This window comes from Pan paniscus, chromosome 8 (genome assembly GCF_029289425.2).
Source record: "Pan paniscus chromosome 8, NHGRI_mPanPan1-v2.0_pri, whole genome shotgun sequence".
In the NCBI taxonomy this organism is placed as follows: Eukaryota; Metazoa; Chordata; class Mammalia; order Primates; family Hominidae; genus Pan; species Pan paniscus.
Genome location: NC_073257.2, coordinates 27,565,728 through 27,842,631, shown reverse-complemented (window position 1 = coordinate 27,842,631; position 276,904 = coordinate 27,565,728). Strand labels below are relative to the sequence as shown.

Genomic DNA, 276,904 nt, shown 5'->3' with positions numbered 1-276,904 from the left:
ATGCGTAATGTCACACCCGGTGACATTAAAAATAACGTCCCCCTTGGATATTACGAATAATATGACAGGGAGTACACCCCGTGTGACATGAGGAGTAACACCCCCAAAGGATATAACGAATAATATCAGAGGGTGTACGTGCACTGTGACCTTAGTAGTAACATCTCTTTAGGATATTACAAATAGTATCACAGGGTGTACAGGCATTGTGACATTAGTAGTAACATCCCGCTGGGATATGACGAGTCACATCACAGGGTGTACACCTCCGTGACAATAGTATCAACATTCCCCTAGAATACTATGAATAATATCAAAGGAGGTACAGCCCCTGTGATTTACGAGTAACATGTCTATAGAATGTTACAACTCATATCACTGTGTGACTCTGTGTACACCCCGTGTGACTTTAGGAGCAACATCCCACAAAGCTATGATGAAAAATATCACAGGGTGAACACCCCCTGTGACCTGAGGAATAACATAGTTTTAGGATATTGTGAATGATTTGACAAGGTGTACACACCCTGTGACGTTAGGAGCAACATCCGTCTAGGATGATAGGAAGAATATCACACGGAACACACCTCCTGTGACATTAGGATATGATAAATAATATAACAAAGTGTACATGCATCGTGACATGAGGGCTAATATCCCTCTGGTACACTATGAATAGTATCACAGGGTGTACCTCCCTGTGACGTTAGGAGTAACATCCCCCTAGAATAGTAAGAATACTAACACAGGGTGTACACCACCTGTGACATGAGGAGTATCATCTCGCTAGAATATTACAAATAATGTCACAGGGTGTTATCGTCTGTGCCAATAGGAGTATAGACCCCTGGGAAATTATGAATACTATCACAGGCTGTACAGCCCTGAGACATTAGGAGTAACATCTTTCTAGAATATCACAAATAATATCACAATGTGTACACCAAATGTGTCATTAAAAGCCAAATTGCCCTAGGATATTATGAAATAGAACACAGGGAGTACACCCCGTGTGACATTAGAAGTAACATCCCCCGAGGATATAATGAATAAGATCAGAGAATGTACCCGCATTGGGACATCAGTAGTAACATCTCTTCAAGACAATATGAATAATATCAAAGGGTGTACACGCATTGAGAAATGAGTAGTGAACTCCCGCTAGGATATTAGGAATTTGATAACAGGATCTACACGCCCTGTGACATTAGCAGTAACGTTTTCCTAGATTACGAAGAATATGAAAGGGTGTACAGGACCTGTGAATTACGAGCAACATTTCCATAGCATATTGCACGTAGCATCACTGTACGAACACGCCGCGTGACGTTAGGGGTAACACCCACAAAATTATAAAGAATAATTTCACAAGGTGTGCACCCTCTGTGGCATTAAAAGTAACATTTCCCTAGAATATGACGAAAATATCACAGAGTGTACACCCTCTGTGATATGAGGAGTGACATCTTATGAGGATAATAAGAGTAATTGGACAAGGCATACAAACCCTGTGACATAAGGGGTGACATCCCTCTAGGACATTATCGATAATATCAAAAGTAACCTACCACGTGTGACAATAAATGCAACCTCCCCTTAGGAGAATAAGAATAACACCACAAGGTGTACACACAATGTGACATTATGATTAAGATAAAGCTAGAATATTGGGAATAACATCATAGTGTACAGAGTCCTGTGACATCAGGTCTAACATTCCCCTACAAAATTACGAATAATATTGAAGGGTGTATACCCCTGCGACTTTATCAGCCGCATCTTGCTAGAATATGGAAGATAATGTCCCAGGGAGTGAACAGAGGGTGGCAGCAAAGAAAGGATCCCAGGAAAAATCAGGGAATAACATTACCCCGCTCTCCCCCTGGATATTACGATCCACATCGCAGGAGGGTGGGGGGCCACCGAGATGCGGGGAGTAATATCGCACCCCACTCTCCGCCCAGACATTAGGAGCCACAGCGCAGGGGCGCGGGCGACCAGCGATGCGGGGAGTAATATCACCCGACCATTCCCCGTGGATATTACGATCCACGACGCATAGGGGCGGGAGCCCACGCGATTCGGGGAGTAAATTCATCCCTCACTCCAACCCTGGATATGAAGACCAACATCGCCGGGGGGCGGGCGCCCCCCCACATAAGGGGAGTAATATCAACCCCCACACCCCAACGGATATGACGAACCACATCGCAGGGGGGCCGACGCCCCCCACCTTGCGGGGAGTAATATCACCCCAATCTCCCACCCTGGATATGACGATCCACATTGCAGGGGGCCGGGCGCACTCCGCGATACGAGGAGTCATATCACCACCTTCGCGACTCCGGGATATGACGACCCCCATCGCGGGGGGCGGGGATTAAAGAGCCAGCCCCTCTTGCCCCCCCTGGCTCTTAGGAGCCCCATCGCAGGGGGGCGAGGCGCCCCCCGCGATGCGGGGACTAGAGAGCCAGCCCCTCTTGCCCCCCCTGGCTCTTAGGAGCCCCATCGCAGGGGGGCGAGGCGCCCCCCGCGATGCGGGGACTAGAGAGCCAGCCCCTCTTGCCCCCCCTGGCTCTTAGGAGCCCCATCGCAGGGGGGCGAGGCGCCCCCCGCGATGCGGGGACTAGAGAGCCAGCCCCTCTTGCCCCCCCTGGCTCTTAGGAGCCCCATCGCAGGGGGGCGAGGCGCCCCCCGCGATGCGGGGACTAGAGAGCCAGCCCCTCCTGCCCCCCCTGGCTCTTAGGAGCCCCATCGCAGGGGGGCGAGGCGCCCCCCGCGATGCGGGGACTAGAGAGCCAGCCCCTCCTGCCCCCCCTGGCTCTTAGGAGCCCCATCGCAGGGGGGCGAGGCGCCCCCCGCGATGCGGGGACTAGAGAGCCAGCCCCTCCTGCCCCCCCTGGCTCTTAGGAGCCCCATCGCAGGGGGGCGAGGCGCCCCCCGCGATGCGGGGACTAGAGAGCCAGCCCCTCCTGCCCCCCCTGGCTCTTAGGAGCCCCATCGCAGGGGGGCGAGGCGCCCCCCGCGATGCGGGGACTAGAGAGCCAGCCCCTCCTGCCCCCCCTGGCTCTTAGGAGCCCCATCGCAGGGGGGCGAGGCGCCCCCCGCGATGCGGGGACTAGAGAGCCAGCCCCTCCTGCCCCCCCTGGCTCTTAGGAGCCCCATCGCAGGGGGGCGAGGCGCCCCCCGCGATGCGGGGACTAGAGAGCCAGCCCCTCCTGCCCCCCCTGGCTCTTAGGAGCCCCATCGCAGGGGGGCGAGGCGCCCCCCGCGATGCGGGGACTAGAGAGCCAGCCCCTCCTGCCCCCCCTGGCTCTTAGGAGCCCCATCGCAGGGGGGCGAGGCGCCCCCCGCGATGCGGGGACTAGAGAGCCAGCCCCTCCTGCCCCCCCTGGCTCTTAGGAGCCCCATCGCAGGGGGGCGAGGCGCCCCCCGCGATGCGGGGACTAGAGAGCCAGCCCCTCCTGCCCCCCCTGGCTCTTAGGAGCCCCATCGCAGGGGGGCGAGGCGCCCCCCGCGATGCGGGGACTAGAGAGCCAGCCCCTCCTGCCCCCCCTGGCTCTTAGGAGCCCCATCGCAGGGGGGCGAGGCGCCCCCCGCGATGCGGGGACTAGAGAGCCAGCCCCTCCTGCCCCCCCTGGCTCTTAGGAGCCCCATCGCAGGGGGGCGAGGCGCCCCCCGCGATGCGGGGACTAGAGAGCCAGCCCCTCCTGCCCCCCCTGGCTCTTAGGAGCCCCATCGCAGGGGGGCGAGGCGCCCCCCGCGATGCGGGGACTAGAGAGCCAGCCCCTCCTGCCCCCCCTGGCTCTTAGGAGCCCCATCGCAGGGGGGCGAGGCGCCCCCCGCGATGCGGGGACTAGAGAGCCAGCCCCTCCTGCCCCCCCTGGCTCTTAGGAGCCCCATCGCAGGGGGGCGAGGCGCCCCCCGCGATGCGGGGACTAGAGAGCCAGCCCCTCCTGCCCCCCCTGGCTCTTAGGAGCCCCATCGCAGGGGGGCGAGGCGCCCCCCGCGATGCGGGGACTAGAGAGCCAGCCCCTCCTGCCCCCCCTGGCTCTTAGGAGCCCCATCGCAGGGGGGCGAGGCGCCCCCCGCGATGCGGGGACTAGAGAGCCAGCCCCTCCTGCCCCCCCTGGCTCTTAGGAGCCCCATCGCAGGGGGGCGAGGCGCCCCCCGCGATGCGGGGACTAGAGAGCCAGCCCCTCCTGCCCCCCCTGGCTCTTAGGAGCCCCATCGCAGGGGGGCGAGGCGCCCCCCGCGATGCGGGGACTAGAGAGCCAGCCCCTCCTGCCCCCCCTGGCTCTTAGGAGCCCCATCGCAGGGGGGCGAGGCGCCCCCCGCGATGCGGGGACTAGAGAGCCAGCCCCTCCTGCCCCCCCTGGCTCTTAGGAGCCCCATCGCAGGGGGGCGAGGCGCCCCCCGCGATGCGGGGACTAGAGAGCCAGCCCCTCCTGCCCCCCCTGGCTCTTAGGAGCCCCATCGCAGGGGGGCGAGGCGCCCCCCGCGATGCGGGGACTAGAGAGCCAGCCCCTCCTGCCCCCCCTGGCTCTTAGGAGCCCCATCGCAGGGGGGCGAGGCGCCCCCCGCGATGCGGGGACTAGAGAGCCAGCCCCTCCTGCCCCCCCTGGCTCTTAGGAGCCCCATCGCAGGGGGGCGAGGCGCCCCCCGCGATGCGGGGACTAGAGAGCCAGCCCCTCCTGCCCCCCCTGGCTCTTAGGAGCCCCATCGCAGGGGGGCGAGGCGCCCCCCGCGATGCGGGGACTAGAGAGCCAGCCCCTCTTGCCCCCCCTGGCTCTTAGGAGCCGCGGTGGTCTGACAGCCTGTTTAGCATATTGTGAGTAATATCATCTCCCCCTCTCGAGATTATGAACTCTTTCACAGACGTATTCTACACCCTCCGCGTATAGTGGGTGTACAGCCGTCTGTATTGGGAGTAATATCATCTTCTTCCTCCCTGAGTATTAAGAAGTGCATCACAGGGGAGTTTCCACTCCCTGGGATATCGCGTGTCATATCCTTCTCTCCCACGTTGCAATTGCAATCAATATTAGTGGGGGCGTGTCCACCTTCTGTGATATTGAATGTCCTATCGTCCTCTTCCCTCCAGGGTCATGGGAACAATATCCCTGGGGGATGTCCACTTTCTGCCATACATGGAGTCATATCTCCCCCTCCGCCTTGGAATATTATGAAGGACCATCTCACACGGGGGTGTACACTGCCTGCGATATTGGGAGTAATATCAACTTCTCGGCCCTTGAGTATTAGGATGAATATCACAGGGTTGGTGTCCACCTCCTGCTCTGTTATCGGGAGTCCTATCTATCTATTATGTGGAGTAATATCATCCTCTCCCTTTCAGGTTATTAATAACAGTTTCACAGGCTTGGTGAACACAGCCTGAGATGCTGGAATTATTATCATCCTCTCCCCCTCGGGACACTAGGAAGAATATCACAGAATAGGTGTACACTCCCTGCGATATTGGGAGTAGTATCATATGCTTCTTCCTTGAATATTAGGAGCAATATCACCGGGTGGCTGTGCATTGATTTCTCTGTTGGCAGTCTTGTCATACTCTACCCGCTGGGTATTAGGATCGGTGTCACAGGGTGAGTGTACACGTACTGCCATGTGAAAACTAATATCATGCTCTCCATCCCTGGATATTAGGAACAATATGACAGTTAGGTGAACACCCCCTGCGGTATTAGCAGTAATAATATTGTAAATTATTAAACATCACTGTTATTAATAATTATCGATGGTAATATTTATTATTAGTATAATGTTATTAATCATTAATGTTTATTTTCAAGTTATGATCATGCATGATTAAAAGTATTAATATGAATGTCCCTTTTAATATTAGTTATTAATCTTAATATTAATTATTGTTTTCTTACCAACATCACTTATGATTGATTGAAGTAACATTAATTACTGATGTCATGATTTTATTATTAATAGTGATATTGCTATTAATTATTAATAATAACCCTTGATATATTTATCCGTACTGTTTTACTGTCTCTACTGTCATTATGGATATCGATGATTACTATTAATTATTATATTCATAAATATTAATAATTGATATAACTGTTCCCGATATCTGTGGGGGAGAGGACATTTCCCCCAATATCGCAGAAAGTGTACACCCCTCTATGATGTTACTCCTAATAGCCAGGGGGTAGAGGATGACATTATTGAAAATAGCGCAGTGGGTGTACATCCCTTCTGTCGTCTTGTTCCTAATATCCTGGGTGAGAGCGGATGATATGACTCCCCATATCGCAGGAGTTGTACACACCTCCTGCGATACAGGGAATAAGAGCCAGCCCCCTCTCTCCCCCTGGCTCTTAGGAGCCCCATCGGAGGGGGGTGAGACCCCCCACCACGGTACGGGGACTAAGAGCCAGCCCCTATACCCCCCTGGCTCTTAGGACCCCCATCGCAAGGGGGTGAGTCCCCCCGCGATGCGGGGAGTCATATCACCCCCTTCTCCGCCCCTGGATATGACGATCCACCGTGGTCACACAGCGCGTTCACGTTATCGTCAGTAATGTCTTCTCCGCCTCTGGAAATTACCCACTATGTCACAGATGGGTGAACATCCTCTGCACTCTTTGGAGTAATAGCATCCTCTTTCCCCTTGATATTAAGAACAATATCACAGGAGGGTTTTTACCCCTGGGGGCATTCCGTGCAGTATCATCCTCTCCCACGTTGAAATTAGGAACAATATCACTGGGGTCGTGTCCACCCCGTGCGATATCGAAAGTAACATCATCCTCTTCTCTCCTGGATCATGGGAACAATATCCCTTGGGTGGTGTTCACTTTCTGCAGTATTGGGAGTAAGAGCATCCTCTCCGCCTTGGAATATTAAGGACCGTATCACAGTGGGGCTGTACACACCCTGTGCTATTAAGAAGAATATTCTCCTCCCCTGCCCTGTACATTGGAAAAAATATCACAGAGTGGGTGTACACCTCCTGCGATGGGGGCGTGGTCTCACCTTCTCTTCTTCTGGATAATAGCAGCAATAGTACACGGGTTTGTACACTTTCTGTGATATTGGGAGTAATATCAACCTCTCCACCTTTGAATATTAAGAACAATAGCACAGACTGGATGTACACCCCCTGCGATATTGGGAGTCATATCAGCTTCTCCTCTCCATGGATATTAGGAAGAATATCGCAGGATGGGTGTACACTTCCTGCTGCCTGGGGAGTCATATCGTCCTCTCCGTTCCTGGCTGCTAGGAAGAATATCAGAGGGTGGGTGTACACAGCCTGCGATATTGTGTGTAATATCACTCTCTCCCCCTCTGGATATTAGGAACCGTGTCACAGAAGGGGTGTACACTTCCTGTGATTCTGGGAGTGATAGCATTCTCTTCTTCCGTGAATATTAGGAGCAAAATCACCGGGTGCATGCACACCCAGTGCTATATTGGGAGTAATGTCATACTCCACCCCCTGGAGATGATATTCGGATCAATATCACCGGCTGGGTGTACACCTACCGCAATATTGAACGTAATATCATGCTCTCTCCCTCCCTGGACATTAGGAGCAATATCACAGGTGGGTGTACACCCACTGAGGTATTAGGCGTAATATTAGTATGAATTATTCCTCATTTATTATTAACATGAATATGAATGACTGATATTAATATTAATATTAAGAAATAATTGCTAATAAAAAGTGTTCAGATTATTAATATTAATATTAATTATTAGGAGCTAATATGACTGTTTTCTAATGAAGAAGATCAATATCAGTTATTAATAGCGGGCGTCATTAATCATTAATATTAATCATTTACTGTTTTCGTGAGTATAGCTATTTAATATTAATTATCATTATTATTGGTATTGATTTTAAAAATTATATTATCAGTTATTAATATTGATAATTATTAGTGTCAATTAATAATGGAGATGATTAATTGCGGTAAGTCACAACGTGCCGCTCCACCCCTCCCTCGGCAGCTCGTTGACGCCCCAAAACGGGGATCCAAGTGCCCCTGAGAGAGCAGCGGTATGCTGGGGTAGAGGAGGATGGTCACGTGGTGGAGAGGCGTGTTTTCGCGTAGCAGCCCTTCACCTGCGCCGACCTTCTCAACTGGAAAAACAATACACTGCCCTCTACCGAAAAGCCACAAACCCTAATTGATTGGCTCCAAACTGTTATCCAGACCCACAACCACACCTGGGCTGATTGGCACCAGTTGCTCATGTTCCTCCTTAACAGAGATGAAAGGCGGAGAGTCCTCCAAGCAGCAACTAAGTGGCTAGAGGAACATGCACCAGCTGATTATCAAAACCCCCAAGAGTATGGAGGGACCCAGTTGCCAGGAACCGACCCCCAGTTGGACCCACATGAAAGAGACGATATGCAAAGGCTAAGCTGAGACAGGGAAGCTCTCTTGGAAGGATTAATGAGGGGAGCTCAGAAGGCCACAAATGTTAACAAGGTCTCTGAGGTCATTCAGGGAAAAGAAGAAAGTCCAGCACAATTCTACTGGAGACTGTGTGAGACTATGTATACTACCTTTGATCCCGATAGCCCTGAAATCAGCGCATGATTTACATGGCTTTAGTCCGTCAAAGCGCAGAAGACATGAGAAGAAAACTGCAGAAACTGGCTGGGCTTACGGGGATGAATACATCAGAATTACTAGAAATAGCTAGCCAGGTGTTTGTAAACAGGAATGCAGTAAGCCATAAGGAAAACGCAAAGAGAATGGAGGTCAGGCCCGGCGAAACACCAACGTGTTTGTTAGCTGCAGCAATCAGAGGGGCCCCCCAAAGAGGCAAGGGAAGGGGAGCCCTGGGAAAAAACTCAGCTTGGCTGTCAGAGTTTGCAATGTAACCAGTGTGCTTATTGGAAAGAAATAGGACAGTGGAAGAACAAATGCCCTCAGCTCAAAAGAAAACAAAGTGACTCAGAGCAGGAGGCCCCAGACAAGGAGGAAGGGGGCCTGCTCAACCTGGCAGAAGGGTTATTGGACTGAGGGAGACTGGGCTCAAGCGTCCCCAAAGAGCCCCTGATCAGAATGACAGTCGGGGGTAGAGACATTGACTTTCTTGTAGATTGCGGTGCTGAACATCCGCTAGTAACCGCCCCGGTCGCCCCCTTATCCAAAAAGACTCTTGACGTCATCGGAGCCACAGGTGTTTCAGCAAAGCAAGCTTTCTGCTTGCCTCGGACTTGTTCTGTGGGAGGACATCAAGTCATTCATCAGTTTTGGTACATGCCTGACTGTCCTTTGCTCTTTTTGGGAAGGGACTTGCTCAACAAGCTGAGAGCCACTCTCTCTTTGACACAACACGGCTCTTTGCTGCTAAAGTTACCCACCACGGGAGTCATTATGACCCTTATGGTCCCCCGAGAGGAGGAATGGAGACTTTTCTGAATAGAGCCGGGCCAAGAGAGAAGACCAGCTCTGGCTAAGCGGTGGCCAAGAGTACAGGCGGAAGACAACCCTCCGGGATTGGCCAGTTAAGACTGGGGCCCAGCCGCCTAGGCAAAAACAGGACCCGGTCACCAGAGAAGCTATTCAAGGTATCCAGGTCCGTCTCAAGCACCTAAGAACTTTTGGAATGATTGTTCCTTGTCAGTCTCCATGGAACACTCCCCTCCTGCCTGTTTCCAAGCCACGGTCCAAGGACTACTGGCCAGTACAGGATTTCGCTTGCTTATTCAAGCTACACTGACTTTCCATCCAACAGTACCTAACCCATCCACATTGTCGGGGTTGCTGGCAGCTGAGGACAGCTGCTTCACCTGCTTGGACCTGAAAGACGCTTTCTTTCCTATCAGATTAGCCCCTGAGAGGCCGAAGCGGTCTGCCTTTCAGTGGGAAGATCCGGAGTCAGGTGTCACTACTCAGCACACTTGGACAGGGCTTCCCCAAGGGTTCAAGAACTCCCCCACCATCTTCTGGAAGTCATTGGCTCGAGACCTCCAGAAGTTTCCCAGCAGAGACCTAGGCTGCGTGTTGCTCCAGTAGGTTGATGACCTTCTACTGGGACACCCCACGGCAGTCGGGTGTGCCAAGGGAACAGATGCCCTACACTGGCACCTGGAGGACTGTGGGTATATGGTGTCCAAGAAGAAGGCACACATCTGCCGACAGCAGGTACGTTACTTGGGATTTACTATCCGACTGGGGTCAGAACGCAGCCCGGGATCAGAAAGAAAGCAGGTCATTTCCCATCTAGCGGAGCCTTAGAGCAGAAGGCAGGTGAGAGAATTCTTAGGAGCTGTGGGGTTTTGTAGACTGTGGATCCCAAACTTCGCAGTATTAGCCAAGCCTTTGTATGAGGTCACAAAGGGGGCGGGGACCGGGAATCTTGGAATGCGGATCCCAACAAAGGCAAGTCTTTGAAGAGTTAAAGGAAAATCTTCTGGCAGCCCCAGCCCTGGGGCTACCCGATCTGACAAAGCCTTTTCCATTGCATGCATCAGAGAGAGAAAAGATGGCAGCTGGACTTTGAACCCAAACTGTGGGGCCCCGGCCGAGGCCGGTGGCCTACCTCTCTAAACAACTAGACGGGGTTTCTAAAGGATGGCAACCCTGTTCGAGGGCCTTGGCAGCAACTGCCTTGCCAGTACAAGAAGCAAATAAGCTGACTCTGGGGCAAAACCTGAACATAAAGGCCTCCCGTATTGTGGTGAGTTTAATCAATACTAAAGGACAACATTGGCTAACGAATGCCAGACTCACCAAGTACCAAACTTTGCTCTGTGAAAATCCCCATATACCCACTGAAGTTTGTAACACCCTACACCCCGCCACCTTGCTCCCTGTATCAGAGAGCCCTATGGAACCTGATTGTGTAGAAGTGTTGGACTCAATTGACTCTTGCAGACCTGACCTCCGGGACCAGCCTTGGGCATCAGTAGACTGGGAACTATACGTGGATGGGAGCAGCTTCTTCCACCCCCAAGGAGAGAGAGGTGCAGGGTATGCAGTGATAACCCTGGACACTGTTGTTGAAGCCAGATCAATGCCCCAGGCCACTTCAGCCCAGAAAGCTGAACTCATTGCTTTCATTCGGGCCTTAGAACTCAGTGAGGGTGAGACTGTCAACATTTACACTGATTCTCGGTATGTCTTTTTAACCCTTCAAGTGCATGGAGCGTGATAGAAAGAAAAGGGCCCATTGAACTCCGGGGGAAAAGACAGAAAATATCAACAAGAAATCTTGCAATGATTAGAAGCAGTATGGAAACCCCACAAGGCGGCAGTTATGGATTGCAGAGGATACCAGCGAGCTTCCACCTTGCTGGGTTTGGGGAATTCCGGCGCTGACTCAGAGGCTCGAAAAGCAGCATCTGCCCCTTTCCAGGCCTCAGTCACAGCTCCTCTGCTCCCTCAAGCACCTGATCTTGGACCTGCTTATGCTAAAGAAGAAAAGGACTTTCTCCAGGTAGAGGGAAGGACGAGTGATGGAGGAAGGATGGATTCGGTTACCAGATGGGAGAGTAGCTGTGCCACAGCTGCGAGGAGCTGCAGTTGTACTGGCACCCATCTATGTCAGGAGTCACTGCAAAAAGTTGTTAAGCCGGTATTTCTACATCTCGTGTTTCTCAGCCCTTGCCAAAACGGTGAGGCAGCAGTGTGTCACCTGCTGACAGCCTAATGAGAGGTAAGGTCCAGCCGTTCCGCCGGGCATACCAGCTTATGGAGCAGCCCCCTTGGAAGATCTCCAGGTGGACTTCACAGAGATGCCAAAGTGTGGAGGTAACAAGAATTTACTAGTTCTTCGGCCTACCTACTCTGGGTGGGTGGAGGCTTATCCAACACGAACTGAGAAAGCTCGTGAAGAAACCCTTGTGCTTCCTCGAGATCTGATTCCTAGATTGGGACTGTCCTTCCGGATCGGCTCAGATAACGGGCCTGTGTTTGTGGCTGACTTGCTACAGAAGACGGAAAAGGTATTGGGGATCACACGGAAACTGCATGCCACCTCCCGGCCTCAGAGTTCCGGAAAGTTGGAGCGGATGAATCGGACTATCAAAAATAGTACTATTGTCTTCCCCGCTGGATATGTAAAACAACACCACGAGGGGCGTCAAACCACCTGCTAAATTTGAGGGAATGTTGTCCTCTCCCACCCTCCCCTGGCCCTGGATATTAGAGACAATAACACAGGGGTAATGGACACCCACTGCTTTGTTGGGAGTAATGTCATCCTCTGCCTTCTTGGATATTAGGAACAATATCACACTGTGCGTGTACGCCTGTCCCGAAATTCAATGGAATGTCATCCTGTGCCTCCCTGGATATGACGAACAGTATCACGGGGGACGTACAACTTCTGAGATATTGGGCGTGATCTCATCCTCTCCGCTCTGGAACTTAGGGACAATATCACAGTGATAGTGTACACCCTCTGTGACGTTGGGACTAATATCATTCTCCAGACCCCTGGATATTAAGAACCGTATCACAACGGGTGTGTACACACACTTCGATATTGGTATGAGTACCATCCTCTCCCTCTTTGGATATTCGGTTCAATATTTCAGGTGGGGAATACACCACCTGCAATATTGGAAGTCATGTTATTTTCTCCCCCACTGGATATTGCAAAGAATATCACAGAGGGGTGTGAATAACCCCTGCGATATTTGGAGTCATATCATCCTCTCTCCTCAAGAATATTAAGAACAATATCTTAGGGGTGGGGGTTGTACACCCCCTTTCATATTCGATATCATCCTCTTCCCCCCTGGATATTAGGAACAATATGAGGAAGGGATGTACAGACCCTGCGACAGTTGCTGTCATATAATTGTCTCTCCCATAGATATTAGGAAAAATGTCACCGTGGATGTGAACACCCCTGCGAAATTGGGAGTAGTATCATCATCTCCCCACTTGCATATTGGGAACAATATCACAGGTGGGGTGTACTGCCTCTGCGATATTGGGAGTCCAATTATCCTCTCTTCCCCTGGATACTAGGAAGGGTATCAGAGGGGGAGGGTGTACATTCCCTGCAATATTCAATGTCACCTTATCCCCTCCCTCCCAGGGTATTCAGAACAATAGGACAGGAGTGGTGTACACACCCTGCGATATTGCGAGTCATATCATCCTCTTTCACTCTGGATGTTAGGAACAATCTCACAGGGTTGTGTACGCCCCCTGCGATATTGGGAGTAGTATCATCCTCTCTCCCTGTGGATATTAGGAAGAGTATCACAGGGCTGTGTAAACCCCCTGCGGTACTGGGAGTAATATCGTCCTCTCTCCCTCTGAATATAGGAAGATTTTCACAGGGGTGTGTACACCCTCTGCGATATTGGGAGTAACATCATCCTCTCCACCCGGGAAATGACTAACAAGGTCACGGGGGGGTGGACTCCCCCTGCCATATTGGGAGTAATGTCTTCCTCCCCAAACCTGGATGTTAGCAATGAGATCACAGAGGGGGTGTACACACCCTGCGACATTGGAAGTAATATGATCCTCCCCCACCTGGATATGGGGAAGGATATCACAGCGCGGGTATATATTTCCTACGCTGTTGGGAGTAATATCATTCTTTTCCTTTCTGGATGTTAGGAAGAATATCACAGGGGTGCTGTACAATTATTTCGGTATTGGGAGTTCTATCATCCTCTATTTTCCTGGATATTGGGCCCAATAACACAAAAAGGTGTACAACCCCTGCGATATTGGGAGTAATAGCATACTCTCCTTCCCTGGATGTTAGAAAACAATATCATCAGGGCTGAACACCCCCTGCGATAATGGGAGTCATATTGACTCTTTTACAGGCCATTTGGAACAATATCACAGGGGGTGTTTACAAACATGGGTGGTGAACAACCCCTGGGATATTGGGAGTAACATCATTCTCTCCACTAAGGATATTAAGAAAAATATCCCGGCGGGAGGTGGTACACCCCCGGTGATATTGGGAATAATGTCATCTTCTCGTTCCCTGGATATTCGGAACAATATCACAAGGGGGTGTATACCTTCTGTGATATTGGAAGCAATATCATCCTCTCCCTCGCTGGATATTAGAAAAACATATCACTCATGGTGTACAGCCACTGTGATATTAGGAAGAATATTACAGGGTGTACACCCACTCTGACTTTAGGAGAAATAGCTCCCTCAAATGTCACAAATAATGCCACAGGGTATACAGTGATATCTCCCTAGGATATTACAAATACTATCACAGGGTGTACACCCACTGTGATAACAGTAGTAATACCTCCCAAGGATACTGCCAACAATATCACCAGGCTGTACACACACTATGACATCAGGAGTGATATCTCCCTAGGACGTTACGAGTAACATCACAGAATGTACACCTATGGTGTGCACCCACGGTGATATTAGGTGTAATATCAACCCAGGACATAACCAATAAGACCACAGGGAGTACATACATGATGTACACCCACAGTGATGTTATGAGAACTATCTCCCTAGGATAATACGAATAACATCACAGAGTGGACACACATGGTATACACCCACTGTGGCACTAGGACTAATAACTTTCTAAGATATTACGAATAGCATCACAGAACAGAAACACATGGTGTACACCCACTGTAACACTAGGTGTAATTTCTCCCCAGGATATTACGAGTAACATCTCAGTGCGTACACACATGGTGAACACCCACAGTGACATTGAGTGTAATATCCCCCTAGGATATTACCAGTAACATCACAGGGTGTCCACCCATGGTGTACACGCACTGTGATGTTAGGGATAATATCTCCCTGGGATATGATGAATAATACCACAGGGTGTAGAGAAACTGTGATATTAGAGGTAATATCTCTCTAGGAGATTATGAATAATATCACAGGGTGTACACCCACTGTATTATTAGGAGTAATATCTCTGTAGCATTTTACAATTAATATCACAGGGTGTAGAGCCACCGTGATATTAGGAGCAATATCTTTCTAGGATATTACAAATAATATCACAGGGTGTACGCCCACTCTTCTGTCAGTAGCAATATCTCCCTAGGATATCAAAAATCCTATCACAGGGTGTCCACTCTCTGCCTTCCAGGTTCTAAGGGATTCTCCTGCTTCAGCCTCCCGATTAGCTAGGGTTACCTGCCACCACGGGGTGATTTTTGTTTATTTTCACTGGAGACAGGGTTTCACCACGTTGGCCAGGCTGGTCTGGAACTCCTGACCTCAGGTGATCCATCAGCCTTGGCCGCCCAAAGTGCTGGGATTATAGGTGTGAGCCATGGTGCTCGGGCAAGAGTTATATATTCCATTCATTTGGAAACACAGCTCCCATATTTGAGTGTGCATGTATTTTTATGAAGAAATGATGTCAGAAAACCTAAGGATGATAATAAATATGAAAAGTAACAGGCATGTGAAAAGATCTTCCGAGTGAGAACTATAAGGTTCGAAATTCATTTTTAGATAATGCAGTCCTAGCTGTCGTGTCGTCCTTTTACATATTCTACATCAAAGGAATTCGTAGCACGGTGTCAGAATAAAACAGAGTGTATTTCACGGCTTCTTCATTTCTTTCAATTAGACTGAGATCTTTTTCAAGCAGAAGGACATTTTCATTGCATTGTATTTTTTTCTGAAAAGAGTAGGCCGTATTTTACTGAGATCACCGATTTGTTATGTATGACGTTTTGGTCTTCTAATATTCTTCAGTGGATTTTCTCTAAAGTAGTATGTACAGAAAGACTTGTATAGCAGAAAAGTAAATCATGTAATAATTCTGAGATGTTTGGATTTGTCACAACTGAGAAACATTGCTGGCGGTGTATGGTCCGCAAGTGTGAAGATGTTCCTTGTGAATTGCTTGCATCCAGCATTAAGGGCTGGTTTTTATCTTTCATTTTTCCAATCCTCTTTCCTTCTCAAGGTGTCGAAGACACACAGAGCCACAGAATCTCACAGGTGTCTGAGAATTCCTCCTCCTGGGACTCTCAGAAGATCCAGAACTGCAGCCGGTCCTCGCTTTGCTGTCCCTGTCCCTGTCCATGTATCTGGTCACGGTGCTGAGGAACCTGCTCAGCATCCTGGCTGTCAGCTCTGACTCCCCCCTCCACACCCCCGTGTACTTTTTCCTCTCCAACCTGTGCTGGGCTGACATCGGTTTCACCTGGGCCACGATTCCCAAGATGATTGTGGACATGCAGTCGCATAGCAGAGTCATCTCTCATGTGGGCTGCCTGACACGGATGTCTTTCTTCGTCCTTTTTGCATGTATAGAATGCATGCTCCTGACCGTGATGGCCTATGACTGCTTTGTAGCCATCTGTCGCCCTCTGCACTACCCAGTCGTCCTGAATGCTCACCTCTGTGTCTTCTAGGTTTTGGTGTCCTTTTCCTTAGCCTGTTGGATTCCCAGCTGCACATTTGGATTGTGTGACAATTCACCATCATCAAGAATGTGGAAATCTCTAATTTTGTCTGTGACCCCTCTCAACTTCTCAAACTTGCCTATTCTGACAGCGTCACCAATAGCATATTCATATATTTTGATAGTACTCTGTTTGGTTTTCTTCCCATTTCAGGGATCCTTTTGTCTTACTATAAAATCGTCCCCTCCATTCTAAGGATTTCATCGTCAGATGGGAAGCATGAAGTCTTCGCCACCTGTGGCTCTCACCTAGCAGTGGCTTGCTGATTTGATGGAACAGGCATTGGCATGTACCTGACTTCAGCTGTGTCACCACCCCCCAGGAATGGTGTGGTGGCGTCAGTGATGTACGCTGTGGTCAACCCCATGCTGAACATTTTCATCTGCAGCCTGAGAAACTGGGACATACAAAGCGCCCTGTGGAGGCTGCGCAGCAGAACAGTGGAATCTCATGATCTGTTCCATCCTTTTTCTTGTGTGGGTGAGAAAGGGCAACCACATTAAATCCCTACATCTGCAAATCCTGCCCCTTAGTCACATTCTTTTTGTGGCTTGATGGCTTTTATTCCTTCTGTATTTCCCTTGTGAATATTGCTTTCTTCGTTATGCCTTTAACTGGAATGGGTGAGGATTCTGGGATCCTTTGTTTAGCAGAAACCTCATGACAGAATCCTCTATACCTAGGCGGCCTCTTTTAGTTTCTGAGCAATAACCCTGTCATCCAGGTGGAATCACAACCATCTTTTTATATACACGGAGTCCTCACTTCATTTGGAATTCCCTGAAAACTGACTTTATGGAAGCAATGTGCAGGAGGTCCTCCAACACCACGGGTTGTTCAAAGTTGTGTAGTTATACTGTTGATGAAGAATAAGTGGTTTCACTGTACATCATTTTGCTTCAAGGTGAAGTTTCCAAGAGACTTTCAAAGATGTTAAGTGAGGACATACGGTACGTCAAATTCATATCCTCTTCCAGAGTTCATGTGGAATTTCTTTATAAACTGCTTCTAGAGAATCTATTTAGGCAGGTTACGTGTAGAGATCCATGTCGCCATTCCTCAATCTTGGCTTTGAGTCAAATCACCTGGGGAGCTTAGAAATGATGAGGCCTGGTTCTCAATACCTGAGATTCTGATTTCCTTGCACCTGTGTGTGTATGTGGATTTTTTTTTTTTTTTCTTTTAAAGCACCAGAGATGTTTCCAATGACGAAGCTTTTAGAGGCATCAAGCTCCAATGCGTAAGAACAGAAATTAATTGTAATATGATTTCTTCAAATATTATCTTCAAATGCGTTGTCCATCAACACCATACAAATGTTTATTAGGCTGTTTTTTCTTACCATTTCGCATTTTCTATTTCTTTCTTTTCCTTTTTTTTTTTTTTTTTTTTGAGTCAGGGTTTCACTCTTGTTGCCCAGGCTGGATTTCAATGGCACGGTCTCGGCTCACTGCAACCTCTGCCTCCCGTATTCAAGCAATTCTCCTGTCTCAGCCTTCCAAGTAGCTGGGATTAGAGGCATGCGCTACCATGCCTGGGTAACGTTTTTTTTTTTTTTTTTTTTTTTTTTGTATTGTATTGTTAATAGAGACAGTGTTTCTCCATTTTGGTCACGCTGTTCTTGAACTCCCGACCTCAGGTGATGCGCCCGCTTCCGCCTCCCAAAGTGCTGGGATTACAGGCGTGAGTGACCGCGCCCAGCCACCACTTAGCATTTACATTTTACATTTGTTGAAGTTATAGATTTATACACACACTGATTGCTGCTTTGTTATACACTTGCATATACATAAGATGGGAAATAGAAAAGAATAAATTGGGCACAGTATCCCTGAGGTTTCACATTCCGAGACATTTTAAACATATTTCCTCTTTAGAAATTTGTTTCAATTAAGAAACTGTGGTATACACACCCAATGAAGTATTATTCAGCCTAAAAAGGAAGAAAATCCTCTCCGATGCAGACAAAATGGATGAGATTGCAGGTCTGTGTATTAAATGAAAGAAGCCAGGTACAGAATGAGAAATATTTCATTTCCTCTCTTCTAAGTAGAAAGATAAAAGGAAACCTTGGCCAGGTGAGGTGGCTCAGGCCTTTAATCCCAGCACTTTGGGAGGCCGAGTCGCACGGATCACTTGAGTCCAGGAGTTCGAGACCCGCCTGGCCAACATGGTGAAACCCCGTCTCTAAGGAAACACAAACAATTAGCCAGGCGTGGTGGCGCATGCCTGTAGTCTCCGCTACTTGGAGGGCTGAGGCCCAAGAAGCGCTTGAACTCGGGAGGCGGGGGTTACAGTGATCTCGGATTGTGCCGGTGTACTCCAACCTGGGCAACAGAAAGAGACTCCATCATACACCTACACACAAAAGGAATCTCAGGAAGGTGGAAAGTATAAAGGTGGTTAGCAGACGCTAGGAAGAAAAGGGGTGGGATGGAGAATGAAGAGAAGTGGATAATTGGGTCCCGAAATACAGAAAGATGGAATAAGTGAGTTCTAGTGTTTGACAGCACAGTATGAAAATTTTAGTTCACAGGAATTTCTTGCATATTTCCAGATGCTTTGGTAAGAAGCTTCCTAACTTTCTCCTTGTGCTGGTTTTTCAGCTATTCTCTTTCTGCTCTTGAAATCATGCTTTTTTTTTTGTTTTTGGTTTTTTGTTTTGAGACAGAGTTTTGCGCTTGTTTCGCAGGCTGGAGTGTAATGGTGCAATCTTGGCTCACCACAACCTCTGCCTCCTGGGTTCAAGCGAGTGTCCTGCATCCACCTCCCAAGCAGCTGGGATTACAGGCATGCCCCAGCATGCCCAGCTAATGTTGTATTTGTAGTAGAGACGGAAGTTTCTTCCCGTGGGTCAGTTTGGTCTTGAACTAATGACCTCAGGTGATCCGAACGTCTCAGCCTCCCAAAGGGCTGGGATGACAGGCGTGAGCAACCGCGCCCCACCCATGCTGCATCCTTATCTGTTGTCTGTTGTTGTTTGTTTTTTTTTGAGACCAGAAATAACTTCTCCCCTATGTGTTCAAATGATTTTTCACAGGAGTGCTAAAAAAGTCCACTGGTGGAAAAGCAGCCTTTTCAAGAAATGGTGTTGGAGAAACTTGATTTCCACATGCAGAAGAAGGAAGGTGGACCCTATGTCACACCAGGTGTGAAAATGAACACAAACTGGATCAAAGACCTCACCCCAAATGCTGAAAGTATAATATGCCTCAAAGAAAACATTGGCCACACTTTCACGACATCAGATTGGGCAATGCTTTCTGGGATATGACACCAAAAGCATAGGCAACAAAAGAAAATTATATTCCTTGGATGACATCTAAATGATAGACACTTTTGTGCATCAGCAAACACTGTGAACTGAGAGAAAAAATAACCCATGGATTAGGAAAAAGATTTGCAAATCATATCTCTGAAAAGAGGCTGATATCCATCATATATAAAGAAGAGCTAGAACTAAACAACAAGAAACCCAAATCACACCATTAACAGTGGTCAGAAGACTCGAGTAGACGTGTCCTGAAAGAAGATATAGCAATGGCCAATAAGCGTCTAAAATAATGTTCAAAATCACTAATCATAGGGAAGCGCAAATCAAACCAAGAATGTGATACCACACATTAGGATGGATATGATAAACGAACAAACCTTGGTGAAACTAGAGGGAAGTAGGAATGCTCGAATGTGATTGGAGGGAATGTAAAACCGTGAAGGAATGGGGAAAATAGAATGGCCTGTCCTGGAAAAAGTAGAAACAGAATCATCAGATGTTCCCGCAGTTGCACTTGTGGGTACCAACCAAAAAGAATGAGAAGCCAGGAGTGGAAGAGAGATTTGTACACCCATATTCATAGCAGCGTTACTCAAAACAGCCAAAATGTGGAAGCAACCCAAGGGTTCGTGGGCAGATGAATGAAAAAGCACAGTGCAGTTCCTTCATACAACGGAAGACTATTCAGCCATAAAAATGCAGGCACTTCTGGCCGGTGCGGTGGTTCACGCCTGTAATCCCAGCATCTTGGAAGACCAAGGTGGGCGGATCACCTGAGGTCAGGAATTCGAGACCAGCCTGGCCATCTTGGTGAAACCCTGTCTCTACTGAATATGCACAAAATTAGACGAGCGTGGTGGCGCGTGCCTATACTCCCAGCTACTCGGGTGGCTGAGGCACAAGAATCGCTGGAACCCAGGAGGCGGAGGTTGCAGTGAGTCCAGATTGTGCCACTGCACTCCAGCCTGTGTGACAGAGTGAGACTCCATGTAAACACAAAACAAAACAAAACCAAAAAAAACAAAAAACACCCAAACAACCAGACAGGCACTTCTGAAACAGGCTGCAACATGGATGAAGCTTGAAGACGTTATCGCCAATGAAATAAATAAATCCGAAAAGGATAAACACGACCAGGCTCAGTGGCTCACACCTGTGAACCCAGCACTTTGGGAGGCCGAGGCAGGCGTATCACTTCAGGTCAGGAGTTCGAGACTAAGCTGGCCATATTGTGAAACCTCGTCTCTATTAAAAATACAAAAATTAGCTGGTCATGGTGGCGCACGCCTGTAATTCCAGCTACACGGGAGACTGAGACACAAGAATCGCTTGGACCCACGATGTGGAGGTTGCAGTCAGCCGAGACCATGCCACTGCACTCCAGCCTGGGTGACACAGAAAGACTGTCTCCAAAACAAAGAAACGAAAATTAAACACGGTATGATTCCACTTCTATCAAGTGTCTAGAGTAGTTAAACTCATAGAGTTGCAAAATAAAATGGTGGCCCCCAGGGGTGGGCGAGAGAGAGGAATGGAGAGTTTGCTTAATGGGTGCAATTTCCATTTTGAAAGCTAAAACTGTTCTGGAGATGATGGCGGTGATGGTTGCTAAACAATGTGAATGTAGCTAATGTGATTAAACTCTAAACTGAAAACTAGTGGAAATTGTAAATGTTCATATTGGCCATTCTATATGCAATAATCTATATTTATAATTTTTAGGATTTATACGTGGTATATTTTCCCATAGTAAAAGATGAAAATTAAAACACTTGAATCTTGAAAAAGAAAAGAAAGAAGGGAAGAATCCACACAAGCTATCTCCTGATTAGAGGAAGAGCCCCAAATCTTCTATGGACACTGACTTTTCCCTTCTTCTTCTTGCATGATTATGAGGAAATCTTTAGAGGTTGGGGAACTTGGGCGACTTCGGCGAATGAGGAGCTCTATGCCTTGAGCCCCCCAGGCCATAGAATAGTAAATACTCAGTCTGTGCCTCCAGCCCTGCAGTGTGAGGCTGCAGTCCTGTGGGCTCCACACCCATCACCTGTATCCGGAGGCTCATGTCTTGGCCTGTCTTCTTGTCAGCCTTGAGGACAGATGCACATGAGCCTCCCATGTGCACCACGCAGGGAGGACAGTGGACCTGTTCTCCGTGGTCATGGCCCAGCACAGGGGAAGGGCAGTTCAGTGAGTGCTGAGGGACGGTCGGGAGCCTTGTTTGTTTCCTCATCCTCAGAACAAACGGGAGAGTGCCGTGGCCAGATGAGAGGAGACCAATGTGCAAACTGTCAGTTCAGCAGACTGTGGAGTTTCTGTTATTGGTTGTGGTGGGGGGTCTCTTTCAGAAATCTTCTTCAAAATTGTGCTTCCCTCCCCCACTGGTTGTCCTTTTCATAGACATCTCGCCCATGCGAGCAGGGAATGAGTCCCTCTAAAGTATTCCCTGAGAACAACAAAAAGATGATGAAGGTGATGATGAGGATAAAGAGGATGACGACAGACACCATGGCATCATGAACCCTTACTGAAGGCTTCCTAAAGGCCAGGCTCTGAGCTCTGTGGTCTATCCTACTTGTTTCATTTCATCTGCGTAGTCTCCCAGTTATTAGTGCACGTTTCATGATTATTTTACAGACTAGAAAAGGAGCAACACATTTTCATATAACTTGTACCAGATCATGAAGTCAAAAAGGATGAAGTCCAATTTGAACCAGGCAGTCTAAGGCCAGACACATGGCATTTGGCCATTCCTCTCCCTGCATGCAACCCGCCCCCTCCAATCCTTGTCAGTCAGGCCAATGCCCCTGCTCACTGTGCCCTTCCCTTTGGGGGTTCCTTGTAGACCACAGCTAGGCCAGTGGGTGCCACAATCACTGTGTCAAGTATGGAAAGGGCAGCTGAGATCACATCAAAGATTCCAGAAAGAATTGGCACAGGATCACTCGGGATGCATGTCTCCCTTGCCCCTGTTCCTGGTTTTCCTTACAGCTCTCGACTTCCTCCAAGGAGTCATCATTTCGGGGTTTGGCTTCCATTCCTATTGAGGAAGCTGGAAACCATTTCAGAAATGCTCCTCAGATGTGCCTGTGGTTAAGACCTCTGAGCTCTGTTGAAAACTTTTGGAAGCTGGGCGCGGTGGCTCACGCCTGTAATCCCAGCACTTTGGGAGGCTGAGGCAGGGGAATCACAAGATCAGGTGTTCGAGACCGGCCTGGCCAACATGGTGAAACACCGTCTCTCCTAAGAAGAGAACAAAATGAGCCGGGCATAGTGGTGGGTGCCTGTAATCTCAGCTACTCGAGAGGCTGAGTTAAGAGAATAGCTTGAACCTGGGATGTGGAGGTTGCAGTGAGCCGAGATCACTCCACTGCACTCCAGACTGGGCAAGAGAACGAGACTCCGTCTAAAGAAAATCAAGAACAAAAACAAAAAAACCCACAACTTTTTGAGACTTTGGAGACCATCAAGTATTGTACGTAGGACTCAGAGTCTGGCCATTAATTTTCAATGCCACCCTTTCTACTTATCTGTATGGCAAGGGGTGAGACATCCATCCTCTGAGACTCAGCACTCTCATCTGAGTTGATTTCTGGTTGATCCAATGGAAGTGAGCAACGATGAAACCGATCGTGGGTGCCCGCTGCGTGATCTCTATGTGATGGATGCGTAAAGTCAAGGCAAAGTGAATTTTAGATACATTCGTTAATATTTTCAGCTTAAACTCTATACGGTTCAACAAAAATATGCCCTGACCTGAAGTTCTGGTTTCCCTGCATTCCAGACATGACATTTTCTTTTGTCCTTATCTCAGTAAGTACTGAGTATTGTGAGAAGAACAAGTGAGTCTCTTTTGTTTCTGATTCCCCAGAGCCTATATCTTGCTTGGCACATAGGAGATAGCCAAAGTCAACATCTATGTGAATTATTGAATTAACACTTACTTGGTTCACAAAAAGTGGCTGTCATCAATGTGACATCAGTGCCACAGAGTGTGTGTTTTTTGTTTATTATTTTTTGAGAAGGAGTTTTGCTCTTGTTGCCCAGGCTGGAGTGCAGTGGTGTGATCTCAGCTCACGGTAGCCTCTGTCTCCCAGGTTCAAGACATTCTCCTGCCTCAGCCTCCCAAGTAGCTGGCACTACAGGCGCACACCGCCCTACTGGGCAAAGTTTGTGTATTTTTTGTAGAGGCGGGGTTTCACCATGTTGGCCAGGATGGTCTTGATCTCCTGACCTCATGATCCACCCTCCTCGGCCTTCCAAAGTGCTGGGATTACAGGCGTGAGCCACCGCGTCTGGCCAAACGTTCTGATGAAAACTAAGTCCACCTCAGCTAAGGACAGGAGTTACAGCTTCCATGAATTTTAAAAGAAGACCCACGGATTTGAGGAAGCAATTCCTCTCTCGAAGGTGAAAAGTCAGAAAACAGAACGATGAAATCACTAGGACCTGACTGGCCTGTGAAACTATTTTCTGCTTATGAACTATCAACTTTAACTTAGTTTCCAGATGGTATGGTCTCAGCTGTTATACAGTGTTTATTAATGTTCCAAATCAAGGAAATTTGAATCCATCTATTCCAAGAAAATAAAATATTTGAGTTCTTATTTCCTTTAATTAGGATAACGTTTTTCTTAAAGTGAAGTGAATGGTTTTATTACATCGTTTTCTTCGGAAAAGATAGGCTGTATTTTCTAGCAATGACGAATTTGTTATATAGGATGATCTGCTTCTTGGAACATTCTTGAATCTAGTGTCTCTGAGGCGAGTGTGTAGAGCAAGAAGTGAAGAACACAGAAATCAATGATGAAAGCATTAGAAGACAACTGAGTTTGTCAGCACTGCAAACTATTGCTGAGTGTGGATTGCTCTGAAATCTGAAAACATGACTTATGGATTGCTTCTATCCAAAATGCAGACACAATGCTTGGTGTTGATTTACTTGTTCCGATTTCTCAACTCTCTTTTCTAGGCAAAAGTTGTCCAGTCTCTACAGACCCACAGAATCTAACAGATGTCTCTATATTCCTCCTCCTAGAAGCTCAGAGGATCCAGAACTGTAGCTGTTCCTCACTGGGCCGTTAGTGTCCATGTGTCTGGTCACGGTGCTGGGGAACCTGCTTATCATCCTGGCCGTCAGCCCTGACTCCCACCTCCACACCCCCATGTACTTCTTCCTCTCCAACCTGTCCCTGCCTGACATCGGTTTCACCTCCACCACGGTCCCCAAGATGATTGTGGACCTCCAATCTCACAGCAGAGTCATCTCCTACGCAGGCTGCCTGACTCAGATGTCTCTCTTTGCCATTTTTGGAGGCATGGAAGACAGACATGCTCCTGAGTGTGATGGCCTATGACCGGTTTGTAGCCATCTGTCACCCTCTCTATCATTCAGCCATCATGAACCCGTGTTTCTGTGGCTTTCTAGCTTTGTTGTCTTTTTTTTTTTTCCTCCGTCTTTTAGACACCCAGCTGCACAACTTGATTGTCTTACAAATGACCTGATTCAAGGATGTCGAAATTCCTAAATTCTTCTGTGACCCTTCTGAACTCCCCCATCTTGCATGTTGTGACACCTTCACCAATAACATAATCCTGTATTTCCCTGCTGCCATATTTGGTTTTCTTCCCATCTCGGGTACCGTTTTCTCTTGTGATAAAATTGTTTTCTCCATTCTGAGGGTTTCATCATCAGGTGGGAAGTATAGGGCCTTCTCCACCTGTGGGTCTCACCTGTCAGTTGTTTGCTGATTTTATGGAACAGGCATTGGAGGGTACCTCAGTTCAGATGTGTCATCTTCCCTGACAAAGGCTGCAGTGGCCTCAGTGATGTACACGGTGGTCACCCCCATGCTGAACCCCTTCATCTACAGCCTGAGAAACAGGGATATGAAAAGTGTCTTGCGGCAGCCGCACGACAGCACAGTCTCATCTCAATATCTTCTTATCTGTTCCATTCCTTTTGTAGTGTCGGTTAAAAAATGCTGCAAGATGAAATAAGAATGACATCGCAGGGTGAAGACCCACTGTGATATTAGGAGTAATACCTCCCTAGGATATAGAATATACTGTCACAGAATATACACGCCTGGGGTACTCCCACTGTGATATTAGAAGCAATATCTCCCTAAAATATGATGAAAAATATCACAGGGTGTGCACACTGTGTGATATGAGGAGTAATATTTACCCTGGATATTAAGACTAATATCAAGGGTGTACACACCCGGGGTACACGCACTGTGATATCAGGAGTTGTATCTCTCTAGGATATTATGAATACTATCACAGGGTATACACTATGTGTGTACATCCGCTGTGATATTTGAAGTAATATCTCTCTATGAGATTATAAAAAACATCAAAGCTTGTACACCCCTGTGACATATTAGGATTAACATCCTTCTAGGGTATTGCAGATCACATCAAAACGTGTACACCTCCTGTGACGTTTTGTACACTCTTTGTGACATTAAGGAAACATTCCCTTAGGATATTATGAATAATAAAACAGGAGGGGTACACACATGGTGTATACCGCCTGTGTCATCAGGAGTAACATTTCCCTAGGATATTATGAATAATATCACAGCAGGTGTACACACATGGTGTACACCCCATGTGACATTCGGAAGAGCATGCCCCTAGGATATTAGGAATAGTATCACAGGGGTTGAATATGCATTTTTAATGCGTAATGTCAGCCCTGGTGACATTAAAAATAACACCCCCCTTGGATATTACGAATAATATGACAGGGAGTACACCCCGTGTGACATTAGGAGTAACACCCCCAAAGGATATAATGAATAATATCAGAGGGTGCACATGCACTGTGACCTTAGTAGTAACATCTCTTTAGGATATTACAAATAGTATCACAGGGTGTACAGGCATTGTGACATTAGTAGTAACATCCCGCTGGGATATGACGAGTCACATCACAGGGTGTACACCTCCGTGACAATAGTATCAACATTCCCCTAGAATACTATGAATAATATCACAGGAGGTACAGCCCCTGTGATTTACGAGTAACATGTGTATAGAATGTTATAACTCATATCACTGTGTGACTCTGTGTACACCCCGTGTGACTTTAGGAGTAACATCCCACAAAGCTATGATGAAAAATATCACAGGGTGAACACCCCCTGAGACCTGAGGAATAACGTAGTTTTAGGATGTTGTGAATGATGTGACAAGGTGTACACACCCTGTGACGTTAGGAGCAACATCCGTCTAGGATGTTAGGAAGAATATCACATGGAACACACCTCCTGTGACATTAGGATATGACAAATAATATCACAAAGTGTTCACACATCGTGACATGAGTGCTAATATCCCTCTGGTACACTATGCATAATATCACACGGTGTACCTCCCTGTGACATTAGGAGTAACATCACCCTACAATAATAAGAATAATAAAACGGGGTGTACACCACCTGTGACATGAGGAGTATCATCTCGCTAGAATATTACAAATAATGTCACAGGGTGTTATCGTCTGTGCCAATATGAGTATAGACCCCTGGGAAATTATGAATACTATCACAGGCTGTACAGCCCTGTGACATTAGGAGTAACATCTTTCTAGAATATCACAAATAATATCACAATGTGTACACCCCCTGTGTCATTAAAAGACAAATTGCCCGAGGATATTACGAAATAGAACACAGGGAGTACACCCCGTGTGACATTAGAAGTAACATCCCCCGAGGATATAACGAATAAGATCAGAGAATGTACCCGCATTGGGACATCAGTAGTAACATCTCTTCAAGACAATACGAATAATATCAAAGGGTGTACGCGCACTGTGAAATGAGTAGTGAACTCCCGATAGGATATTAGGAACTTGATAACAGGGTCTACACGTCCTGTGACATTAGCAGTAATGTTTTCCTAGAAGATTACGAAGAATATGAAAGGGTGTACAGGACCTGTGAATTACGAGCAACATTTCCACAGCATATTGCACGTAGCATCACTGTGTGAACATGCCGTGTGACGTTAGGGGTAACACCCCACAAAATTATAACGAATAATTTCACAAGGTGTGCACCTTCTGTGACAATAAAAGTAACATTTGCCAAGAATATGACGACAATATCACAGAGTGTACACCATCTGTGATATGAGGAGTGACATCTTATGAGGATAATACGAGTAACTGGACAAGGAGTACAAACCCTGTGACATAAGGAGTGACATCCCTCTAGGACATTTTGGATAATATCAAAAGGAACATACCCCGTGTGACAATAAATACAACCTCCCCTTAGGAGAATAAGAATAACACCACAAGGTGTACACACAATGTGACATGATTAAGGTAAAGCTAGAATATTGGGAATAATATCACAGTGTACAGAGTCCTGTGACATCAGATTTAACTTTCCCCTACAAAATTACGAATAATATTGAAGGCTGTATATCCCCTGCGACTTTATCAGCCGCATCTTGCTAGAATACGGAAGACAATCTCCCAGGGAGTGAAGCGAGGGTGGCAGTATAGAAAGGATCTCACGAAAAATTATGGAGTAATATCATCCTGCTCTCCACCGTAGATATTACGATCCACATCGCAGGTGGACAGGAGGCCCCCGAGATGAGGGGAGTAATATCGCACCCCACTCTCCTCCTAGATATTACGATCCAAATCGAAGGGGGGTGGGCGAACACGCGATGCGGGGAGTAATATCACGCGCCTATCCCCGTGGATATTACGATCCACGACACATGGGGGCGGGAGCCCACGCGATTTGGGGAGTAAAATCATCCCCCACTGCAACCCTGGATATGAAGACCCACATCGCCGGGGGGCGGGCGTCCCCCCAAATGAGGGGAGTAACATCAACCCCCACCCCCCCCGATATGACGATCCACATCGCAAGGGGGCCGGCGCCCGCCACCTTGCGGGGAGTAACATCACTCCACTCTCCCACCCTGGATATGACGATCCACACTGCAGAGGGGCGGGCGCACCCCGTGATACGGGGAGTCATATCACCCACCTGTCGCCTACTGGATATGAGGACCCCCATCGCAGGGGGGCGAGGCGCCCCCCGCGATGCGGGGACTAAAGAGCCAGCCCCTCTTACCCCCCTGGCTCTCAGGATCCGCGGTGGACTCACAGCCTGGTTATCGTATTTTGAGTAATATCTTCTCCCCCTCTGCAGATTATGAACTGTTTCACAGACCTGTGTGCACCGTGGGTGTACAGAAGTTGTACGCCCGTTATTATTTGGAGTCATGTCATCCTCTTCCTCCCTGAATATTACGAGCAGTTTCACAGGGGTGTTTCTACTCCCTGGGATATGGCGTGTCATGTCCTCCTCTCCCAGGTTGCAATTAGAAACCATATCATTGGGGGCAAGTCCGCCTTCTGTGATATTGAAAGTAATATTATCCTCTTCCCTCTAGGATCATGTGAACAATAACCTTGGGGGTGTCCACTTTCTGCCATATATATTTTCTTATCACCCCCTCTGCCTTGCAATATTTTTAAGGACCATCTCACACGGGGTTGTACACTTCCTGTGATGTTGGGAGTAATAGCATTCTCTTCCTCCGTGAATATTAGGAGCAAAATCACCGGGTGGATGCACACCCAGTGCTATATTGGGAGTAACGTCCTACTCCACCCTCTGAAGATTATATTCAGATCAATATCACCGGCTGTGTGTACACCTACTGCGATATTGAACGTAATGTCATGCTCTCTCCCTCCCTGGACATTAGGAGCAACGTCGCAGGGGGGTGTACACCCACCAAGGTATTAGGGTGTAATATTAGTATGAATTATTCCTCATTTATTATTAACATGAATATGAATGAGCGATATTAAAATTAATATTAAGAAATAATTGCTAATAAAATGTTTTCAGACTATTAATATTAATACCAATTATTAGGAGCTAATATTACTGTTTTCTAATGAATAAGATCAATATCAGTTATTAATAGCAAGCGTCATTAATCATTAATATTAATCATGTATTGTTATCGTTAGTATAACTATCTAATATTAGTTAGCATTATTATCGGTATTGATTTTTAAAATTATATTATGGTTTATTAATATTGATAATTATTAGTGTCAATTAATAATTGAGATTATTAATTGCGGTAGGTCGCATTGCTTCATTGCACGCCTCCCTCGGCAGCTCGTTTATGACCCTAAACGGGGACACAAATGCCCCTGAGAGAGCAGCGGTAGACTGGGATAGATGAGGATGGTCACGTGGTGGAGAGGCATGTTTTTGGGTACCAGCCCTTCACCTGCGCCGACCTTCTCAACTGGAAAAACAATACACCGCCCTCTACCGAAAAGCCACAAGCCCTAATTGATTTGCTCCAAGCTGTTATCCAGACCCACAACCACACCTGGGCTGATTGGCACCAGTTGCTCATGTTCCTCTTTAACAGAGATGAAAGGCGGAGAGTCCTCCAAGCAGCAACTAAGAGGCTAGAGGAACATGCACCAGCTGATTATCAAAACCCCCAAGAGTATGGAGGGACCCAGTTGCCAGGAACCGACCCCCAGTTGGACCCACATGGAAGAGACGATATGCAAAGGCTAAACCGACACAGGGAAGCTCTGTTGGAAGGATTAATGAGGGGAGCTCAGAAGGCCACAAACGTTAACAAGCTCTCTGAGGTCATACAGGGAAAAGAAGAAAGTCCAGCACAATTCTCCGAGAGACTGGGAGGCCTATCGTATGAATACGCCCTTTGATCCCGATAGTCCTGAAAATCAGCGCATGATTCACATGGCTTTAGTCCGTCAAAGCGCAGAAGACATGAGAAGAAAACTGCAGAAACAGGCTGGGCTTGCAAGGATGAATCCAACCCAATTACTAGAAATAGCTAGCCATGTGTTTGTAAACAGGGATGCAGTAAGCCGTAAGGAAAACGGCAAAGAGAATGGAGGTCAGGCCCGGCGACACGCCGACCTGTTTGTCAGCTGCAGCAATCAGAGGGCCCCCCCAAAAGAGGCAAGGGAAGGGGGGCCCTGGGAAAGAAACTCAGCTTGGCTGTCAGAGTTTGCCGTGTAACCACTGTGCTGATTGTAAAGAAATAGGACAGTGGAAGAACAAATGCCCTCAGCTCAAAAGAAAACATGGTGACTCAGAGCAGGAGGCCCCGGACAAGGAGGAAGGGGCCCTGCTCAACCTGGCAGAAGGGTTCTTGGACTGAGGGAGACCGGGCTCAAGCGTCCCCAAAGAACCTTTGGTGAGAATGACAGTTGGCGGTGGAGACATTGACTTTCTTGTAGATAGCGGTGCTGAACATGCGCTAGTAACCGCCCCGGTCACCCCCTTATCCAAAAAGACTATAGACGTCATCAGAGCCACGGGGGTTTCAGCAAAGCAAGCTTTCTGCTTGCCTCGGACTTGTACTGTAGGAGGACATAAAGTCATTCATCAGTTTTGGTACATGCCTGACTGTCCCTTGACGTTTTCGGGAAGGGACTTGCTCAGCAAGCTGAGAACCACTATCTCTTTGACAGAACGCGGCTCTTCGCTGCTATGGTTACCCAGAACGGGAGTCATTATGACCCTTATGGTCCCCCGAGAGGAGGAATGGAGACTTTTCTGAACGGAGCCGGGCCAAGAGAGAAGACCAGATCTGGCTAAGAGGTGGCCAAGAGTACGGCAGAAGACAACCCTCCGGGATTGGCCAGTTAAGACTGGGGCCCAGCCGGTGAGGCAAAAACAGGAGCCGGTCCCCAGAGAAGCCCTTCAAGTTATCCAGGTCCGTCTCAAGCACCTAAGATCTTTTGGAATGATTGTTCTGTTATGCCCAGACCGTTTGTTCCCCCAAAGAAGACCACCAGAGTCCAGAGTCAAAGCCAAGTGGCAAGGATCTTTACTACAAGTTCGAACCTGGTCCCTCCATTTCACCGCATACAAGAGGGCCCCGAACAATGCGAGTGTTTGCTTTTTTATAGCCTGAAAGTTACAGGGGAACAAAGGAATTCTTTTGGTTCCCGCTCTTCCAGTAAAACTTTGAACGGCTGTCCCCTCATCTGTCCCCTTATCGGAGACTTTCCTGGTGGTGTTTGTACTGGGCTTGTTTGTTTTGAGCCCGGGGGAAGTTTAAGAGATATATGGTGATATGTGGTGGGATGGGAGGATGGGATGTGTTCGTACTGGGCTTGTTTGTTTTGAGCCTGGGGCTGAGGAATGTGCATGGCTCTTTTCATGCCCCCCCTTTCTTTTCAGGTATTTTTTTAGAGCCAAACTTGGGTCTTATAAGTCTGATTCTGTTTCAGCGTTTACAGGTTGGTATTCGGCTCCGAGGACCATGAGTTGTACAGTGTTAAACCTTTCTTTAACGAACCTCAAAATTCTGTTAACAACACAAGGTCCTACGGTAAGCAGAAATAGTAGACTCAGCAGGGGTCCAAGGAAGGGGGCTAACAGAGAAAACATAGATGAGTTCCACCATTGGTCTGCAGCTGAAGCAAACTGCCATGTTCTTACTTCTGTGCTTAACTTGCGTAACTGTTGGACTCGGTCTTCCACGAGTCCTGATTCATTTATGTAGAAACAACAGTCTTCCTTTAGAAACATACACGTTCCCCCTTTTTCAGCAGTGAGTAGGTCTAAGGCCCTCCGGTTCTGCAAGGTTACCTGTGCTAGGGACGTGAGCTGCCGCTGGAGGGAGGCAAGGGACTCAGCTGACTCCTCCATAGCAACGGCAAATTGTTGGTAAGCTTGTTACTTTCTATGAGGGTGTGACCTAGGGCTCCCCCAGCCAGTCCGGCCGCCATGAAGGATGCGGTGAGGGAGATTCCTGCAATGAGGAGGAGAAATATGGCTCGTGCAGGTCTCGGTCTAGGGTCTGGGTGAATAACAGCACTAGTCCAGTTACCGGTATACCCTAGGAACTCGCCGGCAGTAAGTAGAGTTAACCGGGGAACTAATGTGACAGGAAGACACAGTAGGTTGGTAACAGAGGGGCTTGATAAGTTTTTAGATAATGTTCCATTACACCAGAAGAATATGCCTGACGGAGCCCTTAAGGTGATGTTAGGGGGCGTTGCAGTGATGTTGCAGAGGCTGGAATTAGTTCCTGAGAAACAGTAGGGAAACTTCTCTTGACTGGGGTTTAGGTATAGTGGCACATTAGGGATAGGGGCATATGAGAGGTTTTGGTGGTTGTTAGCTTGGGCAGAGGTGGATGATCCCCATGGCAGGGGGACAGCGGTTAGCGGTGGACGCCCTAGAGTGGCACATACAAAGCAGCCAGACAGGCTGTGAAGTCCTGTAAGGTTGGCAAGTTCTAATCCTTCTTGCAATAATTTTAACCAGGAAAAAGGACGTAAATCTTGTGTCAGGCGGTTTTCTTGTCGCTGGATATTTCCATGGACCAGGGGCCGTATCTGCACTAGACCCCGCCACAGATAGAGGTGACTGCTAGGCCATGTGGAGGCGGAGGAGTAATATACAGCCCCGTGTTGAGGCGTGGTCCAGCGGGAGTTCCAGGGGTCTCTAACTATCCATGTATATGAAAGGTCTCTATCTCGTCTGCGATGGAAGGGCCATCTGGGATCTATCTGTTCTTCTCCACCCCACCATTGGTATTTATGGATGTTACAATAGTTATAAGGGCAGCCGGCACTTTGGTGCCACCAATAGTGCTTACAATTGTATTCAGTCTGATCATACTCGAAGCATATTATTGGTGCCACTGATTTGGCTACTGGGAAATCGGTAAAATTTAGTAACATTGGGCTATTGCACCCTGAGGAGGGGCAATCTGCACTGGCCACTAATTTCCCGGGCTTATGAGGTTGCCCAGGGTGGGTTTGGTTTTCATAAAGCCAGAATCTCCAGACAAAGGGATTAGGAGCTGGCTTTATGTTTTCCCCAGCGGCCACTAGGGCGACTAATGTTAGAGTTAGACTACCTAACTGCATGTTTGCAGTGAGTTATGCTGCCGGCACAGGGTGAGTTTTAAGGGGTTGTTCTTAGCTCTGTCCACAGTCCACGTGTCCGGTGCTTCAGCCGCCGCCGCCGTGATTGGCCCCAGAAGGTCGGAGGTTGGGTTCACTGGCTTGACGTGGGTGTAGTGGATCCACCACGCAATGCCTTCTACCTTCAGGGCGGTGGGTGTGGTCAGGAGTACTTGGAGTGGTCCTTTCCACCTGGGCTCTAGGTTCTCTTGTCGGTATCGCTTAACCAGGACCCAGTCTCCCGGCTGGTACGGATGGGGTGTCGGTGGGGGACTGGTCTCATATAGCTCTCTCAGCTTGGGCCAGATTTCTTGGTGAATTTTCTGTAAGGCTTGTAAGGAAAATAAGAATTCAGAGACATTTTCTGTTTCAGACTTAAGCAGGCCATCTTTTAAGCTAGGAACCAGGGGTGGAGGTCTGCCATACATGATTTCGTAAGGGGTGAGGCCCAGTTTGTAAGGGGTATTACGGGCCCGGAACAGAGCATAGGGGAGAAGGACTACCCAATTAGCGCCAGTCTCTATAGTCAATTTAGTTAAGGTCTCTTTTAAGGTCCGATTCATCCTTTCTACCTGTCCTGAACTCTGGGGCCTGTAAGCGCAATGTAGTTTCCAATTTGCCCCAAGGATGGAAGCCAAGTCCTGACTTACCTTAGCGACGAAAGCAGGCCCATTATCTGACCCTATCTGGATGGGGAAGCCATACCTGGGGAGGATATCTTCCAGAATTTTCTTTGCTACGACCTGAGCAGTTTCTCTTTTGGTTGGGAATGCTTCAGTCCACCCTGAAAAAGTATCTACAAAGACAAGTAAGTACCGGTACCCGTACTTTCCTGGCTTTATTTCAGTAAAATCTACTTCCCAGTAGATACCGGGCCTGGTTCCCCTGAGCCTTGTTCCTGCTGCAGCTTGAGATTGGGGGTATGCGTTGTTAAGCTGGCAGACTTTGCAACTTGTCACGATACTGCTGGCCGTCTCAGCTATATGTCTGATTTTGAGCTTGGAGCGTCTGATCAGGTCTATCATCCGCCGGGCCCCCAGGTGGGTGGTTCGGTGGATGTGTTCTAACACCTGTTGTCCTAATTTTTCTGGTAGGATGGTTTGGTCATTAGTATCAGTCCACCACCCATTCTGGATTTGTTTCAGGGGAAGTTTGTCAATCCACTGGAGATCTTGTTCTGAATATTCAGGGAAATATGGCAAGTCCCGGGGGCCCGGGTCAGGGAGCTGGAGTGCAAGGAGTTGGCTGGGAGACTTCGTCACATTTCTTGCAGTTTGGTCTGCCAGAAAGTTGCCTTGAGCAGTTGGAGTAGTTAGTTTCTGATGCCCTGGGCAATGTACAATGGCTAATTTTTCTGGCCTCCATAGGGCTGTTAGCAGGGCTAGGATCTCTTGCTTGTTTTTTATCTCTTTTCCTTCAGCCGTCAGTAACCCTCGCTCCCTGTAAATGGCCCCATGTATATGCGCCATTGCAAAAGCATATCGGCTGTCTGTATATACTGTCAGCTTTTTCCCCGCCCCTAAGGTAAGAGCTTGAGTGAGCGCTATCAGTTCGGCCTTCTGGGCCGAGGTCCCCGGGGGCAGGGGTTCCGCCCAGATTACCTCAGTCTCTGAAGTTACTGCCGCCCCAGCGTACCTCTGGCCTTGATGCATGAAGCTGCTCCCATCAGTGAACCAGACGAGGTCGGCGTCAGGAAGTGGGCGGTCCTGCAGGTCTTCTCGAACTCCGTGCACCTGAGCTAGTATCTCGGTGCAGTCATGGAGTGGGGCGTCCCGGTCCTGGTTGGGCAGCAGCGAGGCAGGGTTTAAGGTCGTTGGGGGCAGGAAAATTATCCTGAGAGGATTTAGTAGTAGTCCTTGGTAGTGGGTGAGCCGGGCGTTACTCATCCATCGATTAGGTGGCTGTTTGAGTACACCTTCGATGGCATGTGGAGTAACGACCCGCAATTCTTGCCCCATGACAAGTTTATCAGCATCTTGCACCATCAGAGCCGTGGCCGCAATCATTTGGAGACAAGGGGGCCACCCGGCAGCTACTGGGTCTAACTTCTTTGACAGGTAGGCAACTGGCCTCCGCCAGGGGCCTAAGTTCTGAGTTATTACCGCCTTGGCGTCACCCTTATTTTCATCCACGTATAAGTGGAAGGGCTTGGTAACATCAGGTAGTCCTAGTGCAGGCGCGGAGAGTAGGGCGGTTTTAATCTGTTGGAAGGCCAACTCGGCTTCGTCTGTCCAATTAAATGGTTGTTGCCCCCGTGTTGCCTGATACAAGGGTTTAGCCAGTTCTGCGAACCCAGGTATCCATAGTCGGCAAAATCCTGCCGACCCCAGGAACTCTCTCACTTGTCGGGTGGATTGTGGCCTGGGGATCTGCAGAACAGTTTTTTTCCGGGCGTCTGTTAGCCAGCGCTGCCCTCCCTTAAGCAGGTACCCTAGATATATTACCTCTGGCTTACAGATTTGAGCTTTCTTTGTCGAGGCTCGGTAGCCTAGATTCCCTAGAGCTTGTAAGAGACCCTTGGTCCCTTGGATGCAAGCTTCTTGGGTCTCAGCAGCAATCAGGAGGTCATCAACATACTGGTAAAATTATTTCAGGGTGTTTACATCGGTACTCACCCAGGTCTTCATGGAGGGCCTCATCGAACAGGGTAGGAGAGTTTTTGAATCCCTGCGGCAGCCTGGTCCATGTCATTTGGCCACTTATGCCCCTATCAGGGTCATTCCACTCGAAGGCGAAGAGCTTTTGGCTCTGAGGGGCTAAAGGCAAACTAAAGAAAGCATCTTTCAAATCTAAAACAGTGTACCATTGATGTTTAGGGTTTAAGGTACTTAGGAGGGTATACGGGTTAGGTACAGTTGGATGTATGTCCACAACCCTCTTGTTGATTTCTCTTAAGTCTTGTACAGGTCTGTATTCTCCACTATTAGGTTTTCGTACCGGCAACAATGGAGTATTCCAGGGTGAGTGACATGGGCGTAGGACCCCTTGGTCAAGGAGCCGGCGGATATGCGGGGCAATCCCTCTCTTGGCCTCTAGGGGCATCGGGTATTGGCGTATCCGCACGGGGTCTGTCCCAGGCTTAAGTTCAATAAATAAGGCAGGACGGTGTTTTGCTAGACCTAAGCCCCCCGTTTCCGCCCACGCTTCTGGGTACTGCTGGAGCCAAGTTGCTATGTCCTGGTCAGTGGCCGCTTTCTCCTGGTGGAGCCGGTACTCATCTTCTAGGTTTATACTCAGGATGGACACGGTTGGATTGTGGGGGTTGGTCACGACGAGCCCCTCAGGGAGGAAATGGATCTGTGCTCCCATTTTAGTTAGCAGGTCTCTCCCCAATAGGGGACAGGGACTCTCAGGGATGACCAGGAAAGAATGGGTTACATTCTTGGCTCCGAGATTTACTGTTCTTTGTGTTGTCCATGGGTATTTCTTAACTCCTGTGGCCCCTTGTACCCACGAGGATTTGGAGGATAATTTCCCATTAGTTTTAACTAAGACCGAGTGCTGTGCTCCCGTATCGACCAAGAACTGGACTGGGGACCCCTCCACTTGCAAAGTTACCCTAGGTTCGGGGAGGGGGTCTGAACCCCGTCTTCCCTAGTCTTCGTCTTGAGTGACTAGTACGGGTGTAGACCTAGGGGGTCCGGGTCCCTGTCCTCGTGGTTTCTTTTTGGGGCAGTCTCTTACCCAGTGGCCAGCCCCCTTACAATAGGCACATTGGTCTTTGCTCAGATTATCATGCCGGGGGCGCCACCTAGGTTGGGTGTACTCTGGCTGTAGATGCTCTTTCTGTACCACTGCTGCCAGGACCTTGGTCATTTTTTCAGTGGCCTTAAATTGCTTTTCCTCTGGAGTATCTCTGTTATTGTAAACCCGCTGGGCTATCTGAAGGAGGTCCTGAATCCGCTTTCCCTCCAAGTCTTCTAATTTCTGGAGTTTTCTCTTAATATCTGGGGCTGCCTGATTTACGAAAGACATTACAATAGCTGCCTGACTTCCTGGAGCCTCTGGATCTATGGGGGTGTACTGTCTAAAAGCTTCCATTAATCTTTCTAAGTAGGTAGCTGGGCTCTCTGTCTTCCCCTGCAGAATAGAATATACTTTAGCCAAATTAGTGGGCTTGCGAGCAGCTGCCCGGAGACCTGCCATTAGAGTCTGGCGATAAAGGTGTAGCCGTCCCCTACCTTCTGCCGTGTTGTAGTCCCACGCCGGCCTGGTCAGAGGAAAGGTTGCGTTTATGAGGTCGGGGTTGGCAGTCGGTTGACCGTCGTCCCCTGGGACCAGCTTTCTAGCTTCTATCTGTATTCTGTCTCGCTCTTCCGTGGTGAACAAAATTCGGAGGAGCTGCTGACAATCATCCCAAGTGGGCTGGTGGGTGAACATGACACTATCTAGTAAAGCCAGTAAATCTTTGGGGTTGTCTGAAAACCGAGCACTCTGAGTTTTCCAGTTATACAGATCACTGGTGGAGAATGGCCAGTACTGGAGCCTGGGGAATTCCTGTGTCATCCGGGGGTCCTATTTCCCGAAGGGGTAAAGCCACCGTGGAGTCAGGCGGCTGAGGGGGGCTGGTCCGCGAAGTGCGCCCTCGCGTCCTCCCCGCCGGCCCTTCAAAGTTACTTTCCCTTTCAGCGGGCCCGTGAGTGCCGGCCGCCTCCCGTCCGCCTGCTCCCTCCCGCAGCTCAGCCAGGGGGGCTGGGGCCTGGGGCCCGGAGGGGTACGGAGGGGGTTCTGTGAACAGTGGGTCCCCGCTGTCAGGTAAAACAGGATGGGGGGGGCAGTTGGTTGCTTGGATTTTAGTGGTTGAGCAACTAGTGCCTTACAGGGTTCAGAGGCCAGTTGGAAAGGGGACAGCCAAGGAGGCGGGTTCTCAACAAGGTCCTGCCATATGAGGATATATGGGATATGATCTAAGTGGCCCGCACGCCCAGGTAGGAAAATCTTGGACTTTACCCTAGTGATGACAGCAAGTCGGAAGGTCCCTTCGGGCGGCCACCCCACATCAAAGGCAGGCCATTCGGAGCGACACAGAGTAATTAGCTTTCCTTTCCTGATTTCTATACCAAGATCATGGCCCCTTGCTCTAACTTCTTTGAAATTACTCGTAAGGAGAGATAGAGGAGTGCTCTGGGTATTACCCATCCTGTAATAATTTGTAGTCTCTTCCTGTAAAGGAATGTGGGTTTGAATCCCTGTAAAGGAAATCTGATCTGACTTACTTATTAAAGATATCTAATCGCAGGCGCACTTTGGCAGCCCTGGTCAGAGGCAGCTGCTGCCCGCCAAACCGGGGCAGTTCAGATCGCAAGCGCGCACCGGAAGCCCAGGTCAGAGTCAGCTGCCTGGATCGCGGTCGCGCTGGGGCAGCCCAGATTAGAGACAGCTGCTGCCCGCCCAACCGGGCAGCTCAGATACGGCTGCTGCCCGCCAAACCGGGGCAGCTCAGATCGCAATATAGATCAGATGAGAGCCAGGGGACGTCTCCCACCAGTCTCCGCTGGCCGTCCTATAGCGCGTCCGCCAGGACTGTGCCAGCTCCAGTTTCAGACCTCGCGAGTCACAGATTCGGATTCAGAACAGACACGGACAGACAAATGGAGACGAGCCAGCTCACCTATCAGTAGATCGATCCTAGTAGATCCATTGACTAGGGGTCTGGTGGGCTTGGGGAATCCCGGACGGGCCCCCAGATGTTATGCCCAGACCATTTGTTCCCCAAAGAAGACCACCAGAGTTCAGAGTCAAAGCCAAGTGGCAAGGATCTTTACTACAAGTTCGAACCTGGTCCCTCCATTTCACCGCATACAAGAGGGCCCCGAACAATGCGAGTGTTTGCTTTTTTATAGCCTGAAAGTTACAGGGGAACAAAGGAATTCTTTTGGTTCCCGCTCTTTCAGTAAAACTTTGAACGGCTGTCCCCTCATCTGTCCCCTTATCGGAGACTTTCCTGGTGGTGTTTGTACTGAGCTTGTTTGTTTTGAGCCCGGGGGAAGTTTAAGAGATATATGGTGATATGTGGTGGGATGGGAGGATGGAATGTGTTTGTACTGGGCTTGTTTGTTTTGAGCCCGGGGCTGAGGAATGTGCACGGCTCTTTTCAGTTCCTTGTCAGTCTCCATGGAACACTCCCCTCCTGCCTGTTCCCAAGCCACGGACCAAGGACTACCGGCCGCTACAGGATTTGCGCTTGCTTCATCAAGCTACACTGACTGTACATCCAACAGTACCTAAGCCATCTACATTGTTGGGGTTTCCGCCAACTGAGGACAGCTGGTTCACCTGCTTGGAGTTGAAGACGGCTTTCTTTCCTATCAGATTAGCCCCTGAGAGGCAGAAGCTGTTTGCCTTTCAGTGGGCAGATCCGGAGTCAGGTGTCACTACTCAGTACACTTGGACTGGGCTTCCCCAAGGGTTCAAGAACTCCCCCACCATCTTCGGGGAGGCGTGGGCTCGAGACCTCCGGAAGTTTCCCAGCAGAGACCTAGGCTGCTTGTTTCTCCAGTAGGTTGATGACCTTCTGCTGGGACACGCCACGGCAGTCGGGTGTGCCAAGGGGAGAGATGCCCTACACCGGCAACTGGAGGACTGTGGGTAGAAGGTGTCCAAGAAGAACGCTCAGATCTGCCGACAGCAGGTAGGTTACTTGGGATTGACTATCCGACAGGGGTCAGAACGCAGCCCGGGATCAGAAAGAAAGCAGGTCATTTGCCATCTAGCGGAGCCTAAGAGCAGAAGGCAGGTGAGAGAATTCTTAGGAGCTGTGGGCTTTTGTAGACTGTGGATACCAAACTTTGCAGAATTAGCCAGCCTTTGTATGAGGTCACCAAGGGGGCAGGGACCAGGAACTTTTGGAATGCGTATCCCAACAACAGCAAGGCTTTCATGAGTTAAAGGAAAAACTTCTGGCTGCCCCAGTCCTGGGGCTACCTGATCTGACAAAGCCTTTTCCATTGTATGCATCAGAGAGAGAAAAGATGGCAGCTGGACTTTGAACCCAAACTGTGGGGCCCTGGCTGAGGCCGGTGGCCTGCCTCTCTCAACAACTAGACGGCATTTCTAAAGGATGGCCCCCCTGTTGGAGGGCCTTGGCAGCAAATGCCCTGCCAGTAGAAGAAGCAAATAAGCTGACTCTTGGGCAAAACCTGAACATAAAGGCCTCCCGTGCTGTGGTGACTTTATTGAACACTAAAGGACATCATTGGCTAACAAATGCCACACTCACCAATGCCAAACTTTGCTCTGTGAAAATCCCCATATAACCATTAAAGTTTGTAACACCCTACACCCCGCCACCTTGCTGCCGGTATCAGAGAGCCCTGTCGAGCCTGATTGTGTAGAAGTGTTGGACTCAATTGGCTGTAGCGGACCTGACCTGCGGGACCAGCCTTGGGCATCAGTAGACTGGGAACCATACGTGGATGGAAGCAGCTTCTTCAACCCCCAAGGAGAGAGAGGTGTAGGGAATGCAGTGATAACCCTGGGCACTGTTGTTGAAGCCAGATCGTTGCCCCAGGCCACTTCAGCCCAGAAAGCTGAACTCATTGCTTTCATTCGTGCCTTAGAACTCAGTGAGGTGAGACTGTCAACATTTACACTGATTCTCGGTATGTCTTTTTAACCCTTCAAGTGCATGGAGCGCGATAGAAAGAAAAGGGCCTATTGAACTCTGGGGGAAAAGACAGAAAAGATCAACAAGAAATCTTGCAATGATTAGAAGCAGTATGGAAACCCCACAAGGTGGCAGTCAGGCATTGCAGAGGACACCAGCGAGCTTCCACCTTGCTGGGTTTGGGGAATTCCGGCGCTGACTCAGAGGCTCAAAAGGCAGCAACTGCCCCCTTCTGGGCATCAGTGCTCCCTGAAGCACCTAATCTTGGACCTGCTTCTTCTAAAGAAGAAAAGGACTTTCTCCAGATAGAGGGAAGGACAAGTGATGGAGGAAGGATGGATTCGGTTGCCAGATGGGAGAGTAGCTGTGTCACAGCTGCTAGGAGCTGCAGTTGTACTGGCTGTGCAAGAAACCACCCATCGAGGTCAGGAGTCACTGGAAAAGTTGTTAGGCCGGTATTTCTACATCTCGCCTTTGTCAGCCTTTTCCAAAACGGTGAGGCAGCGGTGTGTTACCTGCCGACAGCATGATGCGAGGCAAGGTGCAGCGGTTCCGCCCGGCATACGAGCTTATGGAGCAGCCCCCGTTGAAGGTCTCCAGGTGGACTTCACAGAGATGCCAAAGTGTGGAGGTAACAAGTATGTACTAGTTCTTGGGTGTACCTACTCTGGGTGGGTGGAGGCCTATCCCACACGAACTGAGAAAGCTCGTGAAGTAACCCCTGTGCTTCCTCGAGATCTGATTCCTAGATTTCGACCGCCCTTACGGATCGGCTCAGACAACGGGCCTGCGTTTTTGGCTGCCTTGGTACAGAAGACGGCAAAGGTATTGGGGATCACACGCAAACTGCATGCCGCCTCCCGGCCTCAGAGTTCCGGAAAGGTGGAGCGGATGAATCGGACTATCCAAAACAGTACTATTGTCTTCCCCGCTGGATATTTAAAACAACACCACAAGGGGCGTCAAACCACCTGCTAAATTTGAGGGAATGTTATCCTTTCCTCCCCTCCCCCGGCCCCGGATATTAGAGACAATAACACAGGGATGATGTACACCCACTGCTTTATTGGGAGCAATATCATCCTCTCCCTTCTTGGATATTAGGAACAATATCACACTGTGCGTGTACACCTGTCGTGAAATTCAATGGAATGTCATCCTGCGCCTCCCTGGATATGACGAACAATATCACGGGGAATGTACAACTTCTGAGATACTGGGAGTGATACCACCCTCTCCCCTCTGGAAGTTAGGGTCAATATCACAGGGGTAGTGTACAGCCTCTGGGATGTTGGGACTAATATCATCCTCCCGCCCACTGGATATTAAAAACCATATCACAAGGGGCATGTACACACACTTCGATATTGGTATGAATACCATCCTCTCCCTCTTTGGATATTCGGTGCCATATTTCAGGTGGGGTATACACCACCTACAATATTGGCAGTAATATGATTTTCTCCCCCCCTGGATATCAGAAACAATAACACAGGGGGTTGTGAACAATCCCTGCGATATTTGGAGTAATATCATCGTCTCCCCTCATGATTATTAAGAACAATATCGTAGGGGTGGGAGATGTACACCCCCTTTCATATTTGATATCATCCTCTTCCCCCCTGGTTATTAGGAACAATATCAGGAAGGGATGTACAGACTCCGCGATCTTTGCTGTCATAGAATTGTCTCTCCCCTAGATATTAGGAAAAAATGTCACTGGGGATGTGAACAGCCCTGTGATATTGAGAGTAGTATCATCCGGTCCCCCCTTGCATATTGGGAACAACATCACAGGTGGGGTGTACTGCCTCTGTGATATTGGGAGTGAAATTTTCCTCTCTTCCCCTGGATACTAGGAAGGGTATCAGAGGGGGAGTGTGTACATTCCCTGCGATATTCAACGTAACCTTATCCTCTCCCTCCCAGGGTATTCAGAACAATATTACAGGAGGGGTGTACACCCTCTGCGATATTGAGAGTCATATCATCATCTTACGCTATGGATGTTAGGAACAATATCACAGGGTTGTGTACGCCCCCTGCAATATTGGGAGTCATATCATCCTCTCTCCCTGTGGATATTCGGAAGAGTATCACAGGGCTCTGAAAACCCCCTGCGGTACTGGGAGTAATGTCATCCTCTCTCCCTCTGAATATAGGAAGATTTTCACAAGGGTTTGTACACCCCCTGCGATATTGGGAGTAAGATCATCCTCTCCACCCAGGAAATGACTAACAAGGTCACGGGGGCGTGTGCTTCCCCTGCGATATTGGCAGTAATGTCGTCCTCCCCAAACCTGGATGTTAGCAACGAGATCACAGAGGGGGTGTACACACCCTGCGACATTGGAAGTAATAGGATCCTCTCCCCACCTGGATACTGGGAAAGATACCACAGCGCGGGTATACATTTCCTACGCTGCTGGGAGTAATATCATTCTTTTCGTTTCTGGATATTACGAAGAATATCACAGGGGTACTGTACAATTACTTCGATATTGGGAGTAATATCGTCCTCTATTTTGCTGGATATTGGGCACAAAAACACAAAAGCTTGTACAACCCCTGCGATATTGGGAGTAATAACATACTCTCCTTCCCTGGATGTTAGAAAACAATATCATCAGGGCTGAACACACCCCGCGATAATGGGATTCATGGTTAATCTTTCACAGGCCATTTGGAAAAAATCACACGGTGCGTTTACAAACAGGGGTGGTGTACACCCCCTGTTATATTGGGAGTAACATCATTCTCTCCACCTCCGGATATTAAGAACAATATCCCGGCGGGAGGTGGTACACCCCCAGTGATATTGCGAATAATGTCATCCTCTCCTTCCCTGGATATTAGGAACAATATCACAGGGGGGTGTACACCTTCTGTGATATTGGAAGCAATATCATCCTCTCCCCCGCTGGATATTAGAAAAAAAAATCACTCACAGGGTACACCCACTGTGATATGAAGAGTAATATCTTCCTAGGGTATTACGAAAAATTTCACAGTCTGTACACACATGGTGTACACTCACTGTGATATTAGGAGTAATATCTACCTAGTAGATAACAAATAACATTTCAGGGTGTACACCCACTTTGATATTAGCTGTAATATTTTTCAAAGTTGTTACAAATAAGATCACAGGGTGTACAAACATGGTGTACACTCACTGTGATATCAGCAGTCGTATCTCTGTGATATATTATGTATAATATCACAGGTTGTACACCCACTGTATTATTAGGAGTAATATCTCTGTAGGATATTACAATTAAGATCACAGGGTATAGAGCCACCGTGCTATTAGGAGATATATCTTTCTAGGATATTACAAATAATATCACAAGGTGTACACCCACTCTACTGTCAGGAGCAATATCTCCCTAGGATATCAAAAATCCTATCACAGGGTGTCCAATCTCTGCCTTCCAGGTTCTAAGGGATTCTCCTGCTTCAGCCTCCCGAGTAGCTAGGGTTACCCGCCACCACGCCCGGCTAATTTTTTTTATTTTCACTGGAGTTGGGGTTTCACCACGTTGGCCAGGCTGGTCTGGAACTCGTGACCTCAGGTGATCCATCAGCCTCGGCCACTCAAAGTGCTGGGATTACAGTTGTGAGCCATGGTGCTGGGCCAAGAGTTCCAGATTCAATTCATTTGGAAACACAGCTCCCATTTTTGAGTGTGCATGTACTTTTATGAAGAAGTGATGTCAGAGAACCGAAGGATGATAGTAAATATGAAAATAACAGGCATGTGAAAAGGTCTTCCGATTGAGAATTATAAGGTTCGATTTCGTTTTCAGATAATGGGGTCCTAGCTCTCGTGTCGTCCTTTTACATATTCTACATCAATGGAAGTTGTAGCACGGTGTCAGGATAAAGTAGAGTGTATTTCACGGCTTCTTAATTTCTTTCAATTAGACTGAGATCTTTTTCTGAAAGAGAGAAGGACATTTTCATTTCATTGTATTTTTTCTGAAAAAAGTAGGCCTTATTTTACGGAGATCACGGATTTGTTACATATGACGTTTTGGTCTTCTAATATTCTTCAGTGGATTTTCTCTAAAGTAGTATGTACAGAAAGCCTCGTATAGCTAAAAAGTAAATCACGTAAAAATTCTGCGATTTTTGGAATTGTCACAACTGAGAAACATTGCTGGCGGTGTATGGTCCTCAAGTGTAAAGATGTTCCTTGTGAATTGCTTGCATCCAACATTAAGGGCTGGTTTTTATCTTTTATTTTGCAATCCTCTTTCCTTCTCAAGGTGTCCAAGACACACAGAGCCACGGAATCTCACAGGTGTCTGAGAATTCCTCCTCCTGGGACTCTCAGAAGATCCAGAACTGCAGCCGGTCCTCGCTTTGCTGTCCCTGTCCCTGTCCATGTATCTGCTCACGGTGCTGAGGAACCTGCTCAACATCCTGGCTGTCAGCTCTGACTCCCCCCTCCACACCCCCATGTACTTCTTCCTCTCCAACCTGTGCTGGGCTGACATCGGTTTCACCTCAGCCAAGGTTCCCAAGATGATTGTGGACATGCAGTCGCATAGCAGAGTCATCTCTCACGCAGGCTGCCTGACACAGATGTCTTTCTTGGTCCTTTTTGCATGCATAGAATGCATACTCCTGACTGTGATGGCCTATGACGGCTTTGTAGCCATCTGTCGCCCTCTGCACTACCCAGTCATCGCGAATCCTCACCTCTGTGTCTTCTTCGTTTTGGTGTCCTTTTTCCTTAGCCTGTTGGATTCCCAGCTGCACAGTTGGATTGTGTGACAATTCACCATCATCAAGACTGTGGAAATCTCTCATTTTGTCTGTGACCCCTCTCAACTTCTCAACCTTGCCTGTTCTGACACCGTCACCAATACCATATTCATATATTTCGATAGTACTATGTTTGGTTCTCTTCCCATTTCAGGGATCTTTTTGTCTTACTATAAAATTGGCCCCTCCATTCTTTCTAAAGATGTCATCGTCAGATGGGAAGTATAAAGCCTTCTCCACCTGTGGCTCTCGCCTAGCAGTTGTTTCCTGATTTTATGGTACAGGCATTGGCATGTACCAGCTTCAGCTGTGTCACCACCCCCCAGGAATGGTGTGGTGGCGTCAGTGATGTACGCTGTGGTCACCCCCATGCTGAACATTTTCATCTGCAGCCTGAGAAACAGGGACATACAAAGTGCCCTGCGGAGGCTGCGCAGCAGAAAAGTGGAATCTCATGATCTGTTCCATCCTTTTTCTTGTGTGGGTGAGAAAGGGCAACCACATTAAATCTCTACATCTGCAAATCCTGCCCCTTAGTCACATTCTTTTTGTGGCTTGATGGCTTTTATTCCTTTCTGCATTTCCTTTGTGAATATTGCTTTCTTCCTTATGCCTTTAAGTGGAATGGTTGACGATTCTGGGATCCTTGGTTTAGCAGAAACCTCATGACAGGATCCTCTATTCCTAGGCGGCCTCTTTTAGTTTCTGAGCAATAACCCTGTCATCCACGTGGAATCACAACCATCTTTTTATATACACGAAGTCCTTACTTCGTTTTGGAATTCCCTGAAAACTGACTTTATGGAAACAATGTACAGGAGGTCCTCCAACAGCATTGGTTGTTCAAAGTTGTGTAGTTATAATGTTGGTGAGGAATAAGTGGTTTCACTATACCTAATTTTGCTTAAAGATGAAGTTTCCAAGAGACTTTCAAAGATGTTAAGTGAGGACATACTGTACATCAAATTCATATCCTCTTCCAGAGTTCATGTGGAATTTCTTTATAAACTGCTTCTAGAGAATCTATTTAGGCAGGTTCTGTGGAGAGATCCATGTCGCTGTTCCTCAATCTTGGCTTTGAGTCAAATCACCTGGGGATCTTATAGATGATGAGGCCTGGGTCTCAATACCTGAGATTCTGATTTCCTTGCACCTGTGTGAGTGTGTGGATTTTTTTTCTTTTAAATCACCACAGGTGGTTCCAATGATGAAGTTTTTAGAGGCATCAAGCTCCAATGAGTTAGAACAGAAATTAATTGTAATATGATTTCTTCAAATATTATCTTAAAATTCATTTTTCATCAACACCATACAAATGTTTATTATGCTGTTTTTTCTTACCATTTCGCATTTTCTATTTCTTTCTTTTATTTTTTTTATTTTTTTGAGTCAGAGTTTCACTCTTGTTGCTCAGGCTGGAGTTCAATGGCACGATCTCGGCTCACTGCAACTCTGCCTCCCGTATTCAAGCAAAATCTCCTGTCTCAGCCTTTCAAGTAGCTGGGTTTACAGGCATGCGCTACCATGCCTGGCTAATTTTTTTTTTTTTTTGTATTGTTAATAGAGAGAGTGTTTCTCAATTTTGGTCAGGCTGGTCTTGAACTCCCGACCTCAGGTGATCCGCCCGCTTCCGCCTCCTAAAGTGCTGGGATTACAGTCATGAGCGACCGCGCCCAGCCACCACTTAGCATTTACATTTTACATTTGTTGAAGTTATAGATTTATGCACACATCCACGGCTGCTTTGTTATACACTTGTATATACATAAGATGGGAAATAGAAAAGAATAAAATAGGTACAGTATCCCTGAAGTTTCACATTCCGAGTCTTTTAAAATATGTGCTCTTTAGAAATTTGTTTCATTGAAGAAACAGTGGTATACACACCCAATGAAGTATTATTCAGCCTAGAAAGGAAGAAACTCCTCTCCTCTGCAGACAAAATGGATGAGATTGCAGGTCTGTATATTAAATGAAAGAAGCCAGGCACAAAATTACAAATATTTCATGTCCTCACTTCTATGTAGGAAGAAAAAAGGAAACCTTGGCCAGGTGTTGTGGCTCAGGCCTTTAATCCCAGCACTCTGGGAGGCCGAGTCGCACGGATCACTTGAGTCCAGGAGTTCGAGACCCGCTTGGCCAACATGGTGAAACCCCGTCTCTACGGAAAAAACAAACAATTAGTCGGGCTTGGTGATGCATGCCTGTAGTCTCAGCTACTCGGAGGGCTGAGGCACAAGAAGGGCTTGAACTCGGGAGTCGGAGCTTGCCGTGAGCCCGGATTGTGCCTGTGTACTCCAACCTGGGCAACAGAAAGAGACTCCATCATACACCTACCCACAAAAGGAATCTGAGTAAGGTGGAAAGTGTAAAGGAGGTTAGCAGATGCTACGAAGAAAAGGGGTGGGATCGGGAATAAAGACAAGTGGATAATTGGGTCCCGAAATACAGAAAGATGGAATAATTGAGTTCTAGTGTTTGACAGTACGGTATGAAAATTTTACTTCACAAGAGTTTCTTGCATAATTCCAAATGGTTTGGTAAGAAACTTTCTAAATTTCTCATTATGCTGGTTTTTAAGCTCTTCTCTTTCTGCTCTTGAAATCATGCTGGTTTTTTGTTTTTTGTTTTTTGTTTTGAGATGGAGTTTCGCTCTTGTTGCCCAGGCTGAAGTGTGATGGTGCAATCTTGGCTCACCAGAACCTCTGCCTCCTGGGTTCAAGCGATTCTCCTGCCTCCACCTCCCGAGTAGCTGGGATTACAGGCACGCGCCAGCACACCCAGCTAATGTTGTATTTCTAGTAGAGACGAGGGTTTCTCCCTGTGGGTCAGGCTGGTCTTCAACTCTTGACCTCAGGTGTTCTGCCCGTCTCGGCCTCCCAAAGTGCTGGGATTACAAGCGTGAGCGACCGCGCCCGGCCCATGCTGTATCCTTATCTGTTGTCTGTTGCGGTTTGTTTGTTTTGGAGCCCAGAAATAACTTCCCACCTATATGTTCAAATGATTTTTCACATGAGTGCTAAGAAAGCTCATTGGTGGATAAGCAGCCTTTTCAAGAAATGGTGTTGGAAAAACTTGATTTCCACATGCAGAAGAATGTGGAAGAATTTTGCACCCTATGTCACACCAGGTGCAAAAATTAACGCAAACTGGATCAAAGACCTCACCCCAAGCGCTAAAAGTATCATACGCCTAAAAGAAAACATTGGAAACGCTTTCATGACATCAGATTGTGCAATGTTCTCTGGAATATGACACCAAAAGCATAGGCAACAAAAGAAAATTAGATTCCTTGGATTACATCTAAATGACAGACACTTTTGTGCAGCAAAAAACACTGCGAACTGAGTGAAAATATAACCCGTGGATTAGGAAAAATATTTGCAAATCATATATCTGAAAAGAGGTTGATATCCATCATATATGAAGAACAGCTAGAACTAAACAACAAGAAACCCAAAGCATCCCATCAACAATGGTCAGAAGACTCGAGTAGACGTGTTCCTAAAGAAGATATAGCAATGGCCAATAAGCATCTAAAATGATGTTCAAAATCACTCATCATAGGGAAGCGCAAATCAAAGCAAGAATGTGTTACCAAACATTAGGATGGATATGATAAACAAACAGGCATTGGCGAGACTAGAGGGAAGTAGGAATGCTCGAATATGATCAGAGGGAATGTAAAACCGTGAAGGAACGAGGAAAATAGTATGGCGTGTACTGGAAAAATTAGAAACAGAATGATCAGATGTTCCCGCAGTTGCATTTGTGGGTACCTACCAAAAAGAATTAGAAGCCAGGAGTGGAAGACATTTTTGTGTACACCCATATTCATAGCAGGATTATTCACCACAGCCAAAATGTGGAAGCAACCCAAGGGTTCGTGGACAGATGAATGAAAAAGCACACTGCAGTTCCTTCATACAATGGAAGACTCTTCAGCCTTCAAAAGGCAGGCACTTCTGGCCGATGCGGTAGCTCACACCGGTAATCACAGCGTCTTGGAAGACCGAGGCGGGCGGATCACCTGAGGTCAGGAATTCAAGACCAGCCTGGCCATCTTGGTGAAACCCTGTCTCTACTGAAAATGCAAAAAATGAGATGAGTGTGGTGGCGTGTGCCTATAGACCCAGCTACTCGGGAGGCTGAGGCACAAGAATCGCTGGAATCCAGGAAGCGGAGGTTGCAGTGAGCCTAGATTGTGCCACTGCACTCCAGCCTGTGCGACAGAGTGAGACTCCATGGAAACAAAAAACAAAACAATGTCAAACGAACAAACACAAAACAAAACAAAACAAAACAAAACAGAGAGGCACTTCTGACGCAGGCCGCAATATGGAAGAACCTTGAAGACATTATCGTCAGTGAAATAAATAAATCCCAAAAGGATAAACAGGCCCAGGTTCAGTGGCTCGCACCTGTAACCCCAGCACTTTGGGAGGCTGAGCCAGGTGGATCACTTCAGGTCAGGAGTTCGAGACCAGCCTGGCCAATATGGTGAAAACTCGTCTCTATTAAAAATACAAAAATTAGCTGGGCGTGGTGGCGCACGCCTGTAATCCCAGCTACTCGGGAGACTGAGACACAATAATCGCTTGAACCCACGATGTGGAGGTTGCAGTGAGGCGACATCACGCCACTGCACTCCAGCCGGGGTGACAGAGAAAGACTGTCTCCAAAACGAAAAAATTAAACACGGTATGATTCCACTTTTCTATGAACTGTCTAGAGTATTTAAACTCATAGAGTTGCAAACTATAATGGTGGCACCCAGGGGTGGGCGAGAGAGAGGAATGGAGAGCTTGGTGAATGGATGGAATTTCCATTTTGAAAGATAAATCTGTTCCGGAGACAATGGCGGTGATGGTTGCTAAACAATGTGAATGTACTTAATGTCATTAAACTATAAACTGAAAAACAGTGGAAACTGTAAATGTTTGTACTGGCCATTCTATATGAACTAATATATATTTATAATTTTTAATGTTTACACGTGGCGTATTTTCCGATAATAAAAGATGAAAATTAAAGCAGTTGGATGTTCAAAAAGAAAAGAAAGAAGGGAAGAATACACACCAGCTCTCTCCTGATTAGAGGAAGAGCCCCAATGCTTCTATGGACACTCACTTTTCTCTTCTTCTTCTTGCAATATTATGAGGTAATCCTTAGAGATTGGGGAACTTGGGCGACTTTGGCTAATGAGGAGCTCTGTTCCTTGAGCCCCACAGGCCACAGAATAGTAAATACTCCGTCTGTGCCTCCAGCCCTGCAGTGTGAGGTTGCAGTCCTGTGGGCTCCACTCCCGTCACCTGTATCAGGGGGCTCATGTCTCACACTGTCTTCTTGCCAGCCTTGAGGACGGAGTCTGAGCCTCCATGGTGCACCAAGCAGGGAGGACAGTGGACCTGTTCTCCGTGGTCATGGATAAGCAGAGGGGAAGTTTAGTTCAGTGAGTGTAGGGAAAAGAAAGAGAGATCAGACTCTTACTGTGTCTATGTAGAAAGGAAAGACATAAGAGACTCCATTTTGAAAAAGACCTGTACGTTCAACAATTGCTCTGCTGAGATATTGTTAATCTGTAGCTTTTCCTCAGTCATTTTGAACCAACCACTTTGACCCAACTTGAAGCTCACAAAAGCATGTGTTGTATGAAATCAATGTTTAAGGGATCTAGGGCTGTGCAGGACGTGCCTTGTTAACATGATGTTTCCAAGCAGTATACCTGGTAAAAGTCATCGCCATTCTCCAGTCTCAATAAACCAGGGGCACAATGCACTGTGGAAAGCTGCAGGGAGCCCTGGCCTTGAAAGCTGGGTATTGTCCAAAGTTTCTCCCCATGAGATAGTCTGAAAAGTGGTCTCGTGGGATGAGAAAGACCTGATCGTCCCCCAGCCCGACCGCCTTAAAGGGTCTGTGTTGAGGTGGATTAGTCAAAGAGGAAAGCCTCTTGCAGTTGAGAGAGAGGAAGGCCGCTGTCTCCTGCCTGCCCCTGGGAACTGAATGTCTTGGTATAAAACCCGATTGTACATTTGTTCAATTCTGAGTTGGGGGAAAAACCGCCCTATGGTGGGAGGCTAGACATGTTTGCAGCAAAGTTGCCTTGTTATTCTTTACTCCACTGAGATGTTTGGGTGGAGAGAAACATAAATCTGGCTTACACACACGTCCAGTCATAGTACCTTCCCTTGAACTTCCTTATGACATAGATTCTATTGCTCACATGTTCGTTGCTGACCTTCTCCTTATTATCACCCTGCCCTCCTACTACATTCCTTTTTGCTAAAATAATAAAAAATAATAATCAATAAAAACTGAGGGAACTCAGAGGCCTGTGCCGATGCAGGTCCTTGGTATGCTGAGCGCCGGTCCCCTCAGCCCACTGTTGTTTCTCCATACTTTGTCCCTCTGTCTTATTTCTTTTCTCAGTCTCTCATCCCACCAGACTAGAAATTCCCACAGGTGTGGAGAGGCAGGCCACCCCTTCAAGTGAGTGCTGAGGGACGGTCGGGGGCCTTGCTTGTTTCCTCATCCTCAGGACAAACAGGAGAGTGCGGTGGGCAGATGTGAAGACAGCAATATGCAACTCTCTGCTCAGCAGACTGTGGAGTTTCTGTTCTTGGTTGTGGTGGGGGTCTCAGAAATCTTATTCAAAATTTTGCTTTCTTCCCCCACTGGTTGTCCTTTTCATAGACATCTCACCCATGATAGCAGGGAATCAGTCCCTCTAAACTATTCCCTAAGAACAACAAAAAGATTATGAAGGTGATGATGAGGATAAAGATGATGATGACAGACACCATGGCATCATGAACCCTTACTGAGGGCTTCCTAAAGGCCAGGCTCTGAGCTCTGTTCTCTATGCAGCTTGTTTCATTTCATCTGCATAGTCTCCACGTTATTAGTGCACATTTCATGATGATTTTACAGACTAGAAAAGGCGCAACGGATTTTCATGTAGCTTGTACCAGATCACGAAGTCAAAAAGGGTGAAGTCCAATTTGAACCAGGCAGTCTAAGTCCAGACACATGGCATTTGGCCAGTCCTCTCCCTGCAACCAACCTGCCCTCTCACATCCTCGTCACTCAGGCGGATGCCCCTGTTCACTGTGCCCTTTCCTTTGGGAGTTCCTTGTAGACCACAGCTAGACAAGTGGGTGCCACAATCACTGTGTCAAGTATAGAAAGGACAGCTGAGATTACATCGAGGATTCCAGAAAGAATTGGCACAGGATCATTCGGGACGCGTCTCTCCCTTGCCCCTGTTCCTGGCTTTCCTTACAGCTCTCGACTTCCTCCAAGGAGTCATCAATTCGGAGTTTGGCTTCCATTCCTATTGAGGAAGCTGGAAAGTGTTTCAAAAATGCCCCTCCAATGTGCCTGTGGTTAAGACCTCTGAGCTCTGCTTAAAACTTCTTGAAGCTGGGCACGGTGGCTCATGCCTGTAATCCCAGCCCTTTGGGAGGCTGATGCATGTGAATCACAAGATCAGGAGTTCGAGACCAGCTTGGCCAACATGGTGAAACCCTGTCTCTAGTAAAAATCCAAAAAAAAAAAAAAAAAATTAGCCAGGCATGGTGGCATATGCCTGTAATCCCAGCTACTGGGGAGGCTGAGACAGGAGACTCCTTTGAAGCCGGGAGACAGAGGTTGCAGTGAACCGAGATCACGCCACTGCACTCCAGCCTGGGCAACAGAGCAAGACTCTGTCTCAAAAAAATAAATAAATAAAAATTATGAAAAAAAGTGCTTGGATGGGCTTGCCAAACTTTAGCCATTAGCTCATGTACCACTTTGGAAGGACATATCTTCAGTCACTTCACCCTTTAATCCCTTTGCTCAAGACTAATGTTCTGAGAGGAAGTCTAATAGGCTGAGTTGTGTCCATGTGGGCAGTACAAGAAAGGATGCAGCGGGAGGCGGCTCCAGGGAAGTCTTTGGCTTCCATCATGGGGTAGCACGCGCCTGGATAATCCACCCTAACAATTCTGGACAAAGGAAAACGAGGTTCTCTGAGGAAGGAGACATACAGCCCAAGGAGCTAACCAAGAGAAAAATAGTCATCCTGTCTTGTCATTTTCTTTGACACATGTGTGTACATTATCTTCCATTTATCACTTTGTTTTCTTTCTCTCCTTTAATTGCACCCTGCTGCCAAAAGTTAAAATAAAATGAAAGTATTGAGATAGCTCAATAACTGACTTTTGGTCAATTGCCTTTTCATATAGTGAACAGCTGCCCAAACGATTGTCTCTGTCACTGTGCAAATTTGCAAGCGTTTGCATGATCACTCCCAATCCCCCAACAGAGGGCTGTGTTACAGCACAATTTAGTTCAGTGTTTTGCTCTCTGCAACAGGGAGGTTCTCATCCATTACAGGTTGCAGTAAAAACAGGGGTACCATAAGCAACCACCTCTTTCCTCAACGATGTGATGAAAGCAAAAGCCAAGTGTCTTCATGTATCCAACTTAAATATATAAAAAGTGACGCCCGTGGGCTGCAGTTGGAGCTATGGCGGCGGCAGCTGTCACTGGGCCTAGCCCGGGGTGTGGACCTGGGGACTCCCCACAAGGTCCCGAGGGGGAGGCTCACGGAGCGTCTGCGGAAGGCGCACAGGATGCTAAAGCTTTACAACGGCCTCTCGGAAGGGGAGGCGGTGGGACTCCCCGCGGGGCCTGACCCGCTGGACCCCACTGATCTGAACGGGGCGCACTTCGACCAGGAAGTTTACCTAGACAAGCTGCCTAGAGAGTGCCCTCTGGCCCAGATGATGGACAGTGAGACGGACATGCTGCAGCAGATCCAGGCTCTAGACAGCGACATGCAAATGCTGGTCTATGAGAACTACGATAAGTTCATCCCGGCCACAGAAATTGACAAACAGCATAAAACTGTATGAGGAATTGCAGGAGACCCAGAATTTCCCAAAAAGCCTCGTAAAAGAAGAACAAAGTTGGAAGACTCTCACACACAAATATATATATATATATATATATATATATATATATATATATATATATATAAAGTTGTGTTTTCATTCAGTTCTAAATGTTTAGTAATTTCTATTTTGATTTTTCATTTAACTCATGAAAGGATATTTTTAATTTTCCAAATGTATACTTGTGTTTAGCTATCTTCTTGCTGTTGACTTCTAATTTTGTTGCATTATGGTCAGGAAAATGTGGTCTGGACAATGTCAATCATATAGTGGATTTTGTTGAGACTGCTTTATGGCCTAATATGTGGCCAGTTGTTTTTTTTTTGTTTTGTTTTGTTTTAAATTTGCCACATGTGGTTAAACGGAATGTGGATTTTTTGTTTTTGTTTTTTTTTTTTGGAGAGTTTTTATTTTTAAATAGATAGGGTTCTCAGTGTAATGGAAATCTAGCTTCAATTAACAATATGCTAGATCTCTCCAACCTTAGGATGTTAGTCAGTGTAACAATAGACTGCTGCTGAGACGAATAAACCCTGAACTCTCAGTGGGTTGGCACCCATAGCATAGTCTGGTGCAGGGCAGGGGTTCTCCTTGGGGAGATTCAGAGATTCTGGAGGTTTCCATCTTTTAATTCTGCCATCTCAGAGTTTTTCACTTGTAGCCATATGGATAGGAAGAGAGGGAACATAGCTCACACTTGTCTTTGATAACCTTGGCCCAGAAGTGATTTCTTACATTCCTATTGGTGGAAATGCAGTCACATGGTTCCAAACTAACTGCAAGTGAGGCTGGGAAATGTAGTCTTTCTGCATGTAGAGGAAGAGGAATGGTGTGAACACAGCATTGTCTTTGACACATTAAGCATGGGCTGAAGAGTTCTTACTCTCATAGGAGGTTTGTCTGTCCTGCGTATCTTTCTCAGTTTTTGCTTAGATAGTTTCAGGCAATGTTGTTTGATGCATTCAGCTTGATGATTATTATGTCCTCTTGGCAAAGTAGTCAAGATTCCCATCAGTTTGAATGAAAGTGTTTTACAGGTAGGTCAGGAAATGTTAATGCTTTAAAAGGCCTTTCTATTCCTCCACTCTACAGATAAGAACAACAGAGTCCTAGAGAGAGGAGGTCATGGGTCTCACTCATGAGTGGCAGAATCGAAACCAACATGGCAGTAACTTTGCCTTTCCCCCATCATGTTGTTCTCCAGCTTTCTTCACTCTGCTGATTTCTTCACTTGCTCCATACAGACCTCCCAGTGCCAAGTGTATAAGTGTGTCCAGAATTGGTGGGTTCTTGGTCTCACTGACTTCAAGAATGAAGCCGCGGACCATCCTGGTGAGTGTTACAGTTCTTAAAGGTGGCGTGTCTGGAGTTTGTTCCTTCTGATGTTCAGATATGTTTGAAGTTTCTTCCTTCTGGTGGGGTTCGTGGTCTCGCTGGCTCAGGAGTGAAGCTGCAGACCCTCACGGTGAGTGTTACAGCTCTTAAGGCTGCACGTCTGTAGTTGTTCATTTCTCCCGGTGGGTTCATGGTCTTGCTGGCTTCAGGAGTGAAGCTGCAGACCTTCTCGGTGAGTGTTACAGCTCATAAAGGCAGTGTGGACGCAGAGTGAGCAGCAACAAGATTTATTGCAAAGAGCAAAAGAACAAAGCTTCCACAGTGTGGAAGGGGACCCCAGCGGGTTGCCACTGCTGGCTCAGGCAGCCTGCTTTTATTCTCTTACCTGGCCCCACGCACATCCTGCTGATTGGTCCATTTTACAGAGAGCCTGAGTGGTCTGTTTTGACAGGGCGCTGATTGGTGTGTTTACAATCCCTGAGCTAGACAAAAAGGCTCCCCACGTCCCCACTAGATTAGCTAGATACAGAGTGTCCACACAAAGGTTCTCCAAGTCCCCACCATAATGGCTAGATACAGAGTGTCAATTGTTGCATTCACAAACCCTGAGCTAGACACAGGGTGCTGATTGGTGTGTTTACAAACTTTGAGCTAGGTACAGAGTGCCGATTGGTGTATTTACATTCCCTTAGCTAGACATAAAGGTTCTACAAGTCCCCATCAGACTCAGGAGCACAGCTGGCTTCACCCAGTGGATCCCGCACAGGAGCCACAGGTGGAGCTGCCTGCCAGTCCCTCTCTGTGCGCCCACACTCTTCAGCCCTTGGGCGGTCGATGGGACTGAGTGCCGTGGAGCAGGGGGCGGTGCTCCTCGGGGAGGCTCGGGCCACACAGGATCCCAAGGAGGGGGGAGGCTAAAGAATGGCGGGCTGCAGGTCCCGAGCCCTGCCCCCGGGGGAGCCATCTAAGGCACGGGGAGAAGTTGAGCAGAGCAGCTGCTGGCCCAGGTGCTAAGCCCTTCACTGCCCGGGCCGGCAAGGCGGGCCGGCAGCTCCTAGTGCAGGTCTGCCAAGCCCACGCCCGCCCGGAACTCCAGCCGGCAGGCAAGCAGCGCGCGTAGCCCCGGTTCCGGCTCACGTCTCTCTCTCCACACCTCCCTGCAAGCTGAGGCAGCCAGCTCCGACCTTGGCCAGCCCAGAAAGGGGCTCCCACCGTGCAGCCGCGGGCTGAAGGGCTCCTCAAGTGCCGCCAAAGTGGGAGCCCAGGCAGAGGAGGCACCGAGCGCGAGCGAGGGCTGTGAGGGCTGCCAACATGCTGTCACCTCTCATAAGGAGTGAGTAGTCTGAGCTTCTCCAGAAAGTCCATTCCTGGTAGGCATTGGGAATAAGAAATCTCAGAGTATAAATAAACATCAAGTGGTAACACTTTTGTGAATGGCTCCCAAATTAGATCCTATTTTTTTTTTCTCATGAAGCACAGTTGCCCAAAACACGCTTAGCCTGAGATGAAGCACATATTAGAGAAAGGTTCTCTCTATAGCATTATGTATTACTCGAATGAGCATTAAAAAGAGGAGACGGGACATGCTCTCTCTAGCTATTATTACCTGCACTACAGAGTTGACATACACAAGCTCATTATTGCATTATGTTTTATGCAACAAAATAACTTTAATGTTGAAGCTTAAATTGAATTCGCTAAAACATCTTTGTCTCCAGCATAGTGTGCCTCAAGTGTCTCCTTGGTGCCTGAATTTTCTCCAGAATTATAGTGCTGAAGCTATGGAAATGGTGAAATTATATGCAATCTGCAAAACAATGTGGCTATAACGTCGTAATTGGCCTTCCACATAATTAAAGGAACATTTCCTCATCAGAGCTGTTCAATCAGAGACCCAAAGGCTATCGTTGTACAAATCACCCACTTAGGAAAACCTTTATTCCCAGTAGCCTATAAAAATCTGCTTATGTAAACAGATTTGCTTTTTCAGTAACATTAATGGCTTCTCATAGTTAAAAAGTCATCAATGTGATTGACCTATAATCTGTTTCCTCTGTGACCAGGTGTCGTTTTTATTTTGACAGTTAGGAGCCTTTTGACTCTTTCATAGCTGGCATGAAGTCACAGGGAGGGAAATCTCAAAAACCAACAACCTGTGTATTCCCAGACTATTAATCAATAGAAAATCACTTCAACTGGATTAGGGTCTTGTACCTGGCAGAAAGGCTCTTATGGACATTGGAATTGGATTTTTTCACTTGATATGACACCTCCTTGAGTCAGATCAGATTTGTGTTTGATAGACTCTTGCCGAAAAATTGCTCCAGGGTCTGTGCGGTAGCTGAACCCTTTTTGTTGTTGTTATTGTTTTAAAAGCAGCATGAAATGTTTTCATGAAGACCTTCCCAGCAGTGATTTTATTCGGAATTTGGTCTTTAGCTCTGGTCCTGAATAACTCACACTGAGGAAACCTCTAACAAGTGTTTTATTGGAAGATGTCTGATGGACGGTTGGTTTTAATAACAAATTTCTTCCCTTTTTCTGTCCCCTGTGTTCTATTCTCCTTTCTCTACACATTATTCTGGGAGGATTCACCTATTCCCAAAGTCCTTTCCTCTTTATTTCCATTCCAGAGCTCTCTGTATAATTCCAGGCTGATGAATTCAACTGCCCAGTTGTTATCTCCACTTGGCTGTCTGTCTTGCATTGACCTCATCTTACCTTGCCTCTCCTGATTTCCTCTTCTGCCTGGGCTCACCACGTCAGATTCACACCACCATCCACCCAGCTTCCAAAACACCTGCGCCTCCTCCTTCATTCCTCCCTCTTTCTCAGTCAAGTTAGTCTACCGTCTCCTCTCCATTCTCACTGCCACAGCCTTGGTCCAGCCAAACATCTTGTCTCACTTGGCGTATTGCAGCCTCCTACCTGGTCTACTCACCTCCCACTCTCCTCCAGCCAGACTGCTCTTTTTATAGCACAAAGTGGATGATTACTCCCCTGCCTAAAAACATCTACTGTCTCCCTTTGTCTACAGGATAAACACGACAAAGAGCCTTTAAGATTTGGCTCCAACTTACCTCTATATTAGTCACTTTTTATAATTATATGAACATCTCTCAGCTCCTCACCCTCTCACGTCTCGATTTTTGCACATGCTCTTCCCTCTGCTGGGAATGATCTTCCACACCTCTCCTATCGACCTGGCTAGTTCCTACCATTTTCTAGTCTTCAACTGAGGAGTCCTGGAGTGGAGAATGATTTCTCACCACCTGATAGAGATTGCATGCCCACCCACCTCCGGGCTTTTATTTTATTTTTTTTTATTTTTTGACGGAGTCTCGCTCTGACCATGCAGGCTGGAGTGCAGTGGCGCGATCTTTGCTCACTGCAATCTCCACCTCCCGGGTACAAGCAATTCTCCCACCTCAGCCTTCTGAGAATCTGGAATTACAGGTGCCCGCCACCACATCTGGCTAATTTTTTTGTATTTTTAGTAAAGACAGGATTTCACCATGTTTTGGCCAGACAGTTTTCGAACTCCTGGCCTCAAGTGATCCACCCACCTTGGCCTCCCAAAGTTCTCGGATAACAGGCATGAACAACTGCACCTGGCCAATCGGGTGCCCCTTCTATTTGCTCCCATTGCGGCAGGCATACTGTCACCATAACTCCTACCATTCAGAGTTGAAAATGATTTTTTTTTTTTTTTGCTTTTTATTTCTCTCATTAAATGCAAAGCTCATTGAAAAGAGGACAGTGGTTGTTCACTGTTGTACTCCTAACCTTTGACTCAGTGTCCTGAAGTTGGCTCTAGAGCTGTGCACACATGTTCAGACATTGGAGCACATCTTGTCTAGCACCTCTTTTGAGGTGGCTTAGAGAAAAGTCAGTAAGTACTTCCCCAAGGATGAAACAGAAGCTTCACCTAAGCCAGTTCTTCGACTTCAGCCTGCATTAGAATCCCCTGAGAGCTTGTTAAAAATACAGTCTCCTAGAGCCCACTCTTCAAGAGTCGGTGAGTTGCTTCATCATCAAAATATATACAGAATTCAGGCAGTCTTCAGCGCCAACCTGGTCTGAGCCACTATGGACTCCCACCTGCAGAATTTCCCTGCTGGTCTGCTTGCTTCTGCTCTTACCTTCTTATTACCCATTCAAGTAGCCAGGGTGATTCTTTTTAAAAATTTTTTAAAATTTTTTTGAGATGAAGACTCACTGCTGCCCAGGCTGGAGTGCAGTGGTGCTATCTCAGCTCGCTGCAGATCTACCTCCTGGGCTTAAGCCATCCTCCCACCTCAGCCTCCTGGGTAACTGGGACCACAGACATACACCACCACACCCGGCTAATTTTTGTATTTTTTGTAAAGACACGGTCTTGCTATGTTGCCCAGGCTAGTCTTGAACTTCTGTGTGCACCCACCTCAGCCTCCTGCATTTTTAGGAGGCCCCTCTTGTAGGGATTTTGTGCAGAGGCCTGGGCACCTCATGTCTCCTCCCATCTCTCTCTGTCTTTCTGTCTGTGTCTCTGTCTCTCTTTCTCTTTGCCTTATTGCTGCCCTGGGGACTAGACTCTGCCTTAGGCTTCCCTCTGACTCTTGTTTGCTTTTACACTGAGGCTGCTTTAAGTTGCACCTTGATCTGAAGCCTTGGGCTTCTGTTCCTATTTCTTGCTTTTGTTGGAAGGGCGGTGCAGCTTCCTGACAAATTGCAAAGGTGCCCACAGTTTTCCAAGTCCCGAAGAACGAAACCAGATGACAAACAAAGAAGCAGCCCACAGTTGGGGAGACAGATTTCATGTCCACACAGAGACTCCAAGATGCTGAACTGAAATCCACCCCGAAACCTGTTTTCTCTCTCATTTAAGTTCAATGTCACCTGGGGGCTTGCAGGGCAGTGCTGGTGACCATTAACAGGGCAAAGATGCTTTGAAATGGCAACAGAGAATGGTGTGGTGGTTGACAGATGGCACGTCAGACCATAGATTAACATGAAAAGAGAAATTCACCCTTTGGCGGGAATGTGTGAGGCTGGCAGCCACACAGAGGGCTTTTCCTGCGAGGTCTTGCATAGATGCAAACAGCCAGGAGGTTTTGCTTTCTGAGCCTGAGTGGAAGCATGTTCCTCCCTGCACATTGCCGCTCTGCAGCAAATGTTTACTCCTGTTGCATTGATTAAAAGTGCTTACCAGGCCGGGCGCGGTGGCTCACGTCTATAATCCCAGCACTTTGGCAGGCCGAGGCAGGCAGATCACAAAGTCAGGAGATTGAGACCATCCTGGCTAACACGGTGAAACCCCGTCTCTACTAAAAATACAAAAAATTAGCCGGGCATGGTGGCGGTCGCCTGTAGACGCAGCTACTTGGGAGGCTGATGCAGGAGAATGGCATGAACCCAGCAGGCGGGGCTTGCAGTGAGCCGAGATTGTGCCACTGCACTCCAGCCTGGATAACAGAGCAAGACTCCGTCTCAAAAAAACAAAGTGCTTACCGCAGGGGTTTGAGGGCAGTGGTGAGTGTGAGTTATGACTCTGCCGGCTGCCAGTGGAGCCAGCCGCTCTGCACAGCCGTGCAAGGGTGTTTTGAAAAGTGGCTTAGCCGGCCAGGAGTGACTGGGTGTAAATGTTGCTGCCACAGAATCTTGTAGCCTGATTGGGGCCGTGTTTGCAGAACCTCTAAACCACTACACTTGTTCAGGCTTAAAAATAAGCTTACTTTTTTTTGTTTGTTTTGTCTTGTTTTATGAGATAGTGTCTTGTTCTGTCACCGGGTTGGAATGCAGTGGCATGATCTCGGCCCACTGCAACCTCTGCCTCCTGCGTTCAAGTGATTCTCCTGCCTCAGGCTCCCGAGTAGCTAGGACTACAGGCGTTTGCCATCATGGCCAGCTAATTTTTGAATTTTTAGTAGAGAATGGGCTTCACCATGTTGGCCAGGATGGTGCGATCTCTTGACCTCGTGATCTGCCCGCCTTGGCTTCCCAGAGTGCTAGGATTACAGGCGTGAGCCACCGTGCCTGGTCAAACATAAACTTACTTTCTTACCTCTTCTGCTGAACTCTATTTGCTTCTTTTCTCAACTTCTGCTGAACTCTATTTTGCTTCTTTTTCCTGGATAAGGCTCTTATTTATCCAGAAGAGCTTTTAGCAACAAAGTTACCCAATGGCCTTCCCTAGTCTCTCCTTGCAACTGGCTCTCAGCTGGGCGGTGGGGGGGGGGGGGGGGCGGGTGGGTAGGAGGAAATCCTTCACAGAACCAATTTAAATGACTGTTTAGAGGACTCTCGGAAGCTGCAGGAGGTGTTTGAATTTTTAAATTGGTTACTAGTGTCAGAATGTTTCATGAGTAAGAGCACAGCCTCTATGTTGGATGCCCTGAATTTAAATCTCAACATGGCCACTTTGTATATAACCAGAGGATGGATTTGGGGACCCAATGGATCTACCATGACATGAACTTGCATCAACATTCACATGACCTCCAAAATGCCTATTCTGACTGGTGGGCCCTAGTCTCATCCTAGTGCCAGCTCAGAGCCTGTGTCCAGTGATCCTGCACAGGTCCCATTAGTTCCTTTCCTCCTGTTCAGTCATCCTGGTAAAAGGCTGTGTATTACCGTGGGGGCAGGCTGGGAGAAAGATTGACAGTATAAATTTTTGGCAGTGGAGCAGAGTCCTTTCTGGAGGGGACCTGGCTTCCCATTCAGACAAGGGCCTCCGTGTCTGTGAACTGGCTTATGTCTGGGAATTGACGAGGGACTGTGACTCTGTTTTTATGATTCAGATTAGACTTCTGCTCACCTGACCTAGAACTCTTCTGCAAACACAGATCAAGTAAAAATGTGGCAGGCTTCTTATCTATTTCACTTCTAGGAAAGCCACGATCAGCAGGCACCATAGGTCTCTGCCAGTCAGGCTATTCTGGTTGCAGCTTTGACTCTGCTGTCTTTTATGGTAACTGCATCCACCTTGCCTTTGGGGATTGAGTGCTCTGATCACTTAACCCCAGCCCCTGTAGTGTGCCTATGTCATTTACCCTCTTTATACCTCAGTCTCTTCCTCTTTAAAATGAGCATCCTCATTGCACCCACCCCCAGGGCTGCTGTGAGGTATAGATGTATTAGCATATGGAAAGTAATAGAGGAGGGTCTCAAAGTCCATGTGTCGTTATCAGAATTATTTCGTGACAGGGGAGAGCTGGAGGAGAGAAGAAGGTGCTGAGCAGACCCATGTGCTCTCCCACCAGTGTTTCCTGAGCACCTACTATGTGCTGCCCACTGTCAGAGCTGTTAGGGTTGAAATAGGGAGCACAGCAGGGTAGGGGCTGCCATCAAGAGTTTAGTGGGGAGACCATTGTGCATCATGGTTCCAGCACTTGGGGTGGGGAAGCTCAGGGAGTACAGGGGCTTAGCATCCTGGGCAGAATCATGGAAAGGACACAGCCTCCCCAGCCTCTCCTGCCTCCGCTGCCTCCCTTACCTCCTCTGCTTCCCTGGCCTCTCCTGACTTCCTGGCTTCCCCTTCCGCCCCGGCCTCCCCAGTCTCCCCTGTCTCTCCTGCTTTTGAGGTGGGCCAGGAGCTGCTGGTGCTCACTTAGCCTGTCCTGGACTCTGGGTGTAGCACCTCGTTGTCTGGAAAATACCCCCGGTTTCAGCTCATCACACAGCCAAGGAAGGAGCTCCACACTCACACTAAGGGTGCATCCTGGGCTCATTCATCAGGGCATGCCTCCAAAATATTTTTCCACGTCGCCTCCCTTTGCCCACCTGCATTTTCTCTGTGCCTCAGCCCCGGCTGGGGGCCTGCAAGGATCCCCTATCTCCTCTGCCCCTGCACGGCTGGGTCCCAGGCAATCTGTCCGCCCACCACACCTCTCTCACCTTGCCCACCACACCTCTCTCACCTTGCCCACCACGCTCCAGCCCCACAGGCCTCTTTCTGCTTCTTTCCCAGCCTCTGGGCTTTTGCACACGCTGTTCCCTCTGCCTGAACACCCTCCACTGGGCTGAGAACAACTCTTTGAGACCTCTCTCAGCTTTTGCTTCCTTTGGAACAGCCGCTGCTGCTGTCACTCTCCCAGCTCCAAGACCTGCTGAGCCTCCTGTCTTTTTCAGTTCCCATGCCCCCAGCACTTCTCCTTGGCCACCTTTGGCCCAATTGACAATGTCCATTCTCAATACCTTCTCACTCAGCGCTGAGACTCACTGGGTGAAGGCAATGCCTGTCATGTTCACCGCAATATCCCCTCCCCCATCACCACGCCTGGTCCACAGTGATGCTCAAAACAGGTGTGTTGGTAGGCAATGCAAAGGTGAATTCATGTCATCCTGCAGGTGGAATTCTCCACGAGTTTTCGGCAGCCTCGGTTTTCCCACCACCTCTAAATCATGCAAGACACAGGGTAAGAGCAAAGACAAGGTGGCTGTGGCCGATGTCCACCCTCTCGTGGCGTCCGTTCTCTTCTCTGTTCCTTGGGCAGGAAGACCATCGGGTTGCAACCTGGCTGGGGCGGGGAGGAGGTGCAGGGCCTGGCCAGAGCGGGCCGGGCCACGGGCAAGGGACAGAGACCTCCTGGGCCAGGACAGGTGAGAGCGGCGCAGGCCCGGGCCTGGGGTGGCGGCGGTGCGCGCGAGCGGCCAGCAGAGGGCGCCAGACGACCATGGGCGGCCCGCGGAGGAGCCCGCGCCGGCCCCGATGCCCAGCTCCGCGCCGCGCGGACCCACGGAGCCCGCGCTCAGACGCCCCAGCTCCACCGAGAGGCCGCTTGCTCCGGGTCCTTCTTCTTCCCCAAGTGCGGGCAGAGCCCCCGGAGCCATGGCCAGCCCTTCCGGCAGCTCCGAAGCCACTGGCAAGCCCCGAGGCAGGGATGGCCCGCCCAGGAGGGAGGAGGACGACGTCCCTCCCGAAGAGAAGAGGCTGCGGCTGTTGCTGGAGGGGGAAGCGCACAGCCCGAGGACTGCGAGGACGGGGAGGACGCGCCGCGGCCGGGCAGGGAGGAGACCGGCACCCAGACAGGTGGCGACGGCAGAGGAGTAAGTGACGCCGGCGCGGGGGTCCAGGGGTTCCGGGGGCGCGGGGTAGGGGCGGCGGGAAGCTCCGGCCGGCCCTGGGTTGAAGTTGGGAGGGCGGCCTTCATTCTGAACCCATTTAGGCAGCACGGGCAGCCCTCCTCGCCGTGGGCTGCATCAGAGCCCCCCTGCCCAGTCTTGGGGTTGCTCCCGGATGCTGTGTGGGAGGCTTGCTCATGGTCACATCCTCATCTCCCCGTGCACGTTACCGCATTCAGAGCTTGGGTCACCTGGACACTGAACTCAGGTGAATTTTCTCTGAGATCCCGGGAGAAGGAGGACAGTTCTCTGGAAGGTTTTCCAGGGCCGATCACGGAAAGGATGAGAAGGGAGAGGTCCTGGTCGGGGACACAATTACGGTGGCAGTGTAACCCGAGGAAACTTTAGTGCATGAAGTCCCTCTCACTCCCTGTACCTTCTTCTTTTACGTGGACTCTGCCAAACACCAGGATACTAGAATGCAGTGGAGTGACCAAGTGTAGTGGGACCTTGGGAACGCGAGTCTGGAGCCAGGTGGCTGGGGTTTGCATCCTGGTTCTGCCCCTCCTTAGCTGGCTGACATGGCACAAGCCACTCACCCTCTCTGAGCCTTACTGTCTTCAGTGGCAAATGGATCTGTCAACAGGCCCCATTGCCTGGGGTTGTTACTGCTGAGACTAAGGGATGCTCATCCATAGAAGCACTTAGCGTTGTGCCTGGTACATAGTGTATGGTGGATAAATGGGACTTAGGACTGAAACTCGTGCCTTGGTGTGTTTCTGCAGTGATGTTTTGTTCTGGGGTGCATCACAAGAGACAAGGTTCTTGGCTGGGCATGGTGGCTCAAGCCAATAATCCCAGCACTTTGAGAGGCCGAAGGGGGAGGATCGCTTGAGCCCAGGAGTTTAAGACCAGCCAGGGCAACATGGTGAAGCCTCATATCTACCAAAAAAAAAAAAAAAAAAAGAAAAGCCAGGTATGGTGGTGTGTGCCTGTATTCCCAAGTACTTGGGAAGCTGAGGTGGGAGGATTGCTAGAGCCTGGAAGGTCGGGCTGCAGTGAGCTGTGATCATGCCACTGCCCTCCAGCCTGGGTGACAAAGCCAGACTCTGTTTCAAGGAAAAGAGAGAGAAAGACAGACCCACAAGAGTCTTAAGCCAGAATCTTCATGTTAAAATGCTTTCTGGAGGCTAAAAGGATGATATGTTGATAATGAAATATTTAAAAGGCAGAAACCCCACTGAATTGTTTTGTCCACAGAGGGAAATGGGAATCGCATGACCTGAAGGATGATGGAGGAACTGAACAGAAACCATCCTTGTTTCCTGAATCTGAACATGGCACCCCCTTTTCACGGTGCCTGTTTCTGCTCAGTCCGGCGGCCCCTCGAAAAGAGGGAATCTTGATTTTCAAACTTAAAATTTGGCCCAAAGCCCACCGCTGCCCACAATGCCCGCCAGACACATTCCTCTTCCCTTTTAGTTTCCATGGGAATACTCTCTTTGAAGAACCCATGAAGCAGTGTCAGGCTGGTGTGAGGATCAGCAGTGATTTCTTTGAGGAGGAGAGCCCGTTTCTTCACTCACAGGCCATGTCTGAGTGGATCAAGAAGAACAGAGTGCCCTTTTATGAGATTTTGTCTGCGTAGACCATTAGCTTGGTAAAAATGTCAAAACCATCCTCGTTCTTTAAGAGGAGATTATTTTGGACTTTTTTCTGCAAGAAGCAGCATGGGCATTCAGATGCTTTTAAGGATAAAATGTTCTTTCTCATCACCAGGCCTGGTGCTCTGGATGGCTGAGGTTTTAATGTGACTTGGTGTTCCTTGGAGTGGCTCCCAGGCTGTGCTCTTGTGGTTGGGTGGCAAGGGGTTGCTTTATTCGGTGGTGGCTAGAGGATGTTTTAGCAGGTAAATCGGGACCCCAGGAGCCGCTGAGTGCCAAGTCCTGTTGCAGGTCATGTGTTTATGGTGGGGATGTTGGGGGGGGTGGGATGGAGGGTGTGGGGCATTGATTTCCTGCTAATATCAGAAGTTTCACAGGCTTCTTGTGTATCCACAAACCCCCACCCCATTGAGAAGGCCTAGAAAACCTGGCCCTCCCCAAGCCTTTATTGACCGCTTGTGAATGATCCCAGGGTGTGTCTGACCCACAGCTCCTCCTGGAGGAAGAGAAAAGTCTCTCCTAGGTATTTGGTTATCAACCTCAACCACTTGCTGAGCCTTCCCCAAGACCAGACATCTTGGCAGAGATTTCTGGATTGTCAGGCAGAACCGAGCATTCGAGGGTAATAACTCACTGGAGTCCCTGAAGTCCCTGATGGATGCACCAGGTAAAAGCATCCAGGGTTGAAACCAGATCAGGAAGCTTATTGTCAGCCTGGGGCTCCTGTAGAGGTGCATCCACGATGCAGGGATTTTCCTTCTTGCTGAGGAGAAACCTGGGTTTCTCAGCTTTGGCACAGTCAGAACACTTGGGGTGAGACCATTCGTGGTGGTGGTGGGGGTGCCTGTGTATTGTAGGATGGTTAGTAGCATCTCTGGTCTCCATCCTCTAGGTGCCATTCTACCCTCCCAGCTATGGCTACCCCAGATGTCTCCAGACGGTTTCAAATGCCATGGAGCAAGGGAGTGGTACGTGAGCAAAACGACCCCAGTTGAGAGCCATTGGTCTACACTTGTGGAAATGTTTGAGGGTGAGAGTGTCGAGCTTGGGTCCCTGCTGTACCCTTTATGAGCAATGCGGTCTTGGAAAATTAATACTACTCCAGGGGCCTCAGTTTTCTCATCTATAAAATGGAGATAAATGAGATACACTTTCATAGGAAGGTTATATGGGATTTACTGAGATAATAAGACAGTCCATGGAAAATATTGGGCATAGCATTTATTTATTTTTATTTTTTTTTAAGACAGAGTCTTACTCTGTTGCCCAGGCTGGAGTGCAGTGGCATGATCTCCGCTCACTGCAACCTCCGCCTCCTGGGCTCAAATGAGTCTCCTGCCTCAGACTTCCGAGTAACTGGGACTGCAGGCGTGCGCCATCATGCCCATCTAATTTTTGAATTTTTAGTAGAGACAGGGCTTCACCATGTTGATCAGGATAGTCCTATCTCTTGAACTTGTGATCTGCCCGCCTCGGCCTTCCCAAGTGCTGGGATTACAGGCATGAGCCACCGTGCCTGGCGAAACATAAACTTACTTTCTTACCTCTTCTGCTGAGCTCTATTTGCTTCTTTTCCCAAATGTCTTTATCCAGAAGAGCTTTTAGCAACAAAGTTACCCAATGCCCTTCCCTACTCTCTCCTTGCAACTGGCTCTCAGCAGGGGGTGGGAGGAAATCCTTGACAGAACCAATTTACATGACTGTTTGGAGGACTCTCGCTAGCCCCAAGAGGTGTTTGCATTGTTAAATTGGTTACTAGTGTCAGAATGTTTCATGAGTAAGAGCCCAGCCTCTATGTTGGTTGCCCTGAATTTGAATCTCAGCATTGCTGCTTTGTATATAACCAGAGGATGGATTTGGGGACCCAATGGATCTACCATGACATGAACTTGCACCAACATTCACCTGACCTCCAAAATGCCTATTCTGACTGGTAGGCCCTAGTCTCATCCCAGTGCCAGTTCAGAGCCTGTGTCCAGTGATCCTGCACAGGTCTCATTAGTTCCTTTTCTCCTTTTCCGTTATCCTGGTAAAAGGCTGTGTATTCCCTTGGGGGCAGGCTGGGAGAAAGATTGACAGTATAAATTTTTGGCAGTGGAGCAGAGTCCTTTCTGGAGGGGGCCTAGCTTCCCATTCAGACAAGGGCCTCCGTGTCTGTGAACTGGCTTATGTCTGGGAATTGACGAGGGACTGTGACTCTGTTTTTATGATTCAGATTAGACTTCTGCTCACCTGACCTAGAACTCTTCTGCAAACACAGATCAAGTAAAAATGTGGCAGGCTTCTTATCTATTTCACTTCTAGGAAAGCCACGATCAGCTGGCACCATAGGTCTCTGCCAGTCAGGCTATTCTGGTTGCAGCTTTGACTCTGCTGTCTTTTATGGTAACTGCATCCACCTTGCCTTTGGGGATTGAGTGCTCTGATCACTTGGCCCCAGCCCCTGTAGTGTGCCTATGTCACTTACCCTCTTTATACCTCAGTCTCTTCCTCTTAAAAATGGGCATCCTAATAGCACCCACCCCCAGGGCTGCTGTGAGATATAGATGGATTAGCATATGGAAAGTAATAGAAGAGTGTCTCAAAGTCCATGTGTCGTTATCAGATTTATTTCATGACAGGGGAGAGCCGGAGGAGAGAGGAAGGTGCTGAGCAGACCCATGTGCTCTCCCACCAGTGTTTCCTGAGCACCTACTATGTGCTGCCCACTGTCAGAGCTATTAGGGTTGAAATAGGGAGCACAGCAGGGTAGGGGCTGCCATCAGGAGCTTAGTGGGGAGACCATTGTGCATCATGGTTCCAGCACTTGGGGTGGGGAAGCTCAGGGAGTACAGGGGCCTAGGATCCTGGGCAGAATCATGGAAAGGACACAGCCTCCCCAGCCTCTCCTGCCTCCACTGCCTCCCTGGCCTCCTCTGCTTCCCTGGCCTCTCCTGACTTCCTGGCTTCCCCTTCCGCCCCGACCTCCCCAGTCTTCCCTGTCTCTCCTGCTTTTGAGGTGGGCCAGGAGATGCTGGTGCTCACTTAGCCTGTCCTGGACTCTGGGTGTAGCACTTCGATGTCCAGAAAATACCCCCGGGTTCAGCTCATCACACAGCCAAGGAAGGAGCTCCACACTCACACTAAGGGTGCATCCTGGGCTCATTCATCAGGGCATGCCTCCAAAATATTTCTCCACATCTCCTCCCTTTGCCCACCTGCATTTTCTCTGTGCCTCAGCCCCGTCTGGGGGCCTCCAAGGATCCCCTATCTCCTATCTCCTCTGCCACTGCACGGCTGGGTCCCAGGCAATCTGTCTGCCCACCACACCTTTCTGCTCTTGTCCACCACGCTCCAGCCCCACAGGCCTCTTTCTGCTTCTTTCCCAGCCTCTGGGCTTTTGCACACGCTGTTCCCTCTGCCTGAACACCCTCCACTGGGCTGAGAACAACTCTTTGAGACCTCTCTCAGCTGTTGCTTCCTTTGGAACAGCCGCTGCTGCTGTCACTCTCCCAGCTCCAAGACCTGCTGAGCCTCCTGTCTTTTTCATTTCCCATGCCCCCAGCACTTCTTCTTGGCCTCCTTTGGCCCAATTGACAATGTCCATTCTCAATACCTTCTCACCCAGCGCTGAGCCCCACTGGGTGAAGGCAATGCCTGTCATGTTCACCACAATATCCTCTCCCCCATCACCACGCCTGGTCCACAGTGATGCTCAAAACAGGTGTGTTGGTAGGCAATGCGAAGGTGCATTCATGTCATCCTGCAGGCGGAATTCTCCACGAGTTTTCGGCAGCCTCGGTTTTCCCACCAGCTCCAAATCATGCAAGACACAGGGTAAGAGCAAAGACAAGGTGGCTGTGGCTGATGTCCACCCTCTCGTGGCGTCCCTTCTCTTCTCTGCTCCTTGGGCAGGGAGACCATCAGAGTGCAACCTGGCTGGGGCGGGAAGGAGGTGAAGGGCCTGGCCACAGGCAGGGACAGCGACTGCCTGGGGTCGGGGCAGGTGAGCACAGCGCAGGCCAGGGCCAAGTGTGTCCGCGGTGCACGCTAGAGGCCAGCAGTGGGCGCCAGAGAGCCAGGAGCGGCCCGCGGAGGAGCCCGCGCCGGCCCCGATGCCCAGCTCCGCGCCGCGCGGACCCACCGAGCCTGCGCTCAGAAGCCCCAGCTCCGCCGACAGGCCGCTCGCGCCGGGTCCTTCCTCTTCCCCAGATGCAGGCAGAGCCCCCGGAGCCATGACCAGCCCTTCCGGCAGCTCCGAAGCCACTGGCAAGCCCCGAGGCAGGGATGGCCGGCCCAGGAGGGAGGAGAACGACGTCCCTTCCGAAGAGAAGAGGCTGCGGCTGTGGCTGGAGGAGGGAAGAGCACAGCCCGAGGACTGCGAGGACGGGGAGGACGCGCCCCGGCCGGGCAGGGAGGAGACCGGCACCCAAACAGGTGGCGACGGCAGAGGAGTAAGTGACGCTGGCGCGGGGGTCCGGGCGTGCCGTGGACACGGGGTAAGGGCGGCGGGAGGCTCCGTGGCCGGCCCTGGGTTGAAGTTGGTAATTGAGTGGCAACTCCGGCGGGCGCGGAGTGACAGCTCGTGACGGCCTCCGAGACGCCAGCTGCCCCTTCTCGGCTGTGTGGCTTCGACTTCCTGATTCTCCCACGACGTTCCTGGCCAGGAGACCCGCTGGACTCTGTGGTTGGCCAAAAGGCGTGGGGGAGCCCCGCGTCCTGGGGGCCCCTAGCAGGGGAAGGGGCCGGGGTTGCGCTGGGCATCCTGTCTGGGGCATCTGTCTGGGACTCTGTTGGTGCCTTTCACCTGGCGAGAGGCCTGTGGTGGGGGTCGGCGGGAAGTCCCTGGCGCCAGGCTTGGCCAAGCCCTGCTCTGCTGGGCTGCGGGCTGGCGGCGCTCACCCAGCTCCTCACCTGTCCCGCATCTTCCTGTTTTTCTTCCCTTTCTTGTTGGGCAGGGAGAGTTGAGAGGAGACAGATGGCTTCCATCCCAGAAATCTCTCTCCTCTTTCCATCCCTAGAGAGAGGGACAGAGAGGCAAAGTTCCTTGCATCCCCCAGGGCACTGTCCCTGTGAGCTCCCAGTGTCCTGCACACGTGGGCCCCTGAGTCACCGGGCCTGTGTGTGTGGGATGGGGCTCCGTGGCCAGCCTGGCCTCCTGGGTTTCACTTTCTGCTTTCCTACCCCAACTCTTCCTGTGTGGCTTTGCTGGCCTTCCACTGGGGAGGCATGTGGGTTTGGAGGGCAGATGAGGGCCCACTGGAGAGCTGTACCCCTCAGTGAGGGCCGCCACCTTGATGGTTTTTGATGGATAATGCGGTTGACCTCTTTGTTCCTTCCACATGTTTTTATGTTTGACGATTTGCTCAGCTGAGCTTGTCTTAATAATTGGATTAGTGGTTAATGAGCCCCACATGGGTGAGACGGCGGCCTTCATTCTGAACCCATTTAGTCAGCACTGGCAGCCCTCCTCTCCATGGGCTGAATCAGAGCCCCCCTGCCCAGTCTTGGGGTTGCTCCCGGATGCTGTCTGGGAGGCTTGCTCATGGTCACATCCTCATTTCCCCGTGCACGTTACCGCATTCAGAGCTTGGGTCACCTGGACACTGAACTCAGGTGAATTTTCTCTGAGATCCCGGGAGAAGGAGGACAGTTCTCTGGAAGGTTTTCCAGGGCCGATCACGGAAAGGATGAGAAGGGAGAGGTCCTGGTCGGGGACACAATTACGTTGGCAGTGTAACGCCGGGAAACTTTATTGCATGAAGTCCATCTCACTCCCTCTACCTCCCTCTTTTACGTGGACTCTGCCAAAGACCAGGATACTAGAATGCAGTGGAGTGACGAAGTGTAGTGGGACCTTGGGAACGCGAGTCTGGAGCTAGGCGGCTGGGGTTTGCATCCTGGTTCTGCCCCTCCTTAGCTGGCTGACATGGCACAAGCCACTCACCCTCTCTGAGCCTTACTGTCTTCAGTGGCAAATGGATCTGTCAACAGGCCCCATTGCCTGGGGTTGTTACTGCTGAGATTAAGGGAAGCTCGTCCATAGAAGCACTTAGCTTTGTGCCTGGTACATAGTGTATGGTGGATAAATGGGACTTAGGACTGAAACTCGTGCCTTGGTGTGTTTCTGCAGTGATGTTTTGTTCTGGGGTGCATCACAAGAGACAAGGTTCTTGGCTGGGCATGGTGGCTCAAGCCAATAATCCCAGCACTTTGAGAGGCCGAAGGGGGAGGATCGCTTGAGCCCAGGAGTTTAAGACCACCTGGGCAACATGGTGAAGCCTCATATCTAGCAAAAAAAAAAAAAAGCCAGGTATAGTGGTGTGTGCCTGTATTCCCAAGTACTTGGGAGGCTGAGGCGGGAGGATTGCTAGAGCCTGGAAGGTCGGGCTGCAGTGAGCTGTGATCATGCCACTGCACTGCAGCGTAGGTCACAAAGTGAGACCATTTCAAGGAAAAGAGAGACAGACAGACAGACCCACAAGAGTCTTAAGCCAGAATCTTCATGTTAAAATACTTTCTGGAGGCTAAAAGGATGATATGTTGATAATGAAATATTTAAAAGGCAGAAACCCCACTGAACTGTTTGGTCCACAGAGGGAAATGGGAATCGCATGACCTGAAGGATGATGGAGGAACTGAACAGAAACCATCTTTGTTTCCTGAATCTGAACATGGCACCCTCTTTTCATGGTGTCTGTATCTGCTCAGTCCGGCAGCCCCTCGAAAAGAGGGAATCTTGATTTTCAAACCTAAAATTTGGCCCAAAGCCCACTGCTGCCCACAATGCCCGCCAGACACATTCCTCTTCCCTTTTAGTTTCTATGGGAATACTCTCTTTGAAGAACCCATGAAGCAGTGTCAGGCTGGTGTGAGGATCAGCAGTGATTTCTTTGAGGAGGAGAGCCCGTTTCTTCACTCACAGGCCATGTCTGAGTGGATCAAGAAGAACAGAGTGCCCTTTTATGAGATTTTGTCTGCGTAGACCATTAGCTTGGTAAAAATGTCAAAACCATCCTCGTTCTTTAAGAGGAGATTATTTTGGACTTTTCTCTGCAAGAAGCAGCATGGGCATTCAGATGCTTTTAAGGATAAAATGTTCTTTCTCATCACCAGGCCTGGTGCTCTGGATGGCTGAGGTTTTAATGTGACTGGATGTCCCTTGGAGTGGCTTCCAGGCTGTGCTCTTGTGGTTGGGTGGCAAGGGGTTGCTTTATTCGGTGGTGGCTAGAGGATGTTTTAGCAGGTAAATCGGGACCCCAGGAGCCCCTGAGTGCCAAGTCCTGCTGCAGGGCATGTGTTTATGGTGGGGATGTGGGGGGGTGGAGGGTGGGGGGCATTGATTTCCTGCCAATATCAGAAGTTTCACAGGCTTCTTGTGTATCCACAAACACCCATCCCATTGAGAAGGCCTAGAAAACCTGGCCCTCCCCAAGCCTTTATTGACCGCTTGTGAATGATCCCAGGGTGTGTCTGACCCACAGCTCCTCCTGGAGGAAGAGAAAAGTCTCTCCTAGGTATTTGGTTATCAACCTCAACCATTTGCTGAGCCTTACCCAAGACCGGGCACCTCGGCAGAGATTTCTGGGTTGTCAGGCAGAACCCAGCATTCAAGGGTGATAACTCACTGGAGTCCCTGCAATCCCTGATGGATGCACCAGGTAAAAGCATCCAGGGTTGAAACCAGATCAGGAAGCTTATTGTCAGCCTGGGGCTCCTGTAGAGGTGCATCCACGTTGCGGGGATTTTCCTTCTTGCTGAGGAGAAACCTGGGTTTCTCAGCTTTGGCACAGTCACAACACTTGGGGTCAGACCACTCATGGTGGTGGTGGTGGGGCTGTCCCGTGTATTGTAGGATGGTTAGCAGCATCTGTGGTCTCCATCCTCTAGGTATCATTCTGCCCTCCCAGCTATGGCTACCCCAGATGTCTCCAGACGGTTTCAAATGCCATGGAGCAAGGGAGTGGTACGTGAGCAAAACCACCCCAGTTGGGAGCCATTGGTTTACACTTGTGGAAATGTTTGAGGGTGAGAGTGTCGAGCTTGGGTCCCTGCTGTACCCTTTATGACCAATGCGGTCTTGGAAAATTAATAGTACTGCAGGGGCCTTAGTTTTCTCTTCTATAAAATGGAGATAAATGAGATACACTTTCATAGGAAGGTTATATGGGATTTACTGAGATAATAAGACAGTACATGAAAAATGCTGGGCATAGCATTTATTTATTTTTATGTTTTTTAAAGATGGATTCTTACTCTGTTGCCCAGGCTGGAGTGCAGTGGCATGATCTCCGCTCACTGCAACCTCCACCTCCTGGGCTCAAATGATTCTCCTGTCTCAGCCTCCCGAGTAGGTGGGATTACAGGTGCCCACCACAGCTGGCTAATTTTTGTATTTTTAGTAGAGATGGGGTTTCACCATGTTGGCCAGGCTGGTCTCAAACTCCTGACCTACGGTGATCCGCCTGCCTCAGCCTCCCAAGGTGCTGAGATCACAGGTGTGAGCCACCACGCTGGGCTGGGCATAGCATTGTAACACAGACAAAGCACAAAATACTTGGGCAATATCTTTTTACATTTGGCTTGTCTAGACTCCATCCTCCATCCCCTCATGCACTGGTGTGGTGCAGACCAGAATATCACCCACCTAGACTGCAGAGTGGATTTGGGTGGCATCTTGGCTTTCTGCACAAGACTTGCCTGTTCCCCACCACATCCCCCTGGTTCTCAGGGTCCAGGATTTCAGGAGGCAGGGATGTGGGCAGGCAGGGTAGGTGGCCCACCCAGTTCACTCCCACGCTGGGGACCTGCAGAGCTGGCTGTCCGAGACAGGATGTTTGGACCAACATCTGGGTTTCTGGATTTCCATTTGAGCACAGCTGGACTACATAGGCTGAAGCTCTCTCTGCGGAGATATAGATATTTCCCTGGTGACGATCTTTCAAGCTGACATGAAGACATGGCCACCCACTGGAACATCGTGTGTCTGCCGTGGCGCTCTGGTAATTTGTGAGGCAGCCTCCTGACGAATGCAGTGCGTAAGTGGGAAATGGTGGGAAGTTCTCGCATCCCCTCCTGGCCGAAAGTGCTGCCTGCACAGGTTGGTAGATGGTCCTTTGAGCAGGAAGAAGACACAGAGCACATTCCTGTTAGCTACGACAGAGAGGGGCAGGGTACACACTGGACATTTCAAGCCCCTCCAGAGAAGCAAGTCTTACTGTGCTGGGAGTACTTGTGGAGTGGGGGCTGTGTTGCCCTGGGCTTTAATTATTTCAGGAACATTTAACTGCAGCGTTGGCAGGCTGGATCTTGATATGTGTTTCTCAGTTGGAAAGACTTTGGACCATAGGGAAATGTCTTCTCAATTCTTTTGATTTCATTAAGGTGGTCATTTTTCTTCTTGTGGCCTCTGGAATGTGACACAGAACTCAAGGGACAGGAAGGAGATGAGTTGGAGGCTGGGACAGGGGTCCCTGCCAGGGATGCCGGTGACTCACATGATGGTGTTGATGTGTGGAGTTCGGTGCCTGGTTTGAGGAATGTTCGTGAGATATGTTCCAAAGGACTGACGGACCTATCAGGTACTGGAGGTGAGTGGTCAAGTCTGATCTCAGGGCTGACAGTGTCAGGCAAGGACAGGAAGTTGACGTTGGACTCATTGGCTGAGGTTGCTTGGGACCCAGGGGGCAACGTGTGCCAGGACAGATGGGTCTGGGGCTAGGAAGGCAGGTTTGGGCTGGAGACTCGGGCTTGGGACGCATCCCAGGTAGGCAATGGTTGAAGCTGTGGAAATGACCGTGATTGCCTGGGATGAGAGTGGAGACGGACAAGATGGGGGTTTTGCCCTAAGCCTGGGGAACCCACCTCCCAGGTTCAAAGGATTCTCCTCCCTCAGCCTCCCAAGTAGCTGGGAATGCAGGTGTGCACCACCATGCCCGACTAACTTTTGTATTTTTAGTGGAGATAAGGTTTGGCCAGGCTGCTTTCAAACTCCTGACCTCAAGTGATTGGCCCACCTTGGCCTCCCAAAGTGCTGGGATTACAGGCATGAGCCACCATGCCTGACCATTTTTAAATATTAATTTTTATGAAATATTTTCAAACACATTTTACTGTACATTGGAAAAGTCAATCATGATTTGAAAACTTTATCAAAATCCAATCAAATGTCAATTAACCATTTAATTGTGGATGAGTAAGGAGACTATTTTGACCAAAACATGTTAGAACAATTACCACTTATAGAAATAATCTATGTTTTAATGTTCTAGTTGAATTAAACAATCTTTTACATTCTGTCCAGGAGCAGGGGCTCACACCTGTAATCCCAGCACTCTGGCCGGTCGAGGCTGGCGGATCACCTAAGGTCAGGAGTTCGAGACCAGCCTGGCCAACATGGCGGAACTGTCTCTACTAAAAATACAGAAATTAGCCAGGTGTGATGCCACACACCTGTATTCCCAGCTGCTTGGGAGGCTGAGGCAGGAGATTCATTTGAACCTGGGAGACAGAGGTTGCAGTCAGCCGAGATCGCACCACTGCACTTCAGCCAGCCTGGGTGACAGAGTGAGACTCTGTTTCTAAAATAAATAAATAAATAAAATAGAATTCTGAATTTTATTTTTAATAATTATTTTGTAAAAAGAATGTCTTGTTTTTGGAGTTGTTGAATTTATTGAATTGACAAAAATTATGTACAAGAGGATACAACATGATGTGATTGAAATATGTATACATTACAAAATGGCTAAATCAAGCTAAATATCATATCACCTCCCAGACTAATTTTTTTATGGTGAGAACACTTAAAAAATCTACTCTCTTAGTGATTTCCATGTGTATGATATGTTGTTATAAACTATAGGTACCATGTTGTCCCATAGATATCCTGAACTTATTCTTCCTCTATAAAAATGACATTCTGTGTCCTTTGGCATCTGCCCACTTCCCCACCCTGGGAACGATCATTCTACTCTGCTTCTGTTAATTCAACTTTTTTCTTTTCTTTTTCTTTCTTTTTTTTTGAGACAATCTCACTCTATTGCCCAGGCTGTAGTGCAGGGTTGTGATCTTGGCTCACTGCAGCCTTGACCTCCCAAGCTCAATCAATCCTCCCACCTTGGCCTCCTGAGTATCTGGGAGTACAGGCATGCAGCACCACGCTCCACTAATTTTTGTATTTTTTTGTAGAGATGGGGTCTTGCTATGTTATGCAGGCTGGTCTCGAGCTCCTGGGCTCAAGCAATCTGCCGGCCTCAGCCTCCCAAAGTGCTGGGATTACAGGCATGAGCCACCATGCCTGGCCGAGTTCAACTTTTTTAGATTTCACATGTAAGTGAGATCATGTGGTATTTGTCGTTTTGTGCCTGGCTTATTTCACTTAACATAATATCCTCCAGGCTCATCCCTGTTTTCTCAAATGGCAGGATTTCCTTCTTTTTGAAGTCTGAATAGTATTCCATTGTGTACGTACACTACATTGTTGCTGGAAGTGTAAGGGAGGCCAGTTGGGGGAGGAGGGAGAAAAGATTCACTCTAAGTCTGGATGCTCCAGCACCCACCCAGGATGTGTGCAAGGAAGTGCAGGATGCTCCTGGTCTTGCAAACTGTGGTTTGTGGGACTCCAAAGCCCCTATCCTTCCACAGTGCTTTCTGTCCTGTTATCACATTTCCTTGGAGGAGAGCCCAGCCTTGGTGGAGAGCCCTGCTCTGGCTTTGTCCCTCGGCATGAGATGCCAAAGGATGGTGCTGCTGGGGGACCCTCACGTCTGCACAGTGGGGGCTGCTTGCCTTCTCCATTCCTCCTTCAATTATCTGAGCAGCTCCTGAGTGCCAGCTGCTGGTCTACAAGATGGATCGTTCCTTGGAGATCACGCCATAGCAGAGGAGGCAGGCTGTAGCCCACACGCCACAACCAGCCCCCTGCCTGTTCACACATATAAAGTTTTATTGGAACACAGCCACACCCATTTCAGTGCATATTGTCTGTGCCTGCTTCGCTGCCACAATGGAGAGTTGAATAGTTGGGACAGAGACCTATGGCCTGCAAAGCTGAACTATTTACCATCTGGCTCTCAAGAAAAGGGGAAAAAAAAATGCTTATCTTTGTACCCCGACAGTCTTAGATTAAGAGGACTTTGTACCACCCTGACGTCCCAGGCGGCCGTGAGTCCAGCCACCCCTGAAATGTACACAAATCTGGGCTAGGGTTGCAGCAGGTGAGCCCCAATTTTGCAGGTCTTTGGTATGAGGGACACAACCCAGGATTTTGAGTGGGGTTTCCTCTCCACTGTGGCTGGGCCCTGGGCTAGTGTGCTTTCTGATTTTTGTACGGGGAAGAGAAAGGAGGGAGGAAATGGCAACTCGTTGCCCTGTTCTAACATTTTCCTAAGATGTGTCTCCAGGTAAGGGATTGGGATCTCACCTTGCACAGCTTACAAAACCCAGTGAGGCCAGCTGTCTTGGTGCTGCCACTCTGAGGGATGGAGCCCCCAAATTACTAGGAAGGGAGATAAAAGAATGGTTTCTGCAAGCACAAGAAGTGGCGTTATTGAAATTAACATTTCCCCCAAGTTTTATAATGTCTAGGCATGCATATTTAAGTGCCTGTCTCAAAAGCTCTTGCTAATAACCAGATGGTGCATTTAATTTCCTTTTTTTGTTCTCTGAGCAACATGCAGCTTCCTGCACAGCCCTCCTTGCAGGCAGCTGCACTGAGGTGACAGTCCTCCTGACTGCCAGCACAGATCCCCAGGGCCTCTGAGAGCCCTGTATTCTGGGGGCAGCCTTTCCCCCTTCTATTTGGTCCCAGCTGGAAGGGGGCAGGTTACCCACAGCCCAGCACAGGGCTCCTGCCTAGCTTCTCTAGGGAGTCTGGCTCCCTCTGACCCTCTAGACCTCACCAGCTGAGGATCAGAGCCCCGGGGCAGGAGCCAGGGCCAGGGGACATTGGGGGGTGGTTTGAGAGTGCAGCTCTGGAGGGGGGCAGGGCGGGCCCAGAGAAAGCTGCTCAGGGGAGACTGCAAAGAGATGGCAGAGTTAGGACAAGAGGGCCAGGCATGGTGGCTCACACCTGTAATCCCAGCACTTTGAGAGGCCGAGGTGGGCGGATCGCCTGAGGCCAGGAGTTTGAGACTAGCCTGGCCAACATGGCGAAAACCTGTCTCTAGTAAAAATACAATAATTAACCGGACATGGTGACACCTATAATACCAGCTACTCGGGAAGCTGAGACACGAGAATTGCTTGAACCCAGAAGGTGGAGGTTGCAGTGAGCTGAGATTGTGCCACTGTACTCCAGCCTGGGCAACAGAGCAAGATTCCATCTCAAAAAAAAAAAAAAAAGTCAGGACAAGAGGAGGAGGGAAGAGAAGGGAGCTGTGGGGCAGCAGCCAGGACCTTAAAGGCACAGAAGAGGAAGCTTGGATTTCCAATTCCAAAGGACAAGAAGTCACACACCTTTATTTAACCTGCGCCAGGTGAGGCTGGGCTTTGTGTATTTCCCTTGTTTTCCTTTTCCTTGTGTTCAGGCTGTTGTAGAAACAGGTACACAGGGGCTCTGTGTGTTGCCCTGTCCTGGTGGCCTTCAGGAAGCATAGGGTGCCCTGGTTTCCTTGGCTTCGTGTCCCCCTTTCCTCCTGCCACCCCTGACTGTGCCCCCCACCTTATCCCTCAGACCATCCTCCTGGAAGGGACTGGCCAGGGCTTGTGTCCTTGCTAGTCTCTAGGAAGGAAGACTCTGTGGCTTGAAAACTTGTCAGCTTAAGTTGCAAGGTGTAGGTGCCTGGGAGGGCACGTGCACGGCCCTGTTGACTGATCCATTCATGTTTTTCTTTTTTGACTCTGTTCTATGTTGTCCTGATGGAGGGGTAACCCCCTGCCTTCTGCCTTTCCTGTCTTGGACTCTTGCAATTGGACCAGTTGAGAGGGTCCATGTGGTCTGAGAATTCAAGCAATGCAGGCCAGGCATGGTGGCTCACACCTGTAATGCCAGCACTTTTGGAGGCCAAGGTGGGTGGGCCAGGAGTTCGAGACCAGCTTGGCCAAAATAGTGAAACCCTGTCTTTACAAAAAATACAGAAGTTAGACGGGCTTGGTGGTGTGCACCTGTAATCCTAGTTACTTGGGAGGCTGAGGCAAGAGAATCACTGGAACCCAGAAGCAGCAGGTTGCAGTGAGGAGCAGGTTGCAGTGAGGAGGAGGTTGCAGTGAGGAGCAGGTTGCAGTGAGGAGGAGGTTGCAGTGAGCCGAGATTGTGTCCCTGGACTCCAGACTGGGCAATAGAGCGAGACTATGTTTCCAAAAAAAAAAAAAAAAAAAAATTATATAGCAAACAAAAAACAAAACATCCTCTCGACTTGCTTTTCTTGATCTTGCTTCTCAGAGGTAACACTGGGAAGGGTTGGGGTATACCTCTCCACACCTTTTTCTTTGATTTCTTTTTATTTTTTATTCTACGTTCTGAGATACATGTGCAGAATGTGCAGGTTTGTTACATAGACATACATGTGCCATGGTGGTTTGCTGCACCTATCAACCCGTCATCTAGGTTTTAAGCCCCGCATGCATTAGGTATTTGTCCTGACGCTCTCCCACCCCTTGTCCCTCACCCCTGACGGGCCCCGGTGTGTGATGTTCCCCTCCCTGTGTCCATGCGTTCTCATTGTTCAACTCCCACTTATGAGTGAGAACCCGCAGAGTTTGGTTTTCTGTTCCTGTCAACACCTTTTTCCTCTGTGCAGTCAAGCACATGTATTTGCACAGAAGTGTTTATCGTAACCTTTTTTAAAAAGTAAAAATGGAATAATGATATATTTTTTCTTTGGAAAGCCTGCTTTTCAGGCAGCATGTCTTTGACATTGTCTCATGTTGGAACCTGGGTACCACCTTCTTCTCCCAGCAGTTATTCTGACGTGTGGCTGCACCCTGCTTCGTTTAACCAGCCCTGCACCGATACGTCTTTGGATGGTTTCCGCCTTTTCCCAATCACAGATGGTGTTCTGATGAATTTCCTTACACACAGCACTTGGTGCTCTGTGCCTGCATTTCTGTGAGATGTTCCTGGAGGTGGGCCGTCTAGGTCAGAGGGGGATCTGTGCTTAATTTGCATCCTGTGCAAAATTCCATCCAGTCATCCGGCTCCCCAAGGGCTCACATGGTACTGTCCTCTGAAGACATCATCTTCTGCAGATGATGGCATGACCACCTCTCTTTCTGTTACTCACACCAGTCTGCACCCTGGTGTCCTGGGGGGTCCAGCCCCTACCTGCTTGTCTGCCCCCACCCCACAGTCCCCCCAGCCCCTGCTAACAGGGACTCTGGCTTCTGAGCTCTGGCAGACTGCCTCACGCTGGAGAAGTTTGCTTTCTCACACATTCCTGGCAATGTTACTGCAAATCTCGAGGCCTGCATTTGCCTTCTTCAGGCCTCAGTTTCCTCAAAAGTAAAATGGGGATAATGTGATGCTACTGTCTGCATCGTAGAGCTGCCATGAGGGTTCAGTGAAATGAGTGTTGAGAGCACCTTCACAGCGCCGGCCTTGTGCGCAGTCAGCACCTGTGGGGCAGGGCTGTTGCTGATACGTGGTTGACTGTCATTGCTAGACTGTGGCTTTACCAGGGACATTGTCTTTAGTGCTGAGCCCAGAGCCACCCCTAGTACCTGCTGTGTTTATAGAGTGATTGAGTGTCAGGGTCAGAGACTGGGGCAATGGCAGCAGAAACAGAGGAAAGAAGTGGGGCTTCTAATAGGTCCTGGACCAGTGGCCCTTGAGATGAAGCCTTCTTGCCAAGGTCTGGGGCTGTGCTGTGTGTTCTAGGCCCGAGACTGGAAGCTAGGCCTGGCTGCAGCCCCGGCTGAGCTGGGGAAGTGCAGGTCAGCATCCTGCTTCATTAGGACACCTCCAAGCCCAGCTTAGACCTGGATGCCAGGTGACCCTCTGTTTACTCTGAGCCCAGACAGAGGACAGGGAAGTGTGCAAGGGTGGGGACCCTTATCACAGCCCTTGACTCTGTAATGCATATGGGTTTGTGCACGTGTGTGAGCACGGCCGTGGCTTCTCTGTGAGTTTCAAGCTCGAGGTTGTGTTTACGCAGGGTTAGGCTTGCCAGGTAAAATACAGGAAGTCCAATTAAACCTGAATTTCTCATTAACCATTTTTTTTTTTTTTTGGTGCAAATATATCCCATGCAATATTTGGGACCTGCTTACCCTAAAAAATGATTTGTTGTTTATCTGAAATTCAAGTTAAACTGGCATCCTGTCTTTTCACTTGCTACGTATGAGAGTTCTGTGTGGGGGTTATCAGTGTGCATTTGTGAGTTCCCGTGTGAAGGACTCTCTCCAAGTGTCTGTAGGTACCACGATGGAGATGGACAGAGAAGATCCTCTCCGGCCGCTTTAGTGTCACCTAGAGGCTGCGGGGTTGGACACTTCAGCCCCAGGGGCCTAGGCAGCACTGCCTAGCACCTGTGTGCTCCTGTCTTCTTCATGGGGGCTGACTTCCCTGCCATCTCTCTCCAAATACGGTGGCAAGAGCTATCCCATCCGCCCCCATCTGGAGCTCGGCTGCCCAACCAGAGAAGATGGCAAACAGTGTGCAGATGGCTGCAAAGCTTTCCCCAGCTCCTTCTGCAAGGGGCCTGCAGATGAAATGGAAGCCCTCATCCTCACCGCCTCCCCCTTCCAGAAAACCCAGGCAACAGCCACCTCTGAATGCTGCTTTAGAAGCTTCTCCCTCCTGGTGATTAAACCACCCCAAACAAATAAAGCACTGCATTTCCACCACAGGCTTGTTCACATGCATGCAGCCTATTGTCTTGGATCCGCCCGTGTGCCTGATTCATCAGGGTGAGGGGTTCTTCTCTGAGGTGCTTGCAAAGAGCTGCTTGCAAAGAGCTGCTTAATTTTCATCTGAAAGACTCTCTGTAGAAACCAGGCCCAGCTTTGGAAGAAAGCCGTTTATCCCCCTTTAGCAAATTCTGTGTCATTCTTTTTTTTTTTCTTTCTTTTTTGAGACGGAGTTTCACTTTTGCTGCCCAGACTGGAGTGCAATGGTGCAATCTCGGTTCACTGCAGTCTCTGCCTCCCGGGTTCAAGCGATTCTCCTGCCTCAGCCTCCTGAGTAACTGGGACTACAGTCACCCACAACCATACCCGGCTAATTTTTTTGTATTTTTAGTAGAGAGGGAGTTTCACCATATTGGCCAGGCTGGTCTCGAACTCCTGACCTCAGGTGATCCACCTCAGCCTCCCAAAGTGCTGGGATTACAGGTGTGAGCCACCATGCCTGGCTGGAATTCTGTGTCATTCTGGATACTTATCATGACTTCAAGCATCCAGGACTCTGACCTGGGTATCCCGATCCTGAGGCTGTATGTGTGTCCAGCTGGCTTGGAGGTTGTCTACAGGCAGGTTGAACTTGGCCTCTGAGTCCATGGCAGCCTCACATGGGAAATACCACCAAGGAGCTTCATCCTGTGCTTTTAGGAGATAGTTTCTATTTAGTCATTGCTGAATCTGTTACAGACAGGGTCTCAGTTTCTTGCAAGTCCTGTATGAGGTGGGTGCTGTGATTATCCACATGTTCACTTGTTCTCTCTGGCCTCTTTCAGGCTCTTGCACTTCCTTTGCTCTTTTCCTGCCATGGGGCCTTTGCACATCCTGCTCTTTCTGCCTGGAAAGATTTTCCCTCTCCCTACCTGTTCACCTGGTCACGGTCTCATCTGACAGTGGAGTCACTACATCCTCAGGGACGCCTTGCCACACTGACTCAGTCACAGCAACCCCTTGTTATCTGCTTTCATGATGCCAGGTGTCATGAGCTCAGCTACGGCTTCCTATTTCTGTGCGTGTCATCCTTCCCCTTCAAGACTGTGGTCACCGTGAGGGCCAGGGCCATTCCTGTTCCTGATTCTCATTTGTGTCTCTGGTGTTTGGTACATGCTTACCTAGAATTTGATTAATGAATGACGGCATACCCATTTTACAGATGATAAATTTGAGGTTCAGGAACATTATGTAACTTGCTCAGTATTAGATGGTGATGGTTTGAAGCGATCTGGCTGGTCGCTGGGTGCACACTCTTAACCACTTCACTATGGTTCTTTTCTCATGGTAGTTCTCCAACAGCAGGAGTGAGAGACAACTTTAGGACAGGCCTAACCAGAATCCCAGGGGTTATCCTAGAAGGTGGTGTCAGGAACATGCTTGCCTATGGGCCTTCTTACTGTATTGCATAAAATACTCAGTTTTTCTGACTCGCCTTTAGTAAAGACCTTAGCAATATTTGAAGCACAGTTGTCAGTATGAAAGGGTGAGTGTTTATACTTTTTTAAAAAGGAGTCTATATCATATTTATCTTGTGGTCTGCCATGCCCCCCGATCTTCTTCAGCTTCAGTTATGCACAATTCACACTTCTCTTTACTGCCTCTTTCTTACCTGTTTAGTTTTTTTCTGTGCTCGAGATTGCTTAGAATTTGTCCCCATTACTACAGCCTGCTTCCCACCTGTATCCCCCAGCCAGCTTGTTCTGGATTTTGTCAACAACAGTTCCAGCGTTTAGTGAGGACTGGACTGAAGGAAAGCCTTGGAAAAGGCTGTGTGATGAAAGGTGAAGATACCTAATGGGCAGGCAGTCATCAGGGTTAATTCAAAGGCTGGAAGAAGGGCTGACCTGGAGGACTGGAAATGTCTTTGAGCTGAAGGTCATGTGCAGGTGGAACGAAGAGGGTGAGACTTTTGGGGTGAACTGCAAGTATTTGATAAGATCCCTGTCCCCATGGTTGGGGAAGTCTTGATAAGCATCCTCAATGTGATGGAGGGATTAAGGAACCCGTGGCTCTACCTGTCCAGCATGGCAGCAACATGACACAGCCAAGTTACTGATTATTGTTTGCCCAGCTCTCATCACTCAACATCTTCTGTTAGTTACAGCTGTAATTTGCACTAGTTGTCAATGCCAGTTTTGACTTTCCTAGTCAATAAACTGTTCTGAGAGTGGCGACTAAGGCTGAGCACCACCCATAATCATGAGTATTACAGAGGCAAGCCCCCTTGCCCACCCACCTGCAGGTGATGACACACCCTAGGAAATCACTCAATTCTTTGGAGGACCCTGAATAAAGGCTCAAGTCCATGTGTTCATCTGTCCGTCCATCCATCCACCATTCCTTCCATCCATCCATCCATCCATTCATCCATCCATCCATCCATCCATCCATCCATCCATCCATCCAGACATGCATACATCCATCCACCCACCTACCCATTTTTCCACCCGCCCACCCACCCATCTATCCATCCAACCCACTCTCTTATGCACCCAGCTATCATCCACCTACTCACCCACCAACCCATCTATCCATCTACTCACCCATGCATCTATCCACCCATTCACTCATCTACCCATCTATCCACCCACCCGTCCACCCATTTATCTATCCCTCCACCCCCTCAACCACTCATCCATTTCTCCACCCACTCAGCCATCTCTTCACCGACTCAACCACCCATTCATTCATCCACCTGCCCACCCACCCATCTTTCCATCCACCCATCTATCCACCCACCCACCTAGGTATCCATCCACTGCTTGTCCTTCTGTTCATTTATTCCACAAAGACTCAGCAACCACCTACTAGCTTCTGGGGAGGTATCTGCTCTAGTAATTGAGAACATGGTTCCTGGAATCTGATTCCCTGAGCTCAAATTGAGCTGCCTCCTAGCTAGCTGCTTGGGTAAGTTATAGAAACTGTGCTTTGATATTCTTATCTGAAAATTGGCTATTAATAGCTTCTACTCTTGCAGATATAGTGAGGATTAAATAAGATGTCACATTAAAAGTGCATCATCGACACTCAATAGAGATTAGGTTTTACCATTCATTATTATTCTTGGCAGATGCTGCACATAACGTGGAGAGCATACGAAAGACACATGTTTTAACCAATAGTGACATACAGGTGCTAAGTTCTGCAGTAGGGGAAGGGCTGAGAGCCATGGAGAGGGCCTGGCCCAATCCTGGAGCCAGAAAAAACTTCCCCGTTGAATTGCTGTTTTAGCTGAGATTTGTGGGATGGGTAGTAGTTGGAGATCCCAGACAGGAGGTGACCGAGTTAGCCAGGGAAAAATTGGGTCCTGGCACCCATGGTGGAGTTGAGTGATCCAGTCCTTCTGTCTCCTCTGGCTGGAAGTCCACCAGATCTGGGAATGTCCAGTTGGGGGAGGGGGCTGACAATGATCATGACCTTCACCTGTCCTCACATGTCCTCTGTGTATCTGCAAAGCCTCTGCCTCAGTCTCCTCTTCTGGAAAGTGGGATTGGAAACCACATCTGCTTCTCTACCAGGACTGCTAGGAAGACAAGATTAGATGGCAGATGAGAGCTCTTTGAAAATGAAAACATTCTGCTATTTGAATGCAAAGTGTTCTTCTTTGCCTGTGATGTTTCCTAATCTGTGAAATCATATTGGACCTTGAAGCTGTCTATTAAAAAAAATAGCAAAGTGGCTGGGCAGGGTGGCTCATGCCTGTAGTCCTAGCACTTTGAGAGGCTGAGGGGGGTGGATCACTTGAGGCCAGGAGTTCGATACCAGCCTGGCCAATATGTGAAACCCCATCTCTACTAAAAATACAAAAATTAGCCAGGTGTGGTGGCGTCTGCCTGTAGTCCTAGCTACTCGAGAGGCTGAGGCACAAGAATCATTTGAGCTAAGGAGGCAGAGGTTGCAGTGAGCCGAGATGGCACCACTGCACTCCAGCCTGGGAGACAGAGCGAGGCTCTGTCTGAAAACAGAAAAAAAAAAAAAAAAAAAAAGCAAAGTTAACACTTCCTCCATCTCTCCCCTAGGGGAGGCAATTTGTCAAAGATTGTTGTTGGGTTTTACATGCAGGGAAATCTAAGGAAGGTGTAGAAACCAGACCAGGACTCCAGACTCTCGTCTCCCTGTTTACAGGGTCTTAAATGGGGAAGGCACTTTGGGTTCTTTCCACAAGATTGCTTTGTGAGAAAAAAAAAGAAACAAACAAAAAACTCAAAAAAAACAGCCCTTACCTAAATATTCACAAGGGACCTTAGGCAATATCTGCAAACAAAAGTGAGTGATGAGTGGAATCTGTTATCTTTGCAACTAAGACAACTCCAGAGTTGAAGCAAGTGGAATTATCTCTAGAGACAGAGATTTGGGCGGGCTTTGCCAGTTACAAGCTGTGAGAACCTGGGCAGGTTTACCTCTCTGAGCTTCTGTGACTTTGTAAAATAGGCTGCTTTGCGCTAAACGTGCAGGAGGAATCCCAGCATCCTCCTGTGCACAAGGCTGGTTTCTTCCCATCCTTTTCCTTGTTCTGCCTCTCTCCTCCTCTCCAAGAGACAAATACATTTGGACCCAGTAGGGGCCTATGTTTGCAAAAGCTCGCAGGTGATTCTCATGCAGCCAGCCTGGCTCTGGCACTGAGTTCTTGGATACTTCTGGAGGTGCATTTACTAGTGAGGAAGGTCACTGTGTGCTAAAGGCACGACTCATCTTCCATTCCTTTCTTCCATGAAGCAAGGCGCATGGGTCGACTGAGCTGGGAGAGTCCACGGTGTCAGCCTCCCCCACGCTTCAGTCCCTCCTTATTCCTTGTGTGCTGTACTTTGTCTTGATTTCCTGTACTCTGCACCAAGCCAGAAGATGGTAAGATCTCAAAAAAATCATTTTTTTTTTTTTTTGGGAAATGGGACCAAGAGGGTTTTGGTTTGCTTGTTTGTTTGAGACAGGGTCTGTCGCCCAGGCTGGAGTGCAGTGGCGTGACCTTGGCTCACTGCAGCCTTGACCTTCTGGGCTCAGGTGATCCTCCCACCTCAGCCTCCTGAGTAGCTGGGACTGCAGGTGCACACCGCCGTGCCTGACTAATTTGTCTATTTTTTGTAGAGATGAGGATTCACCATGTTGCCTAGGCTGGTCTCAAACTCCTGGGCTCAAGCAGTCCTCCATCCACCTCGGCCTCCCAAAGTGCTGGGATTACAGGCATGAGCTGCTGTGCCTGGCCAAGGTTTTTTTTAATTATTATTATGAAAAATTTTCAATATACATAAAAGTAGAGAGACTAGTTTAATGAGCTATCATATACCCATCACATAGGTTTAAAAACTATTAATGTTTGCAATATTTACTCCATTTGTTTTTCTGAAGTATTTAAAAAATGGTTTACTGTAGTTATGTGATTACATCCTATATTCATCCTTACGTAATTTATTTTCCCTCTAAAAATATGAGGGCATTTTTTTTATGATCATTGTCATACCTAATCAAATTACCAGTAATTCCTTAATATCCTCTAAGATCAAGTTTACATTCAGATGTCTTGTCCTCAGAATGTCAATTGTGATTATTTTTTTCTTTGAGCAAAGATAATAAGATCTCAAGATTTAATGACAGAGATTCCATGTTAGCCCTGATGTCTAAGCTCTGTGGTCCATTGTGGCTTTACTTGAAAGTCTCAGGCTAGGCGTGGTGGCTCACAGCTGTAATCCCAGCACTTTGGGAGGCCAAGGTAGGTGGATCATGAGGTCAAGAGATCAAGACCATCCTGACCAACATGGTGAAACCCTGTCTCTATTAAAAATACAAAAATTAGCCAGGCGTGGTGGCGGGCGCCTATAGTCGCAGCTACTCAGGAGGCTGAGGCAGCAGAATCGCTTGAACCCGGGAGGCGCAAGTTGCAGTGAGCTGAGATTGCACTACTGCATTGCAGCCTGGGTGGCAAGAACGAAACTCTGGAAAAAAAAAAATTCTCTCACTGTGGTCTCATAATAAAAGGACACTCCATTTCCCATCTGGCCCCTGCTCCTTAATGTTAGCCCCCTGCTGTGGGGAGGAGGGGGTGACCTTCAGCGCAGATTCAAGCATTCCCAGGGCTGGCTCTGATCCCGATAAAGCCCATCGTCATGAATGAATGCCTCCCTTGCAGGTTATTCTAAGTATTGTAAATAGTGCACGTGGAGCGTCCTCATGATGCCTGGGATGGTAGTGAATATTTATAGGTTTCTTTTAGTGCCTTTTTTTTTTAGTGTTTTCCATAGTTCCATGTTTCTACAATGCATAGGAACATAAGAATCATGTGTGTGTGGGTGCTTATTAAATAAACCAATTCCTGGAACTCACTCCCAGTGACTGCCAGTCTGATGATTACGGGCTCAGCTAGGACCTATGTTTGCAAAAGCTCCCAGGTGATCTCATGCAGCCAGCCTGGCTCTGGTTCTGGCTCTGGCTCTGGGAGCTGGGTTGGGAACTAGTCTTTGGTGCTATTCTGCTGAAACTTCAAGTTGGGCTCCTTGACTCCGTCTTGTATTGTCACCATTTGTATTCAGGTCTGTTTTTCCCCTGGATTGTAAACTCCTTGATGTCTGGGTCATCTCAGCTCATGAGCTGAGCTTTCAGTGGGTGCTCAGTGGAACAGGTGCTGAATGGAGTCAGGCTCTAGGGAGGCCAGCGTGTGTTGGTAAGTGAGAGACAAAAATCATTTTAAAAAGAATCTTTTCGCCCTTCAGTTGTGTTTGCCATGAGTTAATGTGACTTACTCTAGAGGAAGCCAGTGCAGCCTAAGTGGAGGTCTTGTCCTGAAATGGAGCCAGGTTATGGATCAGCAGAGCTGCCAAAAGCGTTTTGGGGGAAATGTTTCTGTGTCACTCTCAGTTGATTGAACTCAAGTTTTCACTCCCGTTTAGCACCACGTGGGGGCCATTCTGACTTCTGCGGAGTGGGTATGATCAGATCTTCTGTAAAAGTGTAAGTGAGGAGGCTGGGCACGGTGGCTCGCATCTGTAATCTTAGCACTTGGAAGGCTGAGGTGGTCAGATCACTTGAGGCCGGGAGTTTGAGACCAGCCTGGCCAACGTGGTGAAACCCTGTCTGTACTAAAAATACAAAAATTAGCCAGGCATGATAGTGCATGCCTGTAATCCCAGCTACTCAGGAGGCTGAGGCAGGAGAATCACTTGAACCTGGGAGGTGGAGGTTGCAGTGAGCTGAGGTTGCATCACTGCACTGCACTCCAGCCTGGGTGACAGAGCGTGACTCTGTCTCAAAAAAAAAAAAAAAAAAAGTGTATGTGAGGAAACTGGGATAGAACTTGGGGATGTTGGGGGATGGAGGTACTTCATCTACTGAACAGAAACCATGGGACACCAATGCTGGAGGAAGAAGCATCATCCTCAGTTTCTACTAACTCAGCCACGCATGAGATGGGGACTTGGTGTCCAAGAGAAGAGCCTCTTTTTAGGTCTTCAGCCTTGATCAAACCATTTCTGAATTCCTCATACACACATAATCTGGTGCTATGAGTGGTACTGATTGGATAATCTTTCTGTCGTTTCCTGTGCTAGGAAGGAAAATACATGTACAGCCAACTTCCTTGAGGGTTCGTTCTTTTGCATCAGGGTGTCTCAAACTCCTGCCCTTAAAACATCTGCAAGAGAATCATCCAGGCGGCTTGCTCACTCTGCATGCAGGCCCTTTAGAATCAGAGGCAGAATCCCTGGGGCTGGAGCCACAAAATGAAATGACATTTCAACAAGTTTGTCATCACGTAAGAGAGAATAGGTGAGTATTTGGATACCTATAATACAAAGTAGATTCAAAAAGAATGACTTGATTATTTTAAATGTTGTGTTTTAAAAAACTTAATACAGAAAAGTTTGGGCACGGTGGCTCATGCCTGTAAACTTAGCACTTTGGGAGGCCAAGGCGGGTGGATCATTTGAGGTCAGGAGTTCAAGACCAGCCTGGTCAACAAGGTGAAACCCCATCTCTACTAAAAATATAAAAATTAGCCAGGCGGTAGTGGTGCGTGCCTGTAATCCCAGCTACAGGGGAAGCTGAGGAAGGAGAATTGCTTAAGCCTGGGAGGTGGAGGTTTGGTGAGCTGAGATCGTACCACTGCACTCCAATGTGGGTGACAATTGTTTAACCACCACCAAAATGGGTTGTGAGTCCAAATATTAATATGAAGGACATTGGTGACATTGTCTCAAAAAAATTAATGAATACAGAAAAGTACAAAAAGGGAGAGAAATCACCCCAAATCACACGACCCCAAGAAATAAACCTTCTAATATTGAGTGAACAGCATTCCTTGCTATGCAAAAAGATGGCTAGAGACATGAACAGACACTTCTGATCACACAAAATGAGATTTTAAAAACAAGAAGTAGCAAATTGAATGCCGTGTAAATTTATCAGAAGAAAAAGAAATGGAAGTGAAACTGAAGGAACTGGTCAACTCAGATAAATGTAGTTTTTCCTCACTAAAAATCAGTTTCTAGAACATCTAAGAAATCAAAGATGATGAAAAATAGTAAGATGTTTGATATATATGTAAAAGTCTTTACAGTTGATTGATCATCTCATGCAAAATTTGTACAGTCACTGCAAATAAAGTCATTGCAAAATCTTTACTCCTTTTGCTTTTTGCCAGCACTGACATTGGCCTTTGCAGTCTCTTGACTTCATTCTACTCTTGCATTCTTTTTGCTGTTTTCTCGAGGTCGTTTTCTTCTCATGCCAGCTGTGTCTTGCAAGTCTATGTTTGAGTTCATTTTTCTTTGCATAATTCAAAGAACCAGATAGCATGCCAAAGCCCATTGTTTAACCACCACCAACATGGGTTCTGTGTCCAACTATTAATATGAAGATGACACCTATTATGATCTTGTACATTTTGTTGCATTTCCGTGGTGAAGGACATTGGTGACCATTTGTTTCCTCTGGAGCGGTCGATTGGTCATGAACTTCCTGGTCCAGATAGTTACCGTGTCATTCATCATGGTGATTGATCCTCAGGTAGCTAGGGAGGAAAATAAACAAGAAATTATAGGTTTAAAACCACGTTTCAATTTTAGACCTGATTAATTGACTTAATAAGGGGCATCAGCACTTCTGCTTCCTACAGTCCCTCCCTTTACTTCTGGAAACTAGTTATTTCTAGGTTGTTTCATGTTGTTAAGGTTGACCACCTTTCTTTCTGTTCTGCAATCATAGCCCTGTTTTTAAATGGATTCACCTCTCATCACTAGCCTTTTGTCATGGTCATTCAAATCACAAGTTGCTTATTTTTTAATTTCTTGGCTGACTCAATTTTATTATGAAGGCTTTTTTTTTAAAGAGCTCAGAAATAACTGTATTCTCTGTGTTCTTGAATATGTGATAGTATCTTTTGCCTATTTTGATTGGGCAATAATTTGGCTCGCTATAAAATTCTTGGATTACACTCTATTTCCCTTAAAAATTATAGGCACCCATCCACTGACTTATTTCATCGTGTTTTCTTTCTTTCTTTTTTTTTTTGAGATGGAGTCTTACTCTGTCACCCAGGCTGGAGTGCAGTGGTGCCATCTCAGCTCACTGCAAGCTCCGCCTCCCGGGTTCACGCCATTCTCCTGCCTCAGCCTCCCGAGTAGCTGGGACTACAGGCACCTGCCACCACGCCTGGCTAATTTTTTGTATTTTTAGTAGAGACGGGGTTTCACCATGTTAGCCAGGATGGTCTTGATGTCCTGACCTTGTGATCCACCAGCCTTTGCGTCCCAAAGTGCTGGGATTACAGGTGTGAGCCACCGTATGAGCCCAGCCTCATTGTGCTTTCTACTAACCCCCTTTCCCTGGCCTCTTCCAGCTTGTCTTCCTCTCTCCCAGTAGTTTCTTCATGAAGAGGCCATGTGCTATATTCCATGAGATATTTCACAGTCAAAGATGACTTCTTTTATACTCTTTTGATAATTTGGGAATCACTGCCTTAATTTATAAGGGAGTTTGTAATAAATACAGTGAAAGAGAAACACACAAAGTATTTTGAGACATCAGCGAAGGGAGAAACCAATTCTATTAATATTTGGGGTCAGCAGGGAAGGCTTAGTTAAGAGGTGACATTTGAACTAAGACTTGAAATAAGGGAAGGATTTGGCCATGCAGTAATGGCGAGAGAGTAGAAGCAAGGCGTGAGGGTTAATGTTATGTATCAATTGGACTGGGTTGTGGGGTGCCCAGATATTAGGCTACACATTATTCTGGGTGGGTCTCTGAGGTATTCTGGATGAGGATAACATTTAATTGGTAGACTGAATAAAGCAGATTGTCCTCCCCAATGTGGGTGAGCCTCATCCAATCCACTGAACCTGAACAAAACAAAAAGGTAGAGTCACAGAGAATTTACTCTCTTTACCTGATTATATTTGAGTTGGGACAGCAATCTTCTCGTGACTTTAGATATGGACTCGAGTTGGAACTATATCATTGGGTGTCCTGGGTCTCCAGCTTGCTGGCTGCAAGACTCCAGGACTCCTTAGCCTCCATAACCATGTGAGCCATCCCTTACAACAAATCAATCTGTCTCTCTCTATGTGTATAACTCTACGTCTATCTCTTTGCTCTTTGGAGAACCTAGAGTAATACACAAGGTTATATTAGAGAAGACGATGACCCAGGGAAAAGCATGGAGGCAGAAAAGTGTGAAGAGGGTTTGGGAAGACTGGGGTCCTGATGGGGAGTTTGGATTTCACTGTGTGTAGCATGGAGAATCCTTGAAAATATTCAAGAGGTGAAATTGTATTTGTGGAAGAATACCAGGAGTATGTGAAAAGAAAAACACTCACTCCATTTTAACTCCACTGAAGGGGGCATCAAAGGGATGCACTGGGGACATGGGTTGGAGGGTAGTTGAGGCCATATCTGGAGGATCTTTACTTCTAGGCTGAGTCTGAAGTTCTCTTTCTGGGGAGTGGGAGATCATTACAAATCTTTGAGCTCCACTCAAGAGATGGTTTTGCTAACAATGGCAGGGTGACGGTCGTGGTCGTGGTGGTGGTGGTGGTGGTGGTGGTGGTGGTGGTAAGCTGGTAGCATGAATTCTAATTGGGCTTCTGTTATTCTAGCCGAGGAAGTTGGGGAATGGACTTTCAGTAGAATAATACAGATCTGGGAATCAACTGCATGGAGGAGGTAGTTATAGGTGATAAGATGGTTCAGGGACAAAGTTTGGTAGAAGGAGAAAAGATACTAGGCTGGTACAAAAATAATTGCTGTTTTTGCCATTACTTTTAACGGCAAAATCCGCAATTACTTTTGCACCAACCTAATAGGATGCAAACTGGAGCCATCTGCATCAGAGGGTTTGATGAAGATCAACAAAGTTTGGGAACAAAGGAAAGGAGCGGGGAGGGTAATGACTTGAGGGCATAGCAGGGATGATCAAGGTTTTTCTTGTTAACATGTGGAGACTTAAGCATGATTATATGTTAAACACCTGTCACATACATGGTACAAAATATGAGTGAAATGATGAGTGAAGGTGATGAGTCATGGGAGTTCCAAGGGAACGGGTGATAAAGGGAGGTCTCAGATGAGGCACAAGTGGAGAAGGTAGCTTGGGAAAGGAGAAGGATGCTTCTCCTTATAAGATGGGAAAGGCAGAGGAAGAGAGTCAAGGTACGGTGATCTAGAGGTGAGATGGAAGTGAGTTGAGAGAACTCAACTCTGGGCTCTGAAACCCCTAGGGATGGGTTTAGGGGCTTTGAGATATGGAAGAGGTTTAAAGTCAAATGTTATAGCAAATATGGTTTGGAATTTATTTGTGATGCTTAAAAATATTGCTGAACAGAAGTGAAGTCTACCCTAGAGTTGGATGGTGAGATTAATTAGTGGAACTACCAGATCCATGTTGTGATTCTTTCCAGTATCATTCAGCAGCCCTTGGGCAGTTGCGAGGCAAGTCATCAATGGGGTATGGAGATTTTCCAGATGGGTGTGGTTGAAAGCAGGGAAGTACGCGTTTAGGAGCACATTACAAGAAGGTGACTGTAAGGTCCAGGCTGAGCAGGAAGGTAAAGCAAGAAGGAAACATGAGGTTGTGAAGAGAAGTTTAGAGGGATGAGGAGGCAGGAGAGGTGAACAGTTGCAGGATGTAGCTAGAGTGGCGATGTTATATCTTGGGGCCAGAGAGCTTTACAATGATGATGAAGATCAAAGGGCATTAGAATCAAGCTATAAAGAGCCACTGTTTGATGTTGGGATGTGAGGATGCTGCAGGTGGATGTCTGCGCATTGATGGTGAGAACATGGTCACCCTGGCCCTGCTGGGTCTTTGCTAAGGAGACTGCTCTGTTCTTGGGGCCGTTTTCATCACCTGATTAGAGCAGTGGTCCCCAAATGGTGTTCTTTGGACCATCTGTATAAAATGTTCATAGGTCAAGGATAAAATGGAAAAACAGAGAAAATGTCACAGAAATGTGCCCATTGGTGAAAGAGCACCAGCTGTCCTTTTTGGAGGATTGTTCTTTATTCTAAAAATGTATATATTCTATTCTATTAAAACATTTTTGTATTTACATTTTTTCTCTTATGAAATACCATGGGGTAGAAATTTGTAATGTATCCAATTCTCCTGTCTTCATGCATTGCCCTGTGGTGGGGGAGGGGATGTGGCTAGTACTGGCCAAGAGGCTGGGGGCAGAGGTGCAGTGTTAGACTTCTAGCCTGGAGCATTTAATTCTTAGTACAAGGCTCTCTAGCATTCTTCTCCATCTGTTCCCTGCTTGGTGATACTAGAGGTAATGCAACCCCCATTAGCCTTAGTGTTAGGGCAAGTTTGATGGAAAACAGAGCACCCCACACTTCCCTGCAGATGTAGCACGAGTGAGAAAAACAACTTCTGATGTTTGAATTTATCAAGATTTAGGAGATGTTTGTTATTGCAGCAAAACCTAACCTATTCTGACCAATCATGGTGGAATTTCTCTCTCTCTCTTTCTCTCTCTCTCTCTCTCTCTCTGTGTGTGTGTGTGAAACTGGTAGTTTAAAAAATTTCCTTCTTACCAAAAAGAAAAAAAAGTAGCAACCTTATGTTGGTTCTCAAATTAATAAAATATTTTTACTGGTTTATAAAATAGAAAAATCTGAGAATCTGTAGCTTAGAGAACTACAGTGTGGGATGTCTATAAAGACCAGGTTATTTTATCAGCTCCTAACACCCCTTAATAGAAGCTTAGCCAAGACTTGGACTATTTCAGTCTTTCCCATTCCACATTCCATGGACTCTTGAAGAGACATTGATGAAACGGTGCAGCCATGAACCACCATCACTCAATCCTAGTGGCAGAATCCCCCTTTTACTGCAGAATGAGCTTCTTGCTACAGTGATACTTGAACCCCTTAGATATATCGTGTACTAATTATATTAAAACACGACCAATGCTTTTGCTTTGTTGTCCCCCAAATTAAACACCTTAATCATGAGAACCCAGAGAATTGGATTTAGTGTGACTGATTCCAAACTGTCAGTAAAAACACAATTAGGTTATATTTTTCTCCAGTTCAAATAAAAGAAAATTGACAATAAAATGCTGATCAATATGTGTAGCTCCGGAGGTAGAGACTGCTTTGAGATGCAGAAGTGTTTGTTTTTTTTAGATCTATATTCTTGAGTAAAGAAAAAATCCATCTCTCTTTCCTAGAGGGGAAGACTTTCAGAGTTGGGCTTGGCAATAGCCTATCAGAGGCTGAATTAAACAAATAGGTACCTCCCTTGACTGAATGGTGCGTTTCTCCTGTTCGGGGAAGCGTGCTTTTATGGTGGAGTTTGCTTTCTGTCTTGGTCTCCGGATGTGTGTATCTGTGGGTGGATGTCTGCATGCAAATGGCAGTGTATACCTGTGTGGGTGTGTACAAAATTCCCATGTGAATCTCAGCTTTGTGGGGATCTCCGGGTCTTGAGCCCAGCAGATGCCAGTTGAAGAAAAATCACTTGAAAATGAGACAGAAAGAATGGAAACTAAATCCTAGCTCTAAAGGCACCAGGCTGACCAAAAAAAAAAAAAAAAAAAAAAAAAAACAAAAAACTCTGGATTTTCTTTGTTTTGGACTCTACCTGCCTCCAAATGACATTTCTGTTTCCTATGCAATGATCAGAATGAAAGAGATCCTCAGCACGAAAGAGCAGATACTGTGTGATTCTGTGTATGTCAGGGTTTCAGCTGTGACACTGCTGACACTTTGGCTCAGCAATTTCTCTGTTGCATATGTAGGGGTTCCCTGTGCATTTTAGGATGTTGAGCGGCATCCCTGGATCCCTGGACTCACTGGATGCAGTAACACAACTCCCCCCAAGTACAGACAACCCCCAGTGTCTCCAGATATTGCCTAATGTCCCCAGGGGGCAAAATAGCCCCCATCTGAGAACTGCTGCTTTCATAAAGTACAATGTCAGGTGAAATAGGTGGAGGCTGTTTGTAGTCAGGGGTTAGTAGAGATGGAAGAGATGTCAGGAATATCCTGGAAGGGGCTGTAATGTTCTGTTTCTTGAATTGGGTGTCGCTAATATGGAGATGTTCTGTTTTTTTTTTTTTTTTTTTTTTTTTTTTGAGGCAGGATCTTGCTCTGTCACCCAGAAGGAGCACAGTGGCACCGTCATGGCTCACTGCAGCCTCTGCCTCCTGGGCTCAAGCAGCCCTCCCACCTCAGCCCTCCTGAGTAGCTGGAACTACAGGCATGTGTCATCACTGTTGCCTAATTTTTTATTTATTTATTTTTTGTAGAGAGGGGGGTCTCACTATGTTGCCCAGGCTGGTCTCGAGCTCCTGGGCTCAAGCAATCTGCTCACCTCGGCCTCCCAAAGTGCTGGGATGACAGGCATGAGCCACTGCGCCTGAACAGTATGTTCAGTTTGTAAGAAAAGTACTGTGTTGACCTCTTCTATGTGCACATTTCTTTAAGTAATAATTCAATAAAGCATTTAGAAAAATTGGTCATAATAGGAGTGATCTGTAGAGCGATTGGCATGAAAGCTGATCATCTTAATTTGAACTACTCTGAAATGAGCACCAGGGGCCACCAAGAAGAGCCTTTCAAGGTGTCACAGCCAAGGATAGGAGTATGTTGTGTACATCTCTGCCTAAAGGATTTGCTGGTTACATTGAAGGATGAAGCCTCCTTCTGAGGACAGAGGCAGCAAAGCAAGTGGAAGCCCAAAGCATTGAGCTTTCTAAATGGACTTTGCTAAAATCTTGTGGATGACTCATGCTCTTAACATACACCCATGTACATATTGTCCATATAAACATTAATTCTGTAACAAGGCTCACACATAAGGGTTTTTTTTTTTCTTTTGAGAGAGTCTTACTTTATGGCCCAGGCTAGAGTACAGTGGCATAATCTTGACTCATTGCAACCTCCACCTCCTGGGTTCAAGCAATGCTTGTGCGTCAGCCCGCTGAGTAGCCGGGACTACAGGTGCACACCACCATGCCTGGCTAATTTTTGTATTTTTAGTAGAGACGGGGTTTCACCACGTTGGCCAGGCTGGTCTCAAACTCCTGGCCTCAAGTGATCTGCCCACCTCAGCCTCCTAAAGTGTTGGGATTACAGGTGTGAGCCACTGTGTCTGGGCCCACACATAAGGTTTGAGTTGAGATAGAGAAACTCTGGCAAGACTGAGGAATTGGGCCACAGTCTCTGGGAAATATGCACAATTTCTGGAATCTTCTCTACTTCCAGTGTTCCCACTTTCTATCTGTCTCCTGTTTATTCAACAAACTTGTATGGAACCACAGTGTGTCTAGAACTTTCCAGGTGTGGAGGATAAAAAGATGATTCAGGTCATGCATGGTAGCTCATGCCTGTAATCCCAGCACTTTGGGAGGCCAAGGCAGGCAGATCACTTGAGGTCAGGAGTTTGAGGACAGCCTGGCCAACATGATGAAACATCTCTACTAAAAATACAAAAATTAGCCAGGCATGGTGGCATGCACATGTAGTCCTAGCTCCTTGGGAAGCTGAGGCAGGAGAATCGCTTGAACCCAGGAGGCAGATGTTGCAGTGAGCTGAGTTCACCCCACTGCATTCCAGCCTGGGAGACAGAGCGAGATTCCATGTCAAAAAAAAAGATGACTGAGATCCAGACTCCATCAGAGTTGACTCTAACACAAATTAGGTAGGAGCCCAAGGTCTGGCTGGGCAAGCAGCTTGATCGGCCTCATCCTGCAGCCTCTATTAGAATGAACACTTTTTTCTTTACTCATGAAAATGTTTTGTGCTTCATACCTACAACTACAATTTGTGCTAATTCTGCAAAATTCGCCGCATAACTCTGCCTGTATTCTTAGCATTTTTCCTTTGAGAGATTTCTCAGCACATCATCTTTGGACTATGTGGAATTGGAAATTTACTTAGAGTCAGTAACAAGTACAGGAAAGTCAGTTCTTAGTCAAGAGTTAGGTTTTCAAAGACAGTGGATAAAATAAAAAAAATTAGTACAGTCAAGATTATATGTGTAAATCCCCTCATCATTCATAAAGTTTAGCCGTCAGTCTTAACCGTTGCTCACCAGGTCCAATCCACACTTCTTCCTCCACGATTGGAGCAGAGGGTGATTTTTTTTTATGAGCAACTGATGAAGTCATTTAGAGACCATTTGCAGTAGCAGCCCTGTGTACTAGAGACCAATCGATGTGCCCTCATGGCACCATTTCTGCCTCTCTCCCTCTTTGTTCTTGTCAAGTACCCATAGTTCATTTTCCATAGATTAAAAGAGCCCAAGCTGGGCCTATACCTAGGAGTACAACTGCTGGGTCATTTGGTAACTCTATGTAGAATTGTCTGGGAAGTTGTTAAACTGTTTCTCACAGTGGCTACACCATTTTAATTCCTACCAGCAGTGTATGAAGGTTCTAGTTTCTCTGCATCCTCACCAACACTTGTTATTTTCTGTATTTTTTTTTTTTTTTTTGAGACGAAGCCTTGCTCTGTCACCCAAGCTGGAGTGCAGTGGCACAATCTTGGCTCACTGCAACCTCTGCCTCCCAGATTCAAGTTACTCTCCTGCCTCAGCCTCCCGTGTAGCTGGGATTATAGGCACCCACCACCATGCCTGGCTAATTTTTGTATTTTTTTAGTAGAGACAGGATTTCACCATGTTTGCGAGGCTGGTCTCAAACTCCTGGCCTCAGGTGATCCACCTGCCTCGGTGTCCCAAAGTGCTGGGATTACAGGCATTAGCCACGACACCAGGCCAATTTTCTCTATCTTCGATTCTAGCCATCCTTATGGGTATGAAGTGATATCACATTGTGGTTTTGATTTCTGTTTCCCTGATGATGAATTTCATTGAACATCTTTTCATGTGCTTATTGGCCACTTGTATGTCTTCCTTGGAGATGTGCCATATTTTCATATTCAAAAATGAAAGCACAGGTCCACACAAAAATTTGTACATGAATAATTACAGTAGCATCACTGGTAATAACCCAGAGAGGGAATTAATCCAAATGCCCATCACCGGATTAAGAGATACACCAATTGTTGTCTACCCACATGGTGGAATATTATTTGATCACAAAAAAGAGGAAAGTACATACGCTACAGCGTGGATGAACCTTCAAAACAGATGAAAGATCACATTCTACATGATTTCATTCAGATGGAAATCTATAGAAATAGGAAGTCGATTAGTGGTTGCTTAGGGCTGGTAGGGGCATGGGAGGATAGGGGGTGTTAGCTAAAGGGTATGAGGTTTCTTTTTGAGGTCATGAAATGTTCTAAAATTGACTGGTAATGTTTGCGTATATCTCCGAATATATTAAAAACCATTGAAATGTAAAAAATGCAAAGAAAAAGCAGCCCAAGTTGCAATTTTATTCAACACTTGATTGGCTTTAAAAATAGATTCCAGGCTCTGCAAGGTGGCTCACACCTGAAATCCCAGTGATTTGGGAGGCTGTGGTGGGAAGATTGCTTGAGGCCAGGAGTTCCAGGCCAGCCTTGGCAACATGGCAAGACCCTGTCTGTACAAAAAAAGAAAAAATAAATATCAGCTGGGTGCAGTGGTTCACATCTGTAATCCCAGCACTTTGGGAGGCTGAGGCGGGCAGATCACCTGACACCAGTTCAAGACCAGCTTGGCCAACATGGTGAAACCCCTTCTTTACCAAAAATATAAAATTTAGCCTTTTGGTACTTTGAGCAGCACCATGGCGGTTGTGAAGAACAAGTGCCTTATGAAAGGTGGCAAAAAGGGAGTTAAGAAGAAAGTAGTTGGTCCATTCTCTAAGAAAGATCAGTATGATGTGAAAGCACCTGCTATGTTCAATATAAGAAATATTGGAAAGACTTGGCCACCAGGACCCAAGGAACCCAAATTGCATCTGATGGTCTCAAGGGTGTTGTGTTTGAAATGAGTCTTGCTGATTTGCAGAATGATGAAGTTGCATTTAGAAAATTCAAGCTGATTACTGAAGATGTTCAGGGCAAAAACTGCCTGACTAACTTCTATGGCATGGGTCTTACCTGTGACAAAATATGTTCCAAGGTTGAAAAATGTTCAACAATGATTGAAGCTCATGTTGATGTCAAGACTACCGATGGTTACTTCTTCCTTCTGTTTTGTGTTGGTTTTACTAAAAAACACAACAATCTGATACTGAAGACCTCTTATGCTTAGCACCAACAGTCTGCCAAATCCAGAAGAAGATGATGGAAATCATGACCTGAGAGGTGCAGACAAATGACTTGAAAGAGGTGGTTAATAAATTGATTCCAGACAACATTGGAAAAGATGTAGAAAAGGCTTGCCAATGTATCCTCTCCATGATGTCTTCATTAGAAAAGTAAAAATGTTGGAGAACCCTGGGTTTGACAGACATGGAGCTTCATGGTGACGGTAGTAGTTCTGGAAAACCCACTAGGGACGAGACACATGCTAAAGTTGAATGAGTTGATGGATATGAACCTCCAGTCCAAGAATCTGTTTAAAGTTCTGACTTAAAACATTGGCAAATAAGAAGTCCTATTTGTGAAAAACAAACAAGAAACAACAATGAAAAAAGCAAAATTAGCCTGGTGTGGTGGGTGCATGCCTGTAATCCTAGCTACTCAGGAGACTGAGGCACGAGAATCACTTGAACCCAGGAGACAGAGGTTGCAGTGAACCAAGACAGCACCATTGCACTCCAACCTGGGCAACAGAGTGAGACTCTCTCCAAAAAGAAAGAGGAAAAAAAAAGTATCCGGGCTTGGTGGCATGCGCCTGTAGTCTCAGCTACTCTGAAGGCTGAGGTGGGAGGATAGCTTGAGGCCAGGAGTAATTTGAGGCTGCAGTGAACTATGATTGTGACACTGCACTCCAGCCTGGACTGCAGAGCAAGACCCTGTCTCTTATACATACATACATACATACATACATACATACATACATACACACACACACACATACATACATACCCAGGCTCTACCTCTGGTGATTCTGACTCAGTAGGGTGGGGTATCCCCTGGGGATCCTGCTGTTCAGCCTGGTCTGGGATCCACTTTTCATTGGGAACTGAGACACTGGCTGTGAGCCTTTCTGTCTTGTGATGTAGAGGTCATGGCGACGCAGGTTCAAGCTTAAGGAGAGCTGACTGCGCTAGGTATTGTGCTTAACATCATCTCTTACTCTCACAGCAACATCCTTAGAAGGTTCATGATGTGTCCCCGCTCTACAGATGAGGAACTGAGCTTTCAGAGGAGTTTAGCTTGTTCAAAACTTATTCTTCCTATTGGAAACTTTGTACCCTTTGAGCAGTGTCTCCTATCCCCTACTTTCCTCCACCCCAGCCCCTGATAACCACTGTCCTACTCTCTATTTCTGTGAGTTCAACTTCTTTAGATTTCACATATAAGTAAAATCATGCAGTATCTGTCTTTCTGTGCCTGGCTTATTTCACTTAACACAATGTCTTTCAAGTTCATCTATGTTGTTGAAAATGACAGGATTTCTTTCTTTTTTAAGAGTTAATAGTATTCCGTTGTGTGTATATAGTACATTTGCTTTATCCTTTCATCCACTGATGGACAGTTAGGTTGATTCTGTATCTTGGGTATTGTGAATAGTGCTGCAGTGAACATAGGAATGTAGGGATCCCTTCGACATATTGATTTCGATTATTTTTTTGTCTATACCCAGAAGTTGGGTTGCTGGATTATATGCTTTGAAATCTATAGCACAGCAGCGTGACTATAGTCAATAATAATGTGTCTTTGAAAATAACTAAGAAGCTACATTTCAAATGTCTCATCATAAAAATTGTCAGTAAATTAGGGGATGGACATGTTAATTAGTTTGTTTTAATCATCCCACATTGTATACACATATCAAAACATCACATAAATGTGTACAATTATGATTTGTCAATTAAAATAACGTTAGTTTAAAAAATAAGTAACTTGTTCTAAGCCCCAGTTGGGATTGATGGAGCCGGGACATGCACCAAGGCTTTCGCTCTCAGGCTCACAGAGTCCTTGGTCCACGAATGTTGAAGCCCTACCTGAGATTTCTACTGAGATCCGTGTAGGGATTCAATGTCTCAGAATCATCCCATCCTCCAGGGCCCACAAGTCCATGACCTTTGCCTCTACCCCCGACCCTGCTGACCTGAAATGTGGCCCCTGCTTTCATTTCCGGGAGCATACAACACTTACACCAAGCATTGATGGGTTTTATTGACTTTATTTGAGATGCGGGGCCATGGAGAGGGTCCCATGATCCTTGCTTGGTGTTGGTCAACTCATTGAATTCTCTCTTTGACTTCACCCTTCCCTTTTTTACTCACCTCCTCTGTCATGGATTGCTCTGGGAATTCTGAGCCCTGGTTCCTTTATTTTGCAGATAACCTTCACTCTTCTCTGCAACGAATCCCAAAAGTATGTAGTTAAGCTGACTGCAAGGTGTTTGACACGGAAGAGACTCCACAAATGGGATTCGGCCTCTGGAAAGTGGTGGTAGTTCCAGATTTATGTGGATATTACTTTGTTTTTCCCTATAAAATATATTCTTTAAACTATCAAGCTCTTGGCTCCTGGATGCAGTCTTTTGCTGGTGGCAGTGGGCTGGGTACTGTCACCGGGGAGAAATGCTGCCCACTTAGAGAAAGAGAAACTGGTTCTCTTTAAGAGGCAGAGGCAGGTTTCCAGTGCCAGTTTGTTTGGAGGCAAAATGGCTGTTGTATTAAAATTGCCCAAACTTGGGCTGGTGCCTTGTGTGTTTAGAGCTCAAAGCCATGATTGTTTTCTTTTTTTTTCTTTTTTTTTTTTTTGGTGGTCGGTTTTCCATCCTTTTGCTTGGTAGGTTTCTGCTAACAGTTTCGACCTCAAGAGTCCCATTATACAGACACTAATAGCACCTACTATGTGTCAGTCTGTAGTGCCTACTATGTGCCAGGCATTGGAGATAATATAATGATGAAGAAGATAAACATGGCACTTGGAAAAGAGCGTCTAGTTCCCACTCTCAGCCCACCCCAAAGAGAGGCCAGAATTGGGCTTCCAAAGATCTCAGATGCCCTTGCATCATCTCCATGAAGAGGGCGGGTGAAGCTTTGGTGTCTGAAGAGAATTTGGCTGGACAATCCCCAAGGTTTGGAACGATGGGAAGGAGCTGCCATCTGTGTTTAAGGTGAGAAGGGGGGAGTGGCTGGATATCAGAGGAAGCCAAGATGAAGAGAAGGTTTTTGTGAGTTCCTATGCATAGTGGAGAACTGTTACAGTGAGGGTCCCTGGGGCTGAGCCTGTGGGTCAGTGGAATGATGCTGTGAGGAGGGTCTTGTTATAGCAGATGGCCCAAAAAAGGCTGATGGATCATGAACAGCTGGAAGAATGGAGAGTTCGGGGGAAGTAGTTCCTACCTGGCTTTCCAACAGTGTGTAAGCACAGAATTCTTACATAAGCCCATGGAGAAGGGAAAGCAATGCTGGTAACGACAAGATTGAATTCTCCACCTGCCAGGCATCCAGGGACTCAGAGCAGATTTAACTGAAGTTACAGACATAGGAATGTGACATTTCCTACATCCGTGTTTGCTGGAGCAAAATGTATTCCCTCTCTGGTTTGTGGGGAAGGAGAATGCTAACAGACAAGACTCCAAGTTTTCGCTCTTAAACCTCGTGCCTAGAAATGCATTTTCTACTGGATGCAGACAGAATCTCCATATAGACATATCCATCGCTGCATCTCTCATGCCTTGTGTTCTCCCTAATTTTCCCTTTTTAAACCACAGAGGAAGAAAATTCCAGCATCACTTCTGGCCTCTCAAGAGTGAGTTAGGTGGCCAGGTGGGGTTATTCATGCCTGTAATCTCATAATGAAGGGGTGGCCTGCCTCTCCACACCTGTGGGTATTTCTAGTCAGGTGGGATGAGAGACAAAAAAGAAATAAGACACAAAGTATAGAGAAACAACAGTGAGCCCAGGGGACCGGCGCTCAGCATACCAAGGACCTGCACTGGCACCAGTCTCTGAGTTCCCTCAGTTTTTATTGATTGTTATCTTCATTACTTCAGCAAAAAGGAATGTAGTAGGAGGGCAGGGTGATAATAAGGAGAAAGCAACAAACATGTGACTAATAGAATCTATGTCATAATGAAGTTCAAGGGAAGGTACTATGACTGGACATGCACGAAAGCCAGATTTATGTTTCTCTCCACCCAAACATCTCAGTGGAGTAAAGAATAACAAGGCAGCATTGCTGCAAATATGTCTCACCTCCCACCATAGGGCGGTTTTTCTCCCATCTCAGAATTGAACAAATGTACAATTGGGTTTTATACCGAGACATTCAGTTCCCAGGGGCAGGCAGGAGACAGTGGCCTTCCTCTAACTCAACTGCAAGAGGCTTTCCGGTTTGACTAGTCCACCTCAGCACAGACCCTTTATGGGTGTCGGGCTGGGGGACCGTCAGGTCTTTCTCATCCCACGAGGCCACTTTTCAGACTATCACATGGGGAGAAACCTTGGACAATACCCAGCTTTCAAGGGCAGGGCTCCCTGTGGCTTTCCACAGTGCATTGTGCCCCTGGATTATTGAGACTAGAGAATGGCGATGACTTTTACCAAGTATATTGCTTGCAAACATTTTGTTAACAAGGCACGTCCTGCACAGCCCTACATCCCTTAAACCTTGATTTCATACAACACATGTTTTTTGAGCTCGAGGTTGGGTCAAAGTGGTTGGGGCAAAGTGGCTGGGGCAAAGCTACAGATTAACAACATCTCAGCAAAGCAACTGTTGAAAGTACAGGTCTTTTTCAAAATGGAGTCTCTTATGTCTTCCCTTTCTATGTAGACACAGTAACAGTCTGATCTCTCTTTCTTTTCCCTACATATCCCCCTTTTCGTTTTGACAAAACCACCACTATCATCATGGCCCCTTCTCCCTGGTCGCTGTCTCTCTGGAGCTGCTGGATACACCTGTAGACTAACAATAGAAAAGACAGACATACAAGGATTAACACAAAATTTGCGATAGAGGAATTTCCCGTGTTTTTAACCCAAGTGAGAGGGGGCAAGAGGACGGTGTGGGTGCTGCGGCACCCGGGCAGTCTCCCACCTCCTTTGTGTCTTAGTTGCTGTTTCTCATAGTTTTCAGTCTTTCTCCTCACCTGCTGACTCGCACCTTTTATCTCTTTGTCTCCCTTCTCTTATGGTCTCTCTCTCTCTCTTTTACACTATCTCTCTCCCCTTTCTCTCTGTGTCTGTCTCTGATCTCTGTCTCTTTTTCTTTCTATTCTTCTCCCTGGCTCTCCACATGTGCTGTTTTCTTGGTGGATGGTAACTTCATCTGTTCTTCTGATATCACCATTTTTTTCACCCTGCGAGTCGATGATGCTCGACTGCGGGTTTTCTGTCTCTGCGGAGGCACTTTCATTTGCATCTCTGATGGGTTCATTGTAGAACTTCAAATGTCTAGTGGGTATCCAAACAGGAAGCTGATTTTCTCCGGGTGAAACGCAAGCAAAATCTCTCCCCCATGTTATCACCTTACCTATTTCCCATGTTTTGTTTTTGTTGTCTTTCCACCAAATCAGTTTTCCCTCGTGTGGGCTGTTCTTTTTACTACTAAAATGTTCTGCAGAAGTAGTGGTCTGATTTCTATGTATGTTTAGAAAATTTAAAGTATAGAGTGTTAGATTAAGTTGCATCTGGGGAGTGTTATACTCCTTACTGTGTTTTTCCTTTTTTTGTTTAACCAATTGAGCTTTGAGTGTTCTAAGCAGGACAGGTAAGATCTGCATCTGGCACAGCCAGCCAGGTCTCCTTAGCCTCTGCTTCCCTTTCTGCCTGTGACTGAATGGGTATGTCAGGGTCTAGTAGGGAATCCAGGAGTAGGAAGCCTCATTAACTTCTATTCTGCAGCAATTGATGGTCACCCAACTTGAACAGTGGGGGCTTATCACCTCATGTACTAAGACCGGAGATAGCTGATGCCAAGGTTGGCTAAATTAGTAGCTTGAGATGTTAGGTTTTTCATTTGAGGTTTCTATGCTGCTATTGTCTTCTGCTCTTGGTCACAGAGGCTGCCACAATCCGCATGTCAAGTCCTCGTGACAATATCCAGAGACAGCAAGGAAGTGGTACAGTGTATTCCTGCATGTTTCTTAAAAAAATGTTTTTGATAGAGAATAATTGTACACATTTGTGGGGTCCATGTGAGATTCTGGTACATGCATGCAATGTGTAATGATCAAATCAGGGTCTTTAGGATATTAATCACCTCAAACATTGATCATTTCTTTGTGTTGGGAATATTTCAAATCTTACTGCTATTTAGAAATATACAATAAGGAATATTTCAAATCTTACTGCTATTTAGAAATATACAATAAATCTATTTATCAGGATACAAAATCTATGTACACAAATCAGTAGCAGTGCTATACACCAACGTCTACCAGGCTGAGAATCAAATCAAACCCTTTTATGATAGCTGTAAAATGAAATACTTAGGAATATACCTAACCAACGAGGTGAAAGACCCCTACAAGGAAAACTACAAAACACTGTTGAAAGAAATCATAGATGACACAAACAAATGGAAACACATTCCATGCTCATGGATGGGTAGACTCAATATTGTGAAAATGACCATACTGCCAAAAGCAGTCTACGAATTCAATGCAATTCCTATCAATATACCATCATCATTCTTTAAAGAACTGGAAAAAAAATGCCAAAATTCAATTGGAACTAAAAAAGAGTCTGCACAGCCAAAGCAAAACTAAGCAAAAAGAACCAATCTAGAGGCATCACATTACCCAACTTCAAACCATATTACAAGGCTATAGTCACCAAAACAGCATGGTGCTGGTATAAAAATAGGCACATGACCAATGGCACAGAGTAGAGAAGCTAGAAATAAAGCCAAATACTTAACACCCAACTGATCTTCGACAAAGTAAACAAAAACAAAGTAGGGAAAGTACACCCTATACAACAAATAGTGCTGGGATAATTGGCAAGCCACATGTAAAAGAATAAAACTGGATCCTCATCTCTCACCTTATACAGAAATCAACATAAGATGGATCAAAGACTTAAATCTAAGGTCTGAAACCATAAACATTCTAGAAGATAACATTGGAAAACGCTTCTACACATTGGCTTAGGCAAACAGTTCATGATCAAGAACCCAAAAGCAAATGCAATAGAAACAAAGATAAATAGATGGGACTTAATTAAACTAAAAGCCTCCTGCACAGCATAGGAAATAATCAGCAGAGTAAACAGATCACCCACAGAGTGGGAGAAAATTTTCACAAACTGCATCTGACAAAGGACTAATGTCCAGAATCTACAGGGAACTCTAATCAGCAAGAAAAAAATAATCCCATCAAAAAGTGTGCCAAGGACATTAATAGACAATTCTCAAAAGAAGAAATACAAATGGCCAACAAACATGAAAAAATGCTCAACATCACTAATTACCAGGGAAATGCAAATAAAAATCACAATGCAATACCACATGTAAAATAAACAAAAATAGGGCCGGGTGCGGTGGCTCACGCCTGTAATCCCAGCACTTTGGGAGGCCGACGTGGGCAGATCAGGATGTCAGGAGTTTGAGACCAGCCTGACCAACATGGTGAAACCGAGTCTCTATTGAAAATAAAAAAATTATCCAGGCATGTTGGTGGTTGCCTGTAATCCCAGCTACTCAGGAGACTGAGGCAGGGGAATTGCTTGAACCGGGGAGGCAGAGGTTGCAGTGAGCTGATATCGCACCACTGTACTCCAGCCTGGGTGACAGAGCGAGACTCCATCTCAAAAAAAAACAAAAACAAAAACAAAAAAAGCAAAAATTGATGTTGGCACGGACGTGGTGAAAGAGAACGCTTTTACACTGATGGTGGGAATGTAAGCTAGTACCACCACTATGGAAAGCAGTATGGAGATTCCTTAAAGAACTGAAAGTAGATCTACCATTTGATCCAGCAATCCCACTGCTAGGTATCTACCCAGAGGAAAACAAGTCATTATATGAAAAAGATACTTTTGCATACATGTTTACAGCAGCAAAATTCACAGTTGCAAAACTATAGAACCAGCCCAAATGCCCATCAATCAATTAGTGGATAAAGAAAATGTGTTTTTATATATATATATATATACCATAGAATACTACTTAGCCTTAAAAAGGAATGAAATAATGGCATTCATAGCAACCTGGATGGAGTTGGAGACCATTATTCTAAATGAAGTAACTCAGGAATGGAAAACCAAACATTGCACGTTCTCACTCGTAAGTGGGAGCTAAGCTATGATGATGCAAAGGCACAAGAATGAAACAGTGGACTTTGGGGGCTCAGGGGAAAGGTGGGAGGAGTTGAGAGATAAAAGACTATACATTGGGTAAACTGCTTTGGTGATGGGTACGCCAAAATTTCAGAGATCACCACTAAGGAACTTATCCATGTAACAAAATACCACCTGTTCCCTAAAAACTACTGAAATTAAAAATATATATATACAACAAATTGTTGTAGTCACTTTCTGTGATAATGAACACTAGATCTTATTCCTTCTATTATATATTTTTATACCCATTAATCAACTTCTTTTCAAACCCCTTTTATTCCCAGCCTCTAGTAACTATCATTCTACCCTTTATCTCCATGATATCAATTTTATATCACTCCAGGGCACTCAAGTCCATAACTGCGGTCTCTATCCCTGACCCTACTGACCTGAAACATGGCCCTGGCTTTGATTTCCAGGAGCATAAACTGCTCATATAAGTGAGAACATGCAATAGTTTTCTATCTGTGCATGGCCTAGTTCACCTAACTTTATGACCTTTAATTCCATCTATTTAGCTGAAAATGACAGGATTTCATTCTTCTTTATGGCTGAATACTATTCTATTGTGCGTATATTCCCATTTTCTTTATCCATTCATCCATTGATTGACACTTAGATTGATTCCATATCTTGGCTATTGTAAATAGTGCTGCAGTAAATATGGGGGTACAGATATCCCGTTGATACACTGATATCCTTTTTTTTGGATATATACCCAGGAGTGGGATTGCTGGATCATATGGTAGAACTGTTCTTAGTTTTTTGAGAAATCTCTGTACTTTTTTTCATAATGGCTGTACTAATTTACATTCCCACCAACAATATACGATAATTTTCTTCTCTTCACATGCTTGCCAGCATTTGTTGTGCTTTGTCTTTTTAATAATAGCCATTCTAACAAGTATGAGATGATATCTCACTGTGGTTTTGATTTGCATTTCCGTGATTATTAGTGATGTTGAATATTTTTTCATAAACTTGGTGATTTGTATATCCTCTTTTGAGAAATGTCTGTTTATTTTTTGATAGTTTCTTTTGCTGTGCAGAAGCTCTTTCATTTAATTAGATCCCATTTGTCAATTTTTGTTTTGGTGGCAATTGCGTTTGGCATCTTCACCATGAACTCTTAGCCCATCACTATGTACTGGATGGTATTGCCTAGGTTGTCTTCCAGGGTTTTTATAGTTATGGGTTTTACATTTAAGTCTGTAGGCCATCTTGAGTTAATTTTTGTATATGGTGTAAGGGAGGGGTGTTGTCTTTTCACTCTGTTGATTGTTTTCTTTGATATGCAGAAGGTATTTAATTTAATATAATCCCATTTGTCTGTTTTTGTTGCTTGTACTTTTTAAGTGTTAGCCATACAATCTTTGTTCTGAAGCGTTTCTCCTGTGTTTACTTCTAGTAGTTTTATAGTTGTGGCTGTTACATTTAAGTCCTTAATCGATTTTGAGTTTATTTGTGTAAGTGATGAGAGATAAGGGTCTAGTTTTATTCTTCTGTGTTTGGATATCTAGTTTTCCTGGCACCATTTAATGAAGAGGGTGTCTTTATTCAATGTATGTTCTTGACACCTTTCTTGAAAATCAGCTGTAAATATGTGGATTCATTTCTGAGTTCTTTAGTCTGTTTCCTTTGTTTTTGTGTCTGTTTTAGTACCAATACACGCTGTTTTGGTTACTATGGCTTTGCAGTATGTGTGTGTGTGTGTATATATATGTATATATATAATTTTTTGTTTTTTTTTTTTTGAGACAGAGCCTTGCCTTGTCACTCAAGCCAGAGTGCAGTGATGCAATCTCGGCTCATTGCAAGCCCCGCCTCCCGGGTTCACGCCATTCTCCTGCCTCAGCCATGGCTAATTTTTTTGTTTTTTTTTTTTAATAGAGACGGGGTTTCACCGTGTTAGCCAGGATGGTCTCGATCTCCTGACCTCATGATCCACCCGCGTTGGCCTCCCCAAGTGCTAGGATTACAGGCGGGAGTCACCATGCCCAGCTGCTTTGCAGTATACTTTTAAATCAGGTAGTGTGAGGCTTCTAGCTTTGTTCTTTTTGCTAAGTATTGCTTTGGCTATTTGGGGTCTTCTGTGGTTCCATATGAATTTCAGAGTTTTTTTTTTTTTTTCCTGTTTCTGTGAAGAATATAATTGATAGGGATTATACTGAATCTCTAGATTGCTTCGGGTTGTATGGTCATTTTAATAGTATTAGTAATTCCAACCCACGAGTATGAGATGCTTTTCCATTTGTTTGTGTCTTCTCAATTTATTTTATCAGTGTTTTGTGGTTTTCATTGTAGAGGTTTTTTTGTTTTTGTTTTTTTTCCCCATCCTTGGTTAAGTTTATTCCTAGGTATTTTATTTTTGTAGCTATTGTAAATAGAATTTCTTCCTTGGTTTCTTTTTTAGCTAGTTTGTTACTGGTATATAGAAACATTACTGATTTTTGTATGTTGATTTGTGTCCTGAAGCTTTACTGAATTATACATCTGTTTTTTTAAATTTTTTTATTTTTTATTTTTTGAGATAGAGTCTTGCTCTGTTGCCCAGGCTGGAGTGCAGTGATGCAGTCTTGGCTCACTGCAACCTCCGCCTCTGGGTTTCAAGCGATTCTCCTGCTTCAGCCTCCCAAGTAGCTGGGATTGCAGGCACCTACCACCATGCCTGGTTAATTGTATTTTTAATAGAGACAGGATTTCACCATGTTGGCCAGGCTGGTCTCAAACTCCCAACCCCAGGTGATCCGCCCACCTTGGCCTCCCAAAGTGCTGGGATAACAGGCATGAGCTACCATGCCCAGCCTAATTTATCCATTTTAAGAGTTTTTTGGTGGAGTCTTTAGGTTTTTCTGTTTACAAGTATAAGATTATGTCATCTGCAAAGTGAGACAATTTGACTTCCTCTTGTCTAGTTTGGATGCCTTTTATTTCTTTATCTTGTCTGATCACTCTGGCTTGGATGTCCCATACTGTGTTGAATAAGAGTGGTGAAAGTGGGCATCCTTGTCTTGTTCCAGTTCTTCGAGGGAAAGCTTTTCAATTTTTCCCAGTGAGTAGAATGTTAGCTGTAGATTAGTCATATATGCCTTTTCTTCTGTTGAAGTGTTCCTTCTATGCCGAATTTGTTGAGAGTTTTCATCATGAAGGAATGGTAAGTTTTACCTAGTGATTTTTCTGCATCAGCTGAGATGATCATATAGTTTTTGTCTTTCATCTTGTTGATGTGATGTATCACATGCATTGATTTTGTGTATGTTGAGCCATCTTTGCATTCCTGGGATAAATCCCACTTGATCACGGTATATTATCTTTTTCATTCATCATTAGATTTGGCTTGGTAGTATTATGTTGAGAATTTTTCCATCTGTGTTCATTAGGAATATTGGCCTGTAGTTTTCTCTTTCTGTTGTGTCCTTGTCTTGATTGGATATCAGGGTAATGCTGGCCTTATATAATGAGTTAGGAAGAATTCCCTCCTCTTCAATTTTTGGAAATAGTTTGAGAAGAATTGGTGTTTGTTTTTCTTTATAAACTGGGTAGAAATCAGCAAAAAAGCCTAGTCTAGAGCTTTTCTCTTTGGGAAGACTTTTTGTTACTGATTCAAACCTGCTATTCATTTTGAGTCAGTTCAGGTTTTCTGTTTCTTCCTAGTTCAATCTTGGTAGGCTGTGTATGTCTGGGAATTTATCCCTTTCCTCTAAGTTTTCCAATTTGTTAGGATATGATTGTTCATAATAGCTTCTAATCATCCTTTTTATTTCTTTGGTAACAGTTGTAATGTCTCCTTTTTCATTTCTGATTGTATTTATTTGGGTCTCCTTTCTTTTTCTTTTTTTCTTTTTTCTTTTTTCTTTTTGGTTAGCCTCACTAGTGGTTTATCAATTTTGTTTAACTTTTCAAAAAAAACAACTTTTATCTTGTTGATTCTTTGCATTTCTTGTTTGTCTTTGTTGCATTTGGTTCTGCTGTTATTTTTTTCCTTTCTACTAATTGTGTGTTTGGTTTGTTCTTGCTTTTTGAGTTCCTTGAGGTGCATCATTAGGTTGTTTATTTGAGATCTTTCTACTTTTTTGGTGTAGGCATTTATTGCTATAAACCTTCCTCCTAGTACTGCTTTTGCTGTATCCCATAGGTTTTGCATGATGTGTTTCCATTTTCTGTTTAAAAAAATTTTTTGATTTCCATCTTAATTTCTTCATTGACCCAATGATCATTCAATAGCACATTTAATGTCCATGTATTTGTACAGTTTCCAAATTTCTTCTTGTTCTTGATTTCAAGTTTTATTCCATTGTGCTCTGAGAAGACACTTGATATGATTTTAATGTTTAAAATTTTGTTGAGCCTTGTTTTGTGTCCTAACATATGGTCTATCCTGGAGAATGTTCCATGTGTTGATGAGATGATTGTGTATTTTGCTGCTGCTGGATGAAATATTCTGAAAATATCTGTTAGGTCCATTTGGTCTAAAGTGCAGCTTAAGTCTAATGTTTCTTTGTTGATTTTATGTCTAGATGAACTGTCCAATGCTGACGGTAGGATATTGAAGTTCTCAACTATCATTGTATTGGACTCTATCTCTCCCTGTAGATTTAATATTTGCTATGTGTGTCTGGATGCGCTTGTGTTGGTTGCATGCATATTTAGAATTGTTATATTTTGTTGCTGAATTTATCCCTTTATTACCATATAATGACCTTCTTTGTCCTTTTTACAGTTTTTGACTTAAAGTCTGTTTTATCTGATACAAATTTAGCTCCTCCTGATTACTTTTGATTTCTGTTTGTGTGGCATATCTTTTTCAATCCCTTCACTTTCAGTCTGTGTGTGTTTTTACAAGTGAAGTGAGTTTCTTGTAGACGTTGTTGGGTCATTTTTTATCCATTAAGCCTGTCTCTATCTTTTAGGTAGGTAATTTAACACATATTCGAAGTTATTATTGATAGGTGAGGACTTATTCCTGTCATTTTGTTCATTGTTTTCTGGTTATTTTGTGTATCCTTTTGATTTGGTTTGGCTGTGTTCCCACTCAGATCTCATCTTGAATTCCCATGTGTTGTGGGAGGGACCCAGTGGGAAGTAGTTGAATCATGGGGCAGTTATTTTCCATGCTATTCTTTTGATAGTGAGTAAGTCTCATGAAATCTGATGGTTTTAAAAGGAGGAGTTTCCCTGCTCAAGCTCTCTCTTTGCCTGCTGCCATCCCTGTAAGATATGACTTGTCTCTCCTTGACTTCCGCAATGATTTTGAAGCCTCCCCAGCAACGTAGAACTGTAAGTCCATTAAACCTCTTTCTTTTGTAAATTTCTCAGTCTTGTATGTGCCTTTATCAGCTGTGTGAGAATGGACTAATACAGTAAATTAGTAGCAGAAGTGGGGTGTTCCTAAAGATACCTGAATATGTGGAAGTGACTTTGGAACTGGGAAACAGGCAGAGGTTGGAGGGCTCAGAAAGAGACAGGAAAATGTGGGAAAATTTGGAAGAGATTTCCTAGAGACTTGCCCCAAATGCTGATGGTTATATGGACAATAAAGTCTAGGCTGAGGTGGTCTCAGATGGAAATGAGGAACTTGCCGGGAACTGGCACAAAAGTGACTCCTGTTATGTTTTAGCAAAGAGACTGGTGGCATTTTGCACCTGCTGTAGAGATTTGTGGAATTTTGAACTTGAGAGAGATGATTTAGGTTATCTGGTAGAAGAAACGTCTAAGCAGCAAAGCATTCAAGAGATGGCTTGGGTGCTGTTAAAGGTCCTCGGTTTTATAAGGGAAGCAGAGCATAAAAGTTTGGAAGATTTGCAGCCTGACAATGCAATAGAAAAGAAAATCCCATTTTCTCAAGAAAAATTCGATCTGGCTGCAGAAGTTTGTTTAAGTAACGGGGAGTCAAATGTGAATCTCCAAGACAATGGGGAAAATGTCTCCAGGGCATGTCACAGAGCTTCATGTCAGCCCCTCCCATCAAAGGCCCAGAGGCTTAGGAAGAAAAGATGGTTTTGTGGACTGGACCCAGTGCCCCCTTGCTGTGAGCAGCCTCGGGTGCCTGAGTCTTAGCCACTCCAGCTGCAGCTAAAAGGAGCCAAGGTACAATGTGGGCTGTGGCTTCAGAGGGCGCAAGCCCCAAACCTTAGCAGCTTCCACATAGTGTTGAGCCTATGGGTGCACAGAAGTCAAAAATCGAGGTTTGGGAACTGCTGCCTAGACTTCAGAAGGTGTATGGAAATGCCTAGTTGTCCAGGCAGGAGTTTGCTGCAGGGGCAGGGCACTCATGGAGAACCTCTCCTAGGGCAGTGCAGAAGAGAAATGTGGGGTCGGAGCCCCCACATAGAGTCCCTACTGCAGCAGCACCTAGTGGAGCTGTGAGAAGAGGGCCACCATCCTCCAGACCCCAGAATGTTGGATTCACTGACAGCTTGCACTGTGTGCCTGGAAAAGCTGCAGACACTCAATGCCAACCCGTGAAAGAGCCAGGAGGGGGCTTATATCCACAAAGCCACAGGAGTGGAGCTGTGGCCTTTTTTCTCCCAAGGCCATGGGAGCCCACCTCTTACATCAGCATGACCTGCATGTGAGACATGGAGTCAAAGGAGATCATTTTGGAGCTTTGAGATTTGACTGCCCCACTGGATTTTGGGCTTGCATGGGGCCTGTAGCCCCTTTGTTTTGGCAATTTTTTCCCATTTGGAATGACTGTGTTTACCCAATGCCTATACCCCCATTGTATCTAGGAAGTAACTAACTTGTTTTTGATTTTACATGCTCATAGGCGGAAGGGATTTGCCTTGTCTCACATGAGACTTTGGACTGTGGACTTTTGAGTTAATGCTGAACTTAGTTAAGACTTTGGGGGACTGTTGGGAAGGCATAATTTGTTTTGAAATGACATTTGGCAAGGGTCAGGGGCAGAATGATATGCTTTGGTTGTGTTCCCACCCAAATCTCATCTTGAATTCCCACATGTTGTGGGAGGGACTGGTGGGAAGTAATTGAGTCATGGGGGTAGGTCGTTCCCATGTTGTTCTTGTGACAGTGAATACGTCTCACAAGGTCTGATGGTTTTAAAAAGGGTAGTTTCCCTGCAGAAGCTCTCTCTTTGCCTGCTGCCATCCAGGTGAGACATGACTTGCTTTTTCTTGCCTTCCAACATGATTGTAAGGCTTCCTCAGCTACGTGGAAATGTAAGTCCATTCAACCTCTTTCTTTTGTAAATTGCCCAGTCTCAGTCAGGTATGTCTTTATCAGCAGTGTGAAAACAGACTAATACACCTTTGTTCCTTTTTTCTCTCATTATTTATTGTTGCAGTTTGGTGGTTTTCTTTAATGGTGACGTTTGAATCCTTTCTCCTTTGTGTGTCTGTGCTACCATGAGTTTTATACTTTCATGTATTTTCATGATGGTAGATATTGTTCTTTTGCTTCCCAGTGTAGGACTCCCTTAAGCATTTTTTGTAGGACCACAATAAACAAGACACAAACAAACAGTCTTTTGCTTATCTCGGAAATATTTTTTATCTTTTTTAAGCAATGGTGTCTCACTCTGTCACCCAGGCTGGAGTACAGTGGCATGATCATAGCTCACTGCAGCCTTGAACTCCCGGGCTCAAATGATCCTCCTGTCTCACCCTTCTGAGTCTCTGGAATTGCAGATATGAGAAACTGTGCCAGTCTTCTTCATTTGTGAAGGATAGCTTTGCTGGGTATAGCATTTTTGCCTTACTTTTTTTTTTTTTTTTTTAACTTGTAGTATACATCCCCTTTTCTCCTAGCCTGAAAGGTTTCTGCTGAGAAATCCCCTGTTAGCCTGATGGAGATTCTCTTATAAGTGACTTGATGCTTTTCTCTTGCTGTTTTTAGCACTTTCTCTTTGTCTTTTGACAATTTTACCATAATGTGCCTTGGAGAAGTCCTTTTCGAGTTGTATTTATGTGGTAATTTTTGAGCTTCCTGTATTTGGAAGCTTTCAGGAAGTTTTCAGTTATTATTTTATTAAATAGCTTTTCTATGCCTTTACCCATTGCATCTCCATCCAGAACTCCCAGAATTTCAGTTTTTGGTCACATATGTGTCCCATATGTCATGTAGCCTTGCTTCATTCCTTTTTCTTTCTTTTTGTCTGACTGGATTATTTTAAAAGACTAGTCTTCAGGTTCAGAAATTCTTTGTTTTGCTTGATCTAGTCTATTGTTAAAGCTGTCAGTTATCTTTTGTATTTCTTTCAATGATTTCATCTCCTCCAGGATTTGTGTTTGGATCTTCGTTATGCTGTCTATCCCTGTTGAATTTCTCATTCAGATCATGAATTATTTTCCTAATTGTTTTGTATTCATTCCTGTGCTCTCTTATATCTCCCTGAGTTTCTTTAATATCATTATTCTGAATTATTTTCAGGCATTTCATAGATTTTCTTTTCATTAGAATCTGTTGCTGGAGAACTATTGTGCTTCTTTGGAGATGTTATGTTTCCTTTTTAATATTTCTTGCATCCTTATGTGACTATCTGTGCCTCTGACATAGCAGTCACTTCTTCCAATTTTCTGGGTTGGCTTTTATATGGGAAAGACCTTTTCTTATAGCTGTATCTACAGTGTTCATTGGATATCACACTTTGGCTTTGATTCTGGGTGGGTACAGTGGTATAGTCTGCATATGATTTCTTCAGCTGTAATTGGCATGAGTGGTGTCTGTGAGTTATTCATTGGCTTAGACTGCAGTTTTTTTTGTTTGTGTGTTTGTGGTTGAGATGGAGTCTAGCTCTCTCACCAGGCTGGAGTGCAGTGACACAATCTAAGCTCACTGCAACCTCTGCCTCCAGGTTCAAGCGATTCTCCTGCCTCAGCCTCCTGAGTAGCTGGGATTACAGGCACGTGCCACCACGCCCAGCTAATTTTTGTATTTTATTAGAGAGGGGGTTTCACCATGTTGGCCAGGCTGGTCTCGAACTCCTGACCTCGTGATTTCCTGCCTCAGCCTCTCAAAGTGCTGGGATTGCAGGTGTGAGCCACCATGCCCAGGCAGACTGCAGTTGTTATCGGATGCTGTGGTGAGGCTTTGCTGAGGATAGGGATGCCTGGAAGTCTTGTCTTTCAGCATCAGTGGTAGTGGTGGTAGACGAGGTGTGTCAATACTAGGGACCATGGGCAGTGTATGTGGGCACTGATGATAGCCTGTCTGCATGGGCCAATCCCTGGGCCTCCAGGTGGCTTCTTTGGTTGCTGGCAGTGGCAGCATTGGGCCAGGTGGGCAGGTGCGCCACTGAGCTCCTGGGTGGTGTGTGTGGCAGGCTGATCTCCAGTTCTCCAGGTGACATGTGCAGGTTCTGGTGGTGGGTAGGCAGGTGTTTCCTCAGGCCTCTCATTAGTAAGTGTGAGCGCTAGCTCTGGAGGCAGTGTGAGTCAATCTCCAGGCCCCCAGATGGTACATTCAGGCACCAGCATATTCCTATGCATTTCTAGATAAAAGTATTTTTCAGAAAACCTGAGCATATGTCCTATTAATACAACTTACCCTCATGAGCTCTGCATGAGAAGAAGGGGGATTTCCCTCAGTAGAACAGTCAGAATGGAATCACAGACTTGTTTTGAGCCAGTCACTGGTAAGTGGGGGTAGGCTAAAATGATAAGCTCAGAATCTAAACCTTAGACTAGGGAATGGCACACTTTTTCCATAAAGAAGCAAACGGTAATATTTTAGGCTTTTGGTCTAGATAACCTCTGTTGCAGTGACGCAGTGGTGCCATCGTAGTCTAAAAGCACACGTAGACAAGGCATAAATGAATGGACCTGGTTTTATTCCAGTAAAACTTAATTTATACAAACAGTCAGAGGGCCAGATTTGGCCCTTGGTCTATAGTTTGCCAACTCTGTTTAGACCAGTCACAATTTATTCCCTGGGGCTGGGCCAATTTTTTCTAAAAAAAAAAAAAAAAAAAAAAAAAAGAAAGCAACCCACAGTCAGAATAAAATAGGGTTTCTATTTAAAAAGAAGAGGCTGGGTATGGTGACTGATGCCTATAATCCTAGCACTTTGGGAGGGTGAGGCAGGAGGACTGCTTGAGGCAAGGAGTTTGAAACCAACTTGGGCAATATAGTGAGACCCTGTCTCTGCAAAGAATAAAAAAATTAGCTAGGCATGGTGGCACATGTCTGTAGTCTTAGCTACGTAGGAGGTTGAAGGGGAAGATCAGGGGAGCCCAGGATTTTGAGGTTACTGTGAGCTCTGACTGTGCCACTTGTACTCTAGCCTAGGCAAAGAGTAAGACTCCGTTTCAAAAAAAAAAAAAAACAAAAACTGGTAATGGTTGGTTGGGGTGGGTTGGAGAAGAAAGTATTTCTGAATTTCTGGGTAGGTAACTGGTAGTGTCAGGCCAAACTAGCTCTACAGTCTTATTCATTATAAGTAAAGGCAACTAGAAGATCTCCATCTAGCTATTAAAAATTGGTTAAAACCTACAGAGATAAAGGATGGTGACCCTTGTATCAGTTAGTTATTGTCACAAAATGCTGCATAACAAGTCACTCCAAATCTCAGTGGCTTAATACAACAGTCATTTATTTTCATGGAGCTATGGGTCAGCTGAGGATTGGTTAATCTAGCATGAGCATGTCTGGGAAGCTCTACTTTGCTCTTGGTGTCTCTTATCTTCTGCTGGAAGCAGCAGGCTGGCCTGGGCTTGTTCTCATGGTGATAGCAGGAGTCAGTGAGCACAAATGAATGCATACTGTCCAAGTTTTTGGTCCTGCAGATTAATATTCCAGTGGCCAAAGCTAGACACATGACTAAACCCAACATTAGGGGCTGGAGAAATATACTCCGATTCTTCAGTGGGAGGAACTGCAGAGACAAATGGCAGAGTCTTGGATACAGGGAGGACATGGATCCATTAATGTACCTTAATCAACAACAACCCTCTAACCACCAATATAATTAAATAAGTATTTGTTGAATGCACTTGTGCCTGAATGCTTCTGGCTGCAGCCCAGGCAGTGGGGGCCTGACTGGGGAGGGACCATAGCAGGGACTCGATGTCCTGCAGATATGCATGTAATTGTGTACGGCTGACTCCACATTGGTCATGGTTGATTTGCTTTGTCCTGCGTCCCCAAGGGGCAAAGATTAGCTGATCTTATTTCTGAAGAATTTTGACAAAGTTGTTTTCAGGAGCCCAGGAAGCAAATCAATTGTAGATTTGAATTTTGCAGGGGGTCAGAATTGTTGAATATATATATAGTCTTTACATGCTGATAATTATTTCCATACCACAAAGAAGGCTAGCTATTAGGAGGCTGCTGTTCAATTCCTTTGCCCCGTGAGCTCATGAGCTGTGTCTATGTGGGGGGCACTCCCTTGTTAGAGATATTTCCCTTCAGAATAACATTAGCCGATATACTAAATAAATGCAGGAAATTAAATAGTCTTCCCCAGACAGGTACTTTGCCCTTCTAAAGTGAATTACACATTGTAAAATAAAACACAGTCACATTAAAAAACCAAAAGGTCTTTGTGTTAGGCTGGTCTGGCATCAGCAAAGATATTCTCCTCCAGAGTAGAAGATCCTTTTAATGCACGATATTGCGTGTGGCAGCCCCACATCTCGTTTCCTTTTTTGTTGTTGTTGTTTTTAACTAAAAGAGTTGACAATTTTATTTTCACATTTCCCAATAGAAATGAAAACTGCATCTTTTTTGGTCCCACTTCTCCCCTCCAAAACTATTCTCTTTGATAGGGCAAGGGGGCAAGTCTTCCTTATGCTGTTAAGAAAACCCGGCATCACAGCAGCATGATCTCCCGGTGAAGGGAGCAGGTAAATATAAAACTCATATAGGCCGGGCGCAGTGGCTCACACCTGTAATCCCAGCACTTTGGGAGGCTGAGGCGAGCGGGTCACGAGGTCAGGAGATTGAGACCATCCTGGCCAACATGGTGAAACCCTGTCTCTACTAAAATAAAAAAAATTAGTCGGGCATGGTGCGCACGCCTGTAGTCCCAGCTACTCAGGAGGCTGAGGCAGGGGAATCGCTTGAACCCGGGAGGTGGAGGTTTCAGTGAGCTGAGATCGTGCCACTGCCCTCCAGCCTGGGCGACAGAGGAAGACTGTGTCTCAAAAACAAAACAAAACATTACAAACAAACACAACACAACAATAACAACAACAAAACAACACTGATGTATGAGGCCTCCCCTCTATCCTTATCTGTCTGGTCGAGTCATTCTGGGCTGACTGGGCACCATCATGAGACAGGCAGGAGGTCTCATCATTGGGCACCCAGGCATCATGGGCATGTGGCCTCCCATGGGCAGCCTCATTCCAGGAGCAGGTCCCACTGGCATCATCCCAGGAGGAGGAGGGCCCATCATTGGCATCATGGGAGGGCCCCCCATATGGGGTGCTGCCATCATTCTGAGATGTGTGAGAAGTGTCAAATACACAGTAGATTGTGAAGACTTAATATAAAAAGAAAGCAAAGTATTTTGTTAATGTTAAAGTATTTTATACTTGTAGACCTGGTATTTCGGATAGATTTGTTTAAATCTCTGATATTATTCCAATTACCTTCACTTCTTTTGTTTTACTTTTTAAAATGTGGTTACTACAAAATGCAAAAGTAAATATGTGGCTTCCATCATATTTCATCACATTTAGTATGGACCCTGAGGATCTAGGGGAGTTATGAGCCTTAAGTTGAGGGTTACCCAGGTCAACGTGAATTGCTCTGAAAGAGAAGCAAAGGGCATAAAGAGAACATATAAATGGAGAGAGGGAGCTCAGTCTCACAGGGTGAGGAAAGGCTTTCTTTCTTACACAGTCTGGCACTTCTTCAAAAGCTTAAACACAGAGTTCTATGACCCACCATTTCCACTCCAGTTTATGAAAGAAATGAAAATATATGTCCGTGCAGAAACTTGTACACAAATGCTCATAGCAGCATTATTCATAACAGCGCCAAAGTGAAACCAACACAAATGCTTGTCTGCTGATGAGTGGAGAAATAGAACATGGTTTGACCATGCAATGGAATATTATTCAGTCATCAAAAGGAATGAAGTACTAACACGTGCTACAACACGGATGAACTATGAGAATATTATGCTAAGTGGAAAAAACCAGTCACAAAAGGTCACATATTATAAGATTTCATTTATATGAAATGTCCAGAACACGCAAATCTATGAAAACAGAAACCCCTGTCTCTACTAAAAATACAAAATTAGATGGTCGTGGTGGCATATCCCTGTAATTCCAGCTACTCGGGAGGCAGGAGAATTGCTTTAACCCGGGAGGTGGAGGTTGCAGTGAGCCGAGATTGTGCCACTGCACTCCAGCCTGTGACAGAAACTCTATCTCAAAAAAAGTAGATTGTCAGGGCTTAGTGGGAGGAGGAAATGGCAGGTACCTGCTCATAGATACAGGGTTTCTTTTGGGGTGATGAAAATGTTTTAAAATTGATCATCATGGTGGTTGCCGAGCTCTGTGAATGCACTGAAACCATTGATTTGTTTACTTTAAATTGGCAAATCATACGGTACCTAAATTATATTTTCATAGTTATATTAAAAATGAAAAATCTTCCTTGAAGAGATGACACTTAAGGAGAGGCCTAGGGGGTGGGATGGGTTCACTATGTGGAGAAATGAGAAACAGCATTTCAGGGTGAGAAACAGCATAGTAAAGCCCCTGAGGTTGATAGGCATAGAGCAGATTTAAGGGACTGTTTTTTTTGAGACGGACTTTCACTCTTGACGCCCATGCTTGAGTGGAGTGGTGCGATCCTGGCTCACTGCAACCTCTGTCTCCCGAGTTCAAGCGGTTTTCCTGCCTCAGTCTCCCAAGTAGCTAGGATTACAGGTGCCGTCCACCACACGTGGCTAATTTTGGGATATTTAGTAGAGATGGGGTTCCACCATGTTGACCAGGCTGGTCTCGAACTCCTGATCTCAGGTGATCCACCCGCCTCAGCTTCCCAAAGTGCTGGGATTACAGGCGTGAGCCACTGCGCTCAGCCAGATTTAAGGGACTTTCAAGAAGTTTCTGTGGCTGAAGCCTGCAGGGAAAGCGAGATAATCAGGAAATGAGGCTGGAGAAAGAGAGGGGCTAGGTCATGGAGGATCTCACATCAGGGTGTGGAAAATTCACACGAGTGGTCCCACCTTGGGCATCCCACGTAACTACTCTCTGTCCCAGCTTCCCCACTGGTGAAATAAAGGGCTGATGTAGGGATGGACTGAGATAGTGTGTGCTCAGAAAAGGTGACCTTTTATCTTTTTTTTTTTTTTTTTTGAGATGGAATCTCATTCTGTTGCCCAGGCCGAAGTGCAGCGGCGCGATCTTGGCTCACTGCAAGCTCCACCTCCTGGGTTCACGCCATTCTCCTGCCTCAGCCTCCGGAGTAGCTGGGACTACCAGCGCCCGCCACCACGCCCGGCTAATTTTTTTGTTTTTTTTTTTTTTTTTTTTTTTTCTTTTTTATTGATCATTCTTGGGTGTTTCTCACAGAGGGGGATTTGGCAGGGTCACAGGACAATAGTGGAGGGAAGGTCAGCAGATAAACAAGTGAACAAAGTTCTCTGGTTTTCCTAGGCAGAGGACCCTGCGGCCTTCCGCAGTGTTTGTGTCCCTGGGTACTTGAGATTAAGGAGTGGTGATGACTCTTAACGAACATGCTGCCTTCAAGCATCTGTTTAACAAAGCACATCTTGCACCGCCCTTAATCCATTCAACCCTGAGTGGATACAGCACATGTTTCAGAGAGCACAGGGTTGGGGGTAAGGTCACAGATCAACAGGATCCCAAGGCAGAAGAATTTTTCTTAGTACAGAACAAAATGAAAAGTCTCCCATGTCTACCTCTTTCTACACAGACACAGCAACCATCCGATTTCTCAATCTTTTCCCCACCTTTCCCCCCTTTCTATTCCACAAAACCGCCATTGTCTTCATGGCCCGTTCTCAATGAGCTGTTGAGTACACCTCCCAGATGGGGTGGTGGCCGGGCAGAGGAGCTCCTCACTTCCCAGTAGGGGAGGCCGGGCAGAAGCGCCCCTCACCTCCCGGACGGGGCGGCTGGCCGGGCGGGGGGCTGACCCCCCCCACCTCCCTCCCGGACGGGGCGGCTGGCCGGGCGGGGGGCTGACCCCCCACCTCCCTCCCGGACAGGGCGGCTGGCCGGGCAGAGGGGCTCCTCACTTCCCAGTAGGGGCGGCCGGGCAGAGGTGCCCCTCACTTCCCCGACGGGGCGGCTGGCCCGGCGGGGGGCTGACCCCCCCCACCTCCCTCCCGGAGGGGGCGGCTGGCCGGGCAGAGGGGCTCCTCACTTCCCTGTAGGGGCGGCCGGGCAGAGGCGCCCCTCACCTCCCGGACAGGGCGGCTGGCCGGGCGGGGGGCTGATCCCCCCACCTCCCTCCCGGACGGGGCGGCTGGCCGGGCGGGGGGCTGACCCCCCCACCTCCCTCCCGGACGGGGCGGCTGGCCGGGCGGGGGGCTGACCCCCCACCTCCCTCCCGGACGGGGCGGCTGGCCGGGCGGGGGTCTGACCCCCCCACCTCCCTCCCGGACGGGGCGGCTGGCCGGGCGGGGGGCTGACCCCCCCACCTCCCTCCCGGACGGGGCGGCTGGCCGGGCGGGGGGCTGACCCCCCACCTCCCTCCCGGACGGGGCGGCTGGCCGGGCGGGGGGCTGACCCCCCCACCTCCCTCCCGGACGGGGCGGCTGGCCGGGTGGGGGGCTGACCCCCCCACCTCCCTCCCGGACGGGGCGGCTGGCCAGGCAGAGGGGCTCCTCACTTCCCAGAAGGGGCGGCCGGGCAGAGGCGCCCCTCACCTCCCGGATGGGGCGGCTGGCCAGGCGGGGGGCTAACCCCCCCACCTCCCTCCCGGACGGGGCGGCTGGCCGGGCTGGGGGCTGACCCCCCCACCTCCCTCCCAGACAGAGCGGCTGGCCGGGCAGAGGGGCTCCTCACTTCCCAGTAGGGGCGGCCGGGCAGAGGCGCCCCCCCCACCTCCTGGACAGGGCGGCTGGCCGGGCAGGGGGCTGATCCCCCCACCTCCCTCCCGGACGGGGCGGCTGGCCAGGCGGGGGGCTGATCCCCCCACCTCCCTCCCGGACGGGGCGGCTGGCCGGGCGGGGGGCTGACCCCCCCACCTCCCTCCCGGATGGGGCGGCTGGCCGGGAGGGGGGCTGACCCCCCCACCTCCCTCCCGGACGGGGCGGCTGGCCGGGCAGAGGGGCTCCTCACTTCCCAGTAGGGGCGGCCGGGCAGAGGCACCCCTCGCCTCCCGGACGGGGCGGCTGGCCAGGCGGGGGGCTGACCCCCCCACCTCCCTCCCGGACGAGGCGGCTGGCCGGGCAGAGGGGCTCCTCACTTCCCGGTAGGGGCAGCCGGGCAGAGGTGCCCCTCACCTCCCGGACGGGGCGGCTGGCCAGGCGGGGGGCTGACCCCCCCATCTCCCTCCCAGATGAGGAGGGAGGATGCTCCTCACTTCTCAGACGGGGTGGCTGCCGGGCGGAGGGGCTCCTCACTTCTCAGACGGGGCGGTTGCCAGGCAGAGGGTCTCCTCACTTCTCAGACAGGGCGGCCGGGCAGAGACACTCCTCACATCCCGGACGGGGCGGCAGGGCAGAGGTGCTCCCCACATCTCAGACGATGGGCGGCCGGGCAGAGACGCTCCTCACTTCCCAGATGTGATGGCGGCCGGGAAGAGGCGCTCCTCACTTCCTAGATGGGATGGCGGCCGGGCAGAGACGCTCCTCACTTTCCAGACTGGGCAGCCAGGCAGAGGGGCTCCTCACATCCCAGACGATGGGCAGTCAGGCGGAGACGCTCCTCACTTCCCAGACGGGGTGGCTGCCAGGCAGAGGCTGCAATCTCGGCACTTAGGGAGGCCAAGGCAGGCGGCTGGGAGGTGGTTGTAGCGAGCCGAGATCACGCCACTGCACTCCAGCCTGGGCGCCATTGAGCACTGAGTTAACGAGACTCCGTCTGCAATCCCGGCACCTCGGGAGGCCGAGGCTGGCGGATCACTCGCGGTTAGGAGCTGGAGACCAGCCCAGCTGACACATCGAAACCCCGTCTCCACCAAAAAAATTCGAAAACCAGTCAGGCGTGGCGGCGCACGCCTGCAATCGCAGGCACTCGGCAGGCTGAGGCAGGAGAATCGGGCAGGGAGGTTGCAGTGAGCTGAGATGGCAGCAGTACCGTCCAGCTTCGGCTCGGCATCAGAGGGAGACCGTGGAAAGAGGGGAGAGGGGAGAGGGGAGAGGGGAGAGGGGAGACGGGGGAGGGGGGAGGGGGGAGGGAGCTCTATCTACCACACAGTCCAATTTTTTTGTATTTTTAGTAGAGACGGGGTTTCACTGGGTTAGGGAGAAAGGTCTGGATCTCCTAACGTCGTGATCCGACCGCCTCAGCCTCCCAGAGTGCTGGGATTACAGGCGTGAGCCCCCGCGCCCGGCCGAGCTTTTATCATTGTTAACCCACACAGCAGAGGGAGCCATTGAAAGTTGAGTGATCTGTTTGGATGCATCTTCTGAAGTGATTGCTTTGGTCCCTGTGAGGAATGCAGATTGTCACAGGGCCAGGGAAAAGCAGGGGCCAGTCTGGAGGCATTTGCAGTCAAACAGCTGGAGGTGATGGTGGCTTGGTTGATGGTGGTGTCAGGAGAATGGCTGAGCAGTGAAGGATATGAGAAAGATTTAGGAGGTAAAACCTATGTGACTTGGTCACTGAATGTGAGTTGTGTGGGCTGGAGGGAAGGTAAGAAAGAATGAGAAGAAAAACATACGCAGGTGGGCCCTCCAGCCTAAGGTTACCTGAGGTCCCTTTGTGAAGAGGAATGTCTGTGTTGATGATGAAGATGTCTAGACTTTGAAAGGCCATTTATAGGACTTTTTTTTTTTTTTAACAGCCAACAACTCCTCCTTCCCTGTGCCCTAAATATATGAATGTTTTTTGACCTAATTTATCACAGAGGGATGGATGTTTATTTGCTTTAATGAGAAATGCGGAATGCCATTAAGAAAGCATATGAAATTAATCTGGATTGCTGGGAGGGAGTTAAATCTGTTTAGATGTGCACCACTGTTACTATAAGAGTTTGGTCTCAACCCATTTCTGGCCTGCGGCTGCAGGAGGTTGACTCCCAGCTTGCTTTCATTTGAAAGATCCCAGCAACAAGCACATTTGGCATTTCTAGCCAAATCCACTTTGTGCAGCGAAGGAAAAGTTGAGGAGTGCCTCTGTTGTTTTCCTCCAAATCATTAGGCAGAAATGTGGCTGGGAGCTTCATTGCTGATTTTTTCAGTTTTAATATTGCTGTGGAAAGCCTGTACCAACACTCAGCCATGTTATTCATCTACAGCTCCAGTCTGGGTTGTGATTTGTTTTTCCTTTGAGTGACACAACCTTATTTTCCATTAAGACTCAATGCAAATAGACACTCATGCACCATCACCATCACTCCCCCTGATTGGTGGATGGAAGTCAATGGAGGTATTCTAGTTTGGTGTCCATATCGGAGGGTTTTATTTATTATTTTGAGACGGAATCTCTCTCTGTCACCAGGCTGGAGTGCAGTGGCGCACTCTTGGCCCACTGCAACCTCTGACTCCCTGGTTCAAGCGATTCTCCTGCCTCGGCCTCCCGAGTAGCTGGGCTTACAGGCATGTGCCACCACGCCCGGCTAATTTTTTGTATTTTTAGTATAGATGGGGTTTCACTGTGTTAGCCAGGATGGTCTTGATCTCCTGACCTCGTGATCCGTCTGCCTCAGTCTCCCAAAGTGCTAGGATTATAGGCGTGAGCCACTGCGCCTGGCCTGGTGTTGTTTTTAAAAGCACATTTCTCTGAAATTAACTCCGGGGTGTCCCACTGTGACTGGGGCAAAGGTTGGGATTTTCTGGAGATGGAAAGTGAAACTTCAAATAGAATTTGGAGGCTGCCACTGTGGTTCATGCCTGTAATCCCAGTACTTTGGGTGGCTGAGGTGGGTGGATAATTTGAGGCCAGAAGTTCGATACCAACCTGGGCAACATGATGAGGCCTCGTTTCTACTAAAAATACAAAAATTAGCTAGGTGTGGTAGTACATGCCTGTAATCCCAGCTACTTAGGAGGCTGAGGCAGGAGTTATTGCTTGAACCTGGGAGGCAGAGATGTCCTGTGTCCAAACCCCATGAGGCGTATCAGCTGGCTGAAGATAAAATCGGTCACGCTGTGTTGAGATTGGGGTTGCTGTTATCATCCCTCATCCCCACCCCTGCTAGGCATCCACAAATAGTCATCTTCAATGAGACATCCCTCCTGCCCCTGGCTGCCTTATTTCATCTGCACCCAACCATATCCATTGCTTGTCAGGGGGTCTCAACCTTGGCTGCACCTTGGAATCTCCTGGGGAGATGAGACAATACCAAGGCTCTCTCTCACTTAGCATGATGTTTCCAAGGTCCATCCACATGTAGTAGGTACCAATACTTTCACTGTATGGATACAGCACATTTTGTTTATACATTCATCAAGCAAATGGCCATCTTGGTTGTTGCTACCTTTTGGTTATTATATATATTACATGATTCCATTTATGTGAAAGGTCCAGAATAGGCAAATCTGTAGAGGCAGAAAGTAGGTAAGTGGTTGCCAGGAACTGGGGGAAAGGGGAGGGGATGGAGAGTGCTTGATTGGATACAGGGTTATTTTTTTGGGGGGCTGGGGGTGTTAATGAAAATGTTTTGGAACTAGACAGAGATGATGATTGCTTAACATTGTGAATGTATTTAATGATACTGAAGTGTATGGTTTCATACAGGAACTTGTGTGTTATGTGAATTTTGCCTCATTAAAAAAATACTGCTAGGAGCAATGGCTCATGCCTGTAATCCCAGCACTTTGGGAGGCCAAGGCGGGCTGTTCACCTGAGGCTGGGAGTTGGAGACCTGCCTGGCCAACATGGTGAAACCCTATCTCTATTAAAAATACATAAATTATCCCTTCACATCTTTGGGGGGTAATTTTTACAATGCAATCTAACAACCAGCTGCCTCAAAATGAACTGGGATCCCTCGAAACCAGGTAGCTCCCCCATCTCCAACTCTCACCTGCCAAGTCAGAATCTTGCGGGTGGGGCCGAGGACTGTACATATTGAAACAGGCAGTAACCTGGGAACTATTTCTGAACACCCCTATGTTTCCCCTGTGTTTGCTCTTTCCTTTCACATTTGGACCCCTTTGTGTGCTGACCACTGGGCTGTTTCACGTAGACATAACATAAATAAGACAGGCCAGGTGCAGTGGCTCATACCTGTAATCCCAGCACTTTGGGATGCCAAAGTAAGCGAATCACTTGAGGCCAGGAGTTCAAGATCTGTCTGGCCAACATGACGCAACCCCATCTCTACCAAAAATATGAAATTAGCTGGGTGTGGTGATGTACACCTTTGATCCCAGCTACTCAGGAGGCTGAGGCTGGAGAATCCCTTGAGCCCAGGAGGCAGAGACTGCAGTGAGCCGAGATCACACCATTGCACTCCAGCCTGGGTGACAGTGAGACTCTTAAAAAAAAAAAAAAAAAAAAAAAAAAGACAAAGATAGTCCTTCCTTTATGGAGCTCTCAGTAAAACAAGAAAGCTCACGATGTCCTGGCATTTGTCAGAAATACATTTGGTATATGTAGCTGGGGTCACATGCTTGACATGCCTATTGAAAGCTTCTGGATAGGAAGAGAACAATCATCACAGCATCACAGCCTGGCATAACTGTCTCCCAGGACAGGTCTCCCTGGGGAGACTGAGACCACACCTCTGAAATCAGAGCTCAAATCCAGGTTCTACATTTCGCTCAGTAATGTACATGATGTAAGACAGTTTTTATGTTAGTTATCTATTGCTGTGCAACAATATTACTGCAAACTTTGTGGCTTGAGACAGCAGACAGTTATCACTGCATGGTTTCTGTGGGTCAGGAATCCAGGTGTGACTCAGCTGGGTTCAGTGCAAGGCTGCAGCCATAGTGTCAGCCAGGGCTCAGTTCTCATCTGGAGGCTTAACTGGTGATTGATCTGCTTCCAGGCTCATCTGATTGTTGGCAGCATTCAGTTCCTTGCAGGCTACTGGACTCAGGGCCCCAGTTTCTTGCTTCTTGCCACATGGGCCTCTCCATCTGGCCGCTCATGACATGGCAGCTCACATCTTCAAAGCCAGCAAGACAGACAGCCTCCTAGCCAGACAAGTTAACATCCTATCTAACATAATCGCTACATCCCATCACCTCTGCCATATTCTCTTGGTTATAAGAAAGTCATAGGTCCCTTTGTCAGATGAGTAGATTGCAAAAATTTTCTCCCATTCTGTAGGTTACCTGTTCACTCTGATGGTAGTTTCTTTTGCTGTGCAGAAGCTCTTTAGTTTAATTAGATCCGATTTGTCAATTTTGGCTTTTGTTGCCATTGCTTTTGGTGTTTTAGACATGAAGTCCTTGCCCATGCCTTTGTCCTGAATGGTATTGCTGAGGTTTTCTTCTAGCGCTTTTATGGTTTTAGGTCTAACATTTAAGTCTTTAATCCATCTTGAATTAATTTTTGTATAAGGTGTAAGGAAGGGATCCAGGTTCAGCTTTCTATATATGGCTAGCCAGTTTTTCCAGCACCATTAAATAGGGAATCCTTTCCCCATTTCTTGCTTTTGTCAGGTTTGTCAAAGATCAGATAGTTGTAGATGTGTGGCATTATTTCTGAGAGCTCTGTTCTGTTCCATTAGTCTGTATCTGTTTTTGTACCAGTACCATGCTGTTTTGGTTACTGTAGCCTCGTAGTACAGTTTGAAGTCAGGTAGTGTGATGCCTCTAGCTTTGTTCTTTTGGCTTAGGATTGACTTGGCAATGTGGACTCTTTTTTGGTTCCATATGAACTTTAAAATAGTTTTTTCCAATTCTGTGAAGAAAGTCATTGGTAACTTGATGGGGATGGCATTGAATCTATAAATTACCTTGGGCAGTATGGCCATTATCATGATATTGATTCCTCCTAGCCATGAGCATGGAATGTTCTTCCATTTCTTTGTATCCTCTTTTATTTCATTGAGCAGTGGTTTGTAGTTCTCCTTGAAGAGGTCCTTCATGTCCCTTGTAAGTTGGATTCCTAGGTACTTTATTCTCTCTGATGCAATTGTGAATGGGAGTTCACTCATGATTTGGCTCTCTGTTTGTCTGTTATTGGTGTACAAGAATGCTTGTGATTTTTACACATTGATTTTGTATCCTGAAACTTTGCTGAATTTTGGTATTTTTAGTAGAGATGGGGTTTGCTGAATGCAGCCCCCAGTCACGTACTCCCTGCTTGGTCAGTAGATCAAGACCCTCTCATGTGGACCCCCTTACAGTTGTGAGCCCTTAAAAGGGACAGGAATTGCTCACTTGAGGAGCTGGGGTGTTAGAGACATGCACCACCATGCCCAGCTAATTTTTTTATTTATAGTAAAGACGGGGTTTCACCATGTTTGTTGGCCAGGATAGTCTCGATCTCTTGACCTCCTGATCCACTCACCTCAGCCTCCCAAAGTGCTGGGATTACAGGCGTGAGCCACTGCACCCAGCCCAGAGAAGGCTTTTCATACTTGCTTCACAGCCTCCTGCATCCTACCCCAGCACCAGGCACTCACCACCTGTGGGCTGCGCTCATCTGTGATCATCTCTCCCCAGGCCTGCTGTTCCTCGAGAAAGGAAGTTGTAATGGGCAGAGTTCTAGGATAGCTCCCAAGAGACCCACTCCCTTATATCTGCTCTCTGTATCATCTCTTCTTGAGTGTGTGCAGAGCTTGTGATTTGGCCAAGAGGAAGGAATTTTGCAAATGTGATTATGGTCACACTTGCTTTGTTAAGCACATTTGCTCAGCTGACTTTGAGTTCATCCAAAGCAGGATGATCTTAGGTGGGCCAGACCTAATCAGGTGAATCTTTTAAAGGTGAAGTTTCAGAGATTGAACCCTTAGCCTCCAAGGAGACACAAATGGCCATGCTGTGAGCTGTCTTTGGAGGTGGCAGCTCTAGGAGTTGAGGGCCTTCATTCAACAATTGTAAGTAATTGAATTCAGTTCACAGACTGAATAAGCTTAGAAGAAGACACTGAGCATCTGATGAGACCCCAGCTCCAACTGACACTCTGGTTGCCGTATTGTGACCCTGAATAGAAGACCCAGTTAAACCCTGCCCAGACCCTTGGCTCATGAAAACAGATAATAACTGGGTGGTGTTTTAAGCTGCTCAGTTTGCACTGGTAAATCCACCAACAGGAAAGTAATATAGAAGTCAAATGGGCCGGATGTGGTGGCTCATGCCTGTAATCCCAACACTTTGGGAGGCTAAGGTGGGTGGATCACAAGGGGAAGAGACGGAGACCATCCTGGCCAACATGGTGAAACCCCGTCTCTACTAAAAATATAAAAATTAGCCAGGCATGGTGGCATGCACCTGAAGTCCCAGCTACTCAGGAGGCTGAGGCAGGAGAATCACTTGAACCAAGGAGGTGGAGGTTGCATTGACCTGGAACCATGCCACTGCACTCCAACCTGGGCAACAGAGAGAGACTCCATCTCAAAAAAAAAAAAAAAAAAAATTTAAACGAATACTTTTGACAGTTGATGGAAGTTACTTTCATTCCCTCTTAATCATCTTTATCTTAGCCCTGAAAGAGGGATGCTTTAACCCCATTTCTAACGAGTCAGTCTGAGGCCCAGGAAAGTGACAGAATTTAGCAAAGTCCACCTTGCCACCTGGTGGCCCCAGTTAGAACTCAGCCCCAGGTCCATATACCTAAAGTCATTACAACATACACTCAAATTTTGTCCCTCTCTCCATGCCTTCTTCTTTAGAAGCCTGTTCCTTCAGGGATAGATCCCAACCCAGTGTTACAAGGTACTGAACTCCGATTTTCACAAAATATAGTAACTACCCCCCAAAATTAACAATAGTATTTTTGAGCAGGGCACGGTAGTTCATGCCTGTAAACCCAACACTTTGGGAGGCTGAAGTGGGCGGATCATGAGGTCAAGAGATCGAGAGCATCCTGGACAACATGGTGAAACCTCGTCTCTACTAAAAATACAAAAATTAGCTGCGAGTGGTGGCAGGTGTCTGTAATCTCAGCTACTCGGGAGGCTGAGGCAGGAGAATTGCTTGAACCCAGGATGCAGAGTTCGCAGTGAGCTGAAATTGCACCACTGCACTCCAGCCTGGCAACAGAGCAAGTCTCTGTTTCAAAAAAAAAAAAAAACAACAACAACAACAACTATTTTTGAGTCCTTATGTGTCAACCACTGGGCTATCCCAACACCAATAGATATTATGATTATGATTAGTTTTTCCATTTTATTGATGAGGAAACCGACACATAGAAACATAAACAAACTTGCCAAAGGTGACGGTCACACAGGCAAAGAACGAAGCAGCACAGTTATCCCAGCAAACTCACAGCCAAGCTCTGCTTTTCACCTTCACATCATACTGTCCTCAGACTAAAACCCTAACTCTGACCTTCCCAATCAAAAATCATACTCAAGGATGGGCATGGCAGCTCACGCCTGTCATCTCAGCACTTTGGGAGGCTGAGGCAGGTGGGTCACCTGAGGTCAGGAGTTCCAGACCAGCCAGGCCAACATGGTGAAACCTCATCTCTGTTAAAAATACAAGACTTAGCCAGGCGCAGTGGTGGGTGTCTGTAGTCACAGCACTTTGGGAGGCTGAGGCATGAAAATCACTTGAACCCAGGAGGCATAAGTTGCAGTGATCCATGATCATGCCACTGCACTGCAGCCTGGCCAAGAGAGTGAGACTCTGTCTAAAAAAAAAAAAAAAATTGTGCTTAATAATAACTTGGAAGTGCACATATCTTCTGTGAAGTTTGATGGACAACAATTAGCTTCAAAACACAAATAAGTAACTGTGTTTAAATGAGGCCTTCTGTGTAATAGCTAGGGAAAATCAATGTAGCTATTCATATTTTGATTCCCCTTCCAGGCACAGAGAAGTTGCCCATGTCTCTGTGATCTGTTTTGTCCAATGAACCATGAGCAAGAGCAACTTGAGTCACCTCCAGGTGGAAGTGTTAAGAGCCTGTGTGATCCACCACATTCCCTTTCCCCTGAAGTGGTGATCAAGGACACATGCAGAGATGGGGCTTTTGTCAGCCTGGATCCCTGAGTGAACACAATGAACAGACCACCCCACAATGCCCTAACACAGCCCAGACATGCAACGTGACCAAGAATAAACCTCACTGTGGCCAGGCATGGTGGCTCATGCCTGTCATCCCAGCACTTTGGGAGGCCAAGGCGGGTGGATCATTTGAGGTCAGGAGTTCAAGATCAGCCTGGCTAACATGGTGACATCCTGTCTCTACTAAAGTACAAAAATTAGCAAGACAGTAGTGGCACAGGCCTGTAATCCCAGCTACTCAGGAGGCAGGAGAATCGCTTGAGTCTGGGAGGCAGAGGTTGCAGTGAGCTGAGGTTGCACCACTGCACTCTAGTCTGGGTGACAGACTGAGGCCCTGTCTCAAAACAAACAAACAAACAAACAAACAAATACCTCACTGCATGGATCCACTGAGATTTGGGGATTGTTGTTACTGCACCAGAACCCAAATCATCCTGACTGCTAGATTGTCCTAACTAGGGTTTCTTACCAAAAGCAAAGGCATTTTTAAAGTTCATGACATTTAAACAAAAGAGCAAATACCAATATCTGCCACTTTGTCAGACTAACAAACCCAAACAAAGCCAACAGCCAGAAGTTAAAAGAAACAGATCATTAGGTTGAAAACAGAACTATCAAAACAGGCACAATTGACTTCATTTAGTGATTGCAAAGAACATCAGGCAAGACACAGGTGTGGTCATCATATCTTTTATCACATGCTTAATTGCACATGTTTGACTAAGAAAAACAGAAAGTATTTAAACTCATCTGTAGTTCAAAGTGCCTATCCATTTATTTATCCATTCATCCTGATTTATTTATTGAGCAACTCTTTTGTGCCAGGCACTGTGTTGGGTGGTGGTAATGCAATGATGAAGATGGCAGACACAGCTCTGCCCTCCAGGAGTTTCTAGGGTATGGAGGGAGACAAAAAATAAGTAAATCCATGAAAGAACTATTGATGGAACCTGCCCCCAATATTTCAACATAGGTTCTTTCTATTTTCCATAAGTGTCAGCCAGCTGAGAAATTAAGAGAGACACTACAAAGAGAGGAATTTTACAGCTGTGCCACTGGGGGTGACAATACATATCAGTAAGTCTGTGATGCCTGCTGAGTCTCAGACCAGCAAGTTTTTATTAAGGGTTTCAAAAGGGGAGGGGCTGTAAGAACAGGGCATAGGTACAAAGATCACATGCTTCAAAGGGCAAAAAGCAGAACTACTACTAAGGGTCTAAGAAAGATCACATGCTTCAGAGGGAACAGGACAAAGGGCAAAAGCAGAACTACTGATAAAGGTCCAGCAAAGATCACAAAGCAAAGGACAAAAGCAGAACCACTGATAAGGGTCTATGTTCAGTGGTGCACGTATTGTCTTAATAAACATCTTAAACAACAGAAAACAGGGTTCGAGAGCAGAGAACCAGTCTGACCACAAATTTACCAGGGCAGAGTTTTTCCCCACCCTAGTAAGCCTTTGGGTACTGCAGGAGACCAGGGCGTATCTCAGTCCTTATCTCAACTGCATAAGACAGACATTCCCAGAGCAGCCATTTATAGACCTCCCCCCAGGAATGCATTCCTTTCCCAGGGTATTAATATTAATATTCCTTGCTAGGAAAGGAATTTAGCAATATCTGTCCTACTTGCACGTCCATTTATAGACTCCATGCAAGAAGAAACATATGGCTCTTTTTGCCCAACCCTGTAAGAAGTAAGACCTTATGGTTGTCTTCCCTTGTTCCCTAAAAATTGCTGTTATTCTCTTCTTTTTCAAGGTGCACTGATTTCATATTTTTGAAACACACGTTTTACAATCAATTTGTACAGTTAACACAATTATCACAGTGGTCCTGAGGTGATGTACATCCTCAGCTTATGAATATAACAGGATTAAGAGATTAAAATAAAGACAGGCATAAGAAAGTATAAAAGTATTATTTGGGAACTGATAAATATCCACGAAATCTTCACAATTTATGTTCCTCTGCCGTGGCTTCAGCCAGTCCCTCCATTTGGGGTCCCTGAGTTCCCACAACGAGAAATAATGAGGTTAAGGTGGAGAAGAGCAGGGAAGTCCACTTTATAAAGGGGTCAGGAAAGAGGTGTCTGGAAGCATCATTTTAGCTGAGACCTAAAGGATGGTCTAATTTGGGGAGGTGCAGAGGAAAATCATTCCAGGCTGAAGTAGCAAGTGCAAAGGCCCTGTTGTGGAGAAAGGTTTGAAAGTCGAAGAAAACAAAAGGAGGCCAGAGTGGCTGAAATAGAGTAGGCCAAGGGGAGGAGATAAGAGAGAGCTGGAGAGCTGGCAGGAACAGGCAGAAGACTCAGGGTCTCTATTTTATTCTATGTGCCATGGGCAGGAAAGGCAGGGATGAGACTCAATGGACACCTTAAGATCACTGAAGCTGCTAGGTAGGAAATGGATTGCTGAGCATGGAGAACAGGTGCAGAGGACCAGTTAAGACCAGTTAGGAGGCTACTGCTATAGCCCAGCTGGGATAGCAGTGTCCTAGGCAAAGATAATGACAGTGAAGATAGAGAGAGTGGACAAGTTGGATAAAGTTTAGAATCACAGGACTTCTGACTGGAGAAGAGGGCAAAAGCAGAGTTAGCACAACATATGAGTTATGACCACCTTGAGCAGCTCAGCAGGGGGTGGTGCCATTTACAGAACAGAGATGGCATGGACAGAGCCCATGGAGAAGGAGGAGGAAAAAGAGTTTTGGTTTGGGTTTTTTTTAAGACAGGGTCTCTGGCTCTGTCACCCAGGCTGAAGTGCATTGGTGCAATCATAGCTCTTTGCAGCCTCAAACTCCTGGGCTCAAATGATCCTCCTGCCTCAGCCTGCCATGTAACAGGACTACAGATCCTACAGATGCACTTCACCATGCCTAGCTTTTTTTTTTTTTTTTTTGTAGATAGGGAGTCTCACTGTGTTTTCCAGGCTGGCTTCAAACTCCTGACCTCAAGTAATCCTCCCACCTCAGCCTCCCATAGCACTGGGATTACAGCCATCACCTACCACTCCAAGCCATGAGTTTGGCTTTGGATTTAACAAGGTTGAGGTGTTCATGAGTTGACAAGTGGAAAAAACAAGAAAGAAGTTGAGTGTTTAAGACTGCTGTTTGAAGGAGAAGTCTAGCCTCAAGACAAAAGTTCAGGACTCATCAGCTGAGAAATGGCACTGAAAATTGTGCAAATGGATGAGCTCAGCTAGCAAACAAGTCCAGAGAGAGCAGAAAGTCCAGAGACAGCAGCACTGGGCTATGCACCTGGCCTAATGCTTCCCTGCTCCTCCCAATCCCTGTGTTATGCTGGAGAGGGTTCAGCCTCTGGTGAGTTTCACCAAACCGCCACATTTCTTTCTTCTGAGACCTTCTCTAAAATCTCCTCTTTTATACTTAGTGAAATGGAATTCTCTTTTTGCCATCCAGCTTCAGCAAAACTTTTGACTATGAGAAGAATGAGGATGCCTTTAGTATCTGTTCTGCATGGCTAATTCCATCAAAGATTTCCCATTATTCATGCCTGGCAGTCTCATTTTCTTCTTTTGCCTCTAAGAGCACAGTCATAGCCTTAATTACTGACGTTTTCACCCTTCTAATACCAACGATTTCCCCCATCTCAGTTCTCAGGAATTTCTGTTTGCAGAATTATCTCCTGAATCCTCACCTGGAGATAGAAATTGATGTCTGTGGCCATTTCTTCCCCCTCTAATTCTTATCAAAAAACTCAGTGATCTCTGTGCATCAAATATAAAACTCAAGCTTAACAGATCATGATTCTGGCTTGTCTCTCTCTCCGGCCTGTGGGTTAACAGGTTTGCAACCTTTGCAGAGAAGACACCAAATTCTCAGGAGGCCAGAGTTTCCAAGGGTACTGGTCACTCTTGCTCTCTTTCTCCTGCTCAAAATTCAGCACTAGAGTGTGTTACACCATTGCACCTGCAGAGGAGTTCATCTGACTCTAGGGACTACAGAGGAGAGAGATGGACACACTAACAGGCATTCAGAAAATGACTACCACAATGGGGAAGAAAATGAAAGTCAAACCAAATAAGCAATGGTCAAAAAAAAAAAAGAAAAAGAAATCTAGAGGCCAGCTGCAGTGGCTCACACCTGTAATCCCAGCACTTTGGGAGGCTGAGGCAGGTGGATCACTTGAGATCAGGAGTTCGAGACCAGCCTGGGCAACATAGTGAAATCACATCTCTACTAAAAATACAAAAAAATTAGCCAGATGTGGTGGCGGGCACCTGTAATCCCAGCATTTTGGGAGGCTGAGGTGGGTGGATCACCTGATGTCAGGAGTTTGAGACCAGCCTGGCCATCATGGTGAAACACTATTTCTATTAAAAAATACAAAAATTGGCCAGGTGTGGTGGCAGGTGCCTGTAATCCCAGCTACTTGGGAGGCTGAGGCAGGAGAATTGCTTGAACCCAGGAGGAAGAGGATGTGGTGAGCAAAGATTGCACCACTGCACTCCAGCCTGGGCAACAGTGAGACTTTGTCTCAAAAACAACAACAACAACAACAACCTAGAGATGTCCATCCAGGCTAAAGAGAATATTCCAGAGCTGAGGTTGGAACACTATGGCCCATGGGCCAAATCTGACCTGCCTGCACATGTTTTTGTCAATAAAGTTTTATTGAAACACAGCCATGCCCATTTGCTACATATTGTCTATGGCTGCTGGATTAGGCTGTTCTCTCATGCTATAAAGAAATACCTGAGACTGGGTAATGTATAAAGAAAAGAGTTTTAATTGGCTCACAGTTTTGTAGGTTGTACAGGGAGCATGACACTGACATCTGCTGAGCTTCTGTGGAGGCCTCAGGAAACTTACTATAATGGCAGAAGCTGAAGTGGGAGCAAGAGAGTAAGGAGGGAGGTGCTACACACTCGTAAACAACCAGATCTTGCAAGAACTCACTCACTATTGCAAGGACAGGACCAAAGGGATGATGCTAAATCATTCATGAAAAATCCACCCCCATGATCCAATCTCTTCCCACCAGGCCCCACCTCTAACACTGGGGATTACATTGCAACATGAGATTTGGGTGGGGACACATATTCAACCTATATCAGCTGCTTTCATGCTATGGGTGGCAGAGTTGAGTAACTACTACAAGAGACTGTATGGCCCACGAATTCTAAAATATTTACTATCTGATGCTTTCAAGTAAAAGCTTGCAAACCCTGCTCTTGAAAAGGAAGGGAAGGAAGAGGAGAGGAGGAAGGCAGGAAGGAGCAGAGAGGGACACGGGGCTGTATTCAAACATCTGTTGTTAAGAAAGAGAAATTCAATTTGTTTGGAATGGTCCAAGTTATCAAACTAGGAGCACTCCATTGAAGTTTCAGGACAAACACTGTGATGAATATAAGGATGACCCCATCTGTAATGCCTAACCTTGTTTTTATTAACTTTGTTCTTAGACTTTCCTTTTCTTTTAATCACTTAGCCTTGTTTCTACCTGAATTCACTTTCTTTTAGCTAAGAGAGCTAGACAGACTTTATCTTGGCTTTTTCACTGGCAGCCCCTTCCTCAAGGACTTAACTTGTGCAAGCTGACTCTTAGCACATCTAAGAGTGCAATTAACTGATAAGATACTGTGGCGAGCAATATCCGCTGTTCCTAGGAATTTGTCCAATTGATAATGCCTAAAGCCCCACGTCTATCACTTTGTAATAGTCTTAAAGCCCTTAGACCTAGAACTGTTTACTTTCCTGTAACAATTTATCCTTTTAACTTTTTTGCCTACTTTACTTCTGTAAAATTCTTTAACTAGATCCCTTTCCCAACTGAAGTATAAAAGAAAATCTAGCCCCTTCTTCGAGGCCGAGAGAACTTTAAGAGTTAGCCATCTCTTGGCCGCCAGCTAAATAAACAGACTTAATTCACGTCAAAGTGTGGCATTTTCTCTAACTCGCTCAAGTACAACATTTGGAGGCCCGAGCGAGAAACGCCACCAGGCAAGAGCCGGGCTCGCTCCGGGCTCCCCCAGAAGGACGGCCGGCTTGTAGGGGGGGTGCCACCTGAAAAATAATTTTCAGGTCCCCAAAAGGTGACCGTCTTCCAGAGGAGAGCGGATCGACTACCGTGTGGATGCCCATAAAAATTCCACCTCTGAGTCCTCAACTTCTGACCCCGAGGTCAGGTAGGTCAGATTTGATTTCAGTTCTAGTAAGAGGGAAGCAGCCCTGAAGAGGGTGTCCCTCTTTTGACTCTGCTCGTTTCTCTAGGACGCTAGAAGGTAGAGCCCTGGTTTTCTGTTAGGCACCTCTGTGTCTCTTTCTAGGAGGGAAGTGGCCCTGACAGGGGCCCTCCCTTGACTCAGTCCACATCCCAGGATGCTGGAGGACTGAGTCCTGGTTTCTGGCAGACCAGTCACTCTCTCTCTCTCTCTCTTTCTATCTCTCATCTTTCTCTTGTTCAAGCTTCTTGAAGAATCTCCAAGAAAGAAAAAAAAAACTGTTATAAACTCTTTGTGAATAATGAATGAATGAGGGAGGACAAGGGCTTGCACTTGTCCTCCAGTTTGTGGCTCCACGGCGAAAGCTACGGAGTTCAAGTAGACCCTCCCTGCGGTTCCGTGGCGACCTCATAAGGCTTAAGGCAGCATCAGGCATAGCTCGATCTGAGCCGGAAGTTTATAGCGGCCTGCCAATGCTAAGAGGAGCCCAAGTCCCCTCACGGGGAGCGGCCAGGCAGGCATCTGACTGATCCCATCACAGGAACCACTCCCCTTGTCTGTCTAAAAAAAAAAAAAAAAAAAACTATTTAAAGTGCAGATGTAGAAGAAGAAGAAGAACGCCTACATCAAACTGACCCAGAAGATCTCAGGCTGGCTCTAGTCCTCCTCCCTCAATCTTAAAGCTACAGTAATGTAGCAAGCAGTATTAGCTGTTGCAGTTTTTCTGCTCTTTCTAGTCATGTTGATTCTGTTCTTTCACTACTCCAGTCCCCCAAGACATAAGTTTCTCTGTCCACGCTAAGTTTAATATCTATGCTCAAATCTTATTAAATTGCCTTCAAACAAAAAAAAAGAAACACTTCCTCCCGGCCTTATAAAAGATAAAGCCCTCTCCAATGTATGCTGCAGAATTTTCCTCTCAGTTCCTCAGAGGATTATGAAGTCCGCCTTAAAAAAGGCAAGCTCCAGACACTGTGCAAAATAAAATGGCCAAAGTTTAATGTCAAGTGGCCCCCTGAAGGGTCATTGAACCTCACAATTGTTCAAGCTGTGTGGCAGGTTGTTACTGAAACTCCTAGCCACCCTGATCAGTTTCCCTACATTGATCAGTAGCTAAGATTAGTCAGGATCCCCCCTCCGTGGCTCCGTTCATGCGCCATTCATAATTCTACCTCCAAGGTCCTCCTAAGCCAGACCGCGTTTTCGCCTCGACCCTCAGCCGGTTCAGCTTCCCCTGTACTGCCTCCCTCTGAAGAAGAGGGGAGTCTCCCTCACCCAGTCTCACCGCCTTACAACCAACCTTCTCCCTTAAATATATCCCATGTCTCCTCGACGACGTCCCCTGTAGGCTCGCCACCCATTGCCTCTCAGTCATGACCGTGGCAGGAAGAAGTAGCCCCTCTACTACCACTGGGAGAGGCACAGGTCCCTCCAGGTGACGAGCGCTCAACACCCTTCTTAGTTTGTGTCCCTTTTTCTACTTCTGACTTATATAATTAGAAAACTTATAATCTTCCCTTCTCTGAAAAGCCCCAGGCTTTGACCTCTCTGGCAGAGTCTGTACTCCGGACTCACCCGCCCAGCTAAGATCATTGCCAACAGCTCCTTTTAACCCTTTTCACCTCTGAAAAGAAAGAACGTATTCGAAAAGAACCCAAAAAGTACTTCCTCACATCAGCCAATGGACCGGAAGCAGAAGCTAGAGACCTCCTTGAGGAGGTCTTTCCCTCTACCCGGCCTAACTGGGACCCACATTCCTCAAGTAGAAAGGGAGCTTTAGACGATTTTCACCGGTATCTCCTCGCAAGTATTAAAAGAGCCGCTCAGAAACCCATAAACTTGTCTAAGACGACCGAAGTTGTCCAAAGGCCCGATGAGTCTCCAAGAAAGTTTTTAGAGCGCCTCCAGGAGGCTTATCGGATTTACACCCCTTTTGACCCGGCAGCTCCCGAAAATAGCCGTGCTCTTAATTTAGCATTTGTGGCTCAGGCAGCCCCCGATATTAAAAAGAAACTCCAAACACTAGAAAGATTTGCTAGAATAAATATCAGTCAGCTTTCAGAAATAGCACAAAAAGTTTTTGACAATCATAAGTTTAAAAAACAAAAACAAGCAACACAGGCAGCTGAAAAGGCCACTGATAAAGCATTCGAAAGACAAACAAAAATCTTAGTGGCAGCTATCCAAGAAGTACAGAATGAAATAGCCCGTTAATTTAGCATTAACTGAAGCCCCTGCTTTAGCCCTCCCTAATATCTCCAGAAAAGCCAAAGAGTTGCTAAAGACGTGCTTACTCAGACTCTAAGACCCTAAAGATGCCCAGTGGCCTATTTATCTAATAGGCTAGATCCTGTGGCCTGTAGATGGCCGTCTGCGAGCCTTAGCGGCTACAGCAAGCCTGGCCCAAGAAGATGATAAGTTAACTCTAAGCCAAAATTTAGCCCTTACAGCTCTTCATGCCATAAAGACCTTACTACAAAATGCTTCTGGCAAATAGAAGTCAAATGCTCGCATCTTGCAGTATCAAAGTTTACTGTTAGATCAGCCTCTTTTGACTTTCTCTCCAACAAAGTGTTTCAATCCAGCTACACTACTTCCTGACTCAGACTGCACTATTCCTGCTCATGACTGTCAAGAACTGTTAGAAACTATCGAAACTGGCCGATCTGATCTTCAAGCTGTGCCCCTAGAAGAGGCAGATGCCGCCGTGTTCACAGACAGTAGCAGCTTCCTCAAGCAGGAAGTATGAAAAGCCAGTGCAGCTGTTACCACGGAGACAGATGTGTTGTAAGCTCAAGCTTTACCAGCGAACACCTCAGCACAAAGGGCTGAATTGATCTCCCTCACTCAGGCTCTCCGATAAAGTAGAATAAAAGTATCAACATTTACAGTGACAGCAAGTATGCCTTTGCTACTGTGCATGTACGTAAAGCCATCTACCAGGAAAGCAGGCTACTCCCCTCAGCAGGTAGTTGTGATCCACTGCAAAGGACATCAAAAAGAAAACACAGCCATTGCCCATAGTAACCTGAAAGCTGATTCAACAGCTCACGTAGCAGCGAGACTTTCAGTCACGCCTCTAAACTTGCTGCCTACAGTCTCCTTTCCACAGCCAGATCTGCCTGACAATCCCGTACACTCAACAACAAAAAAACTGGCTTCAGATCTCAGAACCAATAAAAATCAGGAAAGTTAGTAGATTCTTCCTGACTCTGGAATCTTCATACCCTGAACTCTTAAAGAAACTTTAATCAGTTACCTACAGTCTACCACCCATTTAAGAAGAGCAAAGCTACCTCAGCTCCTCCGGAGCCATTTTAAGATCCCCCATCTTCAAAGCCTAACAGATTAAGCAGCTCTCCAGTGCACAACCTGCGCCCAAGTAAATGCCAAACAAAGTCCTAAACCCAGCCCAGGCCACTGTCTCTGAAAAAACTCGCCAAGAAAAAAGTAAGAAATTGACTTTACAGAAGTAAAACCACACCAGGCTAAGTACAAATACCTTCTAGTACTAGTAGACACCTTCTCCAGATAAACTAAGGCATTTGCTACCAATAACGAAACCACCAACACAGTAGTTTTTACTCAATGAAATCATCCCTCAATATAGGCTGTCTGCTGCCATAAAGTCTGATAATAGACCAGCCTTCCCCTCGACTATAGCTCAGTCAGTCAGTCAGTAAGGTGTTAAACATTCAACAGAAGCTCCATTGTGCCTATCAACCCCAGAGCTCCAGGCAAGTAGAAAGCATGAACCACACCCTAAAAAACACTCCTACAAAATTAATCTTAAAAAAAACAGTGTAAATTAAGTAAGTCTCCTTCCTTTAGCCCTACTTAAAGTAAGGTGCACCCCTTACCTGGTGAATTTCTCACCTTTTGAAATCATGTATAAGAAGGCGCCGCCTATCTTGCCTAAGCTAAGAGATGCCAAATTAGCAGAAATATCACAAACTAATTTGTTACAGTACCTATAGTCTCTCCAACAGGTATAAGATATCATCCTGCCACTTGTTCGAGGAGCCCATCCCAATCCAATTCCTGACCAAAGTCCTGCCATTCGTTCCAGCCAGGAGACCTAGTGTTTGTTAAAAAGTTCCAAAAAGAAAGACTCACTCCTGCTTAGAAAAGACCTCACACCGTCACCCTCACGACGCCAATGGTTCTGAAAGTAGATGGCATTCCTGCTTGGATTCATCACTCCCGCATCAAAAAGGCCAACAGAGCCCAGCTAAAAACATAAGTCCCCAGGCCTAAGTCTGCCCCCTTAAAACTGCACCTAAGTTAGGTGAAGCCATTAGATTCATTCTTTTTACTACCTCACTTATTCGTTTTTGCCCGTTACATCCTCTGTGCCTTCCTACTCCTTTCTCCTCACCTCTTTCACAACAGGACGTGTATTTGCAAACAACACTTAGAAGGCCAGTACCTCCAAGGAAGTCTCCTTTGCAGTTGATTTATTTGTACTATTCCCAAAGCCAGCCCATACCCACGAAAAGCAACACAATCTGTCAGTCCCAGGAGCAGGAAGCGTCTACCTTGCAGCAAGATTCAGACACTCCAAGAGCCAAACTAAGTGTAGAAGCTCCAAAAGTGCAGAAAAAAGACTCCAAAATATTGGCTTTTACCTCTGTCCTAGAAATCACCCTGATGTTAGCTGTCAAGATACTTATCAGTTTTTCTGCCCTGATTAGACATGTGTAACTTTAGCCACCTACTCTAAAAGATCAACCAGATCTTCAACTCTTTCCACAAGTCGTGCTTCTCATCCTAAATTATGTACTAGAAAAATTGTAATCCTTTTACTATAGCTGTCCATGACCTTAATTCAACTCAATAGTATCATGGCATGTCATGAAGATTAAGATTTTATATCCCAGGATTTAATGTTAGGACTATGTTCACCATCCAAAAAAACCTAGTCTCATAAAGCCCACCCAAGCCAATCAGGCCTTTAACTGATCTCAGTAAGCCTATGTTCCAGAAACACCCTGACAAAGTTGATTTAACTGTTCCTCCACCATTCTTAGTCATAAAAGATACGCTCCAGAAAGGGCAAGAAAATCTAGATAAGCGCCAACAAGAACAAGAAAATAACATCCCCTAGTATCAAAGCATGTTCAACGAGAACCCAGAGCTAACTATTCTAATTACTAAGTTAGCCAGACACCCCTCCCCATCCTACTATTAAGTCTAATTTTTGGACCTTGTATATTAAATTTGTTTATTAATTTTGGAAAACAACACATAGCTTCTGTCAAACTTATGTATCTTAAGACTCAATATAACCCCCTTGTTATAACTGAATAATCAACGATTTGATTCCCCAAAAACACAAGTGAGGAATGTAATGCCCAACCTTGTTTTTACTAACCCTGTTCTTAGACTCTCCCTTTCTTTTAATCACCTAGCCTTATTTCCACCTGAATTGACTCTCCCTTAGCTAAGAGAGCCAGACAGACTCCATCTTGGCTCTTTCACTGGCAGCCCCTTCCTCAAGGACTTAACTTGTGCAAGCTGACTCCCAGCACATCGAAGAATGCAATTAACTGATAAGATACTGTGGCGAGCAGTATCCGCAGTTCCCAGGAATTCCTCCAATTGATAACGCCCAAAGTCCCGCATCTATCACCTTGTAATAGTCTTAAAGCCCTAGACCTAGAACTGTTTACTTTCCTGTAACAATTTATCCTTTTAACTTTTTTGCCTACTTCTGTAAAATTGTTTTAACTATTTCCCCCCCTCCCCTTTCTAAACCAAAGTATAAAAGAGAATCTAGCCCCTTCTTCGAGGCCGAGAGATCTTTAAACGTTAGCCATTTCTTAGCCGCCGGCTAAATAAACAGACTCTTAATTCCTCTCAAAGTGTGACATTTTCTCTAACTCGCTCAAGTACAACACCTCCAGCAGGCACGTAATCCACTCTAAAATGCTTTCCTGGGGTAGTGAAGATGATGTTGCTGGAAATATCCTTAAATGGCATGTGGATGAGTTCCCCCAGAGGCATACATGTTGAGCTAAATACTTTGCTGATGAAGGGTACAAGTTGAAGGGGTTTTGAAAGGCAGAGTGAGGTTCCTCAGAAGGCTGTTGCTACAGAAAGCCAGGAGGAGAAATTTCATGGCCAGATAGAGTGGCATGACCATTGGATAAGGACTTTTTGTTTGTTTTTCAGATGGAGTTTTATTCTTGTTGCCCAGGCTGGAGTGCAATAGCACGATCTCAGCTCACCGCAACCTACGCCTCCCAGGTTCAAGTGATTCTCCTGCTTCAGCCTCCCTAGTAGCTGGGATTACAGGCATGTGCCACCACGCCCGGCTAATTGTGTAATTTTTGTAGAGATGGGGTTTCTCCATGGTGGTCAGGCTGGTCTTGAACTCCTGACCTTAGGTGATCCGCCCGCCTTGGCCTCCCACATTGTTGGGATGACAGGCGTGAGTCACCGTGCCCAGCCTGGATGAGGGTCTTTAGCAAAGATGGAAGTTTTGGTACCTTGCAGTTTATAGTCTCTTCATTTATGTCCTCCTGAAATCTTCAGGAATAGCACTATTTTGTCAATACTTCTGGGGTCGTACTTAGGGGGACTTAAAGGAGATGTGATGTGGCAGCCTTTGACTCAAGGGAGTATCATAGTAGCTCAAAGAGATCTGGGTACATGCCAGTTGAACCAACTCTTCTGAGGATGTGATAGATCCTGGGAGGCCACTCTGATCCTGCCAACCTTGAGGCCAGATGAGTCTTTGAAAAACATGGTTTGGCTTAACACCAGCACTTAGTCTAATACCCACCATGAATCTTGCTGAAGTGAAGCTATACAAATACCTTTTCCAAAGATTTTTTTTCATTCCAGATCCTTCTTAGAAATTCCTAAGGCTCAATGCTGTGTGGAAGATTCTGAGAAAGAAAATAGTTTCCGATCTTTGGGATTCCCGAGAAGGTCCAATCTGCAAAAAGTTCATTGCCATTTCCATCAAGGACACTGAGAACAAGAGTCTTATCTGGATTGGATCCTGGGAATTGAGAAGCTTCAGCAGGTGGGAAATGCACCCTCCACAGGCTCACACCCTTGTGGGCTGTTTCAGTTACCTATTGCACCTAAAATTAGAAACTTCAAACCACCACAAGCCATTATTGCTCATGACCCTGTGAGTTGCATGGGGACTTCCTGGCTGGTTTAACCTGGGCTCATTTGTGTGGCTACCTGCAGCTGGAGGGCCAGCTGGGCGGAACATCCAGGACGGCCTCATGCATGTGCCTGGTAGTTGGTGCTGGTTGTCAGCCGGGGAACTTTGTTTTCCTCCATGTGGCCCCTCGCCCTCCAGAGCCCCTCTCCAAATGTCCCTTTAAGCAGGATAGCCAAGGTTTGCTTGGTGCCGGCATCCAAGAGGGCAAAAATATGGAAACTACGAGAGGGCTCTCAAGGCCTAAGACTATTTGCACCCCAAAAATCTGAGGTCTCAGTTAATTCAGAAAGTTTGTTTTGCCAAGGTTGAGGACGCATGCCTGTGACACAGCCTCAGGAGGTCCTGACAATATGTGCTTAAGATGGGAGGGACACAGCTTGGTTTGATACATTTTAGACAGACATGAGACATCAATCAATATTTGTAAGATGTACATTGGTTCAGTCTGGAAAGGCGGGACAACTCCAGGTGAAGGTGAAGGTGAGACAAGGGGAAGGGACTTCCTGGTCATAGGTAGTTAAGAGACAAATGGTTGCATTCTTTTGAGTTCCTGATTAGCCTCTCCAAATGAAGCAATCAGATATACATTTATCTCAGTGAGCAAAGGGGTGACTGAATAGAATGGGAGGCAGGTTTCCCCTAAGCAGTTCCCAGCTTGACTTTTCTCTTTAGCTTAGTAACTTTTTTTTGGGGTGGGGGGACAGAGTCTCGCTCTGTTGCCCAGGTTGGAGTGCAGTGGTACGATCTCGGCTCACTGCAACCTCCAACTCCAGGGTTCAAGCAATTTCCCTGCCTCAGCTTCCCAAGTAGCTGGGATTACAGGCGCCTGCCACCACGCCTGGCTAATTTTCATATTTTTTAGTAGAGACGGGGTTTTGTCATGTTGGCCAGGCTGGTCTTGAACTCCTAACCTCAGGTGATCTGCCCGCCTCAGCTTCCCAAAGTGCTGGGATTATAGGCGTGAGCCACCGAGCCCAGCCTAGCTTAGTGATCTTGGGGCCCCAAGGTTTATTTTCCTTTCACGGCTAGAAGTTGGTCACCATCACTTTGGCAGCATTCCACTGGCCAAAGCAAGTCATAGGCAGCCCAGATTCATGTAGAGGAGTATAAGCTCTTCCTCTTAAAGGAAAGATTGGTTCAATTACACTGCACGAGCATTTGCAGAAAGTTGTACCCGTCTTTGGAAACTACCACACACACACACACCTTTACATGCAACCCTCCCTTGAGGTGCATCTACTTCCAGGCAGAACCAAAACTTGACAGTACTCGACAGAAGAAAAGTAATGTCTAAATGCCAGTTCTCTTCTTACTCAACTTCAGCCTCATTATAAGCAGATTCTAACGGTTTATGTGTCTTAAGAAACATTTTAATTAATCTTTGGAATTTAAGAATTTCAATTCATAGCAGTAGCCTGTGCATAGGAAATACGCATATTGTAAGTTTTTCCTTTCTGATAAATCATTCTGGGGGAACCACAATGTAACTTTTTTTTTTTTTTTTTTGAGAGGGAGTCTCACTCTGTTGCCCAGGCTGGAGGGCAGTGGCATGATCTCAGCTCACTGCAACCTCCGCCTGCCTGGTTCAAGCGATTCTCCTGACTCAGCCTCCTGAGTAGCTGGGATTACAGGCGCACGAGACGGGGTTTCACCATGTTGGTCAGGTTGGTCTCGAACTCCTGACCTCTGATCTGCCCACCTCAGCCTCCCAAAGTGCTGGGATTATAGGCTTGAGCCACCGGCTCACGTATAGTGTGACTGTATATTGAAAGTTTCTCTTTTTTTCAAATAATTAACAGGTTTAACAGAATGTATCTCCTGATCTATTCTTTTCACTGCAGACATCTATTGCCTTTTCAGCCTAGCAGCCCTCCCCCTCTATAGAGACTCACACTTCCTACTCCACTCATGTGGCTCTCATGGGGGCTGCCATGTTCTCAAATGACTCCACCCTTCTGGCCTCAGTTGATTGGTCCAGGGATGAGCATCTGGCCTAAATCGGCCAATCAGAATTCTTCCCTTGAATATTTTTCCAAACTGGAACTAGACCAAGTTAATCATTCTCTGTGATGACAGGAATTGTGTGTAGTGAGAAATACAGGAGCTTTTGTGGCCACATTTCTCACCTTAGGAGAAAAGGCTTGAATAAGAAGAAACTAAGCCAGTATGCAGAGAAAGCTAGAAACAGAGATAGAGAGAGAGAGATCTTGTGGTAAACCCCTTGGTTCTTATCATTCTAGTACATGCTTGCTACTGCATACAACCAAGACTTTCACCTGAGGGCTTTCTCAAAGTCAGGCATTGAGTATGTCAGAAAAGCCACAGAAGCCAGGCGTAGTGGCTCACTCCTGTAATCCCAACACTGGGAGGCCAAGGCAGGTGGATTACGAGGTCAGGAGTTCGAGACCAACCTGACCAACATGGCAAAACCCTGTCTCTACAAAAAATAAAAAAATTAGCGGGGCATGGTGACAGGCACCTGTAATCCCAGCTACTCAGGAATCCGAGGCAAGAGAATCATTTGAACCTGGGAGGCAGATGTTGCAGTGAGCCGAGATCATGCCATTGCAGTCCAGCCTGGGTGACAGAGCAAGACTATTTCTCAAAAAAAAAAAAGAAAAAGAAAAAGAAAAAAAAAGAAAAGAAAAAAGCAAAGCCAGAGAGTTGATGCCATGGGACCAGTCCTCAGCAAGTGATGGATGGGAGCCAGGCTATAAATGCTTCAATATCTTTGCCCCCTGGATGGAACAACTTTGAAGTGCATTCCACATCACCTCCCAGAGGTCCCCAGTGGGGTCAAATCCTAGTTGTCTGGAGTGGAAAGCTGCTCATTGAAGCCCCTTGTGTGCCCTCCTTCCTTTCTATGAATCAATTCCTAACTCCCCTATTGGTGTTCCCTGGAATCATCTCCTAAATAATCCAATTGCAATCCTGTCCCTCTTTCAGGATCTGCTTGGGGTTGGGGTTGGGGAGTGCAGAGAAATCATGATCCCTTTTCCACTCCACACTAGTAAGATGAGTTTCTGTAACTGGCAACCAAGAGTTCTGACTATTACCTCCTGAGATAATTCCTCAAATGTATTTGGGAATTTCCCCACCTCCACCCCACTGCCTATGTCATCAATATGTAGATTTCTTAACAAAGTTTAATGGTATTCTTTGATCAACCTCAAGTTTCACAAAACACACTGCCCTTTCATAAGGGCTCCCCATGGCTGGCAGATCAGCCGTGCAAAAGAAGGGAAGTGTCAGAGATGGCTCTGCTAGACTCACGTATTTTTCAGTAGAATCTGGGTCAGGATGTTGTGATCGGGAGATGCTTCTGGAGCTCTGGGACCCAAAAGCCTGCGTGTCATGGTGGAGTATTAGGACAACTTGAAAACATAATGGAAGGAGGAGGCTTCCTCTCTCCCCTGCAGTTCATCCTCCACCACACCCAATGCGCTCAATAGATATTGGTTAAATGAATAATGGGGCCGGGCATGGAGGCTCACGCCTGTAATCCCAGCACTTTGGGAGGCTGAGGCAGGTGGATCACCTGAGGTCAGTTCAAGACCATCTTGGCCATAGAGGCAGAAGAAGCACTGGAACCTGGGAGGCAGAGTTTACAGCACGCTGAGATGGCACCATTGCACTCCAGCCTGGGTGACAGAGCAAGACTCAAAAAAAAAAAAAAAAAAAAAAGGATTTATTCCTTCCAAACTGCAACTCACCAAAAGAAGACCAACACGCATCACAATGTTGTGGCCATAATCACCACAGTGACAATAATAAATATAATCAACTGTCAAGCCGGCCACCTCCACTAAACCTAGTGGTTCACATCTGGTGTTTCACTTTGGGGATATTTTAGTGGTCATGATAGATTGTCCCCTGACTGCTGGCTGTTTCTACCATGTTTCAGGAATATAGAGATGTGTACAGATGACCCCTAAAATTAATTAGTATGCAATTCTCAAAGAGCCAAACTGTACCCCAAAAGCTACTGGAATGAAAAAAAAGTTTTACTTCTCAAAGAGACAAACTAGATAGTAGAAGCATTTATGTTCCCTTGGAGAATCTTCCCACCAAGGACTCAAAGTTGTCTCCAGACCACGGAATGCCTGGGGCCTTGGAGGTTCCCAATTCTGGTATCATCTCCCATTCTCCTTTAGGTCCAGTTTTCTCAGAGGGGCATGCATTGTTCATTGCCACCAAGGGTATCCAAGGACACAAACTGAAGATAATAGTGCCTTATTGTCTCTCAGTCATCTTTCTCTCCCACGTGCTGGAAAGAGAGCCAAGTCCAATTTATCCAATTACAAAATAGCAACATTGGCATCATGAGATCAGCTAACAAAACTTTCAGAGGCAATCTATCTTCCTACCAAAAGTAACCAACATCTGTGGAGCACTTACCATGACTAAGGGTCAACATAAGTGGTTTGCATGCTGCATGCATCAGGATGGACTAGGTTATGCTGCAGTAACAAATTAACGCCAGAGTCTCAGCAGCTTAGCAACCAAGTTTGATTTCTTACATTCCATGTCCACAATGGATTGGCTGGGTATGATGTGCTCCATATGGCCACTCAAAGTCCTAGAATGATGGAAATTCTACCATCTTAATGCAAGGATTCTCCCATAGTTACTGCACTAGGAGATGAGAGAATGAGATAGTTATTCCCAAGCCCTCAAAAGCTGTAGACTAGAGGTGATGTCAGTGACTTCCAGTTGTAGAGCATTGGACCCTGGCATGGATCCATCTAACTACAGGGGGTCTGGGGAATACGGGGAGCACTGGAAATCCCATGAGCAGTAACCATTCCTGCCAGCATGCATTATTTCATCTGAACCTCACAACCCCATGGAATATAGAACAGAGGCTTGGAGAGTTATGGGACCTGCCCCAAGGCATCATAGATAATGAATTTCAGAGCTGAGATATGACCCTCGGCCTGGCAGGATTCAAACCACTATGCTGCATACTCATCACAAAATTCTATGAAATTCCTCATACAGCAAAACACCACACCAAGTAAAAAGAAAGCCAAGTTGTGCAAATACAAAATAGAATTCCCCTGACACTTCACCTCCTCACCCACCCCACCCCCACCGAAAGAATCAACCTACGCAAATAACTGGAATGAAATTCCCAGGCAATTTCAGCAGGGGAAATGGGGTTATCTCATCTGGGTCTCACATCCGACCTCGTCAAGACAAGACCTTCCCTAAACTTCACGTGAACACCTGGACACACCATCATGTCTTGCCGCTTCTTGTTACTGGAAATCCAATGATGATGTCTTTATACAATTTATAGGTCGTTCTATAAGTGCCAAGATAAATGTCATCTCTGTACCTGCATATCATTCAGAGGTAGGCAAGCTTCTATGTAAAGTGCTAGATAGTAAATATTATAAAATTTGCAGGACTCATCTGATCTCCATCCTATATATTTTTTTTTGTTTTACAATTTTTTTTTCTTTTTAGATAGCGTCTAAAAAGAAAATAAAACGTATCCATGTTGTGATACGGATGAACGTTAAAAACATGCTCAGTGAAAGAAGCAGACATGAAAGGTCATATATTGTACAATTCCATTTATATGCAATGTTCAGACTAAGCCAATCGACAGAGATAGAAAGTAGATGAGAGGTTTCCAGGGGCTGCAGGAGGGGGAGTGCAGAGTGACTGCTGAATGGATATGAGGCTTCCAATTGAGGTGTTGAAGAAGCCCTGAAACTAGGTGGTGGTGATAATTGCACATGATAAATGTACAAAATGTCACTGAATTGTACACTTTCAGATACACAAAATGGTAAATGTTGCATATATTATACCACAATTTTATTCATTTATTTTAGAGATAGAGTCTCACTCCGTCACCCAGGCTGCAGTACAATGGCACAATCATAGCTCACTGCTGCCTTTACCGCCTGGGCTCAAGCAATCCTCACACCTAGTCTTCCAAGTTGCTGGGACTACATGTGAACCCTACCACGCCCAGCTTTTTAAATTTTTTTATAGTTGCATTCTCGCAATATTGCCCAGACTGGCCCAAACTCCTGGCTTCAAGTGATTCTCTCATCTCAGCCTCCCAAAGTGCTGGGATAACAGGTGTAAGCCATCAGGCCAGGCAATTTTTAATTCTTATGTGAAATTTTCAACTAATTCCTAGGATTAAAAAAATGTCGATCAACATGGGGATTAGAGGAAAAAATTATTTTAAACAAGAGAAAAATTAAATGAGATGATGTACATGTATACAGTGCCTGGCCTCATGATCACTGAGTCCACTGCAACTTTTTATATTTTTTCCACACAGGGTCTCACTCTGTCACCCAGGCTGAGTACAGTGGCATAATCGTGGCTTACTGCAGCCTCAACCTCCTGGGCACAAGTGATCCTCCCACCTCAGCCTCTCAAGTAGCTGGGACTACAGATGCACACAACCACACCTAGCTATTTTTGTTGTTGTTGTTGTATTTTTTGGTAGTGGCAGGGTCTCACCATGTTGCCCAGGCTGGCATCTTGAACTCCTGGGCTCAAGCGATCCTCCCACCTCAGCTTCCCAAAGTGCTGGGATTACAGGTGTGAGCCACCATGCCCATCCTGTTGCAGCTATTTTAATAGTGCTGGTGAACAATAATTTGCTCTCCCTATAAAAGCAGAACATACTAAGCCAAGGAAAACACCAATCTAGTTTGTTCTCCCCAGATCTTCAAAATGTTGGAATTAGTATAAGAGTCCAAAATATTTCATGTGGTTTGATTTTTTTTTTTTTTGGAGATGCAGTCTCATTCCATCGTCCAGGTTGGAATGCAGTGGCGCAATCTCGGCTCACGGCAACTTCCGCCTCCCGGGTTCAAGCAATTCTCCTGCCTCAGCCTCCCTAGTAGCTGGGATTACAGACATGTACCGCCACGCCTGGCTAATTTTTGCATTTTTAGTACAGATGTGGTTTCTCCATGTTAGCCAGGCTGGTCTTGAAATCCTGATCTCAAATGATCTACCCGCCTTGGCCTCCCAAACTGCTGGGATTACAGGTGTAAGCCACCATGCCCGGCCAGTTTGATTTTTTATTGTGGTAAAATACATACAAAATCTATTATTTTAGCCATTTTCAAAGGAAAACTTCAGTGGTGTTAAGTACATCCACCACATTGTACAGCCATGTCCCCCATCCATCTCCAGAACGCTTTCATACTGTCCTGCAAATATGCAGCTCCTTGCTACACTCCAGTTTGTTTGTCCCACAGCAAAGCTGGGCTGAATTATTAATGTGGACTTTGTTCAACAACGGACTAAAGAGGGAGAAGCCCATGAACTCTGTGAGGAGTGCGTGACAGGTGCTCGTGGGATGACATGGCTCAAAGCCCTCCAGCTGCTGCTGCCGCTGCCTGTCCTGCTGGACGGCCACCCCCTCCCAGGGAAGAAGAGCACTCACAACTGCTGCTGATCTCCTTCCAGGGCTTCTGCTGGGACTAGGATCAGGAATGTGGACACCCCCAACCTGGACCGTCTGGCCGGGGAGGGCGTCAAGGCCAAGTACCTCATGCCGCCCCTTGTCACAATGACCTCCCTGTCCCACTTCACTGCCATCCCTGGTAAGCGTCACTCTGCCCATTTCACCTGATGCCCATCAAAGCCCCAGTGTCCGTCATTCCCTGTGATAAGAAGCAAAAGCTCGGTCAGCTCTAGGGAGGCTGAGGCGGCTCCGGGGTCTCACTCTGTTGCCCAGGCTGTGGATCAGTGGCATAATCACAGCTCAGTGGAGCCTCAAACTCCTGGTCTCAAGCAGTCCTCCCTAGCTCAGCATCCCCAGTAGCTGGGGATACAGACAAGCTACCATGCCTAATTTTCTCATTTTCTTAGAAATTGGGGCAGGGGGTGTCTCACTATGTTGCCTGGGCTGGTTTTGAACTCCTGGCCTCAAGTGATCATCCCACCTCAGCCTCCCAAAGTGCTGAGATTGGAGACATGAGCTACTGTGACTGGCCTGTTCTTTTTTAAAAAAGTAAATAAGGCCGAGCATGGTGACTCACCCCTGTAATCCCAGCAGTTTGGGTGGCTGAGGCAGGTGGATCACCTGAGGTCAGGAGTTCAAGACCAGCTTGGCCAACATGGTGAAACGTCGCCTATCCTAAAAATACAAAAATAAGCTGGGCGTGGTGGCAGATGCCTATAACAACAGCTACTCGGGAGTCTGATACAGGAGAATCACTTGAACCCAGGAGGTGGAAGTTGAAGTGAGCCAAGATCATGCCATTGCACTCCAGTTTGGGCAACAGAGCAAGATTTTGTCTCAAAAAAAAAAAAAAGTAATAAAAATAAAAAGGTAAATAACTAAAATCACTTTTAAATAACTGTATAAAAATAATAAAACATTGACATTTACAGAGCTCAGTTAGATGAGGTGACTCATACCCTCCAATGGTGTCCTGGTTCTCTTACATAAGAATTGAAATGTCTTTCTTTGGCCCAAAAGATTCCACACAGCCTGGCCCCTGGCCCATCTTCTGCCAGTCTCTCTCATCTCTCTCCCTCTCCTTCACTTCCTTCCGGATCACAAAGACCTTTTGCCTGTGCCTTCTGCCCTGCTCCTTCCAGCTCCAGGGCCTTGGCCTGTGCTAGTCCAGTCCCTCCAGCTCACCAGGAGCATGCAGTCCAGTTGGGGAGACAGACACCAGACACCCAAACAGGCACATACATCCCGTGACAACTCAGGAGGCATCAAGGAGGAAAACGAGTTTTCCAGGCACAGACTACAGGGCTAAACTGGCTTCAAACTAGAGAGGGAGAAAGGGGGTCTCTGAGCATGGGGCAGTTGAGCTGAAAGAGATCTCAGGGGACCACAGCAAGGAAAAGTGTTCCAGGCAGAGGGAGGAGCATGTGTGAGGTCTCTGAGACAAAGACCTGGTCATTTCAGAGTCCCAGTGGCCACTAAAATAGAGGGATTCCAACCTAAAAAGGAGGAAGGGGAGGCTGCTGGAAAGCAAAGGACTCTGTGTAAGAATCATAACAGCAGGGGTGGAGCCAAGATGGCCAAATAGGAACAGCTCCAGTCTACAACTCCTGGCGTGAGTCACGCAGAAGACAGGTGATTTCTGCATTTCCAACTGAGGTACTGGGTTCATCTCACTGGGGAGTGTCAGAAAGTGGGTGCAGGACACTTGGTGCAGCACACCGAGCATGAGCCCAAGCAGGGAGAGTCATTGCCTCACCCGGGAAGTGCAAGGGGTCAGAGAATTCCCTTCCCTAGTCAAAGAAATGGGTGACAGATGGCACCTGGAAAATCGGGTCACTCCCACCCTAATACTGCACTTTTCCTATGGTCTTAGCAAACGGCACACCAGGAGATTATATCCTGTGCATGGCTCTGAGGGTCCTAAACCCATGGAGCCTCACTCATTGCTAGCACAGCACTCTGAGATCAAACTGCAAGTTGGCAGCAAGACTGGGAGAGGGGCGCCCGCCATTGCCTAGGCTTCAGTAGGTAAACAAAGCAGCTGGGAAGCTCCAACTGGGTGGAGCCCACCACAGCTCAAGGAAGCCTGCCTGCCTCTGTAGGCTCCACCTCTGGGGACAGGGCATTGGCAAACAAAAGGCAGCAGAATCCTCTGCAGACTTAAATATCCCTGTCTGACAGCTTTGAAGAGAACAGTGTTTCTCCCAGCATGCAGCTGGAGATCTGAGAATGGACAGACTGCCTCCTCAAGTGGGTCCCTGACCGCTGAGTTGCCTAGCTGGAGGCACCCCCCTTAGGGGCAGAGTGCCACCTCACATGGCCGGGTACTCCTCTGAGACAAAACTTCCAGAGGAACAATCAGGAAGAAACATTTGCTGCTCACCAATATCTGCTGTTCTGCAGCTTCCACTGCAGACACCCAGGCAAACTCCAACAGACCTGCAGCTGAGGGTCCTGAGTCTTAGAAGGAAAACTAACAAACAGAAAAGGCATCCACACTAAAACCCCATCTGTACGTCACCATCATCAAAGACCAAAGGTAGATAAAACCACAAAGATGGGGAAAAAACAGAGCAGAAAAACTGGAAACTCTAAAAATCAGAGTGCCTGTCCTCCTCCAAAGGAATGCAGCTCCTCACCAGCAATGGAACAAAGCTGGACAGAGAATGACTTTGACGAGTTGAGAGAAGAAGGCTTCAGACGATTAAATTACTCTGAGCTAAAGGAGGAAGTTTGAACCCATGGCAAGAAGTTAAAAACCTTGAAAAAAAATTAGATGAATGGCTAACTAGAATAACCAATGCAGAGAAGTCCTTAAAGGACCTGATGGAGCTGAAAACCAAGGCATGAGAACTACGTGACAAATGCACAAGCCTCAGTAGCCGATTCAATCAACTGGAAGAAAGGGTATCGGTGATGGAAGATGAAATGAATGAAATGAAGCAAGAAGAGAAGTTTAGAGAAAAAAGAATAAAAAGAAACGAACAAAGCCTCCAAGAAATATGGGACTATGTGAAAAGAGCAAATCTACGTCTGATTGGTGTACCTGAAAGTGACAGGGAGAATGGAACCAAGTTGGAAAACACTCTGCAGGATATTATACAGGAGAACTTCCCCAATCTAGCAAGGCAGGCCAACATTCAAATTCAGGAAATACAGAGAACACCACAAAGATACTCCTCAAGAAGAGCAACTCCAAAACACATAATTGTCAGATTCACCAAAGTTAAAATGAAGGAAAAAATGTTAAGGGCAGCCAGAGAGAAAGGTCAGGTTACCCACAAAGGGAAGCCCATCAGAATAACAGCTGATCTCTCAGCAGAAACTCTACAAGCCAGAAGAGAGTGGGGGCCAATATTCAACATTTTTAAAGAATAAAATTTTCAACTCAGAATTTCAAATCCAGCCAAACTAAGCTTCATAAGTGAAGGAGAAATAAAATCCTTTACAGACAAGCAAATGCTGAGAGATTTTGTCACCACCAGGCCTGCCTTACAAGAGCTCCTGAAGGAAGCACTAAACAGGGAAAGGAACAATCAGTACCAGCCACTGCAAAAACATGCCAAATTGTAAAGACCGTCAAGGCTAGGAAGAAACTGCATCAACCAATGAGCAAAATAACCAGCTAACATCATAATGACAGGATCAAATTCACATATAACTATATGAACCTTAAATGTCAATGGGCTAAATTCTCTGATTAAAACACAGACTGGCAAATTGGATAAAGAGTCAAGACCCATCAGTGTGCTGTATTCAGGAAACCCATCTCACGTGCAGAGACACACATAAGCTCAAAATAAAGGGATGGAGGAAGATCTACCAAGCAAATGGAAAACCAAAAAAAGGCAGGAGTTGCAATCCTAGTCTCTGGTAAAACAGACTTTAAACCAACAAAGATCAAAAGAGACAAAGAAGGCCATTACATAATGGTAAAGGGATCAATTCAACAAGAAGAGCTAACTATCCTAAATATATATGCATCCAATACAGGAGCACCCAGATGTAAAAAGCAAGTCCTTAGAGACCTACAAAGAGACTTAGACTCCCACACAATAATAATGGGAGACTTTAACACCCCACTATCAACATTAGACAGATCAACAAGACAGAAAGTTAACAAGTATATTCAGGAATTGAACTCAGCTCTGCACCAAGCGGACCTAATAGACATCTACAGAACTCTCCACCCCAAATCAACAGAATATACATTCTTCTCAGCACCACACCACACTTATTCCAAAGTTGACCACATGTTTGGAAGTGAAGCACTCTTCAGCAAATGTGAAAGAACAGAAACTATAACAAACTGTCTCAGACCACAGTGCAATCAAACTAGAACTCGGGATTAAGAAACTCACTCAAAACTACTCAACTACATGAAAACTGAACAACCTGCTCCTGAATGACTACTGGATACATAATGAAATGAAGGCAGAAAGGAAGGTGTTCTTTGAAACCAATGAGAACAAAGACACAACGTACCAGAATCTCTCGGACACATTCAAAGCAGTGTGTAGAGGGAAATTTATAGCACTAAATGCCCACAAGAGAAAACAGGAAAGATCTAAAATTGACACCCTAACATCACAATTAAAAGAACTAGAGAAGCAAAGAGCAAACACATTCAAAAGCTAGCAGAAGGCAAGAAATAACTAAGATCAGAGCAGAACTGTAGGAAATAGAGACACAAAAAACCCTTCAAAAGATCCATGAATCCAGAAGCTGGTTTTTTGAAAAGATCAACAAAATTGATAGACCACTAGCAAGACTAATAAAGAAGAAAAGAGAGAAGGATCAAATAGACACAATAAAAATTGATAAAGGGGATATCACCACCAATCCCAGAAAAATACAAACTACCATCAAAGAATAGTATAAACACCTCTATGCAAATAAACTAGAAAATCTAGAAGAAATGGATAAATTCCCTGACACGTACACCCTCCCAAGGCTAAACAAGGAAGAAGTTGAATCTCTGAATAGACCAATAACAGGCTCTGAAATTGAGGCAATAATTAATAGCTTACCAACCAAAAAAAGTCCAGGACCAGACGAATTCACAGCCGAATGCCACCAGAGGTACAAGGAGGAGCTGGTACCATTCCTTCTGAAACTATTCCAAACAATAGAAAAAGAGGGAATCCTACTTAACTCATTTTATGAGGCCAGCATCATCTTGATACCAAAGCCTGGCAGAGACACAACCAAAAAAGAAAATTTTAGACCAATATCCCTGATGAACATCGGTGCAAAAATCCTCTATAAAATACTGGCAAACCGAATCCAGCAGCACATCAAAAACTTATCCACCATGATCAAGTGAGCTTCCTCCCTGGGATGCAAGATTGGTTCAACATATTCAAATCAGTAAACATAATCCAGTATATAAACAGTAACAATGACAAAAACCATATGATTATCTCATTAGATGCAGAAAAGGCCTTTGACAAAATTCAACAACCTTCATGCTAGAAACTCTCAATAAATTAAGTATTGATGAGACGTATCTGAAAATAATAAGAGCTATCTATGACAAACCCACAGCCAATGTCATACTGAATGGGCAAAAACTGGAAGCATTCCCTTTGAAAACTGGAACAAGACAGGGATGCCCTCTCTCACCAGTCCTATTCAACATAGTGTTGGAAGTTCTGGCCAGGGCAATCAGGCAGAAGAAGGAAATAAAGGGTATTCAATTAAGAACAGAGAAAGTCAAATTGTCCCTGTTTGCAGATGACATGATTGTATATCTAGAAAACCCGATTGTCTAAGCCCAAAATCTCCTTAAGCTGATAGGCAACTTCAGCGAAGTCTCAGGATACAAAATCAATGTGCAAAAATCAAAAGCATTCTTAAACGCCAGTACAGACAAACAGAGAGCCAAATCATGAGTGAACTCCCATTCACAATTGCTTTGAAGAGAATAAAATACCTAGGAATCCAACTTACAAGGGATGTGAAGGACCTCTTCAAGGAGAACTATAAACCACTGCTCAATGAAATAAAAGAGGACACAAACAAATGGAAGAACATTCCATGCTCATGGCTAGGAAGAATCAATATCATGAAAATGGCCATACTGCCCAAGGTAATTTATAGATTCAATGCCATCCCCATCAAGTTACAAATGACTTTCTTCACAGAATTGGAAAAAACTGTTTTAAAGTTCATATGGAACCAAAAAAAGAGCCCACATTGCCAAGTCAATCCCAAGCCAAATGAACAAAGCTGGAGGCATCACACTACCTGACTTCAAACTATACTACAAGGCTACAGTAATCAAAACATCATGGTACTGGTACCAAAACAGAGATATAGACCAATGGAACAGAACAGAGCCCTCAGAAATAATGCCACATATCTACAACCATCTGATCTTTGACAAACCTGACAAAAACTAGAAATGGGGAAAGGATTCCCTATTTAATAAATGGTGCTGGGAAAACTGGCTAGCCATACGGAGAAAGCTGAAACTGAATCCCTTCCTTACACCTGATACAAAAATCAATTCAAGATGGATTAAAGACTTAAATGTCAGACCTAAAACCATAAAAAACCCTAGAAGAAAACCTCAGCAATACCATTCAGGACATAGGCATGGGCAAGGACTTCATGTCTAAAACACCAAAAGCAATGGCAAGAAAAGCCAAAATTAACAAGTGGGATCTAATTAAACTAAAGAGCTTCTGCACAGCAAAAGAAATTACCATCAGAGTGAACAGGCAACCTACAGAATGGGAGAAAATTTTTGCAATCTACTCATCTGACAAAGGGCTAATATCAAGAATCTACAATGAGCTCCAATAAATTTACAAGAAAAAAACAAACAACCCCATCAAAAAGTGGGCAAAGGATACGAACAGACTCTTCTCAAAAGAAGACATTTATGCAGCCAAAAGACACGTGAAAAAAATGCTTATCATCCCTGGCCAGAGAAATGCAAGTCAAAACAACAATGAGACACCATCTCACAGCAGTTAGAATGGCGATCATTAACAAGTCAGGAAACAACAGGTGCTGGAGAGGATGTGGAGAAATAGGAACACTTTTACACTGTTGGTGGGACTGTAAACTAGTTCAACAATTGTGGAATTCAGTGTGGCAATTCCTCAGGGATCTAGAACTAGAAATACCATTTGACCCAGCCATCCCATTACTGGGTATATACCCAAAGGATTATAAATCATGCTGCTATAAAGACACATGCACACGTATGTTTATAGTGGCACTATTCACAATAGCAAAGACTTGGAATCAAGCCAAATGTCCAACAACGATAGACTGGATTAAGAAAATGTGGCACATATACACCATGGAATACTATGCAGCCATAAAAAATGATGAGTTCACGTCCTTTGTAGGGACATGGATTAAGCTGGAAACCATCATTCTCAGCAAACTATTGCGAGGACAAAAAACCAAACACCGCATGTTCTCACTCATAGGTAGGAATTAAACAATGAGAACACATGGACACAGGAAGGGGAACATCACACACTGGGGCCTGTTGTGGGGTCGGGGGAGGGAGGAGGGATAGCATTAAGAGATATACCTAATGTTAAATGACGAGTTAATGGGTACAGCACACCGACATGGCACATGTATACATATGTAAAAAACCTGCACGTTGTGCACATGTACCCTAAAACTTAAAGTATAATACAAAATAAATAATAAAATAAAAACTTTGGCTGTTGACTCCAAATATCCTGCTTCATCATCTCTCCACTCCAGAAACTTTTCACATGCTTACAAAGGGTGTTCGTTTCTCCTCTAAGTATTTGCTCGCCAGCCCGACCTGCAAGAAGGTGGAAGTAGGGCCTCTGCCTGGGATGGTAACTCTCAAATGTAAGGCAAGACCTGTCTCTCCAGCAGTATCCCCAGGACTGAAGGACTGTGAAAGTCTGCATATTGATCAAGCTTCTCCCTCCCTTATCTGAAGGGACTTACTTCCTTCAAGACACTTTTCCTCTTCCCAGCTAGCTCCATGCCCCCATCCAGTCATCTTCCAACCCATCTCTCCCCACCTGCATGCCACACAAGAGGAACGTGACCAGAGCACCTGGAAGTTCCTTAAAATTGAATGGTGTGTCAGGCCGGGTGCGGTGGCTCATGTCAGTAACCCCAGCACTTTGGGATGCTGAGGCAGGCAGGTCCCTTGAGGACAGGAGTTCGAGACTAGCCTGGCCAAAATGGTGAAACTCCATCTCTACTAAAAATATAAAAATTAGCTGGGTGTGGTTGTGCTTGCCTGTAGGCCCAGCTACTTGGGGGGCTGAGGCAAGGGAATCACTTGAACCTGGGAGGCAGAGGTTACAGTAAGCCAAGATTGTGCCATTGCACTCCAGCCTGGGCGATGGAGTGAGAGTCTGTCTCAAAAAAAAAAAAAAAAAAAAAAAGAATAGAAATCGAATGGTGTGATTACCTTGTGATTTTCTGAAAATGGAATGATGTATTCATTTTCTAAGCTACATAACAAATCAGCACAAATTTAGCAGCTTAAAACACCCATCTATTCCCTCTCCTTTCCTGTGGGTCAGGAGTCTGGGGGTGCAGCTCTAGCTGGGTCCTCTGCTGAGGTTCTTACAAGGTTGTGATCAAGCTGTCGGCTGGAATTAGTGTCTCCTATGGGGCTTGGGGTCTTCTCCCAACCTCACATGGTTACGGGCAGAATTTATTTCCATGCAACTGTAGAACTCATGTGGCTGGCTTCTTCAAAACCAGCCAGGCATGGTGGCTCACGCCTGTAATCCCAGCACTTTCGGAGGCCGAGGCAGGTGGATCACCTGAGGTCAGGAGTTCGAGACCAACCTGGCCAATATGGTGAAACCCCGTCTCCACATAACTTAGCCGAGCATGATGGCGCACACCTGTAATCCCAGCTACTTGGGAGGCTGAGGCAGGAGAATCACTTGAACCCAGGAGGCAGAGGTTGCAGTAAGCCGAGATCGTGCCACTGCACTCCAGCCTGGGCAACAGAGTGAGACTCCATGTCAAAAACAAACAAACAAACAAAAACCAAAAACCAGGAGGAAGGAATCTCTCTCCTCCAGACCTTCATTGAAGATCTCACCTGAAGATGTCAGGCCCACCCTGAATAATCTCCCTTTTGATTAACTCAAAGTGAATGGATTAGCGGCTTAGTTACACCTGCAAAATCCCTTCATCTTTTTCATAGGTATAGATTAGAAGCAAGCCACGGGTCCTGCCTACACTCCAGGGGAGAGGAGGTTACACCTGGCATTTATCCAGGGCAAGAACCTAAGGGGTCATCTCAGAATTCTGCCTTCTAAATCGATCCTCGGTGGAGCTTACATGCCTGGGCGAGCACCAGCCTTTGTTTAAAGGCAACAGAGAATGGTGTCCTGGCTCAGATCTCCAGCAAGCCTCCACAATGATGATCCAGTATCTGAAGCCAGGGCCAAGGCAGCAGGAGCTTTGGGTGCACATGGGGGCTTCCCCCACTTTGAAGTGAGTCATCACATCCGTATTAGACCCTAGCTGTTGCTTAGGAAAAATGATGATTTAGAAGAAGATGGAGAGAAGAGGAGAGTTAATTTAAAAGTACTTCTATTCAGCCGGGCGTGGTGGCTCATGCCTGTCATCCCAGCACTTCGGGAGGCTGAGGCAGGCGGATCATGAGGTCAGGAGATGGAGACCATCCTGGCTAACATGGTGAAACCTTGTCTCTATTAAAAATATAAAAAATTAGCTGGGCGTGGTGGCGGGAGCCTGTAGTCCCAGCTACTCAGGAGGCTGAGGCAGGAGAATGGCGTGAACCCAGGAGGCGGAGCCCGCAGTGAGCTAAGATCGCGCCACTGCACTCCAGCCTGGGAAAAAGAGCGAGACTCCATCTCAAAAAAAGAAAAAAAAGAGAAAGTACTTATATTCATTCCCTAGGGCTGCCACAACCAAGTACCAAAAGCTGGGTGACTTGCAACCAGGGAAATTGATTGTCTTGTGGTTCTGGTGGCCAGCAGTCTGAAACGGAGGTGCCAGCAGGGCCACGCTCCCTCCTGAACTTGTCGGGGAGTCCTGCCTTGCCTCTTCCTAGCTTCCTGTGGTCTCCTGGCAGTCTTCAGTGTTTCTTGGTTTGCATACGCATCAGTCCAATCTTCCGTCCAATCCATGGCCTTCTTCCCTGTGTCTCTGTGACTCGGCGTGTCCTCTCCTCTTTTATAAGGACACCAGTCATTGACTTAGGCCCTCCCTACTCCAGGATGACTTCATCCTAATCAATAGCATCTACAATAACCCTATTTCTTTCTTTCTTTCCTTCTTTTTTTTGAGACGGAGTTTCCTCTTGTTGCCCAGGCTGGAGTGCAATAGCGCCATCTCAGCTCAATGCAACCTCCGCCTCCTGAATTCAAGCAATTCTCCTGCCTCAGCCTCCCGAGTAGCTGGGATTACAGGTATGCACCACCACACCCAGGTAATTTTGAATTTTTAGTAGAGACGGGGTTTCTCCATGTTGGTCAGGCTGGTCTCAAACTCCTGACCTCAGGTGATCCGCCTGCCTTTGCCTCCCAAAGTGCTGGGATTACAGGCGTGAGCCACCACTCCTGGCCCGCAATAACTCTATTTCTAAATAAGGTCACATTCTGAGCTACTAGAATTTAGGATTTCAACATGTTTTGAGGAGGACTCAATTTAACCCATAAGAATACTCTGTGGGCCACACATGCTGCTTCACATCTGTTATCCCAGCACTTTGGGAGGTTGAAGCAGGAGGATCATTGCTCAGGGCGTAGGGGGACACCAGGTGCATAAAACCACAGCGTTGACTGGTGTGGGGGCTCACACCTGTATGTTTGGGAAGCTAAGGCAGGGCGATCACTTGAGCCCAGGAGTTTGAGGCCAGCCTGGGGTACATAGTGAGATCTCACTTCTAAAAAAAAAAAAAAAAATTAAGTAGCTGGGCATGTTGGTACCCACCTACAGTCCCAGCTACTCAAGAGGCTGAAGCAGGAGGGTCGCTTGAGTCCAGAAGATCAAGCCTGTGGCGAGCTGTGATTGCACCACTGCACTCCAGCCTGGGCAACAGAGCAAGCCCTGTCTCAAATAAACAAACAAAAAAAATCATCTCCCTTGTCTTCTGATTCCCTGAGCTGTCATAGAAAGGAAGTGAAGCAGTGAAAGCATCCCCCCAAAAGGGACTTTTCAAAACCAGCCTAAGCAACATAGCAAGACCTTGCCTTTAGAAAGTATTTAAATTTGAAGGAAAAAAAAAAAAAAGCAGTACTGTGGCACAGAGTTGACAGCTACAGGTGTGGCTACATCCAGGTCCTAAAACTGTATTATCAGAATGAACCCTCACCCTCCCCCCGCTTTCCATTTTACTTTCTTAAGCATGAACATGAAATTTCCAAGATTGTTTCTCCTTTGGCTAATCTGCTTCTCAGACACAATCACTGTGGCCAGGGTGGTGGAAGGATACTGACGTCCAGGCTGGGACCACATGCCCCAGCTCCAGATCAGGGTGGGGAATGGCCAGTCGCACACATGTCGTGGGGGACTAGTGACTCCTCGGTGGAAAATCGGGGACTGTCATTGGAGAGGAGCGATAGAAGAAAGGCTGAAACAGTGCAATGTATCTCCTGCACCAGCCTGGGCCTCGATGTCTTGAGTACTGATGACCCAGTACTCAGTCTAGAGCAATCCCAACTCCATCTGTGGGGCTGCCACAGTACATGGCCCCCACCACTGGATTTGCTGACCACACGTGCAAACAGCCACTTCCCAGCCCCACTCCCCGCAGTCCCCCTGAACCCTGTCAAAATTCCCCTCAGTTCTCACCAAGATTAAAAGCAATTCTGAGGGTGAGTGGCTCATTCTGCTAGTTTAACTCTCTCGATTCCTTCCCTCTCCAGAACTCTGTACTTACTGCTCCGTCACTGGTAATGACAATGAACATCTTCACAATCTCAGGTTTTGTTGCAAAGTGATTGAGGACCAGTTAGAATAAGTTATGCTACAGAAACTAAAGAAATCCCATCAAACAAATGGTATGTAATAGAAAGTCTTAGGGCAGCCGTGTATATTTTCTCCCCCAATGAATCAGTTGAAAATGAGAAGCTGTTACCGCCATGTTCCGGGCAGAAGCTATCAAAAGTATAAGCCATGATATTATAATTTGATGATTTTTCATCCTTCAAATGGATATGGCCCAGGGGTGAAAGGTGGATGCTCCGTAACTAGATGATGGTCAAGACTTATAAAAATGAGGTCGCCTCTGTTCAACATTTCTCCTTTCTTGAAAGGATACTCAATGTCATGCTCAGGGCCTCTAATGGCCAGAAATAAAGTTCCTCCTAGTTCCAGAGCGCCCCAGGACAACCCCAAAACCAGAGCAACTGCTTATTGCCATGTAGACTATGTACTGTGCAATTCCTGGGGTGGCATTTTCATAAATATGTGGGTGGCGCCCCCTGGAGGTAGGCAATGCACAACTTGCACAAATGGTAAATCATCGTATCCCAAAGTCCACAAAGAAGAGGTAAACAAAATTCCCATCGATGTTGCCGTCAGTCATGAGTCTGCCTTTTCTTCATGGGACAGTAGCAAAACCAACTTGGGCAACTGTGCTTGGATGATCTCTAAGATGGAATCAGGGTCTGTCACTTTCAGCACTATTGACATTTGGGGCTGGATCATTATTTTGTCTTAGTGGGAGTTGTCCGGGGCATTGGAGGATGTTTAGCAGCATCCCTGGCCTCTACCCATTAGCTGCCAGTAGCACCACCTCCTCCAGCTGCAACAACCAAAATTGTCTCCAGACATGGCCACATGTTCTCTGGGGGGCAAAATCACCGCCGGTTGAGAAGCCCTGAAGTAAAGACATAATACGCAGATCACATGTAAGTAAGAGAGCCTAAGGGCCACACAGGTGATGCTGTACCCATGACAAAGACAGAGTCTTAAAGAGGTTAAAGAGGTGGAGAAAGAGAAAAGAAATGAAGTCCCAGCTGCCGAGAGCAACAGATGCTGACTAGATGTTGTTGATAGTCATCTTTAAACTGAGTTAAAAGATGCTGAGAAGCCATTAGCTCCCATCCTGCTCTCCAGGGACAACGCTGCTGAAAAAGGCCTGGAGATCAACAAAGCCCCAAACACAGGTACACTGAGCAAAGAAACCAGAGATTGAGACAAAAAAGACATTCCCTCAAAGACTACTCATTTCCAAGAGGGGAGAAAAAGTGGAGTCATGAAAAACAGTTGAGGCTGGGTAGAGTGACTCACACCTGTAATCCCAGCACTTTGGGATTACTCCCAGGCTGAGGTGGGAAGATTGCTTGAACTCAGGAGTTCAAGACCAGCCTGGGCAAAATAGCAAGACCTTGCCTCTAGAAAAAGGGAAAAAATTAGCCAGGTGTGGTGATACATGCCTGTGGTCTCAGCTACTCGGGAGGCTGAGGTGGGAGGATCGCTTGAACCCAGGAGGTAGAGGCTGCAGTGAGCCGGGATCGCATCACTGCACTGCAGCCTGGGCTACAGATCCTGTCTCAAAAAAGAAAAAAATTAAACAAAATTAAGGCCGGGCACGATGGCTCATGCGTGTAATCCCAGCACTTTGGGAGGCCAAGGTGGGCAGATCACGAGGTCAGGAGATTGAGACCATCCTGGCTAACACGGTGAAACCCCATCTCTACTAAAAATACAAACAATTAGCCGGACATGGTGCTGGGTGCCTATAGTCCCAGCTACTCTGGAGGCTGAGGCAGAAGAATGGAGTGAACTCGGGAGGTGGAGCTTGCAGTGAGCCAAGATGTCACCACTACACTCCAGCCTGGGCAAAAGAGCAAGACTCCATCTCAAAAAAAAAAAAAGAAAATTAAAATTTATTTTGAGACCAAGTCTGACCCTGTCACCCAGGCTGGAGTGAAATGGTGTGATCTTGGCTCACTGCAACCTCCGCCTCCTGGGTTCAAGTGATTCTCATGTCTCAACCTTGTGCCTCAACATGACTACAGGCATGTTGTCACCATGCCTAATTTTTGCATTTTTAGTAGAGATGGGATTTCACCATGTTGTCCAGGATGGTCTTGAACTCCTAGGTTCAAGCAATCTACCCTCCTCAGCCTCCCAAAATGCTGAGATTACAGGCATGAGCCACCGTGCCCGACCTCTAACTTTTCATTATGGAAATTTCCCATATGCACAAAAAGCAGGGAGAGAATTACACCATGAACCCCCACGCACCCATCATCCCACTGCAAGAACTTGTCAACATTTCTCCAATCTCATTCCAGTTCCCACTTTTCTTTTCCTTCTTGCTATTTTAGGATATTTTAAAGCAAATTCCAGACTTTTCATTTCACCCACATCCATAACACACCAGGGTGCATTCTTGATGTAAGGATTTTGTTTTGTTTTATAATCCCCATGCCATTGCCACAGTTAATAGATTAAACATGAAGAAACTAAGATTCTTGCAGGTGGAGAAAAGATCTAATTACCACCTTAAAGCCTCTCTTACTAGCGCTTCTCAGATCTGAACGTGTATGCAAATCACCTGGGCATCTTGTTAAAATGCAGATTCTGGCCCAGGAGGTCCTTCCCGGTGAGCCCTGAGAGTCTTCAATTCCAAAAGCTCCCAGGTGATACAAAGCTGAGGGTCCATGAATCACACAAGAGGAAGGGTCGACCAAACTCCCACAACAACTGGGTGCAAAGTCCTGACTGTTCCTGACTGCAGGGCCTTCAGTGAACGGGGAAGCTGGGGACCATTTGGGAAAGAAGGGAGGTTTTTCGTATCTGCTCCAGGCCTTGTAGAACTGCCAGGGAATAACAGACACAAGGTCAGCAAAGTCTAACCAACAGCACGAGTGCATTCATATTCCACAACCACTGCAGCAAAGAACCATGAAATGGGTGGCTTCAAACAATGTCTGGGCCGAGTGCAGTGGCTCACACCTAAATAATCTCAGGACTTTGGGAAGCTGAGGTGGGTGGATCACTTGAGGCCAGGAATTCGAGACCAGCCTGGCCAATATGGCAAAACCTCGTCTCTACTAAAAATACAAAAATTAGCCATGCATGGTGGCAGGCACCTGTATTCCCCACTTCTTGGGAGGCTGAGGCAAGAGAATGGCTTGACCCTGGGAGGTGGAGGTTGCAGTGAACTGAGATCGTGCCACTGCACTCCAGACTGGGCAACAGAGCAAGTCTCTGTCAAAAAAAAAAAAAGAAAAAAAAAAGGTCTGGAGGCCAGAAGTCCAAAATCAATCACAGGTCAGCAGGAGCATGCTCCTTTCAGAGGTTCTAGGGCAGAATCCATTACTTGCGTCTTCCAGCTTATAGAGGCTACTAGAATTCCTCAACTTGTGGTTGCATGATCCAATCTCTGCCTCTGTGATCACCTTGCCTCCTCCTCTTCTTTCTGGGTCTCCTCCTCTGGAGGAAGAGTGTCAGGCCTCTGAGCCCAAGCTAAGCCATCATATCCCCTGTGACCTGCATGTACACATCCAGATGGCCGGTTCCTGCCTTAACTGATGACATTATCTTGTGAAATTCCTTCTCCTTGCTCATCCTGGCTCAAAAGCTCCCCTACTGAGCACCTTGTGACCCCCACTCCTGCCTTCCAGAGAACAACCCCCCTTTTCCTTTACCTACCCAAATCCTATAATATGGCCCCACCCAATCTCCCTTCACTGACTCTCTTTTTGGACTCAGCCCACCTGAACCCAGGTGAAATAAACAGCTTTATTGCTCACACAAAGCCTGTTTGGTGGTCTCTTCACACAGATGCATGTGAAATTTGGTGCTGTGACTCAGATTGGGGGACCTCCCTTGGGAGATCAATCCCCTGTCCTCCTGCTCTTTGCTCTGTGAGAAAGATCCACCTACGACCTCAGGTCCTCAGACTGACCAGCCCAAGATACATCTCACCAATTTCAAATCTGGGAAGCAGCTTCTTTTTACTCTCTTCTCCAACCTCCTTTACTATCCCTCAACCTCTTTCTCCTTTCAATCTTGGCACCACACTTCAATCTCTCCCTTCTCTTAATTTCAATTCCTTTCATTTTCTGGTAGAGACAAAGGAGACACATTTTATCCGTGGACCCAAAACTCCAGTGCCAGTCACAGACTAGGGAAGGCAGCCTTCCCTTGGTGTTTAATCATTGCAGGGGCGCCTCTCTGATTATTCACCCAGGTTTCAGAGGTGTCAGACCACGCAGGGATGCCTGCCTTGGTCCTTCACCCTTAGCAGCAAGTCCTGCTTTTCTGGGGGAGAAGCAAGAACCCCTCAACACCTTCTCCTTCACCCTTAGCAGCAAGTCCCGCTTTTCTGGGGGAGGCACAGGAACCCCGACCTCTTATCTCTGCACCCCGATCCCTTATTTCCATGCCCCACCCTCTTATCTCTGTGCCCTGATCCCTTATTTCCACAACCTGACCTCCTATCTCTGCACCCCAACCCTTTATTTCTGTGCCCCAACCCCTTTCCCACTTTTCTGGAAGGCAAGAACGCCCCACCCCTTCTCTCCATGTCTCTATTCTCTCTTTTCTCTAGGCTTGCCTCCTTCACTATGGGCAAGCTTCCGCCCTCCATTCCCTCTTTCTTCTCCCTTAGCCTGTGTTCTTAAAAACCTAAAACCTCTTCAACTCACACCTGACCTAAAACCTAAATGCCTTCTTTTCTTCCACAATGCCCCTTGACCCCAATACAAACTCGACAGTAGTTCCAAATAGCCAGAAAATGGCACTTTCAATTTTTCCATCCTACAAGATCTAGATAATTCTTGTCATAAAATGGGCAAATGGTCGGAGGTGACTGACGTCCAGGCATTCTTTTACACATCAGTCGCTCCCTAGTCTGTTCCAGTGCACCTCATCCCAAATCTTCCTTCTTTCCATCCCACCTGTCCCCTCAGTCCCAACCCCAAGCGTCGCTGACTCTTTCTAATCTTCCTTTTCTACAGACCCATCTGACCTCTTCCCTCCTCGCCAGGCCGAGCTAGGCCCGAATTCTTCCTCAACCTCTGCTCTTCCACCCTATAATCCTTTTATCACCTCCCCTCCTCACACTGGGTCCGGCTTACTGTTTCATTCCATGACTAGCCCTCCCCAACCTGCCCAGCAATTTACTCTTAAAAAGGTGGCTGGAGCTAAAGGCATAGTCAAGGTTAATGCTCCTTTTTCTTTATCCCAAATCAGATAAGGTTAGGCTCTTTTTCATCAAATATAAAAATCCACCCCAGTTCTGGCTCGTTTGGCAGCAACCCTGAGATGCTTTAGAGCCCTAGACCCTAAAAGATCAAAAGACCGTCTTATTCTTAATATACATTTTATTACCCAATCTGCTCCCGACATTAAATAAAACTCCAAAAATTAAATTCCGGTCCTTAAACCCCACAACAGGACTTAATTAACTTCGCCTTCAAGGTGTACAATAATAGAGTAGAGGCAGCCAAGTAGCAACATATTTCTCAGTTGCAATTCCTTGCCTGCACTGTGAGACAAACCCCAGCCACATCTCCAGCACACAAGAGCTTCCAAACGCCTAAAGCGCAGTGGCCAGGCATTCCTCCAGAACCGCCTACCCCAGGAGCTTGCTACAAGTGCCAGAAATCTGGCCACCAGGCCAAGGAATGCCTGCAGCCCGGGATTCCTCCTAAGCCATGTCCCATCTGTGCGGGACCCCACTAGAAATCGCACTGTTCAACTCACCTGGCAGCCACTCCCAGAGTCCCTGGAACTCCAGCCCAAGGCTCTCTGACTGACCCTTTCCCAGATCTTCTTGGCTTAGCAGCTGCAGACTGACACTGCCTGATCGATCGCCTCGGAAGCCTACAGGATCATCACAGACGCTCTAGGTTACTCTCACAGTGAAGCGTAAGTCCATCCCCTTCTTAATCAATACACAGGCTACCCACTCCACATTACTTTCTTTTCAAGGGCCTGTCTCCCTTGTCTCCATAACTGTTGTGGGTATTGACAGCCAGGCTTCTAAACCTCTTAAAACTCCCCAACTCTGGTGCCAACTTAGACAATACTCTTTTAAGCACTCCTTTTTAGTTATCCCCACCTGCCCAGTTCCCTTATTAGGACGAGACACTTCAACTAAACTATCTACTTCCCTGACTATTCCCGGACTACAGATACATCTCATTGCCACCCACCTTAACCCACAAGTAGAAGATACCTCTACTCCCTCCTTGGTGACCTATCATGCACCCCTTACCATCTCATTAAAACCTAATCACCCTTACCCCGCTCAATGCCAATATCTCATCCCACAGCATGCTTTGAAAGGATTAAAGCCTGTTATCACTCACCTGCTACAGCATGGCCTTTTAAAGCCTATAAACTCTCCTTACAATTCCCCCATCTTACCTGTCCTAAAACCAGACAAGCCTTACAAGTTAGTTCAGGATCTATGACGTATCAACCAAATTGTTTTGCCTATCCACCCCAAGGTGCCAAATACATATACTCTCCTACCCTCAATTCCTCCCTCCACAACCCCTTATTCTCTTCTGGATCTCAAACATGCTTTCTTTACTATTCCTTTGCACCCTTCATCCCAGCCACTCTTCACTTTCACTTGGACTGACCCTGACACCCATCAGGCTCAGCAAATGACCTGGGCTGTACTGCTGCAAAGCTTCACAGACAGCCCCCATTACTTCAGTCAAGCCCAAATTTCTTCCTTATGTGTTACCTATCTCAGCATAATTCTCATAAAACCACACATGCTCTCCCTGCCAATCATGTGTGACTAATCTCTCAAACCCCAACCCCTTCTACAAAACAACAACTCCTTTCCTTCCTGGTCATGGTTGGATACTTTCATCTTTAGATGCCTGGTTTTGCCATCCTAACAGAACCATTATATAAACTCACAAAAGGAAACCTAGCTGACCCCATAGATCCTAAATCTTTCCCCACTCCTCTTTCTGTTCCTTGAAGACAGCTTTAAAGACTGCCCCCACCCTAGTCTTGGTTCCCTGATCGGGAAGCGAGGTAATTGACGGAAAGTCGAGGCAGCCCATTAGGAGGCTTAGGCCTGCCCTGTGGAGCATCCCTGCGGGGGACTCCGGCCAGCTTGAGTGACGCGGATCCTGAGAACTCTCTCGGGTAGGCAATTGCCCCGGAGGAATGCCTCGTCAGAGCAGTGTGTGGTAGGCCCCCATGGAAGATCAACACAGTGGCTGAACACAGGGAAGGAAGAGGCACTTGGAGTCCGGACATTTGAAACTTGGTAAGACTGGTCTTTGGAACTTGCCCACTCCATTTGAGTGGAAGTGTGGCCTGATCACCCACGGCGTGCCTGTACTGGCACTTTGGTTTTTGTTTTTGACTTGACTTGAATTGCTTGATACTTTGGTTTTGGTTTCACCTGGCTTGGATTTCTGGATACTCTGATTTTGGTTTTGATTCTGGTTTGGTGAAAACTGAAAAATGTGTGTGTGCCCTTTTTACCCATTCTTTGTTCTGTGGTGTGCGTGTGGTGTGAGCTTGGTGTTTTGTCTACTCCGCTAGGAACTATGTTGAAAAATTTTAAGAAAGGATTTAATGGAGACTTTGGGGAACTTAGAACTTTATGTGAAACAGATTGGCCAACATTAGAAGTAGGGTGGCCATCAGAAGGAAGCCTGGACAGGTCCCTTGTTTCTAAGGTATGACACAAGGTAACTGGTAAGTCAGGACACTCAGACCAGTTTCCATACATAGATACTTGGTTACAGCTGATGCTAAACCCCCCACAGTGGCTAAGACGGCAGGCAGCAGCAGTGCTAGTAGCAAAGTGACAGATAGCCAAGGAAGGATCCCGCTCCACCCGCCAAGGGAAATCAACTCCTGAAGTTCTGTTCGACCCAACATCAGAAGATCCATTGCTGGAGATGGCACGAGTGATCCCAGTGGTGCCCTCTCCTTACCAGGGAGGCAGGCTCCCCACTTTTGCGTCCACAGTGCTTGCGCCTCCACAAGACAAACATATCCCTAGGCCACCCAGAGTAGACAAGAGAGGAGGTGAGGACTCGGGAGAAACCCCTCCCTTGGCAGCTCGTTTAAGACCCAAAACGGGGACACAAATGCCCCTGAGAGAGCAGCGGTATATTGGGATAGATGAGGATGGTCACGTGGTGGGGAGGCGTGTTTTTGGGTACCAGCCCTTCACCTCTGCCCACCTTCTCAACTGGAAAAACAGTACCCCGTCCTGTACCGAAAAGCCACAAGCTCTGATTGATTTGCTCCAAACTATTATCCAGACCCATAACCCCACCTGGGCTGATTGCCACCAGTTGCTCATGTTCCTCTTTAACACAGATGAAAGGCGGAGAGTGCTCCAAGCAGCAACTAAGTGGCTAGAGGAACATGCACCAGCTGATTATCAAAACCCCCAAGAGTATCTAAGGACCCAGTTACCAGGAACCGACCCCCAGTGGGACCCACATGAAAGAGAGGATATGCAAAGTCTAAACCGAGACGGAGAAGCTCTCTTGGAAGGATTAAAGACGGGAGCCCAGAAGGCCACAAATGTTAACAAAGTCTCTGAGGTCATTCAGAGAAAAGAAGACAGTCCAGCACAACTGTAGGAGAGACTGTGTGACGCCTATGGTATGTATACTCCCTTTGATCCGGATAGCCCTGAAAATCAAGGCATGATTAACATGGCTTTAGTTAGTCAAAGCGCAGAAGACATTAGAAGAAAACTGCAGAAACAGGCTGAGTTTGCAGGGATGAACACATCACAGTTGTTAGAAATAGCTAACCCGTTGTTTGGAAACAGGGATGCAGTAAGCCGTAAGGAAAACCACAGAGACAATGAACGTCAGGCCCAGCGAAACACCGACCTGTTAGCGGCAACAATCACAGGGGTCCCCCCAAAGAGGCAAGGGAAGGGGGGCCCCGGGAAGGAAACTCAGCCTGGCTGTCAGAGCTTGCAGTGTAATCAGTGTCCTTATTGTAAAGAAATAGGACATTGGAAAAACAAATGCCCTCACCTAAAAAGAAAACCAGGTGACTCAGAGCAGGAGGCCGCGGACAAGGATGAAGGGGCCCTGCTCAACCTGGCAGAAGGGTTATTGGACTGAGGGGGACTAGGCTCAAGGACCCCCAAAGAGCCTATGGTCAGGATGACAGTTAGGGGTAAAGACATTGATTTTCTTGTAGATACCGGTGCTAAACATTCGGTAATAACCTCCCCGGTCGCCCCCTGATCCAAAAAGATTATTGACATCATCGGAGCCATGGGAGTTTCAGCAAAGCAGGCTTTCTGCTTGTCTCAGACTTGTGCTGTTGGAGGACATAAAGTGACTCATCAGTTTTTGTACACTCCTGACTGTCCCTTGCGCTTGTTGGGAAGGGACTTGCTTAGCAAACTGAGAGCCACTATCTCTTACAGAGCATGGCTCTTTGCTGCTAAAGTTACCCAGAATGGGAGTCATTATGACCCTTACGGTCCCCCGAGAGGAAGAATGGAGACTTTTCTTAACTGAGCGGGGCCAAGAGATAAGACCAGCTCTGGCTAAGCGGTGGCCAAGAGTGTGGCCGGAAGACAACCCTCCAGGGTTGGCAGTCAACCAAGCCCCCGTACTTATAGAAGTTAAGTCTAGGGCCCAGCCGGTTAGGCAAAAACAGGAGCCGGTCCCCAGAGAAGCTCTTGAAGGTATCCAGGTCCATCTCAAGCACCTAAGAACTTTTGGAATTAGAGTTTCTTGTCAGTCTCCATGGAACACTCCCCTCCTGCCTGTTCCCAAGCCTAAGACCAAGGACTACTGGCCGGTACAGGATTTGCGCTTGGTTAATCAGGCTACAGTGACTTTACATCCAGCAGTACCTAACCCGTACACATTGCTGGGGTTGCTGCCAGCTGAGAACAGCTGCTTCACCTGCCTGGACCTGAAAGATGCTTTCTTTAGTATCAGATTAGCCCCTGACGGCCAGAAGCTGTTTGCCTTTCAGTGGGAAGATCCGGAGTCAGGTGTCACTACTCAGTACATTTGGACCGGGCTTCCCCAAGGGTTCAAGAACTCCCCCACCATCTTCGGGGAGGCATTGCCTCGAGACCTCCAGAAGTTTCCCACCAGAGACCTAGACAGCGTGTTGCTCCAGTACGTTGATGACCTTTTGCTGGGACACCCCACGGCAGTCGGGTGCACCAAAGGAACAGATGCTCTACTCCGGCACCTGGAGGACTATGGGTATAAGATGTCCAAGAAAAAAGCTTAGATCTGCCGACAGCAGGTACATTACTTAGGATTTACTATCCGAAAGGGGGAGACCAGCCTAGGATCAGAAAGAAAGTAGGTTATTTGAAATCTACCAGAGCCTAAGACCAGAAGGCAGGTGAGAGAATTCTTATGGGCTGTGGGGTTTTGCAGACTGTAGATCCCAAATTTGCAGTATTAGCCAAGCCTTTCTATGAGGTCACAAAGGGGGGGGGGAGGGGACAGGTAAAACTTTGAATGGGGATCCCAGCAACAGAACACTTTCATGAGATAAAGGAAAGATTTATATCAGCCCCAGCCCTGGGGCTACCCGATCTAACAAAGCCTTTTCCATCGTATGTGTCAGAGAGAGAAAAGATGGCAGTTGGAGTTTTAATCCAAACTGTGGGTCCCTGGCTGAGGCCGGTGGCCTACCTCTCTACACAACTAGACGGGGTTTCTAAAGGATGGCCCCCGTGTTTAAGGGCCTTGGCAGCAACTGCCCTGCTAGTACAAGAAGCAGATAAGCTGACTCTTGAACAAAACCTGAACATAAAGGCCCCCCATGCTGTGGTGACTTTAATGAATACTAAAGGACATCATTGGCTAATGAATGCTAGACTCACTAAGTACTAAAGTTTGCTCTGTGAAAATCCCCGTATAACCATTGAAGTTTGTAACACCTTGAACCCCGCTACCTTGCTCCCAGTATCAGAGAGCCCTGTCGAGCACGACTGTGTAGAAGTGTTGGACTCAGTTTACTCTAGCAGACCTAACCTCCAGGACCAGCCTTAGGCATCAGTAGACTAGGAACTATACGTGGCTGGGAGCAGCTTCATCAACCCACAAGGAGAGAGATGTGCAAGATATGCGGTGGTAACTCTGGACACTGTTGCTGAAGCCAGATCGTTTCCCCAGGGCACTTCAGCTCAGAAAGCTGAACTCATTGCTTTAATTCGGGCCTTAGAACTCAGTGAAGCTAAGAATGTCAACATTTACACTGACTCTCAATATGCCTTTTCAACCCTTCAAGTGCGTGGAGCATTATATAAAGAAAAGGGCCTATTGAACTCTGGGGGAAAAGACATAAAATATCAACAAGAAATCTTGCAATTATTAAAAGCCGTATGGAGACCCCACAAGGTGGCAGTTATGCAATGCAGAGGACACCAGTGAGCTTCCACCTTGGTGGGTTTAGGGAATTCCCGCGCTGACTTAGAGGCTCGAAAAGCTTTTGCCAAAACGGTGAGGCAGTGGTGTGTTACCTGCCGACAGCATAATGCGAGGCAAGCTCCAGCCGTTCCACCCGGCATACAAGCTTATGGAGCAACCCCCTTTGAAGATCTCCAGGTGGACTTCACAGAGATGTCAAAGTGTAGGGGTAACAAGTATTTACTACTTCTTGGGCGTACCTACTCTGGGTAGGTGGAGGCTTATCCAACACGAACTGAGAAAGCTCGTGAAGTAACTCGTGTGCTTCTTCGAGATCTTATTCCTAGATTTGAACTGCCCTTACGGATCGGCTCAGATAACAGGCCGGCATTTTTGGCTGACTTAGTACAGAAGGCGGCAAAGATATTAGGGATCACATGGAAACTGCATGCTGCCTACTGGCCTCAGAGTTCCGGAAAGGTGGAGCGAATGAATAAACTATCAAAAATAGTTTAGGGAAAGTATGTCAGGAAACAGGATTAAAATGGATACAGGCTCTCCCTATGGTGTCATTTAAAATTAGATGTAGCACTTCTAAAAGGACAGGATATTCCCCTTATGAAATATTATATCGTAGGCCCCTTCCTATATTGCGGGGACTTCCAGGCACTCCCTGAGAGTTAGGTGAAATTGAGTTACAGCGACAGCTACAGGCCTTAGGAAAAATTACACAAACAATCTCAGCCCAGGTAAATGAGAGATGCCCTGTTAGCTTACTCTCCCCAGTTCACCCTTTCTCCCCAGATGATCGAGTGTGGATCAAGAACTGGAACAGAGTCTCTTTGTGTCCACTGTGGAAAGGACCCCAGACTGTCGTCCTGAGCACTCTCACCGCTGTGAAGGTAGAAAGAATTCCAGCCTGGATCCACCACAGCCATGTAAAACCTGCAGCGCCTGAAACCTGGGAGGCAAGACCAAGCCCAGACAACCCTTGCAGAGTGACCCTAAAGAAGACGACAAGCCCTGCTCCGGTCACACCCGGAAGCTGACTGGTCCACGCACGGCCGAAGCATGAGGAAGCTCATCGTGAGATTCATTTTTCTTAAATTTTGGACTTATACAGTAAGGGCTTCAACTGACCTTACTCAAACTGGGGCTGTTCCCAGTGTATTCAACAGGTCACTGAAGTAGGACAGCAAATTAAAACAATCTTTCTGTTCTATAGTTATTATGAATGTATGGAAACAATAAAAGAAACTTGTTTGTATAATGCCACTCAGTGCAAGGTATGTAGCCCGAGAAATGACCGACCTGATGTGTGTTATAACCCATCTGAGTCCCCTGCAACCCCCGTTTTTGAAATAAGAAGAAGAACTGGCCTTTTCCTAGGTGATATAAGTAAAATAATAACTAGAACAGAAGAAAAAGAAATCCCCAAGCAAATAACTTTAAGATTTGATGCTTGTGCAGCCATTAATAGTAAAAAGCTAGAAAAAGGATGTGGTTCTCTTAACTGAGAAAGGAGCTAAAGAGTAGAAAATAAATATGTTTGTCATGAGTCAGGGGTTTGTAAAAACTGTGCCTATTGGCCATGTGTTATTTAGGCTACTTAAAAAAAGAACAAAAAGGACCCGGTTTATCTTCAGAAGGGGGAAGCCAACCCCTCCTGTGCTGCCGGTCACTGTAACCCACTAGAACTAATAATTACCAATCCCCTAGGTCCCCGTTGGAAAAAGGGAGAACGTGTAACCCTGGGGATCAATAGGACAGGGTTAAACCCTCAAGTTGCCATTTTAATTAGAGGGGAGGTCCACAAGTGCTCTCCCAAACCAGTATTTCAAACCTTTTATGAGGAGCTGAATCTGCCAGCACCAGAACTTCCGAAAAAGACAAAAAATTTGTTTCTCCAATTAGCAGAAAATGTAATTTTCTTACTTAATGTTACTTCTTGTTATGTACGCGGAGGAACCACTATCGGAGACAGATGGCCTTGGGAAGCCCGAGAGTTGGTGCCTACTGATCCAACTCCTGATATAATTCCAGTTAGAAGGCCGAAGCTAGCAATTCTAGGTCCTAAAAACCTCATTTATTAGACAATACTGTATAGCTAGAGAACGGAAAGACTTTATCATCCCTGTAGGAAAGCTTAATTGTATAGGACAGAAATTGTATAACAGCAAAACAAAGACAATTACTTAGTAGGGCCTAAACCACACTGAAAAGAATCCATTTAGTCAATTTTCTAAATTAAAAACTGCTTAGGCTCATCCAGAATCTCATCAGGACTGGACGGTTCCCGCTGGACTATACTAGATATGTAGGCACAGAGCCTACCTTCGGTTACCTAATAAATGGGCAGGCAGTTGTGTTATTGGCACTATTAAGCCATCCTTTTTCTTATTACCCATAAAAATGGGTAAGCTCCTAGGTTTCCCTGTCTACGCCTCCCGAGAAAAGAAAGGCATAGTTATAGGAAACTGGAAAGATAATGAGTGGCCCCCTGAAAGGATCATTCAGTATTATGGGCCTGCCACATGGGCACAAGACGGCTCATGGGGATACCGAACCCGCATCTACATGCTCAATTGGATCATACGGTTGCAGGCCATCTTAGAAATAATTACTAATGAAACTGGCAGAGCTTTGACTGTTTTAGCTTGGCAAGAAACACAAATGAGGAATGCTATCTATCAGAATAGACTGGCCTTAGACTACTTGCTAGTAGCTGAAGGAGGAGTTTGTGGAAAATTTAACTTAACCAATTGCTGCCTACAAATAAATGATCAAGGACAGGTGGTAAAAAAACATAGTCAGGGACATGACAAAGGTGGCACATGTGCCTGTACAGGTTTGGCACGAGTTTAATCCTGAGTCTTTATTTGAAAAATGGTTTCCAGCTATAGGAGGATTTAAAACCCTCATTGTAGGTGTATTGCTAGTGATAGGAACTTGCTTGCTGCTCCCCTGTGTATTACTCTTGCTTTTTCAAATGATAAAACGTTTTGTAGCTACTTTGGTTCATCAGAAAACTTCAGCACACGTGTGTTATATAAATCACCATCGCTCTATCTCACAAATAGACTCAAAATGTAAAGATGAGAGTGAGAACTCCCACTAAAAAGTGAAAATGCTCAAAGGGGGGAAATATGGTATGAGACCACCACTTCTCCTGTTGTCCTTCCCAGTTTCTCCCCAACCTCCCCTTTTCCCTAGTTTGTAAGACAGCAAAAAAGGGAGAAAGCAAAAAGTTGGAAAAAACAGAAGTAAAATAAATAGCTAGACGACCTTGGCGCCACCACCTGGCCCTGGTGGTTAAAATGACAATAATATTAACCCCTGACCAAAACTACTGGTGTTATCTGTAAATCCCAGACATTGTATGAGAAAGCACTGTAAAGACTTTTTGTTCTGTTAGCTGATGTATGTAGCCCCCAGTCACGTTCCTCACGCTTACTTGATCTATTATGACTTTTTCACGTAGAACCCTTAGAGTTGTCAGCCCTTAAAAGGGCTAGGAATTTCTTTTTCAGGGAGCTCGGCTCTGAAGACACGAGTCTGGTGGCGCTCCCGGCCGAACAAAAAAACCTCTTCCTTCTTTAATCCGGTGTCTGAGGAGTTTTGTCTGCAACTCGTCCTGCTACACTAGCTCTCCGTGACTCATCCCAACCCTTTTCATTACACACAGCCGAAGTGCAGCGCTGTGCAGTTGAAATTCTTACACAAGGACCAGGATCGCGTCCTGTAGCCTTTTTGTCCAAACAAGTTGACCTTATTGTTTTAGGTTGGCTCTTATGTCTCTGTGCAGCAGCTGTTGCCACCCTAATACTTTTAAAGGCCCTTAAAATCACAAACTATGCTCAACTCACTCTCTACAGCTCTCATAATTTCCAAAATGTATTTTCTTCCTCACACCTGCCACATATACATTCTGCTCCCCGGCTCCTTCTGCTGTACTCTTTGTTGAGTCTCCCACAATTACCATTGTTCCTGGCCCGGACTTCAATCCGGCCTCCCACATTATTCCTGATACCACACCTGACCCTCATGACTGCTTCTCTCAGATCCACCTGACATTCACCCCATTTCCCCACATTTCCTTCTTCCCTGTTTCTCACCCTGACCACACTTAGTTTATTGATGGCAGTTCCACCAGGCCTAATTGCCACACACCAGCAAAAGCAGGCTATGCTACAGTACAAGCCACTGGCCCGCCTCTTAGAACCTCTCATTTCCTTTCCATCGTGGAAATCTATCCTCAAGGAAATAACATCTCAGTGTTCCATCTGCTATTCTACTACTCCTCAGGGATTCTTCAGGCCCCCTCCCTTCCCTGCACATCAAGCTCAGGGATTTGCCCCCACCCAGGACTGGCAAATTAGCTTTACTCAATGTGCCCCGAGTCAGGAAACTAAAATAACTCTTGGTCTAGGTAGACACTTTCACTGGATAGGTAGAGGCCTTTCCCACAAGGACTAAGAAGGCCACCACGGTCATTTCTTCCCTTCTGTCAGACATAATTCCTCAGTTTGGCCTTCCCACCTCTATACAGTCCGATAGCAGACTGGCCTTTATTCATCAAATCAGTCAAGCATTTGTTCAGGCTCTTAGTATTCAGTGAAACCTTTATATCCCTTACAGTCCTCAGTCTTCAGGAAAGGTAGAACAGACTAATGGTCTTTTAAAAACACACTTTACCAAGCTCAGCCACCAACTTAAAAAGGACAGGACAATACTTTTACCACTTTCCCTTCTCAGAATTCAGGCCTGTCCTCGGAATGCTCCAAGGTACAGCCCATTTGTTGCGGGAAGTCAGGGACCCCAAACGGAGGGACCGGCTGAAGCCATGGCAGAAGAACGTGGATTGTAAAGATGTTATGGACATTTATTAGTTCCCCAAATTAATACTTTTGTAATTTCTGATGCCTGTCTTTACTGCAATCTCTAAACATAAATTGTATAGATTTCATGGACACTTATCACTTCCCCAGTCAATATCCTTGTGATTTCCTATGCCTATCTTTGCTTTAATCTCTTAATCCTGTCAGCCGAGAAGGATGTATATCGTCTCAGGACCCTGTAATAGTTGCGTTAACTACACAAATTGTACAGCATGTGTGTTTGAGCAATATGAAATGTGGGCATCCTGAAAAAAGAACAGGATAACAGCAATTGTTCAGGGAATAAGAGAGATAACCTTAAACTCTGACCGCCGGTGAGCCGGGCAGAACAGAGCCATATTTCTCTTCTTTCAAAAGCAAATGGGAGAAATATCGCTGAATTCCTTTTCTCAGCATGGAACGTCCCTGAGAAAGAGAATGCGCACCTAGGGGTAGGTCTCTGAACTGGCCCCCCCGGGGCGTACCTGTCTCTTATGGTCGAGATTGCAGAGGTGAAATAAACTCCAGTCTCCCATAGCGCTCCTAGGCTTATTAGGAAGAGGAAATTCCCGCCTAATAAACTTTGGTCAGACCGGTTGATCTCAAAACCCTGTCTCCTTATAAAATGTTATCAATGACAATGGTGCCAAAACTTCATTAGCAATTTTAATTTCACTTCGGTCCTGTGGTCCTGTGATCTCGCCCTGTCTCCACTTGCCTTGTGATGTGCTATTACCTTGTTAAGTACTTGATGTCTGTCACCCACACCTATTCGTATACTCCCTCCCCTTTGGAAACTCCCTAATAAAATCTTGCTGGTTTTTGTGGCTTGTGGGGCATCACGGATCCTACCAATGTGTGATGTCTCCCCCGGACGCCCAGCTTTAAAATTTCTCTCTTTTGTACTCTGTCCTTTTATTTCTCAAGGCAGTCGACGCTTAGGAAAATAGAAAAGAACCTACGTGATTATCGGGGCAGTTCCCCCGATACCTATTGGATCTCCTGTATAGACCCTCCTTTTTATTAGGCCCCAGTCTCATTCCACACACAAGACCAACTTGGACTGTGCCCCAAAAAACTTGTCATCCCTACTATCTTCTATCTAGTCATACTGCGATTCACCGTTCTCAAGTACTCATATATGCCCTGCTCTTGTTTACACTGGTGGTTTACACTGTTTCTCCAAGGCATCACAGCTGATATCTCCTGGTGCTATCCCCAAACCACCACTCTTAACTCTTAAATAATCTTTGCTGGCAAAGCTATGCTGAACCTCCTTAGGCACTCTCTAATTAGATGTCCTAGGTCCTCCCAATTCTTAGTCCTTTAATACCTGTTTTTCTCCTTCTCTTATTCCGTTTAGTTTTTCAATTCATAGAAAACTGTATCCAGGCCATCACCAATAATTCTAAGTGACAAATGTTTCTTCTAACAACCCCACAATATCACCCCTTACCACAAAATCTTTCAGCTTAATCTCTCCTACTCTAGGTTCCCATGCCACCCCAATCCCGCTCGAAGCAGCCCTGAGAAACATCGCCCATTATCTCTTCATACCACCCCCAAAAAATTTTCACCATCCCAATACTTTACCACTAGTTCATTTTATTTTTCTTATTAATATAAGAAGACAGGAACGTCAGGCCTCTGAGCCCAAGCTAAGCCATCATATCCCCTGTGACCTGCATGTACACATCCAGATGGCCAGTTCCTGCCTTAATTGATGACATTCCACCACAAAATAAATGAAAATGTCCTGTTCCTGCCTTAACTGATGGCATTATCTTGTGAAATTCCTTCTCCTTGCTCATCCTGGCTCAAAAGCTCCCCTACTGAGTACCTTATGACCCCCACTCCTACCTGCCAGAGAACCCCCCTTTTTCCTTTACCTACTCAAATCCTAAAAAATGGCCCCACCTCTATCTCCCTTCGCTGAATCTCTTTTTGGACTCAGCCCACCTGCACCCAGGTGAAATAAACAGCTTTATTGCTCACAAAAAGCCTGTTTTGTGGTCTCTTCACACGGACGAGCATGAAAAACAGTGTCCTTTTTTTTTTTTTTGAGATGGAGTTTCACTCTGTTGCCCAGGCTGGAGTGTAATGTCATGATCTCAGCTCATTGCCACCTCCTCCTCCTGGGTTCAAGCAACTCTCTTGCCTCAGCCTCCCCAGTAGCTGGGATTGCAGGCATGCGCCACCATGCCCGGCGAATTTTGTATTTTTAGTAGAGATGGGAATTCTCCATGTTGGTCAGGCTGGTCTCAAACTCCTGACCTGAGGTGATCCACCCGCCTCGGCCTCCCAAAGTGCTGTGATTACAGGCATGAGCCACTGCGCCTGGACAAAAGTGTCCTCTTATAAGGACACTTGTCTTTAGATGTACAGCCTACCTAAATTACTCCAGGAGAATCTCAAGATCCTTAACTTACTTACATCTGCAAAGACCCTTTTTCCAAATAATGCCACCTCCACAGATTCTAGGCACAAGGATCTGGATATATCTTGTGCAAAGCCACCATTCAGCTCACTACACTAGAAAGAGGAAAAACAACGAAGTAACAAAAGGCGCAGAAGAAAGAACAGATGCAGCTTGTGTGGCAGTGGCCATCAAGGCAGGCTGGGGTAAAACTGTGTTAACAGAACCCCCAGATGGAACGCAAGTGTGGCCGTCTACTCCCAGCTACTCACAGAGAACGTTTCTCTTTCTGACAGCAGAGTAAGAGAAAGGGTGGGAAGAGAGATAGCCCATTCTCTGTTGGCTTAATTCCTAAGGAATTGTGCCTCTGCCTTCGGGTCATTCTCAAGTCTTGTTCAAGGATAAAATGATTTATCGATGGCAGTAATTAAAAAGCAATGCCAACAGAAGCAACCTCAGCATTTTTCATTTGTACTTACACATGAGCGAGAGCAGTTTAGGGAAACGGGTGTCTTCAGGTTCTGTTTTCTCCATCTAGAAAAGGGCTGCCTTCGTGGAATGCTGGTCCTGGGGAGAAACCTCATTTCTATAGCAGGAATTGATAGAGTTTTAAATTCCGATTGGTACACGGAGCTACCCGTCCTCATTTCAAGCACTTCTGGTTTGTTCTGGGTTCAGTGGGTGAGCAATGAGTAGAACTCTGGGGAGGAGGATTTGGAGTGAGCGTGGTTTTGATCCCCAGAGGGAGCTGTTTTTCCATCAATGTCTTGACTGTGATTCAGAATGGGCTTCTCCGCTCAAGATGGGATTACTGGGCTGATTTAAGGCAGGTGATTGACTTGATTTGGTGGCTACTTTTATACTAGCTGGTTAACGAGCTTTTTTCTTTATTAGTTTCAGGCATGTGAGCTTAATGAAACATTGGACCTCCCAAATTACAAGGAAAATACAGATATAGCTTATGTGATAGGTTCAAAGGAGTTAGTGAACAAACACAGTAGGGCCACAAATTATTGTTAAAGACATGAATGCATGAAAGTGTATCTATGTCCAAATGGACTCTCTGCAACCATACTGTTCCGCCTGAAAATTAGTACATAGAAATTCAGCAAATGCTTGGACAGGGGATACTCTCAGAAGTATTCTGACTAAATAGCATGGATTCTTTTCACATCACTGAAGTAATTTCTTCTCAAATTGACTCTGGACTAAATCTTATGATACCTACTTGTTCTGATTGTACTTAGTCACCTGCAAATAAGGTGGGGGCAGTGGTAAGAGGAGCTGTTGAATGAAATTAAACATTTGTTGGATGCCGACTGAAGATAAAGCCCTGTGCTTTGTGCCAGGGAGATTCTAGAATAAACGAGGCACAGACCTACTCTCAGGAAGCTTTTGCAAACTAATGGAGAAAACACATCTGCAGGCAATGACTTATGGTATAAGAGGAAATGGGGCCAGGTACGGTGACTCACACCTGTAATCCCAGCACTTTGGGAGGCCCAGGTAGGTGGATCAATTGAGGTCAGGAGTTCAAGACCAGCCTGGCCAACATGGCGAAACCCTGTCTCTACTAAAAGTCCAAAAAAAAAAAAAGAGCCAGGCTTGATGTTGTGCACCTGCAATCCCACCTACATGGGAGGCTGAGGCACAAGAATCAATTAAACCTGGGAGGTGGAGACTGTAGTGAGCCGAGATCCCAGCACTGCACTCCAGCCTAGAAGACAGAGCGAGACTCTGTCAAAAAAAAAAAAAAAAAAAAAAAAGGAAATAAGATTGGTGTTGAATGGGAAATCTAAGCAGGATTGAATGACAGGAGAGCGCCCACTTGCCCAGCTCCAATAACAATTTTGACAGCCATGACAATATTTCAGGGACACCCATTCCTCATGGTATCTGAACTCCCATGAATGCTTGAGTCTGGAGGCTGGTTCAGTCTTGACTTCAAGATAAGGGGATACAAGGAATGATTTTCATCTATCCCAAGCCAATAGTCCAGCCAAAAATCTAGGTCTGAGATGATGAGAAAAAGCAAGTCATCAACCATGTCAGCAATTTCATCATCATCATCATCATCATCATCCTCATCATCATCATCAAAAACAAAAGACAGACCTGTAGCCGTCTTGTGTGCCTGGCTCTCATCTTAGTTCAAAATATAGAAGTAAATTCTATGGCCAGAAAACAATGACCAGAATGGCTCTCATCACTCTTGTCTGCCACCATGTAAGACATTCCTTTTGCCTTCCACCATGATTTCGGGACTTCTTCAGCCACATAGAACTGTGAGCCCATTAAACCTCTTTTTCTTTATAAATTACCCAGTCTTGAGTAATAATATAGTGGTTTGTCCAGAACATCAATGAACGATGCTGTTACTTGTTCCAAACACATATCATTTAAGAGGTTTGGATAAACAACAACCTAAAATAAATAAGCACTAAGCAAACTCAGGGCTACATAATCTCTTTGGTGAGGTAACTGACAATGAGTACAACTGGGACACTTTACTGTTAAATCACCTCTATCTACATGTGCCCAAGCCGTGAGATACTTGGTTTTAATCCTAAAATATCATGGTGCACATTTACTTCTGCCTTCCAACTGGGCTCTAACGTCACCTCCTCAGAGAAGCCCGCTTTTCTGTGTTTCCACTCTGCTTTTTTTCAGCATTTAGTAGAGCATCAGTCACCATCCATATCTGGGAACAATGATTGTAAGAAACAGAAACCCATTTGCATGAGCTTGAAGACAAGGAACACACCTTATCTCTAACAGGCAAACTCATGGGCACAAGAAACAAATGAGAGGCCATGAGAGAATGGAAACTGCCGTTACAGAATCCAAAATTCCTCTTTCTTGCTCTCAGAAGCCCATGGTCTCTTTTTTTTTCGTTTTTGTTTTTTTTTTTTTTTTTTTTTTTTGAGATGCAGTCTCGCTCTGTCGCCCAGGCTGGAGTGCAGTGGTGCGATCTCAGTTCACTGCAAGCTCCACCTCCTGGGGTTCACGCCATTCTCCCGCCTCAGCCTCCCAATTAGCTCGGGCTACAGGCACCCACCACCACACCCAGCTAATTTTTATATTTTTAGTAGAGACGGGGTTTCACCGTGTGAGCCAGGATGGTCTCGATCTCCTGACCTCGTGATCCGACCATCCTGGCCTCCCAAAGTGCTGGGATTACAGGCGTGAACCATCGTGCCCGGAAGCCCATGGTCTTTCTTATCAGTCCTGTGGACTTTCTTATCTCTTCTTCTCACTCACAACCAATTTTCCCTTTTTACTGGTGGCCCATCATGGCAGCCAGCAGAGCCCACCACGGCCAGCTGATCAGTCAGTTACTGGAAATCTTGGAGAGGGAGGGAGGGAGAGAGGGAGAGAGGGAGGGAGAGGGAGAGAGAAAGAGAGAGAATGACAATTGGGCTTCTGGCCAACCAATTGACTATAGGGAGGGGAAGTACCATGGTACAAATATGGCACAAAGACCTGCTTTCCAGCATGGCCAGTGAGTAGGGAAATTGAGGGAAGGTACCTGCAAACACAGCAGACATCTCAGAACATGCTCTCTGTTCTTAGTTCTCTCTCCCGCCTTCTCCTAGATTGTAAATATCACAAGACAATCTAGGATGGTACCTGGCTCAAAATATTTGAGAAAGAGAAAAAGGAAGGCATTGGATCAAACTGTGGACTTCATGGTTTCCTAAATTCACTCTGCAAGTTTTTGGGTTTTTTGTTTATTGAGAGAGAGTCTCGCTCTGCTGCCCAGGCTGGAGTGCAATGCCATAATCTTGGCTCACCGCAACCTCCACCTCCCAGGTTCAAGCAAATCCCCTGCCTCAGCCTCCTGAGTAGCTGGGATTAAAGGCACGCAAAGCTACACCAGTTAATTTTTGTATTTTTAGTAGAGACAGGGTTTCACCATGTTGGCCAGGCTGGTCTCGAACTCTTCACCTCGTGATCCACCCACCTCGGCTTCCCAAAGTGCTGGGATTACAGGTGTGAGCCACCACACCTGGCCGACTCTGCAAGTATTTAAGTGAATGAATGTCAGTCCCTGAGAATCAGAATTTCTTCTGATTTAACGGCATTAGATCTCCGTTAGGTTTAATCCTGGTCAGCAGCTGTGGGGTGTCCTGGGTTTGGGATCAGTGGGATGAGGAACAAGCAGGTTCTCCAAACCACCACGCAGGGATGGGAGGTATTAACTAGGCCAAAGATGATGGGTGGGGTACGTGCCTGTGTTTCAAACAGCTTATGCCAGGCCTAAAAACCGACGCCAAGGCAGAAACTGTATTAAGCAAATTGATGACACAATGGAGGGGGTCAAAAAGTTTAATATTGCTAAGAAGGATACAAATATTGATCATGCAATATGTTATGGTTATCACGCCATCTCCTGCTACACGCCAGGTTTCCTTTACCAGGAGATAGAAGAGATTTGTGGATCTGACCTAACCCTCCAAATTATAAGGTCCCTGAGAGTGGGCTCATGACATTCATGTTTTATAAATGTGGCATAAAGCCTCATGCTCGCTGCCATGTGACCCAATGCCAGTTCGATGCTACATTCAAAGAACCATCATTCCAGCACTCAAGCATACTTAAAGGCAATCGAAATGTTTACCGCCGTCCCTCAAGACGAACACCAAAGAAATATTATTTTCAAAATGCATAGCAACACTTCTTAAAATCTTATTTTCCCATCTCTTTCTCTCTCTCTACCACATTCCCAGGAGTTTCCCAGAAGCAAAACTATCATAAAGACCCAGGAGCAAAATGATTAATGACTTCACTATATCTGATTCTGATTTAGTTGGTTTAGAATGGTGTCCGGGTATACGTATTTTTTAAAATATTGCTGGGCACAGTGGCACACACCTGTAGTCTCAGCTACTCAGGAGGCTGAGGCAGAAGAATCACTTGAGCCCAGGAGTTTGAGTCCAGCCTGGGCAACATAGCAAGACCCTGTCTCTGAAAAAAAAAAAAAAAAGGCAAAAACAAATCTCTCTCAGCTGCAATCAGGTTTGATAACTAGTTGATCAAAAAATTGTGGTAGCCATCCTTCACAATGGACCTTAATATTCCCACCTCCTGGTGTTATTCATTGTGGAATCTGTCTTAGCTAGTCCTCAATTGGTTCTGGTATCCAGGCCCCACCTTGAGAGGCTAGTCCCACCTCCTACCCCACACATGGTTTTACACTTACTTTCAAGACTGGCCTAAAAATGTAAAATGTATTTGTTTTGACCTTGTTTCCAATGAAACAACTATTCTAAACACTCATTTAGGATGGTTAGGGAAATTTGAATACCGGCTAAATATTAGAAGATATTTGCTTCAAAATAACCCAGCTTGGTAATGAGATGATGGCGGCTGAGGCTGGTGATAGGCACAGAGGGCTTCATTATCAAATAGAAACAAGTGGAAAAAACAGAATTTTTCCATAATACAAATGTAACGTAAACACGAAAATGTACTGAGTGCATAAAAAGAATCTATGGTCTCACAGGCATTAGATTATAATTTGAACATCAAAAATAAAAGTGACGGCCAGGTGCAGTGGCTGATACCTGTAATCCCAGCACTTTGGGAGACCGAGGTGGGTGGATCACTTGAGCCCAGGAGTTTGAGACCAGTCTGAGCAACATAGTGAGACCCCCATCTCTAAAATGAATAAATATAAATAAAAGTGACTGGAATTGATTATAGAACATCAACTCGATTTGAGTCTATAAAGATTACTGGTGGAGGGGGGCAATGGGGAGAAGGAGGAAGAGAATATATTTGTGACCTATATTATTTTCCTTAGTTTTGAGAGAATCTTCGGGTCTCCTGGGTCTTCTAGCCCAGTATTTATGTTATTTATGTTATTTATGTAATTTATTATTTATTTATTTATTTTTTATTTTTTTAGATGGAGTCTCACTCTGCCACCAGACTGGAGTGCAGTGGTGCGATCTCGGGCCACTGCAACTTCCGCCTCCCAGGTTCAATCTATTCTCCTGTCTCAGCCCCCCAAGTAGCTGGGACTAGAGGTGACTGCCACTTCACCCAGATAATTTTTTTTTTTTTTTTGAGACAGAGTCTGGCTCTGTTACCCAGGCTGGAGTGCAGTGTTGCAATCTCGGCTCACTGCAAGCACCACCTCCCAGGTTCATGCCATTCTCCTCCCTCAGCCTCCCGAGTAGTTGGGACTACAGGCACCTGCCACCACGCCTGGCTAATTTTTTTGTATTTTTAGTAGAGACGGGGTTTCACCGTGTTAGCCAGGATGGTCTCGATCTCCTGACCTCGTGATCTGCCCGCCTCAGCCTCCCAAAGTTCTGGGATTACAGGCATGAGCCACTGTGCCCGGCCGCACCCAGCTAATTTTTGTATTTTTCGTAGAGATGGTGTTTCACCGTGTTGATCCAGGCTGGTCTCAAACTCCTGACCTTAGGTGATCCGCCCGCCTTGGCATCCCAAAATACAAGGATTACAGGCATGAGCCACCACACCCTGCCTATTTTCCTTAGTTTTCAGAGAACCTTTGTGTCCCCTGGGTGTTCTAGCCCAGTATATCTCAAACTTTGCTGCACCGAGGACCTTGTTGAAATGCAGGTTCTCATCTGCGAGGCTCAGTGGGCCGGCAAATCTGCATTGGTTTAGGAAGCTCACCCTGAGTACCAAGCTTCTGAGAGGACCAGGCAGGCCACTGCCTGCCAACGCCCTCTCAGCTGGGCTTAACTCTGGCTCTCTGCTGCCAGGGTTCCTCCCCTCAAAATTGGAGCTATTTTTAAAAAGTCTCTTGGAAAAAAGGCCCTGTTTTAAAATCGGGGTGTTCAGGATTGGCCATCTGCTCACCATGGGGTTTTAAGACCTTTGCCCAGACCCCTGCAACCAACTTAGAACTGACATCTTTACTTTTGAAGGCCCCACTCCACACCATATTAAATTCATTAAAATCAACCCCATTACAGGCATATCTCAGGCATCACGCCCTCAGAACGGAGTTGCAGCTGATCACTGGACAGTGTTGTAAAGCATTAAACATGCATTCATTTCAGCCTTGCAGTTTGCACATTTAGGAGCCAATTGTCTTAGGTCTAAAGCATTCATGCCGAAGCATTTTTATGGGCCCCAGACACTATGCTTCCCAGCCTTAATGGCCTCTGCAATGCTGGTTCCTACTGCCCCACCCCTGGGTTCTGGCCTGCTAGCCCGCGCCACCTCACTGCTCCCCCATTCAAGTGTGCCTTAAATGTGTGGTTTCCAAACTCATCTACACTTTAGGGTCACCTGGGATTTTTTTTTTTAATCTTGCAAAACCCAGGCCTCACCCAAGAACAATTAAACCTCAACCTCTGGAATGGGACATAGCATCCGTTTTTTGTTTTGTTTTTGAGACAGGGCCTCGCTCTGTTACCCAGGCTGGAGTGCAGTGGCACAATCATAGCTCATTACAGCCTCCAACTCCTGGGCTCAAGAAACCCTCCCACTTCAACCTCCACGGTAGCTGGGATCACAGGCGGGCACCACCACACCTGGCTAATTTTTAAATTTTTTATAGAGACAGTATCTCCCTGTGTTCTCCAGGCTGGTCTCAAACTCCTGGGCTCAAGCGATACTCCCGCCTCAGCCTCCCAAACTGCTGGGATTATAGGCATGGGCCACCATGCCTGGACATCAGCATCTGTATTTTTTGAAGCACAGACGAGTTTGGGAACTACCGTACTAGACTGAGCTCGGTTTCCTAGCCTTGTCTGACCATAGGATTCGGCTGGGCTGCTTCTGAAAACAGAGCTCCCCAGGCTCCTTCCCAGGTAATTCTGATTCATTAGTTCTGGGGTGGGCCCCGGAATGTGCATTTTTTATGAGATCCCTCTGGGTCAATCAGGTTAAAGCCAGTTTGGGATCTGAGACCTTGGAGATCATTCCCCAGCTTCCCTCCTAACCCAGTTCCCAGCTTGGCCCACCTCACGCAGGCTGTGTCACGTCTGACTTCGCAGATTACACCTGAGAGGGAAGCCCCAGCCATCACAATGTGAGAACATTTTACAATGACCAGGATATGCCAAATACATTTTAAAACTCATTCAGGATTAGCGTTCACCTTAAAACTGACAGACTCTGAGAACGGGCTGGCCACGTGCTGTGCACAATCCTTAGTGCTCTTCTGTGACTAATATTTGGATAATTGATTGTTGGAAGATCAGGAAGCCTCTCTCTCTCAGAGGGGTCGAAGATAACTTCTTTATTTCTGAGGTAGGGAAGAAAATGAGGATGTTCTACCTTTTGCTAGACTGAATACTGTCCTCCAAAAATTCACATTTACCAGGAATCCCAGAATATGACCTTATTAGAAAATAGGGGCAGGGCATGGTGGCTCATGCTTGTAATCTTAGCACTTTGGGAGGCTGAGGCAGGAGGATCACTTGAGGTCAGGAGCTCGAGACCAGCCTGGCTAGCATGGCAAAACGCTGTTTCTGCTAAAAACACAAAAATTAGCTAGGCATGGTGGCATGCACCTGTAATCCCAGCTACTTTGGAGGCTGAGGCTGAAGAATCACTTGAACCCAGAGGCAGAGTTGCAGCGAGCTGAGATTGTGTCACTGAACTCCAGCCTGGGCAACAGAGCAAGACTCCATCGCAAAAAAAAGGAAAGAAAATAGGGTCTCTGCAGATCTAATTACAAAGAGGTCATATTGGAATAGCGTGGACCTTAAATCGAGTAATAATGGCATCCTCATGGGAAGAGAAGAAGAGACAGAGACACACAGGGGAGAAGGCCACATGAGAATGAAGGAGGAGAATGCAGTGATGTGGCCACAAGCCAAGGAATGCCAGCGACCACCAGAAGCCAGAAGAGGCAAGGAAGGATTCATCCCTAGAGCCTTCAGAGGGAGCACTGCCCTGCCCGTTTCAGACATCAAGCTTCTGGAACTGGAGAGAATGGCTTTCGGTTGTCCTGAGCCACCCATTTGGGGAACTTTGTTAGAAGAGTCACAGCCAGGTCATGTGCTCCTGAATGCATCTCAGGCATTAATAAGCACTGTCTTGGCCAGTCAGGGTGGCTCACCCCTGTAATCCCAGCACTTTGGGAGGCTGAGGTGGGTAGATCACCTGAGGTCAGGAGTTCGAGACCAGCCTGACCAACATGGAGAAACCCCATCTCTACTAAAAATACAAAAATTAGCTGGGCGTGGTGTTGTGCACCTGTAATCCCAGCTACTTGGGAGGCTGAGGCAAGAGAATCACTTGAACCCTGGAGGCAGAGGTTGCAGTGAGCCGAGATTGCGCCATTGCACTCCAGCCTGGGCAACAAGAGTGAAACTCCGTCTGAAAAAAAAATAATAAGTACTGTCTTGACTGTGATCATCAAAAATATTTGATTAAGGGTTAGCTAGAAAGCCTGACCCTTTCACAGATGGACGGAAGGGCCAAAAGAAAATAGATTGTTTGCAGTAGGGCAAGAAGGATAAGAATCCTATGGGAAAAAAAAAAAAAAAACAGAGGGATTTGTTTAGTGAGCTCTGGGGAGAGGCATTTGTTTTCTTCCTTAAAAAAGAAACACAGGTTGGGTGCGGTGGCTCAAGCCTTAATCCCAGTACTCTGGGAGGCGAAGGTGGGTGGATCACCTAAGGTCACGAGTTCGAGACCAGCCTGGCCAACACTGTGAAACCCCATCTCTACTAAAAAGACAAAAACAAAAGAAAAAGAAATTAGCCAGGCATGGTGGTGAGCGCCTGCAATCCCAGCTACTCGGGTGGCTGAGGCAGAGAATCACTTGAACCTGGGAGGCAGAGGTTGCAGTAAGCCAAGATGGCATCATTGCACTGCAGCCTAGGCAACAAGAGTGAAACTCTGTCTCAAAGAAAAAAAGAAAGAAAGAAAGAAAAAACATAGTTTTAAGTCCACTCAGTGGAGTTTAAAAATACATTCCCATTGCACAGTGCTTTTGGAATCTTTTCTAAACTTCTGTTGCATATGATCTAATTTGATCTTCATAGCAACTCCCTGAGGTGGATAGGGCAGGCCTTTCTGGACACCTATTTTCTAGTTTGCATTAAAAGAACCGAATTGGCTGGGACCAGTGGCTCATGCCTATAATCCCAGCACTTTGTGATACAGAAGGGAAGGGCTCAGAAGGGAAGAATGTGGTCCCTTTAAATGATATGGAAGTGAGGAAGGGAAGTACTGGGTAGAGGAGGGTGTGGTCCCTGGGTAGGGCTCCACCCCAGGGCCTGTGCCCACGGACCTAGGTGAGGACAGGCATTTTTGTTTTCCTGCCCAAATGTTGCATTTCCCAAGACCACCCTGGCTGCCACACCCCCATTCTGTGCCTATAAAAACCCTGAGACCCTAGCAGGCAGACACACAGGCAGCTGGACTTCGAGAGGAGCACATCAGCGGAGGAACACAGGGTACTGGACGTCAAGAGGAACGCACCAATGGGCACCGGCACACCGCAGGCCACTGACTGGCAGAACAACCCAGAGTTTGGCTGGGACAGTCGGAGAAGGGTCAGGCCACTCACCCGACTCCAGCGGTAAACCATCTCCCTTCTGGCTCCCCCATCTGCTGAGAGATACTTCCACTCAATAAAACCTTACACTCTCAAGCCTGTAATCCCAGCCCTTTCGGAGGCCGAGGCGGGCAGATCACGAGGTCAGGAGATCCAGACCATCCTGGCTAACACAATGAAACCCCATCTCTACTAAAAATACAAAAAAATTAGCCGGGCGTGGTGGCGGGAGCCTGTCGTCCCAGCTACTCGGGAGGCTGAGGCATGAGAATGGCGTGAACCCAGGAGTCGGAGCTCGCAGTGAGCTGAGATCGCACCACTTCCGGTACACCAAGGCAAGAACCCTGGGACAAAGAGAGCCCTCTGTCCTTGCAGTAAGGCAGGGGTCTAATTGAGCCGACTAACACAAGCTACCTACAGACGGCTAAACTAAAAGAGCACCCTGTAACACACGCCCACTGGGGCTTCAACTATAAACATTCACCCCTGGACACTGCCATGGGGCTCCCTGCCTGTCTGCATGCTCCCCTAGAGGTTTGAGCAGTGGGACACTGAAGAAGCAAACCACACCCGCATCGCATGCCCTTCAAGGGGGACAATGGAACTTTTCCCACTTCATCTGAGAGGCCAAGGCAGGAGGATCACTTGAGCCCATGAGTGTGAGACCAGCCTGCACAACATAGCAAGACCCCATCTCTACAAAAAAAAGTAAACAAACAAAAAAAAACCTTAAAAATTAGCGAGCTGTGGTGGCACACACCTGTAGTCTCAGCTACTCAGGAGGCTGATGTGGAAGGATTGCTTGAGCCCAGGAGGTTGAGGCTGCAGTGAGCCAAGATTGAACCACTGCTCTCCAGCCTGGGCGACAGAGTGACACCCTGTTTCGATAATAATAAAAGGAATGGAACAAAATAAATTCTCAAATAGCTAGCAGAGGCAGATCTCGTTCTCAAATGCAGGTTCTCCAGGTTTCAATTCTTATTTCTAGCAGTATTATGGAGAAACATGATCACTAATACATGAAGGAGAGGAGGTTTCAAGTTCTGATGAATAGATGGTAAAGAGAGGAGTTGGTTGACTAGGAGTGACTAGGAATGGGAAGAAAACGCATGACACCACTTAGAGGAAAGAAGAAAAATAAGCATAGAGGTGACTGAGCAGACAGAAACGACTTGGAATAAGCGTGTCTGGCCCCGTCTCTGCATTTTTTCCCTTGCATTAGTAACTTCCCTGATGACTTGGATGAATCTTCTCTTCAGGGCACCTAGTGTTCCCTTTCTGTCCACTTCTCCTTTCCCAGGGCCCATACAGTCTGGGAAAGTATGCTCTGCAGGCTTCTCATATCTTTCCTTCCTTAATCAGCCCCTAGCATCTCTACATAACCCATATACACCTGGAGTTCCACATGTCCCAGTCTTTGCACTGCAGTGAATTCAAAGAATGGTAGACGCTAGCTCGGCACAGGGGCTCACACCTGTAATCCCAGCACTTTGGGGGGCTGAGGCAGATGGATCACTTGAGCCCAGGAGTTCAAGACCAGGTCTGGCCAACATGGTGAAAGCCCATCTCTACTAAAAATACAAAACTTAGCTGGGCTTGGTGGTACATGCCCTGTAGTCCCAGCTACTGGGGAGGCTGAGGCGGAAGAATTGCTTGAACTCAGGAGGCAGAGGTTGCAGTGAGCTGAGATCGTGCCACTGCACTCCAGCAGCCTGGGCAACAGAACAAGGCCCAGTCTCAAAAAAACACAAAGACAAAACTAAACCAAAGAAAACAAAAAACAAAAAAACACGCACACACACACAAAGAAACAAAGGTAGACTCCAATAGGAAAAATTCACTCAAAAGCAATTCAAATAATTATTCAGTCAACACAGTTCTATCTCAGTTCTTTATTGTATATATAAACTTATTCTGTCCAGATTCCCTAGTTTTCTTTTTCTTATCTTTTTTGTTTTCTTTTGAGACAGATCCTCACTCTGTCAGCCAGGCTGGAGTATAGAGGCACAATCATGGCTCACTGCAGCCTCAACCTCCTGGGCTGAAGTAGTTCTCTCACCTCAGCCTCCCAAGTAACTGGGACTACAGGTGCATGCCACCATGCTCCGTAAGTTTTCATATTTTTTGTAGAAACGGGGTCTCACTATGTGGGCCAGGCTGTTCTTGAACTCCTGGACTCAAGAAGTCCACCTGCCTCAGCCTCCCAAAGTGCCAAGATTACAAGCATGAGCCACTGCATCTGGCTGACTCCTTCGTTTTCTTTTCCTCTTTGCCCATTGCCTGGATTCCATAAGCAGAAGGAAAACCCAGGGGCTGACTTTGTAGGCAAGACTCTTTCCTTTTCAAAACATAAATTGGTTCAAGTGGTACCAAAACTGAAACATGTTTACAACTTAACATCTGTTCTTCCTACCCCTTCAATCTCTTCAGCAATGAGAGAAGACACTGGGCTCTTTATCTGTGTAGGGAAAAGAAAGAGAGATCAAACTGTCACTGTGTCTATGTAGAAACGGAAGGCATAAGAGTCTCCATTTTGAAAAAGACCTGTATTTTAAACAATTGCTTTGCTGAGATGTTGTTCATTTGTAGCTTTGCCCCAGCCACTTTGCCCCAACCACTTTGACCCAACTTGGAGCTCACAAAAACATGTATTGTATAAAATCTAGGTTTAGGGGATCTAGGGCTGTGCAGGACGTGCCTTGTGAACAAAATGTTTACAAGCAGTATACTCGGTAAAAGTCATTGCCATTCTCTAGTCTCAATAAACCAGGGGCACAATGCACCATGCAAAGCCGAAGGGACCTCTGCCCTTGAAAGCAGGGTATTGTCCAAGGTTTCTCCCCATGTGATAGTCTGAAATATGGCCTCGTGGGATGAGAAAGACCTGACTGTCCCCCAGCCTGACACCCGTAAAGCGTCTGTGCTGAGTGGATTAGTAAAAGAGGAAAGCCTCTTGCAGTTGAGATGGAGGAAGGCCACTGTCTCCTGCTTGCCCTTGGGAAATGAATGTGTCAGTGTAAAACCCGATTGTACATTTGTTCAACTCTGAGTTAGGAGAAAAGCTGCCCTGTGGCGGGAGGGGAGACATGTTTGCAGTAATGCTGCCTTGTTATTCTTTGCTCCGCTGAGATGTTTGGGTGGAGAGAAACATAAATCTGGCTTTCGTGCATGTCCAGTCATAGTACCTTCCCTTGAACTTAATTATGATATAGATTCCTTTGCTAACATGTTTTTTGTTGACCTTCTCCTTATTATCACCCTGCTTTCCTACTACATTCCTTTTTGCTGAAATAATGAAAATCATGATCAACAAAAACCGAGGGAACTCAGAGGCCGGTGCAGGTCCTTGGTGTGCTGAGTGCCGGTCCCCTGGACCCACTGTTGTTTCTCTATACTTTGTCTCTGTGTCTTATTTCTTTTCTCCATCTCTCATCCCACCCGACTAGAAATACCCACAAGTGTGGAGGGGCAGGCCACACCTTCAATTTGGTGACACATAGCCTGTGCCCTCAAAGAACACTGACACCCCGGTAACATCCATTCGAAGAGCTTCTCCATACCTCCCCTCCTTTATCCCCAAGGACACTGGGTCAGAGATCACGGAGTCATTCACAACATGATGTTTAACACCGAGATGCTCTGCAATTGCTCCTTCAGGACGACTCAGAAGAAGACCCAGTGCTGAGACAATCGTGTTCTCTCTCTGGATCGCTGCCCAGAGACAAGGACTGTCAGAGACCCTGGCTTCCCCGGCTGCTGCCTCTCATACCTGCGCCCGTGGGAGGAGAGTTCGAAGATGTGTGACCTTAACCAAGTTACTTACCCTCTCTAAGCATATGTTTCCCTAAATGTGAAATAGGGATGATGGTGATGTGTTTATTTCACAGATTTGATAGAAGGATTAAATGAGAGATGCATCAAAAGCAGTGGGCACAGGGTCAATGCTCAGTGAGCTTTCTCTTTTCTTATCAATAGATAGGTCTTCATGAGGACAGAGACTGGCTTCATCTCGACTGTAGCCTCAGGGCTGGCCACAGTGTCTGCACCCAGCAGGACTTCAGTAAATATCTGTTTATACACTAACCGCAGACTTAGGCATAAAAGCCCTTTGGAAGAAAGTTGACCATTTCATGCACCTTCAGACTATGAAGAGCAATGATGACAACTTTAGCTCGAGAGGGTCTCAGTACCCATTCATCACCACTGTGAAAAGGCAGAAACCAGAGCTGTGTGTTTAACTCCCAGCCCCAAAACCTGTTGGCTTTGCTTTATCACTATTAGCTTCCAACGGCATCCCTTTAGAATGGGGCCTCTCTCTTCTTCCCCAAGGCACCAGCCTTCACTCCAGACCTATCCTTATTAGCTGGTGTCTCCTCTCTGTACTCTGAGCCCATGCTGTTCTCGCCAGATAGCAACATGGGAGAATACAGCAGCCCAGAATGCAGGCTGCAGAGTTAGATCCCCAGAACAGGATCTCAGCCGGCTCCATCCTTCCTCAGCTGGGCGACCGTGGCCACTGACTTCCTCTCTGTGCCTCAGTTGCTCCATCTGTGAAATGAAGATTGTCATAGTCCCTGCTTCAGAGTCACTGGGAGGATTAACTGAGAAAATGCAGGGAAGGTGCTTGGAACTAAATGCTCAAAAAAAGTCCATCTGTCCAGGCATGGTGTCTCACGCCTGTAATCCCAGCACTTCGGGAGACCGAGGCAGGTGGATCACTTGAGGTCAGGAATTCAAGACCAGCCTGGTCAACATGGTAAAACCCCGACTCTACTCAAAATACAAAAATTAGCCAGGCATGGTGGCAGGCACCTGTAATCCCAGCTACTTGGGAGGCTGAGGCATGAGAATCTCTTGAACCTGGGAGGCAGAGGTTGCAGTGAGCCGAGATGGTGCCACTGTACTCCAGCATGGGCAACAAGAGCAAAACTCTGTCTCAAAAAAAAAAAAAAAAGAAAAAAGAAAATCATTCTTATTAATGGAGGCCAAATCATCTCAGTGCTTCTTTGGCTGATCAGTACCCTCCAAGCCAGTGTTATCCAATAGACCAGAGGTCCCCATCCCCCAGACCACAGACCAGTAGCAGTCTGTGGCCTGTTAGGAACTGGGCTGCACAGAAGGAGGTGAGCAGTGGGCTAGTGAGTGAAGCTTCATCTGTATTTACAGCTGCTCCCCATGGCTAGCGTTACTGCCTGAGCTCTGTCTCCTGTTAGATCAGCAGCGGCATTAGATTCTGACAGGAGCACCAACCCTATTGTGAACTGCATGTGGAAGGGATCTAGGTTGTGTGCTCCTTATGAGAATCTAATGCCTGATGATCTGTCACTGTCTCCCACCACCCAGAGAAGGGTTATCTAGTTGCAGGAAAACAAGCTCAGGGCTCCCACTGATTCTACATTATGGTGAGTTGTATAATGATTTCATTATATATTATAATGTTAATAACAATAGAAATAAAGAACACAATAAATGTAATACACTTGAATCATCCTGAAACTTCCCCCCCACAAATACATGGAAACTGGTCCTTGGTGCTGAAAAAAATTGGGGACCACTGCAAAAGACTATTCAGTCACGGTCCAATCAAACATTCTGCAATGGCGGACTTGCTCTACTCTGCACTATCCAACATGGGAGCTGCTAGCCACCCACATGGGCTGTTGAGCCCTTGAAATGTGGCTGGTGAGAATGAAGAACTGAATTTTCAATTTTCTCTTAACTAATTTTTATTTTTGAGACAGAGTCTCACTCTATCCTCCAGGCTGGAATGCAGTGGTGCGATCTCATCTCACCGCAACCTCCATCTCCCAGGTTCAAGCAACTCTCCTGCTTCAGCCTCCTGAGTAACCAGGATTACAAGAACCCACCATCATGCCCGGCTAACTTTTGTATTTTTGTAGAGGCGAGATTTCACCATGTTGGCCAGGTTGATCTTGAACGCCTGACCTCAGGTGATCTGCCCAACTTGGCTTCCCAAAATGCTGGGATTCCAGGTGTAACACCATGCCCAGCCTTAATTCATTTCTAAATCACAAAATCTAAACAACAAGTGGCTAGGAGCTACCATAGTGTACAAGGCAGCTGTAGAATCACTGGAAACTGTCAATGACCCTGTCCGGCTTCAAGTTGACTTTTCCCCCTCATGGTGAGACTCTAGATTCTTTCCTCTTCTCTCACATTTTTTAGACTTTCAGGATTAGACCATGAAAATAAGTTCTGTCCTTCCAAGAAAATAACGTTCATAACACTTACTGTATACCAGGCTGATTTCAGTGCTTTACATGAATTAATTTACAACAACTCTGAGGCAGGAGCTGTGATTATGCCCATTTAACAGATGACAAAACTGAGGTACAAAGCAGTGCTGGAACTTCTTAAAGTCACACAGGTAGCAGGAGGCAGAGCTCGGATTTGAACTCACTTTGGGTTCAGTAACTCACAGCTCTCACCTATGACATAATATTACTTCTGTGGTCAAAACACTGAGACCTGGATTTCACAGGAATCTTGTGCTTGCCTGGCTGCTAGGGAGGTTTTCATCATCTTCCTTATCTCACAGTTCAAAACCCACGGCCTCCCTGCTCTTGCTATGGTGGCCGTTCACTGGCAGGAGACTTCTGGGAAGGTTCTCCTTTTCTGTCATTTTTCTTATTCGTGGTTTTTTGTCTCATTGGTGTTTATCTGCAGAACTTTGTTTCCTTCTGCTCAATTCATAATCAGAGTGCTTTTCCTCCTGGCTCAATTCATAAGTGTTTGTGCAAAAAGAGGTTGGCGCAGAGCCGGGCGACTGACGACACCCGGCTCGTCTGGCAAGTGGATATCAAATTGTTGTATCTCGTTCTGCCATTCACAGCTCCTGCTGTGGGGCTGGGTCATCTGCCAGCTCTCCAAGGAGCTGGTGGGAAACAGCTGCAATCAGAGCGAACCACGGCCCGGGTGAGCCCGCCTCAGCACAGCACTCCAGCTGCCCCCAGTGCCTTTTGAGGACACATCTGCATTGCCAGGCAGGGCTGTGGGAGGGTCGCCTGCCTCCTGTCCATCACAGTGAAAACCTACCCTTGTCCCGCGTCCCTTCCAGGCAGGCTGTGTGGGGATTGCTGCGTTCACCTTTAATATGGCTAAAATGTTTTCCTTCAATGACAGTAATGCTGCCAGAACCCATCAAGACACTCAGGAACTGATGTGCCTTGGCAGATGATGCTGGAAAGATGGGATTCCCGGCAGCCTTTGCATCTGCTGCTCACAGCCCACAAGCATCTCCACTGTCCAGCAGGTCAGGGCACGGTCTCTCTCTCTCTGATGGTCTCTCTCATGGTTTCTCTCTCTCACGGTCTCTCTCTCTCACGGTCTCTCTCACGGTCAGGGCAGAAAGAGAGAGTCCATCTGGAGCAGACTCGCATTTTAAATGAGTGTCCCCGATAATTTAATATGACCGATGGCTGAGGTATTTCACCAAGTTCAGGAGTCCCAGTTCTCAGAGAGAGGCAGCCAGCCATGACTGTAAGACCTGGGCAAACCGTACAAACCAGACAGCAGGTCTCACCCCTCCCCAGAGAGCTCCAGAGAGTATCAAAGAGTGAAACAGCAGAGGGATGATCTGGATGGGGTCATCGTGGCTGGCAAGGGTCTGTGACAGCACCTTGTTAGGCTACTCCCAAGAGGAAATTTGGAGAGAGGTTGGGAGTGCAGCTCTCAGTGCAAGCTAAGTCTCCTGGAAAGTAACTTCCAAATTTTGGAGGATTGTGGGCAAGATGGGACCAGCAACTTCTACCTAAAAAATGTTCAGAGCAAGATAACTCATCCTAATATTGGTCCAAGCTAGGTCTTTATTATGTATCATAAAGGCTCTGAGAAAAACAATGTAACCTCCAAAAGGGCTGCGGGCTTTGAGGAATCTCAGGCATCTCGCTGCCTTCTGCTCAGTGACTCCCCTGGAGCACAGCAAAGCAAGGAAACACTTAGAGCCAAGCTTGAGTTCTGAATTTCAAATACAGGGAGTCCATCTCTTTCTACCCAATTGCTCCCTAGAATCAGTAACTAACTCCTTCCCCTTAACAGCACGTACTTCCTACCAAAGCACAAGTGCGATGGGCTGTCCATAGCCTCCCCAAAACATGTACACCTTGTGATATAAATTCTGTCACCGAAAGAGACCAGACAAAATGCAAAACCAAAGTGGAGCCTTTCCTTGAATTATAGGTTCTAAAGAGTTTAGGATCCTCTGCAAAACCCAACAGTTAGGAATTGCCTGGAAGAAGCAGCAGCTCTTGTTTTAAAGAGGCAATTTAAGAATAATAGCCATGCTGATGCCACACTAGGCTAAGGGAGAATAATGAACCTAATAAAACTATCGATTTTCCAATTGCTTTTGCTGCTGGAAACACTGATTATGCTAAATAAAGGGTAGAATAGTAAATAGCCACTCTTTTGCATCCAATTAAGTGCTCAGATTATTTCTCAGAAGTATTTGTTGAAAATAGCACTTCTGATAATCATGGGTCCCAAATAAACAGAGTCAAGTGTGGTGTGGTACATGTGTGAGTGTGTGTGTGCGCACACATGTGTCTTTCTGGAGCTCATTTTATGGAGATCCCCCATAGCTCCCCAAATTCCTATGAGACAAAATAAGAAAAATCACAGTTTCCTAAGACTACAGCTTGAGATATCTTTGGAAATGGTGTGTAATGAGAACACAGCATATGGAAACTATTTCACGTTGGCAATATCTGTGATTTAACATTGCAAACAATAGAAATGCAACTGGTTCTTCAGAGCCACCTAAGTCCCTCATAATGGCAATATTAGCTTCTTCTAAATAATAAATTAGCCAGTCAAACTATGTTCTACAGAATGTTAGAAGTTTCATCCTTCTAGTGAATGGTGAATGTCACATTTCAAGACAAAGTCGATTTATATGTAAGTTAAACGAAGTGATGTCACTAAAAATTGAGAATTATGTCTAATGCCAATCAGAAATGGAATAACTAAGTATTAGGGGATTTGAAAGTTAAAGCAACTATAGAAATATTATCATCAGGAAGGAAAATGTATTACCTGCAGAGGTTACACATAAGACGCTAGAACCCAGAAGAGAAAGAATCTCTGTAAATATCTCCATTAAGTTAATCAAGAGAGGCTGTGTACGGTGGCTCATGCCTGTAATCCCAGGACTTTCGGAGGCCCAAGTGTGTGGATCACGAGGTCAGGGGTTCGAGACCAGCCTGGCAAACATGGTGAAACCCTGTCTCTATTAAAAATACAAAACATTAGCCGGGCGTTGTGGCATGCACCTGTAATCCCAGCTACCCAGGAGGCTGAGGCAGGAGAATTGTTTTAATCCAGAAGGCAGAGGTTGCAGCAAGCCATCACACCATTGCACTCCAGGCTGGGTGACAGATCAAGGCTCCATTTTGAAAAAAAAAAAAAACAAAAAGAAAGGAAGTTAATCAGGGTGAGAATAGGATGAGTTTTTCACCCAGAAAAGGAGATGAGATTCATGCATTCTTTCAACATGCATTCCATCAATAGTGAGCACCTGCTCTGAGCTAGGCCCGTTCTAGGTCCCAGGAAATGGGTAACCAACCAGACATGGCCCTTGATTTGGAGCTCACATTTTAGAGCAGCTAAATGGACAATAAACAAGTAAGCAAATTAAGATCATCTTAAATTGGGGGAAGTTCTTTAGAGAAGCACTTCCATAAAGCTGAATCGCATCATAGACTATGACTGCCAGGTGGTAGGGAAGGTAATATCTCACCTGCTTGTGGATAGCAGAGCTTCTGAGGCCTTGCAAAGTGTTTAGTACTAAGATTTCTGTCTTAGGTCAAGTTCCCTAAAAGCAGAGCCTGAGGCAGGGATTGAGTGCATGTAATTCATTCAGGACTCTCAGGAGATAGGAGTAAGGAAAACAGGATATGGCAGGGAAGGAGCTAAGTGAGATGTGGTCTCAGCTGGAGACCGGCTCCAGTCTGATCTCACAGGGAACTCCAGAGGATGAACTGCACCACCATGTTATCCCAGCCTAAGGTTTTTTGTTCTCCTGTGTCGGCCGGTCCCTGGCCAAGGCTGCAGACTCTCTTGGGGCCCCAGCAGACCGGAGGAGAAGGAGCATGGTCTGTGGTCTACTCTTTTGTGCACACCCACCCACCTCTTCCCCAGCTGACACTGCTGGAGGAGGAGAGGAAGAGATGTCAACTCCTCCTATGGCAACCTGTGGGATGGCAATGGCCCTTTTCCTGTTGGGAGGAATCTGCTGCCATTTCTTGCTGTCTGCAGCCTGACACAGAAGGGAGAACGTCACCAGGTTCCACTGACAGGGGTTTTTGTCTCAAGCAGCAACCCTAGGACCGCGTGTCCCTTGCAAGATTCAGCCACATTTCATGACTGTCTGCAACACAACCCATGCGTCTGATGGAAGGAACACAATGCCCCATGCTGCACCCATTTCTGCCAGACTGGGGTCCCTGATCTCAATTTCCCTCTGCAGTCCCCAACTCTGGGGTCTGCAGACACATTTCAGATCCCTCCTTAGTACCCCCCAGGAGGCAGAAGCCAGAGGAAATAATCCTTGTCCCAATGCACCTGACCATGCCACCTCACTGCATGCTCTTTCTCCCTCTCCAGGAAAAATCAAGCTGGTTGAATACTTACCAATATGCCCACATGCCTTTAGTCCCCATAACCACTTCTTGGGGCAGCATTACCATCCCCAAGTTACAGACGAGGAAACTGAGGAGAGCATTTATCTAACATGCATCTAAGTGGTGGACAAAGGATCTAACCAGGCAGTGCGGCACCAGAACACACATTTTTGTTGTTCAGAGAGATGGGGTCTCTCTCTGTCCCTCAAACTGGAGTGCAGTGGCCTGATCATGGCTCACTGCAGCCTTGAACTCCAGAGCTCCAGCAATCTTCCCGCCTCAGCCTCCCGAGTATCTGAGACTAGAGGCATTCACCACCAACCCAGCTAATTTTTAAAAAACATTTTTCTAGAGATAGGGTCTGATCCCAAACTCCTGACTTCAGGTGATCCTCCTGCCTCAGCCTCCCAAAGTGCTGGGATTACAGTTGCGAGCCCCCGGGCCCAGCCCAGAGCACACATTTTTATTTATTTTTTTTTTGAGATGGGGTCTCACTCTGTCGCGCAGGCTGGAGTACAGTGGCAAAATGTCATCCCAGAGCACACTTTTGACCACCATATCATTCTGCCTCTGGGTAGGTTAGTCAAGCTCTGTAGCTGATCAGATGTCTGTAGAGAGAAAGAGACATCAGCTTCCCCTTCGTCCAAACACCCCCAAATATTACAAGTGATTTTCTCAGATCCCTCAGCATCAGGAATGGGGATGAGCAGGGCAGCCTATCCCCTTCCCAACAGCGCAGCATATATCCCAAGATTACATCTCATTGGCTCTGACTAGGACAGGAGCCCAAAGCTGAACCAGTTGCTGTAGCCATGGCATGCAGCATCCTCGGTCCTCTGGCCAGGCCACAGCTACATCCCACCTCTGGATCCTCAGGTTGAGTCAATATATCTTGAACCAGGCGCGGACTGAAGCTCAAGGAGGAGACAGAGTAATGTGACCCAGCCCACCAGGAAGTGGGTGCTGAGCAGGCAAGCATTCATCACCTACTGCACACACCAGGGAAGGCTTGTGGTGGCTTAGTCCAACTTAGGGGCAAAGAAAAGAGTGCCTGTTCCGTGCCAAAATGTGTGCCCAACACTGTATCTTAAAGCTAGCTGGCTTTGTAATCCCAGCTACGTGGGAGGCTGAGGCAGGAGAGCCACTTGAATCCAGGAGGCGGAGGTTGCAATGAGCCAAGATCACGCCATTGCACTCCAGACTGGGTGACAAGAGAGAAATTCTGTCTCCAAAAACAAAAAAATAAAAATAAAAAAATAAAAAGCTGGCCTGCTTAATCCTCACAAAGATGCCATCTACATTTTGGCATTCCACAGGTAGGAACACTGAGACACTGAGACATTGGGAGATTTTAAAACTCACCACCAGCTGGGCACGGTGTCTCATGCCGGTAATCTCAGCACTTTGAGAGGCTGAGGCAAGAGAATTACTTGAACCCAGGAGTTCAGGACCAGCCTGGGCAAATTAGTGAGACCTCATCTCTACAAACATTAAAAAAAAAAAAAAAAAATTAGGGCTTGATGCAGTGGCTCACACAAGTAATCCTAGCCCGTTGGGAGGCCAAGGCAAGTGGATCACTTCAGCCCAGGGATTCGAAACCAGCCTGGCAAACATGACAAAACTCTATCTCAACTAAAAATACAACACTTAGCTGGGCATAGTGGCACATGTCTATAATCCCAGCTACTTGGGAGGCTGAGGCACGAAAACTGATTGAACCCAGGAGTCAGAGTTTGCAGTGAGCTGAGATTGTGCCACTGCACTCCAATCTAGGTGACAGAGTGAGACCGTGTATCCAAAAAAAAAAAAAAAATAGGTATGGTGGCACATGCCTGTGGCCCCAGCTACTCAAGAGGCTGAGGTGGCAGGATCACTTCAGCCCAGGAGTTCAAGGGTGCAATGAGCTATGATTGTACTACCGCACCACTACATATGCATATATATATATATATGTATATATGTATGTGTATATATACACATATATACATGTATACGTATATATGTATGTGTATATATACACATATACACATGTATACGTATATATGTATGTGTATATATACACATATACACATGTATACGTATATATGTATGTGTATATATACACATATACACATGTATACGTATACATGTATGTGTATATATACACATATATACGTATACATGTATGTGTATATATACACATACATGTATACGTATATATGTATGTGTATATATACACATATATACATGTATACGTATATAGGTATTGTATATACATACACATATATACATGTATACGTATATATGTATGTGTATATACATACACATATATACATGTACACGTATATATGTATGTGTATATACATACACATATATACATGTACACGTATATATGTATGTGTATATACATACACATATATACATGTACACGTATATATGTATGTGTATATACATACACATATATACATGTATACGTATACATGTATATGTATATATACACATATATACATGTATATGTATATATACACATATATACATGTATATGTATATATACACATATATACATGTATATGTATATATACACATATATACATGTATATGTATATATACACATATATACATGTATATGTATATATACACATATATACATGTATATGTATATATACACATATATACATGTATATGTATATATACACATATATACATGTATATGTATATATACACATATATACATGTATATGTATATATGTATGTGTATATATACACATATATGCATGTATATGTATATATGTATGTGTATATATACACATATATACATGTATATATGTATGTGTATATATACACATATATGCATGTATATATGTATGTGTATATATACACATATATGCATGCATATATGTATGTGTATATATACACATATATGCATGTATATATGTATGTGTATATATACACATATATACATGTATATATGTATGTGTATATATACACATATATACATGTGTATATTTATGTATGTTTACGTATACACATATATACATGTATCCACATGTATACATATACATGTATGTGTATATATGCACATATATACATGTATACGTATATATGTATATATACATATATACATATTTACGTATATATGTATGTATGTTTGTAAACATATACACATGTATATGTATACATGTATATATGTGTGTATATATACACCTATATAAATATGTATATGTATATATGTACGTGTATATACGCACATGCACACACATATACACATATACATGTATATGTATATATGTATGTATATATACACACATAGATGTATATGTATATATGTATGTATATACACACATATATATACATGTATGAGTATATATGTGTGTGTATATATATATGTGTATATATATAAGAAATACACATGCACAAATTCACCACCACCAACTCAGAAATTACCGTCTCCCTCTATTCTAAGGAATTATTTTTCATTTTGCCATCTCTGAAGTTGGAATACACCTTACAATCACTGGAATGTCACGGTCTCTTGGCAGCATTTTTCTGCTTAGTAGCCCATAAAATAATAGCACATCTTGTAACTTACAGTGTTGTAGATGCTATGAGATCCTGGGGAAGCCCAGAATCTAACTCCACCCTGTCTGACTCCAAGGACCACATATTTCCTATGCCTTTGGACTGGGGCACAGATGTAGACAACTCGAGCTTTGCTGATTGTGAGAAACGTATGAGAAATGACCCCGATGGAATTTTCTTCTTGTAGTTGCAGGGGAACAAAGCGGCATCATTCCACTATTCCAAGGGAGGTGCTAAATACGAGGGTGAGGCTGTCAAGCGGTCCCTGGTGGAGTCCTACACTCACCCAAACAGCAACGAGACAGAGTGGAGGGAGAACATCGATACCGTCATGAACTGGTTCACCAAGGAAGACTTTGACTTTGTGACTCTGTGCTACAGAGAGCCAGATAACGTGGGACACCGTTTCGGGCCAGAGGGAGAGAATAGGAAGTTGATGATTCAGCAAATCGACAGGACCATCGGGTATCTGGTGGGAGCCAAGGAGAAGCACAGCCTGCAGAGCACCTCGGCGTCATCATCACATGAGACCATGCGATGACCACCGTGAAGAAGTGACCCAATGTCAACAAGATCCCTTGTCCAACTACATCGTTCTGGGACTTGGTCAAGTTTGATATTGTGGGCTACGGTGGCTTTGGGATGCCCCTGCCCAAATTGGGGCAAGAGGAATCCCTTTATGAGGCACTGAAGAATGCGTACCCTCACCTCCACATCTGCACGAAGGAGGAGTTTCCAGAACACTTCCATCTCGCTAAACATGACCGGGTTCTGCCAATTGCGATGTATGCCAACTCTGGTTACAGTATCAATGGGGTAAGTTCATTCTAAAATGAATAAAGTCACCTTGGATCTAGGAGACAACCATTAGGGAAGGGTGGTTCTGCAAAAATCAAAACATAAGTGCACAGCCGGGCACGGTGGCTCACGCCTATAATCCCAGCACTTTGGGAGGCTGAGGCAGGTGTATCACCTGAGGTCAGGAGTTTGAGACCAGCCTGGCCAACATGGTGAAACTCCATCTCTACTAAAAATACAAAGATTAGCTGGGCATGGTGGTGCACATCTGTAGTTCCAGCTACTCTGGAGGCTGAGGCAGGAGAATCGCTTGAAGCTGGGAGGCAGGGGTTGCAGTGAGCCAAGATCATGCTACTGCACTCCAGTCTGGGCAACAGAGTGAGACCCTGTCTCAAAAAAAAATATATAATATAATATAATATATTACAATATAATATAATACAATAAACAAAACAAAACAAAATAAAGTAAGTGCACACACTGCGAGTTGTAGCCCACAGGATCCTAAATGTTTCCCACCCTCTGCCCAACCAATGCTGCCCCAAATTACCGTTATACAAGATTAATGACCAATTCAACTTGATAAGGCTGATTAAAGATAAAAATAAGGCTGGCCATGGTGGTTCACACTTGTAATCTCAGTGTTTTGGGAGGCCAAGACAGGAGGATTCCTTAAGGCGAGGAGTTCAAGACCAGCCCGGGCAACATAGGGAGACCCCATCTCTACAAAAAACAAACAAATAAATAAATAGCCAGACACGGCGATGCATGCCTGTAGTCCCAGCTACTCAGGAGGCTGAGGTGGCAGGATTTCTTGAGCCCAGGGGGTCAAGGCTGCACTAAGCTGTGGTTGCACTACTACACTCCAGCTTGAGCAACAGAGCAAGACCCCGTCTCTAAAAAATAAACAAATAATGAAAAATAAACACCAACTTCATTATTCAAAATTGTGCATAACGCTTCACTAAACATTGAATAGCAGTTCTTTCATTTTTGTCTTCCCAACAACCCTATAAAATAGATGCTCTTAGTTCCACCACTTTAAAGAAGAAATCAAAACCTAGAGAGAAGTGACTTGAGATGAAAAATGTAAGGTTGGGGCCAGGCGCCGTGGCTCACGCCTGTAATACCAGCACTTTCGGAGGCTGAGGCGGGCGGACCAAGAGGTCAGGAGATCGAGACAATCCTGGCTAACACGGTGAAACCCCGTCTCTACTAAAAATACAAAAAATTAGCTGGGCGAGGTGGCGGGCACCTGTAGTCCCAGCTACTCGGGAGGCTGAGGCAGGAGAATGGCGTGAACCCCGGGGGCGGAGCCTGCAGTGAGCCGAGATCGCGCCACTGCACTCCAGCCTGGGCAACAGCGAGACTCCGTCTCAAAAAAAAAAAAAAAAAGAAAAAAGAAAAATGTAAGGTTGGGCTGGGTGCAGTGGCTCACACCTGTAATCCCAGCACTTTAGAAGGCTAAAGTAGGTAGATTGCTTGAGCCCAGGAGTTTGAGACCAGCCTAGGCAACACAGTGAAACACCATCTCTACAAAAAATGCAAAAAATGTGGCTGGGTGTAGTGGCACTTGCCTGTGGTCCCAGCAACTCAGGAGGCTGAGGTGGGAGAACTGCTTGAGCCCGGGGGTGTTGAGTGTGCAGTGAGCCATGATCACGCCACTGTGAGATAGGAGGCAGGACTTGACTCCACAGGCAGGGCTTGGACACCAGACCAAATTGAGGACTACCTAAAACAGGGCTGGGGCAGAAGCAGCTTTCCATCAGACATGCTCACCAGTGTGCCATGTGAGTATACTATTGCCAAGGTAACACCCTGGAGTTACTGCCCCTTTCCATGGCAATGACCCAATGACTCAAAAGTTACTACCAATTTTCTAGAAATTCCTGCATAAACTGCCCTTTAATCTGCATGCAATTAAAAGTGGGCATAAATGTGATTGCAAACTCTCTGCTGCTACTCTCTGCCTCTAGGGTAACTCTGCCCTACAGGAGCAGTCACAGGGCTGTAATGCTGCCTCTTCAATAAAGCTGGTTTCTTCTATACCTCCGGCTTGCCCTTGAATTCTTTCCTGGGTAAAGACAAGAACCCTCACGTGCTATTGAGAGGTGACAGCATGCTGGCAACCCTCGAGCTCACTCTCGACGCCTCCTCTGCCTGGGCTCCCACTTTGGTAGCACTTGTGGAGCCCTTCAGCCCGCCGCTGCACTGTGGGAGCCCCTTCCTGGGCTGGCCGAGGCTGGAGCCAGCTCCCTCAGCTTGCGGGGAGGTGTAGAGGGAGAGGCACGGGCAGGAACTGGGGCTGGGCGTGGCGCTTGCGGGCCAGCGCGAGTTCCGGGTGGTCATGGGCTCACTGGGCCCCACACTCAGACTGGCCTGCCAGCCCCGCTGGACCCAGACAGTGAGGGGCTTAGCACCTGGGCCAGCAGCTGCTTTGCTCAATTTCTCGCAGGGCCTTAGCTGCTTCCCTGCAGGGCAGGGCTCGGGACATGCAGCCCACCATGCCTGAGGCTCCACCCAATCCTCCGTGGGCTTCTTCGCGGCCTGAGCCTCCCCGATGAGTGCCGAGCCTCCCCAGTGGGCACCGTCCCCTGCTCCAGGGCACCCAGTACCATCGACCACCCAAGGGCTGAGGAGTGCCAGCGCAGGGCACGGGACTGGCAGGCAGCTCCACCTGCGGCCCCCGTGTGGGACCCACTTGGTGAAGCCAGCTGGGCTCCTGAGTCTGGTGGGGGCTTTGAGAACCTTTATGTCTATCTAAGGGATTGTAAATACACCAATCGACACTCTGTATCTAGCTCAAGATTTGTAAACACACCAGTCAGCACCCTATGTCTAGCTCAGTGTTTGTGAATGCACCAATTGACACTCTGTATCTAGCTAATCTAGTAGGGACTTGGAGAACTTTTGTGTCTAGCTCAGGGATTGTAAATGCACCAATCAGCATCCTGTCAAAACAGACCACTCAGCTCTCTGTAAAACAGACCAATTGGCTCTCTGTAAAATGGACCAATCAGCTGGATGTGGGTGGGGCCAGATAAGGGAATAAAAGCTGGCTGCCCCAGCCAGCAGTGGCAACCCACTGGGGTCCCTTTCCACAGTGTGGAAGCTTTGTTCTTTTGTTCTTTGTAATAAATCTTTCTGCTGCTCACTCTTTGGGTCCACATTGCCTTTATGAGCTGTAACACTCACTTCGAAGGTCTGCAGCTTCACTCCTGAAGCCAGCGAGACTATGAACCCACCGGGAGGAACAAACAACTCCAGACGCGCCACCTTAAGAGCTGTAACACTCACCTTGAAGGTCCGCAGCTTCACTCCTGAAGCCAGCGAGACCACAAACCCACCAGAAGGAAGAAACTCTGAACACATCCGAGCATTAGAAGGAAAAAACTCCAGACATGCCGCCTTTAAAAACAGTGACACTCACCCCGAGGGTCCGTGGCTTCATTCTTGAAGTCAGTGAGACCAAGAACCCACCAGTTCCGGACACACTATGCTCCACTTCGGGTCTCCCCTGCCCTGCGTCAACTGCACTCTGGCCTGGGTGGCAGAGAGAGAGACCCTATCTTAAAAAAAGAAAGAAATACAAGGTTAAGTGCTGCCCCCAAGCCTGAGTGGCTGATCATTATACAGAGTACACAAAGATCACCAAAAAATTCACCGCAGAGGCCCCCCGCCGCTGGTTCTCATTTGCCCATATCAAAAAATATGCAAGCCTGTTCCTACAAAGACACACACAGATGCTCGTAGCAAAATTATTCATAATTGTCAAAAGGTGGCAACAACACAAATGCCTATCAACAACAGACGAATGGACAAACAAGTACAGTCCACCAGTGTGATGGAACATTAATCAGCCACAATATGGAATGAAGGGCTGATTCATGCTACAACCTGGATACACCTTGAAACCATTAGGCTAAGTGAGAGAAGCCAGACAAATATTAGATTATATATATATATATATATATATATATATATATATGCCCAGAATATGAAAATCCAAAGAAACAGAAAGTAGATTAATGGTTGCCAGGAGCCAGGGGTGGGGATAATAGGGGGGAAATAAGGGGTGACTGCTAATGGATACAGGGTTTCTTCTGGGGTAATTAAAATTTCTAAAATTGATGGTGATGATGGCTGCAAATCTCTGTGAATATATTAAAAACCACTGAATTATACACTTGATTTATTTATTTAGAGACAGGGTCTGGCTCTGTTGCCCAGGCTGGAGTGCCGTGGTGCAATCTCAACTCACTGCACCATCCACCTCCCGGGCTCAAACCATCCTCCCACTTCAGCCTCCTGAGTAGCTGGGACTGCAGACACACACCACCATGCCCAGCTAATTTTTTTGTATTTTTGGTCGAGACAGGGTTTTGCCATGTTGCTCGCGTTCATCTCAAACTCTTGGGTTCAAGCGATCCTCCAACCTCAGCCTCCCAAAGTGCTGGGATTACAAGTGTGAGCCACCATGCCCGGCCAAATGGTACACTTTAAATGGGTAAATTGTATGGTATATGAATTATCTTTCAATAAAGCTGTTATTTAAAAGCATCTTTAAGGGCCAGACATAAGGGCCATGCCTGTAATCCCAGCATTTTGGGAGGCCAGGGCAGAATGATCACTTGAGCCCAGGAGTTCAAGACCAGCTTAGACAACATGGCAAAACCTGGTCTCTACAAAAAATTTAAAACTTAGGCTTGGCGTGGTGGCTCACTCCTGTAATCCCAGCACTTTGGGAGGCTGAGGTAGGTGGATCACTTGACGTCAGGAGTTCAAGACCAGACTGGCCAACATGGTGAAACCCTGTCGCTACTAAAAATATTTTTTTAAAATTAGCCAGGCATGGTGGTGGATGCCGAGGCTGAGGCAGAAGAATGGCTTGAACCCGAGAGGTGGAGGTTGCAGTGAGCCGAGATTACGCCACTGCACTCCAACCTGCTGGGTGACAGAGCGAAACTCCATTTCAAAAAAAAAAAAAAAAATTAAAAATTAAAAATTAGCCAGCGGTGGTGGCTCGTGTTTGTAGTCCCAGCTACTCAGGAGGCTAAAGTGGGAGGATTGCTTGAGCCCAGGAGGTTGAGGCTGCAGCGAGCCAAGATTCTGTCACTGCACTCTGGCCTCAGCAACAGAACAAGACCCTGTTTCACAATTTCAAAAACAATTAAAAAACGAGCCTAAAGAAAACACAAAAACCAATGCTAACTGTGAGACATAAATGAGGTGGTCTATTTTTTGTTAACTACCAACTAGCAATTCATGGCAGAAACAAAGTTGAAATGATGCTATAGCCGGGCGCTGTGGCTCACACCAGTAATCCCAACACTTTGGGAGGCTGAGGCGGGTGGATCACCTGAAGTCAGGAGTTTGAGACCAGCCCTGTCAACATGGTGAAACCCCGTCTCTACTAAAAATACAAAAATTAGCCAGGTGTGGTGGCGGGTGCCTATAATCCCAGCTACTCGGGAGCCTGAGACAGGAGAATCGCTTGAACCCCGGGGGGTCGGAGGTTGCAGTGAGCCAAGATAGCGCCATAGCACTCCAGCCTGGGCGAAAGAGCGAAACACCGTCTCAAAAAATAAATAAATAATGAAATAGATGATGCTATAAACGTCATGTGAGGGAAGACTGTCCCAGGTACAGCTTGAAGAACCCTTGCTGTGAATAGGAGCCAAATGCGATAATTATGTTTGCAACTTGCTTCATGTCAGCTTGTTGCAACTCCAGAGTGTAACAGGTATGAGAAAACTCATGGGGTTACTGTTTAATGTTGGTGGAAATATTCACATTAAAATACAACAGTTTATCACCTAAGGTATATTTTATCCCTCAAGTGGCCTGGAACACTGTGATTATTGCACACCAATCACACTCCCATAGCTAAGCCCTTGCCAAGGAGAAATTCCACAATCACCTGGCCTATTTGTAAACCTGGTTTATGACGTTTTGTAACAGGATATCTTGACAGTAGCATGAGGACATTTAACGAGACAAGAACATTCCTCACTGACCAACCAGATGGTTTCAGGGAACAGGATGCTGTGCTCAGTTTAATCTTCTGCTGAACATCCTTTGGGTCAATGCCTCTCACTGAATCCACTTCTCAGATTCCTGTCCACCTGCCTGCTTTGCAGTGCAGAGTAAAGTGGGCCTTCCTTGACTCTCTTCAGGGACCAATGTGCTTGAGGCCATCATGAGGACTTTTTTTTTTTTTTTTGAGAGAGAGTCTCGCTCTGTCGCCCAGCTTGGAATGCAGTGGTGTGATCTCAGCTCCCCACTGCAACCTCTGCCTCCCAAGTTCAAGTGATTCTCCTGCCTCAGCCTCCTGAGTAGCTGGGATTACAGGCACGCATCAACAGGCCCAGCTAATTTTTCAATTTTTTGTAGAGACAGGGTTTCACCATGTTGGCCATGCTGGTGTCGAACTCGTGACTTGAAGTGATCCACCTGCCTCGGCCTCCCAAAGTGCTGGTATTACAGGTGTGAGCCAACGTGCCTGGCAGAGGGCTTTCATTCTTGATGGACAGCTCCATAGCCTCAGAGACAGTCGGACTGGTTTCTTCAACCAGAGTGGAACAGACAGGCAATTTCTGTATCCACCAGGACAAATATTAGACCAACTCTTCAATGTACAGAGAGCATCACATTTCTTATATGCTAGAATATCTGTTGGTCCAAAATATAAATAAATAGTATTGTAGCCAGCCACAGTGGCTCACACCTATAATTCCAGAGCTTTGTGGGGCTGAGGCAGGAGGTTCACTTGAGGTCAAGAGTTCGAGACCAGCCTGGGCAACATAGAGAGACACCCCCACACCGCCACCTGCCATCTCTACAAAAATTAAAATAATTAGCTGGGCATAGCAGTGTGGGCCTGTAGTCCCAATACTTGGGAAGCTGATGTGGATGGATCGCTTGAGCCCAGGAATTTGAGGCTGCAGTGGGCTACGACTGCATCACTCTACTCCAGCTAGACCTTGTCTCAAAAACACACAAACAAAAAAAGTGCTGCAATTGACATTACTTTATCATTTGAAAAGAGGGACAGACAAGAAAGGTATTTGGCATTTACCAAGCAATTACCCAGAATCCTCATCCCATCCTACCCCCACCCTTCCCCTAAAAATGTATGTATATGTTTTTATGTCATAAAAAATACATCTGTTTGGCTCTGGAACCAGATTGCTTGGGTTCAATTACCTGATCTAGCATTTGCTCCTGATGACTCAGTGCAGAAAAGCTCTGTAACTCAGTTTCCCCAGCTGTAAAATGGGGAATGGCGCCTTTACTGGGCTGCCATGAGGGTAAAGGAGGGAACGTATATTTATGAAGCATTCAGAACAATTCATGATACATAGTAAGCTCTATATATTTGAGCTTATTATTACTGTCAGTACGATTATCATCATCTTGCTGTTTCCAATGGGTACAGTTTCTACATTCTCTTTCTTAAAGACCTTTAAATCCTTGGTATTCTCTCCATCACCACAGAGAGCAGTGTCCTTGTAGTTTAAATTGTCAAAGACTTCATGGATCCAATAAGCATGACATTAACTAAGGGACAGTTTTCTTTCAGTGGATTGGAATCGAAAATGGCTTCTATATTGTTACTATTGGCCAGGCTGGTCTCGAACTCCTGACTTCAAGTGATCCCCCCACCTCACCCTCCCAAAGTGTGCTGAGATTACAGGCATGAGCCACCATGCCCAGCCCTCATTCTCTTCTTTTATAAGGACACCAGTCATTGCATCTGCCCCCTCACCAGCAGCCCCCAATCCAGGATGACTCATCGTTACTTGATTACATCTAGAAAGACCATATTTCCAAATAAGGTCACATTCCTTGGTACCGAGGATTAAGATTTCCAATTTTTTCCCTGACTCAATTTTTTTTTGAGTCAGGGCCTCACCCTGTCACCCAGGCTGGAGTACAGTTATGCAATTATAGCTCACTGCAGCCTCAAACTCCTGGGCTCAAGGGATCCCCTGACCTCAGCCTTCCAAGTGGCTGAGACTACAGGTGCACACCATCATGCCCAACTATTTTTTTTGTTTATTTGTGTTTTTTCTTTTTTTGTACAGGTTAGGTCTCACTCTGTTGACCAGGCTGGTCTGACCTCAAGCGATCCTCTTGCCTTGGCCTCCCAAAGAACTGGGATTACAGGCGTTATCCCATGCCTGGCCCTCTTTCTACATCTCAATCATTGTATCATTAGCCTGAGCTGCCCATATTCCTTATTCTGCCCATCCCTGACCAACCTCCTCCTTTAACATAACTTCCATCTCGATATAATGGGGCCTGCTGGGCACTGCAAACAGCCTAAGGAAAGTGGAAACTTTACTTAACCTTAAATTCTATTACAAAGTCTACATTGAACATAATTTATATTTGAACTATAAAAATTTTCTGTAAGTTGACACATGACCTATAAAGGATTCCACACCCTGAAGCAACGTTTTAGAAAGAAATCAATTGGTCCTTTTCTGCAGACACCATTAACCATAGGAGAGATAAAGGAAAAACTTCAATGTACTGATTGAACTTCCATGCCCATAGCTTAACTTCTAAAAGGCAACCATTCCATACTGTTAAACTGACTTAGGTTGCTATTACTGTTATTAAAGAGACCCTCAAAGCCAGAAGTTGAATCTTGACTGTAGTTTTTGCACGTACACGCACACTCTTGCAACTGAAACCACTCAGATTGTCCTAATCCTGCTCCCCATAGCAACACCACCTGGAATTTTACGTTTGTTTTTAAGCATCAGTCGTAATCTTCACTTGCACCCGAACACACCGCACCTGTGAGAGCCACGTGACATTAAGAAAATCCCTTCAGTGAGGCCGGGCATGGTGGCTCACGCCTGTAATCCCAGCCCTTTGGGAGGCCAAGGCAGGTGGATCATGATGTCAAGAGATTGAGACCATCCTGGCCAACATGGTAAAACCCTGTCTCTACTAAAAATACAAAAATTAGCTGGGCGTGGTGACGCGTGCCTGTAGTCCCAGCTACTTGAGAGGCTGAGGCAGGAGAATCGCTTGAACCCAGGAGGCAGAGGTTTCAGTGAGCTGAGATCGTGCCACTGCACTCCAGCCTGGCAACAGAAGGAGACTGAAACAAAAAAATCCCTTCATTGCCTTGATCCTTCCAGATTCAGATCCAAGAGAGATGACATTTGTCCGTCACCAAAAACTGCACACCAAGATAGAGATTTCTTCTGGCCAGGCGCGGTGGCTCACGCCTGTAATCCCAGCACTTTGGGAGGCAGAGGCGGGTGGATCACCTGAGGTCAGGAATTTGAGACCAGCCTGGCCAACGTGTTCAAACCCTGTCTCTACTAAAAATACAAAAATGGCCTGGCATAGGGGCTCAAGCCTGTAATCCCAGCTACTCAGGAGGCTGAGGCAGGAGAATCGCTTGAACCTGGGAGGTGGAGGTTGCAGTGAGCCGAGATCGCGCCATTGCACTCCTGCCTGGGCAACAAGAGAGCAAAACTCCGTCTTCAAAAAAAAAAAAAAAAAAAAAAAAAAAGATTTCTTCTGTGTGCATGGCTCAGCTCTGTGGTCCACTAGCCTCCTTCTTCAATCCGCTTCCAATCTATGGAATCAGGAAAGACTGAACAAACCTAGATTAATATTTTAGTATAACATAATACAGTGTTACTATGGCTTTTACCGTATATGCCCTTTTGCTCCTTGGAGGAAAGACAATTAATAACTATTATGTGAGTTAATAAAATAAGCCCAGGATTTATGAGTATAACTAACCTGTTCCCATTGATTTTCCTTGTCTCCTGCAGGCAGAGAGCTGATCAAAACAGCAAAAGCAAAGCAGTGCCCCTGGCCCAGTTCTGAAGCCAACCTTCCTTAATCACCCAGACCCATCCCTGGTTAGGACTTGCTGTGGATTCTCAGGTGACTCCATCTCAGGATACAGGGACTGAGAGGGTGTATGCAACATCTCAGACCCAGAAACCATTGATTCTGCCTAAAAACACAGCAATAACCACATCCCATCCTCTTGATTTAAATGAAAGGGTTTGGGGGAATAAAAGATGAACCTTTTTTTTTTCTTTGTCAGATCTTGCGCTCATTTGGTTCTGGTGTGGAACAACAGCTATAAGAGAACAAGTGTATTCAATTAGAATTAATTCCCCTCTCTTATGCTCATAGCTGAGCAGGGCTCAAGTGCCTCTCATCTGAAAGAGGTAATAAGATTTTATCTGTCTCCTCATCTACCTTTTGCAAGTATACTTAACAAATTAGCTCTCGAGACTCTTCCGAATGGAGTTTTATGAGGAATTTGCTAAGGAAAAGGTTTTAGACTTTGAACACAGTTCAGATTTCAGGGGCAGTACTGAAATCTGAACTGTGTTGCTAACTGCCCTGCCTTTCAACTCAAGACACAATAACTTTGAACTAAAATAATTATATTTTTGTTGTTTTCCACTCTGTCCCCACGTCTATATCACCACCACCCCCAATCCCAACCCGCAGGAGCTAACTCCTCCTTCCTGTCCCTGCAAGATCAAAACTCCTCCTGCAAGCCCCGCTAGCTCTGTCTGCTCACCTTCGTGGCAGATATCGCTATTGTACTTTTATACTCATTTGTGTGATAAATACTTCAATTTCCACTTCTTCCACGAGCCCCTGAGCCCCTGGAGGGCCTGGACCACACCTAGTTTTTCTCACCGTTACATCTCCGTTGTCAGGCACATGGTAGGCGCTTAATAACTATTTGGTGAACGAATGGCTTGTTTGGTGACAGTCCAAAGGCTGGGGGACAGAGGGAAGGCTCCCTCCTTTCGGGCCGCAGACGGGTGGCGCTGATGGAGAGGAGGCTAGGATAAGGTCTCCAGGACCGAAGCGCGCACCCGTAAGGCCCCTGCTAAAAAGACCTTCCTGAAGGCGGAGGAACTGCGAGAATGCCTACGTTAGCCCAAGGCCTGACCCGACGATCCCAGGGACCCTCGCCCTAACTGGCCCCGCCTCCCGGGCCCCAAACCCAGACTCGGCGCCGTCCGAAGCTCCGGATTCTGGGGCCCGCCCCTGGCCCCGCTTCGGCAGACCGTGGGCTCGCTCCTGGACCTGCCTCAAACCTTCCGCAGGTAACGGCTCCCGAACTTGAGCCACATTCCGATCCCCTCCTCAAACCCCTCCCCGTTTCCCACACCCTGGACCCCTCGCTCCGTCTCGGCCCCGCCCCAAGACCAGCTAGGTCTCGGCCCCTGAGCCCAGCCCCGACCGGCCTCCCAGTCCCTGGGTCCCTCCCGACACCGGCCCCTCCCTAAGCTCCGCCTCCCAGGGCCCGCCTCCTGAGCGCAGCCCGCAGCCCGAACTCGGCACCGCCTCCCGGACCCTGGGCCCCTCCCCACGTCAGCCAGTCCTAAGCTCCGCCTCCCAGAGTCCGCGCACCGCCTGGCCATGTGCTACGACATAGTCAACGCCCCGCCCCGGCCCCGCCTCCTGAGCCCTTCGCTGGGTCTGGCCTTAGCCCCGCCCTAGGACCTGTCTCCTGGGCTCTGCTCCGAGTCCCGCCTCCTGAACCCAGTGGCGTTTATCCCCGCCTTAATGCCCGCCTCCAGGACTCTTATCCTGCCCCAACGCAAGGCACCGCCTCCAGGATGCCACCAACCTGGACGCTTCCGAAGCCCAGCTTCCAGGATCGCCATGTCCTGGCCCCGCCCCAGGACCCGCCAACCTGGACTGTACCCAGGACCTGCCCCAACGACGCTTATCCTGGCCGTACCCCAGGCCTCGCCCTCATGACTCTCATCCTGGCCCCACCCCAGGCCCCGCCCTCCTGAAAAGCTCATCTTGGCCCCGCCCTAGAATCCGCCCCCAGGACGCTCCTCCTGACCCTACCCCAGGCCCGGCCCCATCTCTGCCCCCGCGCACTACCCTGGGCCCGCCCCCTTTTCAGTCCAGGCCCGGCTTCAGCCCGGTCTCCTGGCAAAACTGCGGCCCCGCCCACGTCATGGCGCCCGAGGAGAACGCGGGTACCAAACTCTTATTACAGAGTTTCGAGCGCCGCTTCCTAGCGGCGCGCACAGTGCGCTCCTTCCCCTGACAGGTGGGCGGTGGGGCGAGCGGAGAGGCCCGCGGGGCTCGCGAGAGTCCAGGGGCAGACGGGATGGGTCTCCGTGCTGAAACCCCCGGCGCTCCTGCAACGTGAGTTCCTGGGCTCTCCCCGGTCAGGACCGCGAGACCCGGTCCCCGTCCCTGGGGCCTGGCCAGAGTCGCTCTCACCCCTCCTGCCCCGCGAGCTGGCGGCGGAAGCTGGGGGCCTCTCCACAGTCTTGGGGGGCAGACGCGCGCTCGCTGTAGGGTACAGTTCACGATTATTTTCAAGACTTTTTAAAGGCAGTAATCGTTCTGGTCACTGGGTCACAGCTGCCCTCGCCCATTCTAAAAAGTCAGCGCCCTCAGGCCCGCGGGTAACCACCTCCTCCTGAGCGCGGTGACCAGGTCAAAGGCTGTCCCTCGGGCCTCAGTGTTCTCATCTGTATGTCGAGCACTGCACAGAATCAGCTCATGCGCTGAGGCTTTCACGCCTGTGATGGAAGAGACAGAGAAGGGGGGTGGCCTCTCCTCTCCCTGGGGACATGCCATTCTCAGCACAGGCGCATGGCAGGCAGCAGCCTCCCTTCTGTCAGCAGAGGGGCTTAATGCACCCCGCTCCATTTGTAATTCATGTGCAGTGAGCTCACTGGGATGAGTCAGTTTGGATATATATTCCTCCCTGGGTCTGCCCCATTTTATGGGGTGTTGCTTAATCATTTGCATTATTCCATTGACATGAAATATTTAGCAATCAGAGATCATTTCTGGTCAGGAGAAATTTGTGCATTTTTAACCCAAAATAGAAACCTTCATAAAAGCATCATAGGTCTCCATTCAATATTGACTATAATTGTTCACATGCCCACGCTGAATGCTAACTTGGGCTCACCATCAACACCCATGAGGTGGGTACTATTATTATCACTCACATTTGACCAGAGGGATTGTTTGATTAAGGTGGAGTAGTTGAGAGTTCAGACCCAGGAGACAGCCTGCCTGCTTCGAATCCTGGCCCAACCCCTGGCCCTGTGTGACCTTGGGCAAGTGACTGCATCTCTCTGTGCTATTGTTTTCTTATTAATAAAATGGTTGATATAATGATACCTACCTCTTAGGGTTGTTGTCAGCGTTGAGTACAAAAGCCTGTGGATCGGTGCCTGGCTCATGGTAAATGCATGTCGGTGTTAGCTAGTGTTTTTATTCAGTCTCAAAATGTTTAATAAATGCCTTCCGTGAGCCAAGCATCATGGATCAGCAGTACCCATGATAGATGAGGCTCTGCTTGCATGGGAGAGCCAGAGAATAAACAAATAAATGAATAAACATGAAAAGACCAGATGAGAGTGGCTTTAAAGCCAAGAAAACAGGGGAATGGTGAATGGAGCAACTGGGGAGAAGAGTCACCAAAGTCAGGGTATCAGGGAAGCCTTCCCCAAAGATGTGGCATTTGAACTGGGGCCTGAGTTGTGAAGCAGCCAGCCATAGGAAGGGTTTGGGGAACAGGATATGCAAAGGTCCTGTGATGGAAACAAGCCAGCTGTGGTTGAGGAACAACAGCAAGGCAGCCAGTGTGGCTGGAGTGCAGTGAGCAGTGTGGGCCAGGGGTGAGGGAGAATAGGCCAGAGAGAGGGATTAGGACCAGGTCTTGTAGGGCCTTTTATGGCATGGAAGGAGCTCTGAAGCAATGAAGTGCCTTGCCGTGTGTCACATACCAGCCGGGACAGTCTGCCTAACTCGGGAGCCAAAGCTTGCTGCTGGACTTGAGGCCCCTGTAAGAGGACAATGTAACCCAGGCTGGTATGGGCACATTCTGCATTTCCACTTAAAGTCAGATGGCAAGCCCATCAAACCTTGGTGCCATGGCTGTCCTGGTAATTCCTGGCTGACCAGTGCAACCAGGGAGCTGGCCCATGACCTGGGTGGCCGCTAAGTAGCCAGGACTAATGCGGCCAAGAGTCAGCCTTCTTCCTGTGACTCATCCAGGTGCACCCTGCGACATCTGAAGGTCAGGCTTTCAGCCGCTGTGGCTTCCACTTCCAACTGGCTCCACGTCCCCAGGGAGGGATCACAAAGCGCTTTGCCAACACATTCTATTGCGTGTTTTAATGTTCCTGTGAATGCGCCTTTGAGATTTCTCTCTCTCCCGTCCACACAGAGCTTGGAAGCAAAGTTAAGAGACTCATCAGATTCTGAGCTGCTGCGGGATATTTTGCAGAAGGTAAGAATTCCAGAGTCCCTGGGACTCATGACCCTGCCTCCTGAATCTCTCCGGAAGACCTGAGAGAAGAACCACAGGTGTGCTTGTACCCTTTAAAAACACCCCTGTTCAAAGAACAAAACCATTGAGTCAGCACTGCAGGTGGGTGTCAGCATCTCCGACAGCTCCTGCGCTTTCATTTTCTATCTAAGACTTAGACAAAGACATCAGAATATACAAAAATCTGCAAGAGGGGGGAAATCTAGGGAATGTTTTTTAAACCATCCTCAGCAAAAACAGAGATGACAGGTGCAAAACAGCTTCCAGCATTTGGTAGATGCTCAGAGACTCTTTTTTGAATTCATGAGGCCTGTCCTGCCCACTCCTGTCTCCTCTAGACCTAAATGGGCCCTTGCTTTGCCCAGGGTGGGGTTTGGACTCAAGTGCATCTGCATACAGGTGAGAGCCAGGATCACCACCCGACCCAGCCACAGGCTGACCTTGGCCTTGACGGCCAAGTACAGATCACCCTGCATCCTGGGTCTTCATTTTCGAAGGGCCATGAGCCCTTCAGAAAAGACAAAGCAATAGACTCCCTCCCAGAAAGAAGTGCACCAAAAAGAATACATTTTCCATACAAACTCAAGGGAGGCAGACATCCTCCACCCGCACCCACCCAGCCCATCCTAGGAGCCCTGGTGAAGAATTCCTGGGCTAGAGGTGAACCAAGATTATCCACTTGAAAAAGATGCAGCCACAGCAGGGAAGACTTTCGGGGCAATACAGTAGGTCAGAGCTTCGAGCATGGAGATAACTGATGTTATCTCGCACCGTGGTCTGAGTTTCACCCTGAGCCTCACTCTCATAGGCGGTGAGGCATGAGATGTAGGGAGAGCTGCTTTAAAACCCAGCACAAGTCTGGGTGCACTGGCTCACACCTGTAATCCCAGGATATTGGGAGGCTGAGGTGGACGGATCACCTAAGGTCAGGAGTTCAAGACCAGCCTAGCCAACATGGCAAAAACCCATCTCTACTAAAAATAAAAAAAATTAGCTGGGCGTGGTGGTGCACGCCTATAGTCCCAGCTACTCGGGAGGCTGAGGCAGGAGAATCGCTTGAACCCAGGAGGCGAGGCTGCGGTGAGTCAAGATCGGGCCACTGCACTCCAGCCTGGGCAACAGAGCGAGACTGTGTCAGAAAAAATGAAAAACCAGCAGCAGCATGAAGAGCCTGTGTATTGCGTGGGGTACTTTGCTGCCCTTGGGCAGAATCTGCATCCCTCCCAGCCAGCAGGCGCTGCGGACTGTCTCCTCCCTCTCCCTCCAGGCTCCTGTTTTCCCACCGTCCCCACTCCTGCTGCACCAGTCCCTCTGCCCTCCTTTCCAAGTGCCAGCCCGTGGCCACCTCAGAGCTTGCACAGGCTGTTCCCACTGCCTGGAACTTACTCATCCTGCACTTGGCTTCTCTCGGCTTTAGCTGGAGTGTCACCCTGAGCGTCCCCTCCACTCCATCCTGTCCCCAGGGACACATACTCCAAGAGAGCAGTTGCCGAGTGGGCCTTCCCGCCTCTTGCATAGATCCAGACAGTTGGCGACTGTCCTTACTGCAAGCCCTGGTTCACACTGGCTCCCCTGGGAGGGAGGTGGTTTGGGCCCACATGCCCTGTGTTCCTGCTCAGAATGGGCATTAGAAACGCTGCCATAGCCTGTGCCACTGCAGTGGAAGCATCTTTAGGAAACAGCTTATATCTTAAGACAAACTTCAGATGCGTGGGGCCAGAACGCCGTGTCCAACTACATCTCTGCTGAGGGATCGGGTAGCCTGCAGTTTGCCCTCTGCTGTGTTGGTTTGAAGCTCATAGGAGACTTAAGACGGGCTCTCGAGCAACCAGCGTTCTGTCTTTTGCCGTAGACTGTGAAGCATCCTGTGTGTGTGAAGCACCCGCCATCAGTCAAGTATGCCCGGTGCTTTCTCTCAGAACTCATCAAAAATGTAAGCAATGGGCAGTGTCCGCCCAGTAGCCGGACAGCATAGCCACTTGCGTGCTGGAGCCCCCGTCCTTCCCAGGCTCTGGGCCTGCTTTGCCAACCCCAGCATGGCAGGGGCCTCCCCAGGCAACTGGCTGCAGCTGAGTGTGACCCATGGGAGACAGTGCAGGGCGGGAAGAAGGCGAGGCCAGCCTCTCTCCCTCACTCTGCCTCCTGGGGTTTCCACAGCAGCTGCTTCTCTGGGGCCCCAGCTCCTAGAATATGAATTCTCTTTCCTTCCATGCTGGTCCAGCCCACAGCACTGGAACCCTCAGCCACACCCTCTGTCCTGCCCGCCGAAGGGTTTGGAGTTTCCTGCTCTTGTCTGTCTCTGGGTTGCCCCACGGGCCCCTGTTGGAAGGTTTAGCTCTTGCCATACCTTTGGAACTAGTTCCTCTGGTGAATTCTCTGCATTGATCCTGCTGGAATGAGCTCTTTCCTGACTGATACAGGATGGATTTTATTTTTTACTTATTTATTTAGTTTTTTGAGACAGTCTCACTGTGGTGCCCAGGCTGGATTACTGTGGCACAATCTCGGCTCACTGAAACCTCTACCTCCTGGGTTCAAGCAACTCTCGTGCCTAAGAAGCTGGGACTACAGGCACATGCCACCATGCCTGGCTAATTTTGTATTTTTAGTAGAGACAGAGTTTCACCATGTTGGCCAGGCTGGTCTCGAACTCCTGACCTCAGGTGATCTGCCTGCCTCGGCCTCCCAAAGTTCTGGGATTACAGGCATGAGCCACCACACCTGGCCTAGGATGGATTTTAAAGATGGGCCCGAGCATGCAGGGTTTGACATGAGGATGTCGAGAGGCCGTTCCTTAGTAGGCAGTAGCAGACCTGCTGAGTGAAAGGGCCACACTTTTAGCAAATAAACAATCCCCTGCTTCTCCAATACCTGCTTTCTCCCTGGTCCTCCCCAAAAACGTGCATCTGTGTTCACCAGCAGGTCTGCCCTGTGCCACCAGGAGAGGGCAGCAGTCACCCAGTGTACCCTGCTGCTACCCTGTGAATCCTAGGACGGGGCCAGCTGTGGAGAAGCAGCCTGCTGACAGCCACAGCCTGCAGCATGGGCCGCCCTCACAGTTCTGCCTGGGCTCACTTAAAAGCACCTTTTGTTTTCCTCCTGTGTTTGATCCAAACACAGAGCTCTCTGTCATGGTCACGTGGCAGCTCTCATGGAATCCTTGTTTCCTGCCCTAGACTACACCTAACCCTACCCTCTCAACACCTCTTGTTGAAGGCCCTCCCATCCAGGTTGCCCTACCAAGTGACATTTTTTTTTAGAGACAAGGTCTCCTGCCCAGGCTGTCCTCGAACTCCTGGGCTCAAGCAGTCCTCCCATGTCAGCCTCTAGATTAGTTGGGACTATTCGGCACACACCACCACGCCCAACAAAGTGAATACTTTATATGCCAGCTGGCCGATATTACACCATTCCATCCCAAATCTCCCCTCCAAACTTGGTGAAAATCATCTGGCCATTTATACAGATTAGAATGAAAGCAAACAAGCTCTCACTCTGTCTGCCCCCAGCACGAGGCTGTCCACACGGACGAGCTGTACGAGGCACTGGCAGAGACCCTGATGGCCAAGGAGTCCACCCAGGGCCACTGGAGCTATTTGCTGATATGAGAACGGCACCCTCCTCCCCCTCACAGCCCAGATACCCTTCCTGCACAGACAAAGTGAAAACGTGGGTGTGGATTCAAATCCTGACTCACCCATTCTGCAGTCTTAGACATGAGGTCCGTTAACCTTCTTTAGCCTCAGTTTCCCTGTCTGTAAATCAAGCACTTCAACAACAACAGCATGTCTCATGGGGTTGTTGGGCATTTGTCCAATGGGTGACATACACTACCTGCTTCACAAGGACCTGGTGCCCAGTCCTCAAAGAGTATTTGACAGGGCTGGACATAGTGGCTCACGCCTGTAATCCCAGCACTTTGGGAGGCCGAGGCGGGTGGATCTGAGTTCAGCAGTTCGACACCAGCCTGGCCAATATGGTGAAACCCTATCTCTACTAAAAATACAAAAATTAGGGCAGGTGTGGTGGCTCATGCCTGTAATCCCAGCATTTTGGGAGGCTGAGGCGGGAGGAATCACCTGAGGTCAGGAGTTTGAGACAAGCTTGGACAACATGGTGAAACTCCATCTTTACTAAAAATACAAAAATTAGCGGGGTGTGGTAGTGGGCTCCTGTAATCCCAGCTACTCGGGAGGCTGAGGCAGGAGAATCTCTTGAACCCAGGAGGTGGAGGTTGTAGTGAGCCGAGATCGCACTATTGCACTCCGGCCTCGGCAACGAGAGCGAATCTTTGTCTCAAAAAAAAGTACAAAAATTAGCCGGACATGGTGGCACACGCCTGTAGTCGCAGCTACTTGGGCAGCTGAGGCAGGGGAATTGCTTGAACCCAGGAGGCAGAGGTTGCCTCTGCCAAGATCGTGAGCCAAGATCGTGCCACTGACTCAAGCCTGGGTGACAGAGCTCAAAAATAAAATAAGATAAAGCGTAGATACAGAAAACCACAAAGGAAAAACATAGCATATTGAATCATCACAAGGCAGCCACCCCTTCATAGCCACACCTGGCCCCTGGTCACCACTGACCTGTGCTCCATCGCCAGAATTCCGTTGTCTCAGGAATGTTCGATGAATGGAATCCTGTGTGGCCTGAGATGAGTGTCTCTCATGCCGCGTGACACCCTTGAGGCCCACGCAAGCTGTTGGTATGTCAACAGTTAGCTGCTTCTCATTGCTGAGTGGCGATTGGTCCTGTCATGGTTTATTCAGCCATGTGGCAGATTGCTACTTGTCTTCTAAGCCACTTGTTTTCTGATTGCTGGACTTACTGTCTCACCCTCTCTTGGTGCAGCCCTCGGAAGGCTCGGTCACACTCTCTGAGAGCACAGCCATCATCTCCCACGGTACCACAGGCCTGGTCACATGGGACGCCGCCCTCTACCTTGCAGAATGGGCCATCGAGAACCTGACAGCCTTCACTAACAGGTGACCTCGGGGCACAGGGCAGCCGCCGTCTACCTTGCAGAATGGGTCATCGAGAACCCAGCAGCCTTCACTAACAGGTGACCTTGGGGCACAGGGCAGGGCTCCAAGGCAGGCTTACCCTGGTGCAGTCGAAGACACGGTCCCCTTTCCTCCCGCCAGGACTGTCCTAGAGCTTGGCAGTGGCGCCGGCCTCACAGGCCTGTCCATCTGCAAGACGTGCCACCCCCGGGCATACATCTTCAGCGACTGTCACAGCTGGGTCCTTGAGCAGCTCCGAGGGAATGTCCTTCTCAATGGCCTCTCATTAGAGGCAGACATCACTGCCAACTTAGATAGCCCCAGGGTGACAGTGGCCCAGCTGGACTGGGACGTAGCGACGGTCCATCAGCTCTCTGCCTTCCAGCCAGATGTTGTCATTGCAGCAGGTAATGCCCAGCCCCGGGCATCCTGTGTAGGCAGTGTCCTTGCAGCTCTACCCAGCTCTTGGCTCTGGGAAAAGGGAACAATGGGCGCTGTCGGGCATGGACATGATGGGGCTTCCAGAAGAGTTACTCTGGGCCTCCAGGGTGACATCAAAGGACAGGGGTGCCTCTTAAGGTGACCTTCAAGCCACAGCCCTCTTGTTGGAGACAGGCATACTCCTGTTACAGTCGTCACCACATGGCTCTGTCCTAGAGCCATGCCCTGTGTCCTTCAGAGACCACAGGAGGAAAACAACCACTTCTGGGACGAGGCCAGGGCCCTTGAGAGAAGGTGGTGTTTGGCTGGGCCACCGAAAACCCCTCACCCCTGCCAGCACGCTCAGTCCCCTCTCTGGTGGAACAGAGCTCTGCCTGTGGTCCTGGGTCCCAGCCCTGAAACCCACAGGCCCAGCGGTGTCCAGGGACACAGGCCCCCCCTGCAAGCCAGCAGACCAATCGGCAGACACCTGAAACACGAAGTTCACGGCAGGGTCAGGCTTTCTGTCATTCAAAGCCCTCTAGATAGGCCGAGAACCAGAGCTGGTTTTTAAGGAACACCAGTGAGTCTGGAGATTTTTTCTTTTGCTTCGGTCTTTTGCAGCTTTCTCTACTACGGGTTATCCTTTTTCACCCAAGTAATTGCCCTTCCATCTAATGGCCCAAATGGTCAAATGGCATCTAATAGTCTCATATGACCGCTGCCTCTCTGGCCTCGCCCTGCTGCTGAGGTCAGCATGAACTGGAACTTTCCACTTGTCCCTTTCAGTAACCTGAAGCTTTCACCGTAGATGTGCTGTATTGCCCAGAAGCCATCGTGTCACTGCTCGGGGTCCTGCGGAGGCTGGCTGCCTGCCGGGAGCACCAGCAGGCTCCTGAGGTCTACGTGGCCTTTACCGTCCGCAACCCAGAGATGTGCCAGCTGTTCACCACCGAGCTAGGTGAGCCCCCACGCCCACCCGGGCCTGCATGGTCCCCGAGCTGTCCCTGCAGGACTCCAGTGGAAGTGAAAGAACTGGGCGCCAGGGAAAAGCTAGGATGCCCCACACTCCCACACCATGCGGGGAACTCGGGCAGAGGCCAGTGAGCAGGGTGGGCTTGGGGCGTGTGGGGCTTGCGGCAGGAGGAGGGCAGCTCAGCACAGGGAGGGAGGGTCTGAGCCCAGCAGCCCTACTATGTGCTTCAGAGCAGGGTTCCCTAAGCCCTTGGGCCTCGGTTTCCTCATCTATAAAATGGAGGTGGCGGGAGGGGCAGTCGGGGTCAGGGCTAGACACAGCTGTGGCCTGCAGGATGCTGGAGCACAGGCTGTACAGGCGGATCCACCACGCCACTGTCCTGAGCACCCTGTTGATGGAAGACGAGCAGGGTGACTATAGAGAAGGGGAACTGGCCCCGTAGTGGGCCAGCCACTGTCCTGAGATCTGACATTGGTCAGCCCCCAGCACCTGTGAGGGTGTTCTGTCATTGTCCCATCTCACCGACAAAAACGCTAGGACACACAGAGGCCAAGCGACCCCCGAGCTCCCTCAGACTGCAGCCCGGCCACCTGGCTCTCGTGCCTCCACACTACACCCAAGCCTCCCATTGCCACCAGCCTCTGCCCCAGCTCCCCCTGAGCACAGCCCCTCCTGGCAGCCATGTACACAGATGCACCCGCAGCAGCCTCTGCCTGCACACAGAGACATGGACAACCCAGTGCCTGTCCACGTGGGGCAGCCCATTAACTACAGGGCCAACAAACAAGCCAGCACACGAAGACATACTGGGTTCCACGACAGAGTCCCGCACAACCTTGCACAGGAGGCTGGCTGGTTGCGGGGCTCAGGCCTGTCATCCCAGCACTTTAGGAGGCTAAGGCAGGACGACTACTTGACCCCAGGTGTTCAAGACCAACCTGGGCCATATAGTGGGACCCCACCTTCACAAAACATACAGAAACTAGCCAGATGTGGTTGCACACGCCTGTAGTCCCAGCTACTCGGGAAGCTGAGGTGGGAGGATGGCTTGAGCCCACGAGGTGGAGGCTGCAGTGAGCCCTGATCTCACCACTGCACTCCAGCGTGGGCAACAGAGCGAGACCCTGTCGCAAAAAAGCAAAAAAAGAAAGAAAAAAAAAAAAAAAAGGAAGTCTTTCTTCAGATACTTACGTGAAAAAAACCCTGCAATATCTTTGAAATGAAAAAAACAGTGCCAAGCAGCACACATAGTATAAGCCCCCACCAACCTTTTTTTTTTTTTTTTTTTTTTTGAGACTGAGTCTGGCTTTGTATTGCCCAGGCTGGAGTGCAGTGGTGCCATCTCGGTCCACTGCAACCTCCCACCTCCCAGGTTCAAGCTATCCTCCCATCTCAGCCTCCTGAGTAGCTGGGACTACAGGTGCGTGCTACCACGCCTGGCTAATTTTTGTATTTTTTGTAGAGTCGAGGTTTCGCCATGTTGGCCAGGCTGATCTTGAACCCCTGAGCTCAAGTGATCTGCTGCCTCAGCCTCCCAAAGTGTTAGGAATACGGGCGTGAGCTACTGCGCCCAGCCCCATTTTTGTTTAAAAACTAATAATAATCACCCACACGTGGTTATGAGTATCTATATTCCAACTACTCAGGAGGCTGAGGCGGGAGGATGGCTTAAGCCCAGGAGTTTGTGGCCACCTTGAGCAACATAGCAAGACTGCATCTCAAAAAAAAATTATCAAAATAATCATTTTCACATAAGTATACCTATAGGGGAAAACCTAGAACATATATATAGCAGGCTTGTCCAACCTGTGGCCCAACACAAATCTGTAAACTTTCTTAAAACAATATGAGGTTTTGTTGTGATTTTTTTTTTCTTTTAGCTCATCAGCTATTGCTAGCTTTAGTGTATTTTATGTGTGGCCCAAGGCGATTCTTCTTCTTCCAATGTAGCGCAGGTAGGCCAAAAGATTGGACATCCCTGATATACACGTTAACAGGTACCATCCTTCGATGGCAGGATTATACAGATTGCTACACGTTCTTGTCTGTACTACGTCATTTTTATAAATACGCATTTTCCACTCGTAACAAAAAACCGTGATTGAAAATCATCCCGGGTCACAGTGTCTCATGCCTGTAATCCCAACACTGTAAGAGGCTGAGGCTTTGAGAGGCTGAGGTGAGCAGATCACCTGAGGTCAAGAGTTCAAGACAAGCCTGGCCAACACGGTGAAACCCCATCTCTACTGAAAACACAAAAATTAGCCAGGTGTGATGGTGCACGCCTATAATCCCAGCTTCTCGGGAGGCTGAGGCAGGAGAATCAATTGAGCCTGGGAGGCGTTGCAGTGAGCTGAGATTGCGCCACTGCACTCCAGCCTGGGGAACAGAGTAAAACACCATCTAAAAAATAATAATAAAAGAGGCTGAGGCAGGAACATCCCTTGAGGCCATGCATTCAGAACCCCATCTCTACAAAATAAAAAAAATTCTGGCATGGTGGCATGCACCTGTCATCCCAGCTACTCAGGAAGTGGGAGGATTACTAGAGCCCAGGAGTCGAGGCTGTGTTGAGCAATGACTGTGCCACTGCACTCCAGCCTGGGTGACAGAACAAGATCGTATCTCAAAAAAAAAAAAAAAAGAATCATTCTGGCTAATGGCTCTTCAGACATCTGTGCTTATGAGAACACCAGCCCCTTCTAAGCTTTGTGTGTGTGTGCATGTGTGTGTGTGTGTGTGTGTGTGTGTGTTTTGAGATGGAGTCTCACTCTGTCACTCAGGCTGGAGTGCAGTGGCACAATCTCGGCTCACTGCAACCTCCGCCTCCTGGGTTCAAACATTTCTCCCGCCTCAACCTCCCAAGTAGCTGGGATTACAGGCACCCGCCATCGTGCCTGGCTAATTTTTGTATTTTTGTAGAGATGGGGTTTCACCATGTTGGCCAGGCTGGTCTCGAACACCTGACCTCAAGTGATCCGCCGGCGTTGGCCTCCCAAAGTGTTGGGATTACAGGCATGAGCCACTGGGCCCGGCCACTTTCTAAGCTTTGTGAACAGTGGGTTGACGGAGCAGCCAGGTAGATGTGGGTTCAGATCTCTGCTTCTGTCCTGCTGTGCCAAGTGCTGGGGCAGACGTGGGCAGAGAGTGGACAGCTGCATGGTGCCTGCTGCTAGCCATTTCTATGCAAAACCAGATTTCTGGTCCCATCCTGGAGGCCAATTCTAGGTACTTGGGTGGGCCTGGGAACCTGTGAACCAAGTAAACTGACTTAGACACCCCCCACCCCGCCAGGCCTGTCCTAGCAGCCCCACACAATACGCTCATGTCCTGTCCCCAAACACCGCCATCCTCAAACACGTGCTCTGTTTCCAGGCTGGGCTGGGATCAGAAGGGAAACGGAAGCTCATCATGACCAGAAACTGTTTCCCTATGGAGAGCACTTGGAGATGGCAATGCTGAACCCCACACTGTAGGACTCACACACGACTCCAACGGGATTGTGAGAATCAGATCACTCTCATGGGAAGAATTTTTATATGGGAAAGCGGATAAAACTTTCATTGGACTGGAATGTTTGGAGAATGTTAAATTCCAAATCAGGAACCACAAACTGCCCTCTAATAAGACATCGCCTATTTAAGCGTGTGGGTGCCCCCTTTCTGCCAGCAGTTCTGGTTCTTAAGAAAATCACCATAAATCAGACATGAAAATTCTGGCTCCAAAAATAGCATTTTCTTTGTGCAAATAAAAACGTGTGTATCAAGTATGACGTTCCCCCAACGTGGACACACCCGGTTCCTCACAAAGCCAAGCCCGCTGCAGCTGCCACATCCCTGGACACACTCGGTTCCTCACAAAGCCAAGCCCGCTGCAGCTGCCACATCCCTGGGCTTATGGTGCAGCAGGTGCTTTTTTCAAGACAGGAATCAAAGTGTTAGGAACATGGCAGAAAGGTGACACCTGGAGACCAAAGGCAGGATAAGGAGTACTGCAGAGGTCACAGGGAAGTCACAGAACAGTAATACGCTAGCAGGGGCATGGGGCGTGAAGAACAGAAGACAGGAAGCGTTTCGGAGACTCCAAAGAAGAAATCAGGTCCAACCACAGCTTCCCGGGTCATTGACCAGGTGACACCACTGCCGTCATTTCAGCTTCTGGCAACTGGGAGGCGCTGCTCGAAAGGGTTTGCCCTGAGACTCCAAGAAGAAGCTGCGGGAAGGACAGCAGGGGCCCCGGGGTTTTAGCTTCTGGCCCAGGAGTTATGTGTCCATAACCAAAGGGAGCACAGTCTGCACCCAGCTCTCATCCCATCAGAGCTGCTGCGACTCCCGCAGGTTCTTCCGGAACTGGTTTAGCTTGCCTGCAAGATCAGGAAAGTTTGAGAAAAGCATCTGCAAAATGCTGAAGAGCAGAGCTTACCTCATTGCCTGTCCCCACCCCATCCCAGGTCACCACCTGGATGACCCCAGCTCCCCGACCCAACAACAACCCCTCCCAAGTCCCTAACTCCCTCACTTGGACTTGAGACCCTTCACACCCCAGCAGCGCTCCACCTCCAACTTGACATCATGCTTTCTGGAAACTTCCCCGTATGTCCCACTTTCCCACACTTGGTGCCCTGGAGCACCTTCCGGCCTCTGCATGCTCTACGTTCCCCTGTGAGCACCCTCCTCTCGGCCTCTGGCCAACACAGTCCCACTCATCTGTGGGTAACAAGGGGGTCTGGGTGTTCTTTTCAGCCTTGCTAAACTGTCTGAATCAAGGATCACAAACTACAGCCTGCAGGCCAAATCCAGCCCACAGCCTGTGTTTGTAAATAAAGCTTTATTGGAACAAAGCCACACCCCTTAATCTACAGATGATCTGTGGCTACTTTCACACCACAGCAGAGTACCATGGTTCTGACAGAGACTGGGGGACCCAGTCTAAATGACTTCTGACCTGGACCTTTACTGAAAATCCTCCCAATCATTCTGTTGACAAGAATGATGTATTACTTTTTGCAATAAGAAACAAATAACATTTGCAGAATTCCACCCATCTTTCAAGGCTGGTCCCAGAACTTCCCTTAGCCCACGCACCTACCTGATCCTGATCACTTCCTAAACTGCAGCCCGGCCCACCCGGCTCCAGCATCATTTGTGGAGTCTCAGCTCCATAAATCCAGAGGGCAGGTGGGGTTGTGTCCTAACTTTACCGAGCCTACAGTACCGAAATGGGACAGCAGAGTAGGCCAGCCTCTGTGACTTCTGCTCCCTCCGTAGCTTTTCCACCAGACCCCGCATGGTCCCACCCTGGCTGTATGAAACAGGGATCAGGGAGCGTGGCTCGGTGCCAGTCTCCAGAATGCTGCCCACCCTGGCGTGGTGGCAGACATGGCTACCTGCAGCTGAGCTGCCAGTTCCTCTGAGTCCTCAGAGACCAGGCCATTTTCTTCATGTTTCACCAGCTCATGTAAACTGCAGAGAGAACCAAGGGAGCCCGAGAGCTTCCTGGAGAAGACACCAGACCCCTGGGGTGCCCAGCTGGGCTCCCACCCATCCCACACTCAAGCCAGGCTGGGGATTGGAACAGGGTGTGTGGCTTCTGGGAGGTGGTTCTTAGATTTGGCATCTGAAGGGTATAAAGGCCTGGGGGGGTGCACATCAAAATGATCAAACCGATTTGAGGAGAGAGCCTTAAGGAAGGTTTGTACCTTCTGTGCTGGATGCTCTTCAAGGACTGAAGTTATTTTTGCATGTTTTTCTTAATTCCATGGCCATGGAACAAGTAAAGGCAACCCCCTGGGGACTGGCTCAGCACATAAAGGATGACTTTTCTAGGACACCAGATTTGATCCCGACATTCCCTGAGCTCAGCTCACACGAGGGGCTCGCATCCCTGAATCCCATCCAGGGGCCGGCTCCTGAGCAGGGGCCAAGGGCTCAACTTGTGCTGGGGCTACTGCTTCTAGAATCTCCTCTAACTCCACCCTTCCAAACACCCATTTATGCTGGGTGGAGTGAGGCCACAGCATGACACTTATTTAACTGATTCAAACCCAGCATGTGAGCTTGGCCAAAAGGGACATGGTGGGAGACAAAGAAAGAAAGAAAACCATGTAAGCCTGCAGGCAATTCCCGCCAATTCTACTCTAGGAGCAAAAGCCCCGAGTGGAGTTCTGTATTTAAGGTGCTTTTTTTTTTCATATTGGGTTGGTGCAAAAGTAATTGCCATTTTTAATGGCAAAAACCGTGATTACTTTTGTACCAACCTAAATATAACATGAGCTCTAAATGGAAGCAACAACTTCAGTGAGGCTCAGCCCAGCCACAGTAACCGCAGGGCTCCTCCTCATGGCCTCCAGTGTGTGCTGCACTGACCGAGGGGCAGGGCCTCACCGTGGGCAGCTCACTCTGCACTGCTTCCCCCTCAGCGGTGGATCTGTGAAGCTATCCCCAGAAAGATTCGGGTTCTGCTCCTACCACTTGAAGTTCATGGCACACGCAGGCAAACAGCACCTGAACATGTCCACCATCTTCATGGGCAGGTCCAGGCCACTGGAGGACGTGTCCAGACAGACATCCAGGTCCACCGACCCTGCTAGGCAAGAGGGGTGGGTCAGAGCGCTGGTCTCTGCCCTGGGAACACAAATCCTCCCAGCACAGTGAGGCAACATCCCCCGAGGGGAGTGAAAATTGGATAAGGCCCCCGACATCCCCAACCACAAGTGGCTTAAGCTGGCCAAGCAGCCACATGGCCTGGCTGGGACATCTGAAAATGTAAGTTGACACTTTTTCTATGTAACCACAATTTGATTTTTTTGTTGTTGTTTTGTTTTGTTTTGAGACAGAGTCTCACTCTGTCACCCAGGCTGGAGTGCAGTGGCACAATCTCAGCTCACTGAAACCTCCACCTCCCAGGTTCACCTCCCGCCTCTAATCCCAGCATTTTGGGAGGCCAAGGCGGTCGGATCACCTGAGGTCAGGAGTTCAAGACCAGCCTGGTCAACATGGTGAAACCCCATCTCTACTAAAAAAAAAAAAAAGCAAAATTAGCGAAGCGTCGTGGCAGGTGCCTGTAATCCCCGCTACTCAGGAGGCTGAGGCAGGAGAATCGCTTGAACCTGGGAAAGAAGAGGTTGCAGTGAGCCAAGATCGCGCCATTGCACTCCAGCCTGTGCTACAAGAGCGAAACTCCGTCTCAAAATAATAAAAATAATAATAATAATACTATTAATAATAATAATAAACCACAGCACACCCACCACAAACCAGCTGTCAGTGTGAAAATAAAGCCAAATAGCTAAACATTTCTAAAGACTAGCTGGGGCCAGTCATGATGGGTCACACCTGGAATCCCAGCACTTAGGGAGGCCAAGGCGAGAGGATCACTTGAGGTCAGGAGTTCAAGACCAGCCTGGCCAACATGGTGAAACCCTGTCTCTACTAAAAATACAAAAATAAGCCAGGTGTTGTGGAGAGCTCCTGTAATCCTGTAATCTACCTGGGAGGCTGAGGTGGGAGAATCGCTTGAACCCAGGAGGCAGAGGTTGCATGAACTGAGATCATGCACTCCAACCTAGGCAACGGAGCAAGACTGTCTAAAACAAAGACTAGCTGGAGAATCCTGCCAGGAAAAGGCCCTCAGCCTCCAACGGCTCTGCTCACTCGAAGCTGGAAGATGTGGCTCTAGAGACGCATCAGGAACAAGCCACGACTCCCCACTTGGAGAAATCAACGGGGAAAGAGACGGAGGCAAAGGAGAACCATCTCAGTGGGGAGGCGACGCTGTTTGACTCATCATCCCTGTACCTCCCAAAGCCACTGCCCTCCCACACCTGGGCAACAGTGGCCCCAACCCCAGGCCCAGCCCTCCTGCAGGAAGGAAGAGGACTGAATTGAGGGCGTGGCAGGCTGAAAGGACGTGGCTTCCTCAAACCCCTTGGTAAAGGGCCTCTGGGACCACCTGGCAGGGAGGGGCTGGCACACCAGGAAGTAGCCTCCTCCCGGGAGTTCAGCCAGAGCCCAGGTCCTGTCCCCAAGTGGCCTCCAGAGCCACCTTTTCAAAAAAAGTACACCCCACCCACCCCTGTTACCCCTGCATAAGGCCCCGCCTCCTCCCTGAGCCTCCTGCTGGCCTCTCACCTAGAAGAGGGGGTAGTCCTCGGCCCTCCAGCAAGGGGTTGCAGGCCTGGATGTGCTGGAAATGCTTCTGGTGGATGAGGCGGCTGTAATACTCCCTCAGAGGCCCTTTGCCTTCACAGAGAAGAGCAGACACTGCCCTGCACCCGTCTCTGTCCCTGCCACATGGCTCCAGGCCGAAGACACTCCCCCCTAGGAGGGATCCTTTTCCCAGAAGCTCCACCCCTCGGCAGCTCCAGTCAGGCCCCATCTGGGCCCTTCCAGAAGCAACTCAGGAGCCCCAAGACCTGCAGGGGTATGTGCACCCTGACCCCTGACGCATAGCCCTGCACCTGCAGCCAGCTGGCCTCGGGCTGCAAACATGGCGGGGTAAGCACTGGCCTGGCACGCGACCGCCCACTGGGTGGACCCAGCCCTCTGTCTGTGTTGTGCACAGGGGACAAGAGGTCTCCCCCTGCCCTGGCACAGCCCCCAAACCACATGGCGCAGGTTCCAAGCCGCTCCTGCCCTGCCACAGCCTCCAGAGCACATGGCGCGGGTTCCAAGCCAGTCCTGGGAGCCTAGAGGCCAGAGGAGGGAGGAGAGCAGGACCAGCAGCTGGCCCAGACCCCGCCTCTTCCCACACCGCTTCCGCTTTTCTCCCTCCTCACTGAGTCATCTTGAAAGGGCTCAGCAGCAGTAACTGTGGGACAGGGATTCTTCTGTTTGAAAAATTAAAAGAGGCTTGGTTAAGGCACCAACGACATGGCCGGGCACAGTGGTTCATATCTATAATTTCAGCATATTGGGAGGCCAAGGTGGGTGGATCACCTGAGGTCAGGAGTTCAAGACCAGCCTGGCCAACGTGGAGAAACCCTGTTTCTACTAAAAATACAAAAATAAGCTGGGTGTGGTGGGCACTTTTAGTCCCAGCTACTCGGGAGTCTGAGGCATGAGAATTGCTTAAATGTGAGAGGCGGAGGTTGCAGTCAGCTGAGATTGCACCACTGCACCCCAGCCTGGGAGACAGAGACTTTGTCTTAAAAAAAAAAAAAAAAAAAAAAAGACAACAATGACGTAACAACAAAAAAAAAGATGCTTGGAAACTACTGAAAAGGTAGAAAGCTTGGTATTTACAGATTTAAATCTGGGCTCCCTGCCCTGCTGTGAAACCCTCTGAGCCTCAGTTTCCCACATGTCAAGCAGTGTAAGACCCTATGGCACAGAGCTGCAGTGAGGATTAAGGAGACAAGATCGTGGGAAGCACAGGGTAAAGGCTGTGTGCCCCTCCCCCTCCACCATCCCCCAACCAAACAGACACCCAGGGTCCCAGGCGGTACCTGTTATCACACAGACGAGAGAAGGAAGGTTCTGTCCGTCAAGAGTCAGTTGTTCAAACTCTGTGTTTAAAAAAAGAAACAATTCTACATGGAATTTCTGATAGAATTTTTTTTTTTTTTCTGACAGACTCTCGCTCTGTCACCCAGGCTGGAATGCAATGGCATGATCTCAGCTGACTGCAACCTCTGCCTCCCAGGTTCAAGTAATTCTCGTGCATCAGCCTCCCAAGTAGCTGGGATTACAGGCGCCCACCACCATACCTTGCTAATTTTTGTATTTTTAGTAGAGACAGGTTTCGCCATGTTGGCCAGGTTGGTCTCGAACTCCTGACCTCAGGTGATCTGCCTGCCTCGACCTCCCAGAGTTGTAGGATTACAGGTGTGAGCCACCATGCCCATTCAGAAAAAGATTTTTAAATAAACAATAGCCAGAGTCCCCTGGTCAGGTGGAGAAAGTGCAGTGCTCTGGCAGGGAGGCCACCAGCCTCTGTGAGATACTCTCCTGGAGGGGACATTTCAGCCTGAGGGCCTGGTCACTCAATGACCCAACTGGGGATTCAGGGTGGCCCACCTCCACCACCCCTACTGTCCCCAGGCTGCCCCACCCAGTAGCCCGGGACAGGAACATGCTGCAGGCCAGGCAAGCAGCTCACAGTTCAGTGGCCCCGACAAGCCCAGAGCTCCTCACCGCAGCCGCACACCTACTTTCTAAAGCTGCCAGCAAGATAGAGAAGTCTTCGTCCTCTGTGAGAAGAGAATTGAATGTCAGGGGCCTGTTTCTAGACACCACTCTTCCAGCTCACACGCCCTCCCCTTCTCATTGAGACCGTGGCGGGGTTGGGGCATGCAGGACTGGCAGGGGTGAGGCAGGTTGGCCAGGTGCCCTTCACACCAACCCCAAGTGCCCCAGGGGTCGTGCAGACCTTTCCAGCTTGTGCTGCTGACCAGCAGGGCTGGCCGCTCATGGAGAAGCGTCAGCAGCCCGCTCCCAGCATCCCACTCCGTGAAGACTGACGGCTCTGTGGCTGGGTCCTCAGGTTCTGAGCTGAAGGAGCAGAAAAAAACCCTGTGAGAGGCCACAGAGCAGGCCCAGGAACCAGAACGGGCATCTCCTGCTATGGTGAGGCCTGCAGGCTCCCAACGGTTGGGGTGCCCGACCGCATCAGTAGCACCAGGCCACCCCTGCCAATCGAGGCCTGGGCTTGCTTTCTCTAATATTGTTGCTGGGTGCTAAGGTTACAACAGCAAACAAGACTGACTAATTCCTTTTCTCCACGGGGCTTACGGTCTTATCATCCCCTGGACTCAAGATGAGGGTGCTAAGACGCCCTCCCACACCACCCCAGCTTACCCAGGGGCACACCTCAGGGTATGTGGACCTGCACAAAGGTCCCTTCCTTAGCCCCATGAGAAACCCCAGGGGACACACAGGTCCACAGATCCTGCCACAGGCCTGAGAACCCATTGGCAGCAGAGTAAGACAGTGCAGGGGTCAACAAACATTCCTTAAAGGGCCAGAGAGTAAATATTTCAGGCTTTGTGGGACACAGGTTCTCTGTTGCAAAACGCAGTTCTGCTATTGTAGCTCAAAGGTGGCTATAGACAACTCAGAAGTTAATGAGTGCATTGTGTCCCAATGAAACTTGATTTACAAAAGCAGGAGACTGGCCTGTAGCCTCAGTTTGCCAATCCCTGGATGAGTGGGTTCCCAGGTCTGCAGTGAGAAGGGGAGAGGCCAGGGCAGTGGCGAGCAGGAGAGAAGGCAGCTGAGGGTGGGAGGCCTACCGTGCCCTGAACGGAGAATGCGTGCTGCCCAGCTTCATGAAGAGCCAGTGCTGCAGGTCCAGAGGTGTCTCTTTAAAGAAAGACGCCGGCTTGTCGTAGACGGTCACAGCCCTGCAATGAAATCATGTCAGGGCTATTGCATTAGTCCAGCGTGGAGGTTACTTTCTGCTCAAACCACTCATTTGGGTTCCGCGCCCAACGTCACCCATCCTCAGCAAAACAACCTTTATTTCCTTCTTCCTGGTTTCCAGAAATTTCCCCTAAAGACCTGAGGAATCACTGAATGAAAGGGGCTTTTTACAAACAGGAAACTTAAGTGGAGTGCCAATACACAACATGGATTGCACCAGGCTAGCTCTAAGATAAAACCAGACTGCGGACAACAGAACAGATAAGACATACATGGGTCTGCACTGCCTGGGTCTGTTATTGTGTGGAGGAATGTCTTAGTCTGTTGCTCCTGTGGGTGTAGCTAAAGCACGAACCAGGAGTCTTCATCCTTACAAAGCAGTTAGACAGACACCTGAGAACCAATCCCAAACTGCAGCCTTCCACAGAACCTTCTGGAACCTTCTGGAATGCAACTCATTACTGCCAGAGGGTCTTTGATGAGAGTCTACTCTCCACCATTTGTCTTCAAAGAGAATACCCACATATTATCTTTCCGTGGAAAGGTAAGTTATTAGAGTTTATGCAGTCTGGTATATTAATTGAGAGCTTTACTTCAAAGAATGTCACGTTTACGATTCAGTCTCACAGACTGGGTTAAAAAGGCAGTGTTGACTATTAAGTTGTAAATTACTATGATGATCATTATTATTTAAGCAAGCTGTGAGAAATGAGCATTATCTCACAATATCTGCATTTTAGTGAACCTGAAGGAAGAGTGTATTTGCTGGAATTACAGAAGCCTGAGAACCACAGGGGAATTCTCACTGCAGGGTATTCAGGGTTCAAAGCTGATTTTATTTTGCATGATAAATCCTTCCTCAATTTATTTTTATTTCTTTATTTATTGAGACAGGGTCTCACTCTGTCGCCCAGGCTGGAGCGCCTTGGTGCAATCTCAGCTCACTGCAACCTCGCCTCCCGGGTTCAAGTGATTCTCCTGCCCCAGCCTCCGGAGTAGCTGGGATTTCAGGCACCCACCACAAGGCCCAGCTAATTTTTGTATTTTTAGTAGAGACGGGATTACACCATGTTGGCCAGGCTGGTCTTGAACTGCTGACCTCAGGTAAGCCTCCTGCCTCAGCCTCCCAAAATGCTGAGATTACAGGCATGAGCCACCGTTCCAGGCCCTCAGTTTTATTTTTCTATTTATTTATTTAGAGATGGATTTTCACTCTTGTCCCCCAGGCTGGAGTGCAGTGGCGTGATCTCAGCTCAATGCTACTTCTGCCTCCAGGAATCAAGCGATTCTCATACCTCAGCCTCCCGCGTAGCTGGGATTATAGTCACGCACCCCTAAGCCTGGCTAATTTTTGTATTTTTAAGTAGAGACAGGGTTTCACCATGTTGGCCGGGCTGGTATCGAACTCCTGACCTCAGGTGATCCACCTGCCTCGGCCTCCCGAAATGCTGAGATTACAGGTGTGAGTCCCTGCACCTGGCCCTTCAATTTAATTTTAATAAAATTATCAAGGAAATAAGCCACAAAAGGACAATGTGCAGACTTTAGAACAGAGCTGTCCAATAGAAATATAATGTAATCCACATGTATAATATTAAATAATTTAGTCACCACATTAGAAAAAGTAAAAGGGGTGAAATGAATTCTCCTAGTAAACTTTAACCAATATAAAAATATTTTTATTTCAACATTAATGAATACTTAAAAATTCTTAATGGATATTTTATGTTCTTTTTTTTTTTTTTTTGCTTATGAAGGCTTGGAAATCTAGTGTATATTTTACACTAACAGCATATGTCAATTAAGATGGCCACATCTCAAGTGCCCAGTAGCCACGTGTGGCCTGAGGCCATGACTCTGGGCAGTACAGCTTTAGGTGAGTCTAGGGCAGGGCAGAGGGGGGCACCTGGGATCAGGTGTGGAGCCTGGGGCCTTGTTTAGCACCCTTTGGTGAGGGCATTTTCTTTCCATAAAACCCAGGTCAAGCGTGCCTCACAAAGGGGCCAGTGGAGGTGCCTCAGTTTACTTGGGAGCTTGGCCTCTCCATCTTGCCTTCCTACTGCCTGGAAGAAGATTAGTGTCCTCTTGCCTTCTCTAGCCCCTTTCCCAAGAACCCTCCCAGAATTTAGTCCTATGAAGGGCCAGGGGTGCAAGGAGTCACCCACACAATTACAGGACCCACCAGCACTACCAGAATTTGGCCAGCCCTACTCATCCAAATTCCTTTCTGCCAGCTGGACATCACAAGGATTTCAGACTGCCATCCTGTGGCAACTCCATTTTGGGGTCTGGGGATGTAAGGGGGGGTTACTGTATTAGTCCATTCTCACTCTGCTAATAAAGACATACCTGAGACTGGGTAATTTATAAAGAAAAAGAGGTTTAATGGACTCACAGAGCCACATGACTGGGGAGGCCTCATGATTATGGCAGAAGGTGGAGGAGGAGCAAAGTCACATCTTACATGGCAGCAGGCAAGAGAGTTGTGCAGGGGAGCTCCCCTTTATAAAACCATTAGATCTGGCAGGGAACAGTGACTCACATCTCTAATCACAGCACTTTGGGAAGCCAAGGTGGGTGGATCACCTGAGATCGGGAGTTTGAGACCAGCCTGGCCAAAATGTTGAAACCCCATCTCTAATAAAAATACAAAAATTAGCCAGGCATAATGGCTCATGCGTGTTGTCCCAGATTCTTGGGAGGCTGAGGCACGAAAATTGCTTAAATCCAGGAGGCAGAGGTTGCAGAGAGCTGAGATCACGCCACTGCACTCCAGCCTGGGCAGCAGAGTGAGACTCGGTCTCAAAAAAAGAAAAAAAAGAATTAGATCTTGTGAGACTTATGCAACGTCATGGGAACAGCAGGGGAAAGACCCAATCCATGATTTAGTTACCTCCCACTGGGTCCCTCCCACAGCATGTGGTGATTATGGGAACTACAATTAGAGATTTGGGTGGGGACACAGCCACACCGTATCACTTACTGAGCTGGGCATCTTCTTCCTTGAATGCATATTGGCCACTGAGGCACTTCCTGGTTATCCTCATTCCACAGCTGAGAAAACCCAGGCTTGGCACAGGCAAGGGATCTGACGCAACATCTCCCATCTTATTAGTGGAAGGACCAACACTGGACCCACAACTGTGCTCCTGTTTTGAGTCACCATGCGGCCCCCAAGATCAGATCTCAAAACAAGCAGACATGGGGGCTCAGAAAGTCCCCAGCCTAGAACTTTCCTGTCAACCCAATGACACTAAAGGCTAAGCTGGCTGCTTATTATTCTGGATTCACACTAGAATGACCTTGGGGTGTGTTTTACACATGTCGATGTCTGGAGTTTCACCCCCAGCTAACTGACTATGAATCTCTGGCTTGGGGCCTGGGCACTGATATTCATGCAGAGTTTCTGAGATGATCCTATTGCATTGCCAAGGTCGACACCTGCAGAAACATTGCACACTTTTTCATTCATGTAGTTATTAAATACGTAATATTTCTTATTATTTTTCCAGACACGGAAGTGTTGCAAGAATAGTACAAAGACATCCTTTATACCCTTCGCTGAGATTCCCCAGTGCTACCATTTTACCCCATTTACTTTATTATTTTCCAAGTGGCAGATGAGTTATCCTTTACCCCTAAATATTCCTGTGTATTCCTTAATAACAAGGACTTTCTCTTATATAACCAAGGCAATGATCAAAATCAGGAAACTAACCCTGCTACAATACGGTTTTCTAATGTATGGACCTCATTCAGATTTCGACAGTGAACCCAATGATGTACATTGGAGCAAACGATCATCCCAGATCATGCATTATTTTCAGTTGTTGTGTCTCTGTAGGTCCCTTTTAGCCTGGAACAGATCCTCAGTTTTTCTTTATCTTTCATGGTATTTGCATTCTTGAAGAACGCAAGACGGTTATTTGATAGAATGTCCCTTACTTTGGATTCGGCTGATGTTTCTTGGCGGTGATATTCTTATGCATTTGGGGTGGGACTATCACAGCAATGGTGTCATGTTCTCTGTGCATCGCATCAGCAGGGACATGTTGATGGTTTACCCCATTACACCAAAGTGAATGTTGACCGTTCAGTGAAGGTGGGCACAGGTTCATTGCATTATATTGCAGAAGCCATCATCAGCCATACTCGCTCTGATTAACCGATCATCTTACGTAGCCATTTATCTAACAAGGCTGTAAGGGTCTTGAACTCCGGGTAAGCAAGCCTTAAAGCAGAAGAGAAGAAAGAAAGGAAGGCTCTGGAACCTGGAGTTTTGGCAAAGGGGGCAGGTGTGGGGAACGCACCACCAAAGTTGCTCCTGGCATTAGGATGAAGAGGAAAGAGAACATTCTATCTAGAAGGGGTTTGGGGTTAGCCAGAGGGGTGTGGAGAGTCAGAGTCTGCCCACTTGTGGTTTTGCTGAGGGCTACACTGTGGTAGACAGGTCTTTCATTGCTGCTTTTGAAAATTTTGTTTCACAATCCTTCATCTAAAACAGAGTAATTTCCTTTTGCTACGTTTTGGCCCACTTTGCTTCACCTGTCTTCTCTTCTCTTATTTCTAGAGACAGGGCCTTGCTCTGTGGCCCAGGCAGGAGTGCAGTGATGTGATCATAGGTCACTGCAGCCTTGACCTCCTGGGCTCAAGCAATCCTCCTGCCTCAGCCTCCTGAGTAGCTGGGACTACAGGTGTGCACCACTGCACCTGGCTAATTTACTTTATTTAGTTTAGTTGTTGTAGAGACGAGGTCTCACTTTGTTGCCCAGGCTGATCTTGGACTCTTGGCTTCAAGGGATCCTCCCGCCTCGGCCTCCCAAAGTGTTGAGATGACAGGCATGAGCCACCACGCCCACCTCTGTCTTTTCTATTGGGATTAATGACTTCCACATTAGCTCCAGGAATAATTTCTGTGAAGGTGATGCCTGGCTTGACACTTCTGGTAACTCCCGTTGTTTATCTATTGCTTATCTCCAGAACCCATTTGATGCTTCCTACTTCAAAGTGCACTAGCTTCTGTCAGCTTGAGGGCATCCCCTGAGCTGCTGACAAACAAGGCCTTTTTACCCACAGATTAACCTCTTATTTATTTTAATAAATGATCAAAACTTGATTTGCCTCCTGTGCGTATGTTGGTTGGGGCCAAGAGGGGATCGTGGTGATTTCTGTCCACCTGGGACCTCAGGCCTCCTGGTGGCCCATGAACAAAAGTGAGGCAGGCAGAGCAATGAGCAGTGTTCCTCGTCTGCCTCGCTGCCATCAGTATGTCTGCCTGTGGCTGTCTTTGGCACGTTATCAGGATGTGTCACTCCCACATCTTTGTTCCCTCTCCTTCTTGTATTTACCTTCACCTGGGCTGCTAAGTGCTGCGGGAGAAACATTGGGTTTTTGCGGAGATTGTGGCCACAACAAATTTAGGTTCCCCACCCTCAGGTTGCCCCTCACTGGTCTCTGCCTCATACCTTTGAAGAAAACAACTCGTGGAGGTCGTCTTATTCATAAAGGTGAACATTTCACAGAGCAGGGCAGTGTTGTGGGTTGAATTGCATCCCCTCTCCCACAAAAGACTTCTTGGAGTCCTGACCCCCAGTACCTCAAAATGTGACATATTTGGAGATAGTCATTACAAAGGTAGTCAAGTTAAAATCAGGTTGATAGAGTGGGCTTTATCCAGTATAATGGGTGTCCTTATGGAAAGGGGAAATTGTCCAGGTGCAGTGGCTCATGCCTGTAATCCTAGAACTTTGGGAGGCTGAGGCAAGAGGATCACTTGAGGCCAAGTTTCAAGACCAACCTGGTCAACATAGGGAGACTCCTATCTCTATTAAAAAGGTTATAAATAAAATACGCCAGGCACAGTGACTCATGCCTGTAATCCTAGCACTTTGGGAGGCTGAGGCAGGAGGATCACTTGAGGACAAGGTTCAAGACCAACCTGGCCAACACAGCAAGACCCCCATCTGTATTAAAAAATAATAAAAGAGGCCAGGCGCGGTGGCTCACGCCTGTAATCTTGGCAGTTTGGGAGGCCGAGGCGAGTGGATCACTTGAGGTCAGGAGTTCAAGACCAGCCTGGCCAACATGGTGAAACCTGTGTCTACTAAAAATACAAAAAAATTAGCTGGGCACAGTGGTGGGCACCTGTAATCCCAGCTACTTGGGAGGCTGAGGAAGGATAATTGCTTGAACCCGGGAGGCGGTAGTGACAGTGAGCCAAGATTTCACCACTGCACTCCAGCCAGGGTGACAGAGCAGGATTCTGTCTCAAAATAAATAAATAAATTAATAAATAAATAAAATTATATATATATATCTATATATATACACACGCACTACATATATGTGTATTTGTGTGTGTAGATATAGACATAGATAGAGATGTAGATATATGGAAAGGGGAAATTTTGGACACAGATGCACACAGGGAGAAGACCACGTGAAGACTGGACTTCTGCTGCCACAGGATAAAGAGTTGGCGGAAGCTGGGTGGGAGATCCTTCCCCTAGCATCCTCAGAGGGAGCCTGGCCCTGACAATGCCTTCATTTCAGCCTTCTGGCCTGCAGGTGTAAGATGATGCATTTCTGTAGTTCTAAGCCATCCAGCTTGTGGTACCTTTTTATAGCAGACTGAGGCATTTAATACAGCAGCATTCTGAGCCCTTCCCATATAAACTCTTCATTTAATCTTCACCACAACCGCCCCGCCCATAAATGCTCTTGTTATTGTCTTCATTTTATCTTCTTTTTATCCATGATGTCTGCAGCACAGAGAGGTTCAGTAATTTGCTCATGGTCACTTGAGATAATAAAACCCCACTCTAGGGAACCTCTCATGCCTGCTTCTCTCTGTCACCTTCCCTCTCCCCTTTCCTCCTGTCCCCTTCCTCTCCATCTGCTTTATGAGGACTTCTTTGCTGTCCCATCTCTTCTTTGCATTTTTACTTCTTATTAATTTTTTGATGGGGGGTAATGGGGTCTCACTATGTTGTGCAGGCTGATCTTGAACTCCTGGCCTCGAGCTATCCTACTGTCTCAGCCTGAGTAGCTGGGATTACAGGTGTGAGCCACCATACCCAGCTGTTGTCCCATCTCCTAAATGTCTGCTTCCCCAGCATCCCTGCCCACAGTTCCTGCCTCAGTAGCCCCTCCTAAGCCTCAGTCACCATCTGTGCTGATGAATTGCTGCTCGCCCTCCTCCCAGACAGGATGCCCCATGGCCACTGCAGGCTCAGCCCATCCACAACAGATTCACAAAGCCGGTCCTTCAATGCTGGATTTCCTAGATTTCCCAGCCAACAGTACCACCAGCTTAAAACCCTGCAGCCATGCCAAAATCCTCTATCTTCCTGTACCCCACATCCCTACGGCCAACCCTTGCTGATTTTATGGCTAAATCCCCTCTTTACAGTCAGGAGCAGCTGCAGAATTTGCAAGGCCCAGTGCAAGATGAAAACATGGGCCCCCTTTTGCAAAAATCAGAGGAAAAAGCACTGCTGAAGTATTAACATGTAAAGCATTTTCTTTCTTCTGTGGTGTCTGTGTCTCAATTTATCATGATGCTTTTATTTGTTATTTAATGTCCTTCTAAGTAAAAAAAAACATTTTAAATTACTAGCGTGGATTATACTGTTCCTCTTTACATTGTGCAATGCCAGATTTAAATAGGAACATTGGACTCAAATGTGGAATCACAGAAATGCCATAATTTGTACTTTGTATGTGGCATTTTTTTGCCTCACAGAAACAGTGAGACGTTGCAGGAAACTAATTCATCTGTTTTTGTTTGTTTGTTTGTTTGTTTTTGTTTTTTTCCCCTGAGACAGAGTCTTGTTCTCTTGCGTAGGCTGGAGTGCAGTGGTGAGATCTCAGCTCACTGCAACCTCTGCCTCCGGGGTTCAGGCCATTCTCCTGCCTTAGCCTCCTGAGTAGCTGGAATTACAGGAGCCTGCCACCTGTATATAGGGCATTGTCGAACTGTTGATAGAATCCAGCAGCTCCTCACTGTTCCAGAGTCAGTTGTGGGAGAAAAGAGGCTCCCTCCTTGGGAACATCTCCTCCCTGCATTCCCCACAGAGCATGATGCTGTATAAACCATTTCCGTTTTACTATGTTTCTTTCTTTCTTTTTTTTTTTTTTTTTTTTTTCTGAGATGGAGTCTTGCTCTTGTCGCCCAGGCTGGAGTGCAATGGTGCGATCTTGGCTCACTGCAACATCTGCCTCCCAGGTTCAAGCTATTCTCCTCCCTCAGCCTCCCAGGTAGCTGGGATTACAGACATCCACCACCACGCCTGGCTAATTTTTTGTATTTTTAGTAGAGACGGAGTTTCACCATGTTGGTCTGGCTGGTCTCGAACTCCTGATCTCAGGTGATCCACCCACCTCGGCCTCCCAAAGTGCTGGGATTACAGGTGTGAGCCACTGCGCCCAGCCTCATTAGAGTGTTTCTATGATGTCACCTGAGACAGCATGAGTATTTCAGGTGTCAAGATCATTTTATGGGCCGGGAGTTGTCGCTGGGAGACAGTGACAGGCTTTTGCCATATGCTGCATTAGAGGTTCCATAGAGGGGTTATCAAAAGGAGAATATGTCCCTCCAAGCTCAGCATCTTCCACTCTGCACTTTGTGGGCTGGGGGCAATCTTACTGGCTCCCATCTCACGTCTCATTAATATTGCTTGAAGGACAAGTCAGATACAAAGTCCATTCCCTAATACCATCAGGTAAAAGAGATGTAACCATTTCATATGAAGCATGTTCAAATATACCAACTTTCATAATTCTACCAACCCTTACATTTTTAAGTTCTAGATCCAGGAGTTTCTCTTCTCCACCAGCCAGTGCAAAAGGCTTTGAGTCGCCAGCAGAGGGTTGAGCCAAGGAGCCTTGGCCCTTTCATCAATCTTTATCTGGATGAACCTGCCTCAACATTGGCCCAGGTGATTGCTGATCAGCTTTCTCATTGTAATCTCTGCTTATTGAGTTTTAAAATTTCTCCAAACTAAGGTGAATACAGCAAACCCATTTGGAACTCTTCAATGTTGGCAGCCAGCAAGGGCTCTTTTTGGTCCACCCAACCTTCAATAGTGTTGTATTAAGACCTTTGTTTTCACCACATCCATTTCCATTCTATTCATCTCATTTCTTAAGCACCACTAAAGGTTTTCAGCCTCCTGCGATGAGTCCCATGGCGCTTCCCTTTTTCCTCTTAGCTTTATCTTTATTAATGCTTTCTTTAATCTCTTTATTTCTTAATAACTGCTTAAATACATCCACCTTCATGGGATGAGTCCTTTGACTCTGTCCACTGCTTTTCCACATTATTTTATTAATTGCCCTAATGTTTTTTATTAGCATCTATAAGACGCATGAGGGGAAGCTGAGATAGCAAATTCAATAAGGCTTCACTGACCATAGCTTGATTTTGCAGCAGTGAGATTGCATGAGGTGTCCATGCAAATCGGGCCCCTTAATCAGAGCATTTCCCATGACCTGGGTAACAGGCAATGTAGTGGGTGGATATCCCAGTCACCATAAAGCCAGTCCCATGTGGCTTGCATACAAAGCATGTCAGCTGCTTCATCTGGAGCGCTTCACTTGGCATTTATAGATGGAGTTGGACAGTCCCCCTTCTCAGGGTAAACAAACATTATGGTGGCTTTTATCCAGTCTACTAGGCTGGCTGTTGCCTCAGGAATAGCCTGCTGTATGTCCAGATCGTATATAGCCATCTGAGGTTGTTCCATAGTGAGCTGTGGATCCTGCATCAACCCCAACATGCTCCTCCCCTCTGCAGCATGTAAAACCAAAGATACTGCCCCTAAATTAGTTACTCTCACAGTCCATTTTAGTAAAGGTCCCTCAGGGAGTTGAAGATACTGAACCACAAAATAAAACAGTTCCCTCACACTCTACCCCTTCGTTTCAGTAGTTACTTAATTTTGCCCTTCCCCAAAATTCACTACCTTCTTAGTAACCACAGGTCTCAGAGGCATTTTCTGTTGTTTCTGCATAATTTTGCCCTTAGGGAATGGCTCCAAAGCTAATGGCCAAAGCTCAGACTCACTGACATCTAAGCTTGGTGTAGCATTGAGGCTGGACCTAGCGCTCTCTTTTATTTTTATTTTAGCTATTACAGATAACAATAAGCAAAGGATTGAATATTTCACTTCTTTATTATTAGTTTGCATTTCCTTGCACCTCCAGTGAACCAACTTCCCAAGAGTTGGATCTATCTCCAAATTCCAGTGGTAAGTTACACCTTTAATAACTGAGTGCAGCACAGCTGTGACTTCATACCATGGATGACCATGTGACCATCCAGGAATCAAAGGTCCCTTATCCTCCATCCTCTCATTCATTTTTTTTTGTTGTTTGTTTGTTTGTTTGTTTGTTTTGAGACAGAGTCTGGCTCTGTCACCCAGGCTGGAGTGCAGTGGCACAATCTCGGCTCACTGCACGCTCCACCTCCCAGGTTCATGCCATTCTCCTACCTCAGCCTCCCGGGTAGCTGGGACTACAGGCGCACGCCACTACACCCAGCTAATTGTTTGTATTTTTAGTAGAGACGGGGTTTCACTGTGTTAGCCAGGATGGTCTTGATCTCCTCACCTCGTGATCCGCCTGCCTCGGCCTCCCAAAGTGCTGGGATTACAGGCGTGAGCCACTGTGCCCGGCCCCTCTCATTCTTTCTCTTCCCAAAGCACATGTTTCTATGAGCCACGGCCACGGCCAGCAAATCCCACTTCTGACACCAGTTGTGTAAACACACACACACAAACTCAAAATACTTTCTCTATTCTTTCACTCAACAACAATCAACACAGAATATTTTTGTGACCAAATGTTTGGGGATTCCTCCCCACCAACAAGCAAACAATCAATTCTGCAGCAAATACCGGCTGGCTGTACTCCAATTCAATTCCGACACCATCTACCTGGAGATAGCATCATATCCCACAGATTGAGGGCTCGGTCCCCAAGACTATTGCCCTTCTTCCCAGCAGTCACAATCTGGGCCTCCAGAACTTCTGAACAACCAGCTTCAAGTTGAGCATCCCATAACCCCCTCCTTGGGTTCCATCAATATGGAGTGGTTCTTAGAAAAACTTTAGGGAAGATTACTTATGTTTATCAGTTCATTATAAAGGCTATTACAAAGGATACAGATAAAGAGACACACAGGGAAAGGGATGGGGAAGGAGTGTGGAGCTTCTATGCCCACCTTGGGTGCCCTGCCCTCCAGAAACTTGTACATGTTCTGCTATCCAGAAGCTCTCCAAACCCAATTCTTTTGGATTTTTATAGAAGCATCATTACCTAGGCACAATAGATTAAATCACTGGCCATTAGTGACCAATATAACCTTCAGTTCCTCTCCTCTCCCTAGAAGCTGGGGTTAGGCTCAAAGTCCCAACTCTCTAATCTTGCCTTGGTCTTTCCAGGGACTAGCCCCCATTCTGAAGCTAGCTAGGGGCTGCCAGCCATCAGTGAACTTATTAGCATACCAAAACACATCACTTTGGAGATTCTAAGGGTTTTAGGAGTGGTATGGAAGGAAACATGGGAAAGATCAAATATATATTTCACAATATCACACTCCTGTAGAACACTTTGGGACTCATATCATGATTCTTTGAAAATCAGTTATTTACCTCATTCTGGTATAAATCAATGAAAATGACCGCGGCAAGTTGTAATCATTTTAAGGGGTTTATTTGCCAAAGTTAAGGACACCCACCAGGGAGACAGGTCTATGCCTTTCTCCAAAGACAATTTTAAGGGCTTCAATACTTAAAGGGGAAAGGATGGATATTGGTGGAATACACAAGATTCATATGAGGGTGAGTAGAGGAAATAGTCATTCACGCTGTCACTTCGTCTGCCTAAGGGAATCTGCAATATTACATAAGACAATGTAAACAATAGGGCAGAGGAAGCAATCAGAAATCAGATATACATTTCTGATTGCTCTCAGGCAAGCAGAAGGATGACTTTGAGTTCTGTCCTGTCCCGTCCCGCATCTGTAGATAAGCTATCAGTTGATATTGCCAGGGTGAAATTCAACAGAACTGTTTTCAAGTAAATATCTTGGGGCCTGCAAGGAATCTCCTTGTGGGCAAAAGGTGAGCGATGTATGTAGCTTTTTATCTTTGTAGCCATCTTAGTTAGGAACAAAATGGGAGGCAGGTTTGCGTGACTCAGTTCCCAGCTTGACTGTTCCCTTTGGCCCAGTAAGTATGGGGCCCCAAGATTTATTTTCCTCTCACACTGGTCTTTCTATAGTCACTGGATTATTTGAATATTAATGGATTTTCATTGTAAATGTGATGAGGATGACAATCCCAAGAAGGATTTCCCTGTGTCTTTCAGAAGACAGAGGAGAGCTCCCTCCACTCTTAGGGTTTCATGTCGTGAACTCCTCATCTGTATTCAAAAAATGGAAACCTAAGAACTTTGGTCTAAGCTTTTCTAAGATTTGCTCCACCCAAGCCTTTCAAGATACTCCTTTGAGGAAGGTTTTAGCCATGACAGTAGCTGTAAGAGTTTCTGCTGATACACAGTGGGAGGATTCAACAGGGAAGAGTATCTTGGAGTTACACATGAGCTGTACCAAGATCCCTGAGCGATGTGAAGCTGATAAAAAAGAGTCTACATTCAGCTGGTCAGGTGGCTCATGCCTGTAATCCCAGCACTTTGGGAAGCTGAGGCAGAAGGATCACCTGAAGTCAGGAGTTCGAGACCAGCGTGGCCAATATGGTGAAACCCTGTCTCCACTAAAAATAAAAAAAAAGTGGCCAGGCCTGCTGGCACACGCCTGTAGTCCCAGCCACTCAGGAGGCCGAGGCAGGAGAATTGCTTGAACCTGGGAGGCAGAAGTTGTGGTGAGCCGAGATCATGCCATTACACTCCAGCCTGGGTGACAGGAAAAAAAGAAAAGAATCTACAACCTCCCAATTCCTCTCCTCACCAGTTTAACAAGGATCAATAGAACATCTCCAGGCTCTACTGGATTCAAGGACTGATTTCTTAACAGAGTGTGCACAACTGCCGTCTTCCAGGATAGCAAATACTTGCCCACAAATAGAGTTAGACTGTACAAGTTCTGGCTGAAATTATTAAGAAATAAAGCAGTTTTGACTGATCCAACATGATGGCTAATTTGACCCGGAGGGAATCATTAATAAATAGCTGCATTAGTTGTTGTTCTTTAAAAAGGATCTCTCATCAAGCAGCCAAGAAACCAAGGTGTGGGAAGTTCAGTGGCCTGACTGCCCAGCACACCGGAATGCATGAGCTTGCCTACCGGGAAAGGAGCATGCCCGAAAGGGCGTGAGATTGGGAGCAGCTCATCTGTCAACTGCCTTTTGTTTAAGGACAACCTTGGCAGCTGGCTCCTGCTCCACCCCACTTCCTACCTTCATCCTGGGAGACACCTGGTCCACAAGGCATCTTCACTCTCAGTCCTGGCATCCTTGTTTCCAGCAACCTTCTGCACCAACCTCTTCTACCTCTTTCCATGGCCACTCCTGGACGTTTCCATAACCTGCAAATCCACCTTGAAATCATTCCTCAAACAAATCGTGGGCACAGCCTCCTGCCTTTCCAGCCTGCTGTGTGATTCCCTCACTCTGACCTTGCTGGTCCTCATCAGGATCTCTGATCCCTTGGGCCCCTCGCCTCTTCTGTGCTCATTTCCTTTCTTATAATTAGCTTGGGGCCCGCGGTTCATCATTTTGAGCAGTCTCTCGACAATATCCCCCTTCAAACTTGTCGGACCATAACCCACAATAAGAAATCTAATACATATGAGCCTGGCGCAGTGGCTCACACCTCTAATCCCAGCATTTTGGGAGGCTGAGGTGGGTGGATCACTTGAGGTCAGGAGTTCCAGACCAGCCTGGCCAAAAACAAAAATTAGCCGGGCATGGTACGGGCACCTGTAATCCCAGCTACTCTGGAGGCTGAGGCAGGAGAACTGCTTGGACCAGGAAGGTGGAGGTTGCAGTCAACAGAAATCGCGCCACAGTACTCCAGCCTGGGTGACAAAGGGAGACTCCGTCTCGGGGGTAAAAAAAAAAAAAAAAAAAGAAAGAAATCGAATACTTATGATCTAAGGGTCATCTGCATACGTATTTATCTATACACATACATATATACACAAGCCTCTTTCAACTTTAACTCAATCATAATTATTTAAAAATCTCTCCCTGAACATCACTTCTTACAGCTATGTTTCTCTCTTTTTATTTTTTTTTTGAGATGGAGTCTTGCTCTTTCGCCCAGGCTGGAATGCAGTGGTGTGATCTCAGCTCACTGCAACTCCACCTTCGAGGTTCACGCCATTCTCCTGCCACAGCCTCCCGGCGTCCGCCACCACGCCCGGCTAATTTTTTGTATTTTTAGTAGAGATGGGGTTTCACCGTGTTAGCCAGTATGGTCTCGATCTCCTGACCTCGTGATCTGCCCACCTCAGCCTCCCAAAGTTTTGGGATTACAGGCGTGAGCCACTGCGCCCGGCACAGCTCTGTTTCTCTCATCTTCACCACACTGTTGCCACAGTCATCTATACAAACTGTACTAGTATTCCTATTGCTTCTGTAACAAATTGCCACAAACTCAGTGGCTTAAAACAGCACACATTTATTCTCTTACAGTTCTAGTAGTTAGATGTTTGCAATGAAGATTTCTGCATGGCTGCATTCCTTTTGGAGGTTTCAAGGCAAAATCTTTGTCCTTGCCTTTTCCCGTTTCTAAAGACTGCCTACATTCTTGGACTCATGGCTTCATCGTTCCAGCTGCTGGTTCTGTTGTCACAACTCCTTTTTCTGACTGTCTGACTCTGACTCTCTTGTCTTCCTCCTTTTTTTATGAGATGGAGTTTTTCTCTTGTTGCCCAGGCTGGAGTGCAATGGTGCAATCTCGGTTCACTGCAACCTCCACCTCCTGGGTTCAAGCGGTTCTCCTGCCTCAGCCTCCCAAGTAGCTGGGATTACAGGCATGCACCACCATGCCTGGCTAATTTTCATATTTTTAGTAGAGATGGGATTTCACCATGTTGGCTAGGCTGGTCTCGAACTTCTGACCTCAGGTGATCCACCCAACTTGGCCTCCCAAAGTGCTGGGATTACAGGTGTGAGCCACTGCACTCAGACACCTTCTTCCTTTTAAGCACCCTTGTGATTATATAAACCCCTTCCAGATAATCCAGGATAATCTTCCCTACTCAAAATCCTGAACTTAATCACATCTGCCAAGTCCCTTTTACCATGAATGTCTGGTAACATAATCACTGCCTGGGGATTAAGGCCTGTGGACATCTCTGGGGGCGGTTATTCTGCCTACTACATGAACCATCTTTGACTTTCTTACCTCCCACTCACTTTTCTTTTTTCTTTTTCTTCTTCTTTTTTTTTTTTTTTTTGAGGTGGAGATTATCTCTTGTTGCCCAGGCTGCCATACAATGGCGCAGTCTCAGCTCACTGCAAACTCTGCCTCCCTGATTCAAGTCATTCAGCTGCTTCAGCCTCCTGAGTAACTGGGATTACAAGCACCTGCCACCACGTCAGGCTAATTTTGTATTTTTAGCAGAGACGGGGGTTTTCCATGTTAGTCAGGCTGGTCTTGAACTCTCGATCTCAGGTGATCTGCCTGCCTCAGCCTCCCAAAGTGCTGGGATTACAAGCATGAGCCACCGCACCTGGCCCTTCCACTCACTTTTCAACCTTTTCCAAACATGCTTCTGTCCCACACCCCATTCCATATGGTTTCAATATGGTTCTTGAGGGCCTCCATGTTGCTGAAACCATGCGGTTGTTCTAACTGTCCTTCTTCTTGATCTTTTGGCACTGTAGACCAAACAGCTTCAGACATGGGCAGGCAGCCTGGAGGACCAGAGAATTTGGGCGATGGCTGGTCCTCATGAGCCTGTCCTGCTGTCACCCAGCAGCCCATCCTCGTGGGACTGAGGCTGGCTACAGAAGGCATTCCACACCCCCTTGCTCCATGAGTTACCCAAGGCTCCGTGTGCCTAGGCTTTCTTTATTGTTTAAAAGTGTAGGTCAGATAACTGCAGGTGAAGTTTTCTTCAACATTTTTGTTTACATATCCAAAGTGGATAACTGGGTGAGCTTTCACAAAGTAAAACACATGCACACCATGCAGATCAAGGAACAGGGCATGGCCAACTCGCCTGAGCTCCTCATTCTCCCCTCCCTTACTCTAGCTCCTCTCCTCCCAAAGGTAATGCTATCCTGGGTATAGGGATTTTTTTTTTTTTTCCCTTTTAAATAGACTTAATGTGTTAGAGAAGTTCTAGGTTCATAGAAAAATGGAGCAGAGGCCAGGTGCTGTGGCTCTCACGTGTAATCCCAACACTTTGAGAGGCCGAGGCGGGCAGATCATGAGGTCAGGAGTTCGAGACCAGCCTGACCAACATGATGAAACCCCGTCTCTACTAAAAATACAAAAAATTAGCCAGGCAGGGTGGTGCATGTCTGTAATCCTAGCTACTTGGGAGGCTGAGGCAGGAGAATTGCTTGAACCTGGGAGGTAGAGGTTGCAGTGCGCTGAGATCTTACCACTGTATTCCAGCCTGGGTGAAAAAGAAAGAAAAACAGAAAGGAGAGAGAGAAAGAAAGAAAGGAGGGAGGGAGGGAAGAAAGGAAGGAAGGACGGAAGGAAGGAAGGAAAGAAGAAGAAAAGAAGGAAGGGAAAAGGAAAGAAAGAGAAAAGAAAGAAAGAAAAATGGAGCAGAAAGTGCAGAGTTTTCATCAACCTCTACTCCCACCTGCCACACACACACACATGCGCAGCTTCCCCACTAGCAATATCAAACCTGAGTGGGATATTTGTCATAATCGATAAACCTACATTGACACATCACTATCACCCAGAGTCCATAGTTTACATGAGGGATCACTCTCGGTGTTGTACATTGCATGGGTTTGTACATATGGGCAATGACGTGGATCCACCATTGTAGTATCACACAGAGTAGTTTCACTGCCCTAAAAATCCTCTGTCTTTCACCAATTAATTCCTCCTTTCTGCTGACCTCGGGCAACCGTGGATATTTTCGCTGTCTCCATAGTTTTGCTCTATCCAGAATGTCATAATTGGAATCATACAGTATGCAGCCTTTTCAGATGGGCTTCGTTCGCTTAGGAATATGCATTTAAGGTTTCTCCATGTCTTTTTGTGGTTTGATAGCTCGTTTCATTTTAGTGCTAAATAACATTCCATTGTCTGGATGTGGGCCTAGGTTTCTTTGCTTTTTGTTGTTGTTGTTGTTGTTGTTGTTGTTTAAGATGGGGTTTTGCTCTGTTTCTCCAGCTGGAGTGCAGTGGCACAATCTCATCTCACTGCAGCCTCCACCTCCAGGGTTCAAGCAATTCCCCCACCTCAGCCTCCAGCGTAGCTGGAATTACAGGGGCGTGCCACCACACCCGGCTAATTTTTTGCATTTTTAGTAGAGATGGAATTTCACCATGTTGGCCAGGCTGGTCTCGAACTCCTGACCTCAGGTGATCCATCCGCCTCAGCCTCCCAAAGTGTTGGGATTACAGATGTGAGCCACCACACCTGGCCGGGCCTATGTTTTTGAAGAAGGAATTGAACTGAGTGTAGGCCAGGTTGTACTGCTGAAGTGTCTTCTTTGTACTTGGAATGTGCTAGGACAGACTTCAAAGTGCAATGCGCCTGAAGGATCTGGCATTAGTCAATTCTATGCACTGAGCTTCTGTCCCCAGAATACCACTCTCAGAGTAAGAATATGGCAAGGCCGGTTGGATAGGTGGGGCATGGATTGGAGGCTCAGGCCACTGCACTGCACATACAGGTCTTGATGTAAACGGTCTGGTGGAGGTCAAGTTCTGTTTAGTGGGGATAGACTATGTGACAGTGAAGAAAGGTAATGGTCTAAACGTAGAAAAAGATTCATTCCCACTCATGTGACAGTCTGGAGCAGGCAGCTCCTCTCCTCCTGAACCTGGGACCCAGGTATCTTCCATGTTGTGGCTCTGCTTCTCCAGAGCCTTGTCATTTTTTCATCTAGCTATAGTGACAAGATCTTTTGGATGAGCCGTCAATATTAAACCAAAGGCAAACTCTGAAAATTGATTTGACGTGTGGTCAGCTGCTCATTTAACACAGTGTCGGGACTGCTGGGGTGATGGACAAGAAGGTTTTCATGAGGAGGCTGAAGAGATCTAAGTATAGGGGTGCCAGCCTGGGGCACTTCAGAAGGGGCACTGGCCTAGGGGTAGCATTTCCCTGGGGCAGGGTGTGGCTCACGACGGGGTGCTGAGAACCCACCAAGAAGGCTAGAACTTTCAGTACTCATTGTTTTATGAGGGCCTGCCTGTGTGCCAGGCGGGAAGACACTGACCAGAGGCCCAGGGCCACTGAAGGGTCTTGGCCTGGTCTCTTGGTGCCTGGGGGGTGCACTGTACAAGCGATGATGTAGTTCCAAGGGGCAGGATTCTGACCCACTCTCCTGGTGCCAATGTCCATTTTGCCTCTCATGTTAGATTTTGCTACTCTAAGTGAACTTACTCAGGATAGCTGGGTTCTTGGCCATTCTTCCAGTGGTTTTCAAGGGTGAAAAAAGGCCTTTCAGCAAGACAGCTAATGTCTGGATGAGCGAGCCAGGAAGTGTCTGTACCCTTCCTCTAGAGAGCACTCTGGACTGGTGGGCATGAGGACCCCAGTTTCATGCGCGTCCGTGTGAAGAGACCACCAAACAGGCTTTGTGTGAGCAACATGGCTGTTTATTTCACCTGGGTGCAGGCGGGCTGAGTCTGAAAAGAGAGTCAGTAAAGGGAGATAGCGGTGGGGCCGTTTTATAGGATTTGGGAAGGTAAAGGAAAATTACAGTCAAAGGGGGGTTGTTCTCTGGCAGGCAGTGTGGGGTCACAATGTACTCAGTGGGGGAGGTTTTGATCCAGGATGAGCCAGGAGAAGGAATTTCACAAGACAATGTCATCAGTTAAGGCAGGAACAGGCCATTTTCACTTCTTTTGTGGTGGAATGCCCTCAGTTAAGGCAGGAATGGGCCATCTGGATGTGTACGTGCAGGTCACAGGGGATATGATGGCTTAGCTTGGGCTCAGAGGCCTGACATTCCTGTCTTCTTATATTAATAAGAAAAATAAAACGAAATAGTGGTAAAGTGTTGGGACAGCGAACATTTTTGGAGATGGTATGGAAAGATAATGGACGATGTTTCCCAGGGCTGCTTCGAGCGGGATTAGGGGCGGCGTGGGAACCTAGAGTGGGAGAGATTCAGCTGAAGGCAGATTTTGTGGTGAGGGGTGATATTGTGGGGTTGTTAGAAGGAACGTTTGTCATTTAGAATTATTGGTGATGGCCTGGATACAGTTATGTATGGATTGAAAAACTAAATGGAATAAGAGAAGGAGATAAACAGGTATTAAAGGTATAAGAATTGGGAGGACCGAGGACATCTAATTAGAGTGCCTACGGAGATTCAGCATAGTCCTGTCAGCAAAGATTATTTATTTACTTCAAGAGTTAAGGGTGGCAGTTTGGAGATAGCACCAGGAGATATCAGCTGTGATGGCTTGGAGAAACAGTGTAAACCGGCAGTGTAAACAAGAGCAGGGCATGTATGAGTAGTTGAGAACGGTGAATAGGAGTATGACTAGACAGAAGATAGTAGGGATGACAAGTTTTTCTGGGGCACAGTCTAAGTTGGTCTGGTGTCTGAAATGAGACTGGGGCCTAATAAAAAGGAACATCTATACAGGAGCTCCAATGGGCTGTATTTTGTAGCATTCTGAGGACAGGTCTGACTTCTGAGAAGGGAAAGTGGTAAAAGTATTGTCCAGTCCTTTTTAAGTTGCTGACTGAGCTTGGTGAGATGTGTTTTTAAAAGACCTTTAGTCCGTTCTACTTTTCCTGAAGACAGATTCACTGAATACTGAGAGCCTGAAAAACTGCTTGGCTGATTTGACTAATAAAAGCTGGTCTGTTATCAGACTGTATAGAGGTGGGAAGGCTAAACTGAGGAATTACGTCCCACAGAAGGGAAGAAATGACTGTGGTGGCCTTCTCAGATCCTGTAGGAAAGGCCTGTACCTATCCAGTGAAAGTGTCTACCTAGACCAAGAGGTATTTTAGTTATCTGACTTGGAGCATGTTGAGTAAAGCTAATTTACCAGTCCTGGGTGGGGGCAAATCCCTGAGCTTGATGTGTAGGGAAAGGAGGGGGCCTGAATAATCCCTGAGGAATAGTAGAATAGCTGATGGAACACTGAGAAGTTATTTCTTTGAGGATAGATTTCCACGATGGAAAAGAAACGAGAGGTTTTAAGAGGTGGGCTAGTGGCTTGTACTATAGCTTAGCCTGCATTTGCTGGTGTGTGGCGATTAGGCCTGGTGGAACTGCCATCAATAAATCAAGCGTGATCAGGGTGAGGAACAGGAAAGAAGGAAATGTGGGGAAATGGGGTGAACATCAGGTGGATCAGAGAGATGTAGTCATGGAGGTCATGTGTGGTATCAGGAATAATGTGGGAGGCTAGACTGAAGTCCCGGCCAGGAACAATGGTAATTGTGGGACTTAACAAAGAGTGAGTACAGCTGAAGGAGCCGGGGCGCCAGAAAGTATATGCATCAGGTATGAGGAAGAAAATAGATTTTGGAAGTTATGAGAAATGTGGAGAGTGAGTTGAGCATAGTTTGTGATTTTTAGGGCCTCTAAAAGTATTAGGGCGGCAGCAGCCGCTGCACAGAGACATGATGGATGGCCAGCCTAAAACAGTAAGGTCAAGTTGTTTGGACAGAAAGGCTACAGGGTGCGGTCCTGGCCCTTGTGTAAGAATTCTGACCGCACTAACCATGCCTAGGAAGGAAAGGAGTTGTTGTTTTGTAAGGGATTGAGGTTTGGGAGATTAATCAGACACGATCAGCAGGGAGAGCACGTGTGTTTTTATGAGAATTATGCTGAGATAGGTAACAGATGGGGATGAAATTTGGGCTTGACTGAAGTAATGGGGGCTGTCTGTGAAGGCTTGCAGCAGTACAGCCCAGGTAATTTGCTGATCCTGATGGGTGTCAGGGTCAGCCCAAGTGAAAACGAAGAGAGGCTGGGATGACGGTTGCAAAAGAATAGTAAAGAAAGCGTGTTTGAGATCCAGAACAGAATAATGGATTGTGGAGTTAGGTATTGAGGATAGGAGAGTATATGTGTTTGGCACCACAGGGTGGATAGGCAAAACAATTTGGTTGATAGGGCACAGATCCTGAACTAACTTGTAAGGCTTGTCTGGTTTTAGGACAGGTAAACTGGGGGAATTGTAGGGAGAGTTTATAGGCTTTAAAAGGCCATGCTGTAGCAGGCGAGTGATAACAGGCTTTAACGTTTTTAAAGCATGCTGCAGGATGGGATATTGGCGTTGAGTGGGGTAAGGGTGATTAGGTTTTAATGAGATGATAAGAGGTGCATGATCAGTCGCCAAGGAGGGAGTAGAGGTATCCTATACTTGTGGGTTAAGGTGGGGTAATACAAGAGGAGGATGTGAAGGAGGCTTTGAACTGGGGGAAAATGTGGCAATGAGGTGCGGCTGTACCCAGGAATAGTCAGGGAAGCAGATAATTTAGTACAGTGTCTCGGCCAAATAAGGGAACTGGGCAGGTGGGGATAACTAAAAAGGAGTGTTTAAAAGAGTATTGTCTAAGTTGGCACCAGAGTTGGGGAGTTTTAAGAGGTTTAGAAGCCTGGCCATCAATACCCACAACAGTTATGGAGGCAAGGGAAACGGGCCCTTGAAAAGAAGGTAGTGTGGAGTGAGTAGCCTCCGTATTGATTAAGAAGGGGACGGGCTTATCTTCCACTGTGAGAGTTACCTAAAGCTCGGCATCCATGATGGTCTACGGGGCTTCCGAGGTAATTAGGCAGCGTCAGTCTTCAGCCGCTAAGCTGAGAAGGGGTCAGTCAGAGAAGCTTGGGCCAGAGTTCCAGGGGCTCTGGAGTGGCTGCCAGGTGAGTTGAACAGTCCGATTTCCAGTGGGGTCCCGCACAGATGGGACGTGGCTTAGGAGGAATCCTGGGCTGCAGGCATTCCTTGGCCTGGTGGCCAGATTTCTGACACTTGTAGCAAGCTCCTGGGGGAAGACGTTCTGGAGGAACGCCTGGCCGCTGTGGTTCAGGCGTTTGGAAGTTCTTGTGTGCTGGAGATGTGGCTGGGATTTGTCTCACAGTGGAGGTAAGGAATTACAACTTTTTTCTATTGTTGTACACCTTGAAGGCGAGGTTAATTAAATCCTGTTGTGGGGTTTGAGGACCAGAATTTAATTTTTGGAGTTTTATTTAATGTCGCGAGTAGATTGGGAAATAAAATGTATATTGAGAATAAAATGGCCTTTGGACTTTTTAGGGTCTAGGGCTGCAAAGTGTCTCAGGGTTGCTGCCGAACAAGCCATGAACTGGGCTGGATTTTTATATTTGATGAAAAAGAGGCTAAATGCTATCTGATTAGGGATAAAGAAAAAGCATTAACCGTGACTATGCCTTTAGCTCCAGGCACCTGTTTAAGAGTAAATTGCTGGGCAGGTTGGGGAGGGCTAGTCATGAAATGAAACTGTAAGCCGGACCCGGGGTGAGGAGGGGAGGCGAAAAAAGGATTATAGGGTGGAGGAGTGGAGGCTGAGGAAGAATTGGGACCTAGCTCGGCCTGGCGAGGAGCAGCCTGGGGAGGAGGGGAGAGGTCAGATGGGTCTGTAGAAAAAGAAGATTAGAAAGACTCAGCAATGCTTGGGTTTGGGACTGAGGGGACTGGCGGGAGGGAAAGGAGGAAGATTTGGGACGAGTTGCTTTGGGCACAGAGACTAGGAAGGGACTGATGTGTAAAAGAATGTCTGGAAGTCAGGCACCTCAGACCGTTTGCCTATTTTACGGCAATAACTATTTAGATCTTACAGGATGGAAAAATTGAAAGTGCCATTTTCTGGCTATTTGGAACTACTTTTGAGTTTGTATTGGAGTCAAGCAGCATTGTAGAAGAAAGTAAGATGTTTAGATTTTAGGTCAGGTGAGAGTTGAAGAGGTTTTAAGTTCTTAAAAATACAGGCTAAGGGAGAAGAAGGAAGAATGGAGGGTGGAAGGTTGCCCATAGTGTAGGAAGAAAGCCCAGAGAAAAGAGAGAGTAGAGACGTGGAGGGAAGGGATTCAGGGGTTCTTACCCTACAGAAAAGTGGGAAAGGGGTCAGGGCGCAGAGATACGAGGTACAGGCATGGAAATAAGGGATTGTGGCACAGAGAAAAGGGGTCGGGGTGCAGAAATAAGGGATTAAGGTGCAGAGATACGAGTTTGGGGTACTTGTACCTCCCCCAAAAAAGTGGGACTTGCCACTAAGGGTGAAGGAGAAGGGGTTGGGGGTTTCTTGCCCCCCTGAAAGGTGGAGAAGGGGTAGAGACATGGAGAGAAGGGTTTAGGGTACTTGTCCCTCCCTCAGAAAAGCGGGACTTGCCGCTAAGGGTGAAGGACCAAGGCAGGCGTCCCTGGGTGGTCTGACACCTTTGAAACGTGGTTGAATAATGAGAGGCGTCCCTGCAATGATTAAACACCAAGGAAAATCTGCCATCTCAGTCCATGACCGGTGCCAGAGTTTTGGGTCCATGGATAAAACGTGTCTCCTTTGTCTCTACCAGAAAATGAAAGGAATTGAAATTAAGAGAAGGGAGAGATTGAAGACTGGAAAGGAGAAAGTAGTTGATGTACAGAGAGAGGTTGGAGAAGAGAGTAAGAAGAGGCTGCTTACCGGATTTAAAATTGGTGAGATGTTCCTTGGGCTGCTGGGTCTGAGGACCTGAGGTTGTAGGTGGATCTTTTTCATGGAGCCAAGAGCAGGAGGACATGGGATTGATCTCCCAAGGGAGGTCCCCCGATCCGAGTCACGGCACCAAATTTCATGTGCGTCCATGTGAAGAGACCACCAAACAGGCTTTGTGTGAGCAACATGGTTGTTTATTTCACCTGGGTGCAGGTGGGCTGAGTCTGAAAGAGAGTCAGCAAAGGGAGATAGCGGTGGGGCCGTTTTATAGGATTTGGGTAGGCAAAGGAAAATTACAGTCAAAGGGGGATTGTTCTCTGGCAGGCAGAGTGGGGGTCACGAGGTACTCAGTGGGGGAGGTTTTGAGCCAGGATGAGCCAGGAGAAGGAATTTCACAAGATAATGTCATCAGTTAAGGCAGGAACAGACCATTTTCACTTCTTTTGTGGAGGAATGTCATCAGTTAAGGCAGGAACCGGCCATCTGGATGTGTACGGCCATCTGGATGTGTACGTGCAGGTCACAGGGGATATGAGGGCTTAGCTTGGGCTCAGAGGCCTGACACCCAGGGCAGGCTGGCTCAGCCCCTTTGACTTCAGATTTCAGGGAATGCCAGGGAGCTGGATTGGATGCCTGGATTTTCTGAGAATTATATTTCTGAGAGGATTTTGAAACCTAAAGAGGAATGCTTTACACGCATGTCATCAAGTGGGAACTGGGAAGTTCTGAAGCTGCCCTCCTTCACACCACCTCCTCCCTTCAGAGGCCAAGGGCTGCCAAGCTGTCTCCCACACACCTCAGTGAAAACTTCCTGGCTCTCCTCCCAGCCACCTCGCTGTGACCTGGTGAGGTGTGAGAAGGAGGAAGGGGTTCTACGTTCTGGATGAAACTTCCTTCCTCCTTGCCGAGAAATAGTTTAGTCCCCTGTGCCTGCTGGGCCTCAGACCTTCTCAGAGCTCAGGGCCACTCTGGGTCCTGCAAGCTGCCTGGGAATTCCACGGAGGCTGAGTGGCTGCCTGTCTTATTCCCAGTCTGCTGCAACCCATTTCCTAAGCTTGGGTGGCTGAAAACAACAGAAATTCATCCTCTCACAGTTCTGGAGGCCAGAGTCCGAATGCAGGTGTTGGCAGGGCTGTACTGCCTTTGAAGGTTCTAGGGAAGAATCCTTCCTGACCTTTTCCAGTTTTGGGTGGTGGCCGGCAATGCACGGCATTCCTTGGCTTCAGATGCACCATTCCAGCTGCACACAGCTGTCTTCCCTCTGAGTCTCTTCTTTTCTTCTTATAAGGATACCAGTCATATGGTGTGAAGGGCCCACCTTACTCCAGTATGTCGCCAAGTTAATTCGTTACATCTGCAACCACCCAATTTCCAAATGTTACATTCTGAGGTTCCTGATTGAAGGGGTGGGTTGCCCCTCCACACCTGTAGGCGTTTCTCGTTAGGTGGAATGAGAGACCTGGAAAAGAAAGAGACACAGAGACAAAGTATAGAGAAAGAAAATAGGGCCCAGGGGACGGTCGTTCAGCATACGGAGGACCCATGCCGGTCATGCCACCACCGGCCTCTGAGTTCCCTTAGTATTTATTGACAATTATCAGGCGTTTCCGGAGAGGGGGATTTGGCAGGACAATAGGGTAATAGCGGAGTGAAGGTCAGTAGGAAAACAGGTGAACAAAGCTCTCTGCATCTTAAACAAGGTAAAGAATTAAGTGCTGTGCTTTTGATGTGCATACACATAAACATCTTAATCCATTAAAGAGCAGTATTGCTGCCAGCATGTCCCACCTCCAGCCCTAAGGTGGTTTTCCCTTATCTCAGTAGAAGGAATATACAATCGGGCTTGACACCAAGAGGCTCCATTGCCCAGGGACAAGCAGGAGACAGATGCCTTCCTCTTATCTCAACTGCAAAGAGGCCTTCCTCTTTCAGTAATCCTCCTCAGCACAGATGATTTATGGGTGTCAGGCTGGGGGACAGTGAGGTCTTTCCCTTCCCAGGAGGCCATATCTCAGGCTATCACATGGGGAGAAACCTTGGACGATACCTGGCTTTCCCAGGCAGAGGTCCCTGTGGCCTTCAGCAGTGTTTTGTGTCTCTGGGTACTTGAGATTAGGGAGTGGTGATGACTCTTTACTAGCATGCTGCCTTCAAGCATTTGTTTAACAAAGCACACCCTGCACAGCCCTTAATCCATTTAACCCTGAGTTGACACAGCACATGTCTCAGAGAGCACAGTGTTGGGGGTAGGGTTACAGATTAACAGCATCTCAAGGTAGAAGAATTTTTCTTAGTACAGAACAAAATGGAGTCTCTTATTTCTACTTTCTACAGACACAGTAACAATCTGATCTCTCTTTCTTTTCCCCACATTGATGAACATGAATTTGAGAGGACACCATTCAACCCACAGCAGAGCCCCACTATCACCCCTCTGCACAGGGCACCCTGCCTGTCTTTCCTCTCCGGCACCAAGACAGAGCCAAGAGATTTCTTGAAATGAAACTGCACCATCTCATCCCAATAAAGCATGGCCTCACTAGTGGGAGATGAGCAAATGAAAGCCTCCCTCAGGATGGGCATCCACACGTCCAGGGGATACTCACCCCAATTTTTTTTTTCCTGGTTTATAAAGGTGCTTCAGGACTTCTTGGCTCCTGGCCAATACCTTAGTGCTTCCTGAAGGGGAAAGAGACCTCCAAACCATTCAGTGGGCCATCCCAGACCAAGGTTTCTGACCCAGATATTGAAACAGGAGGAGTACCCTTATCCCCCTTGCAGGGCATGCTACAGGGGCATGGTTCGCTTCTCAGTACCCTGCTGCTCAAACCCCTAGAGGGAGCGTGCAGACGGGCAGGTCGTGGGGAGCGTTTCTGGGCTCTGGCCCCACAGCAGCTTGTGGAATTGGGTGTTTACAGCTCCCAAAGCCCCAGTGGGCATGTGGTACATGGTCTCCTTCAGTTTTGCCATCTGCAGGTGGCTTGTGTTAATCAGCGCAATTAGGCACTCTGCGTTATCACAAAGACAGAGGGCTTTCTGTATCCCGGGTTCTTGCCCTAGTGTACTTGAAAAATCAGATCACACGTGGACTTGGAGAATGAATGCAAGATTTTATAGAGCGGAGGAGGTGGCTCTCAGATGGATGAGGAGCCAGAAGGGGGATGGAGTGAGAAGGTGGTCTTCCCCTAGAGTCGGGCTGCCTAGTAACCAGACTCTTCACCGACCACCCCCAACTGAATTCCACATCTCCCCACTGTCAAAAGCCTGCCAGCATCTGCTGATGTCTGTCGGTGTGCTCTTCTGCTTCTCTGCTCCTCTCGATGTCCAGCCACTTGTGTCTATGCCCACTAGGGTCTTGGGTTTTTTATGGGCACAGGATGGGGGTCATAGCAGGCCAGAGTAGTCTTGGAAAATGCAACATTTGGACATGGAAACAGGAGTGCCTGTTCTCACTAAGGTCCAAGGGCACAAGCCCAAGGGCAGAGCCCTTGCCAGGGTCCCCACCCTTCTCTACCCAGCACTCCCCTGCCCCCCTTCCATATCAACATGAAAGCTGACATTGGCTCCTGTGCCCCACCTCTGGGCCTGGATTTGTGACCTCTGCACCAGAGCTGCTAGGGAGGCCCTACCCCACATGTTGTTAACAGTCCTTCCCCAGGGGAACCAACGTCCTCCTGTCCCCAAACCCAAGGAGGAGTGGTGGGTTCCTGGGCCTCTTGTAACCCGACTGAATATTTTCTAGGTTACCTAACCAAACTCCTGCAAAACCGCACCATCTATGCCTGTGATGACTAACTGAATCTACAGTGCCCTCGGCATTCTACAATAAGTGTCCAATTGGCATTTTATGGGCAAGATTACCAAATGTGTAGTTCCCAGAAGCCTGCCTCCCAGAGGGAAGACAGCTTAACCTGTGTGGCATCCACCACCTTCCAGGTATTGCCTTTTATAGACACGTTAAGATGATACAGTTTCAGCAGACACTCTTTCTCTCTCTCTAGGTATAAATATATTTGTGATTATACAGTTAAATCCAAGCAAAACTGATCCATGAAAAATCCCAACTTATACAGATCACCAGTTTTGTAGGTGAGCTGTTATTTGTTTCTCAAAGGATTTGTTACCCAACAAAACTAAATAGAATTCCTACCTATTGTAGAGCCCCCTTTGTACACTTCAATATGAATGTATTTGTAGGTTTACTCCTTACTTCAGTATAGCAAAGTACAACCAGGATAGATTCCAACCTCCAGGCCCATATCTCCCAGAAATACTCCTGTAGAAAGGGAAGGTGGGTTCTTTAATGGAAACCACAAATATCTCTTTGAGGCAGACATCTGAACTCATGACCAACTTCTTAGAAAATGTACTGAAAGGGCCAGGCGCGGTGGCTCCTGCCTGTAATCCCAGCACTTTGGGAGGCCAAGGCAGGTGGATCACGAGGTCAGGAGATTGAGACCATCCTGGTTCACACGGTGAAACCCTGTCTCTACTAAAAATACAAAAAATTAGCCGGGTGTTGTGGTGGACACCTGTAGTCCCAGCTACTCCAGAGGCTGAGGCAGGAGAATGGCATGAACCCGGGAGGTGAAGCTTGCAGTAAGCAGAGGTCAGGCCACTGCACTCCAGCCTGGGCAACAGAGCCAGACTCCGTCTCAAAAAAAAAAAAAAAAAAAAAAAAAAAAAAAAAAAAAAAAAAAAAAAAAAAAAATCAAGTCATTATTAAACATTTTTACTAATTAAATGGTTTTGGAGTACATTCTTTGAAAAAAAATTAACTATGTTTTCTTCAACAGTGCATACGTAATGCCAGCTTTGTATGATACTGCAAAGAAAGATTTTACTATGTTAAGCAGATTAAACAAACAAACAAACAAACAAACATTTCTTTGAATTCTTTGGGAACAAAGTACAACCTGGTCCAAACCATCCTAACCTAGAATGCACCATCAGCTTGACAGTCAGTTGTTCCTGGACTTACCAGATTTGGGGAAGACTTTTCATGCTTCTCTAAGGAGGGATTCTTAACTGACACCGTGCCTTGTTTTTGCCCTTTTCCTAGTAAAGGAAATGATTTGATGTGGTATCATATCATCTTTCTTGCTTTTTTTGTTTAAAATTAGAGATGAGGCCTTGCTATGTTTCCCAGGCTGGTCTCCAAATTCTGGGCTCAAGCCATCCTCCCGCCTCAGCCTCCCTCCCAAAATGCTGGGATTATGGGTGTGAGCCACTGTGCCTGGCCTCTTTCTTGTCTTTTAAACAAATAAATGTAAGCTGGGCATGGTGTGCATTCATATATTCCCAGGTACTTGAGAAGCTGAGGCGAGAGGATCCCTTGAGCCTGGGTTTGAGCCCAAGAGTTCAAGGCTGCAGTGAGCTATGATTGCACCACTGCACTCCAGCCTGGGTAACAGAGTGAAACCCTGTCCCTGAAAAACTAAACTAATGCTGGGCGTTGTGGTTCACGCCTGTAATCCCAGCACTTTGGGAGGCTGAGACGGGTGGATCATGAGGTCAGGAGATAGGGACCATCCTGGCTAACAAGGTGAAACCCTGTCTCTACTAAAAATACAAAATTATCTGGACATGATGACTTATGCCTGTAATCTCAGCTACTTGGGAGGCTATGACAAGGAGAATCACTTGAACCTGGTAGGTGGAGTTGGCAGTGAGCTGAGATCTCACCACTGCACTCAGCTTGGATGATGGCAGTGAGCTGAAATCTCACCACTGCTCTCAGCTTGGGTGAGAAGGGTGAAACTCTGTCTCAAAAAAAAAAAAAAAAAAGACACGGTCCTGTTTTCATGGGTTGAACAGTTGAGGGAGAAAGGCAAGCATTAACCAAATAGCCAGACACATCATCATGCCCTATTGTGACAAATGCTATTTTAGAAAAGGGAAGAAGACTATAGCAGTGGAGGGGGCCTAATTTCACTTGGGTTGGTGGTTTAAGTCTTCCAAAGAGAAGCATCATGTAGGGTGAACACTAGCGTATGCACACTAGCTACACACTAGGGGCTGAGACACTGAGGCTGCTGAGTGGGAGAGGAAAGGTGTTGATGAGGAGGAAGATGGCCCTGGTTTAAACTGTTGAGAACAGGGTCCTGCACACAGTAGGAGCTCCATGAAGAGTGGTTCCTAGTGTTTTCACCAACATATCTGAAGTGGAGCAGGACGGTGATCACACCCCTGTCCCTGACCTCATTCTAAAACAGTTTGAAACAAGGAGATGCAAAAATCTGACAAGTGTGTTGACAACGGTGATTTTAAAGGTCCTAAAAGATTCTCTGGATATCACAGCTAATTTCACATAGTAGAGGGGCACATTCCCTGCAGTGGCCTGTGTCATACACAGCCAATTTCACCTTTTCACTGCCTGGTTATTCTGCAAAGTGCGTCCTAGAACGACCTTCCTCTCTGAGCTCCTCTTCAAAATTCTAATTCTTTCTCAAACTGTAAAGCCTCCGGCATTTGCCAAGAGCCAAGGCCCTCCTGAAGCCACAGTTTGAGAACAAGCCAAGAGACAGACATGAGAAAGAAGTCCCACCCCTGGCAGGGAGAGCTGACACTTCCCGGGCTACTGTATCCTTCTCAGGGCCCAGAAATGAATGAGAGGTAATTAAAGCAGAAAGCATTTTGCAACAGCTCAGCTCAGCTCTCCGAAGCTGCCATGGTCCCAGGATCAGTGGTGTGACCTGAGGACAGCCAAGGGACATTCCTCAAGGCCCTGGAAATCGTCAGCCACCTCCAGCAACTTCACCAGGCCTCCCTGGGAAGTCTCCCTTGCTGCTGATGGGCACGAAGGCACCAGGGCCTCCTGTACATGGAAAACTCACAATCTAGGAATGTCCTGTGCTTGTTGATCCTGGGACATCCCCAGAAGAATTTAGTTAAGCCCTCCAAGAAAGGAAACAAGGTTTTCTTGCTGCTGAAGATGTCTCACTTGTTCTTTTTTAAAAAAGCAGTGCAATTGAATTTGCAGTTTGTTTTTGCTTTCTTTCCATTTCCTGTTGCTACTTCTCCAAGATCTCAGCTGGGCTGAGGAACAAACAAAAATAAGCAATTTTATGCAGGAGGAATATTCGGTTTCCACTCCCTTCTCCCAGCCTGCGGCAGTGTGCTTGGCCTGCAGAATTCTTGCTCTGCCCTCTGTTTCAGCGGGTGTTGTCATCTGCCAGCTGATTTGCCTGGGGGTTCTGACATCCCAGGGCTTATTCTTAGCATCAGTTCAGCAGAGTCTTAAACCACCTTCAAAGGAGTCGGTCACGCTGCCATCCTGTCTGCATCTTTCTGTAGTCCTTTCTGATAATATTTAGCAAATCACTTTACACAGAGTCTTCGAATTCTTTCCAGACTTACGATGGAAACACAGAGGCAAAGAGCTTGGGGTAGAAAGCAAAAGAGCAGGTGCTGGGAGAGTTTAATGGTGGATTTTGAGTTGGTCACAGTCATTTTGCTTTACTAAGTCCAGGGAAGCTCATCTTCAGAGTTAACCACTGTGTTTGTGTGTGTATATATATATATATATATTTGAGATGAAGTCTTGCTCTGTCACCCAGGCTGGAGTGCAGTGGCACACTCTCAGCTCACTGCAACTGTTATGCCCAGACCGTTAGTTCCCCAAAAAAGACCACCAGAGTCCAGAATCAAAGCCAAGCGGCAAGGATCTTTACTACAAGTTCGAACCTGGTCCCTCCATTCCACAGCATACAAGAGGGCCCTGAACAATGCGAGTGTTTGCTTTTTTATAGCCTGAAAGTTACAGGGGAACAAAGGAATTCTTTTGGTTCCCGCTCTTTCAGTAAAACTTTGAATGGCTGTCCCCTCATCTGTCCCCTTATCGGAGACTTTCCTGGTGGTGCTTGTACTGGGCTTGTTTGTTTTGAGCCCGGGGCTGAGGAATGTGCACGGTTCTTTTCATTCCCCCCCCTTTCTTTTCAGGTATTTTTTTAGAGCCAATCTTGGGTCTTATAAGTCTGATTCTGTTTCAGCGTTTACAGGTTGGTATTGGGCTCTGAGGACCATGAGTTGTACAGTGTTAAACCTTTCCACCTGGGCTCTAGGGTCTCTTGTCGTTGTCGCTTAACCAGGACCCAGTCTCCCGGCTGGTACGGATTGGGTGTCGGTGGGGGACTGGTCTCATATAGCTCTTTCAGCTTGGGCCAGATTTCTTGGTGAAATTTCTGTAAGGCTTGTAAGGAAAATAAGAATTCAGAGACATTTTCTGTTTCAGACTTAAGCAGGTCATCTTTTAAGCTAGGAACCAGGGGTGGAGGTCTGCCATACA

General features: G+C 47.1%; 1 protein-coding gene, 1 long non-coding RNA gene and 1 pseudogene across 3 annotated transcripts; all 3 read left to right on the top strand.

Annotated features, from left to right (window-relative positions):
- Positions 1-65,003: 65,003 nt before the first annotated feature.
- LOC117979556 (RNA-binding motif protein, X-linked-like-2) lies at positions 65,004-222,859 on the top strand. 2 transcript variants are annotated; one of them, XM_055092438.2, is made up of 5 exons: positions 65,004-65,346; positions 70,774-70,841; positions 71,217-71,458; positions 212,129-212,757; positions 222,546-222,859. In XM_055092438.2, the coding sequence occupies exons 1-4, from the start codon at positions 65,009-65,011 to the stop codon at positions 212,480-212,482; spliced, it is 1,002 nt and encodes a 333-aa protein (XP_054948413.2). In that variant the 5' UTR covers positions 65,004-65,008; the 3' UTR covers positions 212,483-212,757; positions 222,546-222,859. The 2 variants fall into 2 exon arrangements, 1 of the variants encoding a protein (XP_054948413.2); XR_010113158.1 differs by lacking the exons at positions 70,774-70,841; positions 71,217-71,458; positions 212,129-212,757; positions 222,546-222,859 and adding exons at positions 91,370-91,586; positions 104,671-104,849 and having other exon boundaries at positions 65,210-65,346.
- Positions 104,832-181,224, top strand: LOC117977896 (uncharacterized). The gene is made up of 3 exons (XR_010113159.1): positions 104,832-115,906; positions 148,854-177,205; positions 180,754-181,224. It is a non-coding gene; the product is annotated as an uncharacterized LOC117977896 (long non-coding RNA).
- A 1,535-nt stretch (positions 222,860-224,394) lies between the features above and the next one.
- On the top strand, positions 224,395-237,228 carry LOC117974755 (putative protein N-methyltransferase FAM86B1; annotated as a pseudogene).
- The last annotated feature ends 39,676 nt before the right edge of the window (positions 237,229-276,904 follow it).

Excerpts from the sequence above, each read along its gene's own strand:
- LOC117979556 (XM_055092438.2), top strand. The coding sequence starts at position 65,009 with ATGCCCAGCTCCGCGCCGCGCGGACCCACGGAGCCCGCGCTCAGACGC. Across the intron at positions 65,347-70,773 it reads CAGGTGGCGACGGCAGAGGA|GCGGAATTCTCCACGAGTTT; the intron begins GTAAGTGACGCC and ends GTCATCCTGCAG. Across the intron at positions 71,459-212,128 it reads CAGGTGGCGACGGCAGAGGA|TTGCAGGGGAACAAAGCGGC; the intron begins GTAAGTGACGCT and ends TTCTTCTTGTAG.